At 46.3% G+C, this 285,093-nt stretch overlaps 6 protein-coding genes and 1 long non-coding RNA gene across 13 annotated transcripts in view; 2 read left to right on the forward strand and 5 right to left on the reverse strand.

The window, feature by feature from the left end:
- Window positions 1-32,893: 32,893 nt before the first annotated feature.
- On the forward strand, window positions 32,894-164,558 carry RALY (RALY heterogeneous nuclear ribonucleoprotein). Its single transcript, XM_062009232.1, has 10 exons — window positions 32,894-32,976; window positions 83,952-84,042; window positions 144,372-144,636; window positions 148,341-148,413; window positions 156,423-156,470; window positions 157,259-157,419; window positions 158,601-158,714; window positions 159,200-159,345; window positions 162,545-162,593; window positions 162,852-164,558. Exons 3-9 carry the CDS (start codon window positions 144,381-144,383, stop codon window positions 162,587-162,589), a joined length of 843 nt encoding a protein of 280 aa, XP_061865216.1. The 5' UTR covers window positions 32,894-32,976; window positions 83,952-84,042; window positions 144,372-144,380; the 3' UTR covers window positions 162,590-162,593; window positions 162,852-164,558.
- Window positions 164,559-168,523: 3,965 nt separating this feature from the next.
- MAP1LC3A (microtubule associated protein 1 light chain 3 alpha) lies at window positions 168,524-185,740 on the reverse strand. Its single transcript, XM_062009405.1, has 4 exons — window positions 185,643-185,740; window positions 176,445-176,500; window positions 170,251-170,357; window positions 168,524-169,791 (listed from the first exon to the last, which is right to left on the reverse strand). Exons 1-4 carry the CDS (start codon window positions 185,680-185,682, stop codon window positions 169,629-169,631), a joined length of 366 nt encoding a protein of 121 aa, XP_061865389.1. The 5' UTR covers window positions 185,683-185,740; the 3' UTR covers window positions 168,524-169,628.
- An 881-nt stretch (window positions 185,741-186,621) lies between these two features.
- Window positions 186,622-194,228, reverse strand: LOC133626967 (dynein light chain roadblock-type 1-like). Of its 5 annotated transcripts, none has more exons than XR_009819864.1 (6): window positions 194,116-194,228; window positions 191,442-191,517; window positions 189,840-190,007; window positions 188,964-189,065; window positions 187,540-187,627; window positions 186,622-187,253 (listed from the first exon to the last, which is right to left on the reverse strand). XR_009819864.1 is itself a non-coding variant. In XM_062009406.1 (4 exons), the coding sequence occupies exons 1-4, from the start codon at window positions 194,116-194,118 to the stop codon at window positions 189,022-189,024; spliced, it is 291 nt and encodes a 96-aa protein (XP_061865390.1). In that variant the 5' UTR covers window positions 194,119-194,227; the 3' UTR covers window positions 188,899-189,021. The 5 variants fall into 5 exon arrangements, 1 of the variants encoding a protein (XP_061865390.1); XR_009819863.1 differs by having other exon boundaries at window positions 186,622-187,303; XR_009819862.1 differs by having other exon boundaries at window positions 186,622-187,439.
- Window positions 194,229-197,505: 3,277 nt separating this feature from the next.
- LOC133626957 (dynein light chain roadblock-type 1-like) lies at window positions 197,506-201,877 on the reverse strand. The gene is made up of 4 exons (XM_062009333.1): window positions 201,760-201,877; window positions 200,158-200,233; window positions 198,539-198,706; window positions 197,506-197,672 (listed from the first exon to the last, which is right to left on the reverse strand). Exons 1-4 carry the CDS (start codon window positions 201,760-201,762, stop codon window positions 197,629-197,631), a joined length of 291 nt encoding a protein of 96 aa, XP_061865317.1. The 5' UTR covers window positions 201,763-201,877; the 3' UTR covers window positions 197,506-197,628.
- A 2,880-nt stretch (window positions 201,878-204,757) lies between these two features.
- ITCH (itchy E3 ubiquitin protein ligase) lies at window positions 204,758-260,286 on the reverse strand. 3 transcript variants are annotated; one of them, XM_062008802.1, is made up of 25 exons: window positions 260,201-260,271; window positions 244,419-244,479; window positions 236,219-236,309; window positions 233,624-233,762; window positions 232,532-232,656; window positions 231,244-231,381; window positions 229,377-229,419; window positions 228,204-228,373; window positions 226,484-226,718; window positions 225,201-225,296; window positions 223,741-223,915; window positions 222,713-222,779; window positions 220,417-220,501; window positions 220,067-220,195; window positions 219,344-219,416; window positions 218,355-218,426; window positions 216,287-216,375; window positions 215,470-215,629; window positions 215,072-215,205; window positions 211,478-211,618; window positions 209,625-209,745; window positions 208,819-208,923; window positions 208,499-208,595; window positions 208,063-208,135; window positions 204,758-207,404 (listed from the first exon to the last, which is right to left on the reverse strand). In XM_062008802.1, exons 3-25 carry the CDS (start codon window positions 236,286-236,288, stop codon window positions 207,305-207,307), a joined length of 2,637 nt encoding a protein of 878 aa, XP_061864786.1. In that variant the 5' UTR covers window positions 236,289-236,309; window positions 244,419-244,479; window positions 260,201-260,271; the 3' UTR covers window positions 204,758-207,304. The 3 variants fall into 3 exon arrangements, 2 of the variants coding, with proteins under 2 accessions (XP_061864786.1, XP_061864785.1); XM_062008801.1 differs by lacking the exon at window positions 244,419-244,479 and having other exon boundaries at window positions 260,201-260,286; XR_009819827.1 differs by lacking the exons at window positions 204,758-207,404; window positions 208,063-208,135; window positions 208,499-208,595; window positions 208,819-208,923; window positions 244,419-244,479 and adding an exon at window positions 210,176-210,303 and having other exon boundaries at window positions 209,665-209,745; window positions 260,201-260,286.
- A 1,235-nt stretch (window positions 260,287-261,521) lies between these two features.
- On the reverse strand, window positions 261,522-270,938 carry LOC133626940 (uncharacterized). The gene is made up of 4 exons (XR_009819848.1): window positions 270,840-270,938; window positions 266,117-266,215; window positions 263,090-263,258; window positions 261,522-263,004 (listed from the first exon to the last, which is right to left on the reverse strand). It is a non-coding gene; the product is annotated as an uncharacterized LOC133626940 (long non-coding RNA).
- A 75-nt stretch (window positions 270,939-271,013) lies between these two features.
- AHCY (adenosylhomocysteinase) overlaps window positions 271,014-285,093 on the forward strand; it is a 24,398-nt gene continuing 10,318 nt past the window's right edge. Inside the window, exons 1-8 of the mRNA XM_062008892.1 lie at window positions 271,014-271,103; window positions 272,969-273,159; window positions 275,863-275,938; window positions 277,082-277,234; window positions 279,389-279,501; window positions 282,258-282,465; window positions 283,202-283,289; window positions 284,166-284,283. Of these exons, the coding sequence (XP_061864876.1) occupies window positions 271,076-271,103; window positions 272,969-273,159; window positions 275,863-275,938; window positions 277,082-277,234; window positions 279,389-279,501; window positions 282,258-282,465; window positions 283,202-283,289; window positions 284,166-284,283 (975 nt within the window). The 5' untranslated portion in view covers window positions 271,014-271,075. The remainder of the gene's footprint in view (window positions 271,104-272,968; window positions 273,160-275,862; window positions 275,939-277,081; window positions 277,235-279,388; window positions 279,502-282,257; window positions 282,466-283,201; window positions 283,290-284,165; window positions 284,284-285,093) is intronic.

Below are 285,093 nucleotides of genomic sequence, written 5' to 3' on the forward strand. Positions count from 1 at the left end.
GGAAGGGAAAGGCTGTTTGATTTTGTTATCCCTGCTACCAGCACCTTACATCATTCTCTGATATAATGTTGGCTTGGAGACAGTGCTGAGAACAAGAGGCAAATGTACGTTGGTGCCAAAGTTGGTGTGTACATTCAGACTATGTAAGGCTATGTAAATAAGAGCCTTTATACCATTTGGTTGTGGGGATGCCAGGGGTGAAAGAAAGGGTTTTGGTCCCCTCTGCATGAACTTTGCAGAGATGCAGACAGCAAACATATATGTCCTCACCAATCCTTACCAATGCACCAAGTGCCATTTGCTACTACATTGTTTATGGTGAGGTCTTCTTCTTGGAAAGAAGTCCTGAATTGTTTTGTGTTCTTTACCATGTTTTTCCTTGCACTTCAATAGCTCTTTTCCTTCTTTGGCCTTTACTTGTTTTTCTAAATGCTACCAGGAGGGTGCTGGCCACTTTCTGTCACTGAACAGGTACTCTGGATCAGATCTAAGCTGCTGCTAGACCAGATCTCTTGGTGGTCCTACAGAAAGGAGCTTCTTAAGGTAGACAGTGAAACACCCCTTTTGTCCTGGAGCTCAGGGATGCAACATGTATGTTCAGCATAATGCAGTCTCCTGCAACTCCAATTACATGTTCAGACCTCTCTGCACACATCTGTTGCAGGTTGGGTATCCCAAGCCTGCTCTGTGGATTGGATAGCTGAACTTGCTCAAAACCATTGATTTAATTGAGGGTGAATATGCTGAAAAATGAACTGTTGCTTTCTGCAAAGTGACACACAGGGGCATTTAAGGTGCAGCTAGGTAGAACTGCTTTGACTGCATTGTGCAGAATACTAACACCGATTTCACCCCGTGAAGTCCAATGCTTGTTTATTCAATGGCTGGTGGTTGTTCCTGATTTGGAACACTTTGCCTAATTCTGTGTTAGAAGCAGATGAGAGGACACCCTGTGTAAAACTAAGCCAAGGCTGCACAAGCAAGGAGGATTCAGCTCCAAAGACAGTGTTAGAAACTGGACACCAAAGCAGCCTCTACATTTTATGTATCTCTCTGCCAGCTCAATGCTCTGTCTGAAGTGAGAGCTACTCCAGTCAGATGTACAAAGTAGGACAACAGCCTTGTTTTGTGAGTGCATCACAGAACAACATACTGGTAATATACACACTTTGGACAAGCTGCTCACAAAGCTACTTACCTGGCACTGCATGACTTGGGGACAGTTGGTCTCTTAAGGCTCCTTGCATGAAGTGGCACTTTCATCCTCACCTCTCAGAGAATTTCCCTTCTGAGATGCTGCAGGCAGGGTCTGACAAGAAAAGTCAATACAAAACCTGCCTGAGAGAGATGCTTTGACTAGTGATCAAGGAAGAGGATAAATGGCTGCAAATGAGAGATGCTACTATCTTAATAGCACAAACCATATGTTCAGAAAATGAGTGAGTCCTTAGCAGTGACTGGGCTCAGAGAACTAGGACTGAGATAGGAGCTTCTCAGCTTTCCCATCTCTGCTCAAGCCCACTCTGGCTCAGCAAGAGCTTGAGCCTGCAGAGCACCCCCTGAGCATCGTTCAGGGCCCACAGGTCATACTGAAGACTATTGCAGGATGCAGCTGTCTGAGTTAAGATCCAAAAAATCCAACCCAGTGTCCACCAGTGCTGGGGGAAAATCTCCCAGTGACTCCCTAGAATGTTTCTGACCACAAGCCCAGGTAATTTTCTGTCTGCTAAGCAGCCCTGCACTGAAGCCATCAGCATATAGTGATGCTGTTTGTTTTCCCTTCGTTACAAATGAGCTATTGTGATCTGCCAGACATCCCTGACGTCCAGACTAAGAACTAATTGAGCCCAAGATGCCAGACTCCCATTTTGTTGAGGAGATGGAACATTTAGCTAACAGCTCAGGCACACAGGAGCAGTCAGAGAGGAAGTCTGTGCTGCTGCTGTTGTTATCCCATTAACCAAAAAATGTAACTCCAGCCTCACAGGCAGGGGAAGAAGATGACTATGTCTTGAGATATCTTTTCTGCCTCATCTAATAATGATTTGCTCATCCTTTCCTTTTGTTCAGAAAATATTCATTAAATAGGGAACAGAAGCAGGTGGCAGCCCTCTAGTTTGACACATACTGCAATCCAGAAGGGACTCGTGTCTTTGCTCAGTAAGGTTTGTCTTTCACATCTCATATCTGTTGCAGTGTTCCTTCATCCTCTAATGCTGTAGGGACCCTTGGCTCCATCACTAACTGGATTCAACAGAGAGCTAACAGTAGTTTTAGTCACAGCTTTATCTCATCAGTCTGGGGAGTGCTCAAACCTTGCATTAGATGGATGGCCTTATCTGTGTATCATACACACACATCTTTCTCCTGTACTGTGAGACTAGAGGAAAACATGGCTCATTTTTCGCATCCCCTGAGGCTGGAGTCTCACTTCATTCCCACTCACAAAAGCCTAGAGTCACTCCATTAGTTAGAGTAATTCCAGCCTGCCCAAAAGCAGAGGGGAGCCAAGCACCAAATGGGCTGGGAGCATACTTCTGCTGGCAACACTTGGAAAGGAAGAAAATAACCCACTTCATTGATTACACCCCTAACATGATGCAAGGCAATATCTTGCAATAATCTTGCTCCGAGTGCTTTCCACAGACACTCTGGTGTGAGCTGCTGTGCCCATTCAGCTGCTGTCAAGTATTTCCATAGCTCAAGTCTGCAATAGAAGAGACACATTAGTGTCTATGTTGAAAAATTCGTACTCAGATTCACTGCTTCAGCTTGCCAGGGATTTTAAGGTCAGAACGGACCGTTGTGCTTATCTAGCCTGATCTTCTTGATAACCCAGGCAAGTAAAGTTCACAACAGGATTTCTACATCAAAGCCAGTGACTGGCAGCAGAACTGGGTGTTTGAAGAGGACACTGGACTTCAGTTCAAAGACTCCACAGCTATCTCTCAGTAATCCCACTCAGTGATTTAAGTACTGCCACTTCTCAAATGTGCACTTTGTTTTGATTTGAATGTGTGTAGCTTTTACCTACAGCCCAATTCCTCTTATTTGGGGATTTTTATAGGGTAACTGCTACTAAGTCATTTCCTGCAGTAATAAATGAACCTACAGAAATGAGGTTCTTAAGGTAGAGAGTGAAACACCCCTTTTGTCCTGGAGCTCAGAATTACAATGTGTGTGTAACTGTTGTCACAGTTATGGATCAGACCTGCTTGTCAAAAAAGGGAAATTAGATGGCATTTTACCTGACAAAAGATGACTTAGAGCTTGCAGGTCACCCATGCCAAGTGTAAGGACACTTGATAACTCAAAGCAGTGGAAAGTGTGAGAACAAAGCTTTTGGGGTTGTTGTGAAGATCATGATTGATACAGGTGTAATCCAATGAAGCAAAAATGATTGATATGTTTAGTATTTGAAGTTCAGTTTCAACCATTTTGACCCAGCCTTAAGCACATTAGGATTCAGTTCCACTTCAGGGAGACCCTGCTCAGCTCCTTGTATTTGGGGGCTGTAGGCTCCAATTCTGAGTTTAGGGAAGGTCCAGCTCTAAGAAGTATGGAGCACTTCCCAGTACAAAATTAGTCAGGCTGTACAGCATCACAGGCTGTTTCTATCATGAATAATGGTCAGCAACATGCAGCAACAATTTCCTTCTAAATGGGATATTGTTTCAAGGGGGAAAAAAATAATAATAGAAAAATGAAGCCTCTTTTTCTACATTTGTAAGGTCCTTTATCTGAAACATCCACCACAGTCACTGCCAAATGTTTTGAGCAAATCTGATTTTTCACAACAGAAAAAAAAAGGAAAGTCTTAGTTTAAAAAAACAACAAGAAAACATCCCCCACCTAGCAAGGGTTAAATACCCTTTTAATTTCTCACTGTTGTGCTCCCTGGGCCACTAATCAACACAGTTACCAGCTGACCTTCCTGGATTTTTAAGACAGTCCTTTAGGATTTTATGATTAATGCATGATCTTCTCCATGAAGCAGTTCCTGCTGCAACATCAACATATCACAAAGGTTAGTTAACTAATGAGACTTCATCACAAAACCTGGGAAGGAAAGGGAGGGAGATGATTCATTTAAGGGGGTAAATGGCTGCAGACAAAAGAAGGCATCTTCAGCCATTCCTTAATATACTTACTCCTGAAGAAAAGAAAGATGCTCAGTCTCCTTTAAGGATGAAATATCGAAGACAGGATTTCTTTTTAAATGCTATTTTGTTTAATAAATCATGTAAATTCCAGCATGTAAACTAGAGCATTACAGACAGGCTGGTAAATAATTAACTGCTCGTTTGCATGAAAGGGGAGAAAATACCCAATTCAGCAAATCAGGCTGGAAGCTGATTGTTTATCCTCATGAGAAAGAAAAGATTGACTCCTAAAATTCTGGTGGGTTTGTTTGTTTGTTTGTTGGGTTTTTATGCTCAGGATGTTGCTTTGAGGTCTGGAAACTAGTGTGTTTTGAGATGGCTATTAAGTACCCCTCTGTGGTTAAGCTTTGCTAGAGGGTGACAATAACCTTTTCCTGCTTATTTTGGAGGGGGGGGGTGCCTGGGTTTTTTGGCACCTTTTTACTCAACTTTCTGCTTTGGGAGTGATGGTGTGGGAGACATGAGCAGCAAGGTGATGGTTCTGGTAAGTGAAAGCTGGCAGTTGTAAAGGCAAAGCTGAATGTGTGTAGGTATTACTAACAAATATGTGAACACCTACAGTCATCCTAAAACCTAAGAATGGAATATGGCTTTTGGGGCATCCTTTACTGGCTTTAGTGGAGTAAAGGAAATAGTTACAGTTCTCCCAGTGATGGTGCCTTCAGCAAAGAAAGAATTCAGAACTTCAGAGAAATCTGTGTAAGAAAAGCCCCTCAATGTATTTGTCAGTATCTCAGAAAGCACTAAGACCTTTACTAAGCTTGAATTTCAGGAACAATGGGTTTTGGTGTTGCTGGGTGAAGTGTTAAGTCAGCTTATACTAAACCTAAAGATACTAAAGTTTCCTGTGATGCTGGATCTTGTTCTCTTTCCCCTTGAAGCTTCTAGTCTTTGAACCTGTTATAACAGTAGCCTCTTATTTGGGCACTAAAAACAACTAAATAGGGAGCTAGACACACTGAAGGGGAAAAAAATCTGCTTTGTCTTTTCAGGGCTTTCTGCATAAATGCCTCCAGACACATTAAAGTGAAATATGCCAGCCAAAGGTGCTACCTTTGTGGTTAAATTGCTGTGATGTGATTTATTTGTCAGAATCAAAAGGTGCTACCAAGCCACTTACTGTAATATCTCAGTGAAAACAGCAAAATTATCAAGGAGCAAAACACATTAGAAAGAAAAACTTGCTGTTGCCTAAAAAAGACCTTGGCTGCCCCAGCCCTTTCTGACCAAATCCTGTTACTGCCTCTTAGGCAGCAGCTGATGGCTCTGTAATGCATGTGCATATTATTTGTACTGATTGGAAACTGAATGTGGGAATGAATCATGGTATCACGCCAGGCTGCCTGTAAAATGGGTTGCTTTCAGGAAAAACAGCATCTGCAATGTATCTTTGCTGTAACAGAGTTGTATCTATCAGCATGACAAAGCTTTGCATTTCTGCAGTGCCAAGTAACTAAGGATTTAAAAGCAGTATCTAAACATTGATTAGTCTGTGACTAATTATGGAACAGTCTGTTGGGTCAGTGTTACTAGATGCTGCCTTTGGAGGACAGAAATAGGCTAGTGGGGTGATCTGGGGATAGAGCAAATATCTGGCAGGGCTGTGATAAGAGCTTACACCTGCTGACGCAGGGGATGTAATCTGTCCTCTGCCCAGCACACCTCTAGCTGGAGGGCTGCAACACCCAACAGTGCTCTTCTGCCTCTGGGGCACCTGTAACTTGGCCCTTTAGACAGACAACGTGTCACAGCAAAGGAGAGCAGCAGCAGGATCCCTGTGCTGTGCACGGGCAACTCAAGACGGGGTGATGTGATTTGTGCAGTCTTTGTCTCCCTAGACCCAGCCTAATGCATCCACAGCATCCTCTGCACAGGTTTCCTGGTGAATTCCTTTTCCTAGGCAGCTTTGACCTGCTGAAGCCTCTGGTTGTGTAAATGCCCATATCTGCTCTCTACAGCATTTTGTGTGGCGTTGTGCTTTCTGTATTCCCTCCTTCCACCTGCCCTTCCAAGGGGACCACAGTCCTGTTAGCGAGATCAGTCTGTTGCTATGGAAATCTTTGTCACAAATGAAGACTTCACAGCAAGGCTGTGGTATTAAAACCAGACATTTACATATGCCTCTGGCTCCAGGGGGGATTTGGGTCTTGTCACTGAGTTCAGTGGAAGATGCAGCTGCTTTCCCGTTCCACCCGAGACGGTGCTGGCCAGGGAGACACCGGCTGGTGGAGGGACCCTCTGTAGGCAGCCAAGGAAACCTCCCCAGCCCATCTGTCTGCTGGAATGTGGGTCAGTGACCTGTCCTGGACCATTAATGCCTCCTCCTTATAACACACTCCAGCTTTTCCTCTGAAGTGCTGTTCTCTGCAGAGCAGCAATGTCAGCAGCCAGCAGAGTACAGTCAGGGAGGAGTATTGGGAATGGATACGTAGGGAGGGCAGTGGTTGAACCCAAACACGTTGGGGGACATGCAGCCTCCTGAACATCAGTGTGGGGGGATTAAAACTTCCCCCAGGGATGGGGGTTAGGGCTAACAGAGGTAATGCAAATATGCCATCTTCACATTACTTCCCCCTAAGCGTTGCTAAGTTTAGCTGAATCGCTCCCGAGAAGAACCGCTCATCTAAATCCCAGGGCCTGCCTTTGAAAATTCCAGCACGTCCCCTGCACTGCAAAATCAAAGCTGCTTCCCTGCTGAATACACCTTTGATCAGAACTGTGAGAAATATTTGCAACCATGTGAAACTTGAATGATTTGGGGTTTCATTACACACTTGAAACTCAGACCATTTTCATCAAAGGTATTGCTAAAGTTCAGCAACCCTCTAACAGAACCTTTGATGGTTGATGGCTGGCGTTTTGTGTGAAACTCACAGGTTTGCTAGGCTTTTTTTTTCAAGTGAAACTAGCTGAAAGTGGCTTTGACTGCATTTTGAGAACTCAGAGTCATAGAGAAAGCAGGCAGGCGAGTTTTGTGGCGTTTACAGCTGCTGGTGCATGCTGTAATCTTGACACAAAGGGTAATTCTGCTGAAAACCAGCTTTCAGGGCTAGTGGTTGGACCTGGATGAGAAAGTGACAGAAAATACTGGTTCCAATGTCCTCTGCTGTTGCTCCATCTGGGTTGGAGATGCCATGGCTTGGCAGGTGCCAAGAAGCTTGGCATTTCTCAGTGCTGATAACCTGCTCAGCCTGGGGACTGCACCCCACCTTCCATCAGAGCACTCAGCTTCTGGGAATGTGGGACTCCACGGAGTCCAGCCTATCCCTATACCAGTCCCCAACAGGGTCTTTATCATTTCTGATGGTTCAGCCCCAAAAAATTCACCTGCTCTCTGCTTCTTTGCCTCATTACTACTTTTTTAACCCCTTCTCACAGTGCAGCCACCCTGCCATAATGTGGGAGCTGTGACCTGTCTGATGCTTGCTCAGGGCTGTGCTCTCTCTGGCAGTGAAGTTCCTTCCCAAATTGAGAGCCAGGGCTCTTTGACTCTTTCTAGAAACAGTCTGGTCCAGGCAGAGTGGGTTTTCTCTATTCCTGTCTATCATTGGAGGGGAAAGGGGATCTCTCCCTGAGCACAAACCAGCACTGTCCTGGTTGGCTGCTTAAGTTCTTCTCTCGTGCTACCCTTGCTAACTACCAGTGAGAAGCATGAGGGGAAAAGCAATGGCTTTATAAAGGGCTGGAGCAGATGGATAAATGTTACATTTGCCATTTTCACAGGCATTCACCGTGTGTGTATTGTGTTTGCATGTGTGTGTTCTCTTCTGGAAGTCACTGAAATGTTCACATCAGTGTTTCCTCCTTGGAACCATTTGCAAACCTTCAGGAGTCAGAGCAGTCAGGGGCCTCTGCCACATGTTTCCATCTCAGCTTTTTAATTTGTGAATCTGTCTTCCCTTTGGAAGACCTGGAGCTTGGTTTTGGTTAACCCTTGGTCCAAAGGCACGAGTCTGGGGAAACTGAGATGTCATTCTTCTGTCTTGGAAGAGCTGGGAGAGTTATCTTTGCATTATATATGTCTACCTAAGAAGCCTTTGCATGTTTAGATGTAAACTTCTGATTCAACTAAAATAGAAGCCTTGGGAAATCATGTGTGTAACTGCAATACAGCAAGTGCTGGTACCTTGCTGCCTGGAGCAGGTGTGCTGAGAGTGCCTCAAGGGATGTCAGAACTGTCCAGTACATTGTACTTTCTGTAACCTGTAACTTCTATACCATGAAACTTGACCCTTGTCAAAATTTCCTTCCTTTCCACAAAGTACCAGTACTTTGTTTCAATTAAGGGTATGCTTAGCTTGAATCAAGGCATTATGCATTGAAATGCAGCATTTGGTTTCAAATGTGACCTGAAATGGTATCTCTCCAGCACTGAGAGTGCTGTGAGGACACTGTTTGCTTCTCCAACTGTTTGACCACTCCATCCCATATGAGGCAGCTGTTTTTTGGCTCAGTGAAAGCTGGTGCACTATGGCACAGGCTGGAGCACTCATCTGTTGCAAAGGGCAGAGCTGTAAATAAAGCCCTGGGGCAGCATGGCAGCAGACTGAATCAGGAAAACGAGGATCCTCTGGCTTTGACTGGCTCCTCACAATGGCTTTCTCCAACAAAGGCAGCTGTGGCACTGGCAGCACACAGGCAGCAGACTAGCTCAGGTATTACCTCAGCATGCAAGCTGCTGCAGCAAAGGAAGCTATTGAGTTCCAGGGTGAGCACCTGCTCATGGTGCTTCTATCCCCCTGCAGTTTAGGTGTGCTCAGGACCTGTCACTAAACCCCTCCTCCTTGCATGTGTCTGAGCGCAGTGAAGCAGGCCCCCAGACTGCCCAGGGCTACCAAGGCTGTCTCTAATGAGGGCATCAGGGACATGACCTCCCTGTGGCTGATGGTAACATGCAGAGCAGACAGGAGCAAACCTGATTTGCATCAGCTGAAGTGACGTGAGAGCAAGTGAAATCACGTGTCCTTGTTAGGAAGCCCAACAGATAGGGGTGAAAGTCAGAAGGGACAGTAAACTCTGCAGGGCTTGTTTAGTTAACATGGTTACAGACCAACTCTCCATCTTCTTTGTGCATGTCCTCTCTCATTACAAGAAAGCTTTCCTGCTTTATGCCTTCTCCTTGTTTAACATGTCAGGAAGAAGGCTACACTAATTTACTACATCTAATCCCCTTAGGCTGACTCCTCTCAGCCCTGTGCTTGTGCTGTGAGTGACCATTGCTTTACATAACAGCCAAACCTAACAAATAAATAACAAGCAGTGTCAAGAGATAGACCAGATCTTACATCAAAGTGAATTCAAGGCTGAATTTGTTGAGGCTGCATTGGAGCAGGCAGTCAGAAATTGTCACTTGTGTCTCTGTCCAGCCAGGACCTTGCATGCCTGAGGGACCCTGATTGCTCTCTGCCTCCCCAGAAGTCAGAAGAGGCAGAGGCTTGTGGAAGCCAGGTCAATGCTATGCAGTGTGGACATGGCCAACAACTTGCAGCAGGTCTGCAAAGAAGAAGCTGAGAGGAGACAAGGTGCCTCTCTTAGAGCTACCTGAAGAGGAGTTGTGTTGAGGTGGGGGTCAATCCCTTCTCTCCAGCAATGAATGACAGGACATGAGGAAAACGACTCAAGTTGCCCCAGGAGAGGTTTAGGTTGGACATTAAGAAAAACTTTTTCACCAAGAGGGTTATTAAGCATTGGAATGGGCTGCCCAGGAAGGTGGTAGTATCCCCATCCCTGGAGATATTCAAAAGACACAGAGCTGAGGTGCTGAGGGACATGGTTTAGTTTAGTGATGGGCCTGGCAGTGTGAGGTGAGGGGTTGGACTTGATGATCTTAAAGATCTTTTCCAACCATACCAATTCTATGATTATATGAAATGGCATATTCCCAAAGCTCAAAAACTATGGAGGTGCAGCAGCTTGGGAGAGTGGTCACACACACAGCCTGAGTGGGCTGAAGTCTTTGCATGTGATGCTTGTGGAGTGTGGCTTTGGGAGATGCAGCCTTTGCAGCTGAGGGCTGTCTGCACGAGTGCACTCCTGGCCCCTTGCAGGCACCTTTCTGCTTTGGGGATGTCCCTTCAAGAGTGAGGATTTGTGTCAGGTGTCTGCACACACACACACAATGACCAAATGTTATTTGGAGGGGATGGTTGTTATGGGTGGAAGTAGGAGTCAGACTAGGATAAATTGTTCTGCAAATCAGAGAGTGCAGAGAAATGCAGGAGGCAAATGTAAATGTAGAATGAGGGACAGTTATTGTTAGTCAAGCTGATCAGAAGTGGTGAGATGATGAGGGATGGCTCTGCATGCACTGGGATATAAGGAGGAGGGCATCTTGAAGAGACAAGCTAGAGACATCAGGATATTTTGGACTTCTTCACCTAGCGGGAAATACTAGCAAAAAGACACAGAATATGGTCTAGCAACAGAAATTCACTGTTCAGTATGGATTCCAGGTTTTTAGAATACACAGAAGCCCTTGCCATTACCTAGTTACTGTGCATGTTAGCTGAGCTGATGAGATCAAAGCCAGCAAGAGACTGGCTGCCTAAACTGCATTTCTGCTAGATCACTAGCAGAAAGATGTGATCACTAGTGAAAGATGTGATTTGGCCATGTAAGGAGGGAAAGCACAGCTGAGGAGCTGTAGAGGAAGGGGTAAGGTCAGCCTTGTGGGAGGGAACTGGTGATGATCCAAGACAGCTGGGGTGCCAGGAAGAGTGCTAAGACTGACTGGAATCAAGATGTGAAAATCTGGGCTAGGAGAGAGCTTGTGAGCAAAGGTAATTGCCTAGAAAGTGTTAACTAACATTTACTGTCAAAGCTGTGTCCTAGAGTAATGGGCATCTATGTCAACAGCAACAAAAGGCAATGAAGGGACACTGCACAGTATTGCACACATGCAGACTGGAAAGTGGAAGAGGACAGGGAAGTATCTTTTATGTGCTGCTCAGACAGAGCTGTGTAATCCCATATGTGACAGTTGAGGGTGAGGCCACTCCAAGTGAAGCATATAGCTCATAGCTGTGCCAGGTTTTCTGTGGGTGTGCACACATAACATGCATCCAGATTAGCTGCAATGTGTGTGTGTGTGTGTGGTTGCTAGCTAGTGTGTGCAAACCATATGGCATGTGAGAGCGAGTCAGCACATGCATTGTCAAGAGGACAGTCAGAGAAAGCAATCCTTGCTTCCCACTGTGAAGAATTTGTGCCCTACCTTATGCCAGAGGAAAGAAATTCAGAAGGAACTATGAGAAAAGCAGGCAGTCCATGGGGAGCTGAGTGCCTGTCAGACTGGGAGATTAAATGGAAGCATGACAAATCTGGATTGCTCCTGCCAAAACCAACTTTGATTGCTTTATAATTCAACATGTGTTACAAGCTCCTATTATTAGAAAGCCAAACTTCCTCCACTGTGGGAAGAGGCTGAGATGGAGCTTTCTAGCCTTGTGTAAGTTAATTACAGTACACATGTTAAAAGCAGCATCTGTCTTAGTCAATCTAGTTGATTATTGCAGCACTTTATTTTTAGTTATCATCAAGGTGAAGGATGACATTAATAGAAGTGGAGAGCTTCCTGTAGATCTTACTCAACTATGTATTATCCAAAACCAGCTATGCCAGATCTGGTGGGTCTTCTCTTCCAGAGCTGAGCCAGGTGAAGCTCTTGATGGACTTGAAGGAAAAGAGTCTGTGTAATGTGCTTTGACTATGGAGTTACAACAGAGATACTGAGACTTGGTCATTAACATCAGCTGTGAAAACACTAGAGTTGTTACATCTTTGTGGTGGCCAAAACTTTTGATACTCCCTTTCTATTCTGAGCTGCCTCTGATGCAAATGTTTCTGGTCTCATGACTGAATGCTTTGATTTATCACATAATAGCACCCCGTTCTTGCCCTCATGTCTAATTCTGCTGCCTAGTGTTATTTCAACTTCTGGACAAGACTTACAATGCGTGAGTGTCAGAGTGACTCTGGCAAAGCCAACAAAAGCATGCCAGATCAGTTTGCTTTGCAAATGTGGGAAGCTTCTGAACAGCTGAGAGGTCTTGAGATCTGGCCTTGGCTAAAAGCTCAAAGTACAACAACAACTCTTGCTTTAAGGCCAGTGGGCTGGTGTGGTGCTGGTGTCACACACGAGGTATGGAGTCAGCATTCATGGTATGTTTGAGTGCTCTTGGCTGCCTCAATGCTGATGGAGCTGGGAGGCTGACACCATTCCTCATGAGATGAGGGCTCAGGGAAACCTTGAGTTTGCTTTCTGTTCACAGCACAAATGAAAAGATTCTGTCTCCTTCCCAAACCAAAACAGGTAAACAAGATCTGAAAAACCTTGAGCAGAAAATCCCCTTCCCTTTGGGTTTTAAAGCAGCAGCCAGGCAGAGCAGCAGCCCTGGGAAAGCCCAGTTAATGAGCAGCTTGGAGAAGCAGCAGTTTGATGGCAATGACTGTCTGTCTCCAGCAATGTTCCTGCTGGACCTGATTTGTGATCTTCTGGTCAAAGAACCCAGTTCAGTGCTGATAGATGATGGAAAGAGCATGAACATCAAATCTAAAGCACTCCTACTCTGTGGGCCTGTGCTTATTTTCATAAGAATACTTCCCAGAGGTCTTGGCTTTCTGAGATTGCATTTTTAAGAGCCCAACTGCTAGCAGCATATCTCCATGTGTGGTTTCAGGAGAGGCATTGCAGGTGCCAGCTGTGGGTTGTATGTGACAGATGTGTACACAGACACCTCATGCAGCAGATCTGGTACCTGTTTATCAGATCAAAAGGAAATCTAAATGGGCTGACTAGCTCTGTGTCCTAGATCAAACTTCCCTGAGTTTTGTGCAAGGACCATTTCCAGTGTGGGACTGCCATTCTTCTCTTTCCTGATGTTTGCTTTGCTGCTTATCTTTCCAGCACTGGCAGAACAAAATGTAGCCAGAAAAGCAGTGCCTGACTCTTTACTGTAAAGTTGGCTTTTACTGTACAAGTGTCATCAGAGGGTGGCCATGATTCCTGAGGCTTCCTCCCCACCACACCAGAAGGAAACCCCCACAATCACCACTTCTCCAGAGCAGGACAACACAGTCCTGGGGGCAACCACAAAGTGCCTCTGGAGAGGTCCCCATGCAGTAACTGAAGCAAAAGTGTTATGCTCCATGGTTATGATTCTTGCTGGGATACACTGACTCTCTGCTCACCTCCTTCCAGCTGTGAACCCAACATGGCCCAATGGCTCCCCTGTGATGGAGCATGCAGTTTGCTTATAGGAAGAAGTGTCATACCTGATGGTACCACAACTGAATGTAGTCTCCAGGTTACTTTGGAGAGATGAGAGGTGTGAACATACAGGTCAGGGATTCAGAGAAGTTCTTTGGGTATTTCTGACTCAGCTGGAGCAGCAGCTCTTGAAATTCTTGAAGTCAAACACTGGAATACTTTAAGGAGTACTCATGAAATAGTTTGAGGAGCCACCAGCTGGCTTTCCAGACAAAGTGCAAAGAATTAGGCCAGTTGAGAGCTGAATTCACGTCCTTTGGGACACCAGCAACATGAGATACAGTAGCTCTGTCCTCTTTAGCCTTTCTATTTAAAGTGGGCCTGGGCCCCACAGAAAAGATACTGATCTCTGGGATCAGTACCACAGGAACAGCTGGAGCAAGGCAATCCTCATCAGCAGTGGAGCAGTTGTATCCAACTCCCACTGACTGCTGAGGGAATGTATTTATTTTGAAACAACTAGTGGCTGTGTGATTAGAGAGAACTATTACTCAGTGGAAGAAAGCTTCAAAAGGTCACAGTTGCTGTTTGTTTATTCCCAGGAGGTCTGTGAAGCCACTCTGGTATGAGGGATGGAGAACACCCTGTCCTTGCTTACTGGAGGGGACAGGTCCCACAGCCTGTGTGTCTTGCTGCATCACTTCATCCAGCTCTACCTATCCCTCCAGCCTTGCACTGAGGTGACCTCTCTTCCCATCTCTTCGCTGTTCTGTGGGCAGTGGCCATGGTGGCTAGGGCTCCTGTTGGTGCTGTAGCCACTCAGCATGCCAGCCACCCCAGCAGCCAGGCAGGCAGCTGCTGCTGGCCCTGTGTGTGTGTGCCTGTGCACAGCAGGGTATTAGACTCAACTCCACTGTTCCTGTAAGCTAGGAGGAGTGACTGACATGGTGAAAATGCTTCTGCTCAGTATGAGTCTTTGTAGTGCTGCAGCCCAGGGATAAAGTGTTCAAACACCCCCCTGAGGGATTCTTCTCCCATCTGACACGTGCCAGAGTCCTTTGCAGACTCCTCACCTGTGACTGGATGCCTGTCCTCCTCCTCCTCCACTCCCCACCGCAGCGGAGCAGTGCCAGGTGAAAGCAGATAAAAGATTGCTTCTCATTTGGTAACAAATAACTTCCAAGCCCATCCAAGAGACTTTCAACTTAACTGCTCTCTTTGCTCCTTTCATGTCTCCTCTTTGTTTGGTGAGCACGCTAATGCAAGCTCCAAATAAGCATCTCTACTCATAAGACATGAACAAATAGGGAAAGGATAATAATATCCAAAGGTTTTACAGGAGAGGTTAAAAAGGGAAGCAGACTACACAGGCTGCTGAATAGTGGTTTGCTTGACTGATGTTACAAAGGCAAAAGACACAAAAATCCTTGGAAAATGCCTCTGAGCAGTGATTGCTTTCTCAGAAAGCATTGCAATTAGGCATGAAAGGAGTCCTTCCAAGCTTCTAAGATGCATTAAAGATGTTATTATGAAATAATTAGGGCTACATGAAGTAACTTGAGATCCACTCTGTCCCTTTCCTCTGTCTCTGCTGAGGGCTTTATGCAGTGGCAACATAACAGGTCTTACAAGCCCTCAGACCATTTGGATGGTCCTGGCTCCCTGCTGCCTTGCACCAGCTGTCTGCAGTACACACTTGGCCTGCCTAAACTGGGCAGGAATGGTGGAATGAGCTCTATGTGTTAATAACTGTGTGTGATGGCCCTGACTCCTGACCTTGGAATCTACCTGTGACCTCAGGATGCACCAGTTTGTCACCCTGTACACACCGTGTAGCAAACACCCCAGTACACTTGGGTCCAGCACCTCTCTGCTTCTCCAGGAGTCTTCTGTGTAGACTGAGTATTGCTGCACACAGGAATGACAAGACTGGATGAATTCATTCTTAAATCCATTCAGTAGCTGATTGGTATCTTCTCCTATTCATCTTTTCCATATTTACTCTGCTGCTGGGAACTAGGAGCCAGTGTTTTTTCAAGCAGACATTCTATGTGACTGTGTGTTTCTAGGAGGCTAAAAAAGAAGGATTCAGTAGCTTGAAAACCCACACTGGTGTCAGTGCTGAATTTGAGGTGTTTATTAGAGTAAGGCTTTCCCTTTTCTTTCCCCTTACTGCACACTCTGTCCAGAGTGTTTGCCCAGAGAGGCACAGACTGACCCAGAGCAGCTCATTGTGTGCCCATGAAGGGTGAGTGGCTGCAGCCAACGATGCAGGAGCTGTGTCCCCATTCAGGAATGCTGCCCCAAGAGCTGGGACTTGCAAGCATGGATATAGCTGTATGTACAGTGATATATGGGATTTTTTCAGTCCCACTGGCATCTGATGTGTTCCCTGCAATGAAACCCTGGCTCGTGTGGAGGAGGATGTGGCACAGGGGTGTCTTCCAGTCCTGGGACAGCAAGTGGCCTTTCACAGGCTGCCTGCTGGTCAGGCACTTCATGTTCCTCTGGAGCCCATCAGGACTGAGCCTCAGGCTGTTGTTCTCTGTGGCTCAGATGTGAGTTCCAGGAGATGAAACGATACCAGGCAACTCATTTATTGATGGCAGAGAGGAAACCACTGGTGTAGGGAGTCTGTGTAATCCTTTCCACTGTTCTCATATCTGGTCAACTTTTGCATCTCACACAGTCAAGTCAGGGCTCTGTATATGGCCTCATTTGTTGGCAAAAGGAATGAGCAATGTAATTGCACTACACAGCTAAAAACTGAATCATTGAACTTACAAAAGCCTCATAAAACCAGTGAATTACCATCTCACTGCCAATTGCACCCCGGAAAAGAATTAGGCAGGGCACAACCCTGCTTGGTGCAGAAAGCAAGGGGCAGCTCTGTTCATGCCATGGAGTCCAAGCTCCAGGATTACACTTGTGACTGCTGCTATTTCTTAAATCTGCAACCTGTGACAACCTCTCTTTCCTCTTTCTCCTCCAAGCCAAGTGTCAATATGCTTCTGCTACGTTGTTATCCTTAGCTTAGTCTGTCTCGGATCACGAGGGCTCACAGCTTTCCACTTACTGCTGGGGATGCCTGTACAGTGGAAGGCTTTACTGAATGTAGAGATCATCAGCATTTACAGTGAGCATTGGCTGAACTGGCACAGTTCTCATGGTCATGCTATTAGAGATGTCTCGTGGCTGTAGTAACTGCTGTAACAAGCAGAGACCCTTAGTTTCATTTCACACCGTAGCTCCCAACCCTCTCCCTTCACTGTGGCTCTGCTTTTTCTCACAGATTGGGGTAGATGACAGAGCCATTTCCACAAAAACTATCTTCTCGTGTCTCTCAGTGGCTGCAAGGTCTCTCCAATCTATCTGCTCCTCCAGGAATTCCTCCTAAGCATAAGGGACTTGGCCCTGCCCAGAATCTTGTGCTATTGCCACAAAAGCCATGAGATGCTGGTGTGAGCACCCAAGCCAAGAGCTGGACCTCAGTGAACCAGCCGTCAGTGCTGCACCTCTGCTGTTCCCCATCTGAATCCTCCTTACTCTTGTGTCAGCCAGGTACTTAAGCACATCTGAGGAGGCTGTTCTGCATTGATTCCTCTGCACTCAAATATTCTGCATCTCCACCAAGAACAGCACTGGGGTGATGGTCCTTCTCAAGTGCATTCCTACCAAAGCCAGTGGTACAGAACCAGGAGCCCTTACACAGGGTTTGCACACAAGTTCAGTGCAGTGAGTAACAAAACAGGGTTTGGCACAGGATTGTACTTTTTGGAAAAAGAAACAAAGGAATGAAAGAAAGAGCTTCTTTCTGGTATTTGCTGCTAAGGAGACACCTCAGAGAGCACAGGAGACAGGCAGGATTCCTCTGTTGATATTTGCTCTCGTATCTTGAACTCAGTTGAACTGTGTGTATTGTCAAGCATTTCTTTTGTAAATGCATGGATTAATTAGCTGCAGGACTTAAAGCAGAGAAAAACACTTTCTGCTTTCTGATGCTGCCTTTTGCCTTTAATGTGAAGCCTATTTGACAGGAGGCTTTCAGGAACAATTACCTGATGACTCATTTAAAGCAGGAGAAGGAAGAGTCTGCACTCCTGTTCACCTTGGTGGGAAATGTTACCCTCCTGCTAGTGTGTGAGCAGCGTTTGATCAGTCTCTTTCAAAGGCATTTCATCCTTCTACATCATCTTTGGTATTTAGGACAGGACTTAGTAATCTAAACTACGTCCATCCTTCTTCAAGCTGGTGACAAGGCCCCTAAGCCCTGCTGATGTGAGCTGGGCATGATACCTCATGCATTTGTAAAATGCCAGTCTCTGGACCCTTGTGCCTGGCACACTGTGCCCTGCTTGGTGCTGCCACAGGACTCTTCAGGCACGGCTGAGACAGCTGCCTGGGACAAACCATCATCTGAGACACTTCTACACTGTCTCAGGAGACCTCATTCTGCATCCTCTAGGTGCAAAAGTCTATCTGTAGGAGAGAAACCAGGTTATAGAGGAGCCTTGTGGGAGAAGACACAGTTTATCTTTAACTCTGCAGGAGGTCCAGGCAGAATGCAGCATTGATGCAGAGAAGTAGATCGATGATGGAAGTGAGGACCGGGCACTCTTCAGCAGAATCTACTGAGAGCTTGGGGTGCATTTGGGCCATTTGGGACAGAGGCAGTGATGGAGGGTCTCTTCCTCCCTGTCTTGTTCACTCCAGATCATAAAGAGATGAAAGACAAGAGCACAGAGCTCCCTGGTTGCTATGCTTTATGTTGGGAAATGATACGAGGCACCTGGAGTGTTGGCAGGCTGTACCTGGTGTGATCAGCAGCAAGGACTGATGTCCAGTCTCAGCAACTTGTTCTTCCAAGGTCCCAGAGCCACCAAGGAGAGAAAGCCCATTTCAGCACAAGCAGCTCAGGAAGGATGGGTATTAGTTCAGATGAAGACAATTAGTTTTACCATCAGAAGGGCAAGGATTGTTTATGGTCTTTTCCTATTTTGTTGTGGGTTTTTTTAGAGGAAAGCTGCAAGTCTGAGGAAAAGAATCAAATCCATGAGGATACTCTAAATCCTCAGAATGTGTGAGGGTTTTTTCTTCCATGCTTGAACGTTTCGTGTGCCTCTGCCTGAGCAAAGTGAATTAAAGGTCTCAATCCATCTCCTGGTGGAAAAAGTGCTCGCATCACAACTGGCACTAATTGGCTCCCTTGTTAGCAGCCTGGGAGAGGAGGCAGGAAGCAAGCTGCCTCATAGCCTGCATCTCCCACCAGCACCAGCAAGACCTGTGCTCCCACCCCAGCAGCTCCTGTGACGGGCTGGGGAGGAGGAGGAGTGAGTCCTGACGTTTTGTCTCTTCTGAGAAACGTGAGATTAGCCTCTGTTTTCCAGGCCTGACAACTTGGCATTAAATTCCCTTAAATTTTGTTTGTGATATAAGTGTCACCCTGACAGATTAATTGAGCTATAACATATGCAAAGTAATGTGAAAAGAGAATTCAGTTGCATTATCCAGTGTTAATGCCACAAATAGGCACCACTACCTGCAGTGACGACTGTCTGGAATGCTAAAGGATTGCAATCCTAGGTGCAGCAAATGAGGCTTTTGAATGGGGCAAAACCCCATCATTTTAGGCTCACCTACAGCTGAAGGAAAGGGAAGCACATCTGGGAAGGGGTTCTGTGGTGAGTGCAGTGGTTCATCTGTCAATATTAATAATAACACATAAAACTGTGCCTTGCATATTATCTCCCAATGAACAGAAGACAGACACTGGGTTCCATGTAATTTAGTTTCAATTAGTGCATTGAGGCTCTTTAAAGAACGGACTATATATTCTTCCACAGTTACTTGCAGACTATTAAACACAATGCAGAAAAATTATTATGTAAATTAGAATTATCTTACTGGCTTTAGTATCTTTCTCCCTCTTCCTTCCCTGGGTAATTGGGTAGGTAGGTAGGTGCTGGGAAACAACAGATGATGAGAAATGTGAATAATGAAATCTCTGCAGCACTCTCTCCCCTTAGATGCAGAAGCTCAAAATATATGTGTGTGTCAGTCTTATTTAATTTGCTGTTAATTAGCTTAAATAGTAGTCTTACCTTCCTTTGCTTTCACTGCATTTCTGTCCAGGCTCTCATTAGGCAGTGATAAAGCAGGTGCTTGTTAAAAACACCATAAGCACCTATTTACATTACAAAGCTATTCCTAGCACTTGTGGTAAAGGAAACTGAAGTCCTGTCCCTGGATACAGGTGGGAGAGGGGAAGTAGCATCCTGTTTGCACATGGTTAAACCCCAGAACACCCATTCCTGATACTAATAGCATCAGCATTTAAAACACAAGGTGCAGAAGCATCCAATAAAGAAGTGTGTAGCTTTCTCCATAGCAAAGGGAACAGTAGGCAGTCAGAAGCCTACCTGGAGGATTTAGGTGTTCAGTTTCAATTTCTAATGCACTTGAAGCACTATATCCATAGAGGGACAGGAAGATCTGCTCTGAATGAACATCATTTAGGAAGGAAGATCCTGATTACTTCATTCAGGCCAACAGAGGAAGTGTTTAGGGCTGGTTTTCATCAGCACAGATAGACCTGGGAGAATGTAACTGTGGACAGGGAAGAGAAAGAAGAGGTAGGAAAGAGGAAGCAGGGATGGAAAAGGGCATGGAGAAAGAATTCAGGGCAGGGTGGTGTGCTTTCAAATATTGATATGGAAAAGGTATAAATAGAAACACACATGCTTGTGGAGCTAATAAAGGTCTTGTTTACAAGTGAGCAGAGTCATTAAGAATGGGAACAAGCATCTGCTCTGAAAATAAGGGAAATACTTAATGAGAGCAGCCAGAGGCTGGAGAAAGTGATGTGAGTACAAGTGTGCTCAAGAAAGAGAGAAGTTCAGCACCTCTCCTCGTTCACCTTCAGCATTTGTCTGCAGTGTAGCTGCTCCGTGAGCAGAGGCTCAGAGCACAGCAGGTTCTGCTGCAGACCAGTGGGGATGGCACAAGTCATTCAGGAAGAGCATCTGGTTCTCAGTACTTAATTCCAAGCACTACTAAATCCCAGCAAAAAAAACCTCCCCACACCTCATCTTGTTTCTCATTTTCAATTCAGTAGCTTCTCTAGTTCCTTCTTTTCATTTTACTTGTCTCCAACTAGAGAAAAAACACTGGCAGGGAGCAGAGTCTGAGCTCTCTGGCAAATATCCTGGTTCCATTGCAGAGCAGATGTCTCCAGCTGCACCTCAGGTCTGCAGGTGTGGGGGATTAGGTTGTGGTGCTGTCAGATTAAATCCTTCCTTGTCTTCCTCTCCTTTAGAACCTAGCTCTTTGGACATGCCTATTGACCTCTCTTTAAGGAGGCAGATACATGTAATGAGGCTGAATAAATAGGAAGGAAGGTTGTCAAATAACCTCAACCCAGTCAACATGGCTTTATGAAGGGCAGGTCCTCTTTGACCAATCTGATCTCTTTCTATGACAAAATGACCTGCTTAGTGGATGAGGATATGTCTATCTGGACTTTAGTAAAGTCTTTGACACAGTCACCCACAGCATCCTCCTGGAGAAACTGGCTGCCCATGGCTTGGATGGACCTGGTCTGAGATGGGTGCAAAACTGGCTGGATGGCTGGGCCCAGAGACGTGAGGAATGGAGTAAATCCAGTTGTTGGCTGGTCACCAGTGGTGTATCCCAGGGCTCAGTGCTGGGGCTTGTTCTGTTCAACATCTTTATCACTGATCTGGATGGGGGGATTGAGTGCACCCTCAGTAAGTTCACAGATGCCATGAAGCTGTGTGTGAGCATAGATCTGTGTGAGGGCAGGAAGGATGTTCAGAGGGGCCTGGCCAGGCTACAGCCATGGGCTGAGGGCAATGGGGTGAGGTTCATCAAGCCAAGTGCTGGCTTCCTCACTTATGGTTTAGTTTAGTGAGGGGGTTGGCAGTGTTAGATTAGTGGTTGGACTCAATGATCTTAAAGGTCTTTTTCAACCAAGATTCTATGGAAAATAAGTGTGGAGTTTAACATGGAGTGTAGTAAGAAATGAAGGTAGTAAGAATGATGGTCTCTCTCTTCTGACCTCCCTCCAAAACATCTCTGGAGCCTGCACAGTCCTGTTATGGTGGATGTTTCTCTAAGACTGTGATGAGCTCACTTGGCCTGGACCCTGCTGAGTAGCACCAAGGAGCACGTGGCTGCACCAGTGCAAAGGAGGCATTTTCCCAGCCCAGGTCTCTTTTCCTGGAGCGAGGAGGAATTGCAAAGGGAGGCAGAGCTATTTTAATTGCCTCCAACCTGTGCTTTGCCAGAGCTAATGACAGCCTTCTATCTTTCTCATTCACTGACAGAGCTGCTATTAAGTTTTTGTCCTTTTTGCTTAGTTGGAGTGGAAGAGCCCTGTAGAAATCACCCTGGTAGCACCATGACACCCTTGCTGTGGGAGCCAGCATGCCATCTGCCCAGATCCTTTCTGCCACTTGCTGTTGAGGGATGTGCCAGCTCTGCAGTGCTGCTCCAAGCACCCCTGTATCTGTAACCTAGAAAGACGAGATTCTCTTGGGTTTGGTACCAATGTAAGACAAGAATGTTTCCATGTTACACTGGGAAATCTCCTTTTTCCTCCCTGCCAGCGAGCTGTGCTGGGTACAGACTAAGAAAACAACTCATCCCACAGATGGGAGAGCTGTGGCTGCTTCTGGGAAGGAGTTTGAAACTGCCAGTTGCCAAACTGATCTCTTCACCAACTTCCCTGTAACTCAACATTTGTGTGAAGATAATCAGGCCCCATACCTGGAGAGCAGCCTCAAAGCAAGTCCATGCTTTCCATCGAGAATAATCCAGTAATCAATTGTCCTGGGAGGCAATGTCTGAGTGAGAGGGCTGGCATCTGATCCCTCATTTCTTTGTGCACTGGGGCACAATGAAGTCCCATACCCTTAGCTGGCCTTTGCCTGCTCTCTGCCTGGGTTCAGCTGTTTCCAAAAAGCCTTGAAGACCATTGCAGCAGATGTAAGTATATGTTCTGTTTATCATGGGTTTGATGCTGCTCCTGGGACCAGAGCATCAGGCCCTGAAGCTCATGCTGAACTCTCACCTCAGCTGGAGCTCTGCAGGGTAACAGAAGCCCAAGCTTTGATCGTGGGAGCTGCACTGATAAACTGTTGGCAGGGCTTAAAGCACTCCAGAGCCATCTCTCTTGGGCTTGTGCTTCCCCTCCTAGTGCAAATACCCCCAGCCAGGCAAGCACACAGCAGTGATGGGACTGTTTCCTCACTCATCATCTGAGTTTGCTGGGACCATTGCAGGGATGACTGCCTGTCTTCAGAGAGGGGAGCAACCCTTCCCTGCCCCAGCACTTGGCATTGGCTGTTTACACCCAGGGCAGACAGGGTCTCTTGCAATAGCTGTCTGACATCCAGCACAAAGTGGTCCTGGTGTCCATGACAGGCAATCGCCCTGTGTCTGCTCCACAAAGGGATCATGTTGTCACAAGCCATTAGGAGGTGAAGATGGGCCTGGCCTTCCCATATGCTGCCATCAGGGATGGGTTTGTAGGGCAGGTGGAGAGCGAGCTGCCCTGGTCTCCTGTGACAGCCCAGTGGTGAGGGTAGGGCCTGGAGTCCTTTTGTTCAGTCTGCCCACACGATCTGCTCTCATCCTCTGTGTTTAGCAGAGAAGCCCTTTCCCCTTGAGCCATCTGATGCACTTTACAGTTACTTCTTTAAAACAACTTAGTTATACATTTGCTACATGTTATTTTGAATTCTCTTGAAGATCAAGGACGCTCCAAAGCCAGCAAGATAAAATTAGCATCTGAGCTGTAGCCTTTGCTTGGTGTAAGAAATGCAGATCAGCTTCCCTTGCAGTGGATGCTGGAAGGTGAATTTCATTTCTGTCTTCCTTTCAGCAGACCTAGTTCTGCCATCCCTGTTTGTTTTGAGTGCCACCACAGCCTGTAGCTGTCCTGGGAGTTTCTGTAAGGCTGCTTCCAGAGAAAAGTATCAGACAGCAGCAGGAGTGTTGAATTGGACCTCAAACTGACAAGAAATCAGCTTCTTCAAAATCAGTTCCTATCCACTCACAATGTGATCGCTGAGTGTTTCAGCAGGGAGGCAAGGGGGGACTAGTCAGGCTGGTTTAAGTTTGTGTACAGCTCTCAGAAACCAGCATTAAGCACAGCACCAAGCCTGGGGTGTTAAAAAGGCTGTTAGAGGTGAGGGCACATTTGAGTCTTCACCTAACCTGTCCTCCTATGGAGTTGCAGGTGAGGTACCTTGTTATCTGAGAACAGGCCTGAAATTGAAAGCCTTCACAGCATTGCCTTGTTCTCACGAGCTCTCACATATGAGGCAACATCTTCTCAACCTGAACCAGGAGGTGACTGGAGGTGCATCTACATGATGGAGACCTGAGCTGAACCCTTTGGGCTCTGCAACCTTCCTGTCAGCCAGCTCAGGAGTTAGAGCATTGACCCCAGAAGCAAAAGCTCTGCTTGAACGTGGTACATCCTAATCTTTTATTCATGGTGGGTCATCCATGGTGACAAAGAGTCAAAGGAGAAGGAGGAAGAGGAAAGATTAGAACAGGAGCAGAGCTGCCTGGAGGTGCAGGAGGGATCTCAGAGAGGACAGTCAGGATTGAGAGACCCATTTTCAAAACTGGCAAAAGAGAGCAGATGCTTTATGTTTACAGATTCTGCATCCAGAAGCTGAGAAGCCCCATATTTCCAGTGAGTTAATTCCCCCTGAAGTCAGGGGTGCATTTTCTGTCTCTTTGCAGATATTTCAGAACAGTTCTGAGTGTTTTCACAGCATTTGTTAAGATGTAAGTTGAGCTGTCAGTGAACATAAATGGGTGTCAGTCCCCTGATCTGCATTGATTTACATCCATCTAGGCCAAGGCAGGATTATTCTCTCAAGAGAGTGGCTATGAGTACTCCAGCTTTACAGTCTCAATTGTTTCAACTGGACTCATTGGGAGAGTGTGTCATATTTCCGAAGTGAATACTCAGTAGGATGAATCCAAAGACACTTTCAGAAGGTTATGGATACTGCTTAAAAGTAGGTGTTTCTGGGAATGTCGTTTCTGTCAGTGTACTCACAGCAAGCCAGCAAGAAGCAATGCAAACACAGCCCATCTACAACCACTGGCAGGAGGATCCATTCAACAGTAGCCACCAGCCAGACCTGGATACTTGAACAAGATAATGTCAGAGGCAACCACTTTGTTCATGAAGGTAACGTTGTGCATTGGATAGAACATGCCACAGACATCCTGGTCCAGACTTCAGAATGTGGGTTTTCATATCCAGATCTTTATGTTTGTCCCATTAGAGAAGATTGCCAGTGGATTTCAGTTCTGCAGCCAGCTTCTGCAAAATCTGAAGGAGGTGGGAAGTTGGATTCAGGCAGATGTCTGTCTGCTTTGCTGAAAGCACCAGAACACTGTGCCCTCATTCAGAAATCCCCAGACTAGAGCTCAGAGAAATGCTTTGCTTGTGAAACAGCCCTGCGTTGCCTCTGCTCATAGGATTTTAAACACTAAAATGGGGGCCCAGAGGAGCAGGGCTGGAGAAAGCTGACTGCCCAGCAAAGGCTGATCCTCACTGCTAGATTTAGAATAATAGAATCATAAAATCATAGAATGGTTTCAGCTGGAAGAGACCTTTAAGCTCATGGAGTGCAGCCTTTGTCCCAGCCCTATCAGCCACAAGACCATTTCCCTCAGTGCAACACCCACCCAGCTCTGAAACCCCTCCAGGGACGGTGACTCCAGCAGCTCCCTGGGCAGCCCCTTCCAATGCCTGACAGCCCTGGCAGCAGAGAAATTCCTCCTCACATCCAGCCTGAACCTCCCCTGCTGCAACTTAAGGCTGTTTCCTCTTATTCTATTACTTGTTACGGGGAAGAACAGACCGACCCCCACCTTGCCACAGCTTCCTTTCAGGTAGTTGCAGAGAGCGATGATTTTTAAGGAGAGAGAACAGGATAAGCTATCATAGAAGGAGGCCAATGTCCCAGCACACAAGGGACTGAGACAACTGATGGGCTTCTGATATTTTAAGGATTTCTGTCAGTACAGTCAAGTCTTTTATCCATAGGGAAAAGGATAAAGTCCTTCAGGACCACGGCTGACTGGGATTCCCAGTTTTCTGTGTTACTGTTTTATGCTGAGGTTAATATTCCCAAATAAAAGACAAGCAAGAGAGAGGCAGGTCATGTCACCTTCCACTGTACAGGACTTTCATTTGTGAAACCCAGCTAAAGTTAAAGACCCTACAGTTTTCACAAGTAGTTTGCTTGCTTGCCCTCTCTTCCAACAGCCATGGTTAAAAACAGAGACCATGAAGAGAGGGATTGTATTTCACCTCCCTAGCATCTGCCCAAAACACTCCTGAAATGTTTTTCTTGGTCCCCAAGTCACTCTCATTTTGTAGCTTCACACTTCTCTTTCTGCTGTCATTTTACATTTCATTATCTCAATGTTTTCAGATGAAAACAGTCCCACTCCAACAAATTACTGGAAGTGTGGTCTTATCTCTGCTGCAAACAGATCCTTTCCCTGCCCTTCCTCAGCATTCAGCACACCACAGCAGCAATATGCCTTTCATTAGGTGGACCAGGAGTGCTCTGCATCCTCTGTAATAGTTTCCTCCTCAGACACTGAGATTGATGTGATGGCAATTTCAGTGGGTTCCGTTACCTGTCCTAACACAAAATGCACACATGTTTTCATTTGCAGCCTTCCCAATCTGTTTTGAATTAAGAGACACTCAGGATTAGAAAGTGTTTTCTCATTAGAACAAATGTCACAGATTTAAAAACCTCTTCATTTAAATTCCTCCTAATGTTCTTTGGCTTGAACAGGCGAGCTCTTAATGTCCATTTTAATTAAAGCATTTCAATGAGATTTCAGCTGGGCACCTAATGACAGCAAATCTCTGAGAAGTGGACACAGTCCAACCAGGAAGGGGAACTCCAGGGTGGGAACTTCAGCAGAAGCTGTCCTTTTTTTTTGGCTTTTTATGGAAAAGTACTGAAGGAAACATAAATTAATATCTGTCTAGAAAAATGATTACAGTGGGCAGAAATAGCCCCTGGATTGGGAGACGCTGGCTGTGGGTGCTGGCTTTGGCAAAGGGGCTGGTCTGTGTTGCCTTGAGCCACAATGAATTTTTCTCTTTTTGCTGCTGTTCTAGTTTGCAACTCATCAGCCCAGGCTCTGGCAGTGAAGCAGGATTGCTGGCTGCAGGCTTTAGCCCCCTGCCTCTGCTGTCAGATTCCTCCTCTCAGCCATTCACTGCCCCCCAGGTTTCTATTCAGGTGAAAGTTTGGTCTTTCCCCCATTCCCTCATCCAGTTGCCAAGATGTTGGATTCACCCACCAGTGCACACCAAGGGAAACTGCAAGTGAGAAGGACTTTGTAAGCTTTCTCAGGAAAGAAATCCTGTGAAGTGCCAGGGGACTTGGACAAGGGCTGCTGGGCAAGTGTCTGATGGCTGCTGGAGGGCAGTGCATAAAGTGCTGGAAAATAAAGCATCATTCAAACATTCACATTCCTAGAGCATGGAATTGGCAGAGGGAAACACACTGATGGGGAATTGGATTATCCAGCCCCTCGATGCTCTTTTTACCAGCTACTGCTTGGACAACACCAGTGCTCCCACTTTCTACCAGGAGCACTGCAGAGGGAATAAGCTGGTCCCAGCCTCTGCTTCAGCCTGTGCCTGCCATCCAACTGCAGGAGAAGGATCTGAAGGCCAAGAGGCAGCAGGCAGAGAGCAGCATGTGGCCAGTGTTTCCCCATTGTCAGTGTACATGTTGAAAGAGAAACAAACTGTAGGGTCAGACCTCACTAATGGAAATCAGCCCTGGTTACAGTCAGAAACCATGCCTGGGTTCAGACCTGGCTCACTCTCTCCCTCCTTGAATGATGAATAAATCTGGAGACAGTTAATAATGAAAGACTATTAGGATAAGATTTAGCCCTTATTATTCTCATGCTCTCATCATTTGTCAGGCACTCAAACCAAATAGAGGCAATGCAGATCTGGGAAGCACTGCTGATAGCCAGACAGCAGCAGATTGATTGGTGTTTGTGCCCAGGCATCGTCCAAGGGAGGAGGAGTGCTACCTGGGCAGGTGTTGGCATGTATCACTAGCATTTCTGTTCCCTTCTCTAGGGACAATCATTTAAATCAGTCACCTTCACTCGACAGCTCATGAACAGTATCACCATTGGAGCTGGGCAGCGTTTCTGGGCCCAAAAGGAGCTTGACAAACAATGGGCTGTTTCAGGAAGAAAGTGTGGCCACCTTGATTGTTTAACCTCCAAAACTCAGGCAAAGATGTTAATTTTGAGTGATCCTTGGCAGTAATAGTCTTTGCTTGTCTCCTTGTTTCCCTCTCCTCATCATGTTCATTGGGTTTTTCCTATGCAGAGGGAATCCCATTCCCTCACATTCTTCATGGGAGAAATCTTTGGTTTCCTCACTCTGACAGGAGTAAGAAAACATACTAAAACAAGCCCAGGTTTTGTGTTCAGGCTGTCTTCAGCTGCATGTACCGTGTAGTTCCTGGAAGAAAAGGCACTTGGATAGTCACAGTACATGCATAGGAACAGAAAAACACCACCAGTATGAATTCTGCCCTGTTCAGATCTCTGTGCACTCACAGCAGCAGCAACGTGCAGGAGTCTGAGGTGCAACATGCAGCCCTTGCCCAAGACAACAGCTGAATGGATGCAGCACAGCTATGTTAGAGGCATCTGCTTTTTGAGGTTGTGTTCACTGAGTTTTTCTCCTTTAACATGAAGTCAGAGGATCTCCAGCTCCCCCCCTCCAACATCCTTTTATTGCTTTTAGACTGACTTTGAGACGGGGCGGAAAAGGGAATGTGACAGAGGTAAGTTCCGAGGTCAGCGCTGCTCACCCGGCTCTGTCATCCCACTGAGCTCCTAAATTGGTGTTAACATCTCCTGGAAGAAAACTACAGATATAAAAGGAGAACCTTGCTCATACTTGGAAGCACACCCATTACTGGGGCAGCCACTGCAGAGCATGAGCCCAGTGAAGCCGTGAACACAGACAAAACCCATTCGGTGCTGCTCAGCCCAGCTGTGGTCCCCAGCCCCTGGAGCAGGAAGGACAAAGCTGCCTTTTTCACCAACTTACTTTCTTTAAACTTATAAAGCACCTATATATGTATCTTTTTCTTCCTCTGCTATTAGAAATCTGCTTTTGCAGACTGATCTTTTTCCTGCTTGTTCTTTAAATAGCTGCTTATAAGGAGCCTCGTGACATGGAAAGCACAGACAACTTAGGAGCCTTTGAGATGCACCTCCTGCCCCCTCCACCAACAATTCTCTTTAGTGGGATTCATCAAATCTATTATTGTTGCTGCAGATTGGCCACAGTGTGACTTTGGAGAAAATTCTTTCTGTGTTGACACTGTTGCTTCATTGTTATTCTTTCTGTACTGGTGGAACAAAATGAAAAATTCATTAAAAACAGAGAAAAGGGGAAAGCAAGAAAACCACTGGCATTTCTCTATCTCCCAGCACAAAAAAAAAACCCAAACCCAAACCCAAATGTCAAAGATTGAAATCAGGGTGATGGGGAGAGAGGGGTAAGAGGGTTAAATGTCTGAAGGATTCACAGCCATGCACATAGTATCCTGGGCAAACACGCTGATAAAAAGGACCTGTCACGTCCTTTACAGGGTGCCACTACCGAATCAGGAGTCAGAGAAGGATGTGGCAGCAGGATGTGCTCACTTCAGGATATTTCAGCAGGCATCAACCCTTCAGAGGAGTTCCAGGAGCTGTGTCATTGCCCCAGGGAGGTCCCCAAGCAGTGTGCTATGCTTTCGGCCCCCCTCTCCGAGCCTGGCAGGTTCCCACGTGCTCTTCGTTCCAGCTGGGCTGGCACATGCAGTACCCACATGGCCCCAAGCTCCCAAGGACATCACCTCTGGTCTGGCCTGCCCCATTTTTCCAAGCAGGGTGATGGGGGTAGGTGGTGAGAGGGAGAGGATGGGCTGAGGAGATGTGGGAAACTGAGGCACAGATAAGCTCTTCTGGCACTGAGACCCCAGGACCAGCCCCTCCCACCCCTGTTCCCACGAGATGCTGCTCGTGGGTTCCCAGCACCTTCTCTGGCAGCTCTGCACAGACCCACATTGACTTCTTCTAGGGCCTGACTGAACTTCACAGGCTACACTCTCAAGGACACCTTTTACGGTCTGGAGAGACAGATCCCATAAGAAGGCACGGCCAGAGAAGCTGTGCCATGCCCTGGAACCCTTCCTCACCAGTGGAACCACAGCAAAATTGCTCAGTGATAGTCTTTCAGCCTCAGGACCAGCATGTGGCTTCTATTCAGGGCAGGCAGACCCAATCCTCAGATTCTCAGCTCTACAGAGTTCATCCATCCACTCTTTCTTGACTATGTGAGGGACAGAGATGGACAAGCAGCATTGTCTGTGGTTCACTACATGGGATCTCAATGTCACTCCACTTACTTTTGGGCTGGTAAAGGTTTTGACATGGTCTCCCAAATATCACAGTCCAGATGGATGGCTTTGTAAAGCAATGAAAGCCTGGCTGGACAGCTGGGCTCCAAGGAGGGTAGGCATGGGTTGTGCTCTATGTGGAGGCCAGTTACAAGAGGCAGTACCTCCCTTTACAAAGGGAAAGATGTCCCAGCAGTCTTTCTTGGGACCTGTCCTACCAACAGCCCTATCAGTGACCCCAGGAGGGGGCAAAATGAACCCTTGAGTTTGCAGGTGACACCAAACACACAGTCAATGCTTGTTGGGCTTGAGGGCTTTGGTATGCTTGAGGGCAAGGCTGCCACTGAGTGCAGCCTGGAGGAACAGGCCAACAAGACCCTTATGAAATGCAGTGAGTGTGAAGCACTGAACACAGGATGGGCTGTCCCCCTGCCCAGTGCAGCCTGGGGATGGAATTGCTGGAGAACAGATCTGCTGCAAAGGCTCTGGGGAACCATTGGGCAACAAGTGAACCCTGAGGAGCATCCCAGCAGTGAGGGGGGTGGCAGCAGAACAGGTCAGTGGATGGAGGGTGATATCTGCTCCCTGTCCTTGGTGTGCACCAACCTCATTTGGAACAGCACAGGCAGCTGGGCTCCTCTTGGAGCCAAGAGACATGGTGCTAAACTGGAGGCTGGATGAGGCCTTTGGGATCTCTTCCAGCCTGAGCTCTCCTGGGATTTTGTGGCTCCTCAATCAATATCCCAAACCTGCTGCAGCTTTGCTCTGCAGCTGCAGCTTTTTATGGTCATAACAAGTCTCAATCACCATGATTACTATGACATTACTTTTCCATCTTGTGACTGGGACACCTCCAAAACCAAGCATCTAAACTTTCTTTAAAACACAAAACCCAAAAACATTTCCCAGGATCTCTGCTCAGGAACATCAGAGGGGAAGAATCATCCTTTTTGTGATCAAGAGACTTAAGTTCACAGGCACCTGAAGTGCAGCCCTGCGTGGGGCACCTTTCTGCAGGGTTATTATTAAGACAGAATTGTTTTAAGTGCAGAAAAGTGTATGTACTTTCTGTTCCCTTCCAAAAGCCCTGCATCATTTGTCCTTAATGAATAATGAAAGATGCTTTTATATTGCTTCCCACCCATAGACTTTAAAGTGATTGTTAAGCAATAATAAATAGGACTTTAAAGTAAATCAAGTTTTGATGAAAACTTAATTCTGGACTAATATGAGAAACACCTGCTTTTGCAGAAGTCTACAAATGTTACTGGGGCTTTTGTGGGTGGAGAATTCTGGTCCAAAAGCTGAATGCCCTTATACTGGAAGAAGATTGCTCAATTATTCTGAAATGCTGCTGCATAGCTCCATGGAAATGATGATTTGGTGCCCTTGATCACCTTTCTGGAAGGAAACCAGGAGACTATCTTGTCCTAGGTATGCACTTTGATACTCTAGACTCAGGACTGGTGTGACACACTGTCTTCCCTGGCTCCAAGGAGGTGATTTATCATGGGAAGCAAAACCTAAGGAGGAGAATGCTTTCTGAGGAGCATAACACCCCATGCCCACTGGATTTCAGTGGAAAAGCCAATCTATTCCACAGAGAAGCTGTTGTAGCTTTGCCTTTCAATCCTCCCATGGGAAGCCCACTATGCAGGTGAAAAACTGAAGCTTGAAAGAGACATGTGAGCTGTCCAAAAGCAATCAGGCTGAAAAAACAGTTAATTCTTCACAAGTGCATTGGTAAGTGCCTAAGATCTTGTCTCCAGCCCACAGTCAGGACTTGATGTTGGCAAGAGAGTTCATCTTGTTTAGGGGTCTCCTGCTACTGAACAACCTGATCTGCAGAGTTCCCTTCTGAACACCAAATCAGTCCCAGCAGCCTCAGCAGGGCCAAGCATTGTGCTGGCTGGTTTTGTACAACTGGGCACTTAAACACCACCATAGTTATGTTGCGGCCAATGGAGAATACTTCTGGAGGGACCTGTCTGTGCCGTGGTTGCCAGTTAATCATCTGTGCTACAGAGCCATCCCAGAAACAGCTGAACAGGAATCCTGCAGCGAACAGGGCTCCACCACTGCGATGGGCTCTTGCTGTTGGGTAACGTGCTGCAGAGAGCTGGGGACAACACGATTCACACCCAGTGTCCCGGTGACCTGAACGAGCTCCCCGGGAGCTGGGATCACCCTGTGCGGGGCTTGGTGCAACCTGTGTGCCCACTACCAAGCGGTTCTGGCGCTGTCCGCCGTACTGCTCGCACATCGCAGCTTGTGTCCATCCCTCTGCCGCCAAGGAGGCTTTTGGCGGGGGCTCCCTACAGCTACCGAGGGATGAAACGCTGGACACTGGGCTTGGGAAGGAAACACCTGATTCCCAAGAAAAGCCCTTTCTTCCTGGTGAGACTGAGAGGCAGGGCAAAAGCACAGCGAAGCCGAGGGTCGGTCTGCCACAGAGAGGACCCGCGAGGAGCGGCAGCGCCGGGCTTCCAGCTCCTGCCGTGCAGCCGCCGGGCTCCGCTCCGCGCTCACCGGGGACTCAGCTGCCCGGCGCGGCCGGACAAACTCCGGCGGTGGGTACGAACTCCAGCTGCGCTTCAGGCGAACCGCGTTTGGACCGCAAGCGGCTGGTGCGCGGGGGATGCGGCGGGACCCGCCGGGCCGCAGCCCCGGAGGCGCCGGGACCGGGAGCGGGAGCGGGACCGCACAGCCCGCAGCAGCCCCGGCTCCGCCCCGCCCCGCCTGGGCTCTTCCACCGCGCCGGCTGCGGGGCGAAGGGGAGCGGGGCTGGGGGGGTGTCGGGGAGATGGCGAGGCCCTCGGCCCCGACCTGGTAGAGCCGCGCAAGGCCCACCCTCTCGGCTTCGCCGCAGCGGCACCGAGCGCGGGCAGCGGCCGCCGGCGTGAGCGCATCGCCCGTCGTGTATCGTGTGCCCCCCCCCGAGCCCCGCCGTGGTACGGTCGGCGGGAAGGAGCCGCGGCGGCGGGGCGGCGCGCGGCACTGTGCCGGCGGCTCCCGCGGGGCGAGGGCGGGCAGGGGCCGCTGCTCCGCGCCGCGTCCCGCCGCATCCCACCGACACCCTCCGCCGCGCTCCTGCTCGGTGAGTGCCGCTGCCCTCCGTCCCGCCTGTTCCCGCCGCAGCTCCGGGGCCGGCGGTGACCCCGGCTGGGCTGCCGATGGACTCCGCGGGGCTGCCTCTTGCGAGCGGGAGCGCGTTTTCCCGGGGGTCTGGCTGCAAAGGACTTATTGCCCTCTTTATTATTTATTTTTTGCCCTTCGGTCTTTTCCTTTCCCTCTGCTCACTGTTTTCTTTGCGGTTTCTCCGCTCCCCCCCCGCCCCGATCCTCGCTTTCCCTTGTTAAGCGGAGATGTCGGCACCTGCGGGATTGGAAACTAGTGCGTGTGAAAGCAGCTGCTGGGTGAAATCCCCATCGCGCTGCTGCCGCGGGGCCGGGGCTGTCTCCGGGGCTGAGCCCCGTCGGCGGGTCCCGCTGCGGTGCTCGGGACACCTGTAACGTGGGGTCCCGGGCGGCGGCGGGGCTCGGGGCAATATCTGCGGAGTGACTCGAACCATCGCGAGTTACTTTGTGTTTCTTGCCAAGAGAGAAGCGCTCGGCTCCCCTGGGAGAGGGTTCTGTCGGGCGCATTGGAAGCTAATTAAGACGCTTCGTAGCCGTAAAGTAGGCTGAATAATGAGACCGAGCGGCTCCCGCGACGGCTCGAGCTGCCAAGGGGCTTCAGAACACGCCTCTCTGCATGATAATGTTCGCCCAACGAGCTCCTCAAAGACAGTTTTATAGCGTTTCGGGATGTTATCTATCGCAAATATGTTCGGGTTGGTGATTTCTAGCAGTATTCGAGGTGATGTATGGAACTCCAGTTTTCAGTCCCGGCTGCTGTCGGGACGGCTCCGCTGCCCCTGTGCCAAGCCAATGGCAAGTTCTGGCAGCGCGTTTGGGAGGGTTCCTGTGATTAGAGAACCTGGGAGGCTGAGACATAAACTGCCTGTACGAGGAGAGCGTGGATGGGCGCCGTTGTTCTGCCGCCGGTGCTGCTGGCCGTGTTCCCGGGTCGGTGCTTGGGCACGGGGTGCGGCTCTGGGCTGGCGCTGGGCTGCCGGCCCCGGGGCTCTCCCGTCTTGCAGCGGCCGTTCTCGCCTCCCGACTCTTCCCCCACCCCAGGCTTCGGCGGAGACTCAAGTCGATAACATCACGATTGATTTTTTAGCTTACTTTCGAGGCTAGAAAAATAAAACAAACCCAGCCCCTGCTGTTTTTGCCATCGGGGCACTCGTGGGCATCTTTCCTCCGCGGCGGGGCCGGTGCGGGGCTGTGCCGGGCTCTCTCGCAGCTGGCAGGGGCTGTGCGAGCATTCGGGCTGGGAGCTGCTCTGCGCCTCAGCGTCCAGGCTGAGCCTGTTTTCTCTGGCTTTGAGCAACACTGGCTGTCACCTCGGCTGAGCAGTCACGGGGTGGAAGGTGTAGGCTGTGCGGCAGGAGCTCTGGCTTGTCCCTGCTCTAAGGAGGAAGCCTGCTCTCTCCTACAGGTACTTGCACTCCTGGATTCGCTTCTTAGTTGAGAAGGGACAAGTGGTACCTCCACTTGCATTTTGTCCTGGCTTTTAGTCTACAGTTAGTTCTGATTTGGATTTTGTGCTATTTTCTTCTAAGGTAGAGGTTAGGGAAGGCATTTGCCTTCTAAGCCAAGCCAGCAGCAGAGCTCCTGGGTGAGGAGCTGGTGCTGACCTGCTGCAAAGGGAGGAACTGCTTTTCCAGTCCTCACAGCTGACCAGGGAGGTAAGGAGCCTGTATCAGGAGCAAAACCTCAGTCTATGCCACAGCAACGTAGCTCCGTAGCATCCTTTATGGGCTGTCTACTGTCAGTGACAACTTATCCCAAGGTTTATTGCTCACATTCCTGCAAGTCTTTTTATGACTTGTTTTTGGTGAGCAGCACTTGGCTGGGCTGTGTGTACTTTCTACAGGAGCTGCCTGTGTTAAGACAGATGATAATTTAGTTCACCATGCTGTGCCCGTGAAGGATTGCCAGTATTTTACTTCTGTCAACCTAATGTTGTAGATGGATTTCAGGGGAATGGCAAAGCAGAAGGTGGGTCTCTTAAGAAGCACTTTCTTTAGAAAAGGCAGATAATAGGCAGTGAGTTTTAGAAGGATGTTTTATTTAGGGCTTGTGAAGAGAGGATTAAAGCTCTTGACAGAGAACAGTTTATCTGGGCTAAGTGATGAGACTTGATCATTCAGAAAAATAAGAGTAACATGTTCCCATCACCAAAAGAGCTTTCAGCTGTGCTCTCCTTGTCCCAAGCCATTCAATAAAAGCAACAGAACATTGTTTGAGTCGTGAAGAGAATTGCAGCATTTCCTTCCCATTAAGTTACTGCCCACCCCAGCACAGGTTTGTCTATGAAGAAGCACAAAGGCATTGCTTGCAGAATTACTGAAATGGAGAGGGTTTGTGGAGGAAAGAATAAAGAAGAATCAAATTTTGGGCCCAAGTTTTGATTCCAGAACAAGTTGCTTGTTCTTTTCACAGCCTGAGGTTTGTGATGGAAAGGCTGAGAACACCCAGAGAGAAAAACACGCTGGAAAAAAACATCTGAAATTAGCTAAACACAGTGAAATACAGAATAAACTGTCATCAGAGAGTGTTCATAAACCTACTGGAGAAAAGGGAGGGAGGAACCATTTGGATCAGTAATGAGTTCTTTTCTGTAACTGTAGATCTTTAATTATATAGTTTAAAGAATAATCCTAAATATGTATTTTTTATATCCACATTGGTGGCTGAGGCGAAATCATCAGAGTTCAGGCTGATCTGGGTAATGTGAATCAAGCTGAATAGTAAAGAGGCTCTTAGGAGAATCTGAAACCCAGGAGGCATTTTTCAGACCTGAATTATGTCACTTTTTTTAGAGGTGCCTCAGGCAGTTGCATTTTAAGAAGACAAAGCTTTTGTTTTCAAGCTGGCCTAGAAAAATGCCAAGGATGAATCCAAAGTAAAGGCTTTCAGAAGTTGTCATTTGTGATTAAGCTGATTTTGCTGCTGTGCACAAGAATGCTGCTGCCTTCCTTGGCCTGGTGTGAAATGTATCTGTTTTTATTGTTGCCGCTAGCCCTGGTATACCTGTTTAATTCCAGTGAGTGATATTACATGGTGGTTCTCATCTCAAAGTGTATGTATTTAGTTAGAAGGTCAGCTGTCTGCTGGCTCCATCTTTGATATAAAATTAATTGTATGTGCTTTACAAAAGGCAGAATTGAGGTGACACCAGGGCAGAGATTGACTGGGAACTGATGTTCTGCAGAATTAACATCTGCTTGTAAGTGTCTAGTTTTGCATTTGAGATGATGGCACTATCAAAGCCAAGGCTTGTAAAGGTGAGCAAGGACTGGCTTCTTTTGTGTGACTTAGGAAATCCTCAGCTTGCATGGAGACAAGTATGTGTGTAAGTAGTGACTCTAAAGCTTTTCTTGTGGCTCCTCGTGTTTCTTGCAGCTTTAAACAATCAGAAATAGTATCCTGTTGTTGTTAGGCTATGGGCAAACAAGAGGAGCTACTTCTGTGGAGCCTGAGAGGAGGAGAAGTGTGCATGATGGAACAGATGAGGCTGAAGCATGAGTGTGGAAGTGTATATTGACAGCAGTTTGCAGTTTTGTAAGCTCTCAGTGAGGTCCTTCTCGTTTAAGGAAGGTGAAATACTGGGAGCACTGTGATGCCTTCCTTTTCTCAAATAAAATGAGAAAACAGTTTTTGTCTTAAAATCTAACTCTGAAAGCAGCATTGGCCTTATTAATAGTGTCCAAAGCTGTATTGCCAGGGCTGGAGGTAACCCTGGAGTGAGCCTCACCCCTAGACAACTGCTTTCTGTGCCTAGCTTTGTTCTGCATATCCAGGGAAAGGCTATAAGGGAGGCATGAGTCATCTTTTTGGCTCTTGTGTAGTGCTGTTTAACACAAACAATCCTGTTTGTTCTGCTCGCTGAGGTCTCTTCTATCTTCTGACATGAAGAGAGCCAGGAGTGGATGTACCCTCTCCAAGGTACCTGATGAGCTGCTGCAGCTGTTTTGGAGGTGGCTGGATCCTGCATCTGTCACTCTGGCACCTAGTAATAATACCTTTTATTCTGTAGAAAGCAAGCTTTGAGACTATGTTTAAATCAAATACTGACATAGAGCAAGATGTGCCAGGGAGAAGCTCCCAGGGCAAGACTTGGCTCTGCCTCTGCAGGGAAGGTCTCCTGATTGATTTAAGGGTTTCTGAGCTTTTGCTTCTGCCCTGATGCTGAAGCTGAATGGCAGGATGCTGAACCTGGTGTCAGTGGCATTTCCACACCTGCAGCAGGGTCTTTACTGAACATCCATTTGTTGACTTTACCCATGGTGTTGCACAGCTGTCCGTTTTTGGTTTCAAGAAGTCTGATTTTAAATTAGAAAACATGATATCAGTTGGGTGTTTTATTTTTTCTTGCTAAGACAAGAATGAGGTAAATAGCAGGGGCCCCTCTGGGCTACATCCATGTGAATTTAGTGATTCCCAGGTGAAGTCTGCAGCATCATCTGAATGTGATGTGATGGTACCGAACAATAGATGCTGAGAAGTGCCATAGCTTTATCAGATGCTTCTGCAAGCAGCTTACATTTCAACAAATACAGTCACAGTGGGAATGAATGTGAACTCATCTTCTGATTGCTACTACAAGCAGAATAAGAATGGACAGGCTAAATGTATGAGCAAAAGCAATAACTGAGGCAGTGCTGCTCCGTCTACTGCTGTGTCTGGATTAAATGACTCCTGCTGTATCCTGCTTTCCTTGGAGGGAGAACATCCTTCAACATGTGGGGTCTGCCTGCTAGTGAAGGTGCTTAAACATGGAAATAAGGATGACAGTTTCTGCCAGAGAAGATATTGTGGAAATTATAGCAATGGAAGCTGGGAATAGATCAACACTATTATTCACTTTTAATGTCTGAGTCCCCAAGTTGAGGATTAGGCTGCCAAAGGACACAAGGTGAATGGGGGAGGTGTTTGCAGGTGTTCCCCATCTGGGCTCTTGGTGTCCTTATTAGTCTAAAGCTCATTCTTTCCTTCTGCCTTTAGCAGACTTTAAAAAAAAACAAACAATGATCTTGGGAATATTTGTGAGGAGAAAAATCCTCTGAGGAGGACACAGGGAGCACTGGTTCTGTCAGCTCTCCTGTGCAGGGAGAAGCTACTTCTGCTTGGAGGTCTGTTGGAATTGAAGTTGTGGATGAAGCAGCCCACTGTCTTGGAGAAATAAGGATTGTGCTCCAATGAAGAGGTCTGGATCTGGACCACACAGGGCTGTGTGGCAGCAGCTGCTTCTGTGGGTATTGTGTGACAGGCACCAGGCAGGCGATGCCGTCGGCGTTCGTGTCTCCTTTCATCTGGCTTTTCTCTCTTCTCAGTTTCATCTTGGACTTGCCAGCTGACTCTTTGTCTGAGATATGGCCCCTATTTAGAAGTTTGCAGGTGGCTGGTGCTCCAACATCATTGCTTTTTTTCTAGATAGATGTGAGAAAGTGGTTCCTCTGGCACATACCAGTGCAGAGCTGATGGTGCTGCATGGCCTGACTGAGCATGTTCCTGCTGGAAGGGCAGCGTTGGGGTGGTTTGGTGGTTCAGCAGCTCCTGGTTTCTGTCCCTGGAGCTGTATCTGCTTGTAAAACAGGTATTTCCTTGTGACTTGGTTCTGCATCAATGTGCAGTGCTCAGAGATCTTACCAACTCCTGAGCACTGCTGAAATCCTCTTGAGCTCCTCTAGTAACTTAGGCTTACTTTATTTTTAGCTTCATTTTCAGACTTTTGCTCCACAGTTACTGTGCAGTCCTTATTCATGGTGACATATCTCAAGAGGCCAGTAAAACTTTGCCTTGCACATACTGCACACATCTGTCATGGGTTTGAACGGTCCCATACGCTCTCCTTCAGCCTGGTACCCCAGCCCAGGGATAGATCTCCCCACATCACAGCAGGCAGTGTGTGTGTGCAGACACGGGTGTGGGTCATGAATCCAGACCATGGCTTTGCTATCTGTGTGTTGATAAAACTACCAAAATATCTTTGGTTGAGCTGATATTATACAGCCAGTGTCCCTTCTTTACCTGCAGCAGTGTCTTGACACCCACAGGGCACAGGTGATGGTGATGATAGCACATGTGGAATGACTGTTGCCACTCATACACAGAAAAGGTGGGCTTTGAGTTTGATTTTTCTCACAATTAGGAGTGAAGTGCTTTCCTGCAGATGGGGTTCCCCAGCTGTTTGGCTGTGGCATAAACAGCATTTTCAGGAAGCACATGATGATGTGGAGTTTGCTGATACCTCCTGTGAGCAGAACCATACCTTGTGGCAGGAGAGGCTGGAAGGGCTTAGATGACTTTAATTAATGTTGTTGTGAGGGAGAAATTAAATTTGGTCTCTTGCCCTGCTTGTATTGTGAGGGGAGAGAGCTGAGCCTCTCTGAACTGAGCTATGAGCCACCTTCTGTTTGCCCAGGAAAAAAAAATAAAAGCAATTTCAGCTTTTCCCCTGGCTCCTGGGCCCTGAGTGCTTGTTTATTTTCAGCAGCTCCCCAAATCACTTTGAAGATGGGCTTAAACATCGATCATCTCTTCCAGTCCTTCATCTTTGTTCTGCCAGCAGACATTACAAAAGGTATCTGAAATGACTTCTTTTCCCCAAATGAACAGGCTGTGTATGTGGTCCAGGAGAATAAAGTTCTTTCAGCTCCCATGTTTGCTCCTCGTTCTCAATCTGGAAAGCAGCAGGGATTTCAGGAAGAAAAAAGTCCAAGTGCTACTTAACTTCCAGGCAGAAGCTACCAGTGCTCCATTTGGTGAGCAAGATTCTGGTTAAAAACAACTTGTTCTACCCTTATTGCAGCAGTGGGATCTTTCCTTTTCTTGCTGCTCACTAAAGGAGGGATGGGAGGGCTCTGCTGGGGATGCTTTGCAGCTGGTGGGATGCAGCTATCAAATGATGCCTGGCCTGGTAGCTGCTGACAGGGTAGTTTGGAGAAGAGGCTTTGAATCTCTTCCTTCCTTTCCTCTTTGAGGACTGAGATCTGCCAGGGCTGGGAAAAAATACCCCACAACTGCAAAATGTTTATTGTGTATAAAACAGGCATGAGACATCAGAGGTGGCTAATTCAGTGTAGAAAAAGGCCAGAAGCCACAGCTGACCAGGAAGCAAGATGTAATAAATCATTATATAATGAGTTTCTGATGGCTGCTTCATGTAGCAGATACTTTTTTGTTAGTAATTGAATAGTAACAGCTCATCCTGACCTCATACCTGAGGTGACCTGGCAGGGAGTGCCTGACTGACCTGTTCTTAGGTGCCTGATCACCCTCCTGCCCAGAGTGTGCTCCAAAATACCGGTGAGAGGAGCTGCTGGAGGGCTCGGGGTGCTGAGGGGTTGAAGCAAAGGGGTGGTGTAGCAGCCTGAGCAGAGGGGGAAGAGGCTGCATGTGTACTTGTGATACAGGCTGTCCTCAGCATTCATTGCTTTTATTATCATTTCCTTCTGCAGTTCAATTTGCAGCTGCTGCCTCACTGTCCAATTTTGTCTGTTTCTAGCTGATGGTGTATGCCTGGTCAAATCCTGATTTGCAAGAGGGAGAAAACATGTTGCTTGTGACCTCAGAAGGAATAGATTTTAGCCATATATGTAGCATAAACCTCTACTTTGTAGTTTATTGTGAGGTACTGGTGCATGGGATTCCAGCTCAGCAAGTCACAGGTTTCTTACCCGTTAAGTCATATGAGTGATTTATAACTGGCCCCAAGTCTTCACAGCTGTGTCAGCAATCTGTAGCATGTGTGGGGTGTAAATACTGCATGTTTACAAAAAGCCTTTTCTCTAGAAGTCATAAAAAAGAAAAAAAAGAGGATGAACTCCATGCTTCAACAGTCAGGCTGAGAAGTGGCCATGTCCTGAGGCAAAGTGCAGCTGCACAAAGCAGCCCAGCAATATCTTACAAAAGTAGATACTCTTCTGTTATAACCAAGGGAAGAAAGAAAGGGAGCTTTACCAAGCATCTCTGTAACCTGCATTGATGTGTGAATGATGTGAGAAAGCTTTGTGCAATGATGGAAACCAGCCTTTAGATCCATTGAGTTACTGTTTGAGAGAAGAAGATGCTTTTGGAGGTTCATGCCCTCTGTCTATGTGGGTAACAGGCTGATGCTGCCAAGGTGCTTGTGCTCAATTAGAGAGTGAGGACTTCTGCTTCCAGTGACTTGTTTTTGGACTTCCAGCTAAGAGCAGGCAGCTTGCTTGGAGATTTTTTCATACCTTGAAGTTTGTCAACATTTTATTTTGCCTTCAGAGCCTCAGAGTCACAAGCAAAGGGAGTCTCTAGGAAGCAGACTAAAGACTAGCTGATAAAATAGATGTAAACTAATTAATTTGCTTTATTCCTGCTTATTCCTGGAATTTTGCTTGTTTGAAGTTTTCTATTAATAATAAAGGAGAGCAGGAAATATTCCTAAGTCATCCTACCACCCTGGTTCTTGTGTACCCCCAGAAAAAAAGATCCACTTTAACAGACACAAAAAAATCTGTAAGACCTGTTAGCCAACCTAATATCCTTCCTTACAGTGCATACAGTGAGAAGTAGTTGTGGCTCTGGAGTTTATGCTCTAAACATATACAAGGTAGGAGGGTATGTGACTCAACTTGCCCTTGGATGGTAGCAGAGATGGGAATAAAGCCAGGTCTCCCTGCTCTCAGTTAGCACTCTTCCATGTTGGTTACACTGCTCTTTTGACTCTCCTCTTCCCCCAAAACCTGCCTGCAGAAACCTGACTTGCAGCCCAAAGTACTTGCTGTGTGGGAGCCTGGCCTTCTGTGCTGTCTGCTCCTGTGATTCCCATTCCTGGGAGCTTTACCCTGTCACAGCTGATTTCCTCAGGGAGGACTGGACTCTGGGAAATGCATGGCATGTGATATTTAGCTTGGTGCAGGAGCATAGCAGCCATTTTTGCAGAGCTTAATGTTGGCTTGCCAGCAGGTAGCTCTCTGCTAGGCATCTTCTTTGCTAGAACTTGGCAGATCTGGCTGGAATGCCTTAATTTTGTTTCATATTGCTGCATCTACTTATTTTCTTACTGATTCATCTCAAGATTAAACTCTGAGATTCTTTTATGACAACAGCCATCTAATGCACTTGGGCATCTGCTGGGTCATCTGGGTACTACAGAAGCATGACATTTTAAAAGGTTGTTTTTAGTGGTGTTGGTAGTCATAGAATCATTTTGGTTGGAAAAGACCTTTAAGATCATCAAATCCAATCACTCAGCTCACACTGCCAAGCCCATGATGTAGCTCTCACCTGGGTCAGCAGATCCAGTGCTTGGTTCCTGTGCTTGTGCCATTAACCATCGTGTAAAACTGCAGAGGTCCCTGTGGAACAGACATGGGTCCTTCAGACTCCTGCCCAAAGTTACCTGTGCTTTGAGTCTTGGTAACAAAAGCTGTGTCTTAATCTGGAAAATGATCTGTTGAAAGGTGTATTTTTGGTTTTTAAGACCAAAAATGGCCATGCTGCTGCCCAGCTCCATTCTGCAGCCTGGTGCAGGACTCCTGGGTACAGCTGCCTTTTGTTCCTGTATGTTTCCAGACAAAGCAGGTGGTGTTCAGGATTATTTTTTTGCATTAAAAATCTATGGAGTGCTGTGTGAGGCTGCTCACATCTGTGTACTCTATGTAGGTCAGATGTGTGTTCACTGCTTTATGAAGACTAAACCTGACAGCGTTTCCTTTCTGCAACCAGGGAGGGAGAATCTCAGAATTCACACACTAGCTCCATAAGGAATGTCCTGAAGGGAAGACCCCAAAGGGGATGCATGTGCAGGTGAAGTGTGTTAACTTTACCATGGGCTTCACATTTGTGACAAAGAGCTTTATTGATGAAAGATTTATCTAAGCTGTGTGTCCAGGGTTGATGGAATGTCATATCAGATTAGCCTTACAGTTCAAAATACTAAATGCTTCTATGCCATGCTTCCAGCAGATGCTTCTTGCTTTGCACTCACTAAAAAGCTTCTTTCCTAATCTCTGAAGCTTGTGTTTCTATTGCTGTATTTCTTAACACAGAAATTGCTCTCCCTCCTCCTTCTTCCCCCCGTCCAATCCTCTTCTGGTATTTCTTGACCTATTCTGACCCTGGATGTGGTAGAAGATAAAGAAAGGGTGAAACAGACAACCTGTCTTGCCCAGAAGCATGTTAGGAACCCAATCTAAGACTGTTTAAAACAGTCGAGTCTTCATTTGCATGATGAATGTGGCCCCAGGTCCAGATGCTATACTAGGGTGAAGCTAGTGGTGATCAAAGATAGTTCCCACTAATCTACCCACTCATGGTCTAACCAACGTGATTCTCTGATCTCCTTAGCTTGACTTCAGTGCGTGGGGTAGGGGACCTAAACAAGTCTGACTGGTTTGTAAGTGTTAGAGAATTTCTTTGTCTTCAGTCCTGGAGTTATGTGGTGATGTAAGAACTTTGTTTCTCACAGAAGGAAGTGCTTAGCTTTGAGGGGGAAAAACCAGCTTGAAAATGGGACCCTAAGCATCCTTTAAACACAGGTAAGTAGAGGATCTAAGGTTTATTTTAAAGCTGAAGAGGGAACTGTCTCTGCTACCCAAATTCATTTTCCTCATCTGAAATGACCTTGCAAGTGATCACAAATGAAACAGTGGCAGAGGGGGATCAGAGAAGATGAAGGTGGATATATGAATGTCTTTATGTAATCCAATGCAGTGTGGGAAGTATTTCCAGTATTGAAGCTGATCTGCTTGCTCTACAAGACTATTGAGAAACTTTTGAAGTGAAAGGAAGACCTGCACCCCTCACCACCTCCTTCAGCAAATGACTAGTTATCTGCAAGGAATCATCATCTAGAGCTTTTCCTTGAGCAAGTGAATGATTGTCTACCTGCCTCCTGAAAGACTCAAAACTGGATGTAAAATTCTGTACCCTAAAGTAACTGGATGAGCAGCCAGCAGTTGAGGACCTCTCTGCCATGAGGAGATCCTGGTGATTTGAACAGTGAAACATAGGAAGTGATCCACCTGAAGCTCACTTGGCTTGTCTGGGTATGGGTTGTATCAGGCTTCCAGTGTGAAAAATTGGACTCTGGACTCAATGGAGTTGCTCAAAGTAGCTTGGAAAAGAGCAGTATTGGAGCACTTGAAGGGGAAATTGGAGTAAAACTAATGCTTGTCCTATTCTGCAAGAATTCCATCTGGATTCCTGATTCTAAGTGTGTAAAGATGTGAAGTGAGCGTGTGAGGCTATGTCAGTACAGTTGTTTCTGCTGGAGAGACCACCTTGTTAATTGTTCTGTTGCTGTGCCTAGCAGGAAATCAAGGAACAAGATGTTTCTTATGACTGCTCCTTCGATTCTTCCTAAATAAGATGAACAGTGCATTGTTAGGGAAGCTCCTGAGTACAGGCAATCTCTTCAGTCCCTGCTGACCAACTGAAACTAAGTGGAAACTAATGAAATCCCTATTGTCACAACATATCTTTTTTTGACCTTTAAAAGGAAAATGTGCTGGTGAGTCAGGAAACCCACTGGGAAATCTGTTCAGCTTGTTTCAGGTGGAGGGTGAGCTGAGATGCAGTGGCGAGAGTGGTGGCTTAAAATAAAGACATGGAATCAGAGAGATGTACAAATCTGCTGTGCTACTGCCTCTGGTTTCTGACTGGGCACAGAGTGGAGTCTGCAGAGCTGTTGGGTGTCTCTCAGCTATTCTAGTTATAAAGCAAAGAGGACAAGGTGTTTTGCACTTTTCTCCTGACTTGATTTTAAAACCAGCATGAAAAGCCCTTATTTCCTGAGAATACAGAAGGAGGGAGGAAGAATGCTGTTCCCTGCCCTCCATTTTCATAAGATGGGAAATGTTTTGGTTGAAACAAGTAGCCTTGAATGTTTTCATGGTAGTTAAGTCCTTTATAGAAAGGTTTTGTTGAAGTTTGTGCTTCAAGAGGTGTGAGTCTGGCTGAGCCCTCCAGCAGCTGGACAAGACCTTTATTAGTGTTGTGTAAATTCAGAGTTAGATGGGAGAGGATGGGATAAAGCTGAGTTCAGGTGCTGCTAATAGCCTCAAAGTTTGGAGGAGAAAAGGATTTTGGTAGAGTGTGTGCAACCATTAGGACCTCATGGGTAAGTGACCACCTGGCTTGTGAAGAACTGACTTGCTTTACAGATGCTGGGGCTGTTTTTCTCCTAGCAAAAGCCTTTGGCTTGAAGGTCTCAGTTGCCAAATATACTAAAGCTCAGGTGCTGGAAAACACAGCCTTTGGTGTACAGACTCTTTCAAGACATCAGTCCCTTACTGTGGTCATGGCTGCCTCTGGCACTGCTCTGGATCCAGGCAAGTGAGTGACTGGCTCCATGCTGTTACCAGTCCATGGTGGTGGGGCACACAAGCTGTGGTTGCTCTTGGGATGATGGGCACCCTCTTGCTCAGAGAACCCCAGTAACCAGAGAGCCTCTCCCAGCCCAGAGACTGGGCCCCTTAGGTTGAGGCAGCCAGTCCTGTGGTGCTGGAAAGCTGTGCTTCTGGTATGTACTTGAAGGCAGGTAGCTCTGTGTCAACCACACTTGTAATTACTGGATGGCTTGGCCTCAAGGACCTGGCTGCTTCTCAAGCAACTCATTCATTCTCTCCCTCCTTATAACTAGAAGGAAACTAGTCCTGTACTTGAGCTGTTGGAATAATTTCCTTGACAACCAAGTACGACATCTCAGAGTTCAGGGCCATAGAAGCCCTAGAACTTGCCCTTGATCCCAGCAGCCATGCTATATGCCTCCAGCCCTTCTCTATGAGGTGAGTTTACTAACTTTCTGCAGCTACTTTCTGTCTATATGCTGCTTGTCTGAAGCAGCCAAGGCAGTGCAAGGCTGTGCAGGAATCAGAGTGAAACTGCCTCTGCCCTTGAGGCTCTTTGACACTGGGCTTTACCCCTCCTTTGCATATGTAACCTCTCTGTTGAACACGTCCCTGTTGCTGATTCCAGAGCAAACCATCATGGTCAGAGTTCAGGAAGCACTTTTGAAGCTCCAGCACTTCCCTGAGGATGTCCTCATTAGCTTGTAGTATTGAAGTAAAAGCTCAAATGTGGTACTGGGTTTAGGAATGCTGTCTGCTGGCCCTCTGCTGATGCACCAAGGTGTGACTGAGGGTGTGCTTTGATTTGCCACTGTGCACATGCAGATTATTTTGAATTGAAATCATATGGGAATGCCACAGGAGCTGGGAATCCTGTGTCCCCTGCTTGTTGCAGTTTATCAAAAGAACATATTCATAAACAGAACCTCTCCAAAGCAGTGTGCTCCAGAAGCTGCAGCGCTGGATCACGTATAAAACATGACCCAGTGAAAACCAGCTTGTTCCTCCGTAGGCAACTTGCAGTTCTGGCCATCCTTGAAATAATGTTCAAAGCAAGTTGTCTGCTGTCTATTTAGCAGCATCTGAGAGCTCTTGAGATAAGAATATGACACTGGATGTTGTCAACGAGGTTTTATTTGTCCCTTGGAATGGGAATTATTTCCCTCTGGATGCTATCAGTGCCTCCTGTACTGTGGGATTTAGCTGCAGATTAGCATGATTTACTTGGTTTAAAGGAAGGGGGGGAAAAAACTGCCAGGCCAAGCAATTTCACAGAACTTTATCTGTATTGCAGTGACAGTGAGGAGCTCCCCCAGCCTCAGTTGAAGCTTTCCAGTGCTAGTGGCTGTGTGTGTGTGTCACCTAGCCCTTGGAAAGGGAGAAGTACCTCTTTATGCCTTGTAAAGGGGGAGAAATGTGATGATTTCATGAGAACCGAATGATGTCAACTGGGGAGAGCTCAGAAGGCATATGTAAGGCTTCAGCAAGAGCCCTGTACTGTCCTATTATAATTGCCCATTTCCCTTGAGAGGAATTTCATGTTTCAAGGTAATAATCTGGTACAACCAGCTAAAATGTTGAATCAAAAAAACCCACTTCTCCTACTTGTGTTATTCCCTGAGTAAAATGTCTTTCATTAACCTTTTGTTCTCCATAGACACATCTTACATTCTTGATGTTTTAGCTACCTTTTTCTGTTCCAAGATAAATTCCCCCCACATAACAAATGGTCTCATGATTTAAAGTTCTGCATTGGTTTTTGAATGGCTCAGTTTTCTTTCCCCTCTACCTTTTGCTGCCTTCTCCAGGGATCCTTTTTTTTTAAAAGACTTACTGTGCAAGATTAATTCTTGCAACCATTTTAACAAGGTGGCTAGCAGCAGACTTGAGGGGAAAAAACAAACCCCAGACCCTCAGAACTTCATGTCACTTGGCCTCATGAGTTCCAAGTGGCAAAACCCCAGTCTCAGGAGGTGATGGGAGCTGGTGACCCTGTACTTTGTTTGTAGAGACTTGTACTTCAGTTTCAGGTTCCTACTGCAGAGATGTCTGCTGGTCTCTTTAAAATGCTGTGCTGCACCTTTGCATATGATCAAGGCAAAGAGCTTTAGGGTTTTGGTTTGGGTTTTTGTTTTTAAAGTATTCATTTTTAGTCCCCAAAAGCCAATTAAATCCTTGAGGTTCCTTTATGCCTCCTCTGTTCTGAGTGCATTAATTTCTGTATACTCATTTGCTGTTACACCAGCTGTAAAGCAGGTAACAGCAATGATTTTGGAAGGGCAGCATGGGAAAATGATTATGGTAGGTATTAAAGTTTCATAAGCATAGTTTGGGGAGCTTTGGGATCTCAGGGAAGGATGCATCTTTAGGCTTGCACTCTGTAGGACTAACACTTGTCTGTGCTTTGGTATGAAGTGTCTTTACACACTTTATGGGCACTGCTTATATCCTGGTTACCCAATTAATTTGGCTGTGGGAGAGCTGATGACTTGCATTGGTGCTTTGGTATGTTGTGCAGACTGAGTTGGAGTCTCAGGCTGAATTTCCCAGCTGTGCTGGAGAACAAGCCCCTCTGGCATTGGGGATGCAAGGTGGCTGTTATCACTCCAGGGTGCTGTTCTGATTCAGGACCTTGCTGCTATGGGTAGAATGAATGATTTCAAGAGTAACTAAAATGCTGTAGGCCTGATGTCAACCTTTTTCCAATATCCTTCACATGGCTGTGTAGGAGCAGTGTACCTGAAAATGAGTGTTGCTTGGCATTTAGGACAGTTCTCGTGTCAGGCTGATGTTTGAACAGAGGTTGCACAGAGCAGGGTGGACAACTGGAGAAGATGTTGGCGTTGACCCAGCCTCAACCATCCTTTGCTGTGCTCTGTTTGGTAGCACCTTGTTGCTAGAAAGGTGGGCAAGACAGCAAACAGCAGAGGTCTGTGTGGAGGTTTTATGGGTCTCTCTCAGAAAATGTGTCAATGAACACAGTCTGATGTTCATCTTGGTCCCCACCTTAGCTGAAGCAGTTGGATGACTTTGAGGGCTTTTTGTACAGATGTGTCTTTTTGTATGTAGTGGTACCTGAGCTGTTCTCCTGACCCACATCATAAATGTGCAGGATTGGGGTCCCCTCTGCTGCGTGCTGGCACAACAATGGCAGAGGATGGTACTATTTGTTGAAGATGTCAAGAGTTGTTGCCTGTGTCTCTCTGACAGTCCAATTGGTCTTCAAAACTTGCCAAATTCTTGATCTCTGTGATGGCAGTCTCATCTGTTCTGGAAGAGAGGTCTCCAGGCTATATGTGTCATTTATCTCTCACTTGTGTACTGGAGCACGTAGCTGGCTGAGCAAGTCCTGTTACTATTCTAGGGAGGCCCTTTGCTGTTTCCATCACTTGCTGCCTGCACTCTGGGCAGGCTGTGCTAATCTGCACTGCTATTTTGTTTACCCTAGGTATGTGTTAGGCACTGGTCACACTAAGAGGCCCAGTGCTCGTCCCCAGAGGGCTGTGACCTCTTGCTGCAGACAGGGTGTCCAGGCAGGCCAAAACCCAGCTGATTTCAGGCTGCCTCCAGAGGTGATGTTGACATGGGGAGCCAGGATTTTACGTGCTGTGTAGCTTTTTCGTGCCAAACCACTTATGGAGTGATGAGCCAGACTTAGGTCACTGATATTCTTGAAGGCCCTGGGAATAATTCTAATCTAGCTACAATTGCTTTGGTGTACAATACTGTAATAGAGGAATGGAGCTTTATGGTAAATAGGGTTTTAGAAGGACAAGTGTAGCAGACAGACCTGGACCACAGTGCACAAAAAGAAACCTTCTAACCTCATGAGGTAGTCACAGTACTTTATTATTCTTGTGAAAAAAAAAGCCAGATATTTCCTATTCTTTCTCCTCTGGAGTCTGACCCAAATGTCTCTATACTCTTTCTTTTCTGCAAGTTAGACCTTGTATTTCAAGGAGTGGGATAGCTACAAGCTGCAGGAGTAATCTAGGTGCCCTGTGTTTAGGGGAAGATCAGCTTTGTCACCTCACTGAATTGTGAGAGGCTGATCCCAGCTTGATAATAGTGTGGGTGAGCTCAATGCAATGATGTGCCAAGGTGGACATCCAGGCCCTGGAGGGCAGGCTGCTGGTTGGCTCTGCCATGGGCTTCATGCAGCACAACCCTAGCAGCATCTCTGTTTGTGCCATTGCAAGAGCTTTGTTTATTGCTAGAACCTGCTTGGTCTGTGCTCAGATGGACTCGTCCTGCATGATGATGTACCAGCAAAGGCAATGGCAATTCCCAAGCCTTTATTTTGCAGTATTGCTTAATTCCTTGTTTTGAATGCACTGGAAGCGTGTGAGTCTGTCTGATCCAAAGCTGTTGAAGCCTTTGGAAAGTCTCTCACTAGTTTACTAGTTCTTGGATGCAGCTGTATATGGAAAATTGGAGGGTAGTCTGCCAAGCTGGTGCAGACTGGCCTGAGGGGCCACAACAGGCATTCTCTGTTCCCTCTCATAAGCCTGTCCTTGCAGCATCCATGAAAAAGGCAGGACAAACCAAACCCATCAGGTTTGAAATGCGCTATGTTCTCCAGGTGCTTCCTCTTCCCTTTGGCATCTTGGATGCTTTCCATAGTAAGAGAGGGTTTGCCCTTAGAGCCAGCATCTTGCTGATGAGCAGGATCTCTGGAACGTGGAATTTAAGAATTAAATCCCTCCACATTTCAGATGCTTCTGCCATCCATCCAGGCCAGCTCTGCTCACAGCCACGTCACTTCTGCTCTTGCTAATGTGTATTGCTAAAAATCCTGAGCTATTTTTGCAACTACAATTAAGTGAGGAAGAATATTTGGTTCTTTCTTTTAATCTAATATGGTATGTTCAGGGAGGAGAGGGGTTAGTGAGACTTCATTTCCCTGGATGTCTTTATCCTGTGGTTGATAATTATGTTTTAAACTGCCCATCATGTTGTGAGTTGGGCTGATGTAGAGTTGGTGGGTTTTTTTGCAGTTGTCAAAATGTCAATTCTAATGAAAGTCTCCACAGACATGATGTACCTAAGTGTTTAAGCCTTTAGGCTAAGCAGGCTGCTGATAGCATTTTCAGATGAGTCAGAAAGGTTTGTGTGTGTCTTTTTTTAATATCTCTTTGTTTGCTTGGAATGTTTTCATCAAAATTGGTTGTGGAAGGTTGGGTTTTTTTTCCCCTTTTTAAAGGCTAAGCTGCTGCCTGTCAGCTTGCCACAGAGCTGTTTGGAATTCAGCATCTTACACAGCAGTCACATTGGGAGGAAAAGGAAGTGCTTGTGTAATAACAATAATTGAAAATTAATAGTAGATTAAATTAATACATAATTAGAAAACACTAATGCTCTCTGTGAACAAAAGCTGATTCCTATAGGAGCCTTATGAATTGAAGAGGAAGAGTATATGATGCTTTCCCTGGGCCCTGTCTATTCCAGCCTGCAGATCATTAAAGCAATTATAATTTCACAGAGGTTTGATCTGGAATTGATTTCTTTGTGATAATTCAATTTAGAGGCTTGCTTCCTCCAGGGTAGAAAATGACAGAAGATGAAGTGTATAAATCCTTAGCACTGTCTACAGACATGCATGAAGACTGGCACTCAGCCAGCAAGGCTTTGCTCTGGAGAAGAGTTTTTGTTTGACCTCTTGTTGGAGCATTGGACCTCTTAGTGCTTCATTAGGAGATAATGATCTGTAGCAGCTTTGTGCCACACTGCCCTGTAATAAGGGAAGGTGTATAGGGGATATAAACTGGCTTTGGGTCCCTTCATCCTTGCTAGGGAGTGTACCAGAAAAATCTTTGGCCATCTATTCCACAGCCCATGGTGAAACCTTGGAAGATAATTCATGAGGGTGTTCTACCCCATGAGTCAAAACTTAGTGTTTCCATGCCTGTCAGCAGCTTTGGCCTCATCCTGATCAGCAACAGCCAAGATAACCTTGTCTATACCTGGAAAAATGGGGACAGCTGACCCCAGTGATGCAAGGTTGGCTTTACCCATGTGCAAGGTGGATCCTCAGCTCTTCCAGAGCCAGGATGGCTCTTTTGGCCTAGCTTGTTCTTGCTTATCCGGGTGTTTTTATTGGGTCTAGCTTTCTGCTGGCTACCTTCAGTAAGCGGCTGGGATGGGACAGAGGAAGTGCTGGTCTCTTACTTGCACGTGGCTTCTTAAAAGACTGTCAAGATGGAGAGACCTGGTATTCTCTGTCAGAGGAGGAGGGAGGCCTGTCTGTGACAGCATGTTCCAGACCTGGCAGATTGACCTGAGCAGCTCAGTGCCAGAGGAGGGGTGCATGATGGAAGGAGAAGCCATGCAGGGAATTAAAACACTGTTACCCAGACTGTGCTGGAGTGCCATGTGGGTGCAGTGGTGGCTGTGCCACCTGCAGTATGTGCCTGCTCTGTGCATTGATGGTGTGTGTGGAAAACTGGCTGCATGGCAGTTGTTATAGAATGGAGTTAAAGCCAGTTGTTGGCTGGTCACCAGTGGTGTATCCCAGGGCTCAGTGTTGGGGTGTGTTCTGTTCAACATCTTCATCAGTGACCTGAATGAAGGGATCGAGTGCACCCTCAGTAGGTTTGGAGGTGACCACAAGTTGGGTGGGTGTGTAGATCTGTGTGAGGCTGCCAAGGGTCCTGGACAGGCTGGAGCCATGGGCTGAGGGTAGTTGTACGAGGTTCAACAAGGCCAAGGGTCGGGTCCTGTACTTGGGTCACAACAACCCCAGGCACTGCTCCAGGCTGGGGCAGAGGGGCTGGAAAGCTGCCCAGAGGGAAAGGGCCTGGGGGAGTTAAGAGCTGGCTGGATAAGAGCCAGCAGCATGCCCAGGTGGGCAAGAAGGCCAAGGGCATCCTGCCTTGTATCAGCACTGGGGTGTCAGAAGCAGCAGGGCAGGGATTGTCCCCTGTGCTGGGCCCTGGGGAGGCTGCAGCTCCAGGGCTGTGCTCAGTGCTGGGCCCCTCACTCACTGCCACAGGGACACTGAGGGGCTGCAGCGTGGCCAGAGCCGGGCACAGAGCTGGGGAAGGGGCTGGAGCACAAGGGGCTGGGGAGGGGCTGAGGGATGGGGGTGAGAACCTGGAGAAGAGGAGGCTGAGGGCAGACAGGAGCACTCTCTGACACTCCCTGACAGGGAGCTGTGGTGAGGTGGGGTTGGTCTGTCCTCTCCAGTAATGAACAATAGGATACAGGGAAATTGGTTTAAGTTGGGATACATTGGATATTAGGAAAAAAAATTGTTCACTGAAAGAGTTGTCAAACATTGGAAGGGGCTGCCCAGGGAGGTGGAGTCCCCATCCCTGGAGATATTCAAAAGACACATAGCTGAGGTGCTAAGGGACGTGGTTTAGTGATGGGCCTGGCAGTGTGAGGTGAGGGGTTGCACTCAATCATCTCAAATGTCTTTTCAAACTGTAATGATTCTGTGTAGTCTGGTTGGTTAACTAGTGCATAGATCTTAGTGGTTTACTCTTTTGCTTGCCTCTTACCTCTAACATTTTCAGATGACCTGCTCTTGCTGTGACACTGAGGCATGTGTAGGGTGCCACTTTCTACATGTGCAAAGTCAGCTGCTCTGTGGCTTGGAGGCGAGGGTCTGCCATCCCCTTGTGCTGTGGAGTGGCCACGCTGGGATGCAGCAATGGGCTCTCTTGCTGCTTTCCTCAGTGCAGAGCCATCAGCTTGCTGCTATTCAGTTGATGGACTTGTGAAGGCTATTTTTTTTTGGTAGCCAGACCTGGGTGTTGTGATAAAATGAGCAAAGAGGGAAGAGGAAGGGAGAAAAGAAAACAGAGCAGGGGACTGAAAAAATACACCAAGATGCAGTGAAACCAATGCAACAGGGGAAAATTGGGGCCTCATGAAAAATAATGATAAAGTTTGCTAAGCAACTGCTGTGCTACATGCCTCTCCTCCCAATTAGACTGCATTAGTGGCTTGTGGGAAGTAACACAGCCAGCTGAAACTAGTACAGGCACAAAGAGATATCCCCTAGTTATTTTGCTTTCTTCGTGGCCCAACACAACATTTAATTTTTATTTTGTAGCTTTGTGCACAAACACCCTCAGTTTCCCTGATCTCTGAGGCTGTGTGTTTGAGAATCCTGGTGGAACTGCTATTTGGGCTGGGGTTTTGTTCCTGTGTATCAAACTGTATTTGTGATTTCAGTTGCTGTTCCATTTCAGGGGGGGTTGGTGGGGTTTTTTTTTTTTAGGAACCTGTTCAGAAGAATGGAAAAAAATTAAGAGACTTTTAGCCTTTAATTGCATTCATGAGGCTTGGCAGTGATAGCATGGGAATGTCAGGGAAAGATGAATAAAAAAATCCATGCTTTCAATTGAAGGTAGGGAGGAAGGGTTCATGATTGTGTTGCATAATGCTTATTCACAGCAGTGAGCACTTATTGAATAAGTGCATTTGTTTTGATCTATCTTACCTTATATTTAGTGAGGAGAAAAAGCCATCTCAGCCCTGCAGAAGTTTTACCTTCCAGCATTCTCCCATGACTGCTGCGGGAGCATGGAGAGGCAACAGCCCAGTCAAGTTCCATGTGGTGAGAGCTGGGGAGGTCACACCACTCTGCAGGAGGTTCCACTGGTGCAGTTCCTGGAGGACACAAGATGCTTCCAGTCATGAGGGATACAGGAAGCATCAAGAGGGGATCTCAAGCACCTGAGCCCTGTGGTTAAGGGCTATGGGTGCTCCCAGGTACCAGATGAAGGTGGAGAGTTGATATTACACCCCCTGGGGCCTCACTGCATGGCAGGGCTTGGGGCTGTTTTTTTGAGTCATAAGTACAATGTATCCCAGTCATTAAGAGCCAAATTATCTGGGCCTGCAGCAAGGAATTTAGAGGTTGAATGTCCTCTAATGTAGACATGGACCTTTTTTGCTCACCTCTTCTGGATCCCCTTGAAGGAATCTCCTTCCCTTGCACCTCACTCTGCTGCTGCTGAAAGGTCTGATGGGCACCCCATCACTATCTGTGGAGGGTTTCTGGAAATGGGGCATTTGTCTGAGAAATACTCCAATGCTTCAGTGCCTGACGTTTTGACATCAGACATACTGAACATAGTAGCCAGAGAAGGAGGACAAGTGTGTAGAAGTTGGTGTTTTCCACTTCAGTGTTGGGAACACACTGCTGGGAATGTCAATCAAACGATGCCTAAAAATGGTGGGTGTTTTGATCTTCGAAACACTGGTGCTTCAAAAAAATTAAGCCTGTTTTGCTTTCACATTTTTTCATTGGAAAAAAAAACCCATAATTGCACACTTTCAGAAAAATGGGAACAGTTTTCTTAAGGATTCTTTCATTTTTTTTGTGAACAGCCCAGCTGTGGGACTTCATCTTTCTGTGTGGTTCAGCTGCTGTTGTAACTTGTTGTTTGACCGAACTGGCATCATCACTTCTGCCCTGGGTCTGCTGCCCTTTCCCAGGAAATAGCTTTATTATTCCTGCAGTTTCCTCCTTAATGACTTGTCCTTTTTTATTTCTGGAGATGTTTAATCTTTTAAGAGCTTCCTCCTTTTAAATGGAAGAGGTTAACATGATACTGCTAACATCTGTACCTTACACGGCTTAAACATTTTGACTGTTCCTGGTGACTCAGAGCTGTTGGGATCTGAATGAGTGGGTTTAGTTCTTCTGATCGTGCTGTAGATGCTGTCACCTCTTTTGAACAGTTGCCCCTTGATAAAGAAAAACTACTTCAGCTTTATTTGCCTTCTTGTACATTTTTTGCAGGAGCTTTCCCTGTTTCTCCTTCCTTCCATTCTTCCAGTGAAAACAGATGGAGTGAGACTGTTCCTTTCTGCAGGTTAAATGTGCCTAGAAAAGGAATAAACTCAGGTTGTGTCCTGAGCAAGTTATACTTGGAGCAGGCAGAACAGAAAGAGAGAATGTCTGTGCTTGTTTTCATCAACCCAGTGGTTGTTCCTTCATGCAGGATCTCCTGAGTCCTGGGCTATAAACATAAGGCTGGTCTGTCTTTCTCTGCTGTTTGCAGCTGTGCATATTGTCACTCACAGAAGGGATCAAAATGCATCCCAAAGGGTCATGGAGGCACACCTGGAAAAGCTGCTCTGGGATAATTTTTCATAAGGTGCCAAGATGAACCTGTGAAATAACACACTGCAATGTACTGGAAAAATGTTGCCGAAAGCATCTGGGTCAAATTGAGTTAATTGAATCTAACATCACTAATTCACAATCACTAATTAATTCCCTGTGCTCTGAGAAGCTGGTGGGAGGGCTGTGCTTTGCTACTCTCTGGTATAGGGCACAACCCAGCATTTGATTGTGGAAAAGCAGCCAGACATTTGGCAAGGACCTGGGGACCAAAATGAGTGATGGCCTTATCCACACAGCTGCCTGGGGCTGTAAAGTAACTGCATCAAACATGCTGTTACATGAAAGGCAAAACATTGGTGGCTATCCTTATGTAAAATTTGGGGAGGCTGCTTGTTCTAAGGCCTGAATGTTGGTACTTTGGTCATATATTAACTCAGACTGGACCCTCTGCAACTGGGGAATGGGAGAAGCAGAGTGCTGCCCCAAATACCATCTTGAGCTATTCCAGATTGCTCAGCCTAGAAAGTTGCTGTGAAAATAAACTGTCACTGTGCAGAGTAATGCTTCTGACTGTGCAGAGGGGTTCATGTTTGTGGGAACCAATGCTCATAAGTGGGAGTGCCCAGGCTGCCCTTGGGAAGTCAGGTGCTGGGGTACAGTCCTTTGCTTTGAGGCACCAGGCTGTGCCTTGAGTGCTGCAGCTGAATCACATCAACGGAGCCATGGGCACAGACAGATTCTTACCAGTGCCCAAGCCCTGCAAGCCATGTGCCTCCACATCTTTTGCTCCTGTGGCTGCCTGTGTGCAGCCTGCTCCACAGACCAGAGAGGAAGCCTGTGGGAATATGCCCTTTGCTGTTGTATTCACAGGCTCTATGAGTGTTTGTGAGGGTGTGTGTCTGTGTTGGATCAAAACAAGATGTTGTGCTGCTGGAGGCAAGGTTTGTATTTGATTTCTTCACTGTTTGTGAAATCAGAGGGCAGTATGTTTAATGATACATCTACCCCACAGATCCCTCATTACATGCCCCACACCCAGGATCTTGGAGGGAACAGAGGTGCTGTTCCTGGCTTTACTGACATGCTTTGCCTTGCTTTGACTCCTTTGTAAGGTACAGTATGGTTACATTGAAGTGATCTGAAGTGCTGAGCTGCTTTTTAAAACCATTTAAAGACAAGGAGAATGGAAAGATTGTAGGCTTAGGGGCTGAATCCTGTCCCTGCCTGCATGCGATGCAGCTGAGCTTACAGAGTTCAGGGTGGATTAAGGGCAGCAGCTCAAGGACCTTACAGAGGTGCTCAGTTCTCTGCTTGTCACAAGCACTGAGCTGGGAGAGGAGGGTGTAGAGAGGCTGTGGTTTCAGGAGTTGGGATCTCAGCTGCTGCCTGTGCTTCTGTAAAGTGAAAGGTTTTGTGGATGGTTTCTCTATGTGCAGGTCTGTCCTCTCAGACCAGTCTGGATCACTCAGACCAAACCTCTCAGCACAATTCACTGTGACCTTGTAAAGTGGTTGTTTGAGGGCTGCTTATAAAAGCAGCAGCCCCATGGAATGCTGCACGAGGAGCTGAGATGGCTGCAGCAAGGGAGCACTTGTTTGCTCTGCCTCCCTTTCTGCATGCTTCTCTCTTACCTCTCCCTGCCAGGCTTTTCTGCCCCACAGAAATCTGTTTCTTGAGTGCTCTTTTCTTTCTTTACAGTGGGCTTTTTTGTTTGCAGACAGGGAGATGGCCTCTGTCAGGGATCTCTTGACTTAAAATGTGGGTATGAATTCCTCCATGGTTCAGCCAAGCTGTTGCCCCATTAGCTGGCAGTGATCAATCTGAGCCCCACCAAAGCCTTTTTCTGGTGTCCCAGAGGACTTGCAGGCTCCTGGTGTAAGGGAATTGCTCCTCTGCACAACTTGATTTCTGGCATGCTGGAAAAATACACATTGGAGACTGCTGAGCTAATAGGCTGGAGTGAGAGTGATACAGATATGTCTGGCATCTCTGCAGCATTTCTGCATCACTGATGAGACAGGCAGAAGAGCATAGAAAGGTTTGAACTAGTCTGGCATAAAAATCCTCAGGAAGTGCTCTGCTCTGCTGCAGATTTTAAGGAGACTTTTAGTGAAAAGAAGGCTTAAAATAGGATGATTTTTAGGGTTCAGAGCAAATTTCACTCCATCTCCCCTATTGCAAATAGGAAAGCTGGAAAAAACCCTTCCTGTGAGTTCCTATTCACAGAAAGAAGGAAAATCATTTCCAAGTATGAGGAAGTTGGTTGGGTTGCTGTGGACCTCTCTGGGTTGCAGAGAAACAGTGCAGTAGCCAGAGAAAGCATGTCAAGCCTTTGTCTATTCTGTCCTGCTTCTGTGAGCCCTGGACTCCATGACTGGCCTTTAGGCCTTGTCTGTGCACAGCAGCACTGATCAATTAATTGTCTTTGCTGTCTGACACTTGCTGATGTGTGTAGCTGCCCAGCACAGAAGCATGGCTAATGCATTTTGATCTTTATCCAGTTTTGAACTGACACTGTAGTTTATCAAGATTAAAAGTTGTTTTGCAGTATGAGACTGAGAGAGATAAGTCTTGCAGGTCCACAAGGATGGATATTGATGCCAAAGAGCTACCATGTTTTATATCCTGTGGCTTGAGTATGGCCAGTAACATGGCATTTAAACCAGAAAAGAGAGATGCAGCTCTAGTGATGTTAAGTATTTCCATTGTCCCAGTGCTTCATCTTTAAATGAGACTTACACTCACATGCACTAGAAACACTGTAGGTTTGGGATTTTATTTTGCTTTGGGTTTTGTCAGAGTAGGAAATGGCTCTAGGTCTGGAGTTGTTTTTTTTCCTATCCATATACCCCAGGAAGAAAGCCAGCCTTGAACTGCAGTGGTATTTGTAGGTAGGAGAGACTTTGTGCCTAGTTGATGGGTTGGGAAACTTGGCTAAGCATAGTTTCTTACAGAAGCTTTTTCCTTGTTGGAGGAAAAAATGAGGATCTTCTCAAAAGGAGAGGTAACAGGACACCAGGTGAGTGATGGGGATGCTGTTGTGGAGGCATCTCATCTGTGACTCTAAGGAAGGCCAGCACTGAGCTGTTGAGGGGGATGTTGACTAACAGTCACTTGCTCAGGCCAGATGCACCTCTGCAGGTGAAGACAGGGCAGCATATGTCATGCTTGCAGGGTGAGTTGGGCTCCCTTGAAATGAGACACGTAATATGAAGGTAAGATTGTATTTAATACACCAGTAAATGTCTTTTCCAACCTAAATGATTCTATGATTCTGTGTTTAATGGCATGGCTTTTTGCAGAGCCCAAGTATTTTACTGACTTGCATCTTAATGAATTCCAAGGGTATTTGATCACCTGCCTTCCCTGGGTGTTTTTGAAAAGCCAAGCCAAGCAGCAGGAGGGAATGCAGGAGGATAAGCCATGTGTAATGCCAGCAATAAAGATAGGTGCTGAGCCCTATATATAGATATTTATCATATAAAGATAGGTGGCTCTATCTCTCCTCTAATGTATTCTGCAGTATGTTTCATATGATCTAGCTTTAGTGCCAATAAAGTTTGGTTTAAATTGGATTCTGGGAGAACAGACAGAAAGGCAAACATGGCAAGAATCTACCCTGTGCCTAGTGATATCCATTAGCTCATGTGTAAGACAGGCCTGTGGTCCTGCCTTCCTCTCAAAAGCACAGGGGCATTGGAGAAAAGGCTCCTTCCCCACACACAGAAGTAGAAATATCTAGTTGATATTCATAAAATCACAGAATGGTGAGGGTTAGAAAGGCCCTGCAGAGCTGCTCCAGCCCAACCCCCTGCTAAAGCAGGTTCCCCTCACTCAGGGGGCACAGGAACATGTCCAGGTGGGTTTGGAAACCTCCTGAGGAGGAGCCTCCACACCCTCCCTGGGCAGCCTGGGCCAGGGCTCCCTCACTCTTACAGTAAAAACAGTTTTTCCTTATGTTCCAGTGGAACTTTTTGTGTTCCAGCTTTTGTCCATCACCCCTTGTCCTGTCACTGGCCACCACAGAACAAAGACTGGCCCCATCCTCCTGACACCCACTCTCTAGGTGTTGATAAAGTCCCCCCATATTCCTGCTTGTCCTGTTGACAAGAGCTTTATGCTTCCTAAGTGACATGGATCTGATTAGCAGCATGAATCAGAAATACTTATCCAATCTGTTTTCTCTTCCCTCAAGCTGATGAGAATGTGAATTCAGTTTAGGACAGCTGAGTGAAATCAAACCAGGGATGATGCTCTTTGAACTCAGGGAAATGCTTATTTAAATGAGGTGTCTGAGGACTCTGGTCAAATTGCTGGAGCTGGTGTGTGCTGGGGCTCAGGGTAATGGGGTGGTTTGGGAGTGCTGCTTTGTGGGAGGATGCTCAGGAGCAGTGTGCTGCCAGTGCCTGCCTGCTCCCTTCCCTGGAGCACAACCACTGCTGTGTTTTTCTAGGTACAGCCAATTTGCAGGGCATTGAGCTTCTGCTCCTGAGCCCTTGGGACACCACATCCCTCCACATCCCCTGGCATCAGTCTGGGCAGGTTGAAATCCTCAGTGTATCCCACAAGGCAGCTGCAGCCCCACTGAGGTTTTACAATGGTGAAGCTGCTGTGGGTGAGCAGGGAGATGATGATGCTTGAGGAGCTGAGTTCTCTTGCTAGTCACTTCTCTGTGCTGTAGCCTAAAGGGCTGGAGCTTCTGGCTCTCATGCCTCCAGAGCAAACACAAATGTCATTGCTCCAAGCTGGGAAGACAAGAATTTGTCTTCTGATGTAAGTCAGTGCCCCATATACTGGTTTCTCTTTTTTCACCAGTGGTTATTTTGTCTGCTTTGCACTGAAGAAGTTAAGACCACTTCTAAGCATAGTGGGATCATTTGGTGCAGGAAACTACCACTGGCACCAGCAGTTTGGGGTGGGGAAGCTCAGCAAGATGCATTGTCTTCCTCATTCTCTAAATGCTGGGTTCCCACATCCAGAGCACACAGGCTGCACTGCAGGATTTAAGAGGTGAGTGAGCTACATCCACAAAAAGAGCACTCACCAAGTCTGAGCCATGAAGACATAAGACTGACAAAGCAAGACAAAGAGAAACTGTATTCAGCAAGGATCCCTTGCCCTGGTTCTTCACACCCTCATGCTACACAGAGTGGTGGTTTTACTCTGACATGCCTTGGTTCTGCTTGCTGGATTAGGCTGTGCTGTGTATAAGCGCATTGGCTGATCCTGCACCCCAAAGCTGTGGCTGTGGCCTCTTGCCAGCGTGGCTGTTGTGAGGCAATGATGGCATGTGAGGTGCTGGGCCCTTATATTTCCTTCCCTGACACCTTAGCACAGAGCTCCTCACGAAGCCTGGGGGCTTGGGGAGTGGGTCAGTGTGTGCTCAGCATTTTTTGGAGGGTGACACATCCCACTGGTGTTAGAGGGGAGGTCAGGGCACTTACTGCTCCTGTTTGAGGTTAAGCACAATCCTCAGAAGTAGATACCAGCATGTTTTCCCTTGTGACAGGACTGCCCAGAAAATGGATGTGACTGTAGTCCATGAAAGGTGCAGATTTTCTGACAGAGCTGGCAGGTGTTAGTCCCAGAGTGGATTTTGGCTGGCAGTGACCATTGCCATAGCCAGCTGTGGGGGTGCAGCCTGTAAGATAGTTACCACAGTGTTACACCTCTCCATGCTCCTATGGCTCTTCCATTTTGCCATGTAGACACATGCTTAGCATCTTTTCCACTTCCTGAAGACAAGCCAGTGATGGACAGCCACTCTTCTCAGGAGGGGGTAGGGAGCAGGAGGAATCATATCAGGACCCCCATGGAGCACATCTTCCATGTCTACTGGATTCAGAAGCAGAACCCAGCAGATGATGGCATGTTCCCATTAATCCACAGCTACTCTGCCTTTGTGCAAGGACATGGCAAGACTGTCACTGCAGAAATGACAGTGGGGGTGTCTCTCCCTTCCCACTCAGATTATATTTCCAGGATCCCTTGCTCATGCATGGGGTTGCATGGCCCTGTGTGAAGTACTACAGTGAACAGTGTGCTGAGGAGGACTCCAAAGAGAGGCTGGGGGAAACTGGGGTGCTGGCATAGCAAGGAGGAAAGTGCTGGGGCTGTTCTGTTAGCTGCTTTACCAAAGGAAAGAGCTCAGGACCTGAATTGGATCTTTCCAAGGGATGGCAGATACTTGGTACAGGAGAGAGCAGCTCTTGCTGGGGTGCTGTCTAAGCAGGAACTTCTCCAAGTCATCTGGGTGTGTGCCTCAGGCTGTCCACTCTACCCCCAGCTGCTTCCATCTGTCTTGGCAAGGAGAACCTGTGTGTGTACATCAGTAAAGTGAGCCAGGGGAGCCCAGCTGAGAGCTGCTGAGCAAGCAGGGGACAGCTTTAGTTGCCTTATGGCTTTGACCCCAGCTGAACTGCCCAGTGCCTTCACCACTGCTCCACAGGGGTGGGTATTTTGCCACTGGGACCATCCACCTGCAGAGGTGGGTTTGGAGCCACCGAGTTGCCTTTGCTGCTGTGTGATGGTTCTCACAGTGGCCCTGAATGTTAACCATCTGCACAAGCTGCCACACAACTAAAGGGCTTTGTCAGCAGCTCATGCTTTGGATTTTGTGAAGGTTTTTTGTTGCTCTGTGGGCAGGGGTAGCTGCAGTGATTCCTGCAGCAGGGCTTGTGTTACAGATAGCACATGTGGTGTGCTGAAAGAGGGGCTGATGTTTCCTTCAGATGTCTCTTATTCACCATTTGCTTTCAGCAGAAGGATATTTAGGTGGCAGGGGACATCCTATTGCCCTTCACAAAAGCTATTCAGGTTTATCTCCAAACAGATACAATTCCCATACACCAGCACAGGCTGGGGGTGACGTGCTGGAGAGCAGCTCCAGGAGAGAGACCTGGGAGTGCTGGTGGATAATAAACTAAACATGAACCAGCAATGTGCCCTCGTGGGCAAGAAGCCAATGGCATCCTGGAGGGGCAGCAAGAAGAGTGTGGGCAGCACGTCAAGGGAGGTTCTGCTCCCCTCTGCTCTGCCCTGGTGAGGCCTCATCTGGAGTCCTGTGTCCAGTTCTGGGCTCCCCAGCTCAAGAGGGACAGGGAACTGCTGGAGAGAGGCCAGTGCAGGGACACCAGGATGCTGAGGGGATTGGAACAGCTGTCTGATGAGGACAGGCTGTGGGACCTGGAGAAGACTCCTAGGAGGACCTTATCAATGCTTATCAATGTTGAGGGGATGGAATCTGTATTTGTTCTGTGGTATCCAGTGACAGGACAAGGGGTAATGGGTACAAGCTGGACCATAAAAAGTTCCCCTAGAAAAGGAGAAAGTCCTTTGGTGCTGAGGTGAGGGAGCCCTGGCCCAGGCTGCCCAGGGAGGGTGTGGAGGCTCCTTCTCAGGAGGTTTCCAACCCCACCTGGACACGTTCCTGTGCCCCCTGAGCAAGGGGAACCTGCTTTAGCAGGGGGTTGGGCTGGATGAGCTCTGCAGAGCCCTTCCAACCCCACCATTCTGTGCTTCTGTGTGATTCTATGACTCCTCTCTGAGCTCCTCTCCTTTTTTCACCCTTTAGGATATGGTGACCCTCCCCCATAAACATCCCCATGGGCAGCATGTGCACAAAGTTCTGTGGTTCTTCACCCACTGTGTTCCATGTGACTTTGGAAGGTGATGCTCAGTTTGCTCATCCTGTTTGGATGACGTTGAGCAGCTCCATCATTCTGGAGCCGTTGCCAGCACACCCTCTTTGTGCTCTGGCATGGGCTGAGCTGCCTTAACTAACTGCAGGGATGAGGTTTTCACACAGGCTACATCCTGAGACTGGAAATAGACACAGATTTGAGAGATGAAGCTGCTTTGCTTCACCTTAGTGAGCACCACCCCAGCAGCTATGAGCATTGCCACTGACAGTGTGTTTGCAGCACAATTAGCAATAAAAAGGGGAAAAAAAGATGAAGAAAAGAATTCCTGAGTGCACTGAAACAGTGAATAAAAGATTATCTTAAGGGCAAGGACTTTTGATAGGGATACAGATGAGGACAGACCTATTGTGGTGGCTCTGTCATTATATGCCATGTGGGATGTGCTGTTGGGAGCAGGCATTTCTCTGAGTATATAAAAAGCTGTCCTCTTGTAATCACCACCTACTTATCACCTTTAGGGAAATCAATACTTACTCCCCATTGTAAGGTGGTTTCACACAGTCAGTCCAGAGATCCTGAATGAGATCTTTGAGTTTCTTTTTCATAAAGTAACATTTTCTTTCATCAAATTTGATATGTTTGGAGGAAAAAAATACATATTCCAAGGCAAAATGCTGAACAGAAAAAATGCTGCACTCAGAAGTCTGTTTGGAAAAGTGCATCTTTTGTTTCAAGTCTGTGCTTGGGATGAAGTCTCTTTTTAATGCTTATTTCTATTATTAGGCCATCATGGTCAATCCAAGCAGTTTGACTAAATTTCATGTAAAACCCCTACTGTCCAACAGAGGAAAAGCAGAAGATCAGCTGAACACCAGAGAGATGTAGAGTGGTGAAGATTTGAGTACCTGAATATTCAATACCCATTCCTAGGTGTAACACATGTGTAAAGCTCGAGGTGTGTCTCAGTTGTGCAGATCTGATTTCTGCTGGAACTGATGACTCAGCAGTTATTTGGTTTTTCTAAACTAATCTCCAGTTTCCTCATTTCCAAAGCAGTCTCCTCACATTTTGTGGGGACTGTTTTGATGAGTAGTTTTGGACTACAGCTGAAATATTTCTGCTTAAATGAAGTAAAAATGAACTTCTGTCCAAAGTCAGTTTACACCTGTACTTGCCTTTCTGTAAGAATACCTTTCTCCTCTCATGTCTGTGCTGGGTGCCCTGTTACCTGGGGTTCAGCACAGTGAATGTGTTGGATTATACAGGCTCCCTCTCACACCTTCAACTCAAGCTGCTGCTGCTCCTCATAGCTCTGCAAGTCAGCAGTCCCATCCTGAGGAGATGGGGTCCTCTCCCAGCAGCTGGGAGGAGCTGGGGCACCTGACAAAGGTGCAGAAACCAGAGTTTCTCACTGCCTGGTGGGAGATTTTCTTTATGGACCACCCTGAACAGTGTGTAGCTGGAAGAATATGTATTTGGAAGCAGGCAGCCTTGAAACAGCTCATCTATTAGAAATGTTTGGGTTGGACAAGACCCTTAAAATTGAGTCCAAGCCTACCACTAACCCATGGCTCTCAGCACCTCAGCTCCACAGCTTTGCAATAGCTCCAGGGATGGGGACTACCCTACCTCCCTGGGCAGCCTGGCACAGGGTCTCAGTGAAGAAGTTCTTCATCTCCAGTGTGATGCAACTGAGGCCATTTCCTCTTGTCCTATCATTCACTGCTTGGGAGAAGAGACCAATCCCTATCTCACATTGACCTGAGGTCTTTGGTACTGGTCTGGTTTACAAGAGGAAGATATGATCTACTCTGAGCAGCTCCTCAGGTACACAGAAGCTCCTGGTGACTGAGTCTGCCTTCCTCCTCTACACCAGCCACCACTCAAGACATGAAGTTTCTCCCAAGATTGTTTATCAAGTAGTTTTGATGAAGAGCTCTCAGAGTTGTTCAGTTTCAAGAAATGTTGGAAATTCAAGCTGTGCTGCTTATGTGTGATTGGTCTGAGAAGTGAGAGGGTTTCTGAGAGTCACTCAGGGCTGTGATTGCAATGAGCAAATGAGCACTTCTAGCCTGAAAGCTTGCAGGTGGGGAAGAAAAGTTTCATCCCTAGAAACAGGGCAAAGTGTGAGTAGCAGGGACCATGTGCCCAAGGGAAAACTGTGGAAGAGGAAGAAAACAAAATTTTTGCTTCATAATTTGACTCACCTGGGTGTGCAAATAAACATTTTGTTTAAATTAGCTCCAGACATGGCTACAAACATCTATTAGGGGTCCTTCAAATGTTTAAGGACTTTGCTTCAAGTGCTCCTTAATCAAATGCTCTCATTGTAATCATGAATCTCTGGTTTGTCTAATTGGTTCCCCCTTTTCCCACCTGCCAGAACTGCTGCTTGAGAAGCAGTTTCATGGAGAAACTCTTAAAGAGAAGGCTATGATTTTAGGAGCTTTGTCATCTTCAGTTGTTAGAGCTGTCATCCTCTATCCCTTTCAGCTTTTTTTCCAATCCTGCCATAACTTGTCACAGCTGGAGCCAAGCCAGAATGTAGATATTATCTTCTCAGAAGCTCCTGGCCATTTGGCCATCCATGGCCCAACCAAGAGGTGTGGATATACCCTTCAGCTAGCCACATCACAAAGCAAAGCCTTGCTGCATTGGCATGCTGCTCTGTCCCTGCTTAAGTGGGAGAAGTTACTGAAGTTGATAACACTGCTGAGAGTAGTGAGGCAGCTGTGTGTAAATCTGATAGTAAAGCTGGCTGTTCTCTTGACAGTAGCTGACTCCATGGCTGGGGGCCATTTCTTGTCTCTGCTTCATTTCCCCATCTATAAAAAAAGCCTGATGGGGAAACCACAGACTCAAATCTCATAGGCTCAAGTCTCAGAACAACATTTTTCCTATGGCTTTCCTGAACACTTTGTGCTTTTGGTGTTTTCTTTTAGGGAGCAAAGAGCATTCAGCTCATTACAGGTGCCTGGTGGAGTGGTGCCAACAGAAAGGTGAGTTCAGGGAGCTGTGATTCTGTGAGGCATGTTCAGATTCTGCTCCTAGATGTGCCACAAGATGCTTTTCTGCCATGAGGTGAATTAAAACAACTTCAGGTTTCAGTGTCCCCACCTAACTGGAATACAAAAAGCATCTGTGATACAGAGCATATGGAAGTGCCCAGGAGAGTGATGAAAAATGGACTTGTGATGTGGCACTTGACTCCCAGTGTATGGAGAGGTGGTACCCGTGATACCCAAGTGCCACGTCCCAGGTGCTGCCCCATGTTAAGAACAATATGTATACTCAGAAATGGAGTTCTCCCTCCCCTGCCTGGGGAGGTGCAGTTGATGCTCAGGTGGGCAGAAGACTTGTGACTTTCAGTAGGAAGAGGTGAGCAGCTGGCTTGGAGATGCTACTTGGAGATGTTTCAGGGGGACAGGGAGTTGTGTGACTGAAGGCAGCCAGAGTCACAGTGAGCAGTTATAGTTAGCACAGGATCAGGTCCTTTGCAGACATGTATGGTGGTGTTTGAGGTTGGTGCTGCTCACTGCAGCACTCTTACCTGTGCACATTAAAATAGAGGGGAAATAAATGTTGGCTTTATGCTTTCCCTGCTACTCCATCCTTTGCTCCCTTAGCTCGTGCAGTGTACCAGCTGTGACCCAGTGAAGTTCCTTGGGTTGTGTTTATCAGGTGGCTGAGTGTGTGAAGGATATGTCTGCCAAAGGCTTCCTGCATTGGATCATCATACAGATTGACAAGGGACCAGCAAAGCAGCAAGAGATACCACCTTTGTCTTCCACCTGTGGTTTTGGCCAAGCACTTTAGATGTTTGCAGTAAAACACCATTTCTTTGGTGGCAGGAGACTGAGGCTGTTGGTGGTCATTCAGAGGGTGACTTGCAGCATCACCCAGCTTTTCTCCTGCAGGGATGCTCTGTCCATGTCGGTGTATGAGAAGATTTGTGGACAAAATCTGTTTGCTGTGCAGCACTGCTGTCAGTACAGGGCCAGATGAAGTTGTTTTCATGTTTAAAAATATTCCTTCAAGAAAGAGTGGGATTAGGGGACAGTTCAGTGTTCAGGTACATCCAAATAGGAATGATCAGATAAACTTTGGATGGTTTACAATGGTTTTATATTAATAGTTTCTTTGGAAAGTTAATTAATAAACTCATCTCCTACAAAGCCTGGGGTAATGGATCCACAAGAGAAAGAGAAAGGCTATTGCTCTAAAGTGGTTGCTTCTGGAAAGACAGTGCTGACACAAAGTGTAATAAGGTGTTTCTGACAGGAGACCATGGGGGAACACTCTCTTGTGTGCACACATACACACATGCTCCAAGATATAGTTATATAAATAAACACAGCTTGTCACTCTGACTGCACCCAAATACCACATTTGTTAGGGGAAAAAAAAAGTCATTTTTTTCTGTCTTGGTGATAGGATTTGATGGAAGGACAAAAGTACTTATGTGCAAATAACTGTGGAGAAATTGTTTCTCTTTTCTGATTACTGCTGCTGTAAGACAGTAAAAAATAAACCCCAACCCCCCCTTTTGTTCCCCATCTATTTGGAATCTTTGTCTGGCAGGGCCAGCTTTGTTGTGTATCAGTAGCAATGCCAGTGGCTGCTTGTTTTCAGCTTGATCTGTTGCAGGACACCTGAATGTTGCTCTCCTAAAGTCAAACTTAAACATATAAGTGAAAGCATTTCTTCTTATATGGCAGCCTCATGCTTGTTGCATCCCAGGGTCAGGTCAACTGTTCTGGCACTTCAACTCCAAAAAGTTTTTCTTCCAGATGAGTGTTCATCAAGACAGTCAGGAGGAGCTAGAAATTATCTCTAAAGATTAAAGCAACTAACCAAAGCAAGTACGGCTGGATCAGCTCCTTGCACTGATGCACTCTGGACTCTGAGTTGAAGGACTGCAAGGGAACACCCAACCTGAGGAGTTTTTTCTGTCTCATAACCCCACATATAGATGACTGAGGTTTTTTCCTTGCAAGCAGCTTTGTCTTGGGAGAAGAGATGGGGAGCCATGCAGCCCCTGAGTGCTGCTAGCTGATGGCTTTATTGCCCAAGCCTGTTCACAGCCAGCTTGGAGCCATTTCTCTGTGTGGCAGTTCCTCCTTTAGCTCAAATGGTTTTTTTTCCATCTGGCCTGATGCTTGTCCCTGTGGAAGGCAGGGGATTGGGCTGGATTACTTCTCAGCTTTCATTTGCTGGGATAAACAAGCCAAACACAGGCAACCAACCTACTCAACGCTTCCCAGCTGGTGCAGCAGCAGAACTGGATTCAAGTTGCATGGGTCTGCACCCCATCTGCCTGTCTGGTCTTTGCAAAACCCTGCCAATCTCTTAGGCTTTCTCCAAATTACTTTCTCTGCATTTGGTAGAGGGCTGTTTAGCCTGGAGAAAAGAAGGCTCAGAGGAGACCTGAAAGGAAGCTGTAGCAAGGCTGGGCTTCTTTTCCTCCTAGGAACAAGAATTAGACAAGAGGAAACAGCCTCAAGTTGCATCAGGGGAGGTTGAGGCTGGATGTGAGGAGCAATTTCTTTGCTGCCAGGGCTGTCAGGCATTGGAAGGGGCTGCCCAGGGAGGTGCTGGAGTCACTGTCCCTGGAGGGGTTTCAGAGCTGGGTGGGTGTTGCACTGAGGGAAATGGTCTTGTGGCTGATAGGGCTGGGACAAAGGCTGCACTCCATGAGCTTAAAGGTCTCTTCCAGCTGAAACCATTCTATGACTCTACAGTATACGAATGTCCCACTCCTGTGTCCAAGCTGTGGTTGTGTCTTAGGGACATCTCACCTCCTGGTCCCATCCTGGTGGTGAGCCTGGCCAGGCTTTTTTGGGCTGGTGCCTCAGGTGCAGCACTGGGGACGGCAGCATCAACCTTCTGGTTGGGTGGATGAATATCTGAGTGGGAGAAGAAAATAGCAGCAGGAGCTGGTCAAGGTATTTTCTACTTTCTCTTGCCTGATTTGTACCTCTTAGCCATACCAAATCTGCCAGAAATTAAGCATTATGCACACCTTGAGAAGGAATGACAATCGAAGATGTAATTTCTTGCAGTCAGCTCTGGGAGCCACGGTGAATCCTGTCAGTGCCTTGTACAAGCCCATCCAAGTGATATTTTCTCCACTGTGTGAAATAACTCAGTGAATTTCTAATTACACCAATCTAATTAAAGGCTGGATGTAACGACTCTGCCTAATCATAATGATACACCCATTTCATTAAAAAAAAAGAAGAAGCAATTGCTTGTGTACAACAAACCAGCTCATTTAGTTCAGGATTAATATCTCTCCTCTCTGGCTGGAGCTGTGTGAGCACCAGTGTGGGTGGGCAGCCCTGGGAGGGCCAGGCAGCCAAGCTCAGGCTCCTGCAGCTGAGTTAGAAGTGCTGGCTCTTTTGCAAACAGATTCTCAAGAGGTGTCTGTGTAATATAGGAGTGAGAAAGGACCCTCCCAAGTGGCCAAAGCTTTGAGGGACTATGGTCTGTGGGCTCATGAGCATGTGTCCAGGTCACCTAAACTGGGGTTTGGTGGATTTTGTCTGAAGCTCAGCAGTGTAGAGCAGCACTTTTGCTTCTACTTGATAATCTGGGCTGCTCCTAGAAACCAAAGCAGCACAAAGAATTATTTATCCCATATTGGAGAGCTTTCCTTCCATGGGTTTCAGTGCACTGCACCAAAGCCCAGAGCAGATGGCACCTGTCTGGTGAAAGCTTGTTTCACAAAGCTTCTGCTTTTCACAAAACAGATCTCCTTTTTCTGTGAGGTGTGTCTGCCATCAGCACTGGGAATAAAGGGCATAACCACTGCAATGGGCAGAAAACTACCAGTGGCCCTGCAGTCAGGTGCCAGGTTGGATCATCAGGCCTCTGCTGTCTCGTGCACTGCTCCATCAGTTCCTTTGTTCAGCTCTAATGCAGTGCCTGCTTTTACAAGAGGACCAGCAGCATTCCTGTTAGATGGTTTCTTATAGCAAGACATGGACCTTAGTCCATGCAATTGAGTGCAAGCTGCAGAGGGAATGGCTGCACTTAGAGGTCTGCAGTTTACTAGGAGTGTTTTTGCAGTTGTTTATTGCTGAAATCATTCCTGCAGAAGCAACTGTGGCCTTATCCTTTCCTTACCTTGGTGAATGCAGGAGGAGGTTTATCCTACAGCATGGAAACTGTGCCCAAATTTATGGCAGGCCTGCCAGAATTCAGATACCAGGAGGGGACCCAAATATGGGACAGAAGGAATAATATCAGAGCAGTAAGGTTAAATAGATAACTTTTTTTTCAGTGCTGGTCTTATGTGTAAATCCATTGAAGATAATGAGTAAGGCAAATTCCTATGTTGAGAGCTGAGCCTGAGTTACAGCTGGTTTCAGATACTCCTCTTAGAATCAGAGAATCATCTTAATTGCAAAAGCCCTGGAAGCTGCTGCAGTCCCAGCCCTCCCCTCACCCTGCCCAGCCCAGCACTAACCCACAGCCCTCAGCACCTCAGCTCCATGGCTTTGGGATCCCTCCAGGGCTGGGCACTCCCCCAGCTCCCTGGGCAGCCTGGCACAGGGGCTGACACCCCTCTCAGGGAAACAGTTCTGCCTCAGCTCCAATCTCAGCCTCCCCTGGGGCAACCTGAGGCTGTTTCTTCTTCTCTTGTCACTTGTTCCTTGGGAGAAGAGACTGACCCCCAGCTCCCTGCAGCCTCCTGTCAGGCAGTTGCAGAGAGGGCTCCTGTCTGCCCTCAGCCTCCTCTTCTCCAGGCTCAACACCCCCATTCCCTCAGCCCCTCCCCAGCACCCTTGTGCTCCAGCCCCTTCCCCAGCTCTGTGCCCGGCTCTGGCCACGCTGCAGCCCCTCAGTGTCCCTGTGGCAGTGAGTGAGGGGCCCAGCACTGACACAGCCCTGGAGCTGCAGCCTCCCCAGGGCCCAGCACAGGGGACAATCCCTGCCCTGCTGCTGCTGCCACCCCAGTGCTGATTCCAGCCAGGATGCCCTTGGCCTTCTTGCTCAACTGGGCACAGTGGTGCTCCAGTGGTGCTTTTAACAGGTGAATATCGATGTTGGCATTTCACTTGCTTACATCAGCTGAGAAGAGCTGAACTCTAGTGGCTGCCACCATTTTAACTTGCAACCGAGAGCAAATCTCCTGCCTTGTTTCTTTGCTTAAACACTTGGATATGTGTGTTCATTTGGGTTCATTTCTGATATACCTACAGTTGTTTCATGGCCCACTTGCTCTGGTGTTGTTGCAAAGCCTCATGGGCTGCACAGCCCTGAGCTTGCTGCATCTTAGCCCCATGCTTCTGCGATTCCCTGGGAAGCCCCTCCAGGCATTGCAGTTAGTAGTTGTCACTGGTAGGGTGTGTTTGGCTCCCCAGCCTGAGTAGGTAGGATGTGGATGCATGCCAATGTTAGCCACACACTTCAGGTGGGATAAGAGGAGAAGGGAGGCCTGGTAGTCACTGCATTAACGAGCCCGTCGGGTTTTGGGTTGGAAGTGATGCACAGGTGGATGCAAGGTGGGTTTGCTAGAAATAGAGGATGCAGACATGGCTTTGGAAGCAGAGGAGATGGTTGCCAGAAGCACAGATGCCTGAGCTCTCAGGTGCTGGAATCATGTCATGCCAGGCCACTTGCTACAGGCAGGGAGCTGGCACTAACATGAGCTTTGACTCCTTGGGCCAGAGCTCTCTTGGATTCTCTCTCTTGCACATCTTCCATCCCAGCTGAGTGTTACCCCAGCAGGACTGACCTCCCCCTGTGCTGTGCACCCATAGCTTTCTACAGAGCTGCTGTGCCTGCATTTCCACAGAGATGGCCCAGGAGAAAGGCTTGACCTGATGTTTTCTCAGGCTATCGAGATGCTTCACTGGTTTCTCTCCTTCTGGCCTCAAAACTTGTGGCAAGGACATGTCTCATCACAGCAATGGGTCTGAGTTGCCAGCAGGTCATCTGTCCTTTGCATTACTTATGCTTGGCCATTGTTAAATCATGTCTCTCTTGGATAATAGATCATACCCTGTCCATCTCCTGCCTGTTGATGCGTTGCTCCATACAGCTAATTCAGCAGGATCTTTTGCTTCTTGTGGCCAGACTTCTGAAAGCTTCTTTAGTCCACTTAGCTCCAGATCTGCTGTTCTAAATGATGCTGACAGTGAGCAGGATGCCTCGTCTTCCCTGCAGTCCCCCAGATGCTGCTTCCCAGCACCTGCTGGGCTCTGGCACAGCACTATTTAACCTTGGTAAATGAAACTGTGCAGGTGTTACTGGAGAAAAAGATGCTGCTCAGCAGCTCTCCCCTGGGTCTCATCTGTACTTCTGTTCTTGGACTTTCCTTGTGATTACCCAGACTCCTCTAAGAGCGAGACCAGGGCAAAATCAGACTGAGAGACTTAATCTTATCATGGCTTTTTGCAACATGTTCCCCAAGCTTGGAGACTTTGGGAAGAACAGAAGAAGAATGCATGACTGACCATAATTTCCATCCCAGTTAAAAATCAGCCCTGGTACCCTTGAGATGCACTGGGATGCTGGTGTACACTGTTCCACATGCAGCAGCTGCTGCAGAGACAGCAGTCAGTGAGAGATGCTGTCCCAAATACCTTCGGGCATATTTCCATCTTCCTGCCCTTTTGTAGTGAAGGACTTTTGTTGAAGACAAAATTGTCATGGCAAAGAAGGCACCTGCCCAGGGCAATGCTAATACCCAAACAGCCTGGCTGTTCCCCTTGGCCAAGTCCTGAGAGACACTTCATTCCTGTGCAGCTGATGCTTGTGTCTTATCAACCATGGCCGTCAGTGGGCTGGTTGAGCTACCTGGGATGTGGGTGTTTCAGAGCTGGCTCAAGGACCATCCCTGTCCCTTAGGAGTGCCACCTGGTGCAATGCAACCTTGAAATTATATCCCACTGCTTTTGGCAATGGACCTTTGGGCCGATGAAGAACCAAAAACCCACCAGCAGCAGATGCTTAGGTCTAGTGCAGGGCAGGACCCCCAAAGAAGGCACAGTGGAAGCACTTTGGGTGGCACAGAGCAGTCCAGTCTTGCACTGGGCATAGGACACCTCCCACCCAACTCAAGCTGTTGACAAAGCCTCTGGAGGAGGTTTTTATCTTGGATTGCACAAGCTCTGAACAGGTTTGAGCTTGGATCGTGAGCCTTCCTATTGCGATGGTAATGGGGAGCAGTGATTTCTATCCCTTGCTGTTCTCCTCTGTTCCTGCACAGTGCCCTGCTTCGTGCAGCAGCTAAAAATAATTGAAAGAAAGGTATGAGCCTGCAACAGGGAAGGGAGAGAGGGAACCCCTGTATCTGCATGAGAAATTGGACTCCTGCAGCTGGCAGGAGCCCGTCCGTCACGCAAGCAGCATGTGTGAGGAGGTTTCAGTCCCTCTTGCTGGATAGTCACTGGCTACAGAAATAAACAGGCTCTGTTCTTGTCTTTGGTCACCTTACTGATACCTCTTGCTAGCCTTGACTTTTTGGCTTGTCTCTGTATTTTTAGCTGCAGGACACCCTGTCCCCAAGGCAGGAGACAACCTGAGTTATCTCATACCTTTCTAAACGTGTGAAGCCAGCTCTTGCCCTTCTCCGTGTCCCAATTTAGAAAAGGAGAAGGCAGAAGTGCAGTTTCTTCCCACTTGTACTGCTGTACTAAGCTAAGGATCCGAGTTGTGAATGTCCATTTGCCTGGGAGTTTATTACTGATTGTGCTGAATAACACAGGAGGTTTCCAACCCCACCTGGACACGTTCCTGTGCCCCCTGAGCGAGGGGAACCTGCTGTAGCAGGGGGTTGGGCTGGAGGAGCTCTGCAGGGCCCTTCCCACCTCACCAGTCTGAGATTCTGTGTGATTCTATGATATTTGCCCCTTGAGTTCCTGCCTTGTAACCACAGACCACTCTGCACACAAAGGCTCCTCTACCCTTATGTCACTGCATCTCACAGAGATTCCTTCCTCATCCTTTTTCCTCCTGAGGAGCCTCCACACCCTCCCTGGGCAGCCTGTGCCAGGACTCCCTCATCCTTACAATAAAAAAGCTTTTCCTTGTGTTCTAGTGGGACTTCTTCTGTTCTATCCTATGTCCATTATCCCTTGTCCTGTCACTGGACACTACAGAAAAAAATGTCATTTCACCCTCTTGATACCCAGCATTTAAGTACAAATGTTGGTAAGATCCTCCTTCAGCCTTTTCTTCTCCAGGCTGAACAGCTCCAGCTTTTCCTCCTTACACAGCTGTTTCATCCCCTGATCATCGTGGTGCCCTGCACTGGCCTCTCTCCAGCAGTTCCCTGTCTCTCTGGAACTGGGGAGCTCAGAACTGGACACAGGACTCCAGATGTGTCAGAGTGGGACTGGGACATGTCAGGCTGGGGCAGCTTCAGCACAGTGTGAAGTGCACTTCTTGAGCCTAGAACAGAGGGGACCCACTATGATTTTCCTTTCTATCTTTTATCTCATTTACATACAAAGAAGTGCAGGGAAAAAAACACCCCACACTTCATTCCATGCAGCACAATACAGTGTTCCGTTGTGTTGTCCTGAGAGGAGCCTGAGTCTGGAAGTTTATTCCCTTGTTTAAAAGTACAAAATTATTTAGCACAATGCCAAATAAAATGTCACTGAATAAATAGCAAATGTTCTTCTGTTGCACTGAAATGAGCATGTCTTTTACTGCATGACAGTTCCAGTCATGCTGGAACTGTCCACCTTTGCATCCTTCTCTCTTCCTATAGTAGAATCCATCTTTTCAGCCAGCTGAGTGCTTGCATTTTCCTAATCCTTCTTGCAGAGGCCCCTGCCTCATTCAAGCATCTGCACCCTGGTCCTCATCACCAGCTTGATGGGGCTTGGGGCAGCTCCTCACCATCCTCTTTGCTCCCTTTTTCTGCACTCAGGTCTTTACTCAGATGCTCAGTTAGGCATGGGCTTCAATTTCAGCATCTGAATGGCTCCCTTGATGTAATTAAGGCTATTTGTGTGCTTGGAGGTAAGGAGATGCTGAAGCAATTTGCTGGCTGGAGGCACAAAAGCACACGAGCTTCAACCGAGCAGTGCAACAGTTTTTAGAAGGCAGTGGTGGCTGCCAGCCCTGCTCCTGCTCCCAGAGGCTGCCTGTGTAAGCTGACCCAGGGATTGTGACAGCTCCCTGCCCTCTGCTGCTGCACACTGAGTGTCCCGAGGTCTGTTGTTTGCGCCGTGCTGACGTGGGTCCCTGTAAGATTGTATGACCACCTTGTCCCCTGGGAGAGCCACTCAAGGTCACAGGCTGCTTGCCGACGGCTAGTGAGCTGCAGGGCCTCTGGTAGGCTGCAGAGCTGCTGGTTTGGCCTGCTGAGGTGTCCCAAGGCAGGTAGGGTAATGAGGTGCTGGGGGTGAGTCCCAGCCATGGTGCCTCTGCATCCCCATCTTGCAGGGGCCATTGTGGGAAGTGACACGTGGGGTGGCACAGTGTGTGTGTGGGGGTGTTATTCAGTCAGAGAGATAAAAAGCATAGAATCTTGGAATCATTATGGTTGGAAAAGACCTTTAAGCTCACTGAGTACAACCTCTCACCTCACACTGCCAAGCCCATCACTAACCCATGGCCCTCAGCCATGTTTTATACATCTCCAGGGATGTGACTCTACCACCTCCCTGGGCAGCTCATTCCAACACTTCATAGCTCTCTCAGTGAAAAAGTTCTTCCTAATGTCCAGTGTAAACCTCCCCTGGCACAACTTGAGCCTGTTTCCTCTTGTCCTAAAGCAAATGTCTGCACAGATGCAGGCATAGTTTTTATTCAGTGTGAGCAGGCTGATGTGAGTCCAGCTGCTCCCCAGCTCCCAGGGAAGATGGATATGCCACCACGTGCTTCCACTCTGGCAAAGTTGGTGACAACTGCTTGAGCTTGCCCTTCTTGTCCTCTGCCAAGAGAGGGTGGTGTGGGCTCGTGCTGTCATCCCACTGCAAAGCAGGCTGGGGGAAGGCATTGCATGCTTGCTACCCAAGGCTTAGCTGATCTTCAGCAAAAGCAGAAGTAGATACATACTTTGGGATGGCAACTATAACCATATGGCTTAACAGTATGGCCTCAACAAGAGGCTGCTGCTGGATCTGCACAGGCAATATAACCTGACCTCCCTGTGCTACCCAAGCTAACAATTTCCTATCAGAGTGCCCATCTGAACAGTTGAAATACTGTGTGGTTTTTAATGCCTTTCCATTGTGCCTGAATTAATGGCAAAAGAATGGACTGAAACCAAGATGAGGCTATTGAAGGGAGAGAATGACAAATTGGCTTTAGAGCATGGCAGCAACAAGCACTGTCAGGGGTTCACACACTGACCTTTATCTAAACAGAACTGTATGTAACAGATAAGAACATTTAACAATAATTAATGTCACATCAGCGTGGGGAACAAAACAACTACATCAAACAGGCAAGAAACCCACTGCAAATGACTCAAAAGAGAAATGTCAGCTTCTTCATATCTGCAACCTGCCTTGTGCTGATGGTGCTGGAATTAGACAGGAGGGCACGTGAGGAAAGAAGCTATTAGCAGTGATTTAGGGACTGGATGATGTACACAGAAATGAGCAGGAGAGGCAGAGTGGAGCAGAACAGCAGCAGGGCTACTGGACTAGAGACATGTAAAAGCAAACACTAAACTGAGCTGATAATTGGGTGTGGGGATAAACGTGTATAAACCAATTATCTGCACTGCTGAAGTTTTGACAGGCAGCTTAGGGTTTCCCTTTCCTTTCTCTCCTGCCTCAGGGGTGTCCTGGTGCTCTGTGCTTCAGCACACACCTCTTGCTCTGGTAGCTGAGCCCACCTCTGTGGCTTATAGATGGAGGAACCATTGCTGGCCAGGGATGTTGAGGAATTCTTCAGTCTGGTTCCATGTTGGGATTGGCCTAATTTCCTAGGGCTTGTTGGAAGGGTGGCTGAGCTGGGATGCTGTGGGGTTGGCCAGAGGCTGGCATGGGTCTCTGCTTGCTCTGGCTGCTGCCACAGGCAGTGTCAGTGCTAGGCAAGTGCTGGAGAGCAAAGCAGTGGGGCTGCAGGGAGTGCCTGTGTCCATATTGCAGTACATGGACATGGGGCAGTCTGCAATCCCCAATTTAAGGCAGCATGGTGGTCCCTGGAAGTGCTTCACCAGCAGTGCATTCCATCAGTCCAGATGATAAAACAAGCTGAGTGAGGAGGTGTTAACCCCCTCCTGACCTTCCTCCTGCCCTGGGGCATCCCCTGGGCCTGCAGCCCCAGGCCTGGGGCAGACATTTGTTGAAACAGTTTGCATCCCTCTGCCATGGAGTACCTGCCAACCTGAGCCACAGTGCAAAACACACCAGGGTTTGGGAAATCCATGTGCCTGACACTGTTAACAGTTCAGGTGTGTAAGTGCAGCATGCCAGCTTGCAGACTTTTCATTAAGCAGTTTGGTTCAGAGCCTGGTAAAATCCTGGGGCAGGAGGGATGATGCTCAAGCAGTGCCTGAGCAGTGCTCAAGCAGTGCCCCTTGCTCTGAGTGGAAACTCTGTGGAAACATCTGGGAAAGCCTTGGTTTGTTTTGGGGAACATGCTGGGCAGCTGCCATGCCTTAGAAATACTTCTTGCCAACAACTGGTAGCAGATGCTGGGAGAAGATCCCGGAGCTGAGCATGAGATCTTCACCTTGCTGCACTTTCTTTGTCAGTGGTTGCAGATGTTGAGCTCATCAGGGTATGATCTGTACTCCTTGATTGAAACAGGCTATGCTGCTGGCCAAGACATAGGTCAGTGTCTCTCTGAGCCAATTCATGGCCCCCTCAAACTGCACCACAGTCAGTGTAATTAACTCAGCCCAGACATCGGGAGATTATTCAGCAAATGCATAAATCTGGTAAAAAGCACAAGCCCAGATGCAGCAGGTTCTGGTCATCCCTGGCTTCATTCCCCTCAAGCAAGGGAAAAAAAATACCTAGTTTTGTTCTAAACAGGCCCTTGTGTCAGTCATAATTGATTATTTCCTAAACATAGATTAATGTATCCACGTGACCAACCGTGGGAAGTGTTGTTAGCCTCAGTTAGCAGAGGTGAGGTTAGCACAGAGCTGGAGCCCAAGGTCACCAAGGGAGTGTGGGAAAGAGCCAGGAACTGCTCCCAAATCTCCTGACTTTCTGGCTGCTACCTTAAAGGCCAGTCCTGTCTGCAGTGCCTTACCCAACCTGCAGTCCTGCTGGCCACTGATTAGTTTTGTTGTCAGCATTTTCCTGGTGGGAGGAGGCAGCAAGGTGCCTTTGGATTAGCAAGGTTGGGGAAAAAATAGCTTTCCAACTGGCCTGGTGACCTTTTGACAGCAGGAGAGAATTTACAGGCAGAGGATGGAGACGTTGTGATTTAAAATTAGAAACAAGGGGGAGCTGTATCTTTGCCCCTCAAAGTGGGACAGGAAAACTGACCTGTCCCTGCTCTCATCCTGGGCTGAGACATGGTTTAGGGTTTCATCTCTCCATTACAGTAAATACTCTGGTCTGCTTGCTTTGGGTAAGGCACCGCTTGCCACCAGCTCAGGAGCTACAAGGAAGGCTTGTGGGGCAGTACTGCATGTGGGAATGTGGGAGAGGACAGGGAGCACAGCTCCAGCACACACCACAGGCAGCATCTCTGCCTAAAAGCTGCTCTGCAAAGTTCAGCTCTGCTGCTTCCATCTGTAAGAGTGTCTGATAGGCTCAGCTGCTAAACAAACCTGGCCCAAGGTTGGATGAGCAGATAAGTTCCAATTAGAGGATCTGAATATTGATTCACTGGGGAGAAAATATGACATTAAAGAATCACTGGGAGACTAAAGCCAAACTGTCACGCTGCTTAAAATGAAAGGCCATGAATTTGCATGAGAATGTAAGAGCAGGGCTTTGACAGTGACAGGCAACTAATTAAAGTGCCTCGGAAGTACAGAAAAGGCACTTGTTAGAAAAAAAGAGGCACTATTTAAACCCAGGCTGTTACTGATAACATCCAGAAAGGCACAAAGGGTAGAGATCTCTGCTCTGACTCAACGTTTGAGGCATTTCCTTTTCAGGAGGAATGTACAGTTGTGTCAGACCAACCAAGCAGACAAAGCTGGAGCCTGGGAACTGTAACACACTCCAGCTAAGCTGCTCTGCTTGTGTTTTGGACTCAAACAGTTTGGTTTCTCCACGTTTCTTGCTGTCTCTCCTAGTGCTCAGGTGGTGCTCTCACCACAGGTTTTTGAAGATGAGTGCCAAAACTATTGCTGTACAGAAGAGGAGCTGGGGCAGGAGCAGGTACATGCTCCCAGCCCACATGGACAACCTGTGCTGGAGAAGATCTCAGCATGGAGGGACACACTTTATGACTCTAATCATGGGTGTCTTCAGATGGAAAGGCCTCAGTAATTAAAGCTGTTCTGGGAAGGTTTGAGCCAACTGAGCCGCCCTGAATCCTGTGGAGACTCCCATGCACCTCAAAAGATGAACTGCAGGTCTCCTTTCCCTTACAACAAGCAGCATAACCCATCCACAGAGCTCTTCTTGCTCCTCTTTGGTTCTGCTCTCTGCAGAAGATGACAGAAATCCTCAACATGATCTTGACAAAAGTGTTTCATTGCTTCCATCCTCGTGATGCTGAAGCTGAGAAGTTTGAGGGAGCAAAGGAAGAAGGAAAACAAAGAGAAAAAGGGGTTTTCAGGTTGCACCACCTGCCTCTTGCTGAGACAAGCTGCTGGTGTCAACCTTTGTGTGCACCCGGAGCTGGTGCCATTTCACACCTGCACCATGCTTCCCGTGCTGCTTTTTATATGATGGGCTTCATCCATCATTTATGAAGCTTCATCCTCAATTGAGTAACATTTTCTGTCTTTCCATTTCCTGCCCTACTTGAGGAGGAAAGCCCTGGAGAGCAGGGTCTTTAATGAAGTAGGAGGTACCTGCAAAATTAAAGATGATATTGTTTATCAGAAGAAAATTGATGCTGATCTATAGTGTTTCCAGAATGCTGTGCTTGTGTGATGCCACAAGGTGTGTTTTAGGTTACTGGGAACGTTGATGTAAAGATCTCAGGTCGTCAGATGAGACAGTATCCAGTCAGTGTGTGGAAATATGAGTATCCCCACTGCAGCCCTGGGCTTATTGCTCTTTACTTCTTCTGGAGTCTCTGATCGATCCCACTGCTGGAGCCAGTCACACAGAATCCCAGCATGGTGGGGGTTGGAAGGAAACTCTAAAGATCATCTAGTCCAGCTCCTCTGCTAAAGCAGGTTCCCCTGGCTCAGGGGGCACAGGAACGTGTCCAGGTGGGTTTGGAAACCTCCCGAGAAGGAGCCTCCACACCCTCCCTGGGCAGCCTGGGCCAGGGCTCCCTCACCTCAGCACCAAAGGAGTTTCTTCTCATGTTACAGTGGAACTTTTTGTGTTCTAGCTTTTGTCTATTACCTCTTGTCCTAACACTGGGCACTGCAGAAAAATGGGCCACCCCCATCCTCTTGACAAACACCTTTTAAATACTTGGGTTGATGAGATTCCCCCCTCAGTTATCTCCAGGCTGAACAGCCCCAGTTCCCCACCCACGGTAGGGGATACGAGCATGGATTGTTTGACATTTGCTGTGCTCTGAGCCCTGTGGGACTGTGAGCACCACATCCCAACCTCACTGCTTTGCTAGGCCCCTTCCTTTTGCTGCTTCATCAAAATTCAGCCCATTGTGGTGAATCCCTTGCTCTGAGGACAAGTCTTGGATTTTTAAGGCTCTATGATACATCTTAGTCAGTATCCACTCTATTTCACCATTATTCCTTCCCTCAGCTTCCTCTGAATGCCACCCAGCCCCTGTGATTTATCACCCTTCAGTGAGTTTTGCTGTTTTGTTGGAGAATTTATATTTAATTTTTATGCCTGTTACCATTCAGGGAGAGAAGGGAAATGCTTTGGGAACCCAGAGTGAAAATAAACCAGCACATTTTAGTGCACTTGCTGTGTTTGAAAGATGTTGTTGTATTTTTGGCAGGGTACTTACCTCTTCCCATCTTCCCTTTAGCATTGTGGGTTGATGTGGTTCTAGAAAAATCACAGGACTGTGCCCTGCACTGATTGACTCCAGTCTTGCAAGGATTGGAGTCTGCTGCTCCTGGTGCCTGAATTCATTAGGAATCACAGAATCTTAAGGGTTGGAAGGGACCTCAAAAGCTCATCCAGTGTAACCCCCCTGCCAGAGCAGGACCACCTAGAGTAGGTCACACAGGGACTCATCCAGGTGGGTTTGAATGTCTCCAGAGAAGGAGACTCCACAGCCCATCTGGAAATCATGCAGTAAAGAGGAATTCAGCATAAGAGCAGGGCAGCTTGGTCTTTCATGTAGCTGTACATTTGGGAAATGAGGAGTTATGCCGTAGCAGAGGTGGACTCTGTCTTAGCTCCCTTGATTTTGCTACTGGTGAGGTTTTTCTATGCCACCTGTACAGCTTCCACTTCAGGTTATCAGGCAGCTGTGTAGAGCTCATCTGGATCTAACTGAGGGACATAAAGAAATGCAGTAGTTTAGCCCCTGGTCTCAAAGAGGGGCCAGGCGGAGCAGATCCAAGAGCTTCTGATGCTCTTTGATGCACCATGTCCCTTTGCTCCTTGCACACCTGTGTTGGTCTTTGCTGCAGGAGAAGGCTTTAGGAGCAAGATAAACACTTTTGCCTCCATTGAGCCATCTGAGTGAGCTTGGGAGAAAGACTGGGAAGGCATTCAGAACTTCATCCAGATCTCAGGTAAAATCTCTTCCTTCTTCCTTGCTGGTATTTGCTTCTGCAGTTCTCCATCTACCCTGTTCTGTCCAAGCTGCAGTGAAGTAGCTTCAGGGCTCTGGCAGATGTGATCCAAGCAGACCATGAGCCATTTGCTTTTCCACATCTCTCAGAGTTTAGATGTTCAAGGCTCTGCTCAGATCTGATTTGATCCTATTTTTCTCTTACTCTCTCCCCATTCTGCATCAGTCCTGCTTGAAGGCCCATTCTCATGGCATTGCTGCACTTGTCTTTGGTTCCAGCACTTCACATATTGAGTTGAACTTCTGAGGGATGCTACCAGATCTCTGGAGAGGCTTCCTAAACTTCAACAGTGGGGCCACTAAACTGAGGAAGTAGCATTGGGCAGTTCATCACCTTGAATGCTTTGCTGGGTTCTTGGATGATGGGAAACATGGCCATGTGGCAGCATCCCATGCTTTTTAGCCTTTATCATTGTGGTGGCTTTGTCATGCAGAGCTTTGAATCCCTGTGCAAGAGGGATTATCCATTGTTGCACTGGCAGCGTGTGCAGAGACTTCTGCTGTGAAAGCCAACGTGTCATCTCTGATCAGCTCATTAGATATGTGTGACCTCGTTGTTGGTTGAAGCTCAGTACTTCATTTCTCTGTCTCTTTAGTGCTTTCTCTCTTCTAATTAAAAGCTTCATTCCAGTTTGACCCTTTGTAATAGTGGCATAACTGAGACTGAATTGAGCCTCTGAGTAAGGAGGCTCTCTCCTGGCAGGCTGAGTGGATGAGTTATAATCATTCACCCTAATGTTTCTGATGATTGTCAGGAGCCCTGACTCCCCTCCTGCCCTCCCAATGGGATTAGGCAGGCCACGTGCCTGAATATTTCACAGAGCAGGGTAGAAAAAAGTACTTTCCTTTCAATAGAAGCTGTGATTACTCAGGAAATGTTGCCTGGAAGGCAGGAGGTAGGAATTATCACTAGTTTGAGGAGATTGGAGAAAGCAGAGCGGGGATCTCACAGTGGTATATTGCCTGTGTTGTAGATCGTGTAGACCTTGCTAGACCAAGAAGGTTGATTTGAAGGAATAAGTGTCAATCACTGATCTTGTTAATGGCTGAGGCAGTGGAGTGGGAGTATAGAGTCCAGTTCCCATCAGCTCTGGCCTCTGTAGGCTGTGAACTCAGAGAGGCATTTTTTGCCCCAGAGCCCAGGGGCATAAAGCACAGAGAAGGTCTTACAACATCTCATCCATTCAACCACAGCTCCCAGCTCCTTGCACAGAGTTTTGGGACCAGGGGAGGAGTCAGTGTGCATTTGATTGCAGAGGAGTGAGGATTTGATGAGACCTAGATTCTATCTCTAATTCAGTTAACCCAGTCCTCAAGGGATGAGCAACCATGTCTGCAACCTTCTGTGCGAGGAGCATCACCTGCCAGCCTGGCACTGCTGCCCCACGAGCCTGTCCAGCAGGCACTGGTGTGTTGTCCAGCGTTAAAATACCATCAAAAGTCCTGCAGCTCCTACTTTTGAATTGTAATGCTTTGGTTGTGTTGCTCCCTGGCAGGTCTCTCAAGGTGCACTGGGTGCAGTCAAGCCAGGTATCTCAGCCCAGAGCAGGGAAGGCAAAACACCTTCATTTAAGGTCCCAGGAGGTATCCTGGCAGCTTGGAGGAACTGCCTCTAAGGTTCAGTTCAGATTTACCTGACCCAAAGCAAAATCTTCAGTTTCAAAACACATTTCATTTAAAAAAGAAAACTCTGGTTTACTGTGAGATATTTCAGTGTGAAGAAGCTCTGTTCTCCCTGAACAAATCCAAGCCATCGCAACTAGAAATCCTTGCCCACCTCTACCTGCCAGCCACCTTGTTCTCTGCCAGCATTAATGTGGTATAGCAGTCCCTGTGGGATTTCTGTTGCCTGAGCCAATCTGAAGCACCTCCCCAACAGCTATCCCAAGTACTCAGCCCCATAAACACAAGTGACTCTGTCTGCTCTGGCATGAGCTCCTTGCTAAGCAGCTCAGAGTCTTAGCTCAGAAAGTCCTGGGTCTGATCCTTGCAGACAGCCAGGCAGCAGCTTTTCTTTCCAGTACAGCATAGCCTTCTCTGCTGAGGGTTAGAAAGTACTGGATTATCTGCTTACCACAACTGGAAAAAAACCCCTTTGTGTGTCCTGATTCTTGCAGGGTGAAGCTGAGAACGTTGAGGGGTGCTACCTCTGCTCCCAGACCAGTGACGGGAAGGACTGACAAACCCCAGGTGCCCACACCAGGCCTGGTGAGTAACTGTGTCTTGAGGTACCTTTAGATGTGAGGAATGGTGGGAGAAATCCCTGCAGTTCCCAGGTGCTGCTGTTCTGCTGTGCAAAGTGAGACTGAGCAGTGAGATCTGAGGCAGCAAGGACACCTTGCTTCAGACGCTGACGTGTGGGAGTGGGCTTCGTTCTGGCTTCAGACTGAAGGTTTTCTCACTTTGAGCATGCTGGAAGTGGCCTCATCCTGGCCTGGGGTATGTGTTCAAGGAGTCACAGGTTGATGGATGTGCTGAGAATCTGCCATTCCCTTGTGTGCTCTTTGCAGTAGAAATGGGATTGCTTTAATTACACCCTGATGGGTGGGTTGTGATCATTTTGGACACGGTGAGTTTTGGCATGTTTTCATTCTGATTCATTGTTTGTACTTCTGAAAGTTCTGTTTGCTGTTTGTTGTGAGTGAGTGTGAATATGAGCACAAGCTCTGGCTAACATAGAGGTGGACTCTGCTCTCACCTTCCTGGTGCATACCCCAGAGCGAGAGGCTGCAGAGAGAAGCTGTGGAGCAGTGCTGCATGCAGGGGATGGTGTGCTCAGGGCAGACATGCACTTTGCAGGGCTGGGGTTGTGGTGAAGGAGAGTGCCCAGAGTTTACCCTGGTACTGCCTCTGCACAGGGTAAGCAGAGCATCCTCTAGAAAATGGGGTGGGAGAAAGCATGTCCTTGTATTTCTTTGAACACCAGCAAATTGGGGCTGTGGTTCTTAGTGCCTTGACAGAAAACTTCCCCCATCCCCAAAAGGTACAGCAGTGTCCCCAGGACACAATTTAGGAATTTCACCAACTCCAAAGTGCCAACAGGCATGGCACATAGGACATGAGCTTTAAGATCCCCCAGAGCTAGCTTGGTCATCTAGGCTGAGCTGAAAGCACCTCTTTGAAGAGGAGGTTTCGTGAAGGGATGGGTAAGTGTTTAGAGATCAGGTTCAGTGCCAACGTGACCCAAGTGTTGAGAAATACTGATCCAGGAATCACTGTGGCTATTAGAAACTTGCAAAGCTTCCTGAGCAATGAGCTGGGAGGTTTCTTCTTGATTTTATGGGAGTTTAGTTTCAGTGAGGACAGAGTAAAAAGACTTTAGGTAAGTAAAACCTGGGGTTTGCTTCAGCAAATGATATGAAGACAGAATGGTGTGATGCTTAACAGGGGACTTTGCTCACAGTTCCCAAACAGCTGGATAAAAACAAGCTCTGCGTTTCCACTTCAGCAGGGTTTTATAGTCCTGGTGTAACACAGTTGTTTAATTGGTGTTGTGGTTGAGTTTTTCCTTGGGAACTTATGTAGAAGGGAGAAAAAAACTAGATATTGTCAGGTAAAACTTGTTGTCAATGGGCAGGAGCTCTCTCATTGCTTGGTGGGCTCAGGAGGTACCATATACAGTGAACAAGGATCCAAGAGTTTTACACATCTTACCTTATTGGGAAATTTAATCCTGGAGACTCTAAATAACAGAGAGGTGAAAATTCTCTGGAACTTTTTCAAACCAAAATCAGGCAGTTGAAGGAGACAGAGAATTCGGGTTTGCTTATGATTTGTCTAAAACCATTTTCTGCTTCTAGCTTAATAGACCTTCCCTTAGTAGTAGTGAGAATATCTTGACACAAAGTAGGACTAAAAAATTCTGACATACAGAGAAGTTAAACAAATGAGCTGGCTAAAACCCTCTTTCTTCATGAATAAGACAACTACTGTGCCCTAGTTGCACAGACCAGGATTTAACTGAACACTCATAACTGATGGGATTCTACAGCACTGAAGAAATACCTTGTGGTTTTTGTTAACATTAAAGACATTTTTTAAAATAAGAACACTGCCAGAAGTTTCTCAAAGTTGTGTTTTGGCTGTTGGCATATTAAACAGTGCTTTAAACCATGGAGCCTGCTTTCCATACAGAGTATTTACTGTAAGTGGAGGAAAGTGGCTTTTATCCTGCGTGCACAGGCTGCAGAGCTTGAACTGCAGCACCTTCTTCAGTCTGTGAATTCTTCACTTTCACAGGACTTCTGAACTCTTGAACACTGCTGGTTGATTATTTTCTTTTTCATTTTTCACTTCTCTCTCCAATTACTGGAAGTGCACAAAATAAAGGTTGATTCCAGAGGGAGCTGTGAAACTGCCTATTTCTTGGGGGACGCAGAAAAAGCTGTGAAAATACCTGTCATTCAGGCAATTGGAGAAGAGCATTGAGAGGAACTCTGCAGAACTGAGAAGGCTGATGAAAATGCCCATTATTCTGGCAATGCAGGAAAGGTCACAGAAATACCTGTTATTGAGTCCACCGTATAGGGTTGGAAGTGTCCCGTAGCGAGAGGACACAAGAGCTTCCTTAAGTAGCTCGACAAAAACTGGATGGGTGAAATTTTCTGTCTTCTTAGAGAAAACAGAGTGTCAGAGTGGGCCATCACAGTGTCTAATCACAAATAAATCCAGACTGTAATCACTTGCTCAGGTCGTTTATCAGCTCTGGCAGTTCCTGTCCTCCCAGGATTAGGAGGGTACTTGGTAGCCTTTTAAGCTACGATCTGGCAGTGACCTTCTTAGCCCCTCGTGGGCCAAGGAAGGAAGTGATGTAACAGGTTTCTTAATTTAGAGGAGTCAGTGTGTGTGGAGGAGGCTGCAGGCCCTGGTGCTGGGTAGGTGCAGGTGCTGGGTGAGGGCTGCAGTGTCCGGTGTGGAGGAGGTTGCAGGGCACATATGGGCCATCCACAGCACTCGTGATCAGCCCTAAAACAGCCTAGCTGAGGGACCGAGGTGCCCTCTGTGCCCAAGATACCTTTGTCAAGGAAGTGAAAGGGCAGTAGGATAATTCCTGTGTCCCACTATAGAGTTGTAACTCTTGCCAGAGGCTCTGCAGGTGTCAGGAGGCATCAGAAAAGCACCTCAGCCCTTCGGGAGCAGCAGTGGTGTGCAAAAGCCCTGCGAGCAGGGACAGCCTCCTGTCAACTGCTGCCTCTGCTGTTTGCAACACTCACTTTGCAGCTCTAACATGCCAGCAAGAGTAGGCAAGTACTTTGTGCCTGGTGCAGAGTGGCTTTGCCCTTTGTGGCTTGTTTTCTCTCTTTTTCTTTGTTTTTTACATTATTTATGCCTCTGCAGGGACTTAGATGGCAGGATTCCTGCAGTGTGTATTCTGCTGTGTGCTTGCACAACTCCTTTATTTCTCTTCATACTTTTGCAAGCATGTGCTGGGAAGATTATTGAGTACAATTATGTCATCAATAACATCCCTTCCCAGCACAGGATTACAGAAGAGGCGCAGGTGAAGATGAAGTGCAGAGTAGTTCAGAGCAAGGCACAGGGTGCTTGGCTTTCTGAGCCCTGTTACCAGCCCCATGTGTTTCTGAGCATGGACAGATTGTGAAATGCAAGTATTTGCAAGAGTGCAGTAAAATTCAGTTGTCTTCAGTGGCTTGTGTGTTTCTGAAAACCTCAAAGGAAAGGATAAGGATCCAGAATAATTGAAACTACACTCAGTTCTCAGTAGCCAAAGTATATGGTTTTGTTTAGTGAGAAAAGGAGAAGAGATGTCAGACCCATCATCAGTTGTGGTGGGTTAACTCTGGCTGAGTGCCAGGTGCCCACCAAGTCATTCCATCACTCCCTCTTCTAAACTGAACAAGAGAGAGGGAAATATATAGTGACAGGCTCATGGGTTGAGATAAGGACAGGGAGATCACTCAGCAATTAGCATCATGGGCAAAACAATCTGTTTGGGGAGAACTGATTTATTAACATTCAAAACTGAGTAGGGAAGTGAGAAATAAAAACTGAACCTTAAAACACTTCCCCCCACCCTTCCCTGCCCCGAGTCTCTACCTCCTCCCTGCCAGTGGCACAGGGGACAGGGAATGGGAGTTACCATCACAGAATCACAGAATCTGAGGGGTTGGAAGGGACGTGGAAAGCTCATCCAGCCCAACCCCCCTGCCAGAGCAGAACCACCTAGTGTAGGGCACACAGGAATTCATCCAGCTGGGTTTGAATGTCCCCAGAGAAGGAGCCTCCACACCCCATCTGGGCAGCCTGTTGTCCTTTAAATGTCTGCAGACAGCACCCGGGAGATCAGACTGGTAACACAGGACCTGCCCTTCATAAAGCCATGTTGACTGGGCCCAAGCCCTTGATTATCCTGTATGTGCCTCACAATGGTACCAAGGATGATCTGCTCCATAGCCTTCCCTGGCAGTAAGGTCAGGCTGACAGGCCTGTAGTTCCCAGGATCTTCCCTCTGGCCCGTCCTGAAGTTGGGCATCATATTTGCCATCCTTTCTGCCTGTGCCAGGCTTGCATAGCTCTGCTGGAAGATGACATGCTAACAAACTCCTTATAAACAGCTTTTTTACTCAGTCCTTGTGGTTACCTGTGCTTTTAAAGCAGCACATTAATTGAATGAAGCTCTCTACTGCTCTGCCAAAACAGTGGAAAAGCTGTGGGATTGCCAGATGCCAAGTGATGGGTGGCACAACAGCCCTCCTGCCTGCTCTGGGCATTCCAGCCTGCAAGCAGAGAGTTATGTAGCTCAGACATTTGTTGGTATATGAGATGAGCAGAGCATTTGGTGTTATTTAAGGACAGTAAGGCTGAACAGAAAGCAAAAAATATCTTCCCATCCTATATATGATCCAGTGGATTGTGCTGTGCCTGGATGAGATTTAAAACCTTTAGAGAGCAAAAAAACCTCAAGCATATGTCCCATTTTATACCTACAAATTCAGGCAAAACTCTGATGCTCAAAGCAAGCCATGAGTTAACAATACCCTCCTGAGTGAGCAATCAATTCCTAGAGCTGAGCTGGTTTCCTGAGACCAACCCAAATGGTTGATTCTTTGACGAGCTGAGAGAGCGATTCATAATGTATCCTCGGGCTGAGATGGGAGTTTGCTGCAGATCTTGATCTCATCAAAACAACGTGTCCATTTATGTTCTCTGATTTGGGGATTTTGGCTTGTTGTGGGGATTTTTGGTTTAATTTCTGGCTTTGCTTTGAGAAATGATCTGCCTCTCAGAGCTGAGGTAGTGCATGAATGGGAAATGGAAAGTCTTTTCCCAGGTGACCTCTTGTGTAAGGACTAGCTGACAGGTGATCACACCACAAGTCATTTCTTCTGTTACATTTGAAACCTGTGCTCAAAGTTCAGGTCAAAATGTTTGCAGAATGAAACCATATAAAATTCTGAAGTGCTCCAGAGGGAAGGTCAGAGCTGCCCCACGTGTTAGTGATCTATCTCAGGTGCATCCCCTGGCTGTGTGCCTGTTCACTGAACAGGAATCCAACTGGAGTGAAGTGGTAAAGAACTCAAGGGAGTGCTTCCAGGGTTTTATTTAGTGTCACTTTAATTCCTTCACAGAGAAACAATCTGATGGCCAGAAGTACTGAGGATGGGTTCTTCTCACCTGTGTCTGAACTGCCAGGTCCTCACCATCTTGGCTTGCTTTTCCCATCACCTATAAAGTGTTTTCTGCCTCTATCAAGAACCAATAGCTGCCCACTCAAGCAGGAGGGAAAGGCCAGGGGACAGGATTTAATGCTAGATGGAGACAGGTTTAAGTGTCTGCCTCAGCTTTCAAGTTCTCCACCATAATTTTCCCAGGCTCCCCGACCAGTTCTCTGGGCTTCAGACACCAAAGACATCCACTCAATGTTGAGAAGCTGGTTCTGGATTTCTCAGTTCTCAGCCTCCAAAGGAGGAGTCTTTCTGTTCCATCATGAGCTGGTGTTATGACCATGAAAACATTACTCCATGTGTTCTCAGCCACTGGGTACAGGAGACAAATGAATACCTCGATGCTGTTCGTTCTCTCTGTCCACTCCTAACCAGATGCAGCTTTCTGGCTGCATCTCTGAGTATCAGAGCTGGAAAGTGAGTCAGAAAGCAGAAGTCAAGGGGATGCATTAAAATGAAAATGCAAAAATAGATCTCTCTTTGCACATCTTTTCTCAGCTTCCCTTTGCGAGGCTGTATTGACGCATGCTTGATGGGATATGATGGCTTGACCTTGTCAGATGCATCAAATATGACAAGTGAGCATGAGAGTTTTTTAAGGAGACAAATAAGCAAGAAATGCAGAAAAGACAGACAGATGGCCACATTCCTTCATCAATAAAAATCCAGGCCTCAGATTTTCTTCCAGTTGGGCTTGAATTGGAGATTTCAGGAAATGAGCCAAAACGTTGCTTATTTTACCACCCTCCTTCTGGAGCATTTCATCATCATATGTGCTGCTTCTGTGAGGCACTGACCTTTCACAGGCTTTGTGGTGTGACACAAAGCCATAGCAGTGATGTTGAGGACCTTGTGCTGCCCAGAGAGTTTAGGCTGGGATTCTTTTCCCAGGTGTGCTGTAACATCCAGAGGATGCTGGATGCCACACACCCTGCATTTATGATGAGCTGGAGGAGGGAGAGGATGGTTTTTTCCTCTGAAATTCTGCTTTGTTTTCTTCTGAGGGTGGAGGTTCAACTGAAAAACCACAATCAGTAAAAGTGACCTTGGGATGTGCTGTGTAACCTTGGAGGACTGGTCTGAGTCGCCAGCTTTCCTCTGTTAGATGAGCTTTGTAGAGACAAGCTCTTGGTCATCAGCTGTTGCTACCTCTTCCACAGGAAAGGTACAAACAGGGTCCATGGCAGCCCTGGTCTCTTGCCTGTTCTTTGCTGTATGCTAGGGGAAAGACTTAGAGCCAAATCTTGTTTCATCCCTTCTCATCTTTCCCTAAAGAGCTTGGTTTTGCCATGCTGCCTGGGAACCAGGACATGGCACCTGTGCCACGTTCACCTCTCGTGTGTTGTCTCCTCTGCATTCACCTCCTCTCACTTGCCATCTCACCTGCAGGCTGTGATTGCAGGTAGAACTTGTGCCTGGGTTGCATCAAGCACAAAACCAAACTCAGCTTGGCTCTGGGTTTCCCCAGGCTGTGATGTAATAGCTTGGAGCAGCAGTGTCAGGAAGAATTTAGCCTGAAAAAGGGTCTGCAGACAGATTGGGGAATCAATATCTGCTGCCTTTTGGCCACAGAAGCCAGGGAGTGGAGCACCTCCACACTAGCAGTGTTGCCTCATTCTGTGACATGTTTCCTTTTCTCTTCAATGGTTTCCTGCTTCTCATAGTCTTGAAAATGCATCTGTATTGTTTATCTGACCCTCACATGTGGTCAGAGCCTTTACAGTCTCTGCCTTGGCTCCTGTTACACTTGACAAAGCCTATTCATTGCCTGGGTCCTCTAATCTTTCCTCTAGCACCCATGTTTTATGCCTTGGCTATGCCTCCCTTCCTTTTAATTAATTTTTCACACTACCTTGCTCATCCCTGTTGCCCTCTTTTATTTAATTTATTGCTCACTAGCCATCATAACCCCTGGGCAAGCCTTTAATTTATCTCCTCCTGCATCCCATCGCCCCCCTCTGTCCTTTCCCTTTATTGATTTCTCCAGTATGATTTCACCCTGTGCTTGCCAGCATCATCTCTTACTCTTTCCTCCCTCTCCAAATTGCTCATCTTAATTTCTGCCCCCAGCAGTGATCTTGCAGCCATGTAATTCCAGGCCCAACAAGGATGACATTGGCTGAGCCCCCAAAAAAGCTTATGCTTAGTTTCCACCCCAAGTGAGTCCGAAGTAACTCCAGGTAATTCCCATCCCAGTTGCTGGGATAAGGAAATGGTCCTTTTCCAAGGAGCCTTCCCTACATCTAAGGGGTTTGCTGGCCATTATCTGGTGCAGCTTCTCTGCTGAGTTGCCTGCAGGCAGACAGGCTCTCCCAGGGCAGAGGAAACTCTACTGGATTTCATCTCTGACCACAGAGAGAAGTTTGTTCTCTCAGCAGTTCTTTCTTTCTGTTGTTATCCTGGAGATGAGAAAGTGCAGCTGTACATGCCCTGGAGAGACCTCAGCTGCTCACAACCCAGCTCTCTCAATGTTCTGAAGCTTTTTCCTGGTCTACATTTAAATGGTTAGGATATTGTGGAAGAGGAGGAGGAATAACTGACTTTTCTTCTGTCCTTTAGCTGCCCTCTGCTCCCAGGAGCTGCGTGTGTGCTGCTTCAGACAAAGAGGGAACCTTCAGCTTTGCTTTATGATTACAAAGAATTTAATGCTCTTATTTACAGTCCATAAATAAATGGTCTGTTTACTTACAGGCCAGTTCCTGTGCAGCTCCTGCTGTTGCCACAGTGGATTTGGAAAGCACGTTACTGCAGATACATGTGTTGTTTTGTCATCTGTATCCATGTGGTTTGCAAGCTGAGCCCAAAAGTGAGAGAGGGTCAGAGCTGGGAACCACCACAAAGAGCAAAATGAGATCTAGAGCTGCCACCTGCTTTCCTGTAGAACAGGCACAGGTCATCAGCATGCTGTGGCTTAACATTGTGATTGTCTACATAGATGCCTGAGGTGCCCACTCTGAAAAATACTCTGGTCAGATGTGTGCTTGTATATGTGGTGTATTTTGTGGGACATTGTGTAACTGAACTTGTGATGTCTGATGAAGGACCAGAGTGTCTAAAGGGTGAGTTTGAAACCATCTCTACCAAAGGACATGTTTGGATGTATCACCACCTAGGCTGTCAAGTCCTTGAGTATATCAGCCTTGGAATGTGTTCACCATATGGGAAATATAAAAGGCATTGCATGAGCCATGTACAGCTCAGAAGATCTCCAATGGACAGCAAGGAGAGGGCTGAGCTCCAGGGCCCAGCATGTGTGGATCAGCCATGTGTGCCCAGCTTGCAGGACCAGCACCCTGGCAAAGGGGGTCCCCCAGGCCCCTGTGAAGGTCTGTCTCCAAGAAACTAACTGAATGTTGTTGGTTCAATTGACAGGTTGGTTATAAATACTTGTAATTCCACAGTGAGGTATTGGCATGGTTATTTTTGGCTAGGAAATAAAACATGGGAACTGTATCATTGAGCTAGTCTGCCTGTGCCTCAGGGGGAGCTGGCTGCTGCATTCAGCAGAGGTGTGTAGGATGGGCCACAAAATGTGGGAATTCAGCTCTAGCCTAAGGCAAACCTTCCTCCCTCCAGTGAGGTCTGAAGTAAGATGTCACAGCCCTTTGTTGAACTAGTTTATTCTATTGGGTTTATTCTATTAATTCTCTGCTATTCTTCTCTATTGTTCTTTTTAGTTCTTCCTATTTTCCATTCTCCCTTCTTCATTTGAGTTTGATATCATAGGTAGGTCCATCCTATAAAGTGTGAAGGTAGGTCATTTGCCAGATACTTTCACAGGGAAATCTGTCGGTGTTTGTGAAGTGATGACCCTTTTTATCATTACATGGGAAAAGCTGACCAGATTCCTTCTACTTCTGTTACTTTCTATCTACAAACACAGAAATATCCTTTTTTAATGTAAGAAAGGCCCCCACCCTACTTTTTTTTCTTCTCCCTCAAATTAAAGGAACCTTTTAAAGGTGATGAAGAGCATTTGGGTGGTCAGTCAGTGATACAGGTGGTTGCATTAGACAAGACTTGGGATTGAAACTTAGAGGTAGGGAAATAGAAACAGAGACAGCTCCCTTTGTCATTGTTACTTGTGCAGGCTCAAAAACTGGAGAAGAGAGCTATACTTTATTGTTAGACCTAGAAAGAAAAGGGACTTTTGCTTTATTCTTTGTGAAGTTCATATGGAGCCAGTAGCTGACAGACAAGAATGTGTAACTGTCATTTATCTTCCACTGTGAATTGTGGTTCTGTTGTGAGAATACCCCAGGCCCCTCCACGTGATGATTGATCCAATACATCTGCCTTCCCCTGTGAATGACATCTCTTCTCATCTCCATAGGCTCTCTGCAAATAAGGAGCTATAAATAAACAACAATATCTGTATTTGCAGGGGGTGGAAAACTGCACTGGAGCTTTTCCTTTGTATGTTGTAAACAAAAACTGGCAAGTGAGGGATGCTGTAAGTCAAAGCCGTGCAGAAGTCAGGAGCACACACAGGTGCTGCTTTGTGGCACATGAAACATACAGCATTGTAAAAGCATGAGGTGCTATTTTGTAGTTTGAAGAAAAAGCATGTAGAGAGTTTATGATAAAGAACAGCCAAGACTTTCAGGGAGATTTTTCTTTCTCATGGCCACAAGCAGAGTAAAAAATGATGGCATTTGTGGTCCTGGAAGTTCAAGGCTCAGCAGACTGGCAAAAGCAATGCACCGAGCAGGGGGTGAAGCAGGGAGTGCTGGCTGCCCCTGGCTGGCTTGGGGGGGCTGGAGGAAGCTCCAGTAGCCCTTTCTGGCTGTGGCAAGTCTGCTGATGGACACCTGTGGGGAGATTTGGGGAAAAAGCTTGTTGATGTGGGGCCTCGGTGCTCTGAGCTAAAGGTGAAAGCCCAGGTCATGCCTTCTATATACTGTGTGCAGTTGTACGAGGAGGAATATTGGGGCCATCTGCCTAGTTGTCGTGAGCCTCAGAAGTAAAACCATGCAGCACTGTTTGTATTTCTTTGGAGAAGTAACTGAAAGCAAGCTCAGCCCTGTTTGCCTCAAAGCAAGTGCTGTAGAAAGTGCTGTGTTAGGACGTGAGCCTTGCTGTGAGCAGGGTTAGGACATGAGCCTCGCAGGTGAGTCGGTTGGAGTTGTCGTGCTGGGAGTCAGCTCCCAAATCCCTGGTGCTCAGTTAAGAATCTTTCTGTGACTTTATAGGGCTGTTTTTTCTAAAATAAATGATCCCAGAAAATGGCTCCCTGAGCTTTTCCTTACAGCAGTGGCATTTCTTCCCCATAAGCATTTTTGCACAGAGCTGTCTTCTTGGTAAACTGTAATCCGTAGATCAGAAGCTCCATCGCAGAGCTGCATGTGGCATGAAATCCTTCACCATCTCTTATCAGCATCTAATTCAATTGCAGGAGAAAACAAAGCCACAGGAGGGGCTCTGCCAGCTGCTTGCTGCTGTCCTGTTTGCCCTATGTCTGTCCTCTCAGTCCTGCCTTTTAAACTCCTAATGGTGGCATCCAAAGAGTTGTCACACCTGGTGCAGGCAGGGACCAGACCAGCATCAGCTCTATATGCAACCTGTAAAGCATGTCATTGAGACAGCACAGCTTTGGAGCACAGTAGGCCAGACACAGCACCTGAAATATGAGATGCACTGACCAATGTCATGGTGTCCACTCTGGAAACCTTTTGTGAAGGCAAGACAGGGAGTAGAGATGTAGCATCTGCATCTGGCCCTTCCCATGAGCCCCCCTCGACTTGAGAGCTGTAGGGGAGCAGAGAGTGCCCTGATGGCTGATCCCAAAGTCCCTCTACCCTGAAAGCTTCTACTGAGACTGAGGCTGCAGCAGCCCCAAGAATGGCAGTGAAGCTGAAGAAGTGCATGAAGTCCATGCTCATAGAACTGTTGAACTGTGTTGGTTGGAAAAGCCCTTGAAGCTGCTACAGTCCCAGCCCTGCCCAGCCCACCACTCACCCCTGGCCCTCAGCACCTCAGCTCCACGGCTTTGAGATCCCTCCAGGGCTGGGCACTCCCCCAGCTCCCTGGGCAGCCTGGCACAGGGGCTGACACCCCTCTCAGAGAAACAGTTCTGCCTCAGCTCCACTGAGCTGCACTTGAGCTGCAGCCTCCCCAGGGCCCAGCACAGGGGCACAATCCCTGCCCTGGTTCTGCTGCCACACCACTGCTGATTCCAGCCAGGATGCTCTTGGCCTTCTTAGCCAACTGGACACACTGATGGCTAACATTCAGCCAGCTGATTATGACATGACATTTGCCTCTTGCTACAAAAATAGGATGTGTCCTACTGCACCACAGACTGGCTTCTGATCTGGTCAACAAGACCTTCACTTGTATGTCTGCCTTTCTCTGCTCCTGTGGTTTGCCCAACCTAATTTCACTTACAGGAGTATTTCTGTAGTGTCTACAGTAGTTTGTCAGTCCCTGGGATGTGTTTTAGGCTTCTTTACCTTCATCTTTCATAGCATCTGTGTCCACTACCACAGTGCCAGATCTGCCTTATTGGTGCCATGAAGCTCGTTCCTGGGCAGCAGCATCACCAAACTGAGAGAACATCTGCCTGTATTCAGCTGACTTGTATTTTCTTCTTAAGCCATGGTATTAATATCAAACTTGCAAAATTGAAAAGTATTAGGGTTTTAGAGAGATGCTGCTCTTTGTGTGATGAGACAGCTGATGGAAGTCTTAATACTGCAGGTGGTGTGCTGCCAGTCCATCCAAAGCTGTACTGTATTAGCACTCTGCTATCAGAAATAACCCTCCTGACATCAGAAATATCCCACCAACAGAGAGCTTTGGAAAGCAGACTGCATTACCTTTATGTCTGGGCATGTGTATGCACACTGCTTTTCTGGCTTCATGTTTAAATTTGCAAAGAATGTGTCACATCAATAGTACCTCCTATGAATTGGGATATTAGTGTGAAAAAGCAAAACAGAATAACATCCCATTTCCAAAAATATCAGGTTGCAAAACAGCCCCTGAGACACGAGGGGAAACAGAGCTGAGGTGGCCATCACAGCTGTGCCTGTTGCCTTGTGTCTGCAGAACTGAGGCACACTCAGTAGCTACAGCCCTATCTGATTAAGATCCTTCTTTTTCCTCTACTCTATTCCATATTATTCTCTCATACTCATCTCCCTTTCCTAGTGCATAGGCAAATGTGACCATAGTCAGTGTAGGGCCCTGAGCCTCCTTAGAGTTCAGACAGCCTGCCTGGCTTGTGAGTCGTGTATCTGAGACATTGGAAAGCACATATGGATGTCTGAAATGAGATTTGGGCTGGTAACTAGTCTTACTGGCTTTTTAACACCAAAAATCTGCTTTCTGTGAAGCCATTTCTATTCTTCACTTCTAAAATAAGCCAGAGCAACAGGCAAGACACAAGGTGTGTAATTTACAGCGTGGAACTGTGCATGGGGGAACTGATTGGGGATGGTAACAGGTTTAGGAAATCCTTTGCTTCTTTTCTCACTAGAATTCTCCATAGTGAACAGACTGTTTTCTCCCCACCTTGTTCCAATCAGCAAGCACATCTTAGTTCAAGGTAAATCCTGCTCATCCCCCTATGATTCATCGTTCCCTCACCCTGTACCAGATCCATCACTCGTCTCAGTGATTAAAGCCAGGAGCAGGGCTGGGATGAGGGGCTGGGGAGGCAGAGACGTGTTGCTGCACTAACTCCAGCTGCAATGAGGGAGCAGCACTTGGTGTGGCGTGAGCAGCTGGGGCCAAACGTGCAAGTGGATAAATATGCAGGATGTTATATGCAGTAATTTGGTGATTCTCAATTAATACCCTAATTGCCTTTTTTTTTTTTAAATGATTGACTCTGAAATGACTGAGCTGGGTTGCAAATGCCAGAGAATATTAAATTGGGCTGTTTATTGACATTTTGGAATTACAAATTATGTTTGTCGTGAAGAAATGAGAAACCTTCTGTTTAATTGGTTGTAGGTTGCAATTTGTGTGCACTTAGGTAAGAAAAATACAGCTATCTAGGGGATCGTTAAAGATCACTTTCCTTTGAGTCAGCAAAGTTCAGAGCTGGGATGGAAACAGATCTATATTCTATAAAACTTCAAACTAACAAGTAGTTGGTCCAAGGGATTGCTCTTGGCAGAGTGAGATGTGCTGACTCGGGTGGGCAAGTGGTGGGATAGGCAGAGAGAGACCTTCAGGAAAAGCAGTGTGTCTCCTAGCTAAAGGGGTCTGATCTTGCTTTGCATTACCTTCAGGAAAAGCAGAGTGTCTTCTGGCTAAAGGGGTCTGATCTTGCTTTGCATTACCTTCAGGAAAATCAGAGTGTCTCCTAGCTAAAGGGGTCTGATCTTCCTTTGCATTACCTTCAGGAAAATCAGAGTGTCTCCTAGCTAAAGGGGTCTGATCTTGCTTTGCATTACCTTCAGGAAAAGCAGAGTGTCTCCTAGCTAAAGGGGTCTGATCTTGCTTTGCATTACCTTCAGGAAAAGCAGAGTGTCTCCTAGCTAAAGGGGTCTGATCTTGCTTTGCATTACCTTCAGGAAAAGCAGTGTCTCCTAGCTAAAGGGGTCTGATCTTCCTTTGCATTACCTTCTGCAATGTGGGGTGAGCTCCCTGGGTCAGAAGTCTCTGTCTGCAAATGGTAGTTTGGGATTCGTCTCTCCTTAAAAATAGATTGCAAAGGCTGAGCTGCCTACCCAGGGTGCTTCTGGTCTGCAGATGAAAACAGTGATTCTTCTCATCTTGCATGGATTCCCCAGGAAAAGGGAAATCTAAACTGTCCTTGCCTAAAGCAGCTCATGTTTCCTGCAGCCACGGAGGAAAGTGAAAGGCAGCACACGGAACGAACCCGTGACACCCGCTGCGGGCCCTGGAGGAAGAGCAGGACTCTGGAGCAGAAGTGCCTCGGTTCAGGTGCTCCAGTGCTGTGGAATAAACAGACACGTGCCTCAGCACAGGGTGGTGGGCTCTGCTCTGCATTACAGCTTCTCCCAGGAGGGTAACGTGATGTCTTTCTGACAAAGCCCTCGGAGAAACACCACGGAAAGCTTGCTAGTGCAGAAAGATTCGTTAACACCGTTAATTAGAAGTGAAGCTTCTACTCCAGGCAGCAGGAGCCTCTGGAGATTAAAGATCAACATTTAGACTAAGAAGGGGCTCTGCTCTTACTCATGTGATGAATCACAGTATTTGGCACAGGGTTTCTTTGCAGAAGGAAATTGGGGCTGTCCAGTGTCATCGTTTGGAGGAGGGAGATGCTGAGGGGATAGATGTAAGAGCATGGCAAGGGATGGATGTAAGAGCATGGCAGTGAAGTGAGGGCATGTGGGAGGTGAGCAGGGAGAGCTGAGGAAGAGGTGTACGTGAATAGAAACTGGAGTCTCGTGACTGTTCCTCTCTACAGCACTTTGCTGCCTTGTGTCTCCGTATGAAGAGTTGTCTCTTGGAACCATTCCCGTGCCCCATGATTGAGGGGAACTTGCTTCAGCAGGGGGTTGGGCTGGATGAGCTCTGCTGTGCCCTGCCCACCCCCCACCATTCTGGGATTCTCCATGTGCCATGCAGGTAGGATGGGTCCTGCCTCCATCTCCTGCCTCTCAGTGTGGCTGTTCTCTCCTTGCACCATACCTGTGGTCTGCTAAATGCAACAGGAGGTTGGGTGTCTGCCATCTCCACCTTGTCACCAAACCATCTCCTGTTCTGGGCAGAATTAAGGGGATGCTGAGGTGGAAGGCCCTTGTCTTCAGGTGATGTAAGTTGCTGTAAGTCTTGCAGTGCAAGCAAGACAGATCCACCCTGCCTAAACCCCTGCGGCTCTCCTGGGCTCTGTGGAGGGGTGTCCCTTTGGCCTCTGAGTCTGCTGCACTTTTAAGGGCTTCTAACTACAAAGTGAGTGGTGATGTTAGAGCAAGATAGCAAAGGTCAAAACTCCAGCCCTCCATATGGTATTGTGCCATGGCCAACTGTGGGAGAGGCCAGCAGGTGCTCTGCAAAGAGGTGGAATGTGTGATAGAAAGAGGGGTTGTTCACACTAAGACGGTGCTCTCCTGCAGCCCTTTTGCTCACGGGTTGGCTTTGTGAGCTTGCCCAATAGTTTGCCTCATTGGGCTCCATTTCCATGATCCTTCAGGCCATCTGTCTGGATGCTGGGGCAGAGCATCACCTGCATACCACTGCACCCAATGCAGGGATCCACAGAAACATTTAACCTCTGATCCTGTGCCCCTAAAGTCAAAGAAGGCTTTGCTTTCCACTCCAGGGTGTGTTGTATTGAGCTGGAGAGTGTTAAATCTTTATCATCCCACTGCAACTGCCTGCGAAACAATATAATTAATAGTAATACCTCCTGCCCCAGGCTGAGATTTAGTTGACAAGCAACTGTAAGTTCCTCCTGTGATGTTTTTTTCCTGTTTGTTTTAACCAGATCTAATCAATGCTCTAAAGGGCAAAGCGGCAGCATTATTTATTTACCACGGGAGCAGCACAGCAAACAGTCTCTTATCATTTTGCAGTTTCCTGACCAGCACTACAGATAATCAGTGCTTTTCAGTCTCTTTGCAGGGAAGTCCTGCAGAGTGTGATACATCAGTAATGCAGTGATCATAGGATCTGATGGAAGCCCACCTTTCCTAGCTCCCCGTGGCAGTAACACCGGGGGTTGTGTTCTGCAGAACGGAAACAATAAGCACGAGCTTTAATTTTTAGGTTACAAATTACTTTTTCAGTGCAAATTGTCATAGAAAGTGTTTTCTGATGAAGCTGTCATGTTTTTGATGAGCAGAATGAAAGCTGTAAGGTCTCCTAACAAACAGTTCATTGCAACTTGGGGGTTTACTCTTAAGGAAAAGGACACAGAGGAAATCCTTTTTCTGTAGGCTTTGTGATTTCATTTCACGTATTTCACAGAAAACTGGACTAGATGATCTCTAAAGGTCCCTTCCAACCCCTACCATTGTGTGATTCTATGAAAACCCTTTCCCCTTCCTGACCAGCTGCTCCCTGGCACTGTCAAGCAGGGGGTAATTTGCTAGTAGATGTGAGAGCTCTCCTTTGCAAGGCCACGCTGTGTGCAGCGGCCGTTTGTCCTGACCCAGGGTGCTGTGCCTCGCTCCCTTGCGACTGCTGCTTGCATTCCATGCATCTCATTTGGGTGGATCTCTTTTCCACAGCACACACTTAGTCTTCAAGGGCAAAATTTGCTTTCAAGCCCTGCCAGAGCAGCGTGGGCTGCTGAAGATAAGAGTGACAAATTGGCACACGGGGAATAAACTTGGGTCCTTGAGCGCCGTCGCCATGCCCAACCTTTCCTCAGATGAAACACAAACAGGGGCAAAGTGCTTTTGCACATCACAGCTTATTAAATGCCCTCCTTGAGACACTGAAAACATTTGCCTTGTTTCCCTAACAAGACAGTTCACCCTGTCCCCTCCATCCTTTGTGACATTCCGTGCCCCAGCAGCCTTTCTCCTCGACCTGATTCCTATTTATCCACCTCCTAATTAGCTGTAATTGCTCCATCTCTCGGGTGGCTGGGTTGGAGCCCTCTCTGGCTCCAAGGACAGGCTTTCATGCTTGATACAGGGCAGCCCATGACTCCTGAATCTGGCATCTCTGGCAGCTCCCACCCTTTGGGACAGGCATCAGCAGGAGTGGGCAGGAGTGCTCCTGGCCATGGGAAAGGGGACGGATCCAGTTACTGCCAGCACTGACCTCTGGCATTTCACAGGGCTGAGAACAAGTGGCTTCAGCAGGATGCTCTCCAAAACCTGCCATCTCCTGGCTTGAAAAGCCAAAGGCAGCCTTGCCCAGGAGGTTTCATGGATCGTGCCTACAGAAAGGGTTTTTTAAACCTCTTACTTTGAGCTAGGCCTTTCCAGAAGGAGGTTATTAGACTTTAGTTGTGGCCTCCCTGCTCAGGGCTAGATTTGGGAAAATCCCAGGAGTATCCTTTCATTTAAGATCAGCCCTGTGATAGCCTCAGGATCTCCCCAGAAGAGTACCCTGAAGTGTCCCCAGGCATGTCCCTCCTTGTCACCCCTGTGGAAAAAGACCTGTTGGCCTTCACTGGGGCTCTGGGTGTGGAGGAGCAGCCTCAGATACGCAGCTCCCTGTTGATCCTTTTCCCAGTGACACTGTTGGTGGTTAGTGGGACAGTCAGGGTGTAACACACAAATACTTGCTCTGTCGAGAGGCACTTGGTGGCTTGTGAGTAGCAATGACTGTATTAACACAATGGGCACATCATGAATGAGTCCTGGGCTGAGCAGAGCAGCCTGTGCCCATGCCAGGTCAGGGTCAGGCTCTCTGGTTCCCCCACAGACCACATGCAGGGCCTCAGTGGGTAATGGGTGTCCTTGGGAGTCAGAGAAAATATCACTTCCTTGCTTCTTCAGCCCCTGGAGAAATAACCACACCAGTTCTGCATTGCCCCTGGAGACAGTCTGTAGAGAAGATAATCCTCAGGAGCAGATATCCCACTGATTTCAGCTCCCAGAGTATGCAGAGTCTTGATCCATAGCTCTCAGTACCTCACTGGGGCAGAGAGCTTAGCCAGGGGTGGGATGCTGGGTGCAGAGTGCAGACAGCCAGTGGTGACCATGCACTGACTTCCATGGGAAGCCTGTGCCTGCTCACAGCTCCAGCTGGGGAGGGCCAGGTAGCTCGTTTGGTGAGATGAGAAGCAGCCAGAAAGGCCTTGCACACATCAGCAGTGGCTGCATTGAAGGAGGAAACTGGGATTTCAGTGAGGGGCTTTGCAATATCTCTGTAGCATGCAGATCAATAATCTGATGTGCAGCAGCTGCTGTCAGTAAAGTGTGGCGACGAGCCTCATTAACGTTGGCTTATGAATGCAGTTGAGTGTAATTGTTCACTGTACTTAAAAACCAGAGCCATGAGAAATTGCCAGAATATATCCTCTGGGTGTGAAATGCTGGAAATAATAGAGCCAAGGGGTAGACATTCACGTTTAGAGCAGGGGGGGAAAAAAAGCAGGGCTGTGATTTAAGGAAGCAAATAAAACATTTCACCTGGTGCTGTGGTTTTACACAGCAGTCAAGTGCTTCCAGCTTCTGCTGCTCTCCTGTGAAGCATGTGGTAGAGGCAGAGTAACAGAGGGAATGGACTGTGTTTGGGCTGGGGATCCCTGAATCTGGGATCCTCATTCCAACCCAGGCTGGCATCTCCCATGAAGGCAGAGTTAACCTGCTGCCTCTGAGCAATGGGAAGGTGTCCCTAGGGATGGTTTTCCTTAAGAAGAGGTCTGGAGGGATTCCTCATCACTCTGTCATTGCTTCTGCCTCCTGGTGTTCACTCACAGTCTACCCCTGCTGTGTGCAGGATTGAGCGTGGAAACCTGTACTGTGATTAAAGTATCTCTTTCCAGAAGAAATGCAGTTAAGATGTCAACAGTCACAGACTCTCCTGCCCTCCTTGTCACTTGTGCCAGTGGTTAATCATCTCCCTGTTAAAATTTGTGCCCTTTATCTCATTTGAATTGGTCGGGCTTCAGGTTGCAGCCATTTATTCCTGTTCTGTCTTTACCCTTTTGATTAAAGAGCCTTTTTGTGTCTGGTATTGTCTGCAGATGAAAGTTCTTACACAGAGTAATCACATCACCTTCCCATCTCCTTTTTGATAAGCTAAACAGAACAAAATCCTTAATTTTCTCTTTGTCAAGCCCTTTCTTCAACCCTTGAATCATCCTCATGGCTAAATTCTGAACTTTCTCCCTTTTTTTTTTAGCCTGTAAAATTTGGATGTTGAATTGGATGTTTGGAGTTTTCAAACCAGAAGCACAATAGTCCCACTGAGCCTCAAGCCCTGAACAGAGAGACTCGCCCACCCCATGTCTTGGATCTTCCCCTTCACCATGCAGCCCCCCAGCCTCCAAGAGCTCCCAGATGCTTGAGATTTAGGGTCTCAAGGGCTGGCAGGAGGATGCAGCACAGGTCTGAGCAGGGTCCACATCTTCAACACAGCACTGCTTGAAACTCAGCTCTGGGTTGCAGCCTCCTGCCATGATCTTGGCACTGACAGACACCCTTCTACCCAAGGGTAGAAGCCCCAAACCCATCCTCTTGCTGGCCACTGTCTTGTGTAGCAGGAATGAAGGGTATTGTAAGAGATCTGGCTATGGCTTTGCCAGGTGGCCATTCAAAGCCCTGCTGCTCTCCAGTCTGCCAGGGAGCAAAGAGATGCTTGACCATCTGCAGAGCCACAGCAAGCACCGGTGAGGTCCATGTTTCTCCCACTGAGATCAGGATCTGGCCCCTGCAGCCTGTGCTGACCTGTCTGTGGTTATTTATCACACGACTGCAGACATCAGCCCTTTGAGATGTGAAGTGTGAGGCACTGCACAGAGCAATTCCTTACAGCATACAGCTTGAATTTGGATTAACAGCACTGACTCTGCTCCACTAAAGCTGACTGCAGAACCCCAGTCTGTGTTCCTCCCACTGCAGGTGTAGAATTTCAGCTTAAAACAACTTCAACCCATTTCTTATTGCCCTTGTATATAAGCCCCTTGAGAAGACTGTAGGTCAACTCCTGGCTCAGTTCTGGCAATATCATTTTGAGCTGAGATCTTCTTAAACTCAATCAGTGTGAGTTACCAGTTGATATAAAACCATTTTTCACATAACAGAGACAGGACACATTCAACATCTTTCTGGTCTGATGCCTCACCAAATTCCCCAGCCACATCTCTTTAACTGCTCTTGGGAAAGGCAGCTCAGGATCAGACTAAATGCCAGTGCACACAGGCACTTAATCTGGAGTTCATTTCTCCTAGCTCTGCACCCTGCTGCTTTCATGACATTCCTCTTTCCCTTGGCTGTTCTGGGGATGTGCTTGTGCTCACAGGGGTGGATTCAGACAGGTGATGCTGGTGAGGAGGGATTTACCCAAACTCTCATTGAGTATCCACTAGCCTGGAACCACCAGTCTCCCTGTGCTGAGTGATGCACCCAAGGCCACCATCCCTGAGGGCTCCAGCTCTACTGGGACATTTCCTTTTGTGCTCTTCCCATCAGAATATGCAGAGGAGAAAAGGAACAAAAGTGACTTGGACTTTCCTGACACTTTCTGGAAGTTGCCATAATGGCTGTTGGCCACATCCTGGCTCCTCCAACCTGGTTTAACTCCAGAGGAGCCTTTTCCTGATGGTGAAGATACCCAAGGAAAGTGGACTGCCGGAGGCAGCACTCTGTTACTGTAGCCATTACGGCAGATGAACATCTGGAGTATCCCCTTGACATCAAAGCAGCTGTGGGTGGGACTTTGCAGCCACTGAGGATCAAGATCCCTAGTAAATACTGCTGTCACCATCTCAGAGCCATTCCAGGGATGGTGCATCCTCATTTCTTTTCACCAAACCTTACAGTGGACCAAAGAGGGGTTCTATTTGCATCGTCTTCACTTCTTTATCACTCTCTCGTGATTTTTGAAAGCTTAGACATCAGAAGCTCTTAGCTCTGTGTTGAGTGCCTCATTAAATTTCAGAACCCTGCTTTCCTAGGCTCTGTTAATTAGAAACTTGATTGAGAGTCTAAATCTGAAGGCTTGGGTATTGACTACAGCTTTGCTAACCTAAGGTGAGCCGTTCAGTGTAGTTAAAGCTTGCCCAGCCAATTTCTTTGCTTAACATGCCTCACCCTGCTTTTAAACAGGCAGCACAGACTGATGGCAAACTCTTGTGTTTCTCCTGCATTGGCTGGAGAGTCTCTCAGATTTATTTTAGCCCCTGAGCTCCATTCTCACTTGAATGTTCTGATGCAGTTGTTGGTTAATAAAGGCAGCCTGTCCAGCAGTTAATAAACAGCAAGAGTTTTGTCTTGACTACTCAAGTAATCTGATGAATTCTGATCAATGGCTTTGTTTTGGGGTTTTTTAAGTGCTGTAGGGTCTTCCATGTAATTACAAAACAAGGAGCCTGTTGTCAGATGTCAATAGGCTTTTCATATCCACAACTGAGGCTTCAGTATTTCCATCTGCCTGCCATGGAGATATTTAGAGCCAGCCTCCCCATGGACAGACAGGTTTCTAGAGGGGAGTCAGGTACCTGATGGCATGATGGACCTGACCCTGTAGATCACACTTATTTGCCCAAGCAGTTACAGGCTGTGTAACCAGGACACTGGGCAGCCAAAAGCAAACAGCTTGGCTTGCTGGCACATGCTTCTCCTCCACCCTGCAATGCTTTTGCATTAGCCACAGAAAGAAACCAGCCAAGCCAGGAGAGCAGATGGAGTGGAGTGAAGGACAGGAGGACTGAGAGGTCCATTGCTCTACACTGAGCCTGCGCTGCCACACTGTGAGGAGGCAGAAGAATGCTCCCAAAATGAGCTTTCCTGGTTGTGTGGCTTGGGCTGGAGAGAAACAGGTTCTGAATCAGAAATGGATGATGCAGAGCTCCCAGAAGAGAGAGCAAGGTGATAGGAAACAACAAATCACAGTGAGATGCTTGCAGGTGGATCATTTGTTTGGGTTTGTGCATGCCTCCCTTCCCTTTCTGTCAGCAGCACACTGAGACATCACCCAGCTTTGGTATCAGTGTCCAACTCCCTAAGCAAGTGCCATTTCAGGGGCAGCTACAGCCACTAACTCTCCAGCTTTCTGCTTCCCAGTGCTGCCCAAATCAAGCTGTAATCCCCCTGCAAATTACCACATCAGGGTGTACTACTCACTTTGCTGGGGACTCCTTACTGCTAAGCCTGTCTCTCATTTGGTTTTGAAAGCAATGACTTTCTGGGTTTTGTTGTTCTAGGCTCTCCTTATCTGCCTCATAATTCCTTTCTTTACATTGTCTCCTCCAACTGGTGTGTTCCAACTGCTCACATGTCTTCTCTGGGTATTCATCTATCTCCTATCTCCAATCCCTTGACACACAGCCTGTTTCTTTCCCACTCGTAGCCCATCAGCTCTTGCAGCTTGCTTCAGTCAGTTGGCCCAGCCAGGCCACCTTTGCCATGCCCATCTTGTCCCAACAAAGGTGGCAATCGAGGCAGAAAATTCAGTTTAATTGAATTTTTAAGTGAGATAATCCTCAAGCTTAGTCTTGCCTCTGAGTCACAACTAATGGCCTTGGTCACTCGAGGTGGTTATTCTTAGTTTCTTGGTCTCATCAGCATCTCTCACTCTTCACTGTCTTTGCTCCTGATAAACATTTGTGACCTGTTTGTAGGCAAAGGATTGTTAAGACTACACAGCTCCCTTTGCTATGTGTGCACTGGCAAAAAGACTCAAAAATGGACTTGGAGGTAAAAAGTGCTGCTAGTTCATGCAAATGTAGCATTTCTGTTTTCTGAAGGTAGAAGGCATTCTCTGTTCTTCTCTACCCAGCTCCAGATTTTGAGACATGTTAAAAGAGACACTGATGCAAATGCATCACAAAATACATGTCTGCACAGAACTTTGTCCAAAGAGAAAAAAAAAAGAGCAGCCCCTGATGTAGGTTTGCTCTTTCCTTGTTGACCTTTGTTAAAGTCTTTTCAGAGTAGGATCTAGTCTCCCTGGGAAGGGATGGCAGTGAATTGGTGAACATGCAAGATGTAGCTGCATTAGCTCTATTTATAGATGGGAATCGAGGCCCAGCAAAGGTCAAATAGCTGCTTCAGGTGGTACATGATGCTGGGGGCTGACTGAGGACCTGAGTGCAGATTTGCACATCCTCCTCCAACTGTCCCTGACTTGTGGGACAGGAGCCCCTGTGCTGCAGCATCGTGAGGGCTCAGACTAGCCCAGCACTTAGGAAAGGTTGGGCTAGTGGAAGTGATCACTTCACTGCAGAAAGTGGCTTGGGATGAATGAGGAACTGGGAGACAGATGAATTCAGAACATCAAAAAAAATATCTTCCCATAGGAGTTCTTCAGAATCTCCACCACAAATGGGCTTCAGGGCTTTCCCCTTCACCCAGCATCCCAACACTCACCCATTTGAACTCGCCGGCTCTCACCAGAGCCCAGCTCCAGAAACTGAAAATGTCTTGCTCCTGCTGCCACGTGAGAGACACCAGGAGGGAAAGAAGTGTCTGCCCTTACTCATCCCTTAGCAGTTCATCAGAATGTCCAACAGGGCTTTGACTCAGGGCTTTGACTCAGGGCTTTCCTCCATAACTAAAGTCCCAACATTCTCCAGTCCCAATCGGACTCTCACCAGAGCACAGCTGCACAAGTGAAAACATCTCCCCACTACTCCCACACAAGGAGGTGCAAGGAGGGAATGAAGTGCACACCCTTCATCTTCTTTTATAAGCCCTAAGGAATGCCTTTACTGACTGAAAGCTCTCCTTAGGGCCTTTTGAAGTGGTGTGGAAATCTGGGGATTTGCCCTGTCATGGTTCCTAACAGCCCAATGGGTTGGGCTAGTGGAGGCGAAGCGATGCAGAAAGTGGCTTGGGAGGAAAGAACTGGGAGGCAGATGAATTCAGAGCAGAAAAATTTGGTGAAATATGGTAGTATTTCTGTGCAGAGCTTGGTTTCCAGTTCAGTGCTGACCACTCGCAGCGACAGTGTGTTCAAAGCAGGCAGCAGGGTAAATCCCCTCTAAACTGGCTACTCATGAAACAATCTTTGTAAGTACTGGTGGAAACCCACAGGAGGGAGTTGGCATCTGGTGGCAGCTGAACACTGGAACCCACCTGTGCTGGTGGAGAGAGCTGGATGCAGTGTGTCCCTGCCCCACCACCCCACCGATGCAGAGGCAGCCTCCAGTGCCCACTGCCTTCGTTGGCCTTTGGGGTGCCCTGTCCTCTACTGGGTTGGGATGGTTTTGAGTATAAGTCTCTGTAGCTAGAAATCTGAGGCTTTTTTTGACATGGGATTTGTTGAAGCTTGCAGAAAGCCCGTGTTTTTGGGGCTGTGCATGTTGGTTTTGTGCTGTGTTTGCAGCTATGCTGATGTCTGGTGATTACCAGGTCACTCCAAGAGATGAAGTCTTTGCTACTGTGCAGGCTGAGGGAAAGATCTGGTTGTTTTGGTCATTAGAAGCACGTAGATAAGAGGTCAGGTCTGTCCATCGAGGATTTTGGGGTGTTGGTTCACATGGGGACCACTGGGGGTGAAAAGGTGGGGGATTGCTGATAGATTACAGAGACTTCCACTTTAGCATCCTGCCTGCTGGGCAAATTCAGCTCCTCCAAATTGCACCGAAACCTGATCTTTGCATGTGCAATGTCCTTCCCACGTCTTTGCATAGGTCCAGGTGAGGTTCAGAGTGGGTCTGGAGGTAGTTGTGTTCAGCTGGACGTGCTCAGTGGGCTGCAGGGGTTACAGCTGCTCCAGCACCAGCACTCTGCAGGTGTGTGCTGGGCCATCAGGGCATCTAAAATCAATCAGGAAGCCTCAGTCACGCAGTCTGCTTCTTCCTTTGAGGAAACACAGCCCTTACTGTTTTCATTTAGACTGAAAAGATGGATCAGGGTTGATTTCTCTTTAGGTTTCATGTCGACACGGCATGGTGAGCAGAAGAGGGACACCGTGAGCAATGCAAATCTCCTCCTTCCTTACTTAAGACCAAAGCTTGCAGCTTTTTGGAGCATAAATTGTAAACTGAGGAGGGCATTAAATAAAGGCTGCATTTCTCCCTCCCTCCTTCCCTGTCAGAAGAATTTCATCAGAATGCCTCTGTATTCTGCACAGAGCCCCTGGCATAATGCTTTATATCAGGGAGCCAGTCCAGCAACACACTTAAACTGGAGGGTTGTCCTGTTGCAAGTAATTAGGCTGCTCTGTGCTTGGATTTAAGCAAATAATTAACTGATTTCCTGGATCAGGACCAGGATACTGAGCACCTTGCAAACTGCCCCTCCTTAGTGTTGTGGAGTACAGTATTTATCACAGTTAGAGCTCTGTTCTGTGTTCCTGGCACCTGAGGGCCCTTTTTTCCTTGGTAAACACTGATTTTAAATCGTTAAAAACTGAATATGTAGGTAAATCACAGGCATTGACACTGCTTTGGGGTCAGTTACCAAGATCACCACTTCCAGTGCAAATGCTCTGTGAGAGCACTGAGGTGTATGACTTGTGATTGCCTTTGTGCAGACTGATAGCTCGCAGAGAAGGAGGACTCACTGCAAAGAGCACGTTCAGAGGGCTTGTTGAAGTGTTTTGCTTGGCTCAACCAGCTCCTTTCTCAACTTGTGCTGTTAGAATGCAGAATATGGTCTCAGAGATCCCAGCATGGCTCCTGCCACAGTCCCCAGCACCCCACACTGCAGGCAGTTTGCATCCAGCCCAGATCAGAAAGTCTTGAATGTCATCATTGCCACGTGGAGGATGTTCAGTGACCTGTGTTAAGCAAATGGCATCATTGCAGTACAAATTGTGAGTGTGTGTGGATCCATATTTATAAAATGGAGCTAATGAATATGCTTGCTCTTTGGAAGATATGGAAAGTGCAGTAAATGAAGCCTGTCTTGATTTTAGTGGGCTTTGTGGAAACATTTTCAAAACTGCCTGCACTTTGGAGAATAAGCCAGTTGAATGGTGTGTTGGCTGTGGGCAAAGCATCTGCATGTCATCTACCCTGACTTCAGCAAGGCTTTGGACACTGCCTCCCACAACATCCTCATCAGAAAGCTCAGGCAGTGTGGCTGGGATGAGTGGACAGTGAGGTGGATGGAGAGCTGTCTGAATGACAGAGCCCAGAGGGTGGGGATCAATGGCACAGAGTCGAGTTGGAGGCCTGTGGCCAGTGGAGCTACACAGGGGCCAGTCTTGTTCAAAGTCTTTCATCAGCCACCTGGATGAGGGGACAGAGGGACCCTCAGCAAGTTCCCTGATGGCACCAAACTGGGAGCACTGGCTGAGGCATCAGAAAGCTGTGCTGCCATTCAGCATGATCTGGACAGCCAAGAGTTGGGTAGAGAACAACATCCTGAGGTTCAACAAGGGCAAGTGTAGAGTCCTGCACCTGGGGAGGAACAACCCCCTGTACCAGCACAGGCTGGAGAGCAGCTCTGCAGAGAGACACCTGGGAGTGCTGGTTGATAATAAACTAAACATGAGCAGCAATGTGCCCTCATGGGCAAGAAGCCAATGGCAGCCTGGGGGCATCCAGAAGAGTGTGGCCAGCAGGTCAGGGGAGGTTCTTCTCCCACTCTACTCTGCCTTGGTGAGGCCTCATCTGGAGTCCTGTGTCCAGTTCTGGGCTCCCCAGTTCCAGAGAGACAGGGAACTGCTGGAGAAAGGCCAGTGCAGGGACACCAAGATGCTGAGGGGATGGAACATTTCTCTGAAGAGGACAGGCTGTGGGACCTGAGGCTGTTCAAGGCTTACATCAGACAGCAGTGTGGGTAAAGACAGGACAAAATAAAGAGCTGGTGATACATAAAGAGTCCTCTTCCTTATCACTGCTGATGCCAACTCTGTAGGACTGCAGTCACCTGCTCTGCCTCCTCTGCCACGTTTCTTCAGTTACTCTCTTAAATTAATGGATATACTCGGTGTTACCCTGCACACACACTGTCCCACGAGCTCTTCTCCAAGTCTCCTGTAGAGCTAGGTTGGATAGATCTTTGGTTTGACCTGGGCCAGCAGTTTGGATGTTCTTGTGGTTGTTGGTGCTAGCAGGAGATGTCATGTTTCTCTTAGGTGGTTTTGAAGCTGGCTGATGACTTTCTGCTGGGATTTTGGGGTGCTGCCTCACAACAGATATCCAACAGCAGCTTTGAGTTCCCTCTGAAACCCAATGAGATGGATGTACATGGGGATCCTGTCACTGTGGTCCCTTACACACATATGTCTGAGACTGCAACAGTGTTCTGTGTGCTTAGGGACCAGTGCTTGCTTCATGCAGTGGAATAACATATCCCACTGCAAAAGGCAGCTTTTGTGACCTGTGTCAGCAAGACCTTTTTCTGTAGGTATTCCAGCAACAATCCCATCCCTTCACTCTCTGAGGAAGAACTCTTTTAGCCAGACTACAATAAGTGTCTCTGTCTATTTGTGCTTGCAAAAATCCCTGGATAGTTTCAGAAATCAATAGGAAGTGTACATTGTGCAGGACATTTATCTTTCTTCTTTTGTAAGTAATAGCACCAAAATAGGTATTATAAGACAGAAAGAGAAAGCTGCTCTCCAGAGCTTTTTGCTTGGGCATTCAGCATCTTATCTGAGTAAGCGAAATCACAGCTAAGCAAACACAGGCAGGGTCAGGCAGTGTATGGAGCAGCTGGGAGCTGCAGAACAAAAGCCTCTTTGCACTCCCAATGAATTGGTCCCAAAGGAATTTTACTTTGAAATTATAATTGACCCAGGGAAGAAAATTATTTCATGGACTTTGAACTCATTAAAAAAACTCCATCATTCATCTACAGTTTATTCCTAACACTTAATCAAAAGGAATGTAATGATCTTTGTAACGAACGTAATTTAATGTTGCTGGGAGTGTATCTGCTGCAAAGAACATGGCACTGATTGTAGGAGTGGAAAGTGTTTATTAGCTCTGTTTGTCACAACTGCTAAGCACCTCTCAGAAATGTCAGAAGTTTCCACAATTAGGAACAATCATTTTGGCATCTTCTTTTAAACACAAGTTTTTTGAAGTTGTGGAATTCTGAAGCTTTAAAACCTTCTTTTATACAAAGGAAAAATAAGAACATAAAGCAGTAAACCCTACATTAAGGAATATTTAGAAGAGATTGTTTTTTAAACCAAAATGAGTGCACGTGCACTAAATTACGGGACATTCTCAGCACAGCAGGATTTGGCTTCAGCCAGCACACCTTCTAGTGCAGCCCTCTAGATCTCTATTCAAGAAAGCATTTTCTCATGTAGCCAACTTAGAACAGGTGACGAATTTCTCTTAAAGAACTGCCGCAGTTTCATTGAATTCACAGATCCCAGAATTCTGAAGATTGGAAGGGCTCTGCAGAGCTCCTCCAGCCCAACCCCTGCTAAAGCAGGTTCCCCTGGCTCAGGGGGCACAGGAACGTGTCCAGGTGTGTTTGGAAACCTCCTGAGAAGGAGCCTCCACACCCTCCCTGGGCAGCCTGGGCCAGGGCTCCCTCACCTCAACAGCAGTTTCTTCTCTTGTTCAAGTGTAACTTTTTGTGTTCCAGCTGTGCCCATTACCCCTTGTTCTGTCACCGGGCTCTACAGACAAAAAGTGTGGCCCCATTCTCGATACCCAAAAGGGTTTAGATATTCATAGGATTCATATGACCCCCCCTCAGCCTTGTCTTTCCCAGGCTAAACAGTGCTGGTCTCACAGCCTTTTCTCATAAGAAAGATGTTCCATCCCCTGATCATCTTGGTGGCCCTGCACTGGCCTTTCTCCAGCAGTTCCCTGTCCCTCTGCAGCTGGGGAGCCCAGAACTGGACACAGGACTCTGCATGACGCCTCACCAGGGCAGAGGGGCAGCAGAACCTCTCTCCACCTGCTGCCTACACTCTTCTCAGTGCTCCCCAGGATGCCATTGGCTTCTTGCCCACAAGGGCACATTGCTGCTCATTTTTAGTTTGCTGTCAGCCCAGTTTCAAGCCTTGACAATATCTCCCTAGGCATAGTCAGAGCCAGCGTGGCTATCATGGACTCAGTGGACATATCAGTCCTGTACCCAAAACCAGGATGTAGTGTGGTGTGTGCTGGATCTCAGAAGCATCTTGCTATTACAGGCTGGGAGCATGGAGCCAGGGGCTGTATTTTCCCTCTGCATACTGGTTTTCCTCCTCATACCAAATCTTGTTTTCAGCAGGCAAGCGAGAGGTTTGTTTCTCCAAACACTTTGTGAGCTCAGAGGACCAACAGGTCCACGTGTTCATGTGTGATTGCTGAGGGGTCCAGCTGAGTTCTGCAGCCACTGAGTAATTGCTGTGTGCAGGAGGCATCCAGCTGCTGTGCCTTCTGGCTGTGCTTTGGCACCAGTACTGTGCCTCCATCTCTGGATGTATTTTCTTTTGTCATTCAGCAGATTTTGATCAATGCTTTTTCACCCTCAGTGAAAATCAAGAAGTCAGTAACAAATAACATGGGAGCAGCTGATGAGGTACTGGTGTTAGAGGCCCATTCCTTAAGCAAGGCCTACTCCCCATTTATTTTTCCTGACATTCAGCTCAAAACACTTCAGTCAGAGAGAAGATTTAGTTTTTCTCAGGAAGGTCCTCAAGGTGATACAACTTTGAGGAAAAAAATTACACTTCCTACTCAATCTTGAAAGATGAGACCTTGTTTTTAAGTGCCTTCTAGGTGGTGGGTTGTCTTCTTAGACAAGTGATGTTAGGCTTAGTCCGTATACAACCACGGTGTTTGCTAAGTTGTGCAATATCCTAGACTTTTGAGAACTTTCACTGCCTCTGTGTTGTCACAGGATGTAATGTTTCACCCCAAATCATGCTGCTGTGCTAACCTTGAGATTACAAACCATTTTGGAGAAGACAGCTAAAATACATACCTGCTGTTTCCACCCACCCTGAAAACAGAAGCTGTTTGTGAATCCTTCTGTAGTGATATTTTTAACTGAGCACTGTCACCTGACATTGTTTTCAAGAGGGCAAATGACACCAAATGAAGTGATGCTGGTGTTTTGTTAGGGATTAATCGTGCTCCACTGAAAGTAACAGAATGGTTAACTGATTTCTGTAATGGCTGGGTAGAACCTGGAGTTTTATGAGCAGCTGGTGCTACCAAAGCTCATCCAGAGCAGCTTTTGGTCGCAGTTCATGGACTTTTTGACTCAATTGTGCCAAGGTTTCAGCACGAGCTGAATTCTTCCTAGGTATCAGTAGATCTAAATGAATATGAAATGTGAATGCCCTGTTCAGACCTTGCACACTGCCAGGCATCAGTGAGTCTGTGCAGGAGGAAAGGTCTGGCCAAGATGTGGATTTTCTCATGTATCATGAACTCAGACTGAAAGGTTTTCTGCAAATTGATTGTTCAGAACCTTGTAAATTCCTTCATGTCTATAAAGGGTTATGCTCGTGTTAGTCTTACCCAAGAGGGTCTCTAAGACCTTCATAGAGATCTTTTCTTCCCAGACACTGATTTTTGTGAAACTTGTAGGAGTTTCTGTCTAAGACACAGTAGCATGAACAGCTTCCAGGTTTGCCATGAGCAGGACCAGAATGTACACACTATCCCAGCCATATCCATCTGTCCTGGATTTCTCCCTTGGTATGAGGCTTTTCCCCTGTCCACCCTCTGATCCTGGCAACCATCATATTAGTAGAGATGAGAAATAGTCCAGGGAAACCCACCCAGCCCCTGGAGACACGTGGCTCCCCATCTCTGCCCTCCCTGCAGTGCAAGTGTGGGTTAACACTCACACCTTGCTATGCACAGGAGGAGATCTCGCCCCGCTGGCCTTGGCTGAGCCGTGACTCACCGCACAGCACGTTGCACGCCTGGTGAGAAGCAGCCCAAAACACCCCAGAGGTCCCCAGCTCGTCCCCAGCCCACATCATCGTGCCTGCCGAGGTGAGAGAGCTTCCCACGCAGCCCAGGGGCAGGGGCTGCCCGCTGAGAGGATGTCTGTGAGAGGGGATGGGGCTGGGATATTTGTTTGCTTCCAGCCATGTGTTGGGTTTCCTACACGTGACTGCTCGTGATTTGCTGCCGATTTGAGAGAGCTGCCCTGTCATGAAAGAGCTTTGTGCTCTGCAATGCACGTGCACAGGTCACTATGATGTGTCTGGCCCCAAATGCTGGGGGGACCCCGTGTTTCACTGGGGTACACAGGAGAGAGGTCTGGTTTTACTCTTGATGCCTTTAAAATGCGATTAAAAGCACACTGCCTGCTTGCTGTTTGTCCTCAAGCTGTGTGCCTGCAAGTGCACATGCAGATGTGAGACTGGAAACCAAGTCAGTAAGTAGAAAATGATACTTTTTAAAGAAAGAGAATGTATAAATGTCATAAGTTTTCCTTCACCAACCACTGCCTGTAAATCCTGCAGGGCTGGGAAGCAGCAGGGCTCTCCTCTGGCTTCTAAGCTTCTCAAAATGATGAAAATCCCTCAGTGGCAAATCCTAAAATGATTGGGGCAGGGGGAGTGTGAAAGGCTGATCAGATCCATTTTGTCATGTGCAGAGTCAGGAGGTAGCAGGGATTTATTCTGCCTAGTGATGAGGATGTTAGATAGATGGGCATACCTGCTCCTTGAGCATCGCTGAAAGAGAACACAAGTCATTAGCCATAAAATGCCCATCACCCCCTGTCCCAAGAGCAGCACTGCAGGTGAAAGGCAAGGGCTTGTCAGCTTCTTGCACTCCTGTGCTCCCCATCACAGAAATCTGGGGGGCTGCTGAGCTGGTCCCCCTCCAGCTCCAGGCTTCTCCCCATACTGCCACTGAGGGGATCACTTGTGGTTTAAACGTGGTGGTTGCATCTCCTGAGCCATACACTGAAATGTGGGGAAGGCAGTGGTGAAGGGCAGAGCTGCTCCTTTGCCACCCAAATCTTAGAAAGACTTTATTTCCTGGGCATGGACATGGAGGTAGGAGCGAGCTGAGGAATGTCTTTGGGGAGTCATTTGCTCTCCCTTGGAACAGAGATGCCTGATTTTGTTTTGATTTCTTGTCTGGATGTCTTTACCCAGACAAATTAATTCTTTTGGCTTTGCCAGAGTGTGACTGATTCAGCAAAGGAGCCATGGAAGATAGTGCAGCACAGATGAACATCGGATCAGATTCAGGCTGGTGCTGTCTACAGCAGCTGATACCAATGTGGGGACTGCCAGCCTCCTTTCACTGAGAGGGAGATTGTCCCCAGATAACCAACAAGGTCCCCTTCAAAAATCTCTTCTTCTGATCCCACTCATCCTGTAGAAACCCTAACCCATTTATATTGCACCTAAATGGAGTCATTTCTCATATACACTCATCCCACTGCAAAGCAGCGTAATTATTTATCTGAGGCTTGTGCACAAATGTACTTTGAACATCTGACATTTTTCCAAGAGTAAACAATAGGAGAGTTGTGAAACGTTCACAGACTTTTCCTTCCAGCTTCCTGACCTCCAGGGAGCAAGCAGAAAACATTCAGTGCTTTCAAATGTTAATGAAATTTGGTATTTTGAAAGAAAAGAAAAACTCCAAACACAACAATGCACTTCAGGTGATGCTGTGGCTCTGTCCCTTCATCCTGCCATCTCTGGTCACTTTGTTCCTTTCATCTTGTGGAGAAGTTCATCCTTTTGTCACATGATGCAGTTTCTGCTGGTGGATTGAGTAGCAGAACTGCTTTAAACAGAAGGTAATAAAGCTTACTCCAGTCTTTGCAGGATGGAGTCAGCCTATGGTGGAGATCCGTGAGGCAGGAGTGGTATGGAGTAAGAAGCACGGGTCTGGTTTGGATCAGGGACCACAGGATCGGTGCATCATTTGCCATGTTGCTCTCACATCCCTTGACCTGGCTCTCAAAAGGAAAAGCACTATAAACAATAAGCAATGATAAACTGGAATGTGGTATTCTTAAAAGGAAAAAACAAAGCAGTGCTGGACACATCCATCAGCCTCCTCCTCAGTGCTGAGCAGAAGTTGTGCCGGGGGGGGTTAGATTGGAGATTAAGAAGAACTTTAGTAGCAGGAGGGTTGTTAAGCATTGGAATGGGCTGCCCAGGGAGATGGGGGAGTCCCCATCCCTGGAGATATATTTAAAAGACACACAGATGAGGTGCTGAAGGCCATGGGTTAGTTTAGTGATGGGCTTTGCAGTGTGAGGGGAGGGCTTGGACTTGATGATCGTAAAGGTCTTTTCAACCGTAATGATTCTATGAATTAAATTCACACCTGCTCCAGTTCTCTAGTAAGGAAGCCTCTTCTGGCCCTGGTTTGTACTGGAAAATACTATCACTGCCAGCTTTTTGCTGCAGGATTCAGCATTGGAAGGAGGGTTCTGGCCCACGCCAACATCCTTCCCCCAGCCCTGAGGCACGGGGAGCCTGTGCCACACAGCACCCACAGTCCCGGTGTCTGTGAGACATGTAGGACATGTTTCACCTGTGTAAAATCAGGGCAGGGTGCTGGTGCTGGTGCTGGAGCCAGTGGCTGTGCATCCTTCTGTGTAGTGGTGCAATCCGGGCTGTTGCTATGGTTTCAGCTTTAACGGTTTGGGTCGTAGGATGCAAAGCAACCCCTTAGAGAAATAAATCAGTGCTGCTTTGGGATGGGATGATTAAATACTATTTTGTTATTATTATTGCTGCTTGTTTCATTTCTGTAGCTGCTGGGTGTTTGCAGGGGTGGTAATTACCAGCAGTCTGGTGTGTTGTACAGGCAGTTTGTGCAGTCCTGCCTCCAATCCTGACCCTGGAACCATTCTTGGGGCACTGGCTGATAAGAGTCTCTGTGCCAAAATCCCAGTGACAGTCCCACTCCTTCTCCAGCACCTAAAGTGAGTCTATCTTCAGGTGTTACCCAGCAGGGAGTCAGTATCTTCAGTCCACTGTACAGATGGGAAAGCAAAAGGACAGAGCTGCAAAGGGACTCGCCAGGGTCCCCAGGGGGTCAGAGGCAGAAACAGAAGTCAACACTATGCCTCGTGAATCTCAAGTCAGTGCTTTATTCATTTCATTCAACTGAGCCTCTCTCTGGTCTCCCATGACAGCCACTGCCCTTGGATGTAATACAAAGCTTTAGGCTGTTTTAGCCTTGGAAGAATTTAGTCCAAGATGCCTGCTTCATCTCACCTTGGCCAGGATGTTGGGATGATCTGGGCCACTGTTTCTAAGTGGGAGCCTTTATTCTAGCAGTAAATGGTGCACCCCTGCTGCAGCCTGTCACTAACCCATCAGAAAGACACCTTCTCACTGCTTATTTACTGCTGTGTGTGCTTATGGAAGAAAAATAAACGCTGAGGGATTATTCCCCTAATGAATAGACCTGTGTGTGCATGCATGTAGTGCAGCATCTTACAAGTCCATCTCAGTAGTTTCTAGGTCTGAGAATGAAAGTTATAATGAGTAAAATATTGATTTCCCATAAAAGGGTTTTAATCAAATGCTCTGACACCCCAAGGGGGACAGAACTCTGCTACAACACCAAATTGCACTTCATACACCATCTATTTTTCAACCAGTGTAAAAATGAGCCTGCCCACTGGATATATGAGAGTTCCCAGATGTCATACATCACAGGGAACACAGAGAGCTGTAAGGAGAGCCAGAGCTGTCTGACTCAGAAAGGGGCTGGGCTTGTTTCCTCGTGACTTGTTTCTTATGAAGTGAGGATATTTGGTTTTGACTTGTTGGGTGCTGGCCAAGCTTGCTGTGTGTGAGGAGCAGGAGCTGACAGGGGGATGGCACTGGTGTGTGCTCCACCACACTGGAGTGTGCTGTCCCACCAGCAGTGTCTCACAGGACTTGTTGCTTTCATGGCTTGGTACTTAGCAGGGATATTTGGATGCATTTAGAAGATGCCAAGTATGACTGGTGAGGGCAGGAGAAGAGATCCATGGTGTAGAACAGAGACAAGAGGGTTGCCTTTAGTTGCTGTCATTGCCTTTAGATCCATCTGGCCTTTGACACCAGCTCAGAAATGAATTTTTGCATGTGTTCCTTTCCTCTCTTCATCCTTTGCCTGTGTGGGCCTGGTTCCTTATGTCCCTTTGGAGCTCTCTGTCCAGAAGGTGCTCAGACATCTGGTTGCATGAGGAGTGTGTGTCAGGGAAAGCTTTCCTACCTGCTGAAAGCAATGCCAACTTGTCACAGGGTATTCCCTTACACTTCAGGCAAAGGATGAGCCTTGAACAAGGACTGAAACAACAGAAAGCAGCAAAACCCAACTCTTACATAAAAAAAGAGAGAAAGAGAGGATTAAGGGAGCAGTCCTGTGTCTCACAGCAGTAGCAGCAGACAGGCCAACCTTTCGGACTCACAGAGCCCATGGTGCTTGGTAATGAAGAAGCTCAGCTTGGACTGGTACAGGGATTTGGAGACCCTGAGCTGGGAGACACAGTTCTTGTCTTCACTGATTTACTGCAGGGCACTAGGTTGGTCAGTGGTCCTCTGGAAGGCCTAAAGGCATCAACTGAAATTGATGGAGATAGCTCTTGTGCCTTGAATACGAGGAGAAACTCCTTTGGTGTTGAGGTGAGGGAGCCCTGGCCCAGGCTGCCCAGGCAAGGTGTGGAGGCTCTTTCTCAGAACGTATCCCTGTGCCCCCTGATCGAGGGGAACCTGCTTTAGCAGGGAGTTGGGCTGGATGAGCTCTGCAGGGCCCTTCCAACTCCCACCAGTCTGTGTGACCTGCTGCTGCAAATAGCAAGCGCTCATCAGGCAAACTGCCATGTAGGACGTGTGGCGTGTGCCCCAGTCTCTGTGTTCAGCAAGCCCAATAAACTGAACCTGCTGCCCGTGCACAGAGGTTTCTGAGATGTGGAGCTGCAGCACCCAAAGCTTGCCTTGCCTTTGCAGAACTCTAAGATCTCTTAGTTTTTTTCAAATTTGAAACCAATTCTCCAAGGTAAAGCTGCGTCATTAAGACTCCACTTTTGGAAAGCATCCAGTATGCTTCTTGACTATTAGAATGCAGCATGTCTCTGCTGACTTCAGCTTACACCATTGGAAAGCTTCTTGCCAGTCCAGTCCTAACATTATACAATGTACCAGCTGTGGCCACATTCTCTGCCAGTGTTCATTGGTATGACACAGAGTCACCAGCAGCAGTCCATCAGTTTGCATCACTAAAACACCCAATCCACGGGCCCTGCTGCCTGGATTGCCAGGAGGTCTCCTTTTCTTGTATGTTCATTCATATTTTCACATTTCTCTTAGAATTAGAGCCATGAGAATTGTGTTTGGGAGGGGGGCTTTTTAATAATATCAAGTTCTACTAGAAGCAGTGTTTGGTTTATGAATAAATTATTTCAATTCTAAACTCAATTCCCCAAAGGGAAGAGAAGATGTTGTGTTGCAGCCTCAGTCTCCTGCAGGTCTGCCAGCCCTTGCAGTTCTGCCATGGGCCTGAAGTCTTATTTTCTTAAAGCTTCAGTTCTTATAGAGGATATCAGCTGGGAACATCTTCACAGCTGATGCTAATACTCTTCAAAACAAGCATTAGTGTGTTTCTGGCCTATCATGGGGAAAAGCTTGACAATTCAGCCTTTAAAAAAGCAGAGGGTTCATGAACACAACTCACAGACATGTTTTGAAGATTGTCAGGAGTCCAAATTCATCTTGGGATTTTGGCTTGTGGAGGAAACCGGGAGATGATGATGTGGGAAAGCAGAGATGGTAAAGCATCCACACTGCACAAACAGGATGGGAGAGAACGTCCAGCATCGTGTCACCCTGCGTGGCACAGAGCCAGGACATAGGGTTTCAGATCAAGAGGGTTGCTCACAGTAGTCTCCTGTCTGATTTCAGTCCATCCCAGCTACCCTCTGTGAAGTCTGAAGGCTGGCAGTGGGAGAGGGCTGGGCTGGACCCCACAGCCAGCCCAGGAAAGTGAGCTGCTCTGGCTACAGGAGACCAGCACAGACCCAAGTGACACCCAGAAAAACCATCACGTGCTGGCATGGTCCTGCACAGCACAGGGCTGGGAAGAGCAATGCCAGCCTGCTGGCTGACAGAGTGGCAAAGCCAAACTCCATTTGCTCTTCACAGGATGGTCCAGGGGCTCAGACCCAGCCTGCTGTTTGCAAGATGTGCACTCTTCTGTCCTCGTGCACAGGCAGACCATGTGGACTTGGTCAAGTCACTAAAGGGGAACATGGCAAGGGAACATAGTGCTCAACTACAAGTTTTATACCTTGTCATGAGCAAAAACATGAAATAGCCTCTGCAGTAGGAAATACTGTCTCACCACAAAGTGTGGTCTGCTTGGTTCTTCACTTTATCCAAGAGAAATCAAACAGACTTAAGACCCAGCTGGTTTCTGGAACAGCTGGAGTTAAACAGACTTGAAACATGAGGACAAATTTCAGCATCCAAATCACTGTGACCTTTCCAAATGGTCTGAGATAAACTCAGGTGGTTCCTGATTCTTTGTTGTATGACCTGAATGGAGATCTGGATCTCCAGGTAGTTGTCTCTTGGAACATGGATCTTCTCTGAATCTGTTCCTTCAATCAAGTTTTTAACAGGGGATGCCAACAGATCTCCACATAGGGGTTACTGCCTAACTACAAATGTAGATAATGTATCCTCTCCTACCACACAAGACAAAAACGTCTCTGAGTCTGGGGTTTGATCTCTGCCAGCACAGTTGCAGAAAGGAGCTTGTTGCTGCTCAGGATTCAGCTAACTTGAGAGGAGCTTCAAGGTGATGCTGTCGACCCTGAGATTCACATTTCACTTGAGGAAAGTAAACAGAGTGCATCGGAGACCCAGATGGAAGCTTTGCCTTCAGGAGCCATTTCAAGCATTTCTGAGAGCCAGTTGTTTGCAGCAACTTGCATTATGAACTTTCCTTTTCATTGCTTCCATATTTCTCCCCCAGCCCCTTCTTCTGCCTCACTTCACCCCATAGTTGGACAGTTCTTTATTTATTACACTTTGGCTTAAATCAAATCACCTTGTTTTTTTAGCAGAGACAGAAAATATTAGCATGGGGGAATTTGTATTCTGGAGGTGCATTGCTTGCTTTTTTCCTTGTTGATCCATCCCATGGAGGTGAGGGTGTGCAGTGCCTGAGCCTCATTGTCCTGCCAGGAGCATCCTCCTGTCCCGATATCACCCTCCAAATGGAGTTGGGTCCCTGTGACAGGGTTCTTCCAGGAGTTATCTGAACCGCTGTTGTTTTGATTAGAGCGGTTTGTCCTTCTCTGTCTCACATAATTTCTGTTATGATGGCTCATTTTTCTTGGCTGTAAGTGGAATTGCAGAAAACAGATAAGTTGCCTCGCTCTTCCCCGCTGATGAATCATGCTGCCTTCCTTCCCGTGTCCCGCTCTCGCTCTGTTCACTGTCACCTCTGCTCCACAATAAATACTTTCCTAAGCCCAGGGCTCTGTAAATCTCACCCAAAGCCTGGAAAGTTTTAAAAGCCCTCTATCAAGTCACACTGCCGTTGCTATTAGAGCCAGCCTGCGCCCAAGCAGGAGCATTTTGAGCCTCCTCTCTGAAGCAGTGGCATTTCTCTGCTCAAGCTGGGGCTCAGCATGGGGCAGGGCTGAGCACTGCTGGCAGTGAGCAGGGTCTGTGCACCTACCCAGGGCACGTTGAGAATTAGGGAGGCATGAGAGCCACCCTGAGGCTTGCATCTAAGGGAGTAGGGGCTCTGCACTAAGCCAGTGATGGTCAGTGGGCTTGAATTAAGGACACCAGTGTTCATCTCACTAGTATGTGGTGGGGATGCTGCCTGTCTGAAACCAGAGCCCCCCAGCACTCAGTGTGGAGGGCCACGGCCGTCACACTGCCCAGGAGCCACCAGCAAGTCCTTGGTGATGGCCCGAGGCCAGAGGTGACAACCCTAGAAGCAAATCAGGAGGAGCCGTGGAAAGCAGCAAAGGTGCACCACCTCCAGAATGAGGGCTGTGAGAGAGCCAGAGCAGGAGCACTGCTCAGGTGGCATTGCAGTCATTATTGTTTTTTCTGCAGGAGGGAGCCACAGATCAGATCAGGAGATGCAGCCCCTTTCTGCAAGGCATAGTGCAAGTGAACTAAGGGGCAATCTGACTCCAAAGAGCTAATGACTATGTTCAGGCTACTGGAAGCCCCAGCAGAGCATCCTGGCTGCCCATCTTCTGGGCTTTAACTGAAACACCCAAAACCATTGAATTCCATTAACAGCCTTAATAGTTTGCTTTAATTTCTTTTCACTTTGCACAGGGTTTTTGAAGTGTAAGTAGATTAACAAGTTTAATACTCCTGTTCATACCCACTGGCATGGACCTGTTTTCATTATGGTTTATGTTACTGCAGTGGAAGCTCAACTACATAAGAATGTGCACCATGATTTATACCCCCCTGCACCCCTGTTGCTATTTCAACCCAAAACCTAAATTGCCTGTCTGCAATGGGTTGGTTATGTTGGTACACAGCTCTGAGCCAAGAGTGCCAGCGTGGCCTCTGGAGTGCTGAGGGATGTTCAGCTCTGCTGCTGCTTTTAGCATTGATGCTGTCTGTGACCATCAGTAACCTGGGTGAGTTCATCAGTGGGACTGCACACAACATACCAACAGTATACAGCAGGAAGAGACATAGTGTTGTGTTATCCACATGGGTAGTGGAAGATCACATCAACCAGGTTGAGGATGTAGAGGCTTTCTGATGAAAGTGGTGGTATCTGCCTTCAATCAGAAATCCTGGATCACTGTGTGCATCTCAGACTGTCAGCTGTTCAGAAGTGTCACAAGGTGCAGTGTAAGTTATAAACCTTTGTCACTTGCTGCTTGCTGTTGTCATGGTTAGTGTTGACTCTGCACCAAAGTATCTGGACTTTGGATGTTTTTTACTAGCAGAAGTAGCGTGTGGCTCCAGTTCAACTCTGTGAGGGATGAGTTGGTTACAGCTAGAAACATCCAAAATCGTGTTAAAAACCATCACACACTACATCTCCTCCTCCTGATCCAGCCCTTGGAGTAATTCAGAGGAGCTCAAGGGCCTGTAGGTGGTCTTGGTGCCACAACTGCAGTGTTGTGCTCTGGAACCATCAGCCCAGTCCACTGTGTCTTGTGGCACAGAGACCCCAGCTTGGCTTAGATTCGGTTTCACCAACTTTCTATGGCTTGGGGAAGTACCTGCATTAGGGGGAGAACCTGCACTAGGGGAAGACCCCTTCATCGAGCCAAGCCTGATTTCCATCCACTTTGCATCTCATAAGGGTGGATTCTCCTTTCTGATGTATATCAGCATCACACAACTGCTCTGCCTTGATTGACTTGAGAGGGACAACGAGTCCCCTGTAGTAAAGTACCTTTAGCCCTGTGTGTATCAATCTCCCTTTTACCATCTTTCCTTTTCATGCCAAATGCAAAGGAGGTTGGGTGCTCCTTGGTGTTACACTCAGGTGTGATGGTGCACACAGCAAATTCAAAGCATCTCTTATGCACCAAGAGGTGCAGGGCTGCCAGAAGCACCCTTGGGACCCTGGGCATGAGTGATGCTCAAGCAGAGCAGATGCCTGCAGAGACTGAGGCCCTCACACACTGCCTCAGTGGTACTGTAAACAGGGGTCTTGCTGTAAGTCCCTTTTGAAGCTGAGGTCTGAAGTTTTGAGAGGGTTTCTAGAAGTGCTGCAGCTGTGCAGAGTCATGATGGGTATTTGGAGACAGTCTCTACAAACCTGTGAGAATGAAACTTTCACTGGAGACTGGGAATCACTTCTCCTCCTGCAAAAACAAGCCTGAGGAGGATGACTCCTGGGAGCCTGTACTCAAGACTGGGATCCTATAGCCTCTGCAGCCAGCTCAGCACCACTAAACATGCCCTCCCCTTTGCTGGATCTGTGCCTGGGGACAATGGAAAGAGAAGAACATATTCTTGACTTGTGAAACTTGTAAACCTTTTGGAAAGCCTCCAAGACTTCTGTCCTCCCCCTGCTTTTTACAGTTACATTTTCTTTTAATCAGGACTAAATACTAAACTGACCCAAGCAACCAGTTAGCATGGCAAATAGCACAAAACAGGGGCAGGGATGGGGAGTGAAAGAGAAGAGAGAGCTCAGCAGGGTGTTGCCAATGCTGGAAAAAAAAAGAAAATAGGATATCTACACTTTATTCCTCCTGTAAGTGCTCCAGTGGGACTTTCTGAATGCTTTAGGAGTAGTGTTCAGCCTACCCCAAAATATAATTGTAGTCAATGAACTACTCATCTGGAAACATGCTTCCCAGACTTACTCCAGCAGTGCTTTATTTCTTGTGTTCATCAAACCTTATTCTCTACCCATCCTACTAACTCCATTCACTTTCTTCACCTAATTTGTAGAGGGGAAAAAAATGAGAGATACCTTTGTCTTTGCACAGTATAAAATATACATTAGTATATCACATGGGATGAGCCAGCCGTTTTAGTGGTCAAATAACCTTGCTTCAGATAGATTTTCCCACTGTCCTGTGGGGAGAAATCCTCATTCCATTCATTTTTTAAACATCCCTTGTAAATTAAGACCGTGGTATTTTCTAAAGCCCTTCACTTCCCTGCCTCATCATTTGTAAGCTTCTAATCCTTTTAATCTTTCTAGTCAGGAGACAGCCAGGCAGCAGGGAGCTTTGTAAAGGTGTGGAAATCTCACCAAATTCCTGTGTAATGCCCTCCTGCTCTGTGCTCCACGTAGCTCTGGGGTGACGTATTACCCACTTGCTGGAGGCAGACAAAGGAAGGGCGATGCCAAAGGTGTGAGATTATCATTTCCTAAGTTGAAAGCTGGTTGAAAAGAAAGAGAATCTCTTTATAAACCCTTTACAAGTCCTTGTTTTCTCCCACCTTCTGGGAGTTTTACCCATTTCCATCACAGCACGTTGGAGATGGAGCATCCACCTCCTTCACTGTACAGCACCAACCAGGGCCAGGGCCAGGACTGCTGCACTACCCTTAGTCGACAGCAGGTTCCGTGTGAGCAGCTGAGGGCACAATCTATGCAGAGTGTCAAGGTGGCCAAACTTGAGCTTGGCTGTAATTTTTGCAGCTGTACCTATTTAATGTCTGTATTTGCCCATCTCCTCCCCATTCAGCTATGCTGTGTTTCCCAGAGACTTACATTGGTGAATTAAATAGAGGGAACAGTGGAATTTCCAGAGGTGTTTTGTTGCCCAGAGAGACAAGTAACTCAAAAGAGTAGACCTGAAAGGAGGCATGACTTGTCTCGTCCATGGCTTAGTCATGTAGCTTCTGCAGAAGTCCACTCACCCCTTTGGTTTGGCAATGGTAGATGTTTGGTTTAGCAAAGCTCAGTCCCAGATTCTAAGGGGTTTTGCCTGAGCAAGGTTCACAGATTTGGCAGCCAAATTCCCAGCAGCCTTGTTGAGAGTTTGGCAGACAGCTTGGCTTGGGAGGTCCTCCATGTGAAACCAGGTCTGACTGGCCACGCTCTGGCAGGTTGCATGTGACATGTCAAAGAAACACCAGTATGAGAAGGAAGCCCCAGAGATGCAGGAGCACTGGGCCTGCTCTGGCAATGGGGATGCTGCCAGGGGGAAGGTGCACCAGGCTTTTACCGTCTCACTTAGGTATAGCTCGTTCCACATGCTCCTGAGGTTAATCATGCTGGCTCAAGAGACCCTCCTCTCAGCTTACTCACTGCTCTCTGAGTAAAGTCTCTGTGCTGCAATGTCTCCTTTCTCTTGTGGCTTGATGTCCTTCAATAGCATCATTAACTCTGTCTGCCCCATATAATGATCCAGGAAAGGTGGAAGTGAAATGGTAGTGCCGAGACAACTTTTCCACAAGCCTCCTGGGCGGCCCAGCCCTGCTTCCAGCTTTGAGGTTCTGGGTGTTTTTTGTGTAGGAAGAAGCTAGGTAGGAATTTGCTGTTGATCCATTCTGGCCTCTTGCCACACTTGCCTGACTGTCATCAAAATGGGCCATTCTTGTGCTTCAAGATAGTTGTCCTTGAAGATGACTCAGGTGCTGTTGGGCTCCTTGGGCCTCCAGAGCAGTCTCCAAAGCAAATCCCTGAACAAACTGAAATCTATTCTTGTAAGTTATGGATCTCCTGTTTTTCTTGCCTACTTCTCTGGGGATGTTCAACTTCACAGTCTCATGGTTGCTGCAACCAAGACTTCTCTCAGCCTTCCTGTCTTTGTCCCATTCTTCTTTGTTCATGAGTAACAGGTCCAACAGAGCATCTCTCATCTTCTGCCAGGTGAGTCTCTGCACAACATGGTCTGGACCTCCAGGCAAGCAGCAAACCTGTGAAGACATCAAGTCACATTGGCCAACAGCTGCCTCTGTGTCTAGGAGAGTGTCTCCAGGCACTATCACCCACAGCTTTCTTCTGATGCCAGTGCTTGATTTATCTTCCATACCTCTCCTCTGGATCTTCTTTCATGTTCCCTGCTCCCAGGGCACTACACCAGATCTGCAAGGCAGACATGCAGGTGGAAAAGGCACCATCTGCTCCTGCTCATGCATAGCATGATCTGTGCCATTCATTGCAGCCCATTCCTGTCCCAAAGAGAAGCCTCAACATGCACTCCACGTGCTGCCTCCCGAAAGCAGGACTGAGGTGGCATGCAGTTTGATGTCACTGCATGCACAGCTTCATCTTCTGCTTTGCAGCCTGAGCAGAGCCAGGAGAAACTGCAGCTGATTGATCTCACTGCAGGACTGTAGAACACAGAAAGAAATGACATCAAACAAGGTTTCAGGCAGGGGAAAAAATTAAAGTAATAATGTTAATTCACCTGTTCCTACTCTGTTTTTGCTAGTGATCTCAATGGGGCAGAGACACTTAACTGTATCAGGAGCTAGTCTCTGTGTGGGCATACAGAAGGGTAATAGTTCATGAGTCAGGGAAGGAGCAGTTCAAAGCACCCATCCCTACTTGCATAGCTGGCCACCTGAAGTTCAAACTGACAGGTTTTTGTTCACACTGAATGAGAATTGAACTGTGAACAAAACAGCAGAGTGTCTTTTCCTTACTCAGCTTTACTGATGGAACAGCATCACGGGTGCTGGGCCAAAATTAGGATCCATCTGGTAGCAGACTGTCAAAAAATGAATGGAAATGTGCATTTAATTTCCAAGAGAGTTGAAAGTAAGACCTGAACATCCTTTAAATGGGAAAACTTGTATTTTATCAGCCAAAGGCACATTCTTACAGATTTTAGGTGTCTAGATAGCGTTACAACTAGAATTGGCTTTAACAAGGCAACTGGATCACCTCCTGCTTCTGACAGCACGTCCTGGTGGTGGCAGAGGGAGGAGAGCTCCTCTGGCAGTGAAACTGGAGGGAAACAAATGCAGCGTGTGCATGAGCACTCAGGTGTGTGATAAGGTGCTGAATGAATTTATTAAGTCAAATTATCCCTTAATCTAACCACCTATATAAATCAGGCCCTGGGACTGCCCTGAATTCCATATTGAACTAATACATCTGGGAGCAGATTTCTTAGGAAAATAACCCACCTTGCTTTAAAAGCCACAGAGAATCTATCAAAACAAGTAGCTTCTCAGTCTCATTATCCACAATGTTAAGCATTTGTAACTCACTTATAATCCTTCCAGTAGCTGGCTGCTGCCATGGCTTGGTCCAGCAGGTTGAGAAATTCTCTTCTCCTCTTGCACTCTCCATAATGGCACTGGCCAAGTCATCAGGTAGATTCTACTTTGTCAAGTAACAAGGATTTTGTTTAAAAGTATGTTTTCCAACCTTTGAATAGTTCTTATGACTGAACTGTCTCCAAACTATCTGTTTTCCCTGGATTTTGACCAGGAAGGGTTCTGCCAGAACCAAAAGCAGAATTATCAATGCCTCCTCAAACCATTGCCTGGTCTGATCACCCTGGGACTTCATAAGCTGTTTGGATCCACTTAATTTTCCACAATAAGCTCGAGAACATTTCAGAGTGTCTGCTTCCCAAAAGAAGATGCCTCACTGGATGAGTCTCATCCACACTGCTCAATTCAGTGTTTGCTGTGAACCCCTCTCTTTGTAATTCTCTGCTCCCCCAATTTTATCCCACATACAGACAGCAGCAGTGGTGATTTAATGCCTTCCCCCAGGTCCCTGCTACAGACAGAGAACGTGCTGGGTGCAAGAGTGGACTGTGGGTTCTGGGAGGAGCTGTGTGCTAATGGCTGGAGACTTCCCTGTTTAGCCAGGTCTTAATCCAAGCTGATGTTTTACTGCTCAGGTCTCTTAGTGAAAACATGGGCCTCAAGTTCAACATCTTGAAGAAGTTTAAGTGTGTTGATACTGTTATGAGTCCATAAACCCAGCTTAGGATCTTACTGCAAAATGATCTGACTTTACTTCCAGAAGGTGTATATTCCATACATGTGAGTTGATTGGCATTAAGGATCTTACAGTCATTATACAGAGCAGCTATCACTGTCATCATTTGCATTTACAAGTTCATTTTCATCAGAGTGCCTTGCAGCCAGGAACAAAATGACTTTATTTTGAACCCAAAAAGCAGCCCCTTTGTGCTGATATGGACTGAGGCACTGGGAGGTTAAAGAGCATGGTGGGGAAAAGAAAAAAGGGAGGATTTCTCCCAGCTTTCCCATGTGAGATGTTCTCATGGGTGCTTCAAAGAGTGAGGTTTTCACCTGCGTACATGAAGGATGATCAAAACCCTTACCTCAGAGCCCTCCCAACTTCAGTTGTCCTCCTGAACTGCCAGACAGCTGCAGAGACAAAGTGTGTGAGCCATATAGACAAGTTCAGGAATTAAATAACTTTAGAGGAAGTGACTGCCATGATGTTTACTCCTCTCTGCTCAGGAGTGAGAGGTCAGTTGGACAGGTAGCACTGTGGAAAAACACCTCTGCAAAGCCAGAGAGATAAACACAGCTGCTTATGAATTCTTCCTGTGGAAAAAAGAGAATGTTTTAAATAGCCTGATGTGATAAAAGATGACTTGATGCCCCAGGGATCAGAAAGCAAGCTGTCTCTTTATCCCAAACATGCCCCTGGGGCACTGGGCTCATGGAGCTCCAGGACGTACCCCTGGGTGGGACACCCTCAGCCAGTGGTTCTCTATGGGGAGACCAGTTCCCTCCGGGCAGACTGGGACAGAGCTCTGAGGGCCAACACAGTCAGTGATGAAAAGTCTCCTGAACTCACTCAGCTTCTTCCAGAAAAGCAGAGAAGGTTTCTCCAAGCTCCAGGAGATCAGCTGCCTCACACAAGCTGATGAAGAGGGCTCTTGCCAACCCCATGGACTCAGCAGCTGGTCCCTCCCTCACCTTCTTCCCTGGCTTGATTTTAAAAACACCAGGCTTTTTTAAAGCAAGCTACTCTTTTCTCTTTTTCCTGCCAAAGTGTTTAGCATATATTTGATATTCTCCCCTGCAAAGGCAGGGTAGGAATTGTGTTTTGAAAAATTGAAACAAGTTTCACACTATCACCTGGTGTCAGGAGAAAATGCTGCTTACCAGTGGGCTCCCAGTACAGTCATTACAGGTGAATGCCAAGCCCTGCCCCTTTGCCATTACACAGTCCACCTGCAAAAAAAACCAAAGCAGCAATCACTTTGACCTAACACAACTCAAGTTTAGAGGATGAATGGTGATTAGGAAAACACATAAAAATGTGATTTTCCTGATTTCTCTGCCTCGAGTGTTGGTATCCTACAGTAGTGAGTTCCCAAGCAATAACTGCATGTTGTGGAGAGGTGTTGGCATGTTTCAGACCCCTCTATAAAATATAAATGCATTACATTACAAAACCTCCTTCTTGCCTTTCCCAGAATCAGACTCTCACAAGCCCATTTGGTCTGTCCCAGGGGTTTATCTGTGTGGTGCTGTGGGTGCATCAGGGTGTGTGTTTGCATGCACAGCCAGCTCTCCCTTGCAAAGTGGATGATGAGGGAATGGCTGAAACCATGAAGGTTTCACAAACCAGCTTGGAATTCCTCATTTAACTTCATCAGCTTCAGTTCATCAAAGAGTCAGTGCTTGCTGTGGGCTGCCAGCACAGCAATGGCCTCAGTTCCCTTGTTATTTATTACGAGGTGCCTGGTGGAACAGAGCAGCACGATTTGCACCCAGCCCATTTAAACATTTGCAGATAAGCACTAACCAGAGAAAGCAAGTGGGGGTTGGTTGCCCAGGGTTTATCTGTTAGGGTCAATAGCAGGTTCCCTGGAGGGGTTCATCATCCATCAGACTGGAACAAACCCTGGATGTCTGAGTGCTTGGGCCAGGTCTGCAGCGTGTGGGGAAGATGCGTGGTGAGCTCTGTAGCAGGGGCTGTGTGGTGTCTGCGTTCCCAGGGAATGGAAATAATGCAGGCAGACTTGCCCAAGCAGGGCAGGGGGAGCTCAAGGTTATGAAAATGAAATCATTCTTCTTCTCTTGCTTTTCCAATGACTGCTACTGTTAAAATGAGTAATTGTGGAGCAGCCGTGTCCAGACAGATCTGTTTCTGCTCACCGTGCTCGGTGATAGTCAAAGATGCCCTACACAGCAAGGGAAGCAAACAGCAGCTGAAAGTCACGCTGACTCGGGTGAGTCTCCACAGATCTGTGGGTCAGTGATGGTAGACACAGTCCCAGGCAGATGGTTTTGCTGATAAATGAACAGATTTGATAGAGTGAGATAGGATTAGGGTTAGCAGGATAAATGTCTGCCTGCCTCTGTGCATGATCAGGGGAGTGAATGAAAGATAATTGACTTTTGCACATGAGGATGTGAGCCACAGGGTTCAGGGGACTCAAAGAAAGCCCTTTGCACTGAGCAAGCACACTAGTCCTTTGTGATGGCGTTGCAGGCAGTGGTGAGGTGCTGGCCACTGCCAGATGCAGGATGCAGAGCTCCTCACACAGTGGTGTGGTCCGTCGTGGCCACCCCACAGCTGAGGCACGACAGCAGTGCTGCGTCTCTGTTCTGGTGGGACTCCTCCAGGACACTTCCAGTGGGCTCTGGTACAGGGGGCAGCTTGGAGAGAAGCTCGTGACAAAGATTTTAGTGATAGGTTTTGTTGCCTGGGAAAGCAAGGCTTGCCATGGTGGATGCTCCCTCCAACATGCCCAACAAATTAAAGCCAAACAGGCAGTAAACTTCCATGGGCCATTACCCCTCTCACAGAGGAGGTTAAGTGTGATGAGGGCCAAATTATTGTTTAACATGATCTAATTGATTTTATAAGCTGTTGTGTTAGCAAGAAGCTCTATGGTGTTCCCCTGACATCGCCCAGACAGTTTGGTAGCATCTGGTGCGTGCCCTTCCCCACTGGCAGTTGAGCACTAGAAGGTGCTGGTAGGCATTGGCTTTGCATGTAACCCACATACTGGGGCTTGTCCCCAGGGCAAGGGTAGAGCAAGGGTGCTACAGAGACCTGGAGAGCTTCTGCCTTCCTGCCATGACTCAGAGGCTGTTCAGCATCCCATGGGAAGTGCAAGGTTTGAGCTGCCCATGCTGATGAGGAGCTGCAGGGTCCCCACAGAGCCAGGGAGTCCTTGGTGCCAGCACTAGCCCCTGCCCTGGAAGGAAAATTTGACTTTATGTGTTTGGGTCCATCACGAGGAGCAACTGGCCCATCCCAGAGCAGAGACAACAGGCCATGCCAGGCTCTGCTGCCTGGGATGAGAAAGGTGGCCCCATGCCCTGCATCCCAGACCGATCTCTTGTACCACATACAACACTGGCTACTCTCTCAGCAAGCACAGGCTCTCCATGCTTCATATTCCTCTTCCTTGTACCATCAGGAGGAGCTTCTCTGGGCCAGGGGCGAGGAGCAGGGGGTAAGTCCAAGTCAGGGCAGATCACTGAGCCCTTGTGTGTCTTCAGGGGTGTGTGGCTGCCCTGGTGTGAAAGGCTGCATTGGAAGTGTCAGATGAGGCAGCACAGTGCTTGGCACAGTGTCCTTTGCCACTGTGGTGCAAGCAAGAAAAATGAACAAGCCACTTTTTCATTTAGTTTGGTACTGGGCTACAGAGCTCTTCTGGCTCCAACCTCCCACCACTGCTGCTCATGTCCCAGAGACCTCAGCTCCTGCAGCCCTTCAGCCGTGGCTCCTGCGTGGGGAGGAGTTGCTCTCCCTCCCCAGAGGTGGGCCCAAGGCATAATGAACGGTGATGAAGCCATGTGTGGCAGCCAGTGATGCCCTGCACACATGCAAAGTGGTATTAGCCCTGACTCCCTCTTGGCCTGATGCTGCAGCAGCAAAACCCACCAACTCTGACTAATGGTCCCAGCAGCTGTGGAGGATATTTGAGTTGCTTTTTGCTTATGGATTCAATGGGTCCCTGGTAATTAGAACGTGGCAACATCTAACACATAACAGATGATACAGCAGTGGAGGGAATTTGTCATTGCTTCACTCCCTGTGGCAAGGAGGACTCATAAGTCATAGCTGACAAATCTTTTAATGACTTTTAAACTTCATTTACAGAAAAGGATGACCATAATCAACAAACAATGATGGGTTACTAATCTCTCTGTATTATTATAAACTGACTTGAAGGGGGGGAAAGGGATAAAACCAGGCTCACTAAAGCTGGGGACAGCACGCTGATGTCTGACACACAGTGTGCTAGCAAGGCTCAAGTTGCCCCAGGGGAGGTTGAGATTGGAGCTGAGGCAGAACTGTTTCCCTAAGAGGGGTGTCAGCCCCTGTGCCAGGCTGCCCAGGGAGCTGGGGCAGTGCCCAGCCCTGGAGGGATCCCAAAGCCGTGGAGCTGAGGTGCTGAGGGCCAGGGGTCAGTGGTGGGCTGGGCAGGGTGAGGGGAGGGCTTAGACTTGATCTTAAAGGTCACTGCAGCTTGGTAATGCTCCTCAGGCCACCATGACATGGCCAGAGGGATTTTGTGTGAGGAGATGAGCACTGGGCTCATGGACATGGCAGGAGGCTCTTCTGTGACCAGACTCCATTTCTTCTCTGCCACATGCAGGAGATGCAAAAAGCAGCAGCAAAGACACCAGTTCATTAACAGTTAAGAAAGTTGCCAGCAATTTCACTTCTTTTTCTTCATAAATAAATCATTTACTGTTAAAACAACATTTGGGCTGGTGGGGGGTGAGATGGGGGGGTTGGGATGGATTGTTCATTAAGGAACATCAAGTCAATAGGCAGCTGACGAGAACCTGTCTCCACTGCATACGAGTGGGAGAGTGGGGGATGGGAACATTGTGCTTTCCTATTAGGTTGTGAATGATAAAGAATTAAAGAATAATTCTCAAGAAATTAGTCCTGGCCAGCCATTAATGAGCATCTCAGTAACACACTAATGAGCTGGCTTCAGATGCCTGTAAAGAAAGGACTTTAATTAGATTAATACATGTAGCATTGTCCATAGCCCAGCAGGTAATCATCAGGTTTTGCACCAGGGGGATTATGGATGACATTCTGTTTAATTGCTGTTTCCTTTTCATTTTCTTGCCTTTTTTTTTTTTTGCTTTTAAAGATTCTTTCCTCCAAAGAATTCTGTTTCTGTTCTTGAACATAACCTAATGTTACCCATGGAATTCTGCATCTGAAAGTGCTGCCAGACTGGGCTCATCTGATTCAATTGACCTTTAAAATTTGTTTTGCTGCTGTCAAAAAGAATGTTGATCTGTTCACAGGAGGTTTCCAAGATGATTAGAAGCAGAGACTTGAAAAATCTACTTGTTGCATGTTCTGCAGTCAAAGGATAATCCCAGCTCCTTGCTTTCTTCCTTCAGGAGAAAAATACCTTGATTTTAAACATGTTTTCATGGAAAAGTAGAGGCCAGAAAGGTTCAGTGGGAATGGGGAGACCATGTCAACCAGTCAAAAAACTGCTGGGGAGCTCCTTCTCATAGGATGAAACCCAGGGGGGTGATCTATGTTTGGAGGGTTGGACTAGATGATCTCTGAAGGTCCCTTCCAACCCCTGCCATTCTGAGTCTATGTAGGCTGAGGTGATCCATTAGGCAAGAGGCCCTAGTTCTTGCTTCTAGTAAGTACTGATGGTAGGATTCCTTATTTGGTCTCATATGCTGTCAGGACTCTGATGTTTTAAATGCAATGTTGTTAGCATAGGAGTGAAAGCCTGAATTTAACACATCAAGGTTGATACCTGCCTGAAAATCCTGATCAGTGCACAACAAACATCCTCGTTTCCAAAGGAATTCAGCTCTGAGACAAAGGGCAGGACTGAGAATCCTCTTGGATGCTTCTGGATGCACATTGCACTGTTGGTGGGACAGCTTTTGTCTATCTTGGCCAAAGGGGAGACTTTGGCTTTATCAAACAGATAGCAGAGAGCTCTGCCACCAAAGCCAAGGTAGATCAGCAGCTTTGGTGTGAAGGCAGAGCATCGTGGCCCCATGGGGAGGAGCACGTGTACGTACACACCTCTGTTAGCTGCAACACGACTGCACATGTGTGTGCAAGGAGCTGTGCAGATTTGTGGAGACAGGCAGGGTGAGAGGCAGAGCTGCTGCAGGGGCTGCTTGGATGGAGCTCAGAGCTTCCAGTCACAGGTCATCCCTCTATCACACTTATTAGGAAGGATTTAAGGCTCTAATGAAGAGAATTTTAAGCTTTCTATAGGCATGAATAATATGTAGAGCAGATGGCTACGAGCCACAGCTATAAACTAACTGCTGACCTTACAGACTTTGTAACTATTGTGCCTTTAACTGACTAAATACTTACTAAAACAGCTATTTGATTATTTATTGCTCCTTTATGAAGGATTTACCAGTTGCACTGAAATATAAATCAAGAGACATTTTTTCAAGGATTGGCAGGATTGCTCCAGTTCAAATGACTTGTTTTAATTAAAAATTAAAGAAAGAGGCTGTTTGCATAGTAGGACAGGTAGCTAAAGGGAGATGACGAGGGAGCTAAGTCTGCTCAAGCTGCTGTGTGCTCAACATCCACTGTTCCAGACAGCAGCATCAAACAGGGGGAATCTCAAATAGAGAGCACTCAAAAGCAGAGGGATGAAGGGAACTATTTGTGCCTCACACCCCACCATTTGGCACAGAGGCATCAGCATTCCCCACTTGCAGGTCCCAGAGCTTCAGCAGGGGGGAAGATAGAATCACTGAATTATAGAATCATTCTGGTTGGAAGAGACCTTTAAGATCAGCGAGTCCAACCCCTCACCTCACACTGCCAGGCACATCACTCAACTAAACTATGTCCCTCAGCACCTCAGCTCTGTGTCCTTTGAATATCTCCAGGGATGGGGACTCCCCCACCTCCCTGGGCAGCCTGTTCCAACTCTCTTGGTGAATCACTTCTTCCTAATGTCCAATCTAAACCTCCCCTAGGGCAGCTCCCCCATTTCCTCATGTCATGTCTTTCATCACTGGAGAGAAGAAACTGGCCCCCACCTCACTATAACCTCCCTGTCAGGGAGCTGCAGAGAGTGCTCCTGTCTGCCCTCAGCCTCCTCCAGGCTCAGCACCCCCATCCCTCAGCCCCTCCCCAGCCCCTTGTGCTCCAGCCCCTGCCCCAGCTCTGTGCCCGGCTCTGGCCACGCTGCAGCCCCTCAGTGTCCTGTGGCAGTGAGTGAGGGGCCCAGCACTGACACAGCCCTGGAGCTGCAGCCTCCCCAGGGCCCAGCACAGGGGACAATCCCTGCCCTGCTGCTGCTGGTCTCAGTGTTTGTGGTGCAAGCCTGAGGCACAGTGTGGCAGTGCTGGAGTGCTGAGCTACGCTGGAGCAGCTCAGGGAGAGGATGTGCTGATGGAAAAATTCACAGTGCGTCAGATGTGGCACAAAGATGGATCAAGGGGACAGTCAGCCCCTCCTGCCTGAGCCCTGCAACATGCAGAACTCAGCATCTGCCACAAGCTCATGGTGTCAGCCTGGATTATTTGCTTATGTCCTGCAGCAAATGTGCTTTAATGAACCAGAATTGGCTGATGGGTTCTCTCCCTCCTTTCCGTCTGTGCAGCCCAAGCGCACAGAGTGGATGCAGCCTCTGTGCAAACAGGGGTGAAGGAGGCATGGGGTAGGCAGCAGCAACAAGGTCAGGTTACAGATACAGCTGTGACCCCAGGTTCCCAGGAGTTCCCAGCGTGCTTTTTCATGCATGGTAACTGCTGGGTGCTCTCCCATGCCCCAGCGTCATGCAGATGCATCACTGCCTGTGTCCTGTTACAGCCCTGTTGTCTCCAGACCCATCAGGTGTTCACACAATTTCATTCTACTAAGGAAAATCCAGTTTTCAGAGTGGTAACTGGGCTGAAACTGGGCTTGCCACTGAACCCCTCAGAGCCTGGATGCTCAGGAGGAGGAAACCATGTCGTCAGGCAGAAAGTGGCCCCCTCAGCAAAAAATGTGTCTGAGGGCTGTGAGGATGCACAGTGGCAGCATCAGTGCATTCTCCATCTCTGCTCCAGCCACACAACCCACATGGGGTGGCCTGGGTATGCAGAGTGGTGCAGGGAGAGCCCCAGGCTGTGGGTTGGTGCTTGGGTGCATGAGACAGGCACCTCTGAGGCAGCCAGAAGCCAGGTCAGGGGTTGCCACCAACCTTTTTCTCTGGAAAAAAGTTGCATACCCTGTACAAGGAGCCTCTTGTCTGATGGGAGATGGGACAGCCCAAAAGAGCACTTGAGAGACCCAAGACTCTGCAGCAAAAGCATCCTCCCTTACTGGGCTGTACTCAGTTGCACTCTACAGGGGGAAGAAGATTTGCAAAGGGAACCCAACAGCTTCACAACAAACTAGTCTGGCTCCTGCTAAGCTGATCCCCAGCTCGCTCAGCATAGCAGACATTTCCCCAAAGGACAGCCCTGGTCCTGCAGAACTAGTCTAATAATTGTGACATCTTTGTCTGTCCCCTTTTTTAATAACTTTCTGGTCCCTTAACAGCCACATTTGGGAGAAACAAAGCTGCTTTCCCCAGAAAACCCAGGGACTGGTTTCCTTCCAGTTTATTCTGTTTATTGAACCACACAACAGTGAACAGGGTCTTTCTGTTCCCTGGGAGGAGGGCTGAGCCCCTCTGGGTTTCTGTGCAGGACTTGTTGGGGACTCAGAAGTTATTAAAAAGATTGCAGGGTTTGTGTTGGTTATTAAAATAATGCTTCAGAGCTTGGCTCTGGTGTTTGGGGACCCGCTAGCAAATTACTCACAGCTCTCGGGGAGGAATGATTGGCACTGGGGGTAGCAGGGACTTTGCTTCCAAATGCATGTGTGTTTCTGTGCTCTCCGTGGTGCTGTGGCAGTGCAGTCCTTCTGTCTTGCAGCAGTGTTTCTTTCTCAAACCAGGGTTCTTTGAGGCTAAAAGGGCTGTTTTAGTCAGAGCCAAGTGTCTGGCTTGATTGCTGCCCGGATGAAGATGCTCAGGGTGACATCCATGCCAATTGGTTTGTGTTAGGGGGTGTTAAAGGCACTGTTCCTCCCCAGAAGTCATCTTTCTTGCCACTTGCAAGAAATGTGTGGACATTATAGATTTGGGATGAAAGCAGGGGGGGCAACCTCCCAAGAGCAAGGAGTGCTGCAGAGTCGGGGTCTGTCCGGTGCAAGAGCGAGTTGCATAAAGAAGACTCGAACCAATCTGGGTCCTTCAGGCATCCTCCAGCATGTGGGTAGGGCTACACCCACTGTGCTTTGATGGGACCACAGGCTGTGACATCCCTCACACATCCAAACAACACACAGCTTTGCTCGTGCTTTCTGCAGCACTCCAAATGCCAGGTGTCCCCCAGATCTGTCAGGGAGCAGGTTTGGCCCTTCACCCCACAGGACATCTTCATTTGTCATCTGGCTCCCAATGGAAAGCCACCAAGTTGAGAAAACTTGTTACATGATGGAGACAGAGACAGGATGAAACAACCAGCTCCCTCTTTGTGAGCAGGCATTGATAAGAGGAGCAGAGCAGTGCTGCTGTGTGCTGCCGTCACGCTGAAACGAGACAGCTTGCTGCAGGAGACACTGTCAGGGCTCTCTGCTTTTTCTTTGCCTCCTTCTTCTTTGACAGTTTGTCACTAAGACTGAGGCCCCTGGGGTTTTCAGACACCTGGCTCTCAATTAAACAGCTAATCTGCGAAGCAAGGCACTTAAAGCAGGGAGGAAAAATAGCTTATCAAGTAAACCAGCTCTGGCCTTGGGCTCTTACAGGATTGAATATCAATATTTTTAAGGGAATCCTGAGTGTTAGTGGCAGCAGGAACCATGCCATTGTTTCCAGTCATGCTGTCCTAGGAAGAGAGGAGAAATGCTGGGGGGAGAGGACTTTGTTGGGGTGTCCTTGCACCTCCGAGAGCTGCAGCATTTGGACCAGAGGCATGTGCAGGCAGACACAGCCTCTCCTCAGGCATGGGAGCTTCAGGGGACCTCAGCACCTCCATGGTACAGAGGATCCTTTTGTTTTCAGAGTACAAAGCTCAGTTAATCTCATGTTGTGTTTTCTTCTCAGCCTGGCAGTGGCAAACAGGTTTCCTTGTGCCCCACACAGCGAGGTGGTAAATCCACAGAGAGCTAAGCTCCTGGGATCTGTGGTAGGGTCAGGCTGCAGGGATGGTGGTCAAAGGATGAAGGAGAGCCCTGGAGAGGCACAGCCAGAGTGCAGGTAGGTGCTTCTGGGGTCACTGTGGGGTGGCTTGACTGCTGCCCTCCCTGTGCAGAGGGAGAGAGGGCACACAGGAGGGAAGGAACTTCTGACAGTCACATCCCATAAATCTTCTTGTGTCTTTGGGGGCATTTGGGAGTGGGAGGTCTCTGTTATTTCTGGTGGTGCTAGTGGCACACACCCCTCCACTACAGACCTCTCCTGACCTCTTCTGTCTGGGCCTCAGTTTCCCTGATAACCATACTTATCTGTCTTTAGTGTTGTTCTGGGGTCCTGCAGATGAAGGACCCCTTTATACACTCATTTCTCTATGTCCGAGTATTATTACTAGTTGCATTTTGTCTTATCTTTTCCCACTGAACTCTGCCTTGTTGCAGTTTTGAGTTGGGGGATGAAAGGTAAAACAACAGCTGTGAAAATGGATCTGCTGAAGGCAGCAAAGGTTATTAGAATATTAAATATGTCTGTGCTGTGTATGTTTGTCTGATTGGACATATCACCAAGACACTCTGACTCATGCCCACTGGTTTCAACGTGGTATGTCAAAGAGGTGGTGGCTGGAGAAGCCCCTGTGCTTGGCAGCACTGCTCTGGAGGGATGTGTTGTTCCATGGGGAAGGGACAAGGAGCTGACAGGGCTGATTGCTGTGCTGGGTTTAATCTGGGCACAACACAGAGTGCTCTGCTGGAATGCAGTTAGGGGCAGGATGAAATATTAATGTCTGATGATGTCCTTTTCCAGTTGTTACAGTAAGGGGGGCAATAAATGATGTGAGATGAATATTGTGTGCAAGAAGAAACCTGAATGAATGGATCAGAGGTGAGGGGGGAGGCTGTTTTCTGCAGGGGATGTTGGGTTTGAATGCTGAAGAGCATTTTGCACAAGGCTTCTGAACATGCAGTGCTGAGGGGTTTATAAGGTGCAAAATGAGAGCCATGCAGGCCACTTGTTGGATGGAAAACATCACTGATGGTGCCCAAAATCTCACAGCAGTGCCATGAACCCCCAAGTCCCAGCTCCCCAGGCCTGGACAATGCTCCCTGCCAGAGCCCTGCTCCCTGCCTGGGCAGGGACAGCAGTCAGTGGGCAGATGGCACTGGGACAGCATCCCATCTGCAGAGATGTTGGGTTCTCATTGGCTTCTTCCCAAGTCTTTCCCAGCAGCATGGCCATCACCTTGCCTGACCCTGAGTTTACCATCTGGTAGCCCCATCCGATCGCTCACCAACCAGAGTCACGTCCCCCTCGCAGACCTGCAGTGTCCTGAGATGGCCCCAGAGCCACAGGGGCTTCCTCCAGGGAGCCAAAGGAAAGGCTTTACCAAGGGGAGTGGCTGCTGAGCTCCCCACTCCATCACTGGTGCCCACATTAGTGGTGACCAGAACTTCTCCCATCTCCAGCTTCCTACAGCCACGGGCTTTATCAGACTGGGGGGACCAGCTTCCCACATGGGGAGAAGAGGAGACAGGGCAGGGGAGAAGCACATGTTGGAAGAAGGTCACAGGAGCCAGACAACGAAAGCATGAGCTGGGGACAGGGCTGAGAGACCTGAGAGAGGCACAAATTCCCCTTCACACCCCCACCTCCATGATGGCCAAGGTCATACCTTTGGAGGGCAGATCCTTCTGGAAGTGGAGATCTGTCTGGTGCCTTAGTGCCCACCTGAGAAATGCCTCAACTCCACACAGCTCTTCTGTTTTTAAAGCAAACCCAAAGAGCAGAGGTTCCATTGGCAGCAGCAGAGCTAGTTCAAGTTGCACTTACTCAGAGGAGGCAGCCCACTAGATTTGGGAGAAAACACAGATTTTATGTCCTCACACACTCCCCATCCTACCTGAATCCTCCAGCCAGCCCTCTCTGTTCCCATGCACAGAGGCAGCTTAACCCACATCCCTCCCACACAGGCTTAAGGAGCTCAAGTGCTCTGATGTAATTGGTGTTTGCAATTGCAAACAGCTGGTCAGAGATTCAGACTATTGTAAATAACACACTTCTGGGCTGGTTGGTGTTGTTTGGGCAAACAGCAGCCTGGGGTTTCCCTAAGCTGGGAGTGAAGGGGTGGCAGCAATAAACCTCTTCAGCAATGTGATGTGAAGACAGAGACAGGGGTGTATTTGAGTGCTATATGTTGTTTTCAGGAAGAGAGTATTCATCCTGCCTGGCTGCACCTGGGACAGACCTGGGAATGGTATGTACTAATTTGACCAACCTACTGACTTGCTGTGGCAAAGTGTTTGAGCAGACATGGGTGATGTCTGTTTTGACTTCAGGAAGGGTTTGATGAGGTCTCTTGCAGCATCCTGGCATCCCAGCTGGGACATGGAGTTCTGTGAAATGAGTCCTCGAGGCTCAAGCTGAGTACCCAAAGTGACACACACAGCTTGGCTCTTCCTCCATTTCTCCACCTCTGCATTGGGAAAGGGGACAGTTTCCTTTGTGAACCTTTTCCACACTGCACTGCAAAGATCTGTTAAAACTGATAGCATTAGACCTGTGTCATCATATAGATTGGAACTTGGGGCAACTTGAAGAGATTGGGTACCGCTTGCCAAAGATATGAGGGTTTAATTCACTTAGATGCCTTTAAAAGTCCTGCCCTTTGATTATTTTCTCCAGACCTCTGTATGGTCTGGCTCTAAATGATGAAAGGAATCAAGTGTCCAGTCCTTTGTGCTCTCAAAAAGGCAGGGGTCTGCACATCCCAGCTTGTCTGATCAGAGCTCATTGATTGCAGTCAGTGTTAAACACTCTGTGTCTCCCTGGGTTCAGCTGCAAACAACCTCTTCATGTGGGGTTGAGTGAATCTCTTCTGTTGTCTCTTTACCTCCATGCTGGACTGAAGTGTCAAATCCTGGAGATACAGAGCCAGTGGCATCGAGCTCTAAAGGGTTGCTGCTTATCTAGAAGGGTAAAAGTACCCTCAGGCAAAATGGGACTATGGACAGGATACAGGCTGGGTATCCCAAGGAGCTCAGGACATCCATCACCTGAGTAGCCAAAGTAGTGCTCACCTGGCAAAAGGATGAGTGTAATGGAATTATCCCCCAAACAGATTTAAGAGGAGGCAAAAGCAACCAGAGATTTCAAATCCTGTGTGAAACCTCTGTGCAGGAAAAGGCAAAGAAGAAGGAGGACTCGGGTCTTTTGAAAGTCTTGAGTGCAACACCAAAAAAGCATGTGGCAGGGAATGCTGTGGCTTTTTCCTGGGCTCTGCCTGTGTGGTGAGGAGCGTGGAGAAGTCTGTGTGGGTTTGGGCTCTGCAAATCCAGAGCATCATACCCTACCAGTGTCAGTGCCCCAGGCTGTGGGTGAGCAGAGCTGCCAGGGCTTGTGACCAGGCTGAGCAGGTCCTCAGGAGCTGCACCCACACAGTCAGGCAGCTGCCACTGTTCCCACCTCAGACCAAGCTGCTCAGACTCGGGCTTTGAGCCCAGGGAGCCAAAACCCCAAAGCCAGGCAGTGCTTTATCCCTGCCCAGTGCCAGGGCAGACACTGGGGACTCCCAGGGAGGTGTCACCATGACACCACGACTCTGCAATAGCAGCATGTCCCCTGTGCCAGAGCTGATGTCTGTCTGGAATCAGGGCACGCTGGTGGCATTGCCTCAGGTGCTGGGAGTACCTACATTGCCTCAGGTTCTGTGATCTAGGTGCTGGGAGCACCTGCATTGCCTTGGATGCTGGGAGCACCTGCATTGCCTCAGGTTCTGTGATCTAGGTGCTGGGAGCACCTGCATTGCCTTGGATGCTGGGAGCACCTGCATTGCCTCAGGTTCTGTGATCTAGGTGCTGGGAGCACCTGCATTGCCTCAGGTTCTGTGATCTAGGTGCTGGGAGCACCTGCATTGCCTTGGATGCTGGGAGCACCTGAATTGCCTCAGTTTCTGTGATCTAGGTGCTGGGAGCACCTGCATTGCCTTGGATGCTGCTGGGAACACCTGCATTGCCTTGGCAGTGCCTGTGGGGTGCTGCTAAAAGGGGTGGGGGAAGAGCAGCATTTCAACATGCATCATGAAATACCTCCCGTAGCTCTGAGCTGACCTTTCCTAAGTTAAAATACCAAACACAATGTGTGCAGCACACACTGGGGATCCCAAGCATCCTCTCTGCTCCTGGAAGATGAAAATCAAACTGATGGCTTCAGACAAATGTCATTCTTGCTGCAGAAGCGTGAGCAGGCAGCCTGATGGGCAGCCAGGCTTGCTTCCATTTCACACCATTTCCAGCCCTGCCCCTTGCTCCAGGTGAAGACTGTTCTTAGGGGCTGCCTGTGAAATACCCAGGGCAAGAAACTTTCTGAGGGAAGCTGTGGGGAGCGCGTTGGAGCGGCTTCCAGCCCATGTAGCTGATGGCTCCGTGATCTCCAAGCTCACAGTGACACCTGCTGGTCACACCGCTGAATCGCTTCGTTGGCATCCAGAAAACTCGAGTCATGTTGCAGCGTGTGTGTGTGGTGAGAGGTGCCCGGTGCTGGGAGGTGCCCGGAGCTGGGCACGAGCAAAGGTGCATGGATGCACACTGCTGTAGAGAGAGCAGTGTAGAGAGAGGTTGGAATTAAGTGTGGAGAGTTTAAAGCTTTTATATAATGGCATTAAAGCTTTCACTTAGATGTAACATTTCCTTAACTCTTGATTTTTTTCCCCTAAGAGCAGCCAGTTCACACCCAAAGCATCAGCGTGGGACACAGGCTGCCAGCAAGAGCTCTGTGCTGGCAGCTGCAGCCACCTCCCCAGCACAGGGGCTCTGCAGAGGTGGGATCCCTCCAGCTGTGACTAGCTGAAGTCGAGGAGCTGTTTCCCTGACTCCAGATGTATCCACCAGCCCTTTGTGTGACCGGCAGTTCCCTTTCACGCTCCTTCCTGACGCCCGCTTTGTCCCTTCAGGTGTTCAAGATGTCATTGAAGGTGCAGACGAGCAACATCACCAACAAGAATGACCCCAAATCCATCAACTCCAGAGTCTTCATTGGCAACCTCAACACAGCAGTGGTCAAGAAGTCAGACGTGGAGACCATCTTCTCCAAGTACGGGCGAGTGGTGGGCTGCTCCGTTCACAAGGGCTACGCCTTCGTGCAGTACTCCAACGAGAGGCACGCGCGCGCCGCCGTGCTGGGCGAGAACGGCCGCGTGCTGGCCGGACAGACCCTGGGTAAGGAGCTTCCTACAGCCCTCTCAGCTGCCCAAGGTGAAGGATGGGTTGGTTGTTCCCGTGGGGATGGGTTAAGGGATGGTCGAGCTGAAGTGTCGATGTGGAGATCAGGGTCAGGTCTGGTGTTGGTCAACAGATACGTTGGGAGACACAGCTCTGTGGTTCATAGTGACAAGGCTGGTCTGGGAGGGTCCCAGACCCCATCAACAGGGGCACAGGCAGAGCTGGAGCACTCCTAGGACATAGGTCAGGTAGGGGCTGAAAGCTCCTGGATCCCTTGTGAGTAGGGGCCAGCAGTGAGGCTGGCAATGGCCATTGAGGCATGTCAGTACTCTCAGGGCTGTGACGCTGTAGCCCAAGAACTTGTGTTACAAGTTGTAATTATAGGAGCTGAAACACAGTTCTGAATTCTCCCATGTCCTTGATCCAGTGAGGAAGAACAAAGGTGGGAAAAGACAGAATCACAGAATGGTGGGGTTGGAAGGGACTTTTAGAGATCATCCAGTCCAACCCCCCTGCCATAGCAGGTCCCACCTAGATCAGGTCACACAGGAACGTGTCCAGGCAGGTTTGGAAACCTCCAGAGAAGGAGACTCCCCTCTTCTTCTCCAGAGAACAATTGCATGGTTCCCTTTCTGGACCAGGCCATACTCTTTGCCTGCCAAGAGGAGTCTAAGTCAGACTGGCTCAGACCAACTTTAGCCAGCTGATGTCAAGTGAGATAACTTCCCCCTTAGACACATGAATGTCTCTTGTCTGCACTGCTGTGTGATAAGAAATACCACACAAAACCACCCCAGCTGCTCCCAGCTGCATCCTTATTTTGCAGATTGCTCTGAAGTGTCACATGCTGAGAAGCTCTTGTCACCAGCTCTCAGCTGAGAATTGGAACTGGAGGCAGTATTTTTAGTAAAGCCTGCTGCAGGCAGTGGTCATTGGGCACCTGGAGGGTGATTTGCAGCCCATTCCCACCCTGCTTCTGGCACAGCAGCCTGAAATGAAAAGTTGCATGCTAGACCTGATCTTTAAAACAATGTGCAGTTTCCATCCATGGTTTATTCAATATGAAACTTCTTTTCACTTGGGTTAGGGTCCAGAGAGCAGAGCTGCAGAGCAAGGTGTGCCAGGGATGTCTCCAGCCTAGGCACTGCCCACGTGTGCAGTGTGATGGACTGAGGGAGCAAAGGAGCTCATTGCAGTGCTCCAGACAGGTACAGGAGATGCAGCTAAGAGACAGGCAACACTGCCCACTTAGCTGAAGAAAGAGATGAAACGTTTACCATGGTAGGATCTTCTAACTCTCCTCTCAGGGCTGGTCCCAGAGGTCTGGCATGCCAACAAGACAAAAGGGCTGTGTTATAGCTGGGAGTCCCTGTACTGAATGAGGTGCAAATTCAGCTCCCTTTCATCTATCTGGCCTTCATGGGCCAGTCTATCACAAAAGAGCTCAGGAGGCTTTCCTTTGCTGTTCATGGACCAGTGTGCTTTCTCCAGAGGCTCTCTGACACCCCAGTCATTGCAGGAGGCAATTGCCATCCCAGTAGGGAAGCTCTGCACTGGAATTTGGATCCACACCATGACCATAACATGACCATGCCTTGTTGGCTAGACAAAGAGTCACTTCCCCATTAGTGTGGGCAAAGGTGCCTGGACAGAGACTGCCTTGGGGTGGGTAGATGGATTCAGTGATGCAGAGAAGGGAGCCAGAATGGGAATGAGGTGCAAAATCCATCCAGGCTGATGTGCACGCTGAGCTCTTGTCTCTCCTTGTTCACTGTCAAGGGAATCCTGAGGGGTCTGGCTGCCCATCACCACTGTAGGTTGAAAGTATCAATTTCCTGGTCTGTCTGTGAGTGCTGAGGAAGGCTCCACAGTGCTATTTCCAGCAGAGCACACCAGCAAATCGAGCTAATTGTTGTAATTACCCACCATTGAGCTCTCATTGCATCTCCCTTGAAGGGTGTTAATCAGTATGGTGCTGTCATTAGCTCTCCATTTTGCAAGAAAAGTGACTGGCAGCTGGCAAGATGCTTCCTGACAGCAAAAAGGGATGACAAGGGAGCTGGAGCTGAGCAGGGATGTGTTCTGGGATGCACCAAGGAAGAATTTATTCGTCTCCTCTTCTACAGCAAGCAGCATTGCCAGGAGCACTGCATTGCTCAGCTGTCTCAGAAAGGCAGCTCTTGGCCATGGGCCTGTCCTGTGGCCATCCTGTCCCTGCCAGCACTCAGGCTCAACACCTCTGCATCCCCCTTAGCAGCTGAGCATGGGAAGAAAGCAAGCCCACACACTCTGGCTGAGCAGCATCCTGACACCACTCTCCTTACACAAGCTTGTGAACAGTCTGAGCTCCAGCTTCAGGGGGAACAGTCTCTTGCCAGACCCTAAAAGGCAGTCTGAGGGATTGCAAAGTGAGGTGTTTGAGCAGTGGGAGCTGTGCCCCTCAGAGCTGTGTCCCGTGTGCAGCCTGCACTCCTCTTGCTTGGCTTTTTTCGGCACTGCTGCTGTTTGCTGGTGCTCCCAAAGATGATTTGCTTGGTTGCAAATGCAGTCAGCAGACTGCTTGCTGCTTGCAGATCACTCTGCAAGCTCTTCATCTACATGGCCAGTGGACCAGCCTGGCCATGTTTCCCTGTAAAGTCCCTTCACACAGCATGAAGAAAAGCAACAATCAGTAAGCTTAAAGCTGCTGTTTCATGGCATGTCCTGCAAGTCCTGAAGAGCTGGGAACTGAAATACCTCCGTTTGCAATCACAGATCCACAAACCCTGAGCCCCAGATGGAGACTTTGAAACCCACTTGCACCTCAGAGGCTGTAACTTGTGCCACCAGCTCGGCACAGGGACTTGTCCCAATGCTGCAGGGCAGCCTGTGTCCAGATTGGTCTCTGTAAGGAAACCCTGTCCTGTTTGGCTCACATCTGGCAGGCCCAGAAGTCTGACACCTATTTAGGCAGAAAGGACTGGAAGAACAGAAAAAGTATGGGGCTGATTGGAGAAACCAGCAGGCAATTTGCTCACTCCTGGGCCAAGAAGCAGAGGAGGTGAGGCCTCGTGCTCCCCTCCCTGCGCTGCTGGGGCCATGCTCAGCGTCTGCTTGCCCGGCTCTCGGCAGCCCCCAGGAAATTGCCTGGATCGCTCCATGCTCACGGCAAAAGCACGTTTGCCAACGAGGCCGAGCAGAGAAATTTCCTCAGTGGATTAGAAATGCTCATTCTCCTCTCTCCTAGTGGCAGATGCTCCTGTGAGACGAGCTGGGGCGGCTGCAGGCGTGTGCCTGCACCCCATGCAGCTTTTAACGCAGTGCAGCGCCCAGCGACGCCAGCCTGGCTTGTGCTCAGCGCTCATTCTTATTCTAGAAGGAGCAAGGGATAAATTGTTAGCAGCGTGCAGCTGTGTTATATATCAGTGTGCCTTGGCATAACAGCACCGAGTCCTTCTGAGGAGCTGCCCTGGATTTGTGTGTGGGGGTTAGACAATGTGCAGGGTTCCAAAATAAACGGTTAGGTAGCTTTGTAAAGGAAAAGGAAAACGTTTGCCAAGGGCAGGAAGATATTTGCCTTCTAGAAGAGGTCTGGTAGGGCCCCAAACAGGTGGAAACACAGTGGGAGGTGTGGAGGAGTTTGTTTCTGCTGATGGCAGGGCTGTCACAGCCTCCCTTGCTCCACGTGTGCCATGTCACAGCTGCCTATCCCTTCATTGCAGATATCAACATGGCTGGAGAACCCAAACCCAACAGACCGAAAGGACTGAAGAGAGCGGCCTCTGCCCTGTACAGGTACGTCTGGCCCACAGCCCCTCCCTGCCACGAGGGCTCAGGGATGGTATGTGCCTTCCAGAGCTGGGAATCCCCCAAGCTGCTGCCCCAACCTCCTTGGCTCTTGCCCCAGGCAGCCCTGGGCCACTGCTGAACATTCAGTTCTTCTCCTCCCAAGGGCTTCTTGGGCTTTGCGGTGCTGGACTGAGGGGAGGAGAGAGGGCAAGAGGCACCAGGGCAGACCCCAGGCTGGACAGCTCTGCCCCAGCATGTGCAGCCTGTGAAGAGTGATGGACCTGGATGTCATTGGAGAAAGGCAGGCAGTACCTGCTTGAAGCACATAAGAAGTCTTGGAAGGAGGTGTACCAAGAGGAGCTCTCCCCTCCAGCCCCACCTTGTCATAGAATCACAGAATCATTGTGGTTGGAAAAGCTCTTGAAGCTGCTGGAGTCCCAGCTCTCCCCTCACCCTGCCCAGCCCATCACTAACCCCTAGCCCTCAGCACCTCAGCTCCACGGCTTTGGGATCCCTCCAGGGCTGGGCACTCCCCCAGCTCCCTGGGCAGCCTGGCACAGTGCTTAACAAGCTTCTCCAGCTGGGGTGTAGAAGTGGGGCACAGTGGCACATGCTGGGTGTTGGGGGAGAACAGGGAACAGGAATGATTTAGGGAAAAGTGCTGGAGAAAAGGGCAAGAGAAGATTGACAGGGAAAGAGAGAGAAGAAAGGAAGAAAATGGGAAGCCCTTGGGGCAACAAATGGGGGTGGCCCAAGGAGGTGGCCAGGGAAGGGAAGACCCAAGGTAGCCCATGCTATAGAACAGTGACCAAGGCAATGGGAGGGACAAGTGGGACGTGGAGAGGTCTATGGGAGATGTAGGGTGTTACAAAGGTCAGGGTGAGCCTTCAGTGCTTCTCTTGCCAGCTCTGGAGACTATAACAAGATTTTCACAAGAAGTGAGCATTTTCATTTCAGCCCCAGAGTCTGGAGTCATGGGAATAACAACTCATTAAATTCTTGCTCCTGTGGCTGCAGAAAGGAAAACTTGAGAAGGTGTTTGGAGAGTATTCTTGCAGCGCCAAGAACCCCCAAAAACCTGAATTAACAAGATCCCCAAATGTGTTTTATTTATAAATTCTCATGATTTCCATGCCAGTCTGATGGGATGGGTACTGGGGCACTGAGGCAGGGTTTAGAAGGTGTGGTGTGGGCAGGAACAGGGTAAGATGAGTGTCAGGGTTATGGGTGAGTGTAACAGGAAATCGTGAGAGGACTGTGGATTTTTCTACAAAAGGAAGAAAATATAAGAGAGGGATGAAGAGAAATGGAAAAGCCTCTGATTCAGGCTCAGCCACACAGTCCAACATCAGAGTGCTGGGAAATGGCAACCCTGTGTGGTGGCAGTGCCCTGCTGGCATAGGCAAACCAGAGCCTGGGCAGCCCTCTCACCCCCACCTCAAAGCATCTGTTGAGACCTTCTACAAGTCTCTCAGCTGAGCTCTTCCTTTGTAGCTTTCACCAGGCATTTTTTTCAGCTGAGCTCTTCCTTTGCAGCTTTCACCAGGCAATTTTTTCCTCCCAGCCTGGGCCAGCTCTGACTTTCACCAGGACTTGGCTCTCTGGGCTCTGGGAGGCCTCCAGCTGAGGGGGAGCAGCCTCTGCCTCACCCCTGCTGATCTGTGCAAACAGACACGACACAAACCTCTCAGGTTAGCTGCACATACCCCACTGAGCTGGTGCTGGCAGCCAGAATGCAAATCAATCCAGTGCATACATCTTGCAGTGATGAGTGTTTCATCTGCTCTTCATCCCTGCCTTGACCACTAATCCATTTCTGTTGAAATGACCAATATTTTCAGACTTCCAGGCTGACAGGTAGATGAAGAGAGAGGGAACAAGAGCTGTTTGCTTCCTCTCACAGACAGGGAAGTGCTAAAATATGGGCCAGAGAACTCCACTGCTCAGCAATATTTCATCCCAGATTGGCTGTCAGATTTAAACTTTGCCATCTGGACTAGCAGCAGTGATGATGTCTCTTGGAGAGCAGAGAGCCCAGGTTTGTACTGAGCCATTCTTATGGCTTCTCTAACCATCATAAATTGTTCTAAATGTTAGGCTTCAAAAATCACAGCACTGTAATTTACAGAAATGCTGTGTTAAACGTGGAGCATCAGTTTCTCAAAGGTTGGGTTTTGCTTCGCCTCATTCCAAGTCTGTAAGAGAAAGTAAAGGGGAAGGGAAATCTCATTTCAGCCATAGAAGAAGCAACAAGATTCACAAGTCTTATTTGATCCACCAGCCCAAGGTGGGTGTTTGGGTGTTTAATAGAAATCCTTTGGGATGTAGCCTCCCATTTGCCTCTGACAGGTAAAACACACACCCAGGTTCATGCTGTCAGACCTGGTTTTTTGATCTCTTCACAAGACACATCTCCAGTTAATATAGAACCTTGCTGTCAGCACTGCTGTCCCTGCTCCCTCCAGATCTTCAGAGCCTCCCTACCTCTGCCAGAGCATCCTTTTGCAGATGGGGAGTCCTCTGGGTGCTGCTGCCTGGCACCCTGCCTGAAGTGCCTAGAGGCAAATGAGTTAGTGAGGGTGGCTGGAGAATGAACTTGTATTCTGACCATGTTCCACCAGATATTCACATACTGTGTCTCAGAAGCTTCTGGCAATGCTGAGGTTTTTGCCTGCATAAGGAATGACTGGACAAGATTTCCTGGAGCATTTGGGGTCATGTTGGGGTGATCCAGCTGTGCTGTGACTTGGCTGCTTGTTGCATGGGCTGGGAGGGGAAAGTAACTTTGCCCCAGAGCAGTGAGGTCTGCCAGTGCTACACTTGACCTTTGGAGGCACAAATCTCTGCCTTTCCCTGTAATCATAGAACCATTTTGGCTGGAAAAGACCTTTAAGATCGTTGATTCCAACCACTCACCTCACACTGCCAGGCCCATCACTAAATGCTGGTGCTAATGCTGCTCCATAGCCACAGGACAGCAAGGGCAACCTAAGCAAGAACTGCAAGAGCAACCAAGTGTCTGGCAGCTCAGTGGCACAAAGAACTGCTTCCAAAATTGTGACAGACACAAACCACTGTTGGCTTATTTCACAGTCTACAGATGCAGGTGGGCAGTGACTTTCCAGCTCAGCTGGCATCCACATCCCTTTTTAGACCCACGACAATCCCTGCAGAGAGCTGCTGGCAGCCCATCCCTACACAGATCCACTGCTCCCAAGCCTCAGCAGTGAATCCTGGTGCCAAATCCACACAGAAAGGGCTAAGAAACAGCCACAGGGCAGAAGAGGAGGTGAGCAACAGCCCCTGAGCCCAGCAGACCCTTGGCTGCCAGTGAGGGTGGTACAATGGCCTGGCCTGAAGCAGCTACTGCAACCCCTGTGCTTGGAAATGCCCTTTCCACACCTCTCTCCCAGCTTCTGCCTGCCTGGGCAGGAGGAAGGGATGTCACACCACATGCACAAGGTTGTAAAAGCTCACTGTCTGATTAATGCCCAATTTTCCAAGGCTTTCCAGCAGGTATTGTTTCTACTGCTGCAAGAACTAAAGTTGTGCAACCGTTTGCAGAAGGATGTGAGCTGAGCACAACATGTCACTTGTGATTATGAGCATGGGGTTGTCAGCCAGGAGTTAAAAGCATTGCTGCTCAGCAGTGCATCCACTCTTCAGGTACATGCTCAGAAACAGCACCAAAAATGGAGTGGAAAGGCAGCACATAGAAACAATTATGAATATTATTCAATTAGGAATATCTGGATTTTGAACCTTTGTGAGTCATTAATAAATGTTGCTTAATAAAGAGAAGGAAGCAGAAGAAATGCATCAGGAGGTGGAAGCACCGTGTGACTTGGCACAGCCTCCTGCTCCCTCCCTCTGATGGTCCCTGCTTTATTTTCAAAGGGTGCAGTGTCACCAACTGATTGAAAAACAGCAGAAATTATTCCTGCCCACAAAGGCAGGCCTGCCAGGTCACTGGGGAAGGAGCCATCAGTCTCAGGAAGGTTTACCCTTCGTGCAGTGAAGTTTCCAGGCACACCATGTCCAGATAAATCACCCACACTAAGGCACTCACCTCTACTGCCTCTTGTTCTGCATTCACGTTGAAAGACCTGCCTTTTGCCCAATGCCTGACTTCCAATGATGCTGTAAAAGCATTCAGCCACTGTTTCTCTGGCCTCATCTGTTAAGCCATGACCTGACTGGCATGTTATAGCAGGGTCATAGAGTCAGATACTTCCAAACCTCTCTCCTTTCAGCCTACTGCCTTCCTTGAGGGCCATCTCACGCTTGGCAGGTATTGAAAGCAGCACTGCCAGAGGCTGAGAGCAGAGTATGTGCTGTCCCACACCACACTGAGCCTAAGGGTGGATTTGTCTCACCTGAGTTCAGCCCTCTGTGCCGTTGAGGGTTTTGTGTGGTTGTCTGGAGTCCCTTTATGCTTGCTGGATAAAATACCCCCAATTCTACATATATTGTAGGTGTCTGTCTCTGGTTGTGATGGAACTGCCTGTTCTTCCCCTGGCTTGTATTTATCTCCTTACTTTCCTAGTGCCTGAAGCTGTGAGATACATCCCACTGTTTTGAGGGAGTCAGGACCAGCTCCCCAGGATAATCATGCCTCTAATTGCTTTTGAAATGGGTGGAAGTGTCTCCAATCCCTTGAGGATCAGGGGTCAGAGCAGGAGTTTCCCCACACACCCTTGCTTTTCACCCACAAATACTAGTAGATGCTTTTGGACCCAGTGACCTTCAGATCAGGCACATTGTAAGCCAACTCCACTGCCTCAGTAAACAAGCTGCAGAACTGAGCCAGTAGTGATTTCCACCTGAAGAGCACAGGCTGCTCACCCTTGCTTACACATTCCCTGCTGCACAGTGCAGTAACTTTTACAGTATTTATTAACCACTTTTGACTAGTCTTGAAAAAGGCTCAGAACCTCACTTGAGATTCTAGGCTCCTCCATCCTTCTCCAGTCCACATCAGGTTGGATCTACAGGTACCTGAAGTCAGGCTTCATCCTGTTGCCAAATACTCCCAAACTCTGTGTTGCTCATGAGCAAATGGTCTAAAGCTGCCTCATGGTCTCCAAGCCACAATGAGCTTCCCAGCAAGAGCAGCAGCCCACGCAAGGAATCTTTACCGTGAATGAAGACACTACTTTGTTCTACTTGCAGTCAGTCCTTGAGCCACAGAGAGGTGCCACTGTCTTCTCTTGCTTGTGGCTACAGAGAACATTGTCTCCATGCCAGAAGCAGTTCACCACAGCCTGTCAGGATTGACAAACATTATAAAATTGCAGCACTGTTATTTAAGTTGCATCTAAAAGGGAAAAAAGGGGAGGGAGCCTGACAGTGTAGTAATCCAGTAAGCCAGTTCTGGTAATCCAAACAGACTGGTGGGCTGAGGGAAGCTTGGAGATTTGATGTATTTCCAGCTTACCAATCACAAAAATCTCCATGAAAATACATGTCCTTGTTCCACACTGCCCATCTCCACAGCCATACAGACAGGCTGGTTACATTGCAGCAGGAGCTGGTGTGTTAGGAATTGCCTCTCCCCTTCAGTTCAGAAAAGCACCCAAGGACATCAGTACAGGTCATGGGGTGGTTGGGACAGAGGCTGCCAGGATATCCATCTCATGTGCACCCAGCAGAAGTGTTGTCTGCAAGGCAGATCTGAAGAAGAGGATGCCAAAGCTGAAAAGATGTTGAAATTCATCTATGCTGACACTGTCAGCAAAATGGCTTTTTTCATCATGCAGCTGAACTCTGAAGGCTTCTGGTGATAAGAGCCTCCATGGTTACAGCTCCCAGCTCTGGCTGCTCAGGGACAAAACCAGCTTTACAAAACCCCTCCTCCTTGGCCACTTGGCACTGTGGGGTGGTGGCAGCAGACCCCAACACAGGCAGTGGGTGCCAATGGTGTCTTCTCATCCTTAACCCCCTGTGCCACCTGTCTTTGGCCTCAGAGGAGTTCCAGTGTCTCTGATATCCAGACTGTGCTTCGGGCTCCCCCAAGGCATCGGCTGAGACTCCACTTGCTGCCACAGGCTTCTGGGGAACACAAGGAGCATCCATGGAGCTTGGAAAAAACCCATTTAAGAAACCAGACAGTGACTGAAACTAACCATTGGGTTGGTTGGACAGGCATCCTGGGTCCAGCCTGCAATTTCTGGTCCACCCCGTGCTTCCTGGGCAGCCACATGTTCTTTTGTCACTTCTTGTCTAAGATGCAGGACACCACATTTACTCTCAGCTACGTACTTGAGTGCTCATTCTTCCCTCTCCCCATGCCCCAGTTTCTCCTGGCTCAGAGTCCATCCTTCTCATCACTCTTTCATTCTTCCCATGAGATATTTCTGTTTTTAATAAGCCACTTCAAACAGTCCCAGGATGCAGGACAGGCTCTTGGCTTTCAAGGTGCTGCAATAACCATTCTCTTTGTTCAAAGCAGAGAGGAGGGAACATCAGCACAATTTCTGATTTAAGCAGCATTAATGCAGTGAGTGACACATGAGGGAACCAGATGCTGTTTAGTTGTGGTGCTGGTGTGTTCAGCAGCCTTGTCCTTCCCCACTGCTGAGCAGACAGCACCAGAGTGGGTCTTGTCCCTGAAGAGCTAGGATTGTCTACTGTGATCTCCTGGTTTGTGTTTCCTTGTGAAAAACCAGCTGCAGGAAGACAGAAAGAGACAGAAGGCATGTTACTGGGTCTGCAGGGAATGAGAAAGCTTTGTTCCAGCTTTGGGTTAAAATGGAGTTTCAAGCTTAAGAAAACAAGATGTGGGCAGCATCTCGCTGGGAGGAGAGAGCTTTAAACGTTTTCAGTAGCAGAGATTTTAAAGTCATGAATATCCACTTCTTCCTGACTTCTCCCCCAACAATTATATATGGTATGAAAAAAAAAGAACTGGACAAGGGTTAGAATGACAGAGTCATTATGTTTGGAAAAGACCTTTAAGATCATCAAGCTCAACCCCTCACCTCACACTGCCAGGCCCATCACCAAGCTAAACCATGTCCCTCAGCACCTCAGCTCTGTGTCCTTTGAATATACCCAGAGATGGGGACTCCCCCACCTCCCTGAGCAGCCCATTCCAATGCTTAACAACCTTCTCAGTGAAAAAGTTCTTCCTAAGGTCCAATCTAAACCTGCCCTGGTGCAACTCCCCATTTCCTCGTGTCCTGTCATTCATTACTGGAGAGCAAACACCAGCCCCCAGCTCCCGGCAGCCTCCTGTCAGGGAGTGTCAGAGAGTGCTCTTGGCTCCCCTCAGCCTCCTCTTCTCCAGGCTCTCACCCCCATCCCTCAGCCCCTCCCCAGCTCCCTTGTGCTCCAGCCCCTTCCCCAGCTCTGTGCCTGGCTCTGGCCACGCTGCAGCCCCTCAGTGTCCCTGTGGCAGTGAGTGAGGGGCCCAGCACTGAGCACAGCCCTGGAGCTGCAGCCTCCCCAGGGCCCAGCACAGGGGGTACAGGTTACAGCAGGTCAGTGCCCTCCTGAGCCAGGCACAGGCTGCTGTACAAAAGGCAGGAGAGAGGCATATAGTGATGCTCAACATGAGTTCAGCTGATGCTTTTCAGACAGAAGCCACTGGCTCTGCTGTCAGCCCCTCTGCCTGGTGGGGGTTGGGAGTGGTCCCCCTCCCCAGGCCCAGCCATTGCCTCAGCAGACACCCCCACAGTGTGCTTGCAGACACTTCTCCCCACCCCAGCACGTAGGTTTTACTCCACATGTATATATTCTTGCTCCCCCTCAGGAGAGCTGGGTTATCACTGCTGCCAGCATCACCTTGTCCTTGCACTCAGCCCCCCAGATCTCTGTCCCAGGCTCAACTCACCTCCCTGCAGATTTCATGACCAGCAGATGAGCGTGTGTGCCCTGCCAGGTGGAAGGGCAGGGGCTCCCCTGTGGAGGAGGAATAAATAAAGGGCCTGGGAGGCTCAGCAGGTGGTGAGGGGGTAATAATAATAAATCAGCAGCACCAATTAACCCCTACTATCCTGACTCTGTCTCTGCAGCGGCTATGACTTCGATTATGACTATTACAGAGACGACTTCTATGACAGGTGAGCAGAGGGACATCAGCCACATGGGGTTTTCTGTGGGGCAGGGTCTTCCCTGCAGCATAGCTCCTGCCTGGGCAGTAAGGTGGGGTGCAGGGTGCTCCGGCAGTGGGGCCCTATGGCCAGGCTGTGCCCCAGCTCACTGCCAGCACAGCTGTGCCCCCAGTCACAGGGCTGGGGGTGCTGCAGGGCCACTTCAGAGAACCACAGAGTCGTTATGGTTGGAAAAGACCTTTAAGCTCATCAAGGCCAGCACCTCAGCTCTGTGTCTTTTGAATACCTCCAGGGATGGGGACTCCCCCACCTCCCTGGGCAGCCTGTGCCAATGGTTGACAACCCTCTGGGTGAAAAGGTTGTTTCTAATGTCCAATCTAAACCTCCCCTGGGGCAACTTGAACCTATTTCCTCGTGTCTTGTCATTCATTACTGGAGAGAAGAGACCGATCCCCAGCTCCCTGCAGCCTCCTGTCAGGGAGTGTCAGAGAGGGCTCCTGTCTGCCCTCAGCCTCCTCTTCTCCAGGCTCAACACCCCCATTCCCTCAGCCCCTCCCCAGCCCCTTGTGCTCCAGCCCCTTCCCCAGCTCTGTGCCCGGCTCTGGCCACGCTGCAGCCCCTCAGTGTCCCTGTGGCAGTGAGTGAGGGGCCCAGCACTGACACAGCCCTGGAGCTGCAGCCTCCCCAGGGCCCAGCACAGGGGACAGTCCCTGCCCTGCTCCTGCTGCCACCCCAGTGCTGATCCCAGCCAGGGTGCCCTTGGCCTTCTTCAGCCCCCATCCTCCCCCCTGCTCCAGGCTGTTCGAGTACCGGGGCCGAGTGTCGCCGGTGCCGCGGGTGGTGCCCGTGAAGCGGCCGCGCGTCACCATTCCCCTGGTGCGGCGTGTGAAGGCCTCGCTGCCCGTCAAGCTCTTCGCCAGGTCGGCCGCCATCGCCAACAGCTCGGCCAAGCTGAAGCGTGAGTATGTGTGTGGGCTGCAGCGGCACGGCCTGGATGCTGCTGTGCACGTGAGCCTCCCACCCCCGGGTGTTCACCACAGGATCAGGTGCTCCCTGGGAAAACCTCAACAATCCTAAAACCATCTGGAGGCAAAAGCCTTCCAGAGGCCCCCAGGCTGTGAATGCAGCTGGGGAAGGCACAAGCCACAGAATCCCGGCATGGTGGGAGTGGGAAGGGCCCTGCAGAGCTCATCCAGCCCAGCCCCCTGCTAAAGCAGGTTCCCCTGGCTCAGGGGGCACAGGAACGTGTCCAGGTGGGGTTGGAAACCTCCTGAGAAGGAGCCTCCACACCCTCCCTGGGCAGCCTGGGCCAGGGCTCCCTCACCTCAGCACCAAAGGAGTTTCTCCTCCTGTTCCAGTGGAACTTCTTGTGTTCCAGCTTTTTTCCACTAGCCTGTGTGACAACAGAAGGAATGTCACCCCATCCTCCTGACAAACACCTTTTACATCTGTGTAAGTGTTGATGAGACTCCCCCTCAGCCTTCTCCAGGCTGAACAGCCCCAGGGCTGCAGCCTTTCCTCCTCACACACGTTCCATCCCCTCAGCATCTTGGTGTCCCTGCACTGGCCTCTCTCCAGCAGTTCCCTGTCTCTCTTGAACTGGGGAGCCCAGAACTGGACACAGAACTCCAGATGAGGCCTCAGCAGGGCAGAGCAAAGGAGGAGCAGAACTTCCCTCCACCAGCTGCCCACACTCTTCTGAATGCAAGTCCAACCTAAGCGTGCCAAGGCCTCGTGTCAGCCTCCACAACATGACTGCACAGCAGCCACACAAGCTTTTTTGGGTGCATACAACCACCTGCAGACCCCCAGCTGTCAGTGCCAGTGCCCTCAGAGGCAGCTGGGCAGCTAGGGCTTGAGGGGTAGAGCACAGCCTCCCCTCACTTGCACAGGGCCCTGGAAGCTGTGTGGATGCCCCACATACCACACACCATGGCTCCTTGGGTAGGCCATGCAGCAAGGTGTGAGCATCCCCACAGCTGACCCCAGGGATTCCAGGAGGATGCTTCTAGTGGGGGAGTTCTGGTTGATTCCTTAAGCTGCCCAGCAAGGTGACATGGGCCAGGCAGAGGGGTGAGGCAGGCACTTCAGGTGCTCTGCCAGGCACTAAATGGCTTTTTTTCCCTTCCTTTCTCCAAGTGAAGTGCAGCGAGCTGCAGACAATCAAAACGGAGCTGACGCAGATCAAATCCAACATCGACGCTCTCCTGGGGCGCCTGGAGCAGATCGCTGAGGAGCAGAAGCTGTCCTCAGGTCAGTGGGGCCGGGCCAGTGCCTTGGGGCCGGGCTGGGGATGGGCACAGCACAGGGAAGGGCTCTGCAGAGCTGCCCTGAGCATCCTCCAGCACAGAGCATCCTCCAGGCTCTGCCAAGCCCTGGGTTCCAGGGTAGAATCACAGGCCAAAACTAAATGTCAGGATTCCCTGAGGTATGGGATTGAGTTTTAAACGATGACTGGGATGGGGTTTTTTCTTCTGTCACATAGTTTGTATCTTTTTTTGTTGCTTTTTTTGTCCTATTATTCCATTCCTAGTCTGTATTCTACATTGTGCCTCCCACACCCACTCTGGAGGGACACACAGCAATGACCTGCTCTGCCCTCTCCAGGGTTGCAGACAAAATAAAGCCTAGATCCAGTATTTACCTACCAAGTGAATTTAGGAGACCGCTGGATTCATGTCCCCAGGCTGGGGACATTGCTTCCCCTGACCCTGGTGCCTTGGCTCTCGCTCTCACAGAGGTCAGGAAGAAGGCAGATGGCAGCAAAAGCGAAATCTCCCAGGAAGATACAGCATCAGAGGCAGAGGCCAACACGGAGGAGCCGCTGAATGGGGACGAGGGTGAGGAAGAAGGTCTCGCACGGGATGAGTGTGAAGATGAACTGGTAAGAGAGTTTGGGTAATGGATCCTTCCAGCTGAAGGAGTTCAGTAATAGACCACAGTTTTTACTGGAACTTAATAAATGCCCAGGAAAAAAAATAGCTTTTCCTTCCTCAAAAGAAGTTGTTGTATTTAAACCCCAACAGCTCATTGCTTCAAACTGTTCTGCTGCTTGCAGAAGCCTTGATCTAGCAAACACCTCCAGGAGAGGCTGAAGAGACACGATGGGCTCTTGAAATCTGGACCACATTTATCTTTGGTTCCACAACTGATGGTTGAAACAGGTTGCTCTGTAATGGGCTGAAACATATGGCAAAGATGGGCTGTGTGATGCTGACTGCACTTCCCTAAGGACAGGCATTTGCAGGGGCCTTTGGTCTGGACAGACAACAAATGACCAGACAGCTGGTTGTCAGGTCTGAACTGCTGTGCATGAAGCTGGACAGCCATGGCAAGGGCTGCAGCATGGCTGTCCTGGTGTTGTGCACACATCAGCCCCAGTGGTGTCCTGCCCCAAAGACAGTCACTCCCAGGGAACCCAGTGAGCAACTTCTGTGCCTAAAAGCACCCAGATGGGAGCCCTGCTCTTGGGCACTGAGGGTAAGGGTAATGCAGGGTACTGCCATTTATCCCAAATCAAGACTCCTCTAAGAATAAGATCAGCTGCAGATCCAAGCAAAGGGCAGCTGGGTGCTGGGGGCGGGGGGGACAGCCCTGCTTGCTGCCTCTTCCTGGGAAGCTGGGCTGGCTCCCATAGAGCCTTTGGGCACATCAGGGCAGCCTCTGGGCTTGTGCTGAGTGTCCCCTGCAACAGTCCCACTCCTTCCCCCCTCCAACACTGGTGGCAGCAGAATCACAGAAGAAGTGAGGATGAAGCTCAGCATCCTTCTCTTCTTCCTCACCCCCTCAGCACATTGCTCATGCACAGCACTCTTCCCATGGCCAGAAAGCTCCTCTAACTCAGAACACTTCCCAGTTCCTTTGTACCCTTCTACTCTGCCCTACCTTAGTCCTGATCTAAGGGGTCTGAATGGGGCCTTTCAGTTCAGTTTCTGGGGCCTCACAGCTCAAGTCTGTGACTCCTGGTAAATCTAAGAGATGATTAATTGGAGGCATCATAACAGACACCACAAGGAAGAAAGGCACAAGCTGTCCCCCATCTCTGTATCAGTGAGGGTAAGGAAGACCAGGTTTGAATTCCAAGGGAAACATGGTAGAAATGAAGGGGAAACTTGCTGACACTGATGATAACAAAGCAGCACACAGCCTGTCAACAAAAAATGTGGAGTCTCTGCAGTTAGAGGGATAAGCAGAGTGGGCAGACATCTGCAGGCAATGACTTAAGAAGAGCTGGTCTTCAGTACAAGTAGATACAGAAGAAGGCTGGGGGCTTCTCACAGAGGTGGCAGGTGGGTAAGATCCAGTTGGACTTGGGTTGAGATCCCACCTATAGCCTGTAGACACCCATGGGATGTCTCCTGGGACTGGCAGGCCTGAGCATCCCTGTTTGTAGGGGAGTTCACTGAAATAGAGCTCACGTGGAAATATGGCAAAGCAGAGGAGTGCTTCACAGGGCTGTCAGCCCCAGCTGGGTCAGGGGGAGCATTTCAGACCCCAAGGGAGTCAGGCACACCATTTCCATTGAAATTCAATGGGAGCTGGGCAAACACTCCCTTCAGCCCCACTTCCAGTGCAAAACTGGCTGTCCTGGCTTTGTGCACAAATCTCTGTGTGGCCTTGGTGAAGTTTCCAGTGCCACCTGGGGAAATCAAGTCCAAAATACACACTGCAGCCCCCAAGGGGAAGGATGAAGAGGTCCCACTGCCAGCATGGGTTTGTGCCTTTTTCAGAGCAGGTGGGCAGGAAAGGAGCTCTGCAGAGGAAGAATAAGGTAAGTAATGCTTCATTCCCACAAGCTCTGTCAGTAGGCTCAGGGACCTGGGAGGCCAGAAGACAGACCAAGACAGTGAAAACCAAGAAGACTAAAAAAGCAGCATTGAGTACCCTGGCCTTTTCCATTTGTGTTGTCACTGGGTCCCTTGGGCCCCTGCCCCATTGAGCAGTGAGCTTACACTTCCCTTAGCCTTCCCCTTGCTGCTACTGTACCTACAGATGCTCTTCTGACTCCACCACTGCACACTGGTACAAGGGTCTGTGATCAGGAGGCTTCCTGCAGCCATCCTGAGGAGGCTTTGTATCAGCTGGTCTGTAGCAGATGCCTGTGGTGATGTCACCCATGTTGGTCCATCCCCTGATCCTCACCCACAAGCCCTCAGCTGACTCATCATCCGTTCCAAGGCAAATCCTCTTCATCTAGGCTATTCCTTTGCCCAGGGCACACACCACCTCACCTGGCTTTCCTGCAGAGCCTGTTCCCAGGGCACTGCCTGCTCTGTAATTGCAGAGGAGCCTTTGTTCTGTTGCTAGAAGTCACAGGCCTCCAGACATCCCTCACCTGAGAGTCTCCCTCCACAGCTTGTCTGAGTGTAGTCTCCAGCTGTCCCTTCTTCCTGCATTGCAGTCCTCAGGCTTTTCCCCTGCAAGGTCTCTGCAAAGACCCTGTTGGCCTCCCTGATTGTAAAAACCTGTTTATCTCCTCCCATGTCCTGTAAAGCAACCTGCTGCTAACAAGGTGGGACCTTTCAGATTACCTGGCATCCCCTGCAGACACCTCCTGGAGCACAGGAATGCCTGTTGCCTGGTGCTGCTATTTCTGAGGCCAGAGTTAGTTCTCACAGTGCCACAGCAAGGCATAAACTGTGCAGGCACAGCCAATAAAGTTTGTGAAAGTGCTGAGCAAGGATGGCAGCTGGTGCCACAAGCTCAAGACCTTCCCTGGGACGTGCCCTCTGGAGCTGCTGACTCCAGTATCCCACATCAGACACCTGGCTTCCCATGAGGGAACGTGGCCTTCACTTCCTTCCAGACCCTTTGAGCTTCAGCAGGAGCAAGACTTCAAAATCCAAGAGGGAACCACACACTGCAGGTCTGTTTGGCAGAGCCCTTCCAGCAAAAGGACCCAGAGGAAATGTTTGCTCTTGCCTGGGGCTGTCTGCCAGCAGCACAGCCCCAGTACTACACTGAGCATCCCAGCTCCCACAGATGGAACCAGCTGGTCCCTGCAGGAGAGGTGTCACAGGGACTCAGGCAGGGCAGGAGGGACATGTGGTGATTCACTGTTTCTGGTTCCCTTTTCCCTCCAGGAGAACAGCCATTACACAGATGTGGAGGAAGCCAGACTACAGTAACCAGGTACAGCTCACACACTGCTTTTGGAGGCTGATTCTGAGCAAAAGCTTTCATTCCATGCATCTTGGGGTGGAGGATTGCTGCTTCAGAAGATGCTCTTTCCCAGTGATTCCCTGTGTCTTCCTAGCACTGAGCCTGGCTGCTCAGCTGGGTCACTGATCAGCCCCTCACTCCCTTTCCTAAATCACAAATCTTTGAGGTTCAAGGAAAATTATGCACCTTTTCTCCCCCCCTGCCCCTTTCCTTCTTCTCTCCTTGCAGCCTATTCAGAACAGCAGCAAGCAACAGTGTGAGGAAAACACGAGGCTAAACCCTGCCCTGGCACGCTGAGCAAGACAAGCTGAATCCAAGTGCTGCTGTCATCTCTACCTGGCATTCAAAAGGCCCAACATCTTCCATCCATCTGTAAAGCAAAGACAAAGAAAACTCATCATCCCAGTGAACCCCCACTCCCCTGTGCAATGGATTGGGAGCTCTGCAGGCAGCAGAGGCAGGAGCCAAACCCCAAACCATCCGGAACTGTCACTGACTGGAACACAGGAGCGTCAGCACGAGTCACAGATGTGGGTCTGGAGGAGAGGAGGGACAACTATGCCTAACCCAATAAAGACATTTTCTTCCTGTGCTAGGTGAGAGCCAGAGCATTTGCTAACTGGGGGAAAAGTACTGTCTCAGTTTGGACAATTTGTGTTCTCTCTCTCATGTTGAGGGTGTGGGGTGAGCTCTCCTCCCAGAACCGCCACCTCCTGGCCCGTCTCTTGCCCCACGAGCTGCCGTGTGCACACGGTCACTTCCAGCTGGACAGGAGTCGGTGCTGCTGCACGTGCTGGGCTCTTTGCAGCTGCTGGAAGAAAGGGAAAGGAAGCAGCCTGCAAGAAAGCAAGTGTTCCCATGCAAGAGAAACAAAACACATCATCTGCAGCGCTTTGGTCTCCTCGTTCTCCACTGGGAAACCACTCTGTGCAAGTCTCTGCAGCGTGTGTGGATCAGACCCTTTTCTTGGGCTGGCTGCTGCCTGGCAGGGATGGAAATCCACCCACTTCTGCCAGACACGTCAGCTCCTTCCCCAGGGTGCTCCCATCTCCTGCCCCAGCCTCGCTGAGCCTTCACGTGGCCCCGGCCCAGCCCTGGCCCGCTGCAGTGCTGCTCCAAGGGCTCTGCTCTGGGGGAGCACCCCCAGCACCGTGCATGTGGGCCTGCAAGCACCTGCCCTGCCTACCCACACCCCAGCTGCCCGTGCCCCGTGCCGCAGCCGGCGAGCAGAGGGCTGCAGCAGCCAGCATGCGGCTTGTCCTGGGAAGCCCCTCACGCCGCAGCACCCGAGGGGTGTCTCAGCCTTTCTCTTCTTGTTCCTTCCTCCTTCCTGGGTTTATCCAGCCTGTCTGAGTTCAGAGGCAGATGGGACTGAAACTCACGCAGCACTTTATTCAGATCAGACGTGTCCTGCCCACCTTCCCTCTTCCCTTCCGAAACACACACACACATCAGTGCTTTGAATCCAGAATGGTGTCCACACCTTCTCCCTGGTCAAACCCTCCCACCAAATGCCTGGCCCCCACCCAGCTCATGGAGTGCTCTGAGAGGGGACTCCTGCTTTCTGCTCCAGCACTCAAAGCCACACCTCTTCTACCACATCTCTCTTTGAAGGGTGAAGGGGAAAACAGGTCCCCAGGGGCAATGCCTCCCTCCCCCAAGGGCCATCCTGGAGCAAGCATGGCTCTTGAAGCACAATGTTTTATTTGCATCTCTTAGTTTCAAGTGATTCATGAGGGACTGAAGGGATCACCGTGCTTTCCCCTCCCCTTGTCCGGTTCCTGTACAATTTACCCACTGTGTTGTACTGAGCCGTTGTAGAGCTGTTTTCTAGGCTTTGAGGGATGAGCTGCAGTTTTTGCTATGAACTGACTGTGAGGCTGATGTTTGGGAGAAAGGTGACCTTGTACATACGATCCTGTATAATAAAAGAAAGAAATCTAACTTGGGTTTGCTCTCTTCCCTGTCTCCCACACACATGTGCACACACACTTCTTTCCTCTATTTCAGACAAGTCAGTTGTCTTTCCCTTTCTAAGCTTCAGCTCTGCCCACTTGATGAAGATGAGCAAGGCACAAATCCAGGCCTTTAATCTCTGGACTTTGCACTGGTCCAGCCTGTGACAGACTGGAGAAATGAGGCTGCTGTTTCAGGTTGCACAAGCCAACAATGCTCATAACTGCACCTTAAGCTCTACATCTTCTCCAACCCCTTCCTCAGCAGAGCAAAGCTCACACCCTGTTGCCAGCTGTGCATGTGCTCACTGGAGTAATCATCCAAACCCTGGCACGTTTGGCACCTGAGCTATGTCTGGAGGGCACCAGTGACCACATGGGAAGGAACCAGCTGCTGCCAATGCCTTCAATGCCTTTTGAAGTTCCCAGCTCTAGAAGGCTGCCTGCTGAGCCTGGCCTGAGCCTTAACCCAGGGCTGGAGGGCAGAGCTGGCCATTGCATCTGTTGAGGTTCAGGGTGAGTGTGGGGATGCTGGAGCATCCAGCTGTCAGTCCATCCTGCCATCAGCCAGCAGTTCATTTCAAGGTGAGGAAAGCGTTGTCAGATGAATGGCTGCATGTCTTTATGGCTGGGAAGGAGGAAAGCAAGGGGGTAATAAGAACACAAAAGCAAGTTAAAGTGTTTGGCTGTTGAGGTGACCAAAATCAACCCAACCTTAGGTCCATTGAGCACAGTAGCTGGGCTCTGAGAGCAGCCACAGCCTCTGCCTTGGGGGAGGGCAGAGCACTTCCCTGCTCCACAGCCAGCCCCAGCTCCTGCCTGGCAGCCACATGCTCAGCCTGGGGCCAGGCACCTGCAGCACCCAGCACCTCAGCAGCTCTGGGCCATTACAGCCTAGAGCTGGTTTGGTCTCCTTAATTATGCTGGGAGGAGAGTGAGGGACTTTGGGAGCTCCTCTGCAGGCCCCTGGATGCTAATTAGGTGCTGCTGGCTGTAGATCAGGCCTCAACAAAATGACTTCAGGAGGTTTTGTGTTCATTGAGTTCTGTATGTGAAAATCTTTGCAAGAAGAGGTGAGGAGACAACAATGGGGTGAGAAAGGGAACACACAGCACCCCTTTCACCCCTTAAGGCCATAAAGCACTGCCCAGGGACAGCGAGGGAAGGCATGTGGGCAGGGGCAGCCAGGCCCAAGAGATTTAAGGACTCCAGAGTGTTTTCAGTGAGCACACAGTGCAGACAAAGCCACCAGTGCTATCTGTGTGCACCTGCTCCCAGTCAGCTCCCGTTCCCCAACTCCTCTACCCTCATGAGACACGGTGTGGGGAGCTGAGTGCTCAGAGCACAACACAGAGCTTCGACCACAGCCCAGCCATCCTCACCCTGTCCCAGCCCAAACCAGCTCTGCTGTCACAGGGGAACAGACCACAGTGGAGAGCAGAAGCCCCATTGCTGGGCTTGTCTTGGTTGACAGGAAGATGTGTGGTTCTCCCCAAGGCGTGTCAAATACTCCTGGCACAGAAAGATCTGTCAGATCTCACGAGCTATTGAATGAATATAAAGGGGGTCCAACCCTACACACACCCAACCTCCTCTTTGCTGATCCAGTGTCCCCATGGAACTGCTCCCTGTACACTGCTGCTGCCCTGCAGGGATGTGTGCAGAGGAGGGTTGGGTCAATCCATTCTCCCCAGCATTTCCCCCAGGCCAACAGCTAACTCAACTCTGTGCATTAGGAAGAAAAATGACCCACATAAACTGAGCAACTCAACTGAACATAGGCAGAGTTTTGTAAACTGCAGAAAAATGCCTTAGCTAAAGCCTTTCTCCACCACCCACAAGGGCAAGATCTCATTCCTGGGTGTCCTGGACCTCGCTTGGCTTCTCACATTTGCTGTGCTGCTTGTTGCTGTCCCCTCTGCAACAGCAGCGTGGGCTCTGTTGGAATCAAAACCAAAGCTCTCAGTCCCTACTGCCTTGCCTGCACCTCTGCAAAGGCAACATGAGATGAATGAGGTTGCCAACACACTTTGGGCTTAAATTTTCTGCTCTGGTTGGGAACTGCCAACATGTAGGAAGTTCTGGTGGTCTGCTTTTTCAGATGTAGCCTCAGCAGTCATTAGAGCAACAGAGCAGAGTTACTCCTGTCCCAAATCCTCCTCTTCTGTGCTTCTGATCATGGAAGGACAATCTGTCACGCCAAGACACCTGTAATCCTGCATTCAGATTGAGGAAGGAGATGCAAGAAAAGCCCCCACTGACTTTAGTAAATCCTGTTAACTTTAATGAGCATCACAGTCAAAGCTGATGCAGTTGCTTTGCAAATACTCCAGTTAACTGCAGCTGTACTGGGTCCCACTCTTCAGGGACTTTATAAAAGCCAGCTGCTGCCTCTGTGAAAGCTGTCACATCCCTCCTGCATTGTTCTCCCATTGTTTGCAGGACATTTAATTCCCCCTTTTCCCCTTTCTCAAGAAAGCTGTGGAAGCGTTTGGAGATATGACCACGAACCCGAAGGGCTCCTGGTGGAGTCTGTCCATCCTCTGCCAGGAAAACACACCCAAGACTTAGACTTACATGAGGGTGGTCTGATGACCTTAAAGATCATCAAGTTCCAGCTCCCCTGCCATAGGCAAAGACATCCTCCAGCACACCAGGCTGCCCCAAGCCCCACCCAATCAAAAGGAGAAAATTGATGACTTTGTTTTGGGCACTGCTTTAGCTCCAGTACTGCTCATGGTAAAGCTTCTGCCCATTTTCTGTCTCCCCTCAGCCTCATCTCCAGGCTGAACACCCCCATTCCCTCAGCTGCTCCCCATCAGACTTGCTCTCTAAAGCACTGAAGATGTCTCTGCTTATTGCAGGGGGAAAGGTCCCAAACTGTTTTGATTCTGTGACGACACACTGACAGGCAGTGCTGGTTTGCCTCTCCCACAGCTCTGCCTTTTGAAAGCATCCTTTTGCTGGCTGAGGTCACACGTAGCAGAGCCACAGAGGTGACCTGGCACCTCTCCTGGTGACTGCATCCATAGTGGAGAGAGCTCAAGGGCTCCAGCCCACTGTGTTTGAGCACCTCTGCTACTCCTGTTCCAACTCTCACATGGAGAAGCATCTGCTGGGCTGACACTGCTGTGGGGCACAGCCCCATCCCCTGCAGGAGCCCATCCCACAGGGAGGTGGATGGGAAGGGACCTTAGCTCAGGGTCTAGAGTTTAAACAACCATGAGGCTGGTGCCTAACATGGTGCAACCCCCATCACTGTTCCAGCACCACTGGGGCAACTGTTCTCACCTACCCTCTGCTGGGTGCTGTGCTACCAGCTACCTTCCTACCATCCTTCTTCAGTGCCTGCTCCCCAGGATGCAGCCTGGGGGATCTGTCCCTCACAACACTTCCCTCCCTGGGCAGAAGATTCCCTGCAGATGTAGGACATCAACAAGACAGTCAGCTGCAAATAACTCAAACACTAATCTAAACCCTTCTCTGCTGGGGAGTGCAAAGGGTCAGGGAAACACTGAAGTGCTCATCAGCCTCTGCCTTCAGCTGGAAAACTCAGTTTTGACTGAGTGTTCAGGGAATTTCCTGCACTGCTCCAAGTTCCCTCTAAAAGCAGAGGCATTGCAAATGCCTCCCACCTCAGTCTTGGTTTGGTTAGGTTCTGTTTTTTACAGATCAGGAAACCTGGTCACGAGACAAAAGGCTTACCTGGTACTACACTGTGGGTAGAGCAAAGCACAATCATGCTTCCCACGTGGCTGTCCAGCACTCTGGCCTCTAAACCCAGCCTCCCCCTTTGCCTCAGTCCCTCAGCCCCAGCCAGCCACTTGTGCTGTAGCCTGGACTCAGCAGCCCCAAAGGCTGGGCAGGCAGGCAGTGCACCAGCCCCCATGGGCAACACATGTCACAGGGGCCATCGACACAGACAAATGAGATGGGAACAGAACATTCCTGAGACATGACTTGAATTTATGTTTATTTTATAGATATTTTTCTATAGATACCTTTGTATAGATTGAACTGGGTGGGGGGTTATCATATACATTTTTTTTGGTATAATACATGAGAAACAAGGACGGGAACATAGCAAATGGAAACCAGCACATTCCTTGAGTGAACTCTTTGCCACACTGGGACTGAGGAACTGCATGCAATGGGCAGCCAGAGAGAAGGGAATTCCATTTCATTTAAAAACAAAAGGAACCGAGACAATGCAGGTACAACTGTCAGCAGAGGAGCAGCACTACACATGGCAAACCTCTATAAATTAAAAGGACATTTCACTCTGACACCTACTAGGCTGTAAAGTGCAATGAAGCCTGATTTATTTACCTACAGAACACAGGAATGATCCCCTCTCCCCATTCCAATCTATCCCTAAAAAAACCCCCAACCAACCAACACAACCCAGTAAATCTAAAGAATGGACATTATCCACAGTCCTACAGAGACGCCTACATCTACTCAGTAGCACCAAGAATCTGATATGGGTGTAATTAAAACCAATTAAAACAGGGAGCAATGGTGACACCTGGGTGCTGCTGCTGCAGCCCTCCTGCCCTTCGGCAGCGTGTCGGGGAGAGGCGGCTCTGCCCGTGCCAAACGCCACGGCCACAGCCTGCCGGCCTCTCTCCACCGCGGGCCCAAGGCTGTGGCAGCACAACTGCAAAGGAGCAGAGCAGAGGGAGAGCAGCCAGAGGGGATGGCAGGGACAGGAGGGGACGGCAGGGACAGGAGGGGACAGCAGGGGACAGGGGGAGACAGCAGGGGACAGGGGGAGACAGCAGGGGACAGGAGGCCGAGGCCCCGTGTGCGCGGCGCCGTCTGCAGGTGTGTGAGGGGACTCATCTATACAGAGGTGAAGGGTCGTGCAAGTCCAACACATGCCACGAGCCTCTTTGGTGACAGGGGGATGGGAAGGGGAGGGAGGGGAGGAGGGAAAGGGAGTCAGCGCAGCCCCCCTCTCGTGAGCCTCTGGTTTGTGTCATCTTCCAAGGCCAAGGGCCTGCACGCCACAGTTCATCTGTCTCCACGTGACACCTCTCGGCAGGCCTCAGTAGCCAAAGGTCTCCTGGGAAGCATAGACCATGTAGAGGAAGCCATCCTCGTCCTTCTCCTGCTCGTAGATCTCTGAGATGGGGGTGGACACGCTCACCATGCTGTGCTGGTTGACCAGCAGGAAGAACGCCTGCGTGGGATTCAGCTGCAAGCGACGCCTGTGGGGACAAGGGCAGGACGGCCTGGGTCAGCTCACCTGGGCGAGGCACTGCAGCAATGCCCTCTGCACGGGGCCAGGCCTGCACAGCCAGCATCTCCTCCCACATGCTCAGGACCATCTCTGTCAGCCCAGCCGAGCTGCTCCAGGCTCCAAGGCCTCCCGAGCCAGGAGTCTGCAAAGCCCCTTTCTGCAACAGCTGCTGGCAAGGGCGAAGCAGAAAGGCCCGAAGGAGAAAAGGAGGAGAGTGGAGTCCTCCTCACCAGCTCAGGGAGTGTCTTGACAAGGTTGTGCTCTTTCACCAGATGCTAAGAACCTGCCTGCCCTCAGCCCCCACAGTCAGTAGCACAACACCAGGATGCTGTGGTTGTCATGTCCCCATTTGCACTGCCTCTGCCCCAGTCAGGGCCTGTGGCTGAGGATGGGCTCACAGCAGGCCAGCTGGGGCCACTCCACTCACCGGATTATTTTGACCAATTCACTCATGTTGACATGGTCTGGGACAAGGAACTTGGTCTTGTCCAGCACTGGCAGCTGCTTCTCCCCTTTATAGCGCTCGATGATGACCTGAGGAGAAAGTCATTGGCAGGGTTAGACACAGTTTGCCCCAAGAACAGGCCTCAAGGTCAAACACAAATCAAACTAGCACAAGTAGAAAAGTTGAGATAAGGCTGAGCTCACTTTGCTTCACCCTCATAGGAAACAAAAATCCCAGGACACAAGCAGTGACCATCAGGTTGTCTCTAGACAGCTCTTCAGCAGAGCCAGGCGGTGCAGAGCATCAGGGTAAGTGACCTAAAGCACCAATTGCTCTGGCTGGCTGAGAAACACCAAGCATTAGTGGACTGATTAGCTACCTCCCTCTCCCAACACACAGGAGATCTGGAAGAGGAGTGAAGTGTATTTTAACATAGTTTCTGGACTGAACAATGCTGCAGGTTTTGCTGCCTTGAGCAAATGAGTGAGTGCACGGTGCACAGCAAGAGGCATCTTCCTTTTGTGCTACAAGGCCAGGCTGCTGCTGCTCAGGATCACCCTGCTTGCTCAGGAACAGCTGCAGATTCTCCCAAACAGGTAGCTTTCAGAAATCACTGCAAAGCCAACCAAGGCATCCCTTCAGAAAGGAAGAGTGTGGATTCCATCATGTGAACATTCAGACAGGGTGACTCCAAAAAGCATCAGAGACCCGTGGCTGCTTGTCTCCTGTGCCCACAGCTGTGCAGTGAGGGTGCTTCATGCAGTGCCACCATGGGGACAGCCCAACCTGGCCTCCCCTGCAAGAGCTCTTGCTTGGGAAAGCTCTTGCCACAGTAAGCAAGGTTTTCCATTTGGTTTGCTTGCTGTTGTAATTCATTAATTTCCTCTGTTAACGAGTGTCTGCCGACAGCTACAACTGCTGCTCGAAACCAGCTTGGAAATGTACTATTTGTGTTCTAAGAAACAGAGTGGCAAGCAGCTAAAATAAACCATGGTGTTACTTACAAAGCTCCATTCATGCCCATTGCTCTCACATCTCTCCAGTACTGAGCTGTTCTCTCTGCAGACAGACACAGGCACTCACCAGTTCATTGTCCTCTGTGACTGAACGTTATTTCCCACTACAAGGCAAGGAGTTCCCACAAATCATTTTCCCAGGTCTTTTCCAAAAATAAATGGGAGACTGCAAATGCCTGTGGGCAGTGGAGGGATGGAGCAGCCTGCAGAGATCAGGATCCCCAGAAGATGGCTCTGTGGAGCCGAAAGGATCAGGAGAATTTGCCTTTCCCTTCGCGTCTGTTGCCACACCAGCCCCTGGCAGCAGCCCCTGGCAGTGGCTCCTGCTGCCTGCACACACCAAAGCCCAGTCACACACTGTGGCTGGGATGCTGCAGCATCCCCGGTGAGCTAGGAAGGTCTGATGAGCTCCTCAAACTGCAGAGCCAAGTCTCCTCTCAGTATTGAGCAAGAGTGCCAAAGACCAGGGAAAGGCAGGTATTGCTCCTTCAGCCCCTTTTGCAAGGGGACCCAATGAAAGAACTTTCTGCAACAGCCTAAATCATGCAGCAGCTGCCCCTTACCAACCTGCTGGCACCCCTTCCTCCCTCCAGGAGCAGGGCACAGGACAAAGCCAAGCAGGCCCATCCTCCTCTGAGTTACTTGGAGTATTGTGGAGAGGAGTATTTTGGCTATAGGGAGATGAAGAGTCTCAAGGGGCTGGACACTCACAACAGTCACATACACAGATGCTGCTCTGGCCACTGGCAAACACAGAGGCAGCATCAGGACCTCAAGGTGTTGACAGCAGTTTGCACAAAGGGGCAGCTCCACAGCCACTGTTTGTGCACCTTTACTTGTAGAGAGGGCCCTGGACACCTGGGCTATGCCTCATTTCTCACTTCACACCTAGCAGGAACAGAGGCAAACGACTCTGATTACCAGCCAGTTCCTTCCCACAAAGAAAAACCTCCCAGTTAGTACAAGAATGAGATAAGAAGGTTGTCCTGGCTGTTAAAGCAGCAGCTGCCTTGTGTCTTGAGCAGACAGAGGGCCTCAGATCCTCCTGTACAGAACAGTTCCAAGAGTTTCTGTTTCTGGAACATGAGCTGTTATTTGTGTCACCCAGCTATGGGAACAGGTGGCCAAGGGACAAAACATGTCTGTCTAGCTGTGGGGGGAAATGCAAGATCAAATGCTAATATGGCATCTCTGTGGCCACAGGGCCTGGATACAAAGCCACCTCCTCTCCCCTAGCAAGCTACTGCCTGGGGCCAGGGGGTTCCTCTGTGTGAGGCACCTGCTCTTGCAGTGGGAACCCACCACAGATGTCACTGCAGAAATCACAGGAGCTGAGCACAGGTGGACAGGCTTAGGGCAGAGCCTGGGGGCCTGGTCATAATGGAAAGCTTGGGCTGTATTTATAAACTCAACCCTGTTCTGGAGCCAGTGTGAAGAGGTGGGAAGGGATTCTGATAGAGAATGGGGCCAGAACAGTCTGCCTGACAGAGGAAGGCTGCCAGTGCCCCATGCCCCCAGGTCTAACCAGCACCAAGGCTGGGAATGTATTCCCAGGAGGCACACACACACACACAAGTGTCTATATAACACATACATACCTACACACAGAGATAACAGACATGCAGAGCACTCACACCAACAGCCTCATCCTGTCCTCCTCTGCCTGAGCAGAGTGGAGGTCCTTCAGTGGGATGATAGAGAACAAGTCATACAAGGATCAGCTGAGGGACCTGGGGATGTTCAGCCTGGAGAACAGGAGGCTGAAGGGAGACAGGAGTACTCTGCAACTCCTCAACAGGAGGCTGGGGTGAGGTGGGGGTTGTTCTGTTCTCCCAGGTAACAAGTGATAAGACAAGAGGAATCAGCCTCAAGTTGCACCAGGGGAGGTTTAGGTTGGGTATCAGAAGAAATTTCTACCCTGAAAGGGAATTCAAGCCCTGGCTCAGGCTGCCCAGGGAGGTGATGGAGTTCTCCCTGGAGGGATTCCAAAGCTGTGGAACATGCTCACTGAGGGACATGGGTTAGTGGTGGAGATGGCAGTGCTAGATTAACAGCTGGACTCAAGGATCTTGAAGGTCTTTTCCAACACAATTCTATTATTCTATACTCAGTAACTCCCCTCAGTGCAAAAGGTGCTCTGGTGTTGATCCATCTTGAGTTGTGTGAGGCCTGGACACTGGGTGTGCAGCTCCCCTGAACACCCTTTGCAGGAGCCCAGAAAATGCCTGTTCCTCCAAGTCTGTAATTTGGGTTTATGTTCACCTCTGTGCTGGGGCAGGGCATTAGTTGGGCTCCCTCACTTGCCATTGCCTCTTTATGCTCAGGTGTGCAGATGAGCTTTTGATCATCTAACCTAACAGAAACCTCTCTGCATGGCCCACACACCCCCTCTACCTTCCCTTGGCATAAGGTGGCTTTCCTCTAACCCACCTTCTGCAGCAGTACAGACTGTGACTCACTAGGCCTTGCTGAATTTAGCATTACAGTGCCTTGGGAAATGCTTTAATCCCATTGCTGCCCTGCACAAGCTGTTTCCCAGCAATTTGAGACTCTCCAAAGCTCCCCAGAGGTGGCTTAAAGCTTGCAGCTGCTCCTCAACAGGCCTCAGCTCCATGGGCTCAGAAAGATAGCCGACAGCACGGGAGGGTGATGGGCAGGCATCAGCTCAGTCTGTCCTCTAACAGGGCATGTGCTGAGGCTGTGAATGGAGGTCCCAGGTTAAGAGAGTGGAGCATCTCCCTTCTGATGAAAGGCTGAGGGAGCTGGGGTTCTTTAGCTTGGAGAAGAGGAGACTGAGGGGTGACCTCATGCATGGCTACAAATATAGAAAGGGTGGGTGTCAGGAGGATGAAGCCAGGCTGTGCTCAGTGATGGCCAGTGATAGGACAAGGAGCAATAGGTACAAACTGGAAGAGGTTTCAAAGAAATACAAGGAAGGATTTGTTCCCTGTTGAGGTGAGGGAGCACTGGCAGGGGGTGCCCAGGTGGGCTGTGGAGGCTCCTTCTCTGGAGACATTCAAACCCAGCTGGATGAGTTCCTGTGTGCCCTGCTCTAGGTGGTGCTGCTCTGGCAGGGGGTTGGGCTGGATTAGCTTTTGAGGTCTCTTCCAACTATTGAGATTCTGTGATTCTGTGTGAGGGCAGGAAGCTCTCTGCCTGCTCTCACCATCCAAAGAGTCTCTGGAGCTGCCTGCAAGGGGCAGGAACCCCTGGCACGAGGTGGAGAGGGAAAGACTCAGGAGCCCCTAGCTCCTGCCAGTCTCTTTATTACTCATGTCAGTGAGGTATCCTGGGATGTGACTTCCCTTCAAAAGCTTGCACAGAACTCCACATTTCAGGCAGAGTCCAAGTTATCTACTGCTTTGTCTCTGGTGGCTCAGACACCACCAGCTCCCCCCATGTGTACATGGCACAGCCCCTTCCTCAGCCTCCTCTGGAAATATCTTCATGGAAAAAGGAGATCAATGCCTTTCCCTGGGCACAGAGCCAGGCCATGCACTCTGCAAACCCTCCTGGCCCTCTGTCAAATCAAAAGGGGATTCACCCAAGAGCTCTGAGTGGAAACCAGAGATGCAAGAAGAGGGCAGCAGCTGCAGCACAGCTTGCTGTGCCTGCGGCCAGCAGTAAGGGTGGGACCTGGGCTACCTTCTCCCTGACTCTCCCTGAGCTATGGGCTCAAACTGCTTTGCTAATTCCAAGTGCCTCTCTGGGGAAGCCAGTCACCTGTCAGTCACTGCTCCTGTCTTGCATCAAGACCATCCCACCGCCCCTGTGCCTGCACTGCACTACTCCAGCAGTAAACTACTATTGCAGCCAAGCTGAAGGTATCCTCCCCTAACAGAATCACAGAATGGTGAGGTTGGAAGGGCCCTGCAGAGCTCATCCAAGCCAACCCACTGCTAAAGCAGGTTCTGCTCCATCAGGTAGCACAGGAACATGTCTTTTCTCTGCCCTGATCCTGGAGGGAGCCTGTGCCAGGGCTCCCTCACCTCAGCACCAAAGAGGATTTGCCTCCTGTTCCAGTGGAACCTCCTGTGTTCCAGTTTGTGCCTGTTACTCCTTGTCTTGTCACTGGGCACTACAGAAGAAAAGACTAGCCCCATCCTCTTGACATCTGCCCTTTAGGGATTTGTGTTGATGAGGTCCCCTCTCAGCCTTCTCTAGGCTGAACAGCCCCAGGTCCTGCAGCCTTTCCTCCTCACAGAGATGTTCCTTGGGAGCCCTGTGCTGGCCTCTGTCCAGCAGTTCTCTGTCTCTTGAACTGGGAAGAAAAAGAATAACTTTCACTAGAAGATGCTGTGCTAAGAGCAGAGTAAGGCAGGAATGGACTAGTATGTGCCCAGAGCAATTTGAGACACTAAGCCTTGAAAGCTTAATCTCTCCTGAGAGACTGGATGCAATTTTAAGACAAGGCTGATGTTCACACAACACTGAGAGTGAGCTGAACTAGGAACACACCTCAGTCTTTGGTCATACTGCTACGGTACTGCAAACCCTAACTCAAGCAAGCCTGGAGGATGTTATTTCTCCAAGTTGTGCATCTTCTCAGGAAGAGAAGGAAATCCCCAGCCAGGATACCAAAAGCACACTCACACCCAGTACAAGCATTAGGTCTGATGTGGGCAAGAAGTGGTGGAGGCAGTTCCTAGAGTCTCACCTACAAGCGTAGGTAGGTGGGAAAGCACAGAATGGGTGTGACTGACTGGCTGTGGTGTGGATTGTCTTGACAGCCACTTTGTTTTCAACACAGCCAAGATCATCTTGCACATTTTCCTCTGGGCAAACAGAGAGATCTCCTCAGCAGGTTACCCAGGAAAAGTCAGGGAGCTACAGCAGCAAAACCAACTTTTTGTTTCAGTTTTCAGCCCATTTCAGAGCTCTCTCCTTCTGCACAAGCTTGGAAGTAGATTTGAGATCCAATCAGTTCCTTGCTTCCAGGGCAGGCATGAAGTTTAAGAGAAAGTCCACATTTGGCACTGCTGAGAACGTGGCCTAACAGTGAGCAGGTGCCACACACACAGCACGAGGCCTACGGAGAGCAGCCTGTGCTGATTCTGGGCAGCAAAGGTTTGTAACCTCCTTGGCTGGTGGAGGCTCTCCAGCAGCACACAGGAGTGATGGGAACAGCCCTCAGACAGAGCAGTGAGCAGGGTGACTTACCGGGATCTTGTTTGGGTGCTGCTCTCGGATCTGCTGCACTTCCTTACAACGATCCGCTGCCAAGAAACAGGGAAACGAGCGAGTCAGAAACACACGCTGCAAGGCACAAAGTGACAGAGTCACACTGCAAAACAAAGGCAGGTTCTGTTCATCAGGCCAGATGTCACCTTCGTGGCTTCCTACCAGCCCAGGCATCCTCCGAGGCAGGGACAACTGGGTAGCACACCCGGGAACCAAGTGAGTTAAATGAGACCTTAAGAACTAAAAAACTCTTCTCTTAAGCCTCCCTTAAGCAAATGCAGTTCATGAGCACCAGTGCTGGGCAGCAGCATAGCTTTAGGGTCTCCTGGCTGCTTCCCCAGAGGAGATAATTCTTCAGCTGGGGCTGGATTTCAGCCATTTCCTTCTGCCTGTTGTGAGCTTCCAAGCACTACCTGGCACGGTGCCTCGGGCCAGAAAAGGTACCCCCTGCCAAGGAGGACTCCTTCACCCTCGTGGATCTGCACAGTGGCCACAACAGCTACTGGCCTGACAAAGTATTTCTAGACTTGTCATGGAAACAGGGAGCAAAACCTCAGTAAGGAGATGACCCACGTCCTGAAAGGCTTCTTCTGCAGTTGTTCTCACCCTTTCTAAGCCATTTTCCTCCAGAGTCCGTGTTCACTGACACACACAACAGGCCCCACACAAAAGCTTGTACAAGCTTACAGGAGAATTTCAGTGCCCCCTCACTCCTTTACCTTTACTTTGCACAACTCAAAGCAGCAGAAGGCAGAGGAAGGAACTGTATCAGGACCAGGTACAGCTCTGTGGGTGCTGTTCCTGGGACACTGCAGACATACACTGCTCTTTGCATTACCACTACTCTGCAAAGTGCTTCACAGCCTACAACAGCTCACCTGAAGTGCCATGGGGAAGCAGTTTGACGGAGCACAGTAGATAGACCAGAGGGTGAAGGCCAGTGACTAGGGACTGCCTAGAAAGGCAAGATCTGGGTGTTGCAGGATCTGTCCATGGCATCACCCTGCCACACACAGTCACCTGATGCTCGACTCCCCCTCCTGCTTCACACAGCCTCCCCTTCTCACAGCACACCAGGAGCACATAGGGCAGGGTAAGTGCATGTGTTTGTGCTTCTCCTCACAAATGTTGAGCATTTCTCCTCTAACCAGTTACAAGTTAATTGCTTATCAGTTAATTGGGCTAGACACGACTTTGGGAAGAGACGAGTTTCTTTAGAGGTCAAAAGAATACAAAAATCACTGGAACACTGAAGTTTTTGAGCACCATTTCTGCCTCCCCTGAGAGGAAAACACCCCTTTGCTAGGAATTGCTAGCCCTTTCCTCTGTAGGACTCCATAAAGAGCAAGATTATTTGGATTTCATGGGAAATTCAGACGTATTTGTTTTACGACTGAAGATTTAGTTGATGTTTCCTCCTCACCTCATCTAATGCTCCAGGGCATCCACAGTTACTCCTGTGATACAATTTTCCCCTGAGGTCCCAATCAGCAGGGAGTTACACAGAGATCAGCACTGCAGGTGATGCTGGTACAGCACTGCCTCTGCAGAACACTGAAGGACAGTGACAAGAAGCACCCAGTACCCAATGCACAGCACCCAACCTGAGCAGCCAGACAGAAGCACGTGCCCCCCTTCTGCAGAGCTCTGCTGCCACGTGTTCCCTGCACAGCAGCTTCAGCAGGACAGAGCAACTGAAAGCCTGGGGATCAGAGCATGAGGGGACAACACTCTGGTAGTTTGACTGCAGCCAGCTCAGACTCACTGGGTATGAACAGAGCCTGCAGAAAGCTGTGTCCTTGTGGCTGGCTAGTTTTTCCTGCATCTCTCCAAACTATCAGATGGCCATGTAGATGAACATCCAAGACATGATGCATTTCCTGTAGGGTCACAGTTTGCACAGGAAGCCCCAACAATGAAGTAATTATGAGAAAGGGTCTGAGAAGGTATTTGCCAAAGGCAAATTTGCAGCCTTTGCACATTACCGTGGCTAGTAATGTAGATAACCTCAGAGCACCCCATTAGTCTAGGCTGCATGCCCCAAAGGGCAGCCACACACTTGATGCCCCTGCTGCTCTCTGGAAGATCACCAACTGCAGCCCAGGGCTGGCAGCCATCACCACCTTCACTCCACAGAGAAGCCAGAGGTGTCTCCTGCCCATCACACTGGAAAAGATGCCACACAAGAATTAAAACAGTCCATCAGCTACTCACTGCATGTCAGTGTCCCAGTACCCCACCCCTGAAATCACAGGCCTCTGTCCCCTGAGGGGTGCAGACTGCAGGTGCCTGGGAGAGAGGCCAGCCTGCTGCTGCAGCACATTCTTCCAGGTCCTGCTGACTCCACACTCTGCAGGAATTAAGGGCAAAAGCCACCAGTGATAAAGCTCTCAACAAGACTCAAGTCTGATGTATCACAGTGGCAGCTCCCATCTCGCTCTTCAAGACCTGCCATATGCCCAAGACCTGCTCCCCCTGCACAGATGGGCTTTTGCAGACTTTCTGATGTCAGGGGACCTGTGGGAAGTGGTAGGTTTGCAGGTTGCCACAGTGCAATGACAAGAGGTGCTGCTTGACTCCAGGGGCTGCTGGATCCCTTCAGCGAGCACGTGTGACTGCCATGACAAAAGCACCCAGGGCCCTGCACTTCCTCTGCTCAGATGCCCATTTCAGAAACTTCAGGAAGGCAGTTAGGAGCAACCCCACCTAAGCTGTTCAGGTCTCTGAAGACTCAGGACATCTGAAGCTCTGCTAAGGAGCACACTCAGTCCCATCCTTGCCTTGGAGATCCAACCAAGCAGGCTTAGGGACTGGGAGAAACTCTCCTGCATCAAACCCTCCACAAGAGTCATTTCTGTGTGCACAGTAGTTTAGGCACAAGAGATTTCCCACAAGAAACAGGTGATGGTCACACATACCCTCCTGTGCCTGCAGTGGGAGCTAGAGATTGATCCTGTGCCTCATGAAAGCATCTTCACACAGCAAGGAATGGCTCTAAATACCACCTTGAATCTGATGTATGTGTAGTCTAATCTAAGCCACGGGGATAGAGAGAGGCTGTTCAAGAACCCTTGGGAGAGCCACTGCTGGAGAAGCAGCTCAGCTCCTCAGCTCACCCCACACACAGGTACACTCCCTCCACCCCTCACCAACAGTGCCTGCAGCTCACCTTCCACACACACAGCTCTCACCTTACAAGCTTTGTTCTTCTCCTGCAGCTCTCCCAAGTTACAGCTGTGCTAACAGAGGTTAAGACTTTCCTCTTTTCTGTAGCCCCTGGCTAAAGTTAATCCTCAGCCTATACACAAAGTGAACCACAACTGTCTTACACAACCCAGCCCATTTCTAGATATTTTCTTCCTCTGGCCCCTCCTCACTGCAAGGAGAAGCAAAACACCACAGCTCAGCTCAGGGGCTCCAAGCAAAAGAGGACGAAGGGGCTACATCCAGCTGCTGTCCCAAGGGAGCTGAGCACAGACTAACAAAGTGCACACAGAGGCAAAAGCACTGTCTCTGCTCCCAGGTGTAGGCAGCACACATCTGCCAGGAGGGAAGCTGGGCTTCTCCCCAGTGTCAGCATGAGACAGCTCAAGATGGCAGCAACATTTAAACCACACACTTTTTATTGGTTATTCCCAGCAAGATTTCCCTGCTGAGGCTTTCTGAAAGACAGGAGTATTTTTGTAGCATTGCATACACCAGGAAAATTGCCTATTTCTCCTCCAACTGCTGTTTCAACTGTTAAATACCAACAGCAGAGCTTGCAAATTGCCCAAAACACCAGAATCTCAGCTGTTTTCTTGACTGAGGTCCTTTCTAATCTGTTCCTCCAAAGGTGTGGGCACACACTGTATCCCATGGCATTGCAGGAGGAGATCCTGACAACAGTTAAAGAGCAGAAAATTTTAAGCCAGACCTTCCAAACATGAACCTTTGTAACCATCAGTGCACAGGAATCCTGACTATGGGAGATGGGTCTCTGCTGTGCTGGGTGCTCTGCAGACACAGGACGAAAGGAGAGTCTTGGATGTGAAAGAGCTTCATCAGACAAAAGATACAGATGGTGGAACAGAAGGAAAACAAGTTTTCCAACAGTGCAGTTGCATAAGGGACAGCATTTTTCAGGGGACAGTAGTCAGGCACTCCTGCTGTCCTGGGGCAGCTGATGGACTCTACACCAGCCCTGCTGCCTGTGACCAACAGGAAAGAAAGCCCCATTCAAAAAACCCACCACCTGGAAACATCATCAATGTGCTACCAGGTAAACAGATCCTGAGCTCAGCAAGAGCTGTGTGTGGAAAGCAGAGGAGAGACTCTGCCATGAGCTACTGCCCTGTGGCCCCATATCCCAGGGCTCTGGGGGCAAGGATTTTCTGCAAGGAAAGGAGGAACTGGATAGTTTGAAATGAAGAAGTGGCTGGGATGAGCTGGCAACTGCTGAAGACACAGGATAGTTATGCAGGTCATTCCAGATGAACACCATTAAATAGTTCTGTAATATCACACTGCCCTAAGGCCACACACCTCTAACCACCAGCAAATACTCCCCTGTGTATATGGCACAGCTCACACAAGAGCTGAGCTGATCTGTTCTTGTCCAGTGCTGGAGATCTCCTTCTCAGGCCAGTGGCACTGTGGGAAGAGCCTCCCAGATCCAGGAGAGGAAGGCAGAGCTTGTGTGGCTGTCCTGGGAAAGCTCTCCTCACTGCTGAGAACAGGCTACACAGGATAGCAGTGTTGTGGAAACCTGACTTCTGATCAATGGTTCAGGACAGGGTGAATGCCTCAGGACCAAAACCACATTGTTTTAAATGTAATGGCTGATAAGAAGTGTGTTTCTGCAACACAATGTATGCTGAGCCTGATGTTCCACTGCCACAAGAAAGTATTGCCAACATGAACATGGACTGATCATCTGTCTGCATGACTGTTTCATTGTTACAGCTTCATTACATGATGTGTAATGTCTGGAAGGGGTTTTGAGCACCTAGTTCCTGGAGACCTGTGACTGCAGAAGTTGCTCAGCAGCCTTGTTCATTTGCACAAGTTCCCAATCTTCCTGGCTCCAGAGTAGAGCTTGAAAATGGAGTTTTTAAGAGACAAACATGACCCACCTTCATTTTCTTTAGTAGTTTCAAAATTAAACTGAGTGTGACTTTGAGCCAGGCTCCAGGAATGAATGTTTGTATCTGGCAAATCCACACAACAACTGTGGAGTGTAAACTCATGTCAAGACATTTGTTTCCAGTTGCACAGAGGAGCACTGGACCTCCATCATTCAAACACCTCAAAACAGAGCTTCCAACTCACTGCAGAGCCTGAGCATGGGGGGAAACGGGCAATACCTTCTGCTCCACATTTGGATGGCATATGCAATATTTACACCAGAGTTCCAGAACAGGGAACTGACTTTTTTGCTATTGACAGTTTCACTAGCCTTGGAAAAAAGAACTGTAAGGTCCCTCCAGAGGAGCTGTGGGGAGGCTGTTCTCTGCTTCCCCTCTAGCTTGTGATTGACCTTCCCTTCCATCCTGACAACCTTCACAATTACAGGTCTCCAGGACAGCAGGAATGCACTCAAATTTATCAACGCTACTCAAGACACCTGAAGTTGCTCTAACTGCCACTCCTGACAGAACTGCATTTTAATGCACAACACCCCACTGTGAGTGCATAGAGACTCTGCACAGGCTGGGTCACGGCTATTTGTGCACAAACCTCCCTGGACACACAGGGATTTGAAGGGACTGTTGGGCCAGACAAGTCAGACACAAGAGTCTTGAATTATTTCTCCCAAAGCCTATTTCCAAACTGCTTCTGAAGAAAAAAGGCAGCAAACAACTGCATGACCACAGAGTTGGAGGCGTTTACACACTGCAGGGTGACACACTGGAAGACCTCTGGAGTGACTCTCCTGACCCTGATCCCCACTGGGACTGACCAAGGAAGGAACACACAAGCCATGGGAGATGACTTGTCTATGGCTCATGGCTACTTAACAACAGAGGCAGTGAGTGTCTACCAGTCTTACAGCTCCTACATTCATCAGCCTCCACCCTTATTATGGCTCAAGGGGATATCCAAAGTTCTTGCAGTGAAGCATTAACGAAGAAAGGACATGCAGGTTTTATTATTCCTGGCTGCCAGTCAGGACCTGTTGTTATATAAAAGAAGAATCATGATAATTTGCTTAAAAATCAATACTTGTGGTCTGCAAGTCTAGCTGGCATTTGTTCTGCATGTTTGTTCAGTTCTTCATGTACCAATATTTTCTCCAATGCTGATAATTAACTACACATGAAATCATGTCACAGAATGTCCTTAGCTAATTAATGCAACAAGGCCCAGGCAGCTGAGCATCAACTGGCAACAGCAGCTTCTTTCAAGGAATCCCAGCTCTAACTACACAACTGCTAGAGCAGGAGTACCCCAAGCACAGAGCATGAGGACAAGCTGATTCACCAGCCAACCTCAGATCAAGATGCTTTTCCAAGGCACCAACAAGCACAACTGTTATGACAAGCACAGATACTGTGCAAGACAGACAAATCATCTGCTGTTAGTCCTTCACCTGGTACAAGCACAGCTGGCTTACACCAGTCCCCAGAGAAGGCAATGCTCCACTCTTCCCCACGGCCAGGAGCAGAGGGAATTCAGCTCCACACACTGCCCTCATCTGCCACTGGTAGATGAGGAGTGGCTTCCCATAGCTAAAGGCAGATCTCCCAGAGGAAAGAACCTGGGATGGGAATATCAGCCCAGAGCGGCTGAGGTCAAACCTCTGTGTTTGTCAGCTAGCCAAGGGCTCCAGCTGACCAAGGGGACACACAGACATGTCTTACTGCAAAGTGCCTCCCTTTCTTGGGGCCCAGGGCCAACGCACTTCCAGTCAGCCGACCAGCCCAGGTTTAAGGTGCATGTCTGCAACCACACTGGTTGGAAACAAAGCCTGAAGCCTGTTGGCAGCCTTGCAGCAGCACAGCAGCCAGTTCCAACCAACCACTTCAAGAACAGTGGGAGGTGTGAGCACTCCCTAATGCTCTGAAGGGCTCGACGGGAACTGCAATGGTGTCATCAGGCTGTGGCACACTCCTTCAGCCAGGACACCCTGTTCCTTTGACACAGACCACAGCTCTGTTCTGGGAATTGTTCTGGACTCCTACAACGCATCTGCCTACACAGAAGATGTGTCTCAGTGTCTACAGCCAGGCCCAGCACATGAAAGCAAAGGGTTACTGTCAGATTTTACCCCCATGCACCCAGGTCAAAGATGCTCTGCTGCAGACGTGCCAAGGCACAGACACAAAGAAGGGAGAAAACGCGTGTTGAGGAAAGCAGAATCCTCAGCACTGGGTGGCAGACCAAGACCTAAACAAGACACTTGCGGGGAAACTGGAGCCTTTGGTAAACAGTCATAGTCCTGACTCTGCCTTTTCTCTGCTTTTTGGAACCGTTCCACTTCTATACAGTTTTGAAGCCTTAAAGACGAAGCCGTTCTGAGGGTACAGCGTCCCTGGCAATGTTCTCCATCAGCCCCTTCCATCTGCCTTGTAAACAATCGCTTCCTGCTCCTGTTGTGTAATGATTCCAATACGAAAACAAGCTGTATTTACTTTCTCCAACTGAGCAATTCCAGCCCTGACCCAAAGCAACTGCGAGGGCTGCCAGGCCTCCTCCTCCCCCTCTTCCCCCTGGCTGAGCTCTGCAGACCAGTCAGCTGAGAGAGCAAAAGGCCAGGGGAAAGTACACAGAAACAAGGAGCACTCGCAGTTGCCGGCACCAAACTCCTTCACCCGCCCTCTCTCCCTCTTGGGCTATTTTAATCCTGCTTTCTTGCAACTACTCTGAGCCTCCGATGTTGTTTTCCTTCTGGCTCGTACAAACTCTGAGCAACGTGCAAAGGCAAACCCGACTCCTCCTGACCATTTCTAAGCTGATCCTCACCCATTTAACCGCAGGGAGTTTCTAAGGGCTTCATTTAGGACTTTACTGCCTTTAACAGGCAGCTGAGAAGAACAGAGCAGAGTCCCAAGCAAAGTATCCTGAGGCACCCAGACCTCATCTTGTACTTGTTTGTGCACGTTCCCTGGGCCCAGTCGCTGGGGCAGGTGAAGGCTGGGTGAAGCATTCAAGGCCAGAAGGGTTATGCCAAGAAATCACCAAATATTTACAGTTTCCAAGACAACAGCAAGGGGCTGGATCAGCAGCTCGATTCTAAAACTCACCTAAGGAAACACGTCCTCACCCGTGTTTAGACGGTAGCTGACACACGAGACCCCGTTCTGCATGCACACACTAATTTCAGCGTTATTCAGGCAGCAAAGCACAACTTGGGACGTAACCTGCCAGAAACGGGCACCTCTCCCCACACCAGCTGGCAAAGCTCAACAGAAACAGCGGTTGATGTTTCACACGGTTCCACTATCGGCCGGGCAGGCGAATCTGGCCATTCCTCCGGCGGCCTCCCTGTCATTTGATTTGCCCACCAGGGACGTTCAGCGAAGGGGTGGCGATGATGTCAGGATTAGCTGCTCTGGATCTCAAGCACAACTAGGAGAGGGCGCATCACATTCTTAGAACAACACCAACACTCAAGCTACTGAGACAGGGAGCGGGGAGGGCAGGTGTTGAGCAGCTCAGCGTGCTGTGCCCGTCAGAAGCGTAAACGCTGCACCCAGGGCGATGCCACCCCAGCTCTTCGGACGGACGCACCCGACGTGACCCGGGCGGGCGACGGCTCCGCAAACACGGCGCAACCACAGAGCAGCTGCCCTTCTGCCCACACTCCCGCGGAACAAACGCGTTATTCCGTGCTTTGTGAAAAATGGAGGCTCGCTCGCTCTCCATCCCGCCGAGGGACAAGCGCCCCAGCCGCCGCCACAGCGCGCAGGCGACCGCTCCGCTGAACGGCGACGCGCTTCGGGGCTCGGCAGCGGCCCCGCGGAGCAGCCGCGGGGCTCCGAGCAGCTCCCCGAGCCCGGCCGGGCGCGACTCGCCCTCGGCTCCGCGCCCGTTCCCCCGCGGCCCCGGGCGGGGGTCGCTGCCGCGCTGACATCACCGCGCGCCGGCCCCCCCCGCGGCCCGGCCGGGCGCGGCGGAACCCTGCCGGGGGGATCTCCCCCGGGCTCGGGACGGTGCAGGGCGCGGGGACCCCCCGGCCCCCCGGGCGCGGCTCACCGAAGGGGCGGCGCTGCTTGAAGGGCCGGTCCGAGGGCATGGCGGCCAGGGCGGCGGGGCCGGGCGCGGCGGCTCCGTCTGGCGGCGCGGCCTGCGCTGGGCTGCGGCGGAGCGGCGGCGACGTCACCGCTCCACGCCCCGGGGGCGGGGCCGGGCCGGGCCGAGGCGGCGGGGCCGGGCCGGGGCCGCACCGGCCGGGCGGGAGCGGCGGGGTCGGGGGGCGGCGAGGCCCCTCGGGCAGCTCAGCTCCGGCGGGACCGGCCCCGATGAAGAGCTGCCCCCGCGCAGCTGCTGCGCGCCGCCGCCGGCGGAAGGTCGTTTCCAGCCGCTAACGAAGGCAAGAGATAACCGAGCACGGCTGGTTACCAGGAAGACATCACGCTTTATTCCGAGGCTGGCCCTAAACATCAGCAGCTCGCTGCAACGGCAAGCACAGGGGCTGCTACAGCGGCAGCGGGAACGCTGTAACAGCAGCCTTGGGCACGCCTCCTGCAGCCTCAGCTCAAGCAGCCTCAGCTGCCGCTGCTGCCTGCCGGTAGCGAACGCTGATGCCGCGACGCAGCCTTGCGGGACTGCGCCCTGGCACTTCAGAGCATGAGTGTATCTGAGCTGCCACAGCAGACAAACCTGCACCTAAACCAACCTCACCGAGATTATCTGGTATTTTGCATTCCCACAGCTCCCTCTATCATTTCTCAACTGACAAGCCTGCTGTTCCCCTGCTGCATTCAGAGGCAGATCTAGGCTGAAAGACCACAGCACAACTGCAAATAGGGCACAGCCTCTTTCTGGAGCTACTGTAAAGGAATCAAAACCCAACTGCAACCAAAATGTCGTTTCCTGAGGAACCACGGTTAACATCCCTGCTGAACGTGTGCCACAATCAAAGCTGTGCTCTGCCAAAGCAATTTATGGCAAACTGGCGTGAGGCACAAGTGAACAGAAAATGTTAAAGGATTGAGTACAAACATGGTAAAAAGAAGAAAGACACAAAAGATGCATTTATTAACAGACTGCTCCAATTATTAAAAGGGTCACCAATTGAAAGAAAAACATGTGTAACCACAATTGAACAAATTCTTGTAGAGTTTACCCAAGAAAGGAAGCAACTGCTGTCACAGCCGACATCATGGGTTCTGCTTTGATCAAGCAGGAGCAGTAGTTGAATACAAACTGGAAAGGAATTGTCAGCTCCTCAGACTGACTTTTACAGGCAGAGACATTAATTTTCAATGTATTTTCTGGTCCTTTTAACCAGAAGGAAAAAGGAAGGAAAAGCAGCAATGTTGAACTGGCAGGCTGGACAACTTTACAGACCGCACCCTCAGGCAATGGACTTTTTACCACTGCTATAAAGTGATAACCCTTCTTTAGTGAGAGGCAGGAGTTTCTAACGTAGTGATCTGATCCCCGATTTCATCCACACAGACCTCACTGCAGGACTGGGGCTGTAATTCCATAGAAGATTATTCATTCACGTGGAGTGGGGAGAAGACACTGGCTCACAAGAGCCCTGGAGCTTCTCAGCATGTTCATGGACTTACAAGAATGAGACGTGGACCAAGGAAATTTTCATTCCAATGCAGCAGGTATGTGCTGGTGGACAGCAAACTAAACATGAGCCAGAAACGTGCCCTCGTGGGCAAGAAGCCAATGGCATCCTGAGGTATCAAGAAGAGTGTGGGCAGCAGGTCAAAGGAGGTTCTGCTCCCCCTCTACTCTGCCCCCTGTCCGGTTCTGGGCTCCTCAGCTCAAGAGAGACAGGGAACTGCTGGTGGCTGCAGGGCCACCAAGATGCTGAGGGGATGGAACATTTCTCTATGTGAGGAGGAAAAGCTGTGGGACCTGGGATTGTTCAGCCTGGAGAAGGCTGAGAGGGGATCTCATTAACACTTACAAGTATTTAAAAGGTGCATATCACGAGGATGGGGCCAGTTGTTTTTTCTGTGGTGCCCAGTGACAGGACGAGTCATAATGGTCAAAAGCTGGAACAAAAAAAACCCACTTAAACATAATATGCCTTAGCTCATATACTTCTGCCCACAGACACAGCAGTCAGGAGCAATCCCTGACCAGCACAGGAACCAGCATCCACACAAAAAAAAACCCAGCATCCACACAAAAGTGCTGTTACTCAAAATTCTTTAAGTGCACAGCAGGTTCTGCCCGTAGGCTGTGCATCTCTGCTCAGGTGCCCTTTGGCAGAAATTCCTTTCCAGGCTGATAAAACACTTCTATCATAAGGAGTCTGAGGCCAATGTGAGGAGGCTGAAGCACAGCAGGCAGCTTCCCTGCCTGAGAGCCGCCCTCCTCTGTGAGACCAGGGACTGGGGAAGGCCCCAGTGCGGTGCTGCAGCAGGTCCAGTGTTGGGCCACCTCAGGATTCAAATAGAAGGCAGCACAAGGCAGTATACATCACCCCTGGACTTGGGCTGTGATGTCCTGCACATCCTTAAGACTCTTCAGTAAGAGTCAGAGTTGTGTCTGTAACACACATGACAAGTTCTTGAGCTCTGCATGCAACGATGAGCCTCTTTCAAGGCTACAAAAATAACCAAAATAACCATTTTGGAGGAATTAGATGACAATTTTGTCCTTCATGGTCATCAATAAACTAATTACTAACATGAAATTGGCTCTTGAATTGTGCTAGTATGAGAGCTCCAAGAGGCGCTCTCAATGACCTTCCTTAGCCACAATACTTCTCTGTGAAATAAAAAGGAAGTGGTAGGAAAATGCTCCAACATTCAAAGCACTTACAAGTACCCTGCACATACACTTCAGACTAAATCCTTGTTTAAAAAAGCAACAAATGAGTAAACACAGTCCTAGGAAGGTTCTGAAGAAATACTTAGTCAACCAGGAGAATAATCAAAACCTTCAGAAGGAAAACACAGAAGAGAAAAACCAGTCACTGGTGACACTTTTTCATTTGATCCAGCCAGACTTTTTCAAAGTAACTTGTAAAACCAAGAGAATAAGATAGAACTACAGGACAGGCAAGTTTCATATTTACAGTCGTTAAAAAGAAAGAGTCTAAAAGCATATCTCAAGCAATGGTGATAGAAGGATGGAAACATACAGAGTAACATTTTTTAGAACATTATTAGAGTTTTATTGTATTATCTTCTTATTTAGAGATTTTGTTGCAATTTTACTGCCTGATTCTAATTTACCAGCTCTTCCTCAAAATGAGTTGTGATTAAAAAAACCAAAAGTGCCACTTTGTCTGTTTGTAAACAACAAAAACACCTGCTTTTGTTTTTCCAGACTTTATTGAAGCAACATAGCAAAGTTAATACTAATGCTCTATTTTCTTACCATTAAATAAAAAGAGGACAGTCAGGCAAAGGGAAAAAAACAGACCAAGTCAGTGTAATCACTCAGGTCTATTCTGGATGACGATCAGCAAGTAGTCGTTTTCTGGAGAAAAGAAAGAAAAAAGCTTTCACTGCTTGTTATTTGTCCACAGCAACAGTAAATTTCAACAGCTTTTCAGATCTCACTGATACACTGCAGGAACTGGAGATTTCTGACATGCATTCTCAATGAGCATTACAGGCCTGGCTCAGTATGTGCCTAGGAAATGGCAGTAAAGGGCACGTGCAATGACTCAGGGTTTGTGTGCAGCTGTAAGGTGAACAGCATCCAACCAGAGCTGCCTTCTGTACAGAACAAAGGGAAAGAACAAGAGGCCACAGTGCTGGTTTACAGGAAAATACAATATTTCAGTTGAAAATCAAGGAGCTCTGGGGGAAACTGAGAGACAGAAGAGGTGAAATCAGAGTGGAGAAAACAAGCACACAACTTTTCATCCTCTCCTGTGCATCCCAGTGTAAGCTGATGGAGGGGAACCTGCTTTAGCAGGGGGTTGGGTTGGATGAGCTCTGCAGGGCCCTTCCAATCCCCACCACTCTGGGATTCTGTGATTTCTTCCCATTCCACAATTTGATGAAATACTGAGGACATTTCCCGAGGAGAAGGTTGCTGCTGCTATATTCTGTGCCTCACAACTGCAGACACAATATGCTCTCTTACTTTTCTCTGAACTGGAACTGAGCTGGAGAAAGCAAATCAGCTCCTTGACAAAGACGACTTAAGACAACACAAACAGAAGCTGTGGGCAGAAGTCTTCTCTCAGGCTGACAAGAAAAGAATTGTGCTGGATTCCCTGCTGCCTGCTTTCAGCCCACACACCTGTTCCAAGCATGACCTCGTTTTTCTTGGAGCGGATCCGCAGGAAGGTGAGGTCGTTCTGGGGGTCGATGTCTCGCACAGCGCTCCGCGCCTGCGTGACGATGCTGCCCATCAGCCCGGCGTACTGAATCGTGGTGGAGTTGTCCATAGTGCTTCTAATAGGAGTACCTGCAAGAAACAGGTATGGCACTCTATGAGACAGCATGAATCACTGACAAAACTCCAGAACTGACTCTGCCTTGGCCATCATCAGGTCTGACTGCAGTGGCTATTTGACCTAAGCAGATGTTGTCACACATCAGGGATCAGGAGTGGTCTTTTTAAAGGCTTTAAAGAAAAACACAAACAGAATAAGGTGTGGAAAGGCTAAGATCTGGAGCCACAGGTGTAGGTGAGAACAACTGTTTCTCTCTAGCAGCATTAGTGCTCTATCTTTGCTTTTTCATTGATTTGTTTATTGATGAGATTTGCAAATATAAATGAATAAGAACAAAAATACCTGGGGAGGAGAGGGGCCATATCAATGGTTCCACTTTGTTCTTGTGACTGGGGAAAGCTTTTCTTATCAGAAAGGCTCCTGAACATCACAGCTAGAGGATATTCAAGTTACCTAGGCTGGGATAGCATTGATTATGGAGGACACCAGCAGCTGCATCACACAGTTACAAAGCTGAGGCTCCAACATTTAGCCCTATTGCAGGGTTAAAGCAATAGCTGCTGCAGTTCTGCAAGGTCCCTGGGTAAATTCCTGTGCACCAGCCAAGAGGGCAGACACACCTGCGCTGTTTGGACAGAACTTTCCCTTGCTTATACTTCTGCTACCCATTTTCCCACAAGAAGTCAGTCAAAATGCAGCTCAGGTGGCAAAATGCTGCAGCAGCCAACCACCAAACACTGTCATGGCAGAAAAACTGCTGCAGGTGTATCCTCAAATAAGGGCAGCTTCAGCCTGGAAAGTACAATCATTACCTGCTGCCATGAAAAAGCAGGGAGCAGGAACACAAGCTGCATGTGAGTACACAACAAGCTGATCTTCAATATATTCATACAGAGCTACCTTGTCCAAGGAAAATGGCTAAGCAATATTCCATTTAAATTGATCATCACACAATTTTAAGAGGCTGGGCTGCTCACAGTGTATTTGGAATGCTCTGACCAAGTCTGCTCTGGTTTTTGGACCCCTCAAGGACTCCAAAACAGAAACAATTAGCTTCTGAACCTCATGAAGCCACAAGCACAAGAGCGCTGCGAAGCCAAGCCAGCAGCGTTCTGGACGTGCACAGCAGCAAAGTACACAGCTGTCAGGACAGCTTTTAGTGCTGCTGACAAAGGCTTTGACAGAACACAATCTCAAACATTGACATAACTCAAACATCTCTAAGCATCTGCAATTTATTTTCATTTCTTTCCTAAAATTATGAAGCTTCCAGAAAAGCACAAATGGGAATGCCTTGTAGCCTAACTACTGTCTGTCTGCTTTGGCTACAGGAAAACCTTTTCTAAAGGCAGGCTGTAATCCAAAGGCAGGTAGTACAATCAGCAGCCCTTAAAGTGTATGTTTAGGGTAAGTTACACCTCAGAAAACCAAGACTGGCACAGTACCTTCAGAATTAACAACAATTAACCCTTCCACTCCTTGATGGCTCTGAATTCGCTTCAGTGTTTCTTCCACCTCAGCCTGCAAACAGAAAGATCACCAATCAACAGATGAAAGCTGTCGTTTGCCTTCACCAAATCTTTGTGATAATTTGTCTGAAAATAAAGCTGCACAATGAAAATAAAGCTGCACAATGATGAAAACACACACAGAATTTAAGGAAAAAGTAGAAAAGTATAAATTCTGTGTGCAGGGACCAACTTCCCTTTAGCAAATGCACGCTAAGAGTAACTGGGAATAAGAAAAGTGAGGGGAAAGACAATGAATACGTGCTATGTGTTTAAAACTCTGATTCATGCTGGGATAGCTACAAGATTCCAATGTCTGACAGTAATTTGCAACTCTGTGAAATCAACTTGAAATAAATAAAGGAAAAAGGGAAGCTGAAGGCCAAGACAGCTGTCTCTGTCTTCTCTGTAACAATCACAATTCCATAAGAGCTTTCAAAGCCTTCTACAAAACTCCCATTGCTATGAGACATCAATCCAAATTTAACCATGGGCTCTCTAACAGGGTCATAAAACCTCAGCACCTTTTCCACACTGGGGTGAATATTTGGTGTTTTTTATTTCCGTTAAAGGAAACACAAACAGGCAACATCTTTCAGATCCTGTAAGACAAGGGTCCCACGGAAAGGGTCTGGGGGAAAACCGGAATCACCTGAACTTGAGGAAAGCGAGACCTACATGGGGCATTTGGCCAACATGCCTTAGTTCCTTAGCCACAGCAGTGAACGACCCTCTCTCCACTTCTGCCCCACAGCAAAGCAGCACAGTTATAAGGCCTGTTCCCTGGAAAGAGGAATTGTTCTGACAAAAGAACAGGGCCTCACAACAAGCTTTCTGCAGAGTGAAAATGTTTTGGAGTTAACAGGAACTGTTGCTGTCAGGGATGGTTCCACTTGAGATGGTCTCTACAAACAGTTTTTCTGCCTTACCCAGCACAGAAAGATTTTTTTCAACACAGAAAGATCTTTTCAACAAAGCTCTTGATTATTTCTGAATGCTGGACTGTTTGCAAATGGAAGACAAAGGAAACAAAGAACAAATTACAGGGAGTACAAATGCTTCTTGTATTAAAGGTTTGGCAGGAATAACCCTCGCTGTGTTCCAGCTCACCCTCAGGTATCCGAGGGGCTGGAGGTGGCTGGGCTTGGATTCTGAGTGATACCCAATTCAGTTCATTCAGTGCATCAAACTGTCACGACTGTGGGTGCACAAACAGCACAAAGCATCTTCAGTACAGGCACGTCCTCACCCAGCACAGTCACACTGCAGGATCTGGGTCATGTTCAAAGAGGACTCTCACAGCAGATTAACATATAGCGCAGTGTATTGAAGCAGCATTTGCCAGTGGTAAACACACTGTCTGCAAAAGTATGTGCAAACGTTAAGAATGCGACTAACGTGGCCGGACACAAACGTGTTACAACATGGAATGACTCTACAGAGGTTTCTAAGCTCCCCTGGAAAGCACTCGCTACAGCTCTTGGAATCTCATCCAAGCTTTAACTGCCAGGTTCACCTAAAAACTACGTCTTAGTGGACCACTTTAATTTTCTGTCTAAAACCTCTGCCAGCATTCAGTTCTTCAGAAATTTTTCCACATATTTTCAAAGAACTACAGGATGCTTTGGGTTGGAAGGGGCCTCTAAAGATCATCCAGCAAAACCCCTCGCTAAAGCAGGTTCCCCTCCATCAGCGGGCACAGGAACATGTCTAGGTGGGTTTGGAAACCTCACGAGGAGCCTCCACACCCTCCCTGGGCAGCCTGGGCCAGGGCTCCCTCACATGAACAGTAAAATAGCTTTTTCTTATGTTTAAATGGAAATTCTTGTGTTCCAGCTTCTTTCCATTACCCCTTGTCCTGTCACCAGATACAATAGAAAAAAAGTGCTGCCCCAACCTCCTGACACCCACCCTTTAGATATTTGTAAACGCTAATGAGATCCCCCGCTGTCTTCTCTATCTGGACTAAATGTTGACCCCTGATATAATGATTATGTATTAGCCAACGACACATTTGAACAGGAAGCAACCTCCAATAGAGTTATGGTGAAATAAACACGCTGTAGGTTCCCCAGAACATCAAACAGACAGTTGTCTTAAAATTGCCCTTTCCCTGATCTCTTTCAGGTGCAGGAATTGTAACCTACTAAGTAAGAAACGCAAAGGTTTCTCTCTGAGCCTCTCTAGCCCACCGCACGGCACAGGTCAGTGCTCGACAGACTTAATGGAAGGCTTACGGAAACCACCAACACCAATTTTGGGCCAGACGCCCGCGGCCCTGGTCACCAGCAAACGCTGTGCCACAGCAGCGGCCTCCGAGCGGCGTGCGAGCACCGGCGAGACGCGGCACCCCGGCCAAAACCCCTCCGCCATCACCGGCCCCACCCGCGCGTCCCCAGCACCGGCACCGGGCCCGCGGCGAACCGGGGCCGTGAAGGGAAACCAGACGGAAACCGGCTCTGGCGTCCATCGCGGCCTCGGCGGCCCTGGGCCCGGCGCTGTCCGCACCGCTGGGCGGGGACTCGCGGCAACGCCGACGCCAGCGTTCCCCACGGCGGATTCCCCCGGGCGGCCCCGCTCGCACCCCGCGCCCCGCCGCGGCCTCACGCACCATGTCGAGCCGCCGGAGCCGAAACCGCCGCCGGAGCCGGAGCCGAAACCGCCGCCGGAGCCCCCGCAGCCGCCGCCTCCTCGAGCGCCCCCTCACGCAGCGCGCGCAGCCCGGAAGCGCCCCTCAGGGCCGCCCCGCCCCGGCCGTTGCTTCCGGCGGCGGCCGAGTCGCGGTTCCGGGGCGGGATCGTCGGAGCTTCAGCGCTCCCTTAACGGCGGCGGCAGAGCTGGTAGCGCCCGGAGTGAACGCTTCGGCTGCTCCCGGAGCCGCCGGGAGGCGCGGGGCAGAGCAGGCTGCGGCAAAGCCTGCCTACACAGCAGACGTGTCTCAGTGTCTACAGCCAGGCCCAGCACATGAAAGCAAAGGGTTACTGTCAGATTTTACCCCCATGCACCCAGGTCAAAGATGCTCTGCTGCAGGCGTGCCAAGGCACACACTGGCTCACAGCACATCACCCTGTCACCGCTAACGGCCCATCACATCATGGGACAAGCAGCACTTGGTGCCCTGAACACACCTTGTCTCAACCCGCTGACATCTCCCAGCTGCTCCCTTTTTCACGGCTTCAACAAACAGAAACGCAGACATTCTATTCGGGAGAGACAAACACAAGGCAGATGAACAACCAGGAGAAATTCATGGAGAAACAGCTGTCACAAACACAAGAAGGGAGAAAATGTGTGTTGAGGAAAGCAGAATCCTCAGCACTGGGTGGCAGACTGCCTTGTAAACAATCGCTTCCTGCTCCTGTTGTGTAATGATTCCAATACGAAAACAAGCTGTATTTACTTTCTCCAACTGAGCAATTCCAGCCCTGACCCAAAGCAACTGCGAGGGCTGCCAGGCCTCCTCCTCCCCCTCTTCCCCCTGGCTGAGCTCTGCAGACCAGTCAGCTGAGAGAGCAAAAGGCCAGGGGAAAGTACACAGAAACAAGGAGCACTCGCAGTTGCCGGCACCAAACTCCTTCACCCGCCCTCTCTCCCTCTTGGGCTATTTTAATCCTGCTTTCTTGCAACTACTCTGAGCCTCCGATGTTGTTTTCCTTCTGGCTCGTACAAACTCTGAGCAACGTGCAAAGGCAAACCCAACTCCTCCTGACCACTTCTAAGCTGATCCTCACCCATTTAACCGCAGGGAGTTTCTAAGGGCTTCATTTAGGACTTTACTGCCTTTAACAGGCAGCTGAGGAGAACACAGCAGAGTCCCAAGCAAAGTATCCTGGGGCACACAGACCTCATCTTGTACTTGTTTGTGCACGTTCCCTGGGCCCAGTCGCTGGGGCAGGTGAAGGCTGGGTAAAGCATTCAAGGCCAGAAGGGTTATGCCAAGAAACCACCAAATATTTACAGTTTCCAAGACAACAGCAAGGGGCTGGATCAGCAGCTCGATTCTAAAACTCACCTAAGGAAACACGTCCTCACCCGTGTTTAGACGGTAGCTGACACACAACGAGACCCCGTTCTGCATGCACACACTAATTTCAGCGTTATTCAGGCAGCAAAGCACAACTTGGGACGTAACCTGCCAGAAACGGGCACCTCTCCCCACACCAGCTGGCAAAGCTCAAGAGAAACAGCGGTTGATGTTTCACACGGTTCCACTATCGGCCGGGCAGGCGAATCTGGCCATTCCTCCGGCGGCCTCCCTGTCATTTGATTTGCCCACCAGGGACGTTCAGCGAAGGGGTGGCGATGATGTCAGGATTAGCTGCTCTGGATCTCAAGCACAACTAGGAGAGGGCACATCACATTCTTAGAACAACACCAACACTCAAGCTACTGAGACAGGGAGCGGGGAGGGCAGGTGTTGAGCAGCTCAGCGTGCTGTGCCCGTCAGAAGCGTAAACGCTGCACCCAGGGCGATGCCACCCCAGCTCTTCGGACGGACGCACCCGACGTGACCCGGGCGGGCGACGGCTCCGCAAACAGGGCGCAACCACAGAGCAGCTGCCCTTCTGCCCACGCTCCCGCGGAACAAACGCGTTATTCCGTGCTTTGTGAAAAATGGAGGCTCGCTCGCTCTCCATCCCGCCGAGGGACAAGCGCCCCAGCCGCCGCCACAGCGCGCAGGCGACCGCTCCGCTGAACGGCGACGCGCTTCGGGGCTCGGCAGCGGCCCCGCGGAGCAGCCGCGGGGCTCCGAGCAGCTCCCCGAGCCCGGCCGGGCGCGACTCGCCCTCGGCTCCGCGCCCGTTCCCCCGCGGCCCCGGGCGGGGGTCGCTGCCGCGCTGACATCACCGCGCGCCGCCGCCCCCCCCCGCGGCCCGGCCGGGCGCGGCGGAACCCTGCCGGGGGCATCTCCCCCGGGCTCGGGACGGTGCAGGGCGCGGGGACCCCCCGGCCCCCCGGGCGCGGCTCACCGAAGGGGCGGCGCTGCTTGAAGGGCCGGTCCGAGGGCATGGCGGCCAGGGCGGCGGGGCCGGGCGCGGCGGCTCCGTGTGGCGGCGCGGCCTGCGCTGGGCTGCGGCGGAGCGGCGGCGACGTCACCGCTCCACGCCCCGGGGGCGGGGCCGGGCCGGGCCGAGGCGGCGGGGCCGGGCCGGGGCCGCACCGGCCGGGCGGGAGCGGCGGGGTCGGGGGGCGGCGAGGCCCCTCGGGCAGCTCAGCTCCGGCGGGACCGGCCCCGGTGAAGAGCTGCCCCCGCGCAGCTGCTGCGCGCCGCCGCCGGCGGAAGGTCGTTTCCAGCCGCTAACGAAGGCAAGAAATAACCGAGCACGGCTGGTTACCAGGAAGACATCACGCTTTATTCCGAGGCTGGCCCTAAACATCAGCAGCTCGCTGCAACGGCAAGCACAGGGGCTGCTACAGCGGCAGCGGGAACGCTGTAACAGCAGCCTTGGGCACGCCTCCTGCAGCCTCAGCTCAAGCAGCCTCAGCTGCCGCTGCTGCCTGCCGGTAGCGAACGCTGATGCCGCGACGCAGCCTTGCGGGACTGCGCCCTGGCACTTCAGAGCATGAGTGTATCTGAGCTGCCACAGCAGACAAACCTGCACCTAAACCAACCTCACCCAGATTATCTGGTATTTTGCATTCCCACAGATCCTTCTATCATTTCACAACTGACAAGCCTGCTGTTCCCCTGCTGCATTCAGAGGCAGATCTAGGCTGAAAGACCACAGCACGACTGCAAATAGGGCACGGCCTCTTTCTGGAGCAACTGTAAAGGAATCAAAACCCAACTGCAACCAGAATGTCGTGACAGAAGCATGGAAACATACAGAGTAACATTTTTTAGAACATTATTAGAGTTTTATTGTATTATCCTCTTATTTAGAGATTCTGTTGCAATTTTACTGCCTGATTCTAATTTACCAAATTCCTCAAAATGAGTTGTGATAAAAAAAACCCAAAAGTGCCACTTTTTCTGTTTGTAAACAACAAAAACACCTGCTTTTGTTTTTCCAGACTTTATTGAAGCAACATAGCAAAGTTAATACTAATGCTCTATTTTCTTACCATTAAATAAAAAGAGGACAGTCAGGCAAAGGGAAAAAAACAGACCAAGTCAGTGTAATCACTCGGTTGGATTCTGGATGACGATCAGCAAGTAGTCGTTTTCTGGAGAAAAGAAAGAAAAAAGCTTTCACTGCTTGTTATTTGTCCACAGCAACAGTAAATTTCAACAGCTTTTCAGATCTCACTGATACACTGCAGGAATTGGAGCGTCCTGACCTGCATTCCCAATGAGCATTACAGGCCTGGCCTATCAGATCACTTCCTTTTGTGTGTCTTGCTGGGAAAAAGTCTCAGCTTTGGAAAGCATATGTTCCCAAGCCAGCTGAATTTAACTCAGTTTGTGCCTAGGAAATGGCAGTAAAGGGCACGTGCAATGACTCAGGGTTTGTGTGCAGCTGTAAGGTGAACGGCATCCAACCAGAGCTGCCTTCTGTACAGAACAAAGGGAAAGAACAAGAGGCCACAGTGCTGGTTTACAGGAAAATACAATATTTCAGTTGAAAATCAAGGAGCTCTGGGGGAAACTGAGAGACAGAAGAGGTGAAATCAGAGTGGAGAAAACAAGCACACAACTATTCCTCCTCTCCTGTGCATCCCAGTGTAAGCTGATGGAGGGGAACCTGCTTTAGCAGGGGGTTGGGCTGGATGAGCTCTGCAGGGCCCTTCCAATCCCCACCACTCTGGGATTCTGTGATTTCTTCCCATTCCACAATTTGATGAAATACTGAGGACATTTCCTGAGGAGAAGGTTGCTGCTGCTATACTCTGTGCCTCACAACTGCAGACACAATATGCTCTCTTACTTTGCTCTGAACTGGAACTGAGCTGCAGAAAGCAAATCAGCTCCTTAGCAAAGAAGATTTAAGGCAACACAAACAGAAGCTGCGGGCAGAACTTTTCTCTCAGGCTGACAAGAAAAGAATTGTGCTGGATTCCCTGCTGCCTGCTTTCAGCCCACACACTTTTACCTGTTGCAACCATGATCTCGTTTTTATGGGAGCGGATCCGCAGGAAGGTGAGGTCGTTCTGGGGGTCGATGTCTCGCACAGCGCTCCGCGCCTGCGTGACGATGCTGCCCATCAGCCCGGCGTACTGAATCGTGGTGGAGTTGTCCATAGTGCTTCTAATAGGAATACCTGCAAGAAACAGGTATGGCATTCTATGAGACAGCATGAGTCACTGACAAAACTCCAGAACTGACTCTGCCTTGGCCATCATCAGGTCTGACTGCAGTGGCTATTTGACCTAAGCAGATGTTGTCACACACCAGGGATCAGGAGTGGTCTTTTTAAAGGCTTTAAAGAAAAACACAAACAGAATAAGGTGTGGAAAGGCTAAGATCTGGAGCCACAGGTGTAGGCGAGAACAACTGTTTCTCTCTAGCAGCATTAGTGCTCTATCTTTGCTTTTTCATTGATTTGTTTATTGATGAGATTTGCAAATATAAATGAATAAGAACCAAAATACCTGGGGAGGAGAGGGGCCATATCAATGGTTCCACTTTGTTCTTGTGACTGGGGAAAGCTTTTCTTATCAGAAAGGCTCCTGAACATCACAGCTAGAGGATATTCAAGTAACCTAGGCTGGGACAGCGTTGATTATGGAGGACACCAGCAGCTGCATCACACAGTTACAAAGCTGAGGCTCCAACATTTAGCCCTATTGCAGGGCTAAAAAATAGCTGATGCAGTTCTGCAAGGTCCCTGGGTAAATTCCTGTGCACCAGCCAAGAGGGCAGACACACCTGCGCTGTTTGGCCAGAACCTTCCCTTGCTTATACTTCTGCTACCCATCAGATATGTTTTCCCACAAAAAGTCAGCCAAAATGCAGCTCAGGTGGCAAAATGCTGCAGCACCCAACCACCAAACACTGTCCTGGCAGAAAAACTGCTGCAGGTGTATCCTCAAATAAGGGCAGCTTCAGCCTGCAAAGTACAATCATTACCTGCTGCCATGAAAAAGCAGGGAGCAGGAACACAAGCTGCATGTGAGTACACAACAAGCTGATCTTCAATGTATTCATACAGAGCTACCTTGTCCAAGGAAAATGGCTAAGCAATATTCCATTTAAATTGATCATCACACAATTTTAAGAGGCTGGGCTGCTCACAGTGTATTTGGAATGCTCTGACCAAGTCTGCTCTGGTTTTCTGCACCCCTCAAGGACTCCAAAACAGAAACAATTAGCTTCTGAACCTCATGAAGCCACGAGCACAAGAGCGCTGCGAAGCCAAGCCAGCAGCGTTCTGGACGTGCACAGCAGCAAAGCACACAGCTGTCAGGACAGCTTTTAGTGCTGCTGACAAAGGCTTTGACAGAACACAGTCTCAAACACTGACATAACTCAAACATCTCTAAGCTTCTGCAATTTATTTTCATTTCTTTCCTAAAATGATGAAGCTTGCAGAAAAGCACAAATGGGAATGCAGCTTTCTCTTGTAGCCTAACTACTGACTGTCTGCTTTGGCTACAGGAAAACCTTTTCTAAAGGCAGGCTGTAATCCAAAGGCAGGTAGTACAATCAGCAGCCCTTAAAGTGTATGTTTAGGGTAAGTTACACCTCAGAAAACCAAGACTGGCACAGTACCTTCAGAATTAACAACAATGATCCCCTGCACTCCTTTCTGGCTCTGAATTCGCTTCAACGTTTCTTCCACCTCAGCCTGCAAACAGAAAGATCACCAATCAACAGATGAAAGCTGCCGTTTGCCTTCACCAAAGCTTTGTAATAATTTGTCTGAAAATAAAGCTGCACAATGAAAATAAAGCTGAACAATGAAAATAAAGCTGCACAATGAAAATAAAGCTGCACAATGATGAAAACATACACAGAATTTAAGGAAAAAGTAGAAAAGTATAAATTCTGTGTGCAGGGACCAACTTCCCTTTAGCAAATGCATGCTAAGAGTAACTGGGAATAAGAAAAGTGAGGGGAAAGACAATGAATACGTGCTATGTGTTTAGAACTCTGATTCGTGCTGGGATAGGACTCTCACAGCAGATTAACATATAGCGCAGTGTATTGAAGCAGCAATTGCCAGTGGTAAACACACTGTCTGCAAAAGTATGTGCAAACGTTACGAATGCGACTAACGTGGCCGGACACAAACGTGTTACAACATGGAATGACTCTACGGAGGTTTCTAAGCTCCCCTGGGAAGCACTCACTACAGCTCTTGGAATCTCATCCAAGCTTTAACTGCCAGGTTCACCTAAAAACTACGTCTTAGTGGACCACTTTAATTTTCTGTCTAAAACCTCTGTCAGTATTCAGTTCTTCAGAAATTTTTCCACATATTTTCAAAGAACTACAGGATGCTTTGGGTTGGAAGGGGCCTCTAAAGATCATCCAGCCCAACCCCTCGCTAAAGCAGGTTCCCCTCCATCAGCGGGCACAGGAACATGTCCAGGTGGGTTTGGAAACCTCCTGAGGAGCCTCCACACCCTCCCTGGGCAGCCTGTGCCAGGGCTCCCTCACATGAACAGTAAAATAGCTTTTTCTTATGTTCAAAGGGAACTTCTTCCTTATGTTTAAATGGAAATTCTTGTGTTCCAGCTTCTTTCCATTACCCCTTGTCCTGTCACCAGATACAATAGAAAAAAAGTGCTGCCCCAACCTCCTGACACCCACCCTTTAGATATGGGTTCCCCAGAACATCAAACAGACAGTTGTCTTAAAATTGCCCTTTCCCTGATCTCTTTCAGGTGCAGGAACTGTAACCTACTAAGTAAGAAACGCAAAGGTTTCTCTCTGAACCTCTCTAGCCCACCGCACGGCACGCGTCAGTGCTCGACAGACTTAATGGAAGGCTTATGGAAACCACCAACAACAATTTCGGGCCAGACGCCCGCGGCCCTGGTCACCAGCAAACGCTGTGCCACAGCAGCGGCCTCCGAGCGGCGTGCGAGCACCGGCGAGACGCGGCACCCCGGCCAAAACCCCTCCGCCATCACCGGCCCCACCCGCGCGTCCCCAGCACCGGCACCGGGCCCGCGGCGAACCGGGGCCGTGAAAGGAAACCAGACGGAAACCGGCTCTGGCGTCCATCGCGGCCTCGGCGGCCCTGGGCCCGGCGCTGTCCGCACCGCTGGGCGGGGACTCGCGGCAACGCCGACGCCAGCGTTCCCCACGGCGGATTCCCCCGGGCGGCCCCGCTCGCACCCCGCGCCCCGCCGCGGCCTCACGCACCATGTCGAGCCGCCGGAGCCGAAACCGCCGCCGGAGCCGGAGCCGAAACCGCCGCCGGAGCCCCCGCAGCCGCCGCCTCCTCGAGCGCCCCCTCACGCGGCGCGCGCAGCCCGGAAGCGCCCCTCAGGGCCGCCCCGCCCCGGCCGTTGCTTCCGGCGGCGGCCGCGTCGCGGTTCCGGGGCGGGATCGTCGGAGCTTCAGCGCTCCCTTAACGGCGGCGGCAGAGCTGGTAGCGCCCGGAGTGAACGCTTCGGCTGCTCCCGGAGCCGCCGGGAGGCGCGGGGCAGAGCAGGCTGCGGCAGTGCCGGGGCAGGGCCCGCCTCGGCCCCGGGGCCCTCCCGGCTGCGGGTAGCGGGGCTTCTGGCCCTGGGAGGCTGCAAAGGTGAAACGCTTGGCCGGCCTTTGGAGGAATGGGGGAAGCCCCGTCCTCTGTATTCTCTCCACACACAACAATAGCTTTTCCCCTCTTCGGCTGGAGTCCGCTGCTCATAGTACGTTCGTCCCTGCACCCTTGTGACCCAGCCAGCCAAAAACTGACATTCAGCCAACACGCAGCTCCTTGCGGCAGTGACAGAAAGCAGGTAGTTACTGGGTAGAAGAGGAAACATCACTTCAGGAAGCTGCTTTCTTTGTGTTTTCCAAGATCCTCTGTAAACCAGGATCTGATGTAAGCTGATAAGCAATGTTGGTCCTTTACCTCTGGTAGGGACTACTCTCAGGTGAGAGGAGACACAAACCTGTCAGTTGAGCTGTGTTGTGGAGTTCAAAGGCTGAGGGTGGACATGGGGCCCGGCCTCTTCAGAGATTCAGGATCTCTGAATGCTGTATCAGGATCCAACAGATGCTGCTGTTTTCTAGGGCATATTTACAGCTTTGCAAACTAATTAATTTAAATTTTAATCTCCCCTCTTAGCCCAGCACTAAGTTTTAAAGCTTAGCTATGGAAAGATGTCCTACCATAGATTCAACTTCTCATTCCACCAGTGACTTAAGATTTGGTCAACAGATAAGCAGTTCTTTTAAAGTAAACAAACACTCCCACCCTTCCATGTAAAAACCCATCAGTAACCCCACCCAGGCCCAGTACTGACAGTAGCAACATCCTCCAGAAGAAAACAGTGAGGAATTACTGCAGTGGTGTGACCGAGTTGTACATCTGTCACACATTTCTCACTGCAGTTGTGTTTAGGAGGTTTTTGCCCCTTGTTAAAACACTTCAGACACATGTGAAATACCCTCATAGCTGTACTAACTTAAAACTACCCAAAGCAGTGTCAAATTTGGGGTTTACACAACTTACTAGCATGCTTTTAAGCGGTTTCATCCAAAGCACAGGAAGGAGCAATTCACAACTAACAGGCCATTTTTCTTGCCTGTATTAACTTGGCATAGGAAAGCATACTGGGAATCTGCTGCTACTGACAAAATGGTATTAAGCAAGCCCATGTGAACATCTGGAAAAGAAAGCCGAGTGAAAACCCAGCAGGAAGATGTGCAGCGAGGTCTTAGCAGAGGAGGAACAGTTTAGGGAACAATTGGATAAACTGGACATAAACAAGTCTGTGAGACCTGACGGGATGTACCCACGAGTGCTGGCAGTGCCACTGGAAAGCCAATCTCAATTATCTTTGAAAGGCCATGGTAATCAGGAGAGGTTCTGATGACAGGAACAAGTACCACACATCTTCCTTCAAGGAGGGGGATCAGTGATCAGTCTCATCAAAGCCTTTTTTCCCTCCTTCCTGTCACCCTGTAACTTGTAAACAGCAAACACAAACTGGCACAGTCATACCTCATTTTTGCTATCAGGCACAGGGAAAATGTTCAAGCTGTGGCTCCTGCAGAATCTTTCTCCAGTCCAGCTCCCTCAGAGTACCGGGCCACAGCAGCCTCACCAGCTCCACGGGGCAGCAACCCCACACCCAAGAACTCGGGAATTGTTGTACCTACAGTTGCTAACTAGTTCCCCCAAGGCAGCTGTGTCTGACATCTCATAAGGAGCTTCCAATGCAATCAGCAATGCAAGAAGTGGTCTCAGGAAAGAATCCTAAAGAACTTTGCTAGAAGGGCAAGTTCATGCAGTCTAAGCCCTCACCCCCAGAAGAGCAGAGGGACCATTTATTTGCACACAGGTGCTTTGTAACACGAAAGGAAGAACAATGAGACTAACAGCTCTTTAAGTAGTTTTATAAAAGTATTTGACTTACTGAGTACTGTTACAGTTACCTGAGTATTTGAAATTACAATGCAAGGAAATTTCAACAATGAATTTCAGTAGAGTATTTTACAATCCAGTGCTGCTGATCCCAGTTTATACACGAGTTCACTAGAGCACATATACACAAACAGTGATTCTTGAAGAAAATTAAAAGACACCACACGAAGGGGGCTGGAGATACCAATATAACAGAGCTGAGATTACAAATCCAGTGCAGCATGTAAAAAAATGCAAACAACAACAAAAAATAAACAAGTTTTTTCATTTTACTTTTCTCAGAGTTATTAAAAAAGCTTTTTTCTTAAGAAAAAAAACCCAGAAGCAACTGGATGACAAATCCACTTCCATCTAGAGCAGATGAAGACGTGACACATTTACTGTGCATTTCATGAGTATATTACCATTTCCTGAGCGACCCAGGACAATAAGGCTTTGAATTCTTATATCAGTGGCTCAGCATTTGATTTTCTCACATCATTCTCTTAAGGCAAAATTCTAAATGAAAGTTACTTTAACATTTGAAAATTAGGATCAACTGACAGTTGTGCATGAACATGTATGTCACATGGGTGCCACATTTGTGACATAGTATGCATTTGTGCAGCTCAGGTTATGTGAATCAGTTGAAGTGGTGGGAGATAAATTCATTAATCTCTGCTGAAAATCTTACTTGCAAGTTCAATTGATAACAACCTCTTATCTGGGATACCAGATGCCGTGGGTGGGCTCACCCACATATTGTTTTCACCCCGTAAAGAACAGAAAAGTGCCACCAGTGGCTCACGTCAATTCTTTTTTATTTCTACACAACGTGCTGTAAAAATGGAACAGTTTTGTTAGCATTCACAATGCTGAAAGTAAAATGCCTAAGCAATCTTAACCTCTGACTTCAGAAATATCGCCAATTTCACACAGTAAAGTTGCTTTACATTTGTTCAGCTTTGGCCAAATCCTGTCTTCCACAGATTTGCTTTTTCCCCTAAGGAATTTTTTACTTGCAGTATTTTAAAATTGTATCTGGTGCTTTGGGATATCCAGCCTCCTTTCCCCTACCCTAGTACAGCAGAAAAGACACATAAACATGCCATTTAAATTAAAGAAAGAAGAATGGAATAAGTGGAATCCCGGACTGCAAAAATATATACAAGCATTTACCTTTTTCCTGAACTAAACATTTCAACCATAAAAATATTAAACAGCCATACCCTATAGAACTAGGGCTAAGGCTATTTTAATTATAGCTATTCTTTATTTTAAAAATATAGGGCTGAAAGCCTTTTGGGTGATATTTATACATTAACAATGGTTCTAGGTTCCCTACATGAATCATAAAGCGTTATGCAGAACACAGACTATTTTTCATAGCTTAATCTTGCATTATCTTGCTTAATTTAATCTCTCTTGTAAATATGTTAGATAACTATATTTCGTTGTAAGAATTAATATAAACAGAAAATATTTATAAGGCTTTTCCTCTCCTCATGAGCTGTACATGTAATATAACCATCAAATGTTTTTAAGTCGGCAGAGTTTCCTTCTAGTAAAACCACGAAGTCAGGTTAATTCTCACTACCAATGAAACAGCAAGAAAGGGTCATTTCTTTACAATTAAAAACTCTTTTCCATGGCTTTCTTAGAAGATGCATGACAAAAGAATTAGTCACTCTAAAGTCTAATCATTCTGCATTACAATAAGCATTTATCACTTTGTATGACCTGAAAAACTCTCGAAGCCGGTTAAAAACTGTGGTGTCTTGGTTCTTCTTAGGCCTGAATCAGTTTTTCCCTCTCATAGTTTAGACAGAAAGGACAGCAGGAAAAAAAGATTCTTGTCAAGACTGTAAATTGGGTTTTTGCAGTTTCCCACTGTCCTGTCTCAGCTCTGGGATCTAGGTCTCATCCCAATGCTTTCAGCTGCAGTTATGAAGTGACATGTGCCATGTGCTATTTCAAGTGACCTGTCTCTTAATACAGCAAACAGCTCATCTCACTGGAGCTTGCTTTCCTCCCTTCAGACAGGGAAACAGCTGACCATTCCCAAAAAGTGCATTCAGTCTAAAGGAGCAGTAAAATGCAAAATGTTACTGTAAACCAGAAGGGAATTGAATATAAACAGATTCAAAAAGGAAGTAAAAGATGGTGTTAACCCAATAGGAATTCACTACAAAAGTTACTAGCTATAAGCAGCTGAGGGTGAATTAGCTTAAGACCTCCCCTGTCCCCCCAACCTTCCTTTCAGTCTTTATGGAACTATTTACTGATGCTTCAACTTTTCAAACATCTGTAATCCATGTCTGAACTTTCTAATCCTCTTAGATTAGATGCCTTAGTCAGTATCACAGATCATCAGCAAAAACTGTATTGTCATTTTCTGAAGCCAGTTGTTTTGTACCTCTTCGAGAACTCAATAACAGTCCTCAGAGCAAACTGACTGCAACATGTAAGAATAATACTGAGAATAATGTCCACTAACACTTTTGACAAGAAACGTCAGTCTGCAAATGGGAACCTAAATGGAATCAGTGCAATCCCAGGTGGTCTTGTCTTTTACAAAACAAGGGAAGTACCACAGTGCTAATATTGATTTAAAAGTAAAATGTGTTACAGAGAAAATGATCAGATTCTTCTGAGGGCACACCAAAATGTTCTAATAACTGAGCAGGTGTCTATTTTGCTGAAATGAGCAAAGACTGGGAAAACAACACAGCAAAGCTATGCCCTGCATTTGTGCCACAGTTTGACATCCCCTGAACAGCAGCTTGAGTCCAGCTGGCATGTGTGCAGACTCCAGGCGGGGAAAAAAAACCAGTCTGGCCACACTTGCATTAGAAAAAAAAGCTTCAGCAATGAATTTGCTCACAGCACGCAGAGGATGGTTACAAGCTGGCTCTAATAACACTGCTGTAAAGAGGCTTATGATGCTGCTGCAGCATTGCAGCTACCAATGAACTTCCCAGTGCATCAGTAGCAAAAAATGCTACTAAAAAGGAAAGACAAAACTATTGTTAAAAATCTGTCAGTCATTAAGGACACATTCTAATTAGTGAATGGTAAAAACAAAGCAGAGCCTCAAGCTGTATTAAACCTCTACTTAGGTCATAATTCATCTGTAGCCATATCTGATTGCTCTTTTGATTTCTGAAAGTGCTGAGTAGAAATCCAGAGTTAATGTGGATAAAACCTCAGGATAACATCCACTTACTTACACATTAGTATTGTTAAATAAATCCAAGTCAAGTCTACTTTACAATGAAGTGTGCAACAAGCAGAAGAAGTGAAGAACATACATCGTGTTGAGTTCACATTCTTCAAAGGTGCAAATTTTAGCTACTCTTGCCCAAATCCTTCTGTTTCTTCAATTGCGAACAACAGCTTTTCCTTCAATTGCTCATAATTCTTATAGGGTGGAAGGTCTAAGCGATTGAAACTGAAAAGGAAGAAAAAAAGTACTGAGAAAATAATTAAAGCATCACAAAAAAGTCACTGGGAAGATGGGTACTCAACTTTTTGCTGTTTAGACAGATACCTTGTGAAAAGCTGACTACCAACATAAATGAGAGCAGAAGTTACATTTCAAGCATTTGGACAGTGATAGTTCTCTAGAAATGCTGTGTGCTTGGTAAGAAATAACTTTACCTAGTTAGAGTCATCATTCGTATCTGAAATGTTAAATGTGTGTTTTTCCTGACCTGAGAAACCTGTGTGTTTTTATAGACCTGAGGAACTGAGTAGAAGCTCCCTCTTCTCCAGAGAAAAGGGAGTGTGAATGTGGCTCCTTTACTATCAAAACAGACTGCAGTGATAACAAGAGATGAATCCCAATTTTTTCAGATAGTACTGTTTATTACATTGAACTTTCAGTAACATTCAAATCTATGGAATTTACAATGGAACCTACTCCAGGCCACAAGACTTCTTCAGAAGTTCAGCTATTATTCAATAACAAAGCTTATTGGCATAACTTGGTGTTTGTTTTCACACAGTCTCAACCATTTAAGTACATCATCCATTGACTAAAATCTGCAAGTGTGTTGTTGCCAGCAAAACTAGAAGGGCAGCAGTATTCTGTTTGGTTATATACTTACCAGGTGTGACTTCTAGGTAACCAGTTTTCCTTTCCAACTTTTTCAATACAAAATTTTTGGGGTCCATTGCTCCCTGTAACAAATTCATATAAACAAGGCATAGGTCTAAATACCTTTGTATCAGTAGATAATCTGTTGCAAACTGAAGCACAAAAGGCTTAAACACAAGATTACTCTAACTCACACAGATATCTGTCTTTCAGCATACAACTCTCTAGATCAAAGTATGCATGTGGTGAAATGCGTAGAGCTGAAGTGATTTTGAAACTCAATACAACAGGTATAAATATTCCCTTCATCTCTTTTTCATAGCTCAAGTATATGCAGCACTCACAAAATAGCATTCAAGATACAATTCATAAAAATGTCCGTAAATACACAACTTGGGTTCTTTAAAAAACAAATCTAATGCATCAGAGGGATTATTAACACGTACCCATGAGGTCAGCAAATCCTCCCACTGGTAATCTGCATGTTCCAGTAACAAACTGCAGGAGTCTCATTCTCTTCTCATTATCTATTTCTTTCACAAACTGAAAAAAGAGTTATTGAAATAAATATTTAGGGATAGATTTGGTAGTCACATTTTCACATCACCATCATCCACAGATTAACAAATTACATGACTGTTATGGATAGCTGCATTATCAGAAATAATTTATATTTACACACTGCAGATCTGCTCAGTAATTGTAACTATTGTTTACCCAGCTGTGCTCTGTAACTTCTGCTCATTTGAGAAACAAATCAACAAACCTGCCAGAACCACACTATCTGTCTGCTGGTTCTGGTATAGTGCCTGTAGATGGTGTGTCTCTGCCAGTCATTCAAATCAATTTCTTGCATTCCACACAGAAGCACCTTTAGGGGAGAAAACATGGAAATTAACATGTGAGTACAGGTTATAACTTTCCTTCTGTGACTTCCTACATAGCAAAAGAGAACATCAACTGCACCCATACTTGGAAGCATCTGCAATGACAGTGTATTTGGTTTTCATTTTAAACTGTACCCAAAACTCCTGCACCAAGGAATGACTACTCATGGAGTGTATTTGGAGAGGCCATAAAAAATGGAGTAATTGATTGCATTTAGACATACAAGCCAGGAACTGCCCAGCCATACACTTCTCCACTTGGAACAGGATCTTTTGGTTTTAAGTTTTAATATTTTAAATTCAACAGATCCTTCAGAAAATGAAATTTAGAGAATGCTAAACCACCCAGAACCTAGTCCAGTCTGCATGTGATCATCCATTGCATATCTGGTTTTATCTCCCTTTCTGTCAACTTCGTCACTCCTTGAACACAGACAAATCAAACTGCTGAGGATTACACGAGCAATTTGACAATACATTTCTGCTGTCAGATTCTCACTTTAGAAACACCTAAGTAGGTTACAAAGAGCAAACTGAAGGGAAACACACTAATAAATAGAACTCCATAGTATTCCTCACATGCCCTGTAAACATGAGTTGTCAGCCTGAGTTCTGCTCACATACTTTAAGTATTTCATGTGTTAATGACCTGGATCTACCAATAAATAACCAAACAATCCTTTACCTCCAGTTCCTTAGCATCAAAATACTGCAAATACTGTTGTGGCAGAATTTCATTGAAGCCTTCAAAGAAAGCCTGTGTCTGCTCCTCAACTCCCCGGGAAAGTCTCCATTCTGCTACTAACCTGTAAAAGAAGACAAAGAAAGGTAACTTAAACAGCCTGTGCTAATGCAACTCCACATCTTCGTTAGCCTATTGAGATGAACTGTAAGCTAAGTTAAAACAAAAAGTCTGGAAAGTTCTGGGGATAGAGCATTGTACAATTTTATTAGTAACCTTTACTTTGTACAAACAATTGTGTTTTTTCTTTAAGTTAAAACCCTTTGTTTCCAACCATTGTGCTACGGAAGGTGTTTTAGACTCAAAGAGGAGGCAGCATCCATTCACTGATTATATTGATGACAGCACAGCAGTCCCCAGGCATTTGAAGAAAGAGAAAAAATGCAGAGCTATATTTGTCTGATATTCTCCCCAGAAATCTCAGTCATTATCCATGAAAAGGCAAAAACTAGGTCAAGTTGTACTGTTGAAGATAAGTAGGACTGCTAGCTTACCAAGAAATGACTATGTCCATTTGGAAAGTTCCATATTTGTTTCTGTTAATCATGAAACTTTGCTCTGTGGCAGAAACTCCACTCTCCATTAATAAAAGGGTGAAAAGCAGGCAGGAGACCCGAAGAACCTGAACCCAGGGAGAAGCAGATATTATGCTGAATTCAAGCCTAACCTGTCAGGAGAACTGGAGTCTAAAGGAGAGTCTAATGCCTATTTTCTGATTTCAATCCTAGAAACTTTGGTGATTTGAAGCAGGACTCAGAGTAAGACAAAAGAATATGAATGAAAGTGGAATTCAAGCTCTCCCTGGGTTCCTAGAAACTATAAGAGAACGGTTTTCTGCACATCTTCCCAATCTTCAACCCCAACGTTAACACTGCAAAACTGCAAAATGCCAGTCTGTTGCTCCTGGAAATAACAACCTTTTCTGTGAATCCCTGAAATGCCTTCAGATTACTCATGCAATAAAACCAAAATCCACTCCCTTCTCTCTCACTCCTTCCTGTGAAAGAAGCCTTCACAGAACACATCGTAAGGAAGAGAGGAAAACTCCTCTGACTTGGTTTATTTTGTGCTTGCAATGTGTGACTTTTTTTTTCTGCTAGCACATCCTCCAAGTTTGTGTGTTGAAGTTCACACCTTAAAGCAGAGCTTATGTACTGTTGCACATTGAGGAGGAAGGGGGTATATCAGGACAAACCATTTTCATTCTTTAATCACTCCTTTCCTCTTAACCATTTGCTTCAAAACATTCTGGTATTGCAAACAATATTAATGTATGACAATACAACTTAGGACATCATTCATAACACTGTCCTGTGATAAAGAGCAGCTCAGAAAAAAAATGGCAGCAATCCAAAGTATCCTTATAAAACGTGAATCACCACAAAAGCATCAAAAAAGTGTTCTTAAGCTTTAAAAAAGACCCAAATATAAATGGTTGGGTGTTGTATCAGGAGGCTACGAAGCAATGTAATTCCAACAATAAACACATGCAACAATTCCATGAAATACCTGACATTCACATCTGCTGTCACGTTGTTCTGCTGAACTTAAATATCTCTAGAAAAAAAGGGAACTTTGACTAATTGCAATCTTTGGGAAAAGTGCATTTAAAACCCTTATTTCTATCAATTTTCTTTCAAATACGCCATCGAAGCATTTGCCACATTGCCAACATCAGCAATTACTCGGGAGAATTTCAACAATGCTTCAGATGACAGTTTGATGATCTTTTATTCCTAAAACTAAAGAGAGAAAATGACAGATAAAAGTATTTTTAAATCTTCATTTTTTCTTACCTAATGTATTCTTCTTTGTTTTCTTCTGTGACTAGAATGTTGCTACCATTTGGCTTCAAATCGTGGCTTTTGATCTCACCTAGAATTTCTTTATCAACTGAGAAAAACATTTCCAAGCCACATTCTTCAATATCATTCTCTCTGAGGAAAAAAGAGTAATATTAAAAAACTGTGTCAAGACCTTGCACTCAGTAGAGGAGATGGGTATGAAGCTTAATGAATTCTCTTTAACTGCAGGATATTTATGGGACTATCTTGTAAGGATATACTAAAATGTCCCAAGTTCCTAAGTTAACAAAGTACAAATACTCCTGCTAAAGAGGAATATTCTTAGAAATTTCAGCACAGGAAGAATCTGTAGCCAACAAACATTGCTCAAGTACACTGCATGCTCTTTATAGGCATTAATAGCCAGGAGAGGAACAGGTTCAATATTGTAGATGTTGGTATGTGCTGCTGTAAAGTGAAACATCACCTGCATGTGCAGAGGTTTTCATGACCATTTTCCCCCAGAATAAAATGCAATATTAAGGTATTAGTTCTGAATGGTAACACAGAGATGTCAGTCTTGAAAATATCGCTGTGGTCTATCTAACAGTGCTTCTTCACTTCACCTCTCCAAAATACATGCTATCACATGAAATCTCAGATGAGGAGGGGTGATGAAATAAAAACATCTCTTCCTTTTAAAATGAAAGATACCTGGCTCTAGGTTTGAGCAGATGACCTCTAGAGGTCTCCTTCCAAACTCAGTGATTCTCTGACACTTTGAAAACTGTGGGAAGGAGGAAAAACAAATATCTGACAGGAGATGGACCAAGACATGCAAAACTACTGAGAGCTTCCTGCAATGTCACAAAAGTTGCTTTCGTTATGAGGAGCAAAATTATGTTTGCCCTGACAGACAGGGTGTTTTGCCCTACAAATGTGCAATCTTTTCCTTTGAGAGTTACTTCATCAGCATTACAGATAATCAGGCTAAACTATACTAAAGTGGACATTTGGGTCTCTGCTCAGGTCAATGTGCACCCCTCACAGGTCTGAAGGTTTTTCTCTGTAATTTTCACATTCTTAAGTGTTTTTTCAAAGGGGCAAAGACTTTGATGAACTCCAACCTGATTTTTTTTATCACTACAGAAATTGCTGCTGATATTTGGGTTGTAATTACCCTACAGATAGTCCTCAGAAAAAATGTTACAACCTTAAGTTTCCCTGTTGCTTTCCTCCTGTGGTTAAAAAAAAAATGAGGGGCAACCTCAAGGCCTGAGTGCAGATCAATTATTGCACATGTAGTCAGCACAGCTCAGTCATTACAAACCCTCATTTACAGAGTGAAATGTAACAGTTGTTCTTGAACAGTGAGTTCTGACTTTCTAGGTCTTTACTAAAGATGCAGTCTTCTCCTGTCTGACAAAATCTTTTATTAGGGACTGCTGGTACTCAAGAATTCAGTCCTGGCAGTTTTACACCAACAATCCCCTGGGTGGTATCTGGCAACACTACAAACTTTGAATTGAAGCTAAGGTGGCAAGGAAGTCTGTGATGTCTATGACAAGTTTTCATTTATTGCCATAGACAAGCAGCCCAATACTGACATCCAGAATCCTCTGTGTTCTCTTTTACACCATCATAAATTACATGTGCATCAAAAGAACCTTACATAGGATAAATTTAACACACTTGCCCAGCACTGAGAGAGCCTGTAATTATTGGGTGTTATAAAGAAAAAGATGTAGTGCTTTGAAATGTGAAAAGTGGCCAGCTCATGTGTACCACACACACACACAAATGCCAAGATGTCTACATATGTCGACAGCTAATGCCTTACAATAGCAACCTCTTACTCTAGACTTTCCACAAAACATTAATGGATTTATACTGTTCATAAGGGAAATGTTGTTATATCTGCAACTTTTTACAATTTAGTCAGAAGATCCTTCACCAGTAACAGGTTCCCCCACAATTTAATGCAAGTTTCTCTCCTGTAACTTACATTTTTCAGTATCGTATTTGTTTGGTCTCTAAAACTCAGTAAGGAAAAAGTGCCAATAAAGTGCTCTGCCTCAAAAAAAAACACCCAAACATTTTCTGACTAAAGACAGTGGATTCCTTAATTGCAGAAAACAGTACTGAAGCTTTAATATCTTTTCTTCCCTTTCACATGTCAGCTTCATGGCATCTTTACTCAAATAGCAGCTATTTTAGATTTCCCTACCGGAATTTAACTCACTACATCTTTTAGCAGCACAGACATTGAGTACAGAAGATACCACTCCTTGAAAATCAAATCTAAATTCCTATCTCCATTAGTAAACATCTCGTAAAGAAGCTTCCCTTGCTTCATCATGCTTGCACCATCATGCTTTCAAGATTCACCACTACAGGAGATGAAAATCTTGTCTTTTGTTTTTATTTCTGCATTTTTAAAACCAATCTATTCCCACATCTTTTATTAATTTCCCAAAGGGTTTTTATAACCACTCTGGCTTTGTATGATTCTTAAGTAAAATGTTTTACCTCTCTAGTTACACAAAATAAAGGCTAATTTTTCTGCTAAACTGTTTTTACTGTAGCAGAAGCAAAGCTATTTTTAACTGAAGTTGTCTTTATGTTTTTGTTTGGTTACTTTAACTTTTGGGAAAGGAAAATCACTTGTATTACTGAAACAAATAGTGCACATCAGCCATGGACTACACGACCCAGGAGTCCAGTCATTATAAAATAAGAACAGAGTTACAATGGTTTAGATCTAAGGGGCTTGTACAATTATTTCATAAAATATTCTTAACACATAATTCCAAAATAATTATGGCCTACAAACTTCAGATCCTTTTACTTGCTGCTCTCTGGGGAGGAATCTGCAAAGAAGTGGAGGACTCAAAGTGTATGAATGAAGAAGAGACGGGGGTTGGACTAGATGATCTCTAAAGGTCCCTTCCAACCCCTACCATTCTATGACTCTATGGCACACATGGAAGCCAGACATAGGAATGGTCTTGAATCATTCAGATTGGAGTAAAAAACCACAGACAGCTAGAAAAATCCATGAGCATTAACTTACTTGAAGCATTAAATCATCAATATTAACCTTCAAGTTAAATTTCAGGTATGAATTACAGAAGAATTATGTGGTAGTAAACGACAAACAGCATTTGTTATTTTCACATTACTGTAACACTAAACTTTGTATCTGACTAAACCAGGTATTAAAGAAAGAATTATTGAGTGGATTTTTGCCAGCTTCCTTTAATCAGTTATCTGAATAGTTTCAGTGGAATTTACTGAAATCATTTAATTTGGAACAGTGTTCATGACTGCCACATCTGTATAATGTCTAGCTGGATTTATTTAAAACCAGCCAGGACAGGATGCAGGATGCTGTGCAGAATGTTCAAAGAACCAGAAAGGCTTTTGCATTATTAAATTATTATTTGTGTATTTTAAGTTACAGAAAAAATCTAGTTCTGCTCTGTAATCGGTGTACTACACTTTCCAGTGAGGGTTTTAGTAATAAACTTACACCTACTTCCTGGCATGAGTGAAAATCAAAAACATTGTATTGTTATTTCAAGAACAAAATCAAGTCAAACTCACTTTACCCAGATGAGAGAGTTGTAAAACTCTGGGTCAACAGATTCTAAATCCTTGAGTCCTACTGGCTTGTTTAGGATACGTTTATAGAACGGGAGAGAGAAACCAGTGTCAATGAATTTCCCATGGAACAAAGCCTGAAGAATACAAAAACAGACAAAATAATGCAAAGGATGAATACTTCGAACAACAACATTCTGTACTCTGTACCAATGAAATTTGAATTAAACCAATCTGGAATATCATGACTGCTAACATGCTGAATTAACTTATACCGATGGTAGTTATATCCCAATAATAGTTTCAACTCAGAAAGAAACTGCTAAATTATCCATCTTATGGTATAAGATTTCTTTACCTGTAAATTACATGAGATAAATTCTTTCTACTTTTGAACTTACCATGGCAATGAATCTTCCAATAAATCGGAAATATTTCAGATGGTCTGGATTAATGTAAGAGGCTGGGTTTATCTGTAAGCAGTAGTTATCCTTCCCTGCATATTCAAACAGGCAATACATTGGGTTCAAAACTTCATGTGACAATAGAAAGAACCATTCCCTGAAATCACATAAACAATAAAAACACATTTCAAAATAAAGTAAGTAAGAAATTACTTTCGCTAACTCTTGTTGACTTAGGAACTTGCTGGAATAGAGGTACTCAATCTGAGCTCTTTACCAGAGAGTGTGCTTGGCAAAACTGAAACCAAACTGAAAAGAATTGCAAATTAATTTACAAAGTTACAAAGATAAAACTAAGTGCTGTGGACAAAACCTCCCTTATCTAAATGAGCAGATTAGAAGTCTATAACTGATTTAAACTTTAGGGTTTTAGGGAATGCTAATTAATAGGCATACTTAGTTACATTCCAGTAAATGCTTTTGACCTGAAAGTTGATTTCTATTCACTCTTTCAGTAAACCTCTGCTTTGACATTAACTGTTGTTCCAAAGGCCTACTGTAGTTCAGTAAACCACGCACTTACTTAATCACTGAGACAAGGTAATTCCTAATGTGAAATGAACATGATGTTATACAGCTTTAAGACATCATGTATCTCCAGGAAATGTCTTCCTCAGATACTCTGAGGAAAGACAGGGAATAATGGTCACTAATATTTTGAAAGCACTGCAGTGTAAGCAGTTACTTTTGGGAAATCTTCACACCAACAACTTGCATAAAAAAATATATTATTGGTCATTTCTGTGCAGTTTACCTTGCAACACCTCCATAATCTAAGCCTTCTTCTCCAGGGAAAATAACCCATAAACGTCTCCGTAGATCCTGAGGGCTGAAGCTCATTATCTTAGTAAAAGAAAAACAATCAATTCTTTTTAAGAAAACATCTATAAGCACTGTCTAGAGTTATTACTATTTGTTATGAAGTAACATAGCATTTAATGATTCATATTGTAAAATAAACTATGTACATGAAGGACCTGCTTACGGAATGTTCAGGGAATGGGAAGCATTAGTTCAGACCTATTGCTATAGATTAAAATATAAAATATGTAAAAGAAAAGAAAAAATAATTCTGAACTAAAGACTTAGGCCAGCAGCTTGTCTCTAAGTATATGGCACAAAGTCAGGCAATGAATAGCAGGCCCAAAGTGACTAATCTCAGTATTAAATAACATACAGGATGGATGTGGTCAAGAAATAAATAAATCCATTAGAAACAAAACAGTGATAAACACACTGCTTTTTTGTTTTCATTTTACAGCTTCATCTCCTAAAGATGACAATAAAAGCCTAGTAGGTTTGTTTGATATTTTTGAAGTTAGGAAACTTTACTAATGCTAGTTTTAAAATAACTCCTTAATTTGTAATTCTGCTGATTTAGTCAACTGTCGGAAGGTTACATAAAGAAATTTCACATCACACCTCTGTGTGACCAAGAGCCTTCTTGTTTACAATGAAAGGCACAGAACTTGGGTCAAGATTTGCATTTTAAAATCTCTCCTACAGGTCTGTAGTAATCATTACCAAAAATGTTATGACCTCAACAGAGATATCTGCAACTGACAAATGAGTAACGAGGATAAAACAATTAACCCAGGTCTTTGTGATTGTCACCTGTACCATTGGTAAGGCACCCTGTTTTCCTGAGAAAATCTAGGTTTGCTCATGTTTACATAATTACACAATCTATCTTTTGATTCTTTCCAGTATAGTGTAATTTTATTACCTCTACAGTCATGGAAAAAGGACTAAGTGCAATTTTAAGAATAACGTTGGAGCTAACTTTCAGCTACAGGATTTGTTTCCTGCTAACCGCTTTTTTATGAAGACATTGCTGTTCCAAAAGACCAGCCAACGACACTACATGTTCCTGCTAAACCAGTTTACAGTAATTTGAGCAAGAAAGCATTAATCCTTATATAACAATCTATTTGTCTCAAAACATACTATTCTCCTTGTTCAAATCTCCTGGCTTCACACACGTGTGTTAACTCCCACAAGAAATGAAGCCTGAAGACATACAGAAAGATTAAATTTCAACTAGGAACAGAGGAAGATAAAAGTGTCTCAAGAAAATGCAGGCCCTATCTAAAAAGATAGCAACTTTTAGGAAAAATACAGAAGTGGCTCAGAAAAGTATTTGCCAAGAGGAGTTGTTTCATGCACTTCCAAGCCTATTTCTATGTATCTTACTAGACAGACAGAGAGCTGGTTTTTGCTTCAATTAAAACAAGCAATTGGAGGGTCACACAATGCCACAAGGAACACTTTAGTAACAATAACATTCAAACCACTTGCAAATATTGTGCAGGTCCTTATTTTAACCATGGTTTATGGAATATGAACAAGAATTTTGCCACTAATAATCTCAATAGAATTACTAAAACTGTTTTCTTTTAACCATTTCATTACTCACTTAAAGACACATATGCCTAGACCAAGATCTACTTATTTTGGTACAAGGCCCATGCTTATATAACACAGGAAAAACGTGCCAACAAACAAAAGCACAACAAGAAAACTTCCTGAGGAAGGAGAGCTGCTCTGCCAGTGTTCCCCTCAAAACTAAATCTGATTTTAAAAACTTCTGAGGAAAAATGTTTCAGAAAATCACCTTTCCCCTCAGATGAGTCAGTGTTTACACCTCACATTTTAGCATCATCTTTTAATATGTGAGGACGAATGTATCCTAACTATTAAAACAAGTACTCTTCTGTTAGTCTCACTTAAAATAACATTATGAAGATGTCACAGGATGAAGAATAACGTGTGACAGTAAACTTAATCAACTCAACTTTTCATAACATGTTTTGATACATTACCTGTTGAAATGAGTCCTCAAATAATGTCTTTCTGCTCACTGTAATCTTTATGTGCTGTGGCATTGCCAGTTGCTGAAATGGAATTTTTAGAGGTGAAGTACACAATCACTTAAAGTGAGTTTGGACTGTTATTTTCTGTATCTAATGTTTCAAGAGGTAGAGTTGAATTTCCCTAATCCATATAAAACAAACCCAGTAATCAAGATACTTGAATTGTAATTTACTCCACAAACAAATTGCTTCCAATGTTGATATTTACAGTGAGGCATACATGCCTCCAGATCCTGCTTACAACAGGTTCCAATGCTCTACTCTTACAAGGCTTTGGAAAACAGTAGATCAATAACATATTTTAAGTCAGTAAGGCTTTCTACCCCAGAATTTAATAAATAAATATATAATTTTGGTTATTCTGCACAGAATTCAAAGTGAAAAATTAGGCTAGTCTCTCTTATTTGTCAAAGAAACTGGGATATTTAAATGTGAGGCTTTTTCTTAAAAACCAAGTTACTTTATCTTTGATATACAGAGTTTAGGGGACCCAGACTGACACATTGAAATAAGTATTATGTTAGAGCATGCTAACATGCCACACAGTGTATTCTTCAATGCTTAGACTTGTATGTTCTTAAATGCCCTGCATTTTCTCTGTTTGTGCAGAATGCAGATCCTGTATTAACTACAAAAATACTGTGCCTCCATATGTTCCCTTACTAACAGCAGAAAAAGATCCCACTATTCTACAACACATCACTTCATGCAGTTGCTAAATAGATATTTTCCTTTATTCTAAGAAGCTGTAAAGCCATCGCTCACCTAGCTTTAAAGCTTACATGAGTTCATGCAAGTCCTGTATTTACTCCTTCCCAACTTAACTCATCTTTAACCTTAGTGTAGTTTACCTTTACTTGCAAGTCATTGAAGAGTTTATTTAAAACACTTAAGCAAAACCCAAAACAAACAAATATTCTCAAGAAATGAATCCATACCTGACACCAGAATCTAAAATAATGGACCTTTGCCTTGAAATCACGCACATAAGCTATTTGAGGTCCATTGTCTCTGGAACCAAAAAGGAGAAAAACAAATTAATTTCAGAAGTTTTTTTGTACTTTAAGTAAAAGCCTGCAAAAGTATTTGTTCTGTAGTTACATGGTTTACTTAGCTATCTAGTTGGAATGTCCTTGTTCACTTTTATTCTTATTTTGAGGTGTAATTTTGTTGGTTTTAAACTAAAAAAGTGTTCCTTTGTAAATTGTGAAGTGCACACACAGTATTTTTTATTAACTGTTATTAACTGCAAAAAAATGACTCAACAGTAAGCATTCAGTTTCAGAATCACATTCAATTAATTTAAGTTCAGAGATTAATTCTGCTTCATAAAAAAAAAAAAAAGAAAGGGTTGAGTGTGCTTTTAAAAAGACAGGCTAGTAACTGGAAGGAAGAGATCTGGTCATTAACAGTACTGATGAAGCTCCTTCATTACCATCAGATCTTATATACTATTTTGCAAGGAGGATTCTAAACTATTTAAACCATGGCTTTCTTCAGGGATAGTTTTTAGTTGATGAAACAAACCCCAGCAAATTAAGCAGCATTACATGTAGAATTTTCTGCTTAAAAAATGTACAAAGAGGCAAAAAAACCCCTTTCAAAACCGATTCATGCTAAACTTCACTTTTGAAACCTTAGTAGAATGTTAAAACACGTACAGAGCAGACTTGCCCGTGCGGGGATCTATGTATGTAGTGGTTCTTCTATTGTGATCCACAAAATATGGAATACCATCCACAGTGAATCGCATTTCCCAGCCCTCTGGTAAGGGTTTCTCATTTAATTGCCTATGGATAAGTAAAATACATAGTAACTGATCAACTTAATACATTAAATCAACTGATCAATACATGAAACAGTAAAAATTCTGGCAGATCCGGAAGAACTACAGACTGAGAAACATTTTTGTTCAATATCCATCCTGACTCTTTTTTTTCCTAGCTCACAGTCTCAGTACTTTGTTACACTTTTATTCCCAACATACATGAAGCTGGAACTGATTTCTTACCCCTGACTCCTGGGATCTTCCCACTGAGTGATTCGAGTGTTGTGGTTAACAAAATACACTCTGCCATTGCTGTCAGTTCTCTTCTCTGAAAGGGATGCAAATGGAAAAAAATGTCAATACCTGCTTAATGTGTCTGAGACTACATCAAATAAAATCAATCCCCAGACCCTGCCATGGCCTCTACTATCTTCAGGTTTCTCTGAATCTCCTTTGCCTCAGTATCTTTCCACTTTCTTTGAGACTTCTTAATAGGCTACTCACTAATGGGAACCTGCCTTATACCACTGACTGCTAATAGTCATCCAAAACTGCACCATCTCCTGTCCTAAGTGAAAAGCTGCATTTATTGGTGTTCATAAGTAAGTTCTTTAGAATTATAGAATGCTAGGGGTTGGAAGGGACCTTTAGAGATCATCTAGTCCAACCCCCCTGTAGAAGCAGGTTCGCCTAGATCAGGTCGCATAGGAACATGTCCAAGCGGGTCTTGAAGCCCTCCAAGGAAGGAGCCTCCACATCCTCCCTGGGCAGCCTGTGCCAGGGCTCCCTCACCTGAACAGTGAAATAGTTTTTTCTTATATTTAAGTGAAACTTTGTGTTCCAGCTTCATCCCATTACCCCTTGCCCTGTTGTTAGCTACTACAGAAAAAAGGGATGTCCCAACCTCCTGACACCCACCCTTTAGATATTTATAAATGTTAATATATACTCTTTATATGTCAGTTCTCACCCTGAGTAGTTCAGCTATCTCTACCTGCACAGTTTATACCAACAATCTAACTGCAAGAGAGATTTTGGACATCGTAACAACAATATCAATAGCTGTGTGAAGGCAGTAGCTCAGCACAGGACATTTACCTTCACTACATCTATTAGTCTACTGTTTGCAATTTTTTTGTAAGTTGTTTAGTGTTATTTAAAGTTAAAAACTTGTATGGATTAAAATACTGATGAAGTTGAAATTTCCATCTTAAGATCCTTTACTAAGCTATTTATTTTTAAACTGTAGGGAAAAATTAATTGGAAGAGAGAAAAACAGTCAGCTGTTTACTGCACAGGAAATCCCAGCTGCTTCAATTGTGACCAGTCTTACAAGCAACAGAGTAAACACTAAATAGGTAACAGATGTATACACAAGTATCAAGAAAGTATAAAGGCTTCATATTAAAAGTATGAGAAGGGATTAAAAAAGTATTCAATGGGGTTTCCAAGAAAATCATTTCTGTTTTCTCTTATTAGTTTAGTGTATACCCACAATGGAGTAAAGCTTATGATAGATGCCCTGGCTTGGTTTTCTGTACCATTCTGCAGCTCTTTATACAATTTTTACTTTGTGGTACAGGAGAAATGTAGAATACAAATTATAAAACCAGGCCAAATTCTGACCACCACAGGTAAAAGGCTTCATCAAGAGATGTCTGGAATTCGACACTTCTGAGAGTCACTCAAAGTGTGACACAATCACACGATCTGGAAACCTGGGCAATGCCGTCCTAAAGAACTTTCTTTGAAATGTTACATATGCAACAAAGCACAAGTGTAGGGGACAACAATTTTAAGGCATGAAATTGTATCTATACCAGAACTAAAAATCCAATTAGTTCTGCCTGAAAAACAAACAAGACAAAACTCCCAAGTCTAACTCAGCCAAGTTATTACTTGCTTTAAAATTACAGGATTCTGAGAACTTGGTCTATGTATCATCAAACTTGAATTCTTATATCTGCTTGATGGTCACACCAGAAATTAGTTCTATGCTTACATTTTTGTACACCCTACCTCACACCCCCTTAAATAATTGTAAATTGTTAATTGTTAACCCTATAAAGTGCAAAAAAAGATAAAAGAAAACCCAGGAGCGGGGAAATCAGGAGGTAGTTAGTGGTCGCTATAAAAAACATGTTCAGACCAACAAAACTATCCAGGAACTGGCTTGGAGGGAGAATTTGGCATTCTGATTTAGAAGGGATTTTGGAGTTTGATTTGGCAGGAACGGGATAGGGGAGGAATTCTATCTAATGAAAGTGGCAAAAAAAGGATGACAGTGTGAAAGAAGCTATTGTGATAGTTACACTGAGTAAACCAGAATACTTCACTGTTTCTAATCTACTTTGGAACTGCACATCCTTGTCAGGACTCTGTTTTAACGGCACATTTGATTAGATTTAATTTTAAAAGATGTTTAATCCAGATTTTAGTGTTTATAATCTAGCCAAGAATAGCTGACAAAAAATCTAGCAAAAGTATGTTTTAATATTTAATTACTTGGTGTTACGAAACACTTTCAAATCAGCCTTACCCCATCCATGTGGCAAAGGGCCAAGAGGATCAAACTCTTTGTTCTGTGTGGATGAAAAGTCCTGGTTCTGCAAGTCACACAGACAAATGCTGCATTAATGACCAGTCATTTGTTTTCCAGATGTTCTATCATAGCCATCGTGAGTCACTGAAGTAAATGCATTTTAGTTCACGTTACACATAAGCAAAGATGCCAACAATTTCTTTTTCTCCAGAGAAAGCCTATTTTGCAGACCTTGGCATGCTTAATGAACTAGGGTGCCAAGAAAATAATTATTCTTTGTTTAGTGTTCCTGCCTACATAGAAGGGAAATTAGCACACTAGCACCCAAAACAATCAGACAGCAAACCACTTCATACCTGCACTCAGTACAGTTCTCCCTACCCCCATTTATGAGGTATGTTTTTATTCTCTATACATACAGCAAATTTAGAACTTACACCATTCTGGGCTAGTAGCACGAGCTGGAGTAATCTGAAGTCTATTATCAACCAGTAGATTTTAAATTCTGGAAGGATTCTTTCCAATGTCCCTGCTTTTGTAACATTCACTGTGCACACTTCATTTTACCCAAAGAAGAAATACACACCGTGTGAGAGCTTGCTTACTTTCCAAGTCTTTGGCCAAGCCAATGCAAGACACAACACAAATAAGCCAGTTTATTACTAAGCTGGTTTTAAATCGCTGGCTTTTATCAATTTTGTACATAAATTTTATCAAAGAACACCACCTACATTCAATGACAAATAAAAATCATTACACAGCACGTGCTCCCTCCACTCATTGCAAGGACGTGAACTAAGGCTACCAATTATTACTTCCTGCCATGCTACACAAACAAAGATACTATATTATCATGAAGGATAAACCATAACAAAGTCTTGTATCTTTATGGGAAAAAGTCACCCACAAGCACACCCAAAACTCAAATACATACTTTCAGTATGCAGAAGAGAGATTAATGGGTTGAAAATCAGAAAAAGATACCTCTCTCAATTAACCTTTACAGTCATCAATGTATTCCTTACCCCATATATAAACCTCTGATTGAATTGCTGCATAGCTCCTTGAAGCTGACTGCGCTGAAGCTGCCACTGCTCATAATTCCGGACAGACTCTAACGTTGGTCTCTGCCATGTTGTTGTTCTAGTGAAGTGGTCAACATAATAAATTCTTCCCATGTTGTCAACTCGCCGCTCCCAACTGGTAAAAAACAACCAGAAGATCTCAACAGCAGATAAATGAAAGGGTTCAGAAGCACTTTTAGGCAGTATGTTGGAAGTGAATATAAAGCTCATCAGCAGACATTTTTTTCCTCCTTTCCACCACTAAAACTACATAAGAGCTAAAATTGTTTGAGGAGAATCAGGTTTACTCTGTTGCATACTGTACCAAGTCAGACTCACTCCATTTACTGTACTTCAGGATTTTCTGAAAGAGTTTCAAAAACTACACAAACTACTGTCAGTACCACACTATCATTACTGCATTTATCCCACCCAACCCATGGGACAACAGTCTGATAGCTAAACTAAACAGACAGCAAAAGTCCTGACAGTTTGGGCTGTACAATGCAAGATTTCCTCACTCTAATTCGGTAAAAAAGGAAGGTGTGGGCACTGGGTTTTGGTTTGCTGGTGGTTTTTTATCTGTTTGTTTGTGGTTGTGGTCTTTTAAAGTTATTTTCAATTCCTATGGAATCAACCCTATACAAAAACTGAATGAAAACGTTACCATTCTGGGTGACTTTAATTAATACACTAGTCAATCCTCTCAAAGTGTTCAAAATAAACTGAGTATGATAGGTAGGTTCCCTTCATGAGACTGTCTGCCAAATTCCTTCTTCAGTACCAAGTTCTTTTGACTATCCCATGTTTTTTCTCTGCCATTCTGTACAGTGTGTGAACCACCTGAGTAGGAATGAAGTGCAACAGAATGATAATTATGTTTTGCTTGCACTTTTTAAAAAAATAGGAAACAGAACAAATGTGAACACCACTTCTGTGTGGAAGCTAACATATCTGGCTTTTCTGATGCTAATAACAAAGCTGGTTTATAGGAGCAGAGTAAACTAGCAGCTGGGAGCCCTGAGACAAGATCAAATGACTGCAAACAGTAACCTCAGGATAAAAAGATAACCAAGGTCATCCTTGCTCAAGTTGATATTTACCTTGACCCCAAAATGCTTTACTGTGGTTTGGGTTCTCCTTTACAGTTGGGAATGTTTACTGTCTTTAACTTAAATCTGTTACTCAGTAAAGATGCACTTTCTTAATCTTTGATGGGACATTTAGATTCTGTTAGTTTTGACATTCAACTCTTCCCCATACTATGTACTACATGTTTTTGCAGAACTCCTTGGAGACAATCTGGAGCAATTATTTGCACGTTTCTGTTTACAAACATACTTTCCAGCTTCAGTAAACTGTCAGGCAATTTCTGAAAAATCCAGACATACTCTAGACAATCATGACTTATCCTGGCTCACCTTGGAGGAAGAGGCTCTGGCCGATCCCACGTTGTTCTTTTTTCAACATGATCTACATAGTACACTCGGCCGTGTTGGTCTACTCTTTGCTCCCAACTGAAAAGAAAACAATACTTATAATCTCCCTTCAGATCAAACTACTCCAGCCATTCATCTCCAGTAGAATGATGAGAACTGTTTGTTTTCATTAAATTCTAAAGAAAATGCTTGAAACTCACACTTTAATCATTAGATGCACTAAACTGATGTACAATACACAGTGGTAAAACACTTGTACTATGAGTAGTTCTGTGTCAACTAGAATACAAAAAGCCTTCTACATCACCACTCTCAGTTGCTGAAAACTGAAGTTAACATCCATGCCTATGCTTGCAATTTTAGCAAGCAAGGAAACAAAGCTTTTTATTCAATCAAGTACTTAAACAACCTGTTGATCAGGAGCATCTGCAGAGCATAATCCTGGATTCAGTTTAAATCGTCAAAATATGCAAATTTTGCACAGATCATCCTAAGGGCACTGGTCACATTTTCTGCATATGAAGGATTTGGAATACTGACTTACCTCTGCATTAATTCTAACACTGTTAATTGAAATCAAAACAGTAAAGTAACAACCAATGTTTTCAAGACTGCTTTTCTTATTTCACAGTTACCCTACAGGGAGCGAGGCAACTCAGATCCCTCCTGCCTCTCAGTTCAAGTGCCTGCAAATTAAGGCAGGTATTTCACCAATTACACCACTCATTTTGGGAAGCTTTTGCTCTCCCTCTCCAAAAGAGTGCAGAAACATTTTCTTTTTTTTTTTTTTTTTAAGAAGTTTATAATCTAAATAAGAGCTTTGAGGCAACAGACTAAGCATCTGGCACATGTGCCTGAAACACACCAGCGTGCCCATGCTACTCTCTGCAGCTGGTATGAAGCCCAAAACTTAGAACAAAGCACAGCTTTTCTTCTACTCATCTATTCCCATATTTTACTACCTGATTTCATTCTAATTGGAAGAGAGCAAGCTGTCACACTGTTTCAAGCTTCTGTGTTTCTCTGTCATGGGAAAGCATGACATGTATCAAAAAGATCTCAAAGATCAGTTATTGAATAGATCATGATTGGAGGCCTAAAAAACAAAAGCAGTTATAAACTCCTCCAAATTAATGGGGAGTGGGGGGAAGATTCCTGTTATGCAGCAAAAGCCAGATGCTATGAATGTTTTGTTACACCTACTGTAAGTAAAATAAAGTAAAACCAGAAATATCATCATAAAAATAAAGTTATTAAACTCGTACCCAGGGGGAAGAGGACCTTGACTGACTGTAGTAAGTGCCTGAGGTGGAGGATTTACTGGCTGGACTTGTCTTGATACTGGAGGTGTGGTGAGTGCAGCAGTTGCAGGAGTTGTTGTTGCAGCTGTTGCCCCCTCAGGGCTTTGTTCTGAAGATGTATTTGCAGCTGTACCTGCCAGTGATCCTGCACTGGCCCCATCATTTTCTGTGGATGTCGATGAAGGACCATTTACACTTGCTATGAGGTCAGAGATATCAAAGGCAGAAGAAAAAAGCCTTTAACTGATTTTTATTACCAATCTATTTCAGAAGTTGTAAATCACAAAAGTAAACATGCAAGAGCCACTATTTCAAAGTGCATCCATACAGTCACAGTTTACAGCTTTCACAAAATCTCAAAAGCAATTCTGTCTCATTTTGTAAAAATGCTTTTGTGGAAGAACTGCCATCAACAGCTCAACTTTAATATTCCTGATAGAATAAATCATGTTTACCAAAGTAAGTTGTCTACACTCTGTAAACTCTAGATAATTATTTTTCATTATTTAGAATAACAATTCAAAAGATAAGCATAACATTTTCAGGAAGAACTTTGACATTATATGGAAAGAAATTGTGATAGTTGGAGGGGAAATACATACATTCTTCAAACATTTTCATTTTTTCTGAAAGCTCTTTGGTGGGTGAGATTAAAAGCTCTATAAAAGATTAATCTGGTGTAGTTCAGTAATGAAGTCTAATTTGTAAAGTAATTACTGTATCACCACTTCCCATCCAGACTCAGAACGTATCGATGGTAATAAGGGAGCACTGAAGCCGATTGTGGTGTATGGAGGTAAAGGAGTTACCCTACAAACGTCAACAAGCTTTGCAGTTTTTTAATAATCAGATAATTTTTTAAAAATCTATCCATTTCAGTACAAATTAACAGTGAATGTTTTAAATGCTGCTATTTAACAGCCTAGAGAAGGCTCCAGGAAAACCACACAGCAGTCTTCCAGTATCTAAAGGGGCCTACAAGAAAGCTGGGGAGTGACTTTCTACAAAGCATATAGATATGAGACAAGGGACAATGTCTCTGAACTGAAAGAGAGGAGATTCAGACTAGATATTAGGAACAAGCTCTTCCCTTTTGGGTGCTGAGGCACTACAACAGCTGTGGTAGCTGTGATTGCTCCATCCATGGAAATGTTCAAGGGCAGGTGGGATGGGGCTTTGAGCAACCTTGTCTAGTGGAAAGTGTCTTTGGCCGTGGCACGGGGGTTGGAACTACATGATCTTTAAGGTCCCTTTCAACCCAAACCATCCTTTGATTCTGTGATTTCAAAGAATTTAATTAGAACTGTAGAAACAAATAACTAGTATATCAAAACTCAATATTATCAAACTGAAACAGTTCTGTGAGCCCTTCAGCAGATTTCACCTCAAGCCCCAAACTCAGTGGACATAGTGCAACAGTAGCATTCACTTGTGTTCTTATGTGCCACTTCTGCTTCACTGCATGTTGCAGTATCACTATGATCATTATTTAGCAGACATGGAAGCAAGACATTTCTAACAATACGAGCAACGATTAAACAACGTGTGCCGAATGCAAGCTAAAAAATAGCCCTGGCAAAGAATTTATCATGAAAAACGTAGTTCAAAATCTGCATCAGAAAAGGCTGTGTTCATTCCAAGAGTGTGCAGCTTGGAAATGAATGTCTGGCCCTAGAACACATACCAGCTGCTGAAGTGGGTCTGCGGGGAGTGGGTGGAGGTGGTCTAGAAGGCCTGGGAGGTCTAGCAGGTTTGCAGTTTCCATTTGTGAGTAATGGAGAATCACTGCCATTAACAGTCTTGTTTTCATTGGATGTAGTATCTTCACAGCTTTCAAGGCCATTTGAGTTAGTCCTTTTGCAGGAAAAGACAGAAAAGAAGAACTGTTCTAATAGTGTATGGATTACATTAACCTTCAGGGAAGATACTATAATGTACAAGTTATTACTAGGTGGATTCATGCAGTTATAATTATAAAAAACTATACATCTGTATGTATAAACATGCTAAGAGTTTATCTCCTGAGGTACATGAAACCTCAACTGATGAAAAGCTTGTGAAATAAGACATATATGTCATCAGTAACTGAACCTCTTCTTTCATTTCCCAATTTGATACATTTGTCTTCAGGCCCTTTTAGGATTTTGCTGCTCAACTACTTCTGCCCATGAATTCCACTTGTCACTAATGAGATGGGAAGCTAAGGCCTGAGCACAGCCAGTGTGCATTTGTTCCACAGGGGCAGCATATGTTCAAAACACACCAAATACTTCAAACGTTTAGAAATCTTGATGATGTATACATCAATATTCCCTCAAACTCAATTCTGGAAAGAGAATTTAGGACTAAGCATTACAGTTTTGACCAAGAGCTATGAATATAAGGTTCTCAACTTTACAAGAATTAAGAAGCTAAATAGCAGTACTCATCCATTCTGTACTGTTCAGTTACACCTAGCAGTTGTATTATTCTGATACATTTGTAGCTCCTTGAGCAGAGTTACAGCATCTACATCTTTACTTCTAAAGCATTTTATTTTCAGAGTATCTTGAACAAAATAAAAAGACTATCATCTAAAATTCAAATGGACTGATAGATCAATGATATAGGCCATTGGTAATAAAACCAGTTACAGTTTCAGCCCAATGCCTCTAAAATTACATTCCTTTGGATGTACACATATTAAAACCAGTAGATAAGCCTAAGTTAATCACAAGTCATAGAGGATCAAGTAAAATCATGTTACAGAGCATACCCAGAAAGTTTTAAGTTGTCTTCTTTATAAAACATACAGCTCCTCTTTCAAAACTGCACTCTAAACAGTAGTATAAAGGAAAAACAGGGTAAAAAGTCCTACCGTGTATCATTCTTTACTTTGGAGATATCATTCTGTGTAGGACCTTAAATACCAGAAAGAAAAAGACAGCAGAAGTGTAAGCAAGATTCTGAATGATTTCCAAGATAAGAACCATAGAATGGTAGGGGTTGGAAGGGACCTTTAGAGATCATCTAGTCCAACCCCCCTGCAGAAGCAGGTTCACCTAGATCAGGTCACCAAGAAGCAGTCTTCAATGCTCACATTTCTTTCAAACATGGAGAGGATACATTGCATGCTGCTTATCTACGGTCTTATTTCAAAACTATACACTTTTTGCATGTGTCTATATGTCTGTGTGTACATTTTTTAAAGCTATTGAGTCATATTTTCACCTTACAGAAGATGTAACAGGATATAATTTGACTGTACAAATATTCCCAAACAGAAACAGTTCAATAACATTGTCGCCTGTCTTTGTAGCAGTATCAAGCAGTGTTCTCCATTCTTCAAGCGGAGCTGGCTTTTCATGTTCCCTCCCTTTAAATGATGACAAGCAGAACAGGAAGGGCAACCTCTTAAATCTTCTCTTTGGTTGCCCAGCAAGCAACCACAGGAGAGGTGTTTTCTGGGGCTCTCTCTCCTGGACTTTTCCCTTCCTCTGTAAATTACTTGGCATAATGCTATTCAAGCAGGTACAAAACATGGCTGCACTCCAAACAGAATTATAGCAGCTCAGCCTAGGTTTGCAAATGTTTTGCAACTCCTTATTCAGTCAGCTTCGAAATATTTGACTTTTGTGTCAGCATTTGCAATACCTGAATATGCAGCACAGACCTGCTCATTCAAGTAGACAGCACAAGTATTTCCATGGAATTAAACAAACGTCATTAACAAACACATCAGTTATCAGTTCTGATGTACAGATACAAGCCACAAACAAGAATGCAATCATGCAAAGGCTAACAACAATGTGCTGTTTATGGGTTTCTACATGGAAGTGATTTTAATACTCAGAACAGATATATTATAAAGCTACTCAATGAACAATGTATATGCCTGTAAGTACCTTTAACCTGTACCACAAGACTGTGCGAGACTACTTTTAGACTCAACTCTTTGCTTATGTGCTACAGTCCCCGGTTATCTGGGAACTTTCTGCTGAACTTCTGGCTTGGTATGTCAAGGTCTGTCATTACTGCAAAGCCCAAAACAATACACAATTCCACTACTTGCATGTCTTTTTCTACTTGCTACCACCTTTTTCTCAGTAGGTGGCTTTCAGGAAACAGAAGAAAGCACAGATGAAAATTGCATGAGAGAAAAAAGTGTTTTCATTAGGTATTTCCACCAACACATCTCAGCCCTATTCTACAAATCCCACACAAGAATTAAAGCTTCTTACTTCTTATTGTAGTGTAAATAAACATTTTACACGTATTCAAGTTTTCAGTTAGAAGTCATATTAAAAACCATACCTGAAGATACCAACTAAACAGAAGAGTGGATCCCTCTCTGCAGTGCTTTAAAGGGACCAAAATTACAAACCCACGTCTCCTAGTGAGCCAAATACTTTTTATTACTTATTTCATATTCTTTTCTGTTTATATATCATAAAACACTCAGGAAAGCCTGAGGCTTTCATTGAAGTTTGAGATTGCTCAATAAGTTAGTGAAGTCTAGAAAATTACAACAGTGATGTTATTTTCCTTACAGTAAGGCTGAAAATTTTCACTGTGAACTATGACTCCACTTCAAATAAATAAGTGTAAGAGTTCTGGTCTTTACAAACAGGAAGTTATAGAAATCACTATTATGATTCTATGAAACATTATGTTAAAGCTTCCAGAAAAAAAGCTTTCCATATCAGATATATGTAGGGGACAAATTTCAATTGAAAGTTACTCACTTCTTGTACTTGAGGCATCACCATTGGTTAGGAGTTCAGGATCTACCTGCATTCCATCTAGACAGATAGACAAGTCTCCTACTACTTCTGATGGTTCTCTGTCACCAACAAGATGCAATGTCACCACTACCTGCTCAACTGAAAAAGAGCAGAAAAGAATGAGATTTTTATCTTACCAAATGACAAAAAAGTGCACCTTATTCTAGAACCCAATCACAGAGAACAGTGATCAACAGAAAATAAAACAAACTCCTGAACTACAACTCCATCTCTCCACAATTTTTTGTTCTGGGTGGTAAACTAATAATTTCTAGATGTTAGTAAAAAGTTTTTATTTGTACAAAAAGGAGAAAACCGGACCATAAGCTTGTTGCTGCCTAAATAAAGGATTATTATTACAGCAGAAAGCGACTCTCACATTTCTGTCCACATTTCTAAAGCAATTAATACACTCTTCCACAGAAACCTATTGCTAGGAAACAATTCACCTTCATATTGCACTAATGCCATCAAGATTCACATTTATAATGTGTAGATTTAGTATCACATCCCCAGATGAAAGGTATTTTCATGGTGAATAACTTTTTCAGTGAAACAGAACCATAAACATCCTTGATGAAACGGATCCAAACAAAATCCAGTGAATTACAGCAGGGTATCAGGTGTCATACACAAATGTAGTTACCCAAGGTAATTTTCACCCAGATTCATTAGGATAGTAACACTGTCAGGAGAACAGCTTATTACACTGCTGTAACATGCTGCATTTACAATGGCTACAGATGACAGTGCAGAAGTGAACACTTCTTCAAAGGTCAAAAAGCTGTATGCTGTAGCAACAAATTCTGTAACAGGTGTGTGGCATTTTATATTTCTCTTCCAACACACATAGGATGCACATACTGCATAACAGCTAACTAGATCTAAGCTGCAGGAAAGAATACAACATATCTCTGTAACACTACTTAGAACACAAATAACTTCCTAGACTAGCACTAGGACCACATCATAGTTTATATTTTGAAGCTATATTAAAGGAAACACACTTTAATTAGGCTCTCACTCTTGCACATATTAGCAAAGTGAAAAAGGCCTCACTTTCAATGACACCACTGCAGTGTATTGAAGAGAGATTACCCTGAAAAAGTAGCAGGAAGCTCATAAATACCATCTGTAGCAACAAAAGGAATTCTTGAAGGCCACCTACAGAACTCCACACAGCACTCATTAACAGACACTTCCTGACAAATTCTGCATCATTCCAAGCTATTGTTAACCTTATACTTACGTTTCATACTGTTTGATTTCAAAGTCTCATGAATGTCCAGAGTAGCACTTCCCAGAAGGACATCAGATTTTAATGTCTGATGGCTCCAGACTCGAAAATTTAATTTACTTACAGGAGTGACAATTCTGAAATGAAAGAAGTTGGGCACTGTATAAGGGTATTTGTTGGCAGGGGAAGTTGGTGACAAAAGCAGCCTACCTCAGCTGTCACTTAAAATTATTTAAAAACAAAGAAATAACAGTGGTAACATCAAACTATTTCTATTTATCACATTCTAGTATGCAGCCACAATTGTGTCATGTAAATCATACTAATGGGACTTGCAAGAAAAGAACAGTCGCAAAAAGGGGTTTCATCATCAGGAATGTTCAAGGTGCCTCAAGAACAAAAATCTAGAACTCAAGCACAAGCAAACATGCAAGTACAAGACTGACCTTTACCCCAGTGTTCCCTGTGACTATTCTTAAGAGAAAACTCTATTTTAGAGAAGCTGCAGATCATTTCTTCCCCATGCTTTATACTTCCTATCATCTCACAACACAAATAGTGAGTTAAACATCAACAGCTCTGTCCATCTTGAATCTAATGGTAAGTTTTCTACTCTGAAGGCAGAAATTAATCAGGGAATTTGTACTTGTGACTGAATTCAGACGTGTGCTAACTGCCTGCACTATGGTACACAGCCAAGTGGTATACAAAGAATGGCTATACCTCTCAGCCACTGTATTTCTGAAACACCTGAACCTCAAAGGTGGCAACAAAGAAGTACATGAGACTGTCAATTCTAATATCAAATTATCTTACTTTCCTTACTGCTCACAGAATGAAAACTCCTATGTAACACCACACACATGAACATGGAATACATTCCCTCATAAGCACTGAATCTTTGCCACATGAATCTTTGCCATAATGCAATGGTTGGTAAAAAATATTCTGGAATGTAACATATTTGCTCCAAACACTACACAAATATTTTCATATCATGTAACTCTGAACACCTTGCTTAAAATAGAAGTGCAACCCTGAAGTCCACTGTCAACTGCATTAATTTAGCTGAAAAACATTGGAAAACAAACCCATCAAACCTACACTGTAAGATGCTGCTTCCACTTCGGACTATTTGTATTGTTGCATTTTTCTGTCTTCTTTGACTGTCCATCTACTGAGACTTCCACATAAGGGCTAGGTCCAAACCATTTATTTTTTTCTTTTAGTTTTGCTGAAATAACTGTTAAGAAAAATAAAAATAACAATTTACTCAGGAAGATTTCAATTGCAAATAATATTTTCAGTTGTGTGCTTCAATATTCAGGTCCCATTGATGCTTGACAATAACGCTCAAGAAAAAATACATTAGACGGATAAAAATGCACTTGCATACAATGCTTTAGCTCACACAAATGCTTAAAGCATGCAACAGTACTTCTGTAACATCAGGTGCTATAATTAACAATAATCAGGATAAGATCCACGAAAGTGCTTAGGTGTTGCAAATAGAAAATATCCTCCACAACCTTCTCCTGGCCAAGTGAATTCTTGGGAGTTTATTGTACTTGCTTGTTAAAAGGTCAAAATACAATCTGTTTCTATAATTAAGGAATCACAGAAAACTGCCACCACTTCTGGTAAATAGAAGATCATTAAGAAAAAGAACTTTGTTAAGTCTTCTGTATCAAAGCAAGCTTATAGAAAAGCTAACCAAAAGGAAACTCTGAGTTCCAATAACTACGGTTCTAGAAACAACAAAACCTAGACAGGACTTGGTAGCTCTAGAGCTTTAATTTGGGGAAGTGATAGGAGTAGTTCAGTTGGGTTTTGGTGTAGTTTTCTTTTAAATACTCATACTGACTGCAACACTCTTCCTTCTCAAAACACTGTGGCTATGTTACGTCCAATTTAGCCAAAGAAGTACTTAAGTGCAGGCATCTACTCCAACACCTGACTCAGATTAAGAGTGTTCTCAGATTCCTTGGCAACACTAAACTCATAAAACAGTATTTAAGATAAAGATATTATCATTTCCCACTGGCCAGTGAACTCCACTCAGTTTTAACAAAAAAAAAAACCCCTTAGTCTCCTGTGTTTTTGTCATCCACCTCAGCTGCACCGCATCCTTAATAATGATGACTAATTCAAGCCCATATGGCTAATCTACCTAGATTCCCTTTATAGTCTATGCTCCTTCAGAGATTTAGAGAAGTAGCTTAGTATCAACTGCTTTGAACTTCTCATAAGGGAAACTCTCTCTATATTAGAAATCTTACAGAAATTAACCTCCTAGCGAACAGTAATTTTAACAAATAGCTCCCCTTCCCTTCTCCTCATGTATCCAGTACTTCTATACTACAGTATGTCATGGCTCAACATCATGAAATATCTCAAAGGCTTCAAAACCTACTTTGAGGCAGTACACATCAGCAGTCTTGTACTTACTTTTAAGGTCTTTTCTCACCCAGACAACCTAAAAGTTCATTTAAAACTAACAAAGACAGCAGAGAGGGGAAGCTGAGGGCTGGGCAGGTGGGGGGTGTGTTACAAAAAGATAACACCTGCTTGCACAGGAAAATAGTTTGCTTGCAGCTACAGAAATTAAGAACTATTCAAACATCTTCAATAGCCTCAATTCTCAACACCAAGACATTTCTTCAACTTCAGTTTCTTGATGCAAGTCACAGGCAGCAATCACCACTTCAGTTCTTAACTCTGCTCTCCATAGCTATGTGGAGGATGTACCTCCTTCCAAACATCTTCAGTTTTTCTCAGGGACAACATTTCTCCTAAAGTCTTATGGCCTGCTAATAAAAAAAAATACTTGTGACCTCAGTCATGCTAGAGACAGTATAACCTACTCACTTCCAACCTCCTTTCTAGTCTATAGCTTTCCTATCTACTTTTGACAGTTGTTTTTATCCTAACAATATCAACTTTGCGAAACCGCTGTGTATGGCCACAGATATTCCACTCTGACAGTCCAATATTCACCCCTGATACATCGACCTGCATGCATCCACAAATCTCCCGTTCCCAGATTTAGGCTTTTACACTTCAGTAATTTGTCAGAAAGTAAAAGTGAGGAAGACTTGGTCATTAAGATTCAAGCAGCTGCTCCATCGGTTAGGCACTACAAGAAGCAAAGCATGTAATCTAAATCCATACCTATGCAATCTACAGGTGCTCAATTACAGTAACATTAATCACCAACACTTTTATTAAAGCTCTTTTATAATGGTGGCCATAAAAACATTTAATGAGGGAGAAGCTATAGGTGAAATTTCATGAACAACAGTTCAGATTCACTTGAGACATAAAAAGACTGTTAGAATAAAGTGTTAGATTTGGTATGATGTCAAGTGTTAGTAACTGAAAGCAGTATCATATCACATCATGACATTTCAAAGAAGACTCTTCTGTACAATTTAACAGCATTCAAAAAGAATTATTCATCCCACTTTTTTAACACAAAAACATATTATTTCAAAATGCACTTTAGATAAAATCTTGAATAAAATAACTATATTTCTGCCAGGTAATGATGAAATAACACCATCAATTTCACTCACTTCTCTTGGTTTTGTACAACCCAAAACTTTCTGAAATGCAACACAGTAACATTTTCCACTTATTTATGGGCAAAACACTTGCAGATTTCTAACCAGAAAAGACAGATCCTTTCAAAAGGCTTACCAGTGATCTGAAGCTGTGATTTCATGGAAAACCCACTGGATGGTCCTGATCTGGACCCACTGCCAGCCATAATACGGGCTGGATCTTGAATCTGGATGAAGAGATAATGTAAACATTTGAATTCTCAGAAATTCAAAAATGAAATCATCTTCTTTTTTGACATGTACATTGCACTGCAAACAAAACCACCACACTCTGTGACCTGATCTAGGTGGACCTGCTTCTGCAGGACTTCTGTTGGACGAAATGACCTCTAAAGGTCCCTCCCAACCTCTATGATTCTATGATGACTTGTTTTCCTTCTAGTTCCTTCTCATTTCCCCAAAACACATAAAATAGTTTACAAAGGGCTTAGTCTCCACTACTACATGTTCTATAAATATTCATATTCTAGGCAAAAGAGGTTTTCTTTGTCCCTTGAGTTTGACAATTAATGAATGGAGAGTGAGTGATGTTCTAATCACAGTTTGATGTACCTCTTACAGTTAAATATCTGTCTATTTTGATGTTGTGAGTTCCAGGTAAAAAGTTTCTCTTCCCAGGTCAAGTACTACCTGGCTTAAAAAAATCCCCAAAACACAATCCACAAGATTAGGAAAAAAGATGAAAATTATGAAATTAAACAGTTAATTTCAAATTTAGAGAAACTTGCTTCTATGTGTCTTGTTCTTACTTGGTCAGATCACAGACAGAGCCTATAATGCTACAAAGCACTTCATTAAAAGAGGAAATACATGACTTCTGAAAGAGGGTGAGACAGACTTCATTCACAGCCCAACCTTCCCTCACACCTGTGCTAGCTTGATTCTGCCAGCACCTAAGCAAACAGGTATTCCTACTATTCTTTTAATTTAATTGAGCATTTGGGTTTGAGTGGCAGGGTGAAGAAAGTGTACAATACACATCACATAGCTTCCATGAACAGCCGTGAAGTAGCGTGCGATTCTATTGAAAACAGACATCCATGTGGAAATACCCACGTCTTTGTTTCCTACTAATTTTTAAAACACATTTTCAGCTCAAACATCCCTTGCCAACTAAACTACAGACACATCACTAAGTGCTCTACAGTAGATTACACACTGCAAAATGAACAGGTTATCGAAGACTCCAAATTATCTGATGCATACAACTTTCAGACTACTTACTGCATTCCTCTCATGCCATTTTCCCTCCTTTCTGCCCTTTTCTCAGCCTCCTGTGGTCATAACCTACTGCAAAACCATTCATCTACCCTGTCTGATCTCTCTCTCTTTGAGCTCCTGTCTGCTGCGAGGCTCAGTCACTCTGGCCAAGGGGTTTGCTAATCAGCACTCGCAAATCTCCCAGCCCACTGCTGCACATCTTTGGTCAGTCACTGAATCTGAATCCCAAAACAGATCAAGTATCACATTCCAGCTCTCGGGTCATTTTCTGCACACAACATTCTTTTCAGTGAGGAAGGTAACACGTTAGCTTAACGTGCTGATATCTGCCTCTCGGGTTCAAAGGCTCTATGTATGAACAACTGATAACAGCACAAGCAGTCTAAGAGCACATCTTACCCACCACATGCAGTGCAAAACAGCATTTATAAAAGGATCTGAGGATCATGACTTTCTTTTTAGAAGCTGCAATCTGAAGTAAAACTCTGTACATTTGACAATTACTGTGAAACTGAATTCCATAGGCATTTCAAAAGTGGTCAAGAGGGCAGTTCTTGCACCCCATGGCTTGCTGATGCTAGTGTTAACTATTGGAGAATATGACACCACCAAAAAATTGGTACTACCACCTTGCTTAAACAGTATATAGTGTTATTAGTGGAGTTCAGTGCTGTTAATGACTAGAGTCCAGATGTGAATCACACAAATCTAAGTCCACCTAGAGTGATAAAACTTTTAATGTAAGTACTTCAACAGTAGTCTAAATGTAAAAAATTCAGAGGACAATTCTTAATTCTGATCCAGTGGTTGGTTCTACCAAACTCATGAGGTATCCTTTATGCTTTAAGAATGCAGTTGAATAGAATCTAGACCAATACAGACATACCCCAAAGGAGTCTGCATTTACAGAAGAGCTGCTACTTTCCACCTGGAGAAATAACACTGCATGTAACACAAACCCCATTACTGAAGGTGATAATTTTCAATTGAAGTCATACAATAAGCACATAAACCATACAACATTAATTCAGAAGCTCATGTTAAGGTTAGCTTTAATTTTTAAGCCTGCAAAAATACACTCATTAAAACAATTTTATTAATATTTGTTCTCTTTAATTGAGATTACAAAGAAAATATCTCACATTGTATCTGAAACCACTGTCCTGCAAACATTTGAGTTAGTACATGTCTATGTGCATACTTGTACACAGTGAGACAGTTTTCACTAACAACTAGCTCAACTAAAATTTCAAGAACCTATTGCCTCCAAATACTCATAAGAAAAAAAAAACCAATCTACTTTACATGCAGTTTAGTTCTCTCCACTGCCACAAAGTTTCTAATTAATTGTAAAAACAGTCCCTCTGTGCTGGGCCCTGGGGAGGCTGCAGCTCGAGGGCTGTGTTCAGTGTTGGGCCCCTCACTGCCAGAGGGACATTGAGAGGCTGGAGCGTGGCCAGAGCTGGACAGCAGAGTTGGGGAAAGGGCTGGAACACAAGTGTGATGGGGAGCAGCTGATGGATCCAGAGATGTTCAGCCTGGAGAAGAGGGGACACTTTCTCATTCTCTGCAACTCTTCTACAAGAGGTTGTAGAGAAATTGGGGTTAGTCTCTTCTTCCAGGTATCAAGTGACAGGACAAAAGGAAACAGCCTCAAGTTGTGCAGGAAAGGTTTAGGTTGGCTATCAGGAAAAATTTCTTCACGAAAAAAGGGTTGTCAAGCATTCAAACAGGCTGCCCAAGGAGGTGGCTGAGTCTGCATCCCTGGAGAGATTTAAAAGATGTGTATATGTGGTGCTTAGGGACGTGACTTAGTGGTGGACCTGGCAGTGTTGTGTTAATGGTTGAACTCTGATCTTAAAAGCCTTTTCCAACCTAAATAATTCTATGATTCTATTAAAAGATATAATAGAGAGCAATGTAGAATTAGTAACTTCATATCATTAGATGAGTAAACCATTTAAATGCTTTGTCTAAACATCTTCAGCAGCTGCATCCATACACCCAGATAGGTTTGTTTGGTTTTATTACATGCTAACATAATATGTACATCATTAGATAGATTTTGCTCTGATTCGTAATTGCACATGCCTCTTTTTACTCAGGTTTTAATAAATATTGCTTAAAATAACACCATCTCACAGTAGGAAATTCAACCCACACATCATTTTGGGATTCAGCTATTTGAATTCCACCTCTAACTATACCACTTTGTCAGAAGCCTCCCCTATGGCATGACCTGATGCTGTTAGGCCAAACAAATCATCTTCAGTGGCATTTTAATCCAAGTCAGCAAACTTAATCACCAGATTTTTTTGTGAGTGTTGTGAAAGAAAGAAGAAATTCTGGAGAAGCACAGTCCAGATGCTATCCTTTCAGAAAAAGACAGAAAGGGAGGATCCTTATTTTTCTTTCAAGAAATCATGAGAAAGAGTGGGGAGGAGAGCAGCTTTGAGTGTCTTGGTTAAAGTAAGGGAATAATGGGGAAGAAGCTTCTTACCCCACAAAAGTAGAGAGTATAAATAGAAGAAAAATTGTGTCAAAGGCTTGAGGGATCTTTCAAGTCTCATACCAATTTCACCTACAGTGACTTTTCTCAGTAACAGGATTCATCTGTTGAAGAACTGACTTATGGAAGAAGGCAACTTTGTTTCATATTTATTTGAAAGAAGACACAACTAGTTCAGAACAAAATCCCGTGACTGTATATTACACATGCATAGCTTTGAAAATATGTTGGCACATGCTCTTTATTATTTAAAAAGTACTGAAAGAATTGCATGTTGTTGGCTGCTCTACACCTTATGTTTAGTAATTAACTTTAAGAACAGCCTAAGGCACTCTTTATGGGTCTATCAATCCGAAGTGTATTTGCTGTTTCAATAATCCAGTACAAAGAAATAGACTAATGAAAAACTTTCTTTAACATATGTAGTAATTTTAGCGATTGTTTTGAAAATCTCACCATGTAACATAGGAATACAGACTTTGAGAAAAGGTATAAAACAGTCCAAGTTTTGTTTAATAAACAGCATGTAACACGTTCCCTACATAACAGTTACATTTTTTAGCAAGACATATGCAAGTTACAGACAATTAAGTGGAGATTAGACTAGCCATTTCAGAGAACGTTCAAAATCAGCTCTTTACATTAATACTGTACTTTTCTCTGTGTGAGAAATTAAATACAAATGCTTCTCTTTCCCCAAAAACACTCAGGCCTGTTTGTAATTGAAAGCATGCACATTGTGCAAAATGTATTTTCTCTTAAATGCTCGATATAATTGCTCATCAGTAAACCTAGGCAGGGACAGCTAGTTTGGCAACGTGTTTGGCAAATCTGCAGTTACTTTAACTGCTTAAGTTTAATCTTTAAAGTAAAAAGTGGATTGACAAAGCTCTTCTTATTGTTTTACATTTTTATCATTTTCCCTAAAATAAGTTTGAAGGACATGGTGAGTTTTGCCCTAACAAGTAAGAAGACATCACAGAAGGAAAGAAACTGCTGAGCAATCAACTAGGAAGAAAAGAATAGACACAGATTATAAGAGTGTTGAGTTTATGTTGGAAAGGGAAGCAATTATGAGGTTTGCATCAAGGGATATTTATATAAGGAATGGAAACAAAGAGGGTTTAAACAGCAGAATGTAGCTCAGCTTCCTCGGCCATCACTGTGTGAGAGCAGCACTACACCTATTTACTGAAAATGCAGGAAAATTAGTCTCTGCATTAATACATGTGTTGAAATTTAAAATCCAGCTGCTTAAATTAGGGGTTTTTTAACAAATTTTAAGTGTAGCGCATGATGTGTCCAAAACCAGACTTTATGTTGAATTACTGAGCTGCTGTCAGTAACCATACTCACCAGCTTATCAGTGTCAGCACTGATATGCCAGTTAGCACTATCAGCACAGCTCCCTTTTGCTGCATACACAGTTTAACTATTTACAAAGCTAACATACAGACAGCTGTTCTGATAAGAGTGAGATGCAGACTCAAAGACAACACTTGAGTCAATTCAATATATTAGCTAAAAATATATTTGTGGGAAATAAAATGTTATCAGTTTGGGAAGCTACCCAAGTGATGTGACCTTCAGAGGCTGCAATGAGGGAAACCCACAAAACACAAAAGAGATGCCCAACTTCTGTTCTTTCCCTAATGTGGACTTGCTCATGAGAAATCCTTGACACTGAAATAGAAACTCCAACTATTATGCTGTCTTAAAAATGTATATTTTACATTTTTCCCTAATTGATTTATTTCTACAATATATATGAGCCATTGTACTTTTAGCTTTGTTACATCTGTTTACAGACTATCACTCTACACCCTTTCAAAATACAGTGGTGTATCGAGTCAGAAGTCATATCTCCTTTAAATCAACAGGTCTAATTTTATGAGTGAGATTATCTGGATATACTCAAGATAACTAATTCAGGACAACATCTCGAATCTTTCTATTGGATGTTTCTCTGCTGAAGTAAACCTACCTTGTAGAGAATTCTAATGGAAATGTTAAGATTGATATGAATGAAGGAGGAATGGAAACGCGTGTGTATAAATCAGAATTCTAGCAAAATGAAGGTTAAAGGAATGTCTTTGATAAAAACTGACAACTCTTGCAGCAATAAAACTGAAAGCTGAGGAGTGTTTGCATTAAGAGCTGGATGCCTTCTCACTGATAAGACTACAGCACAGATGACTGGCCGGCAAAGAGCCTGTGCTTTTAAGACAGGACTGCCAACAGGCTTACATCACTTTACATATGTCATTCCTTTTCCTGTGAGCTCAACAGGAAAACATACTGCAGCTATAAAGATATGGGTTTCCAAATAAGGAAAAAACAACTAGCATTAGCCTCCATTTGAGATTTATGCCAGATTCTAAAGTAAAGGACTAGCATAAAACAACACTTGACTCCCAAAGGATATAAAATATCCATCTCTAAATTAGTTAGTTGTAACCAAAAGGAACCCAAAGGATGAGAAACAGTTGATAGACATTATTGGTTCCATCCTCTGTGTTGCACATAATAGATGCTGGCTTCACCATCTAGGACACAAAACATCCTGGTGTTTGCAAGTACACAAGTGTGAGACAAACAATAAATGAAATGTATGACACAATGAGTGTGAGTGGGTAAAATTAATTTGAGACTAACAGTAAATACCACATTCCCTTCCTGTAAAGTCTCACACCAAGTTTTGTGAGACTGATTTCCTGTGACCTTACACAAGAATGATAATTTCCTTACACAAGAATGATAATCAGTCTGACACTATATTGATACCTTACTATAGGATTAGAAGATGGCTCCATTCTGTCATGAACAGATTTAAAATTACAGTGGTAAAGACTCAGGAACCGCAGACAAGCCTTAAGTATCTTTTCTAAAAGCAGTCAGACAATTACTGAAGCAACACTAATCCTCAGCACTGGTTCCTTGTTTTTCATAAATATCTACAACTTCAAAAAAGAACAGAGCATAGGAAACTCTTCTGAATCCAGTTTTTAAGTTGGAAAAGCTAAAAAACATAGCCTATCAAAACAAAGAGATCACCCAAGGAAAGATCAAATAGCTCCAGAAACATTGTAGCCAGACACCCAGTGATGTTCACGCTGTAACTTTTACCTCAATACCTAGAATCAGTGTTCTTTATGCAAACTGCACAGATTAGAAGAACTGGTCCATCAACTTCAACCTGCAGAGAAAAATGCTTCAACGTTGCTACTTGCAATCCAAATTAAACTATGTCTTTGGGCCTCCAGAACTAAAGATTTCCATCAAAATTAGAATTCATTCATTAGCATTTCTATGCATGGAGAAGCCCTGTTGTATAACCTGCACCTCAGCAGAAGTATGTCATATTACCTTTTTCTACATAGAGAGTATTTGATACTGACTTTTTTTAAAAAAAGAACAAAGACAGACAAAGAAACAGTACTGCATTATACAAAATCCAAAGAAGAAATTGCCTATTTTCTTCCCTTTTCAGTAGTACATTGATAATTCCCTCACCACAAGTTGTTCTCACACGAAAACTGTGGCAGGTAGGACAAAAGGGACAAAACAGGCCTTGCCACCAACTCAGATAACTTGCCAATGAATTTCCTTCCTAACTAAAAGGATGTTAGCTTTTACTAACTTGTAAGAAATACTAAAGGGGGGGTGGGGGGGGGAAGAGACAGAAGTTTACATGAAAATCATATGCCTTTTTGCTTGATTCCAAAAAGCCTGGCAAGGAAAGCCACTGCAGAGAGCTGCATGAGATAATTAAAGCCATTTGTGAAAACAAAGAGATAGTCTATTTTTATTTCAGCCATTTCCTTCTCATGGTACAATCCATTTCAAAGAAGACAATTCATACATGCAAACCACTAAGCTAAACCTGGTTCACTGCATCATCTTAGAAATAGAGCAATACTTAAAATGGTTGGTTCTTAAATACCACTGTTGGAAAACAAGGTATATTAAACTTGGCATGCATGTTAACCCACAGTAGAGAGAATTAAACTGGTATTAGGAAGGCAGAAGAGAAGACAGTGAAACTGGCATTGTTGTAACTACAACAAACTTAACCGTATCTTTAAACTGCTGGATTTACTGGAATTAACTGGATTAACTCCTGCATTTTACAAGCCATGGCTTTAGATGCTCATTTCAACCTTTTAAACTATTTTTTTCCCAAATCTTCTGTAGTACTATAGTTTCAACACAATCCTGGATTGACTCTGAATTATGTTTCATCTTAGCATTGCTGTGATGAGGTTTCAGGAAAATTTTTCAGCAGTTGTGCACAACCAGAACAATGTTACAATCTGTGAACTGGAAGCAGTTACCTCACTACTGACAAAGTAAGATAAATTACTTTTCATTCAAGAAATCAGACACTCAAGCACATTCCTTTTATGGCTGAAAGTACTGGGGTGTTATCACAGGCTGACAATACATTCACAAAGTACGAGTTCATTTATAAATAAGGTGTGTGCTCTTTTATCCATTTCATGATGCGTAAAACCCTTTTCCTAGGCCCCCTCTTCTGGAACCTTACCTTATAGATCAAGATGTTTAAATCACTGTTGGTTGCCTTTTCTTGATGGATTAAGAAAGCCCTAAAGGTAAAGTACAGAACATTTTTACTTGATTTATTGAAGACAGCTAATCAAATTTAGCCCATAGCAGGTGGTTGCATTGGATTTACAGGGAAGGTTCTGATAGCAGTGGGGCTGCAAGAGTGGCTATAGTGAAACCAGAGGCTTTGCCCATGTTGGACAGACACAGCTCCAGCCATCTCCAAAACAGACCCATCACAGGCAAAAGCTGAGCCCATCAGTGATGCTGGTAGCATATTTAAGCATATTGAAGTACAGGTAAAAAACATTGCACTGCATCTGTGTGAGAGAGAAAATATGAGAGAAACAACACTGCAGATACCAACATCAGTAAAGAAGGAGGGTGAGGAGGTACTTCAGGCAACAAATTGGGAAAGACCATAGTGAGACAGGCTGTCCTGTGTAGCCCACAGAGGACCATGCTAAAGCACATATCCACCCGGAGCTTCTGAAGGATGCCATACCAGAGCAGGTAGATGTGCCCTGAAGGAGGCCGCAGTCCATGGAGAGCCCACATGGGAGCAGTCTCCTGGCAGGACCATGGAGAAGAATCCATGTGTGAGCAGATTTTCTGGCAGGACCCGTGGCCCTTGGGGGACCCATGGTGGAAGAGTGTGATTCTGAAGGACTGCATCCCACAGAAACGGACTCATGCTAGAACAATTCTTGAAGAACTGTAGCCCGTTGGATTGACCCATGTAGCAGTTTGTGAAGGAATGTATCCCATGGCAAGGACTCCATGATGGAGGCACAGGAAAAGCATGAACATGAAGGACTGGCAGATACAAGTATTACAAACTAACCACAATCTCCGTTCCCTACTCCCCTGTGCACCTCCGGGTGAGGCAGAGGTGGAAGAATTTAGAACAAAGGAGTGAAGTTGGGCCTGGAAAAGAAATGGAAGTAGGATGAGAGCGTTTCTAGTTTTGTTTGTATTTCTCACTATCCTCCTCTAATTTTAATTAGCAGTTAATTTATCTTCCCCAAGTCAAGTCTGTCTTGCAGATGATGGTAACCAGTGGGTGATCTCCACATCCTTAATCTCAGCTAACAAGCTTTTTCAAATTTATTTTCTCCCCCTTCCTGCTAAAGAGGGAGAGTGAGAGAGGCAGCTGGCAGCCAGCCACAGTTAACCCATCACACTGGTTTACTGTGACTGTCATATTTCAGTTGCATGACACTTCTTTTAGGGCAGTTTAAGCAAAGTTCAGTTTCCAACATACAAATTAAATTCACCATCTGAAATCTACCAGTTGACAGTATTATGATCAGAGAGTTTATGTCCTGAGGAGGTGAAGATTCCAAAACTGGGAGTGATTAACTAAAAGAAATGTCACGCAACTGACATTTGAAGACCTGCAGAGAAGGAGTCTCCACACCCTCCTTCGGCAGCCTGTGCCAGGGCTCCCTCACCTCATAAAAAATAGGTTTTTTTCTTATGTTTAAATGGAACTTTTTTTGTTCCAGCTTCATCCCATCACTCCTTGTCCTGTCACTAGATACAACAGAAGAAAGGGATGTCCCAATCTCCTGACATCCACAACTTCTCAGAATGAGGAATATTCTTCTTTCATAGAGAAATATCCTTTTAAAGTACTTCCAAAATTCTTCTGATCTTACCTTGTTATTAGAATCCTTAGACTGTTACTATAGATCTCTAACAAAAAGGCACCGAGTTCTTGCAATTAGAACTCTCTTCGTCTACAGCTTTTCCTCTCAATTTTTCTACTTCCTTGCACTGTGAACGATGTCCTACATGGACCTTTGCAAAAATATAGGTTAAAAAAATAATCTGTTCTGTAACTTCAGAGATATCCTTCCTCAGAAAGGAGGAAAAGACAAGGACTGAAGCAATGTAACTGACAGACATACATTCACAGAGCCTTATCTTTCATATTTCACTTTGAAAATCCAACACTGTTATATTTTCATGTTTCTAAAAAGAAAATACTTAGAAAGCATTTTCCAAATACTGTGGTCGGGCAGTTAGAAGCAGTTACTGTTAAACCATGCCCTAACAGTAAGCTGACCAGGTATCTGAAAGCATTTAGTACCTTCTTTAATTGCAACTTTCATAAACACAATATTCTACAGCATGCAGCCCTAGTTACAGTTTATCTAAGATTGTACCTAACTGCAGAAATACAATCATTTGTCTGGTATTTCAGAGATTACGTTTCTCAACAGTACTCAAACATTATCAGGAAGGACAACTTTGAGCACAAAAAAAGCATTCAAGAGAGGTCCAAGATAGTTACAAGAAAGAATTAGCAAGAGCAGCAATATTTTTTGTTCTGTCTGCCCTGTAACATCTCACTTAGCCCTACAGCTACATTTCTTCTTGAGCTGTCTCTGAGGCAAAGAATTTCCTACAAAGCAAGAATTCCAGTATCTCAATCAAACATTAATTAGCAACAGGCTGTTTTATATCTCACCATGAAAGCATGAAAAGGACACCTTCTAAAGAACTTTACCCAGAGTCTTTTCCTGACGGTTGCTCCGGGAGGGGGAAGGAAAGAATTTATCTGGAAGCCTCCACTTACCATAGTTTCTGACACAGCAGTGAGAAAAAAATGGTCACACAAATCCACAAGACATAACCTACTTATTCATGTTAATCAAATTTTAATTAGGGCAATTAAATAATCTTCATGTGATCACCTAGAGCAAAAATACTCTCCAAATTCTAAGTTATCTTTTTCCCTTTAAGCAATTTTCTTTCTCGTAATCTATTAACTGATGATTGCCAGGAAGAGGTATTTCATATCATCTCCCTTTTACCAATCTTTTTGCAGTTTTAACAGTTTTCCTGAAGTTAGTAAAATAGTCAGGAAAAAACTACAAATTTAACATTTCCTTATTTAAACCAAAGATGTTTGAAGATTTAAAGTTCCTTCACATAAAGCACATGAACAAAACTTGGAAAGATACAAAATATACCATAAAATCAAAGATTTTGCCTATTATGAAGTGTCCAGAAAATTATGGACAACAACAAAATACAAAGAACCATCACTGACTCTAAAGTTGTGGCACAAAGCCTTGTGAAAAAGCTTCACACGGGTGGAGAAAAGTTTGCTTGGTTTTACTCTCATATATTTCTGAACATACTCTAAACAACTGTCAAACTGCATTTGTATCTTATCTCTCAGAATCTTCCTATTTATATTTTTATTCTCCCCTATGCAGTTTATTTAAAAGAAATCTAAAAATTATCCAAAAAATCACTTTAAAATGTGTTACTGAAAGAGCACATGAGGAAAAAACAAGGACACACTTTTGTGAGTTACTTTCTCATTTCCTCCCAAATGTTTTTTAAGTAGAACCACATAGGTTCCTCCACAGGTCTGTGTCTGCTTGTGGAAGATGTCAATGTCATTTTTGCAGAATGCAGCTGTGGGGCAAGATACAGCTGCCACTATATGGCTATATCCATGAAATATAGTTGTGTTTGAAGCTGTGTCTATGCAGCTGTGGGGCAAGATAACTATGGTGTCCAATAGCAGTGTCTGAGGGATGTAACTATTTTTATAAGATATTGACTGTTTATGTGAAATATAGCTGGTTTTGCAGGTGGGACAGTGAAGAGGATAAGAGGGGAGTAAACACTAAATCAGTCAATGTGTCTATGATTACTATATACAATTAAAATCTTATCTAATGAGTCCAAAGGAGGAGCTTTCAAGATCTAAGGAATGTGAGGCATGCTGGTAAGTCATACACCTTGGAGTACCCAATCGATGGGGAAACCAGGGAGCAACCTGGCAGACGGGCACAGGGAATAAAAAGCCAAACTCTGTCTCTATCAGGTGTGCCTAGCAAAAGCACTTATTAAAAGTGCTTCACTGAAGACTCTGACCTGAGTCTTGTGTGAGAAAATTTCTTACACGCTGACTCAAGCTGATTCTTTTGCATTACTTCTGTTCTCTTTAATTCTGTGAACGCAGAAATAAGTATTTTCATGCATGACTATGCTTAATCCCTTTATTTCAAGAATTGTGCCTTTCACTCTGTTTCGACAGTTTCAGGAGACTCTTTCAAAGAACATTTTCTTGTATAAAACATAAAAAGAAAAATCCTTCCTGCTCTCCACCATTGGGATAGATCTTTTTCCCTTCTGCACAAAACCTAGGCTAGCAAATTGTTTCTACAAAACTGGAAAGACATGACCACAGCAACTAAATAATAAGGAACTTTTTTAGTCAGATTAAGATTGCATTTAAAGCAGCCATCTATCTAACTTGAATGATTAATACTGTCTGTAAAAAACAAAGCTCTGTCATAAAGAACAAAGTACGTGTTTTCAAACAAGGTAACAGATTGTGTTTCTCTGAGGCTTCAGCAATGATCTAGACCACAGAACTACTTGTTTTACGTACAAGGAAGACCAGTAGCTGAGTACCATTACGTGTGTAAACTCAAATATTTCTTTTTACAAAGACAAATTTCAAGAAGTATTAAGCATCTGTAGAGATGCTGGAAAACTTAAGCTTCTTTTTCTAATCATTCCATGTGCTAGGAAACATTATTTGTCAAAACTAAAATTTCTGAAGCCCTGTTTGAACTCAGGGAAGCTCATACTGTGCCACATAAAACTGAAAAGGTCACTCAGCTCGAGTGACTCTCCACATTGCCAGATACTGAGAAAAGCAAACATCACTCCTTCAAAAAGCACAAGAAGGATGATCCAAAACCTACATGACTGTCAGTCTCATGTCAATCCCAGGGAAGGTCAGGGACCAAATTCTCATAGGAGTCATTCCTAAACACATAATGGATAAAAAGATTTGGATTACTCAACACAGATTTATGACAAAGAAATCGTATTTGACCAACATGATAGCTTTCTATCAGAAGATGACTTGGTAGTTGAGAAGACAGTGGTGGCAGATGATTGTCTCCTATAACATCCTCATAGAGAAAATGAAGAAGTATGGGCCAGAGGACTGTGGGGTGGACTGAAAACCTGTTTGAACCTTGAGGCATAAAAGGTTATGATTAATGGTCAACAGTCCAGTCAAAGACCAATCATCAGTGCTGTACCCCAGGGGTATGTGCTTGGCATACTGGTTAACTTCTTCATTTATAACCTGGACAAGCTCACTCTCAGTGAATATGCTGATGAAACAAAAGTTCCACAAAGGGAAGTGCAAAGTTCTGCACCCGGGAAGGAATAAATCCATGAACCAGTAAAGGCTGGAAGGGCAGCTGGACAGCAAATAACTTGGCATTAAGCACTGCTCCTGTTGAACATGAAGTAGCAATGCTTCCCTGCAGCAGAAAAACCCAAAAGGTCGCTAATATCCTGGGCTGCATTAAAGAAAAGCATCACTAGGAAGATGAGGAAAAGGGTCTCTCCCCTCTACTTAACACAGTGAGACTATATCTGGTGTGCTAGTGTGTCTAGTTCTGGGCTTCCCAAATCAAGAAAGATACAAATGTATCGGAGTGACAGCACAAAAGCGCCAAAGAGGTGATAAAGTGAATGGAACACGAAGTATGTGGAGAGGCTAAAAAAGGCAGATTTGTTAAGCCTGGAAAAGAGAATGCTTGGGAGGATCTTAACAGTGTGTATGAATACCTGCAAGGGTACAAAGGGTTAAAAGAGATGAAGCCAGAATCTCCCTAGCAGGGCTCAGTGATGGGACAATAGGCAGCATGGAACAAATTAAACTACAGGAAATTCCACTTAAAACCAGGAGATTCAGTTATTTACTTTACTGTAAGGTGGTTGAACAGCAAGAAGTTTGCCAAGAAATGTTAAGTCACTCATCAGAGATACTCCAAACCCATCTTAACATGTTACTGACCACTCTAACTGGCCTTGCTTTAAGTAGACAGGTTTGGATCAGATGATGTCCAAAAGTCCCTTCCAACCTCAACTATTCTGTGATTCTTTGACTTTCCTACAACAAAGTCAATAATTCCTGTTGTACCTGTCCTGTTCTTTCTACTTCTCTCTTTAGGTCTCTCTCTGGTAGCAAAGTCCTCCTCTAAAAGGACATCTATCAAGTTCATTAGATTTGGTTTTCCAATCTCAGGTTCCCTTTCAGTGCCCAGTTATTAATTACAGCTACAGAAGTCAGCAGGCCCCTTCTTCAGGTTCAGTGTCATCTTGAGTGTCCTCTGCTTCAACTTCTATAGCTTTCACAAGTCCTGTATTAAAAGTAAAAGCATAAGCTGCGCTGCTAAAAACTATTTCCATTTACCTTATTGCTGCTCTTTATAATAAGAACAAAGCAATATAGTTTGAGTCAACTTTCTAGACAAGTCCAAGACTGCACATACTTCAACTACTGACAATCAGGTAAAGTGAAACTGAAAAACATGCAAAAATCAAGGCCAAGTTCAACAGAAAGAATGCCATTGTGCACTTCATATGCACACTGCTTTCCCAGATTACGTTCATATTCTTTCGCCCTGATAAGAAACCTCATAAGACATTTATGTAACATTGTCCTGCAACCTGTGGCACCCCTTCATGACTTATATCAGAGATAGGAAAGTCCTTGAATATCATGGTTGATACTCTATTTACTCAAAATACGTTTCACTTTGCTATTGAGAGGTGTCCAACTATTCATACCTTTAAGAATTTCCTTTAATTCTTATGGTGATAACTTTCCAGAGTCAGTCTGGACAGTTACCTACACGTTACCTACCATCTCTCCCCTAAGTACCTATAAAGGCTCTGTCACAATCTCTGCAGTACTTGGAATCAAATTAATTGCTCTACTTTACATTAAAAAATATCCCAGAAATTCAGATTTAAGTGTCACTTAAAGGATGTTGATCCTCTAACAGTTCCTGTGTTTCTCCTAGATATCAATTAATCCAAACCTCAGTGGGAAAGGCAGGCAAAGGACTTTCACTTACAATACTATAATCAAACAAAATAATGTTTCAAAAATCCCAATAATACATGCAGTTACTTGAGGCATAATATAGCTGCATATCAAGCCAATAACTTCACAACAATCTGCTGTTGTACCACTTCAGCCTTATGGTTTTAACATATTCACTAACTTTCCCTTATTTCACAGTTCCAAGTGTATACATTTAGCTCCCTTATCTCATTATTACAGAAATATCCACATAGTATCACAGTTAAGATTATAGTTTTATGGTATTTTCCAATTAAAAAGGCAGAAATCGTTAACCTTCATAAGCAAATTTTAGAAAGTGCAACGTAACACAGGAAGAGAGATAAAAAGACTGATATTAGCAGATATGTTGAATTGCTTGAGCTTTAACTAATTTGACTGGTTATTTTGTGTTTTGTCATCAGAAGAGAACTAATGATTTTGTATCACAGCTATTTTACAATGTATTTCAAGGGCATTACTTCTGAGGCGTCAATAAGATTCTATTATAGATTCTGAAAGTAAAACAAAATGCAAGGCCACCATCTTCTGTTCCACCATCCACCTTTTCAAACAAGTCACTTTAGAAGCAGTTCTACATTGTTATAAACAAAGCACAGCATCCACAGAGGATTTCATAATCTCCCTCCATTAGTTTTTCTTGTTTACAGCTCAATGCTTGCTTCAACCTATTTCCCCATTCCATTCTCAGCATTACACTTCATTATCAATGGTTCATACACACCCTTATTCAAACGAACCTACATAAAGTTTTTAACTCTGGAGGAAATGAAAAAAACCCCAGAACACATGGCCATTAAATTATATTATTACATGTATTCATTACTAAGAACAACAACTTCACCTACTATTACAGTTGTTTAAAATAATTATTTTGAGAGTAGCCTTTTGAAAACCTGTTGTTTACTACCAGTCTACAAGAATCAAAACCAGATCCCATTACCTGGTAGACTGAAATCTAGCAGAGACGTTTTTCAAAGCATAAAAAAGCTGGTATCTAGGTTAATCTAACCCCCATTCTTCAGTATGTTCTGTACAGAACCAAACAGCACACACCTTAAGAGTGCAACACTGATGAAGGTTCACACAATGAAGAGAGCCTCAATTACTCCTCCATTTCTTTGCTCCCAAGAACATAGATAAAAACAGCCATGGAGCTATTGACAGAAAGATACCAGCAAATGATACCACCTGACAAAAATTATCTTGCGGAACAGACTGTCACTATAAGTACCTGAGCAATAAAGCAACAAAACAGATCTGCATAGATGTGCAACTCAACCTGGCAAGGTTCATCAAAGAAATGATGAATCACTCTTTAGTACCAGTGACAACCGTAAATATGAAATCTGCTGATTATCTCAAATCTCTTGAAAAACCAAGTTCTGTGTCACTTGCTGCTTGTACTTGCTTCAGCAAATTAGATGGTGTAAGATACAGTTCTTCTTGATTAACATTGACTCAGCTGTAAGAACAAGAACTGCTGTAGCCAGTGCACTGATTCTTAGTTAACTAGTTACCAAGGTATGAATATACACACGTTGCCTCATAAGGAAAATAAACTGCTTCTCTCAATATTCTTAAGCATTACAAAGATGCTAGTGCTGGAAATCTAGTATCTGCAACAAAATGAAGTAAAATCTCTGTGTGCTCAATTCAACACCATCTGGAAAAAATGATGGTCGCGTCTTTCCACCTAAATGATGCCTTACTAGAGAAAAACCACAAATGCAAGAAATGTAATGGAAATGAGATTTTTGGGGAGGTGGAACTCATTATTTAAGCAAACACTTAGGTATCTGAAGATTGGGTCACTGTCTTTTTTTTTTAAAACTGCAGACTGCTGCAAGCAAAATCTGGAGTTCCAGAGGAGTAATCTTCATGGTTTCTAACTGCAAGAGAAGTCTATCATCCCCTTCCTAAGAACCTTTTGTAAGTGACCAGATAGCAACTTCAAAGCATAGCCAATGGTAAACATAATCCTCCCAACCCCGCAAAATACAACTGCTTGTTATACTCCAGCTCATGCCTCTATGAAAAATAAAACAAACTATAGGAAAAAGTTGGCTTAGAACTGCACTACTATTTCAATATTCTCTGCACTTCCATTTAACTTGGTTTTCATGGGGTTTGCCCTTTATCATAAGATGAAATACACTTATCTTCTGAAATCCTAGGCTATGGAAGGCCTTTAATTGTAATAAATGAAATCCTTGAATGAAAGTTTCAGTCACTACAGCTTAAGATCTGTACGAAGAACTAACAATTATTTGCTAACAACAAACATCAATTACATCCTTCAATTGCAAGGGAATTACTATACTGTAGGGATATGACTTAAAACCCATAGGTCTGTGAAGAAGCTTAGAACTGTTTCTTAAACTAAACCTTGAGAGTGAGCCAGAGGTAACTGTATAAGAACGATAGCAATACAGTTACTGCAGTTATCAGGGAAAAACAGCTGGGAGTTCTACTCTGGCAGCTTGACACTGCTGAAAGCGTGGTCCCACCTTCCCTCTTACACTCCTCCCAGTCACACAGTCCTTCCCTACCTTTGTGACAATTCTAGCACTAAGGTGACATTCACTGACTTGTTTAAATACAATAGATCATTTTTAAAAACCCTAGAGCCCCTGACAGCTGACTTTCTTAGTTAGCAAAGTATTCTTCCAGACACAAACTCTCAGTCTAAGTCACTCAGGAGTTCTGACAATTGTTGTTCTAAATTGTGTCAGATATTTTTTCATTTAGTTTGCAATGCATAAGAACCTTACCACTTTGATTATAAGTCATGAACACAGAAAATCAAAATATGGAGTTTACTACCTTAAAAATAGGAGGTGAGATTCCAAAAAAACCAAAGAAATCCCAGCTGTGGCACAGGCTTTCTCTCATAATAGATCCTACCCCTATCATTACTGTCTAGAAAGTCTCTCCCTTCTCACTCCCACGTCACCCACTCTTTAGTCTGAATTTCATTTCCTCGCTATCTTCTACACTCCAACATACAGTTCATTGGGAAGTTCAGAGCTCTGAAGTGAACACACATTAGTTTGAAACCATTTTCACCCCAATATAACCGTAAGCACTATTTTGTTCAGACATTCACATCGCAGATGAAAGCAAAGCTTTTCTTAAATGTATTTTGCTTTAATAACTCAAATTGTCACTAATCCCATAAAAACCTTGTGGTTGTGAAAGCCTGGTCAGGAGTGGAAGGGAAAAGAATCATGACATGCCACATCATTTAAAATCTTCAAACCATTGAGACTAACTAAATAAACTACCAATGTCAACAGGTTTCCACAAGGAGCAAATCCACTTGCCCAAATTAGATTTCAGAACAGGGATTAATTACACTGATTCAAAGTGTGCACAAAAAGAAGAACAATAAGAACACCACTGCCTTGTGATTACCTATTCATTGACCTGAACTAGATTTGGTTCAGGCAAATATTTAACAAAGGTAGGACTGCTCTGGAAACTGATCATTCTCATATACAGCACTTTGTGTTTGCAAAAGACAAAAAAAAAAAAAAGAGATATTCTAATGTCTTACTGGTAAACTCAAGAAACACAAAATGGAGTATGTCAATTATCTGCAGAATTACTGCACATTGATCACAAGTCTTCCTCTGTGTCTCCAGGTGATGAACATCTCTAAATGAAATTAGAAGCTGTACATAGGGCCAGTTTTTACTAAATAACACAATGTAAAAAAAGCCCTGAACACACAGGTGACAGCTATTTGGTTTGCAGAGCTATAGAAACTTAATTGATCTTAAGTTAAACCTGCAGGATTTCCATTCTCTTTCCTGATATCATTATACACATTATTCCCTTCCAACAGCCTGAATAGAAAGATACTTAGAAGAAGGCATCTTCTACAACAACACATGCACTGGACGAATCACACACATTTAAGATCAGAAGCAGCCTTGCCATCCTTAGACAAAAACCAAGCCAGTGTCACATTGTTATTTTTTATCTTCCAAGCTCCTGTATTTTCGCTTTTCTCATTTTATTTATAGAGTGCAGTGCTCTTCATATGCAGAATCACTACAGAAGACCTTAACTGAGTAGAAGGGAAAGGGTGTTCCACTTCAGGTAAAATCTAGTGAAAATACATAGCTCATAACTTTCATAGATACTAGCAAGCCTAGTTAATAATTAGACTACATTGTCTAATCATCATCTGTGTGTCATTAGACATTCTCGCCTCATTAACATTTTTATATATTTATCAGTACCATTTTCATCTAGTCTCTGAAATTATATATTTACAGCAGTAGGAAATACAAACACACATACATGTACAAGCCCTATGAGGGGAAAATCTGTGATCCAAAGGTCAATTAATTCAGGGTCTGATCAGCTAAAGTAAAAAAAAAAACAAAACAAAACAACTTTAAATTTAGAGAAATCCTTCTAAAGACAAACTCACTCCATCTACCTGCTCTGCATGCAAGTCAAGAGAAGAGCAGCCCATGGCACTAGCAGAGCAAATATTAAGGTGCCAGAAAAGTACTAATGCAGTATTAGGAGTCTTAATCCCATGTTTATGAAACTAGCCATCAAGACATCAGAATTTGGATATCTGAGCACTCCAACTGTCAAGCAAGAGTAATGATTATTAATACATAATTAAAAGAGAGAGCACTGGTGATAGCAGCAGGCACTAGGGATGGATACTGACCAAAAGAATGTTAAAAATTAACACAGCTCACTCTTCTATGTCTCCGTACATACTCTCCAACTTGCTCAGCATCTTGTCTTCATTAGCTTTTGTCACTGTGCTGGATGAAGTAAAACTAAAAAGGGCAATAATGACTTGCATAAGCCCAAGTTCCAGCAGAATCACGTGAAACTGAGAGAATCAAAGAGATCCTTTTATTTTTAAGTGAATGTATATGCTCCCGGTCACAAATGTTATAATTTTGATTGATATTTCACTGCAAATGGTTATCTATTTGACGAATTAATGAATAAATCAGAACCAGATTATACCCTTGTCTTTACTATGTCTTTTTCTATTTAAGACCACTTTAAAACCTCACTGATCTTTCTTTTCCTTAGTACTGAGCTTTAAAAAGATTAGACGGGATATAGTGAGTACTAAGTGAGGAAAATATGTCTAAAGGCTAGCCTTGCCAAAAAGCTAGACCTACAAAGAACAGAAAGCAGAGGAGAAAGATTTTATAGAGGCTGATACTGACAGGCTTCTCTTGAAGGTTTCACCTTCCATATCATGTCCTACTCAATCCAAAACCCAAGATCTGCACATTTTGGGTAAAACAGAAGTCACTTAACTTTGACTTTTTTATTAGAAACAGGGTTCCACACTGTAAAATGATCCACTTGCAGCCAACAGTCCTTTCTTCCTCAACAACAATATCACTTGTTGTCTAATCTCTGAACTTCAAAATCAAGGATCTAAATGCAAATGTGTAAGTTGCTCTACTCTGTTCATGACTGAAACTATGGGCATCTCCTACCAACACAGTTTAGAATAGCTCAGGCAGGTGGGTGGAAGGCAGGCATTATCAGTTTCTAAATGAGAGGAGTGTAATAAAACTTTTTAAAACGAGAACAGCATATTCACATACTGCCAAGTTTTAGAAAACGATTTGAATAACCAGCGTAACGAGATCTAGTATCATGTTTCCTCAGAGGAGAAAACAAAATCTGCCCTTGATGTTTTACCAGGAAGTTTGTTCTATGCCCCAGTATAGTAGAAGTAGAAATTCCAGGCATAGCTTAAGGGCTGGTCATATGAAACAGGGCCTCGGTTTCTTTAAAATGCTCTTTCTTAGTTTACTCCAATTCTTTCTATTAAGTGTAATTCACAAGTCTTATGAAGAAAAAGATCCTTCAACTGCAAGGACATTCAAGTCCTTACTGTATTCTTCAAATGAGAAAGAAATAGGGAAAAAACACTTTTCCCTTTCCAAAACGTGACCACAGAATTAGTACAGGTAACAATCAAACCAAGTTCACAAAGGGTTGCCTAAAACCTTTAAAAAGACTCAATTTATGAGACAGTAAAAAGCAAACATCTAAACAAACCAGAATACTCCCAAGCTAGACTAGAATCATGACTTGTCTACTTCCTCTTCTGAGGCAAGCACATGCTTCCAAGTGCTTCTATAGTTGGACAAAGTACAGTTACAATAATCAACTGAGGTAATATTCTCCTCTAGGTTATGCATACGTATCTGCTCTCCTTGGGTGTAAGGGCACAAAGGAAGCAACTACCTTCAATTAGACATAAGGACAGCAGACTGATAAAAATTAGAAGATCACATGAACATAACTGAATAGTGAAACACAAGGGCTTAAAAATAAACAGCATCAGTGATAGCACTCCCAGAGGGGCCACCCTTACCATTTGCAAAGGGTTTTCCTTCTGCTCCAACCCTACACCCTTTACTTTGCTTTTAAGCAGAAATCAAAATGGTTTTGCTATAACATGAAAAGCACTTCACTACAGTTGAATCTGTTTACAACTTGGTTTAAACAGCTTAAATTTTAAAAATACTTCTGTTTATATGTTATCATGGACTGACACTAACTGATAACACTGTTGAGACCTGAATTATGTAGTGCATATGCTGTAAAACAGAAGATTCATTTATTTTGTAAATCTCTCACTAAAGGTATTTTTCAAGCAGTTCTAAGGCAAAGCTTTCTCTGAAAGAATTAACTTAAATTTTACAAAAGAAACATCATGTTGCTTTACTACCTGTCTCTCTCATCCTGCCCTTAACTTTCCCAAACCATTCTGAAACTTAGAAACAAAAAAAACCAAGACAACTTCATATTTCAGGTCTGTTTCACCAACAAAGAAACAGAACTTTATGAAAGGAGAGAAAATTGATGGAAAAAAAATAAGGTGATCTAGCTTAACTAATAAATTTATCTATATAATCTTCTCTCAATCTCTCTTAAGACCCAAAATAACTGTTTAATCTGTAAGAAGCTTTCAAAGTTATCAGTCAGAAGTCTCAGTTATTTTCCATCGCAACATCATCTCTCACATGTACTGTATCAGTTCTCTGTTTTAAAGACAAGAAAATTCACTTTGGATTAGAATGCTGCGTATCATTTCAATGATCACCTGGAGGTGAACGCATGTAGTATAGTGATTAAAACTGTCAGCCCAACCACAAGTAGGAATGCACACTAAATCTAGTTCAGATTTAAATGGCCGTCACAAAGAACAATGTAACAGCAATTCAATTAGAACTGCTTTGGTCTTTTACTGGAAGAAGCAGAAAAGAATTTAAATTTGTTTTTCAAACAAGATTTTTTTTTTAAAGCATGCTCAGAACCTGAGGCAGCTTGCAGTTCATGTTTCATTCCTAAACACCTCTGCCTTTTTTTCAGGTAAATACAAGCAATATCTAGATCTACTGTCATTCTCTTAACACGGACTGTCTTCTTACAAGCACCAGTTTGGATTTCTCTCAATTTCTCTTTGAGAAGGATGAGTGTCAGGGTAGTAGACACCAAAGAAAACCAGAAACTCACTAAAATAACCAATAATATACTGTAAGGAAAATGGTCTAAAATACTCCAGCATCTGATTTCTTTATAAAGGCAAGTTTTGCTGGGGATACCTTCTGAAGCTTCAAGGGTAAAGGATACATCACAAATGACAATGAATATCCCAATTGCTACACCTATCTTTCTCTGCACCACACGCAGATCTGAAGTTCGTTTGTCAATTTCACATTAAAAAAACATAGCTACTAAAACAACCTGAATTCTTTGATATTGGAGCAAATTACATAAAAGAATCCTCAAACACTTCTGCTTTCATCTGCATACTATTGCCTCACAAAGTCAATACATCCTACTCGGAAGCAGGAGAGTTAACAGCTAGAACTTGTCCATGTTACCAAAATAAAGCGGTGGCACCAGTGTTGCCATTCTGCCGTGTTTACAACAGGGAACACAGTTCAGTATATAAACCTTCTGCTACAGTCATGCATTATCGCTGGGAAACATTACTTCAAGGCATGGCTGTACCCTGACAAGACAAAGGGAGTGAACCCTCGTCAAGCGCTGCAGTAGCAGTGGCCTCATCGGGAATCGGACCCCCAGACAGAGGGGACACGCTCCTTAGAGTGGACTAAACACAAAGACTGGAAAGAGGACTATGCTACGGAACGGCTGCCAGAAGGAAAAGCCTCTGACGGGAGGGAGTCCCCAAGGCCCTACGAGGACGAAGGTCTAGAAGCTGATCTCAGCGATAAGGAAACCAAAGAGGCTGGCAGGGTCCGACTGGAGAGGATAAGGAATACCGCCGGGGACAAACAGAGCAAGTAAAGATTAGTGAAACGGGCACTCCTGCCCGAGGTCCGAGCAGGTGCCCTACCAGCTGGAGCGCGGAAGCGGCTCTGTAGCGCCGGCCGGCAGCACCGGAGAAGGGGCGGCGGGGCCGGGCAGCCCTCGCAGGGGAGCGCCGGGGTCCCGGGACGGTAGCCTCATACCCCAGGGAAGGAACGGTGCTACCGTCCCAGCCTGGCCCCCAAGCCCAAGAGCTGGCCCCCGCCAGGGCCCGGGGCGGCAGCGCGGCGGGGAGAGCCTTCCTCAGCGAGGCTCTCACAGGGGCTGGAAGCCCCTCGGGCAGGCAGGCCTGCACCCGCCTGGGTCCTCCGCGCCCCTCTGCCTCCTCCCCGCGCCACGGCCACCCGGAGTCAAGGGGAGCGGCGGGGCCGCCGCGCCGTGCCGCGCCCCGCCGTCTCGCAGCGTCCCGTCCCATCCCACCGCTACCGCCGCCTCCGCATCCTCCTTTCCGCCTTGCCCGAAGCGCGGGCTCCCGTCCCCCTCACCGGGCACAGCGGCGCAGCAGCTCCTCCGTCCCTCGACCAAGATGGCAGCCGCTGCGAGCCCAACCTGAGGCAGCGACTTTACAAAGTCGGGCGGGACCTGCGCACGCGCCGAGTCTCCCGGCGGTGGCGGGCGTGCGCTGACTACAAGTCCCGGCGTACTCTGGGCTCGGCGGGGCGGCGCTTCCGTGGCGGGGCGGCGCTTCCGTGGCGGGGCGGCGCTTCCGTGGCGGGGCGGCGCTTCCGTGGCGGGGCGGCGCTTCCGTGGCGGGGCGGCCGCGGGCTGACTACAAGTCCCGGCGTACTCTGGGCTCGGCGGGGCGGCGCTTCCGTGGCGGGGCGGCGCTTCCGTGGCGGGGCGGCGCTTCCGTGGCGGGGCGGCGCTTCCGTGGCGGGGCGGCGCTTCCGTGGCGGGGCGGCGCTTCCGTGGCGGGGCGGCCGCGGGCTGACTACAAGTCCCGGCGTGCTCTGCGCGCGGCGGTCATGGCTCCTAGAGCTGGACAGGGAGCCGGGAGAGTCTGGGCAGCCGCTCGGCTCCCACAGAAACGGTGTGGGCCGGGTCCTTGGAAAGAATTGTGTGTATATACACGCACATAGATATGTATGTTTGTGTATGTGTGTACATACACTCTCATAAAAAAACATTGACCGTCAAAGCAGCGCTGCAGGTTAGGCTAATTCTCTGGAACTGCAAGAATACCCTAACAAACAAACCTACAGCCATCCACGGTGATGGGTTATCACAGTAACACTTATCACTGGGAATTTCTGACCGCACTGAAGGGACATGCTGGGTAACACGAGTTTCTACCACTCAAACAACTGGGACATCACTGGTGCAGACTTTGTGACACACAGTACTAATGTGATACACGGTTTTAATGTGTCCACTGATGATACTCAAGCTATTGATATTACTTCACCTTTACATAAACCTTTTCTTATTCTGAATGTATTTTTTCTTAACCAAAATACACTATTCCGTTAGGCGAATGCACTGCCTCCTTCAACAATGAGGAAGGAGAGTGGTATTCATGCACTGAAAACAGAGAAAAGACTCCTTAATTTTCAGGGAGTAGGAGAATATCCTCATAAATTTTTCAGGAAAATTATCTACTTTTCAAGTGCAAAGTTTAGCATTTTTCTTACACCCATAAACTCCAATAAGAATGATCCCACAGCTGCAATTAAGTAAACATTTCTGTTGATGAGGCCTAAGCAAGAGAACAACTCAGATTGGTTTCACCTAACAGAATAACAAACATGTTTCAATGCTAATTAGCCATCTGCAGTTATGGTTGACCAAGGTATATATGCACAAAACTTCAGGCACAGGAATCACTTTAATTCTGGCACAGAACAAAATATGCTGCTCACTTAGAGCCTGTGAGTGCTGAGAAGTCAGAAGTGGGTGACTTTGTCTGAAAGGTGCACATCCCTGGGAAGAAGGTTTGAAGCCAAGGTTACAGACCAATATAAGAACCAAACAAATTGAATGAATGAAATAAGTTCTGGTGGTTTGCCATGTTTTTTCTCTAAAGCTTTTCTATGCATTTTTAACTCTTTGTGTTCCTTCACAGATGTTTGACCACAAATACATACATTTACAGTTCCATATTTAAATGGTCCATTCACATTAACAACAATAAAAATGAAGTCTGCAAGCCTTACTTAGCAGAAATTTCTTTCTCATGCATCACCTCCATAAACAGTCACTTCCCCTCCATTGCTTCAGAGTACAGATTCTTCTCCTAGCAGGACAGTTAAGCTCAGGATGACTTCAGCTGGAGTTCCATAGCTGCAGAGCCACATTTCCTTTATAGTGTATTTGTTCTGTCTCCCAGATGGTACATACCATTGGGCTTGTTTTTGCAGATTGCCTGTGGTTTGATTCCCAAAACAGCAGGAACATTGCAGCTAGGTGTACTATGACCTTTTACCCCAACTGCCTGAATTAATTTTAACTTTAGTGGAAGTTCAGTGTTTGCAGGAAGAAGCTGAATGCTAACCCCAGTGCACTTATGTGAGATTCCTATGAAATTCAACAGATGTGGGCAGTGTGGACATTTGAAGTCTCTGATTTTGTCTTACTGCTTTTTAGGTTTCCAAGGTGAAAGTTGTTAAAGCAGATATAAATTAATAACTTTCAGTCTCTTTTTTTCAAGGACACCACATGAGCTGTCCTCAGTGTTATCATTTTTTTTCTCCTTTTGTAATTGGCATTTCAAATAAGTGACTGTTGTTCAACCCCAGCAACCATAATCTCTTTATTTTTCAGCTTCTGATGCCTCAAGTCAAGTTCCACTGGTGCTATCTGCTCTGTAAAATTCATGAGAAAAAGAATGCATTCCAGGTGCATAGACTACTGATTAGCTTATGCTTGCCAAGACAAGATGAAAGTGGAGTAATCCACATTCACATTCTTTCAGATATCATTTTCTCTGTTAAAAATCATAGCCTATCAGGGAACTGCAACAACAAATAAGGAATTAACGCCAGAAGAACATGGCAAGCAGAGATTAATATAATTGAGTGGCAGAAGAGTTACATATCAAAAAATTTACCTTTCCATTGTTTGCTTATTTAGGGAAAGGAGGAGACTGCTTGTGTATTTTCTTTTTCCCTGTGCTTTCTACAACTACAGGTAGTCAGGCAGGGTGGAATTTCCTTGCTATTCCCTGTCATAACTTTCTTTTGTCTAGTAAAAACCCTAGCAGATTAGGAAAGTTTGCTTACAGCTGTGCAGATTGGTGTTGTACAAAGGCTTTTTAGGAAAACTGTTGTCATGGGTTTGTGTGAAGCCATTTCTGGTAACAGGAAATGAAAAGAAAAATAACAAGTGAGTGAAATAAAACCCAGGAAAGACAAATGATGCACAGTGCGATCGCTCACCTCGTGCTGACTGATGCTTGTCATTCCCTGATCAGTGATCAGCCACTCCCAGCTATCTTGCCCCCAGGCATGATGTCATATGGTATGGAATATCCTTTGGCCAGCTTAGGTAAGCTGTCCTGGCTGTGTTCTCTCCCAACTTCTTGTGCCCCTCCAGCCTTCTGTCCAGCTGGCAGGAGAGAATCCAAAAAATCTTTGATTTAGTATAAACAGTGCTTAGCAACAACTAACACCATCAATGTGTTATCAACATTGTTCTCATACTAAATTCAAGTCACAACACTGTACCAGCTACTAGGAAGAAAATTAACTCTGTCCCAGACAAAACTAGGACAACTTGTTGAGTGCTTGATGACCCATATAGTGATTTTTCTTTCCTCATATCTAATTGCTATTTCACTTGTAGGAACTTCTACTTCTTGTGCTTCATCCTGTCTATGTACAGCTCTTCAAAGAGTATGGCTCCATCTTCCTATCAGGCAATCGTAGACTTTAGACAAGGATCCTCCTTTGCCTTTTCTTCTCCAGGCTGAACAGAACCAGCTCTCTCTGCATCTCCTCGTACGTCCTGTGCTCCATCCCTAATCATCTTGGTGGCTCCCCCTGGACTCTGGTACATCAATGCCTGTCTTATACCAGGGAACTCAAACCAGACCCAGCACTAGCAGATGGGTTCTTACCACTGGAATGTAAAGGGCAAGGTTCCCTTGTCTCACTGGGCTGGCTGCACTCTTGATGACACAGCCCTGGATTCAGTTGCCTTTGTCACTGGGGCACCTGGTGGTCTCCTACTAAACTTGTTTACCAGGACTCCAGAATCTCTTCCACTAAATTGCTCTCTAGGCAGTCAACCCCATGTCCTGCTGAATTGGGGTTACTCCTCCAAGACACAGAACTATCTTTGACTACCTGCATTTGTCTTTCTTGAGTTTCCTGAGGTTTTTGTGCATTCTTATGTAGGACCACACTCTTCTAACACTATGTAAGTCAACAACATAAAGCTAGTATTGGTTCTGAAGCGACCATAGTGACCATCTCTCTGTGGAAGCGATTTTGATAGTGTGTATGCTTATCCATTTTAGACACAGCTTCAAGCAAATATCACAAAATGACTGTTAAATATTCATCAGATGTCATCAGCATCCGTTAGCTCCTAAACTATTTTAAATCTTTAACACTGGCTTAACATTTCTGTCTGACTTAAGGCTTTGTAAAGTTGATGCTTTATAAATGCAGGAATATTTTGTTTTCACATCATTTTTTTTCACATCATTACTGGATTTCAAAGCTCTTTATTTTAAAAATAGCCATATTTATAAGTCTTCTTGAGCTTTTTGTTAAATAGGTAATTATTGCAGCAAGTGCTTATATTTTAAAACCAGATCACTTATCTTGAAGTTGTCATCCCTAGAAAGAATTTTTACCATGCTGCTTTGTTATCTGAGTCTGAATTCATAATTTCACTTGTGAAGATAACAGTGCAGTGTCAGAGTGTATCGATTTCTAATTGACTTTAAAATCAGAATTGATTAATTTGACTTGGAATTTAGACAAATATCAGTCATAAAAGATAAATTACTTCCTGTTATCTGGAGAAGGGATGATCGAAACCCTCGGGTCAGTGAGAAGCTATTATTTCTAAGTAATCTAATTAAAGGCAAAAATGAAGACATGGCTATTTAATTAATTACTCGATTGCTCTACAGTGCATAATCAGAGAACTGGAAGGGAATGATTAGGTGTCTTGAGAACGGAAATGACACAACCAAGATATGTGTATGTCTTAAAGGAAGGATAAGATAGTGGGAAAATTATTGTTCTCTTCCCTGCACAAAGACTGAACATCATTTGCCCCTGGGACTGAAGAATAGGATATGTAAATCTGCTGGGGAGTTTTCAGGAAAAGACAGGACATGCTGGTGCAGGAGAGGTGAAACCAACAACACATTTTTTAATGGCTCTGTCCAGCTCTTGTCTACACAGAGACCTTGCAAGCAGCCTTCAGGTCAGCTGGGCCCATGGTGAGACAGTGTGGCAGGTATGCAGGATACTCACAGGCACCACCTGAGTCCCATTTACAGCTTTGCTCTCTGCATGCTGCATCTAAGACTCTTAAAAATTGCAAACACACATATTTGCTCAGTGTCAGCATGAGCTGGAAGCCTGCTTCTGACAGCCTTTTTAAAAAGGGTTTTTAAAATGGAGATACTGTGAGAGAGGGTGCCTTTATTTTGTTTAGACCCAGGTTTATTCCCGCCTCACCTTGATAACTTCCTTCATTTAGAGTTGTAAATTATATACATCAAAAAGCCTGAGTCATCCCCTGAGTGGTTTATCTCCTTGCAAATTGCTTTGGAATAACTCAGCTTGCATTTCAGAGCAGAAAAGATGCTGAGAAAAGCTATGTAATGTCAAAACTGATACAAAGGTAGAAGGTTCAATTTCAATACCTGGGGCTTAATCCAAAGTTAATCAACTGGTTTCCATTGTGAATTCTTTAAAAGTCTTTATTGGCTTCAGGGATCTGTGCCTTCTTTACCTTATGTAGTCCTTCATGGGATATCCCAATCCCCTCCACTAATAAGAACACACCCATCTAAGCCATCAGTCCTCTCGAGTAAGAGGTCGAGTTGTGAGTTTCACTAAGTCTGTCTCAATCCTCAGAGCTGTATTATTATACCTCTGAACAAGAACTCTGAACCAAACCTCAGGCTTTGAATATCTCTTGCTAAGGAGTAATCTTGCTCGTTCACTCTGTTTTTTCCAGCCTTGAACTAAGTAATTGGGCAGCCAAATTGCAAACTTAAGGTGAGTAACAGCAAGGGGCAGGAAGGTTGCTGTACCAGTCCCATTGCATGCCATTAACATACCAGGTGCAGTGCTCATAATTTTCCAGACTGGATGAAGGTAGAATTTCTTTGGTTAAACTTGCTCTACAAGGCTCAGGGCTTGGTCCTTACTTCAATGTTATTCTCATGCTTGCTACAGCTGCAAGAGGGAGGAGAATATGATGTTGTACTGACTTACCAGCAACTTAGAGCCTCAGGCTCTCAGGGACTGAACCAGCCTCTTAAGTAACATGCTGGCCCCAGGGTTCCTCTAAGAAGCAAACCTGGCGTTTCTTCACTTGTTGGGAGCATATGGAAAATAAAAGACAAGAGGTAAAATTACTCCAAACTTTCCTTCACAGCAGTTCATTTATTATCTTCTAGCTCTTGCTTCAGTTCATGCCTGCACTGAATGTACAGACAGCATGTTCACAAGTAAATAATTCATAGTGTTCTTGCAACAAAAACATAGCTTCCTCTTAACCCCTGGACCAAATGTACTCCTCCCAAAAGGCAGCAGCTTGATTATATCAGACTCTCATTTCAGTATTGCTAGTCCTTCTTCACAGGGAAGTCAAAAGGCTCTCTCTGTTCTCTGTTGTGCATTTACATGGGAAGTGAATGGTGCCATAGACACTAAATTGGGACCTGGTAAGTGCAGCAGCTTTTACTGAGGAGAGGAAAGGAGAAAGTTATCTGCAGTGCATCTGGAATTTGTTGAATTTAATATCTGGATCAAATCGTGTTATCATCATGAATGCAAATGGTTGCTACAGTAATAGAAATGTTGCTGTGAATTGAGATAGTATTAACTGAACTAGATACCCAATGGTGTTATTCTGTACTGCTGCATGAGACGATGGCAGGAAATCATATTATGAAGGACTGTATGCTAACATATGAGGCTATACATGTCTCATCGAGTTCATGCTTGAGGCACGTAGGGAGAGTTTACTTGCAGCATGAGCTGTAACACATTTGTGAGTACTGCAAGTGTATGTCTATGCTACTAGATTAAAAGGCAATTTAAGGCATGAACAACAAGGACTCTACTCCACCTGGGACCCCTGCTAAGATAAATTAGTAGCATGAGTCATCCAATGTGTCTCTAAGAAGGCTGCTGCAACCTTCAGCTGCTAGCTGGGGCCCTCACAAGCTGTAAGGCTAGAAAGCAAGCACTGCACTTAGAAGATGATGTGACTGCATCACTGTTACAATCCTCATTAGCCACCTTGTGACATCTACCACGAGAAAAGCTAACTGGATCATCAAACACCCAACACTGCACAGAATGCCTCCTGCTAGCTGAAACAGTAGTTTCAACACCTTTTTCATCTGCATCATTCAATATAACGATTCTTCTTTACCCCTCATTAAGCCTTATTAAGGGTAAAACAACACTGGTTTCCTAATTCAGGGTGCTCCTGAATACTGAGACTACAATACTGCAGTGGCTCACAAGCAGAAATTAATACATTTTTGCAATGTGTATGGAAGTCTGTGGGAAAGTGAAATCATTGTCAACCGTTTACAGCTAAGGGCAAAGTGAGGTACAGAATATAACATCAAATGTTCTCATTGTTTGTGGTTACCACTTTGAGACATACAGGATTTGTTTTGTCAGAGTATTTGGCATTGTGCTGCGTTTTCTAAGGTCGGTAATGTACTCTGGACTTCAGTCTATGCAGCCTGGCATAACAGCGGTCAAAGAATAGGAAAGAGCAGGGAAGGCTTGTCATGGGCATCTAGAAAATGAGTATGCAGTTAATGATCATTCACACAAAGCCTGTCCTAAGGGTCTGAGCCAGGACCACAAGGAGATGATGTGGCACAGGAGGAATAGAACCCAGTTTTCCATGTACCAACAGCACTGCATCTTTTGTCAGATGATTCTTGTCACTTTTTGATACTGATCTTCTACCTGCTACGACAAATGAAGCCCTGTGAACAGCAGCCTCATTTCTGTACACTTCTAATTCATCCTTGGCACAGATTCAGCACACTGCCAGCTGAGAATCCTGTTGAACAAATCATGGGCATTCATATAATGTACATAATATATAAACTTGCCCAGTCAAGCAACTAACTGGTTTTGTATGGAGTGCCTGTGTAAAGTGTCATCTCTATTATACAGAAGCTTTTCCTAGTCTTGAAATCTCTAGTATTCCCTGGTCATGCCAGTAGTGTCAGTCTTTTTAAAATATGTTTTTGAAGAATTATCATATTCTTCTTTTTAAAAAAGTGTGGGTTTTTTCCTGAGTTTCACAGCTTTTCAGTTACTGTGACATATTTCCATTTTGTGGAGGATGCCAATGTTGTTTTTGCAGAATGTAGCTATATTTGTGGGGCAGGATGTAGCTGCCAGGATATGGGGGCATCTGTGAAATAGAGTTGTGTTTGTGGGATGAAGTTGTGTCTATGCAGCTGTGGGGTGGGATATAGGTGCCAGTATATGATGGTTGTGTCTGTAGAGTGTAGCTGTGTTTGTGGGGCAGGATATAGCTGCCGGTATATGATTATATCTGAGATACAGCTGTGTCTAAAGGATGTTACTATTTTTGTAATATATAGGTTGTTTGTGTGAAATATAGCTGGTTTTGCAGTATAAAGCAGGTGTGACAGGGATTAGGATACAAGGGGGTCTTAACATTACTAATAGTGGAAATCAATCAATGTGTCCATGATCAGCATATACAATTAAAAATCTTATCACAAGAAAGAACTAATAAATCCAAGGGGAGGGTTTGAGATCTAAAACAGCTCACAGGAACTGGAGTTGTCCTGGGTAAGCCGTACAGCTTGGAGTACCCAACTGATGGGGAAACCAGGGAGCAACCTGGCAGACAGGCACAGGGAATAAAAAGCCAAACTTTGTCTCTATCAGGTGCGCCTAGTAGCTAGGACACCTGCTCTTGCAAGAATGCTTAATAAAAGTGCTTCACTGCAGAGTCTGACCTGAGTCTTTCACAAAAAAAACCCCCTTTGTTTGTTTCTTACAGTTTACAACTCAGAACTTCCCTCCTTGAACTACTACTGTAAATGAAACAGTCACAGGATGTATAACATGAATAACATCCTGTTATTTTTTTAATGTACTCTGTTAGGGAGTGGGGTTTTGTACTCTTTTTATTCTTTTCCTGTTCTTTCCTCTTCACTGCATCCTTTTCCCTCCATTTTGTGCCTATCTTGTGCCACCTGGTGTCCCAAATCTACCACTGACAGCAATAAGGAAAGGGCCAGGGTGTATGAGTAGTCAAGGCACTGACTACTTATATGCTAAGGGGTAGTACAATATGATGCTATGAGGTATTAATCTCCTAAACCAGAAGGCCAGGGCAAATCATGCCACTAGTATGACTTGTCTTCAAGCACTGCTTATGCACTTACAAAGAACTGGGAATATTTTAAGTAGCACTGGTGCACCTTCACGCTAGGTGGAGCTGATCTGTCCTCATTTAATAAATATGGTCAGCTCCCACCATCCACTCGTTGCTTTAGCTGTAGTCAGGTGCTGGTCCCTGTCAGCCTTCACAGGGAAGTATGCTTTGAGCTGAAATTAGCGGGAGTTATATGAAATAATGTCTTTGTTCTGTCCTCGCTCATTAATTTAGGAAGGATGTTTTATGTGTAGTGGTTGTTGGGGGTTAGTGCATAAAGATGTTGACTACAACCGACAAACTGGTGTTGGTTTTGCTAGGGAAGCTGTGAGTTGACAGCTCACACAAGGCACATTTGGAGAGTTTTGTTGCCGTTAGGTCACACTGTGTAACACAGAGCTGTTGGGAAGTCCCCTCTCTGCCTCGGTGCAAAGTGGTTCTTGGTGATGTAAACCAATTAAAGCATGACAGATATGCATAATTCTGTTTTAGGGGAATGGACATGTTACTCCTTTGAGCACCTTTTGATTTACAGAACTCCCTGGTATGGTATCAGGTGTAGCAGTGTGCCTGCAGCATTCCAAATATCAAATGCAAATGTTACCACTTGCACAGCTATTGCTGTATGGCTACAGGTTTCCTGCTGAGACTTCTGTGTTTCTTTATAGACTGTTCCCTGTAGGACCAGTCACTGAAGATCTGCAACTACTCAGGTTACAAATACTGAACCTCAGTTACAGGCAGCACTGTGAGTTGGGGTCTTCAGGTGAACTCTGCACTGAGAATCACTTCAAACTTTGCAAAATAACTCAGTGAGAATTTCTGGGTAAGGATGAGGAAATCCTTACTTTTAAAATTTCACAAGTAAAAGGATTATAACACCCTGGTTGCAAAATTCACCCCAGTTTCTGACCAAGGTTTATGAAAAGTGTATTTCAGATGGCAGAATAGGAGTGAACATGTGCGTCACCCCTTGCCAAGGCTGAAGTAGGGCTCTACCTCCTGCGTGTGTGTCAGGCATTGGCTGTGGCTGGGGGCTGGGGCCGGCAGGTCTGACTGAGCTGTTCTTGCCTGCACCTGGCAAACTGGCTGTACGCTGGAAAGAGGCACAGGCTGCAGCCAAGTCCAAAGTCCAGGCAGATAAGGCACCTCAGGCACCACGCTGCAGCTCTGTCTGTGTGGCATCCCACCAGTGTGCTGCCTCACAGGCCTGACAGGCCAAGCTGTACCCTGCCCTCAGTCCAGCTGCAGCCGAGGGTCTGTACATCACACACTAACTGCTTACACTAGGGAACGCATGGGGTCGTTTGGGAAGCCTCCCAGGAGAGCGAGATGGGTTGGGCTGCCTGGTCAGTGCTCACAGTGACCCACACGGCCAGACCTCGTATGGAGACCAGGGCCTGTCGTGGCACAGCCCTCACCCGCTCTGGCCCTGTGCGGCTGCAGGGCCTGTGGCACTAGGGACCAGTGGGCACCAGAGTCTGTCCTGCCGTGGATCTGGGGCTCACTGTGGTCTCAGGGGCAGAGCAGGCCTCTGGAGCCTACCTTGGCGTTGGCGAGGAGAGCGGGAGCCGCAGCTTCTGGGGGGCTCCGGGGCCGATCGGGGCCAAGCGGGACGCCGCGGAGGCGGCGCGCGCAGGCCGAGCCCCCTCACGCGCGTAACGGCCGTGCCGCAGCGCGCGCGTGCCAGCGCCGCCCCGCCCCGCGCACGAGGCGCCGCCTCTACTTAAAGCGCGCCCGAGGCCGCTGCCGCCTCCTGCTCCCGGTGCGCGGCCGCCAGCATGTCCGACCGCCTGCCCTACAAAGTGGGTGAGTACGCGCCCCGGCCCCCGCCCGCCTCCGTGGGGCTCTGCCGGCTCCCCCGCGGCCTGGGCGAGGGCAGTGCGCCGGGCTCGGCCCGCTGCGGCGGGGTGCGAGGCCGGGCCGTGACCCGGAGCCCCGCGGAGCGCTGTGGGGGGCTCCGTGCCCCCGGCTGAACGCGGCCGCGGGGGGACGGTGGCAGCTGCCCGCCGTGCCGTGCCGTGCCGTGCGCGAGGCGGGCACCGCATCCCGGCCCGGAAGCTCCGCCTGCGCCGCGCGGCAGCGCCGCGTTTGCCCCGTGCCGCCGGCGCGCCCGCGCCAGGGGAACGGGCCGCTGCGGGGGCTGCCCCGGCTCTACGAAGCCGCAGTTTCCTTAGCGCGGCACCAGTGGGGTTTGCACCCGCGGCTTTGGCTGCTCTCCTGCCCCGAAGCCCACGGCTCCGTCCCTCGCTAGTGTCCTACTGTGCCGACCAACAGCCCTTCGCTGGGGCCACGCTTTCGCTCCGAATGTGAAAGCGTCTTTGAATCTCGGACCTGTATCGCGTACGCCCCGAAAAGATTGCGGAGGATATTTTTGTTGTCCTCAAACTCCACGCTTCTCCCTATTTTTTTTTTCTAAAGATGTGTGTTCTTTGAATTCTAAATTTAAAGAGTCTGTAGGGCTCAGATTCATAAATAATTTGCCTTGGAGGCTATGAACCTGAAATACTGCAGGATATCTTTTCAGCAGCCCTTGTAAAACTATTGAGACCCTGAGAGGAGTGAGACACACACCCTTCCCTCCCCAGCCTTTGCTATAGCTGTTTCCATGGCCCTTCTGTTGTCTGGACCTTTTTCAGTCCCCTGTTCCTGGAGGCTATGCACCAGTCAAGTGAAGCTTTAGTGGCCCCTGGGCTTAATTCTGGAGCAAAATGTAATTAGCTTATGTGTATTAGACACAGCAGTCTGACTCAGATGTGCTAGTGTTCTAAGTGGTTTAGACGGCCAGTTTTCACTAGGTAGGCGAGAGAAAAGTACCTGACCATGTTTATAAGTGAAATGGTAAGCTTCTGAAGTCCCATCCTGAAAGGATGAACAAGAGTAAGAAGGGACACTTGATGCTGGCTGGCTCTGCGAAGTGGTGCATCTGGGTGTTAGCTGGTTGAACCTTGCTTTTTTTAAAGCTGTAGTTGGACATCAATGGCAGGTGCAGTATTTTTTACCATGCCTTAACCTGTCAAAAATCTCATGTTCAGTTTTTGCTGAACTTTTCTGCTGTAGATCCTTTTTACAAAGGCAGAAGTAGACTTGTAACTAAGGTAGTTACAGTGCCTTGGAAAATAATCTTTATAGATCGAAGGGAGTGGAAACCCTGCAGCTTAGCTGTTAAGAATTGGAGCTGGGCTGAGCTGAGCTCCTGGTGTGCTTGGCAGGGAACATGAAATGTGGACTCTCATGTGAGGAAGCTATTGCCATACAGGCAGCTCCCCGTCCCCCACTCTGCTTTTCCAAAAGTCTTCAAACTGGGCAAGTAAATCTGTATAGGAAGTGTTAGACCCTTGGGTGATATCTGTAAGGGGGAGTGCTTAAGCCTCAGGCTTACTGAACTAATGGGCCTCAGGATGTCTGCACCCTAGATCTTGGCTGGTTATTACTCATAGAGCAGCACACTTTATTCAGAGTGAGTGTTAGGTTTGGCCTAAACTTGTTTGAAAGCCTGTGGGTGGTAGTGAAAAAGAAGAGAATAAGTTGAATAGGGTTTTTTCCTTCAGCTCTGTGCCCCAGCTGTTGCTGAGTGTTCAGCTGTTTACAGCCAAAGCCTGCCCACAAGTGTGTGAAAAGATACCAAGGCCTCAGTTATTTAAACTGTGACACCTGTCCCCTTTCTTTTGCAGCTGACATCAGCCTTGCAGACTGGGGTCGCAAGGCCATTGAGATTGCAGAGAATGAGATGCCAGGGCTGATGAAGATGCGGGAGATGTATGCTGCATCCAAGCCGCTGAAAGGTGCACGTATCGCTGGTTGCCTTCATATGACTGTGCAGACAGCAGTTCTCATAGAGACCCTTTTAGAGCTGGGAGCTGAGGTAAAGTGTCTCTGAGTTTCTCCTTTATCATGCTCTTAGGTAATGCTTTGCCTCTGGGGCACTGCTTCTGCTTATATAACTACCTTAAGGGATCCTGGCAAATGTCTGTACTTTTTGGAAGAGACCATGCTGCAGTCTCCTGGTGGGTGAATTCTATCTTCTCAAGCAAAAAACTTGTCACCTGTACTGCATGCACCTCTGGGATGTGGTATGTGTATTCTTTCTGGACAAGCTGAATCTTCATGAGGGCCTGTTTGGGACTAGATCACTGGCTCCAGCAGCTCCATCAGCTGTGTTTACAGCATCCTGAGTAAAAGCTGCTCCCACACAGTTTTGTTGTGCTTGGGCATGCAGTGTTGTTGCTGGTAATACTGAACCCTCCAGCACAGATTAGCCTGTATTAAGAACCACACCATGCCCTGGTGAAGTCAGCAAAAACTAATGAAGCTTGTGCTGTCCCTTAAGCTGTGCAGAAAAGCAATGGGGAGGCACTGTGGTTCAGTGATCAAGAGCTGGGGACTCCACTGATTTTGAATTTGTTGTGTGACTATGGACCAGTTATTCCTGTCCATATTAAAGACTGTGATACTTATAAGCCACTTACTGCATGGTGTCTTCTGCCTGGCTTGCTGAATGAAGTTTAGGCATCATGGCTGAGTGTTCACTGTACAGGGCATGAGGAGAGCCAGGCATCTCAACACAGTTCACCTTTCTTGCGTGCTGAGCAGGGAGATGACTGGAACTTGATGGGTTAAGTTACATATATGATCTGAAATTCTTTCGTCCTGAAGTTTAGCTGCCTCAACTCAGGCTGCACAGAGGTGCCCTCTATGGGATCCCTGCCTGGGACTGGTTAAAAGAGTCTAGTGGTGTTGTGCTGATTAAAAGGCACTGTGAGAAGGGGAAGCTCCATCTGTAGTAGCTGAGGCATTTCCTCAAAGTAGAGTGAGTGTGTCTAGACAGCATGCCAGGTCAGCCTGGGCAAGGTATATGCTGTTGTGCAAGGATTTACAAGAAAGCAGTAGCTGCTGAAACTTATGAAGCTCCTTGCTGCTCTTGTTGGTTGCTGTATCCCAGTATGGCTGGCCTAGACAGCATCTATGTTCTTACTTAAACATTGCCAAGCTGCTTTAATCAGAGCATAACACTGAATCTGTGGGATTTATCCAAATCCTTCAGGGAAGTATCGGCAGAGATTTGATTCCTCAGCATAAGTTATGGTTGTGCCTTTAAGATGTGTGCTATTGTGTTAGCACCCTCCTTGTCCTGATGCCTGCATGTTATCTTAGACTTTGACTTGCATTTGCTTTCATCCCTGGTTCATCTGTTCTGCCAGAACTTTGGTACCTGGAAGTGAGGAGTGAAGTTCTGATGAGACCATACCCTACATAATGAGGATGTAGCTCATTGCAGCGTAGCAGTCTCTGTATCCCTTTTTGGGATAGGCTAACAAAAATGGAATATAACTACTCCATGCCTCAGTGTAGGTTCTAAAATTGTAATAAAAATGCACATCCTCATATCAGTGATGTAAATATTAGACTGTGAGCCCATCATGTGTGCCAGTTATTCTAGGGTCTATGTCATTGTCACAGGCTGGTGTTACAGGATTGAGGATGCAGAACTGAAGTGGCTTATGTCTTGTATCAAGTGCTTGCATTGTGAACAATGTGTAGATACTCCGTATACTTTGATTTTCATGACACCTCATGATGTCATCTGTACTGTTATGGAAGAAGCTTAGAGAATCTCAGATGAGGAGGTGCAGTGCTTAAGGTCATGAATTCAATTTTCCTGTGCTGCTTCCAGGTGTATTTTCACTGACAAATGTGGTTGTGTAGACTCAAATGAGGTGCTTGCTACTGCAGCCCTTACTTCAAAGTGTAAATTCTTGATAAAGTGGGATGAGTATCTGAAAGCAGGCTGAAGGAATATGCCTTACTGCCCTCTCTCCTCAGCGTCTGTTACAAATAAGCATGCAAATACCTTTCAGCCCTGAAGGGAGAACTTGTGTGTGGCTCTGACACATGGTGATTTCTGCCTGATAGGCAGCTGCAGTGGTTATGCAGATACTTTTCAGTGCAACTCAGCAACATGCTGTTGTTTTTCTAGGTACCTCAGCCTAGTAAAGAAATCTGTGGAAAAAAGTTTAGCTCAGCTGGAGTAGCTTCTGTGATTGGAGCCCAGAATGGGAGTTGAGTGAGCATAGTCTTGGAGAATGTCTGTTGATAGTGTAGTATTTCAGCTGCATTTCTGACTCAGAGTTCTGAGTGCCAGCAAGTGTGTTGCTGTATGTCCATATCTCTCAGTGGACACTTGCTGTGTGGCTGTTCTGAAAATCTGAACTTTATTGAGCGAAACTTTCTATACTCACCCTACTGTGCACTTTGTTGTAGCTGAATATATGGGTGCTGTGTAGGTATGATATGCTTTCACTGTCTGGCAGAAGTTCTCGTGAAACCAAGTGCCAAGTGTGCCAAGTATGTGACACAGCTAAAGCTCTATTACATTCTCTCCCAAAGTGATGCATTTTCCCTAGCCTAGTCAAGATAATTAGTTTTCACCTTAACTTTGCAGAGCTATTGAGAACAGCAGGATCCGTACTAGTATACCGTTCTGCTTTTGTTTAATTGCTGTGTGTGGAAGAATATGCTTGATATCTCAGAACTTTGTTCAGCAAACAAAACTTGGGTTGTTTTCCAGGTGCAATGGTCAAGCTGCAACATTTTCTCCACTCAAGACCATGCTGCAGCTGCTATTGCAAAAGCTGGGGTACCTGGTAAGTTTTTTGTGTTCTAATTTGGCTTTGATTTGGGATGTCCTGCCTGTGATAGCTGAATCAAACTGTGCAAATCAAGCTTTTCTGAACAAGCTTCAGAGTAGAAATAGCCCATTAAAAGCAGTGGCTGGTAGAAAACAGGACATTTGCTTCAAGCTGCATCGCATCAGACTCTGTATAGCATTCCTGATAATGGCTGCAATGTTACCAGCTTTGAGCCTGGTCACTAAGATGATTGAATGTGCTGGGTAATTAAATGGATTGGTTTGTAGGTGTGTGTAGATTGGGAGTGTTTGGTGCTAATTAGGGGCTGGGAAAGGGTTGTTAACTGCAGTGTGCCCTGTGGCACAGTGGCAGAGTCAATACTCAAGGTATTCTTCAGGCTAGAGCTAGGCCAGTGGTGTTGCTGCCCAATATCCATGAAGCTGTTTACCAGCCTGCTGCTGTTTTGTTACTATCAGCTTTGATACTAAGCCAAATGTTGGGCTATGTAAATCATATGCCCACTGTATGTTTGAATGACTGAGTACTGCTGAGGCTCAAATATAGCATGAAGGCAGTACAAATGCCTGGAAAGTTAAAAGATACTGCTGGAAACAGTGTGCTACTGGTTTCAGTGTGTTGCTGGTGGTGGATGTACTGATTTAGAACTAAGCCCTAATAAGAACAGACAAGGCATGGCAGCTTGGACTTTAGTACTGTACTAGAGACTAGAATTTACAGCTTATAGTAAAGTCTCATGTCTCTTCTGCTGTGCTAGAACATGCTATAGTTGTGTTTTCTATTGGCATGTCCAATATCTATTTCCAATTCCTGGTAATGTATTAAGGAAGTAAGTCGACTGTTGTAGATGTGAGCCTGCTGCAATTTACTTTCCATTCTCCTTAACATGGAAGAAGAATGAGAGCAGTGTAATGTCAAAATTTTGACCAAGTTTGTTTCCTGGAACAGAAGGTGAAATTATTTCCCTTCTGCTCATTCCGAGCTCTTTTTTTCTCAGTGCAAATGCCCTTTCTGGCCTGCAGGCACAGATAATCATCTGTCTACTCTGCATCTGAGAGCTGCTGATGAAATCTTCCTTTGGCTTCTTTACTACATACTGAGTAAGAAACTGGCTAATTGTGTCTATTGGTTCCCATCTAGTGTTTGCCTGGAAAGGGGAGACCGACGAGGAGTATTTGTGGTGCATTGAGCAGACTCTGTACTTCAAGGATGGGCAGCCCCTCAACATGATCTTGGATGATGGTGGAGATCTTACCAACCTAGTTCATACCAAATACCCACAACTCTTGAAAGGTGAAGTGTATTTTATTTTGTCAGGTGTAATTCTGCTTGAGAGGCTGTTTAGGCAGTCTGTTTCTGTGGGAATTCCCTGCTTGTATAAAAGGCCTGGGGGAAGAGGGACAGGCATGTGCAAACAGGCTATGAATGAGTGTATGGAAATTGTTTACAGCCCAAAAGCAGAAACTCTTACCTGCAGAAGCTCTGCTCTGAAGTATATTGGCTACAGTGACCTGTCTTTCTGGCCATCCTTCACAGTGCTTGTTAGCTGAGAACCAGCAGTACTGCTGGCTTGGCAAAGTTTCCTGGAAATTACTTGTGTTTTTAGAGGTGCTTAATGTCTGCTTGCAATTAATATTTTTAACATGAATGCTTTTTCTTCCCTATCCACTGAGTGCACCTCAGTATGAAGTCATGACAACCTGTAGCCTTTCTTGGAAAGGGAAGTTTACTAACTTAAACTACAAGGCATTAAATGATCCAGTTAGGTCAGTGAAGATGGTGATAGTCAGGTCTCATGCTTTGATAGTCATGGGACTCATGCTTTGACTTAATAGCTTCAGTGTAAATTAGTAAAACTATAGTGTTGCTGTCACATTTATATAAAAAGATTTATCTGAAGGGAATTTGTCATGACCTGCAGTAGCTGGCTGTGCTCAGCAAGTATGACAGATTCTCGTTGGCTCTGTCAGTGTCATCATCTGTGCTGCTGCAAGCTGAAGATGCCCAATGTTGTGTAAGGGTTTGCTTGATATTGGATGGGAAGAAAATTGGGTGGTCATATGGGGTGGGAACTGATATAGTTGAGTGTGCTTGGTCTGTAGGGGTAAGGTGGCTGTGGAAGCCTGCTGGATCAGCTCTTGTACTCTTGCACTGCTTTAAGAGAAAGCTATGGGGAGAAATGTGAAGGTGGTAGGTCATGGATAGGACTCTGAGGAGAGGAGTCTGGGGCTGCTCCCTATGCTCATGTGGGTAGGGGCATCAGGAAGAGTGGAAATTTCTGTGACAGGCCTCAGTTTCTCCTTCATCCTCAGCCTGATGTCACTAGTCATGTAACAGTCTATCTTTGTTATTTAAACTGTCTGCCATTGTTAAAGACATCCCTATCGCCTGAGGTTGCTTCCTAAAATAGATATTGCTCTTCCACTTCCCTGCAGCTGTGCAGTAAACTAATTAAGACTGATATCTGTGGACAGTAACAACTTGATCTATTTTACTTTGCAGTCTGTGCTTCCTGGAAACAGCAAAACTACCAGATTGGACTCACTAAGTAGAGTCTCGATATTGTTAAACTGAGCACCGTGCTTAGCTCTTCCCTGCAAAGACTGCTTAAATGAAACTGTGTAGCATGCTTTTTGGTTTTAGGATCTTGAAAATGATAGAGGCTAATACATCCTAAGAGTTTGTGGTAGTATTTAACCTCTTTGGAGGAGAGGCAGGGCAAGAGCAACATTAGCAGAGCGTGCTCAGTGTGTGGTAGACAAGGGGAGAGTGACTGATGTTATCTACCTGGATTTGTGCAAAGCATTTAGCCTGGAGGAGGCTGAGGGGAAACATGATCACTGTCTACAGCTACCTGAAAAGGGGTTGTAGTGAGGTGAGGGTTGGTCTCTGCTCTGTCTACAGGACAAGAGGAAATGGCCTCAAGTTGTCCTAGGGGAGGTTTAAATAGGAGGATTGTCAGACACTGGCCCAGGCTGCCCAGGGAGTGGGGGAGTCCCCATCCCTGGAGATATTGCAAAGCCATGGAGCTGAGGTGCTGAGGGACATGGGTTAGTGGTGGGCTGGGCAGTGAGGTGAGTGATTGGACTTGATGGTCTTGAAGGTCTTTTCCAACCAGAATGGTTCTATGATTCTATGGTTTGACTGTCCTCCACAACTTCCTTGTCTGTAAATTGGAGAAACATCACTGAGATGAGCATATTGCTGGTTTTGCAGAAGAGTGTTTTGATCATTTTGTGAGAAAATAGGGAAGAGTGGGGTCTCTCCTGGTTACCTGCTCTCTTCCATTTTTCCAAAGACTATTTTGTCCTGGTCTTTTAGTTGCCTTGTGCTTCCTTCACAGGGTTTGTTTTACTTAGGTTTCTGGAAGATGCTCCCAACAGCTGGTTGTTGTTGGTTTGCAGCAGTGTTAACTCCAACTAAGGTAAATCCTTTTACTCCACACAGGAATTAGAGGTGTTTCAGAAGAGACAACAACTGGAGTTCACAATCTGTACAAGATGAAGGCCAATGGGACCCTTAAAGTGCCAGCTATCAATGTTAATGACTCTGTCACAAAGGTAACGGAACTAGAGCCCTTCTACTATGTTCTGCTGTCTGACCAATTTGGTGTTGGGATGTTGTCGTTCTTGTGCAAATATTCCTTCTCTTGCTGAGTTATTCATGACCTGGTACTGAACAGATTTTCCCCATATCTTTGAAGTAGAGCCCATGATGCCTCTAATAGGACATGCCATTGTAAGCACCTTGTTTTCAGAACATCAAAGTCTCTTTTTGGTATGTAAGGGTGTGCATTTTAGTAATTTGAGAATGCCTTTGCAAATTATGGCTCTTGGGGTTCAGGGAGTACCTGTAGAAAGGGACATGTCCTCACTGAGCAGTTTAAAAGCCCACAGTTAGGTGGCAGGTACCAACTGGAAAAGTGTGACCTACGTTAGCTTGTGGCTGGTTAAGGGTCTGATCTGACAAGGGGTGTGTGTGTGTGAACAACAGCTGAAAAGGATAGTTCAGGGGGTATTCCTTACTTAGCTATGGTACTGCTTTGTGGACAAAGCCTGATGAATTGAGGGATGATTTAGAATGGTGATGTTGCTTTTTGGATGCAGATGAATTATAGTGGGAATTTTGGGCATACTTAAGGTTTATGTATCTAGATTTTTTTTAAATGTAGTTGCTAAATCTACATAGACTTACCATACTAACCTTGTCCTATTGGGCATGGCAGTTGTTACTGACTGTTTGGACTGCTTTCTCTGCAATTTGCTATCTGAAGAGTATCTCCTTTCTGCTCACAGAGATGTATCTGGCACTTTTATTTCCTAGGTAGTGAGCTGGAATTCAGTTGATCTTGGAAGGTGCTCATTTACTTACATCCTTTTCCTCTAGATTTGTGCCTCCTGCATAATAATGATTAATTCTGTTTAGAAGCATCTGAATTCCCAATTCCAATAAAAAAGCCTTTAGAGTGGATTTGGGTTATTTGCCTTATTCTAGTAACAAACAAGTGCTTATTTTCAAATACTATTTGGTATACATGCAACTGAGCTGATAGATTTTGCTCTTGGTTTGACATTTTCAGTTCAGCCCTACTATACTTGTATTTGGAGAGAGAAGAGAGGCAGTATCCAGTTCCATTCTTCCTTCCTTCCACTCAAATGTATTTTTGGATGGGACAGATGTCTGCATCCAGCACTCTACTACCTTGCCTCCGTAGGAATGCACAGGCACCTGGAAGGCTTTGATTGGAGTTGAGGGATTTGGTGATGAAGAATCAAATCTGTCCATGGTGTTTTCCTCCATAAGAAGGCTTACACTGCAGAGGACTAGAAACTGGCACTAGCTTGGGAATTTGGAGAGTTGTTAACAGACATTTTCTTGAGATATTAATGACAAATGTACCTGTGGTGAGACTCACAGACACTGAGTCAGGAACTCCTGGATATCAAGTATAACTTAATACACATTACTCCTTGACCAGCTTCTGAGACTGGGAGTGATATGTCACTGTACCTCCTGACTGGCTCAAATAAGGCATTGGAGTCATAGCTGCAACAGTTTTATGCGTGGACTTTGTAGTTTTTATTAAAAAAATGTACAGTTGCACGCTGTAGACTGAAAAGCAAACTGTAACTCCACCTTCCACTGCTAGATGGCACCAGCCATTGCTGTGAGGGAGGTCCTGTTGGAAAGATCAGTGCCCCTACTCATATCTAGGTGTGCAGTCTAAAGGTCGCTCGTAGCAGACAGAGCACTACCTGTGTTAAGTGAAAGCAAGAATGGTTGGTGACCTATGGCTGTAGAAAACATGGGTCAGACTTCAAAGCCAGTATCTTGCTGTGAATGCTGAGTTTTTAATACCTCTGCCATGCATGAGTTTGGTAGCCAGATTTTGAGGAATTCTTGGCTTCTGTAACTCTTCAGACAATCAAATCTGTGCATACAGCTCATCTTCCTGGCCAAACCAAAGGGCCCAAGCAGAAAAAGGAGGAGCATTACAGAAATCAGTACAGCAATATGTGTTTCTGAGTTTAGGAAGATGTTCAAGTGGAGTACTATTTGCCACCTGACTTAGCAAGAGTGTTTTGATTTGGAGGCTTAGCTGTTAAGCTTCTGTTAATGTTAGAGCAGCAAGATGTATCAATGAGGCATTAGGAAATGAAATCCAGGTGTCCTTGGTTGTAGTGACCAATATTGTGGTTGGCACCTGAGCAGTGGTGAGCTCTGGCAGTGTTAGTGTAACTGTTCCTGGGGGAAGACTCAATTTTGGTCTTCCTGGGCTGCAGGAACCGGTTTCTTATGGTTGATGTGGGCAACCTGCTGCTTCTGCAGGCTGCATGTCTTGCAAACATAAGAATATGTGCTAACCAATTGGCCAGGTACTCCACTGATGATTTTTTGCTTACCTGTGGCGCTTGGTTCAGTTAATTGTCTATTAAACAGCAGCAGAGAGCTGGTTCACATCTGGTTAAGGAAACTTGGACCTACTTCTGTATGGAAGAATTGCTTAGACTATTACTTGATAAATTCAGGTTACCTTTTAACAAGATTTTAACATGTCCAGGCCTTAGTAGACACAACATTCATAAAATACTCCTCCCCAGAGGTGTACTGAAGCTTGTGTCTGGGATAACTATTGACTGAGACTGGATGAATAAAACTATCAAACCAGCCTATGTTCTTCCCATCCCTCATTGTGCTTGAAGTATTGAGCTGTCTGTCAGCCTTGTAGTACTTGCATATAGGTTGATTTTATTTCTCTAAGAAATTATTTGGGTGACTCTCACCTGTTCTGAAAATGTTCTTTTTTCTTCCTCAGAGCAAGTTTGATAACCTTTATGGTTGCAGAGAGTCCCTCATCGATGGCATCAAACGTGCTACAGATGTCATGATTGCTGGAAAAGTAGCAATTGTGGCAGGTTATGGTGATGTGGGCAAAGGCTGTGCTCAGGCCTTGAGGAGCTTTGGAGCCAGAGTCATCATCACTGAAATTGATCCCATCAATGCACTGCAGGCAGCCATGGAAGGTGAGAACTGAAGGAGATGCAGAAGTGGGGGGCTCTGTGTTGGTTCAGCCTTTTTCCCTGTTGAGATAGAGGTGATTGCAGTTTAACTGTAGGAGTCCTTTCCTTACAGTTAGGGAAGGCGTTTATTAGCATAGGTCCTGAAGCTGTTATTTGTAGTTAAGGATATGGAGACCACAGTGGGGTAAGGCCCCCATTTCATAATACTGTAAGCCTGGCTTTGAATGGGTTCATCGTCTTAGAATTGTGCAGCTCTAACTCAGTGTGGGTTGAGTCTTTGCTAGAACATCACCACAGTAAAACACGAGGCCATATGTTCAGGGGATGATTTTGGAGAGCAGTGCCATACTTTCTGCCTTTCTAGCTGTGCTTCTCTTCTATGGGTGCCTTGTGTAACTATGCTTCTTAGTACCAGTTTATCCAATTTCTAGTTATAGCTGACTAGAAAGTTACAGGTGCACTTTGCAAACTTGACTCCCTGAATCCAGTCTGATCTGTGCTAGATGTTACATCTGTGAACATAAGACATTAAATATATAGATCTACAGATGGGAGACAAATGAGGTATAGATATTGTTGTGCTAGTAAGACAGGTATGCCCACTACCTTGCATCCTCTGTAGGTCAGATGTTGGCACAGACTTCTCATTCTTTTCCTGTACCTTCCTACGTGTAATATTATATCCTATTTTTAATAAGTGTTAGTGGTTGAGTAGAGGACTAACTTTTTCTCTTTCCAGGTTATGAGGTTACAACCATGGAGGAGGCATGCAAAGAAGGCAATATCTTTGTTACCACCACTGGCTGCACTGACATCATTCAGGGCAGGTATGGTCAGCCACTTGCTTTAGTGAGAGTGTACCTGTACAAGTTAGGTGTTTTTTTTTAAGCTAAAGCAATCCTAACTTCTTAGCAATATGCTGAGGGTTAGCTCACAGTCTCATTTCTGGATATTAGAATTTAACCTTAGTATAGTGAGAAGTTGGGGCTTTGGTTCTGTTAGATGTTGCCACATTGCAATTGTTTCTGTCTTAGAGCAGGTAATGATGGAGAAACAAAAAGTGTATAGGGATGGATAGATTTATGGATGATTAGAACATTAGGGCTACATTCTGTGTTAGGACAGAAATGTGAACAGAAGAGGATGCAGGTGAAGGTGATTCCACCTGTGTACACTTAGCACACTTGAAATTAGCCTGTTCTCAATAAACTACCTTGCAGTTTCTTTGTTACTGCTTCTTAGATCTCAGTTTATACTTCTTCCACTTTACATAAACCCATTCCTAGCTTTGCCATTATGTTTGTACATGTTGTAGTGGAAGATCAGATCAAGTGGGAGGAAATAAGACCATTACTGTAGAGATGTAAAACTGCTGGAGACGTTAAAGTCATGAAGAAAATATTTTTTCTGTCTAGAAGGGAAAGAGAATGACCAATTAAAATAGGTGTTTTTTCCATACTGGGAAAATATTTTCTTTCCAATAACTTGTGTCCTTGAGACGTGTCCTTCTTTAGAAGCCTGAATTTTCTTCAGTAGACTTTGTATGAGTGGAATATTACCAGACCCATGTGTCTTGTGATAGCTCAATGCAGTCAGTGAGCCGGGCACTTTTCATTTCTCCTTGAGCAATGGACCAGAGCACTTTCTGGTGCTGAAGAAAGATGTTGTGCACTAACTTGTGATATAACTTTTTTTTTTTGCAGACACTTTGAGCAGATGAAGGATGATGCAATAGTGTGTAATATTGGCCATTTTGATGTGGAAGTTGATGCAAAGTGGCTGAATGAAAATGCAGTAGAGGCGGTGAATGTTAAACCTCAGGTGAGATAGCCCTTACACAAGCTCTCTTGATAGAAAGAAACAATAACTACTCAGTATCTTTTTTTTTTCCAGAAAGGAGGTTATTTCTCTAAAAGTGCTTTGTGTTTCTGGCTTTCTTGGAAGTCAGTGTTGCTCTGGGCTAATCAGAATGGAGGTTCTGCTCTTCCCTGGTTAACCTGGAACAAGCTGCATATCTCATTCTTGTGTTGGTATTAAAGCAGTTGGTTCCAACCAGTGCCCAAGTGTCTCTGGTGAGAGGTGTCTGATATGCATCTATCTTCTCACCATGTGTTACTACTTCCTTGACAAACAGGAACCTGCCCCTTAGTGATGATTGTGTAGACAATTAATTGCATAAAGTTCACTCTTACAGTAAGTCAGCTTTGACATTTAGGGTATGGTGAGGAGGTATGGAAATGTGCTCTCTGATAGCTCTGAGCTGAAAAAAATGACATAACTCAGTTAAAAAATATTGTACCTCAGATGATGAATACAGAGCAGAGCATTAGAGACCATATAAAAGTTCTTAAGAACAGAACTTCAAGGAAATGTCTTTTGGGATTTTAAGGTTTGCAAAGAATTCACACCTCTGATTTCCCAGTGTTTTCTTTTAACTCGGGGACAGAAACCTCAGGAAAAGTCTACCTGGAGCTCTGCCAGACTCAGACTTCTCTTTCAGGTTTAGTGGCTTCATTTCAAAGACCTATATAGACCAGAATTCTTTGTGGGCAGACAAAGTGAGAAGTTTTATCCTTGCTTAGCTTGCATTCCCACCAAGTAATTTGAGAAATGGCTGTGGCTACACAGGAG

This window comes from Colius striatus, chromosome 16 (assembly GCF_028858725.1).
Source record: "Colius striatus isolate bColStr4 chromosome 16, bColStr4.1.hap1, whole genome shotgun sequence".
NCBI classification, from domain to species: Eukaryota; Metazoa; Chordata; class Aves; order Coliiformes; family Coliidae; genus Colius; species Colius striatus.

What these genes read in the sequence shown, in the direction of transcription:
- RALY (XM_062009232.1), top strand. Translation starts at nt 144,381, where the DNA reads ATGTCATTGAAGGTGCAGACGAGCAACATCACCAACAAGAATGACCCC. An exon ending in AGAGACGACTTCTATGACAG is followed by an intron (nt 156,471 to 157,258) that starts GTGAGCAGAGGG and finishes CCCCTGCTCCAG; the next exon opens with GCTGTTCGAGTACCGGGGCC. An exon ending in CAGCTCGGCCAAGCTGAAGC is followed by an intron (nt 157,420 to 158,600) that starts GTGAGTATGTGT and finishes CCTTTCTCCAAG; the next exon opens with TGAAGTGCAGCGAGCTGCAG.
- MAP1LC3A (XM_062009405.1), bottom strand. Translation starts at nt 185,682, where the DNA reads ATGCCCTCGGACCGGCCCTTCAAGCAGCGCCGCCCCTTCG. An exon ending in CAAGCAGCGCCGCCCCTTCG is followed by an intron (nt 176,501 to 185,642) that starts GTGAGCCGCGCC and finishes GTTTCTTGGCAG; the next exon opens with CGGATCGTTGTAAGGAAGTG. An exon ending in GAATTGGTCAAAATAATCCG is followed by an intron (nt 169,792 to 170,250) that starts GTGAGTGGAGTG and finishes TTGTCCCCACAG; the next exon opens with GCGTCGCTTGCAGCTGAATC.
- LOC133626967 (XM_062009406.1), bottom strand. An exon ending in AATTGTTGTTAATTCTGAAG is followed by an intron (nt 190,008 to 191,441) that starts GTACTGTGCCAG and finishes TGTTTCTTGCAG; the next exon opens with GTACTCCTATTAGAAGCACT. An exon ending in CGAGGTCATGCTTGGAACAG is followed by an intron (nt 189,066 to 189,839) that starts GTGTGTGGGCTG and finishes TCTTTTCTCCAG; the next exon opens with AAAACGACTACTTGCTGATC.
- LOC133626957 (XM_062009333.1), bottom strand. An exon ending in CATTGTTGTTAATTCTGAAG is followed by an intron (nt 198,707 to 200,157) that starts GTACTGTGCCAG and finishes TGTTTCTTGCAG; the next exon opens with GTATTCCTATTAGAAGCACT. An exon ending in CGAGATCATGGTTGCAACAG is followed by an intron (nt 197,673 to 198,538) that starts GTAAAAGTGTGT and finishes TCTTTTCTCCAG; the next exon opens with AAAACGACTACTTGCTGATC.
- ITCH (XM_062008801.1), bottom strand. Translation starts at nt 236,288, where the DNA reads ATGGCTGGCAGTGGGTCCAGATCAGGACCATCCAGTGGGTTTTCCATG. An exon ending in AAAGTAAAGAATGATACACG is followed by an intron (nt 228,374 to 229,376) that starts GTAGGACTTTTT and finishes TTCCTGCAAAAG; the next exon opens with GACTAACTCAAATGGCCTTG. An exon ending in AACAAAGAAGAATACATTAG is followed by an intron (nt 209,746 to 211,477) that starts GTAAGAAAAAAT and finishes CTTCTTTTACAG; the next exon opens with GTTAGTAGCAGAATGGAGAC.